The sequence below is a fragment of the Ornithorhynchus anatinus genome, chromosome 2 (genome assembly GCF_004115215.2).
Source record: "Ornithorhynchus anatinus isolate Pmale09 chromosome 2, mOrnAna1.pri.v4, whole genome shotgun sequence".
NCBI classification, from domain to species: domain Eukaryota; kingdom Metazoa; phylum Chordata; class Mammalia; order Monotremata; family Ornithorhynchidae; genus Ornithorhynchus; species Ornithorhynchus anatinus.
In genome coordinates, this window is record NC_041729.1 from 16,486,842 (window position 1) to 16,772,766 (window position 285,925).

A 285,925-nucleotide genomic window follows, 5' to 3' on the forward strand; every position below is an offset into this window, starting at 1 on the left:
AAGCGCTGGGGTAGATACAAGCTAATCAGGTGGTCCCATGTGGGGCTCAGTTTTAATCCCCATTTTATAGATAAGGTAACTGAGGCACAGAGAAGTTAAGCGGCTTGCCCAAGGTCACACAGCAGACAGGTTGCAGGGCCGGGATTAAAACCCACCTCCTCTGACTCTCAAGCCCGTTCTCTTTCCAATAAGCCACGCTGCTTCCCCCATGTACATGTCTATCAATTATATATTATAAATTATTTATATTAATGTCTGTCTCCTCTTTAGACTTTAATCCAGTTGAGAGCAGGGAACGTATCCACCAATTCTGTTGTGTCCTACTCTCTCAAGCACTTAGTACAGTGCTCTGCATGCAGTAAGTGCTCAATAAATGTCTCTGATTGATTGAGTTAATCTACAAGATTGGTTTCCTCGATTTAACAGTTACTATTCTGCTGGCATCACCTTTATAACTATGTAACAAGACTTACTTTTAAATGGCATTCATAAAATGAGATAATCTTTATTCATTCAATAGTATTTATTGAGCGCTTACTATGTGCAGAGCACTGTACTAAGTGCTTGGAATGTACAATTAGAGAAGCAGCTTGGCTCAGTGGACAGAGCCCGGGCTTGGGAGTCAGAGGTCATGGGTTCGAATCCCGGCTCTGCCACTTGTCAGCTCTGTGACTGGGCAAGTGACTTCACTTTTCTGTGCCTCAGTTACCTCATCTATAAAATGGGAATTAAGATTGTGAGCGTCAGGTGGGACAACCTGATTACCCTGTATCTACCCCAGTGCTTAGAACAGTGTTCTGCACAGTGTAAGCGGTTAACAAATACCAACATTATTGTTATTAATATTATTACAATTTGGAAACAGATAGAGACAATCCCTGCCCAATGACGGGCTCAGTTTTTAAGCTCCTTGTGGGCAGGGATCATGTCTTAGTAAGTGCTAAGCGCTTAGTACAGTTCTCTGTACACAGTAAGCACTCAGTAAATATGATTGAAAGAATGTTTAGCTACTTTATTATTATGGTATTTGTTAAGCACTTATTTTTGTGTCGAGCACTCTTCCAAGCGCTGGGGTAGATACAAGTTAATCAGGTTGGACACCGTCCCTGTCACACATGGGACTCGCAGTCCTCAGAAGCAGCATGGCCTAGTGGATAGAGCCCAGGCCTGGGAGTCAGGTCATGGGTTCCAATCCCCGCTCCGCCATTTGTCTCCTGTGTGACCTTGGGCTAGTGACTTCACTTCTCTGGGCCTCAGTTACCTCATCTGTAAAATGGGGATTGAGACTGTGAGTCCCACATGGGACAGGGACTGTGTCAAACACCATTTGCTTGTCTCCACTCCAGCGCTTAGTACAGTGCCTGCTGCAGAGTAAGTGCTTAAGAAATACCATAATTACTATTATGGCGAGCAGGAGAATTGGAATGGACAGGGGTACATTTGATGTTGGCTAAAGGATAAGGGCTTCACTGAGGAAGAAAACCACTTTGTGAAAAATATGAACAAAAGGAAGGGAAATTTCCTGAGAAGTCTCCAGGGACTTCACAGTGGAGCAACAGTGGACAGGAAGGAACTGAGTTACCTTAGCGTTGGTTTAGGTTAAGACCTCTCTTAAGAAGCCTCCGCAAAGGGTGCCACGATAATAAGATTAAAATAATAGTAATAATAAAATAGTGATAATAACAACTGTGGTGTATTTGTTAAGCACTTACTACGTGCCAGGAACCGTACTGAGCGCTGGGGGGGATACAGACAAATCAGGTTGGACACAGTCCCTGTCGCACAGGGGGCTTAGAGTCTCAATCCCTATTTTATAGTGGCCGCATTATAATAATTGTGGGATTTATTAAGGGCTTACTGTGTGCCACGTACTAAGTGTTGGGGGAGATACAGGATAAGCAGATCAGGCTGTGCCACATCGGCCACCCTGTCAGAGGGGCAGAAAGAACGGGCATTTAATCCCCATTTCACGAATGAGGAAATTGAGGGGACAGAGAAGTTTAAGGGACTTGCCCAAGATCACACAGCAGGCAAGTGAGAGAGCCAGGATTAGAGCCCAGGTAAGCGCTCTTTCCACCAGGCCATGCTGCTTCTTGTGAAAATTCCAACGTCATTAATTCTTTTGCATGTTTACAAATGTCATTTGTGGGAGAGGTGGGACAGTAGGTCGCAATAGTTGGGAAAAGGTCCTCATCGGAAGAGCAGTGAGAGTTAATTTAAGTTCATGTTGCTTCTCTATTTTACTAAGGTCGGCAACAGGCCGCAGGTGCTGGCCATGTTGGAGAGTTCTATTTTAATAATGCTCTGTGTTCAGTTTCCAGAAATTGATTAAAGCCCATCCTCAGCCAATTATTGCTTGAGGTATGCAATAACATAACTGCCAATCAAACTGATTTACCTAATTTCTGTGACGTCGGATTTGTCAAGCTTCTGCAGTTCCAGTTTGGCAGCTTCTAAGATGGGCATGGCTTCAGCCAGGGCAGTTTCTGCTTCGTGTTTTTCCACTGCGATGATTTTATTCTGCTCCTCTATCTCAATGGCTTTTTCTTCTGCCAGTTTTTTCTTCTCCTCAGCTAGCAAATGGAATTAGAAAGATGTCATGCTAAAATCCTTGGGTGAATGTCTGAGCAAGGTCCAATTGACTCATGGCAGGAGAGATTTCACTCTTCAAGATTCTCTCTTCCCCAAGCTCGTTGGACAAAATCTTAGTCCTACAGTAACCCTCATCCTCTTTTCACCGGTGACTCAACCATCTAACAAAACTCAGAAAACACCAAAGGCGATAGTTTGGATTTTAATTTTCTCTCCCCATCCTTGGGCTACCCATTCTCCTTCAGGAAGTACCCCAAGCTTCCTCCTACTTTTTGTAAGTCTTTCCTTCCTCCACTGTACCTCCTCTCAGTCTCCATAATGTATCATGGGGCTAGCAAACTGTAAATGAAGAAAAAGCACTATATTCATAGGACTCCAGGCTCTAAGCTTGTTGTGGGCAGGGAACGGTGACCACCAACTCTGTTGTATTGTATTCTCCCGAGCACTTAACACAGTGTTCTGCTCACAGTAAGGGGTCAATGAATACCACTGATTGATTAACTGATCCAAGGAACTGCCTGAAAGAGGAATGGAATTACGAGGAAACTGGAGCAGGTCGATACAGTCTAGGTTTCCTCCAGAGCACAGATCATTCATTCATTCACTCATTTATTGAGCGCTTACTGTGTGCAAAGCACTGTACTAAGTTCTTGGGAGAGTACGATATAACAGACACATTCCTGCCCACAGTGAGCTCAGAGTCTAGAAGGGGAGACAGACATGAATATAATTAGATAAATAAATGAATAAATAAATTTCAGATATATACAGTTATATACGTATGTGCTGTGGAGATGGGAGGAAGGATGAATGAAGGAGCAAGTAAGAGCGGCGCAGAAGGGAGTGGAAGAAGAGGAGGGCTTAGTCAGAGAAGTCTTCTTGGAGGAGATGTGCCCTCAATAAGGTTTTGAAGTCGGGGAGAACAATTATCCGTCTGATATGAGGAGGGAGGGCGTTCCGGGGCAGAGGCAAGATGTGGGCGAGAGGTCGACAGCAAGATAGATGAGATGGAGGTACAGTGAGGTTAGCTTTAGGGGAACAAAGAGTGCGGGTTGGGTTGTAGTAGGAGAGTAAGGAGGTGCGGTAGGAGGGGGCAAGGTGATTAAGTGCTTGAAAGCCAACGGTGAGTTTTCGTTTGATGCGGAGGTGGAAGGTGATCATATGGAGGTGAAAGGTGATCATCATGAAAGGACTGTGGCTATTCCCTGAACTTCATGAGGCCTCCATATATATTTACTGAACCCAAGGATGCCGCCTTGGCGGTAATCTGTCCACACCAATTCCCGTATCCACTTGGGATTTGGGGAGCTCTTTGGCCCCACCTCTGACCCCTCAAAGATCCCGCTAAACTGTATGATACAGCCCAAGGAATATCTGTCCTGCAAATAAGATCCTCTGCAATACTTGCCTACTGCAGTATTGTGCGCAATTTCTTGTAACAAAGTCTCACAGGCAGTCGACTTCTCAGCTAAAACAATCTTTTGTTCTGCAAGTTTCAGGTTCAGTTCATCCAGCTGAACAGTGGCTTCCTTCAATTTATCTAATCCTCCTTCCAGGCGTTTGCATTGAGCTGAGGGAAATCATTTTTGTTAGAGGGGAACATTATTCAGAATAGCATTCCCCATTCCAAAAACTGTGGCTCCATTAGTCAAATGGAATATGATATTTCTGGAAGCCACACTTATTAAGCCAACATCTACACAGTCAATTTTCTTTAGATAATACAAAACACCAAGCAGTAGCCATGCCCACCACTGCTTTACAATTTCCGCATGCAAATCATTCCTACCTTAGACCCTCTACCAGAGCTTACCTAAATTAAATTGAGTTTTCTCATCCAGCAATTTTGAGTAGGTGTTGATAAAATCAAGGTAATTCTTGGGAGTGACATAATTGCTGCGTCTCAATTTCTGTAGAAACTTTTTGCTGAAGTCACCTACAGATTCATGCACCGAAACAATGTGCTCGACCACCTGCTGCGAGTTGTCTCCTGGGATCAATGGATTCTCTTCTAAAACACCAGGGGAGAAATGGAGAAAGAGTCTCTACAGAGAAACCAGAGAAACTGTTGGTTTCTCTCCTGCAAACTGCTTATATGATGGGAGTGATAGAATATACATAATCTTGATTTGCTGGCCAAGGGTGTGAAGATTGGCAATTTCTGTAGCAGTAAGAGAGCCAGTCCAATTTTTCTACAACTCGGAAAATCCATTTTCCCTGATAGACATAGTCTGTTCAGATTTCAGACAGATTCTTAAATACAATTACCCGGGAATGAAATTTGAGGAATGCTGTTTTGTCAAAAAAACATCAATGCCAAACACCCTGCCTCATCGAACAAAATAATTTGCGTGCCTGGACTTCAAAATGAGGAAAATAATAAAGAAATATCCCAGATTAGACCCACTCCATGATATATATGCAATCTGGACTTATAGCAATTACGCTTTGCTACTTTCACCCAGGTTACAAACAATACAAATGATACAAACAATTTGATCCCCAAAAACAATCCCACACTTACTTAAGAATGATTTAGCAACTGCAAATAGAGCTTGAGGTGGCCATTGCAAGAACCAGTCAATACCAGTATTATTTACTAGACCTAGAAAAAGAAATGTTATATGATAAAGACAATCATTCTTCACAGTCACAGTATTTATTAAAGCAATCACTCTTGAAATAATTGATTTAAGCATTAACACATCCAAAATAGAACTCCTCATCTTCATCCCAAACACTCTCCTCCCCATGACCTTCCCATCACTGTAGACAATACCACCATTCTACCCGTCTTACAAGCCTGTAACCTTGGCGTTATCCTCAACTCGTCTCTCTCATTCAAACCGAATATTCAGTCTGTCACCAAATTCTGGTGGTTATTCCTTCACAGCATCTCTAGAATTCGCCCCTTTCTCTTCCTCCAAACTGCTATCGTATTGATCCAAGCACTTGTCATATTCCACTTCGACTACCGTATCGGCCTCCTCAGGGACCTCCCTGACCCCACACTCCTCCCTCTCCAATCCACACTTCACTCTGCTTCCCAGATTATTTTCTAAAATATTGGAAACAGTGTGGCCTATCGCTTTCATCATCGATGGTATTTACTGAGTGCCTACTGGGTGCAGAGCACTGTATTAAGCGCTTGGGAGAGTACAATTCAATAGAGCGTAGACACATTCCCTGCCCACGACAAGCTTACAGTCTAGAGGAGGAAAGAGACATTAATATAAATACAGAATCTAAAATATATAATTTATAGATACGTACATAAGAGCTGTGGGGGTTGAGGGTGTGCAAAATATCAAATGCACAAAAGTCCCAGATCCAAGTGCATGGATAAAGCAGGGGAAAAGAGGGCTTAATCCGGGAAGGAAGGCCGAATGGAAAGATCCTGGAAGTCAGAGGACCTGGCTTCTCATCCCGGCTTTATCACTTGCCTGCTGTATGACCTTGGGCATGTCACAATTTCCTCGCGCCTCAGTTTCCTCATCTCTAAAATGGGGATTCAATACCCGACTGTCCCTTCTACTTTGACTGTGAACTCTCTGCGGGCCAAGGACTGTGTCCAACCTGATTACCCTTACACTTAGTACGGTGCTTGGCACATAGTCAGCACTTAACGAATACCATAAATATTCAATTCATCACTTGCCCAAAGTCACACGGCAGACAAGTGGTGGAGCCGGGATTAGAATCCAGGGCCTTCTGACTCCCAGGCCTGGGCTCTATCCACTAGGTCACGTTGCCTTGGCTTTCAGAGGACAAAGCACGGAGAGGGATAGGGAAGGATAAATACACTCGGAAACACCACTGGGTCAATGCAGGGGCCCCTTTACCCCCGATTCCCACCCCCTCCTTCCCTTCTCCTCCTTCTCCCCCCACCCAGACCAAAGGCCTCCAGGCCCCAACTACCCCCCTACATCTCTGCCTCCAACCTGGTTGATGTTGGCCCTCTAATCACATCACAAGAGTCATGTGAAGGGGGCCCCTCCCGATGGTTCAGCCCAGGGCCCCAACTTCAACTGACACAGCCCATGATTTGCCCTAATCTGCCCATCTTTCCTCCCAATCCTTCTTCTCCCTCGCTCCTGTCCCAATTCCCTGCTTCCCCTTGCCGATGGTAAACTGAACTACCGAACCTGAAAGAGAAGCACGCAATCTGAACCCCAAAGCACCTGCCCTTTCACAGGAAAGAAATTAGTCTGCTAATCTGGATCTAGAGTACCTGGAAAATTTCGACATCGAGCTCTCAGGACATCACCGACTGGTGACATGCCAAGTACGATATGAAGATTATTTATACTCTTATTCACAAAGTATTGCCAGATGCTTTCTTTGGCCAAACCCACTCCATTTCTACTAGCTTCTTCTTCGATTTGAGTCAGGACAGAATCCTTCTCATCTTCTTGAAAAAGGGCTGGAACCATTCCTATAAAGACAAAGGCACACAGGTGGTAGGGAACTCGGCCACACTGTCGGACATTCTAAAATCTTCTATTTACTGCTTTGAAAGCGTCCCTTTTCGCACGTGCAATGTATTAAGTGAGGCATCCTAAAGTTCAGAAATTGACAATGATGCTTTGTTTGCCAATAATGATGGATATGGGCATAAAACCCACCAGGGTTTACAATGCACCTGCAGAAGACTATCCAAGGAGATCTCTCCCTCCACAACCAACTCTTTCTGCCACAGAATCCTTAGAGACAGGTGGAGCCTCAGAGAAATAATAATTAATGATAATTATGGTACTTGTTAAGCGCATACTATGTGCCAAGCTGGGGTAGACACAAGTTAATTTGCTGGACACCGTCTCTGTCCCACGTGAGGCTCACTGTCTAAGTAGGAGAGAGTAGGATTGAATTCCCATTTTACAGATGAAGTAACTGAGGCACAGAGAAGCTAAGTGACTCGCTCAAGGTCACACAATAAACACACGGAAGAGCCGGGATTAGAACCCAGGTCCTCTAACTTCCAGGCCTGTGCTCTTTCCATTAGGCTACACTGCTTTGCAAATGAATATATTTTTGTTGTATTAATGACCCAGGATCCACAGCCTCCTTCCTATCTCTGTAGAGAGCAAGCTGGAGATGAGGACTGCTTGTCCCTAACTCCAAGCCAATTATCTAAGAGTTTTTCCATGTCTCATCCAAGTTACACCGGGCCAACAGCTGAAAACAACTGTACGACAGAGATACCGGCTTCATCAATTTACCTCCTCCATATTTCGGGATTTAATCCATAAACTAGGTTGCCAAAATCAATTTCGATAAAAAAAGTCAGTTAATAATTACTGAGGTTAAAAGTATTTCAGTGTTCAAAACAACACAATGTCTTGCAAATGTCTGTGATAGCCGAACTAAGGCTCTTTAAAGGAGGGATCGATATAAAGAACATTCAAATTTCTGAAAATGCAGGAGTAAAGTTAGCTAGATAAAAGAGCTTGAACACTGAAAACTGATAAATGTGTCCTTAAGATCTCATCTGGGGAGTGAAAAAATGGGAATATAGGAGAGGAGGAACAGAAACCTAGAGGTGGGAGAGATTCACATTCTAGGAAGAAAGGGGAAAGGAAAATGAGAAGAAATGCATCCAGTTCAATCCATCGAAGGTCACGTCTCTGTGAGGGCTCAGTTGAACTAATTAATGTGAGGGCGCTTTGGTAATTAAGCGCTACAGAATGCCAAGGTATTATTATTCCCCTCTAGACTGTAAGCTTGTTGTGAGCAAGGAATGCGTCTGTACATTGTTGTATTGTACTCTCCCAAGCGCTAAGTAAAACACTCTGCACAGAGTAAGCGCTCAATAAATATGATTGAATGAATGAATTTCCAATAGGACTTACCCAATCAAGACCTCTTTACTCCCGATTTCCTTTCCCTTCTGTGTCATCTCTGCACCTGGATCCGTGCCCTTTGGGCAACTGGTATTCATTCACCCACTCTCCGCCCCACAGCACTTATGTACGTATCTTTAAATTATATATTATCAATTATGTAAATTAATGTCTGTCTTCCCTTCTAGACTGTAAGCTCGTTATGGACAGGGAATGTGACTGCCAACTCTGTTGTACTGTCTCTCCCAAGTGCTTAATGCTCTGCAAATAGTAAGCACTTAATAAATACCATTGATTGATTAATAATTATAGAGTGGACACTGAACTAAGCTCTTTGGAGAGTTCAGTACAGTAGAATTGGCAGACACAACCCCTGCCCACAAGGAGCTTACTGTCTGCAGCGGAAACGGACATTCAAATAAATTACAGATAAAGGAAATGGATATGTGCAAAAGTGTTGTGTGGTGAGGTAAATATCAAGTGCTTATGAGGTATAGATCTAAATGTGTAGGCAAACTGGGGAAATGAGGGTTCTGAATTGTACTTCCCAAGCGCTCAGTACAGTGCTCTGCACACAGTAAGCGCTCAATAAAGATGATCAAATGAATGAATGAAATGAACGAAGGGCTCTTGGAGGAAGTGTGATTTCAGAAGGGCTTTGAAGGTGGGAGTGTGGCATCAGGCGGATATGAATTGGGAGGGAGTTCCAGGTGACAGGTAACTGGAACTTGCTGCGGTAACTGAAGCAAGATTTGCTCTTTTAGGTACAGGTTAGAAATCCACTCCTCTATTACCAGAAGTTAACATATTGTTAATGAGTTCCAGGAAGCCTTCTTCTGCCACATGGGCGTCGGTGAACAGGAAAATCATCGTCTTGTTCTCGATTCCAAGTTTCAGATAGAGATTCTTCAGATCGTCCCGGAAATTATTTTCACCGTAGCCTCGGCTCAGAACAATTTCAAACACCTATGGAAGCAATATAAAGCATTAGCCTGAGAGAGACCAAATGATGAGCACGTAACACGAAGGTGAAAATATTTCCTTTTTGTGAGACTAAGTGAGAGGACGTGGCTGATGGCTCGGTACAGACCATCACCACAATAGGATCAACAACTCAAATGTCCCGATAACTCAACTCACAATGTTCTGACAGTAGGGTCGTACCTTTTCTCTTGCCCGCAGCCGTCTGAACAGTCGATAGTATTTACTGAGCATCTGTGTGCAGAGCACTGTACTAGTACTGGGGTGAGCATAAAAGAGCAAAGCTCACTCAAATGGCAAGGGGCCAGAAAAGGTGATTAGTTACTGTATTTTCAGGAGTTCAGGGTGTAAGTGATTCACTCTCAGTGACACCCACTGTCAGAATCTATACTTCTCCAGCCACTGCTTCTCAGTTTCATTCGCTGGCTCCTTTTCCTCCTTTCATTAATAATAATTATGGTGTTTGTAAAGCGCTTACTATGTGCCAAACACTGTTCTATGTGCTGGGGTAGATACGAAGTAATCAGGTTGTCCCCAGTTTACAGATGAGGTAACTGAGGCACAGAGAAGTGAAGTGGCTTGTCCAAGGTCACAGCAGACAAGTAGCAGAGCTGGGATTAGAGAACCCATGTCCGCTGACTCCCAAACCCTTGCTCTTTCCACTAAGCCATGCTGCTTCTATAATAATAATAATGGCATTTAAGCACTTACTATGTGCCAGACACTGTTCTAAGCCCTGGGTAGATACAAGGTAATCAGGTTGGACATAGTCCCTGTCCCACATGGGGCTCACAGTCTTCATCCCCATTTCCCAGATGAGGGAACTGAGGCCCAAAGAAGTGAAGTGACTGGCCCAAGGTTACACAGCAGACAAGTGGAGGAGCCATGACCTTCTGACTCCCAGGCCCGTGCTCGATCCACTTGGCCATGCTGTTTCTCTAACTTCTCTAACATTCCCTAACTGTAGGTGTTCCTCAAGGCTCTGAGTCCCCTGTTCTTCTCCCTCTACACTGACTCTCCCGGGAATTGCATCCACTTCTGTGACCACGTCGGTGCAGATGATACCAAAATTGACCTAAGTCCCCCTCCCTGTTGCTAGCCAATCTCACATCTTCTCTTGCCTTCAGACTACCTCCACTTGGATGACCTACATACAGTACCCCAAATTTGGCATGCTCAAAACCGAACTCCTCACCTTTCCTCTCAACCCATTCCTCCTAACTTTTTCCTTCTCTCTCAATAACACCACCATCCTTCCTGTCCGGAACCCCTGAAATCTAAATGTCATAATCATAATAATAACAATAATAATAGTATCTGTGGTATTTGTTAAGTGCTAAGTGCCAAGCAGGATACTAAGAACTTGTGTAGATATAACATATTCTGGTTGGACACAGTCCTTGTCCCACATGGGGCTGAAGTCTAATTAGGTGGGAGAACAGGTATTGAATCCCTGACTCCTTAACTCTCTTTCAGTTCTCTCATCCAACCGACTGCTAAATCTTGTTGAGAAACACTTGAAGCAGCATGGCTCAGTGGAAAGAGCACGGACTTAGGAGTCAGAGGTCATGCGTTCTAATCCTGGCTCTGCCACTTGTCAGCTGTGCAACTTTGGGCAAGTCACAACTTCTCTGTGCCTCAGTTCCCTCATCTGTAAAATGGGGATGAAGACTGTGAGCCTCACGTGGGACAACCTGATTACCCTGTATCTACCCCAGCACTTAGAACAGTGCTCAGCACATAGTAAATACTTAAATACCAACATTATTATTATTATTATTATTATTCCCATTACTGACCCGTTTCCCTATCTAAATCACCCTGACCCTAGTTCAAGCACTTGTCCTACGGTGGTTACTGCCCAGATCACCTTCCCCGATACATCACTTGGGACATGTCTGTCCACTCAAAAACCTCCAATGGGGACCCATCTCCCTCCTCAACAAATAAAAAGTTCTCACCATCAGCTTGCAGCCTCTCTACCTGATTTCTCCACGTTATATATCGGCTTTCTCCACCCACCATTCCCCATTTCTCTCAAGCTCACCTTCAAACTGTACCTCGCTCTCGACTCTCTCGCCTCCGAGCCTTTGCTAAATGCTGTTGCATCAGTTTAGAACTCCTTTCCCCATCCCAAATCTACTGGACTTCAGCTCTCCCCCAATTCAAAATCCTGCGAAATTCTACTTCGTCCAATCCATCAGTAGTATTTATTGAGTGCTTTACTGAGCGCAGAGCACTGTACTAAGCACTTGGGAGAGTACGATACAAAAGAGGTGGCAGACACATTCAGTCGTATTTATTGAGTGCTTATTAGGTGCAAAGCACTGAACTAACCGTTCCCCTGTCTGTTAGGAATTTACATGTCTTCCCTGATTAATTCCCAATGCCCCAAGTCTTAGTAAACTATGTACTTGTGTATTTATGCCTATCTCCAGCACTTCTGCACATTCAACTTACATACAGTTATTTAATTCAATATTTCATCCAGGCATACTGATTCCACTCCACATCGGATCCTTGTCCTTCCTACTGCTCCCACTGGTTGTAAACAGTTGGTATGCCTGTCTCCCCCATTAGACCGAAAGCTCTCGGTGGACGGGTCATTTTCTTTTGCTTCTCTTATAGTTTCCCCAAGCATTTAATAATAATAATAATAATAATAATAATGTTGGTATTTGTTAAGCGCTTACTATGTGCAGAGTACTGTTCTAAGTGCTGGGGTAGATACAGGGTAATCAGGTTGTCCCACATGAGGCTCACAGTTAATCCCCATTTTACAGATGAGGTAACTGAGGCACAGAGAAGTGAAGTGACTTGCCCACAGTCACACAGCTGACAAGTGGCAGAGCCGGGAGTCGAACCCATGACCTCTGACTCCGAAACCCAGGCTCTTTCCACTGAGCCACACTGCTGCTTAGGGAACTGCACTGTACTCTGGGTGCTTACTACCCCTCAGCAGCATTTTCATAGAGCCCAAGGATGACTAATGACAGCAGGAAAATGTTTCCTTGAGCTTGAGAAGTCGCCTAGAAGCCCAAATGCAACAAACAAGCATGAAACATTTATATCTATAAAAACATTTGGCTTACTATACTCTGAAGGAGAGTTGCCTGCCGCATCTACTTGGCTCCCGGTAACATTCTATCCAGTAGAGACTAGTGGAGAAGCTCATTTTAAAACAGACGGATTTGACCGGTAGGTAATGTTCACCATCTACTTTTCTAAATCAGAGGTAAATCAGTCAAGTTGGTATTTTGTTCTAAATACCCACAATCAACACAGACTAGACTGTTAGATGCCGTAGATGCATTTTTTTAAAGAATTAGCCCTGATCAGAGGAAAGCAAGAATGAGATCTACTACCTAAGAAGGCATTTTCCTATGATCTGCTCTAGCCCCGCACAAACACTGCGGAGAGACTGGCGAAAAAGGGGAGGGAAGAGAGGAGGTGACCGACCTCACACCCCGCTGTATAAGCCGCCAGTCTTGCAAGTGACTGTTTCCCTGAGCCTCCAACTCCAACTAGCAGGGCGTGTCCCTGGTCCATTCGGATAATACGATGTATTCGTGTTAGATGTTCCAGAGCGTCATCAAAAAGAACCAGGTGCATTTTGGTGTTGGTCTCATTGTACTCCTCTAGGATTTCCTGAATATAAGAGGATTAAAATCAGGGATAAAGAGGATTTTTCTTCAGTTTTGTTAGTAGCTAATTCAAAGCATTTTCTAGCTGCGACATTGTGTGTTGAATCTGCTTTACTCATTAAGGACCCGAATCTACCACCTGCAACAATCAATGGCATTTCTTGAGTGCTTACTGTGTGCGGCAAATTGAACCAAGTGCTTGGGAAAGTACAGTACGATGGAGTTGGCAGTGGTGATCCCTCGCCACAAAGAACTTACCGTCTACGGGAGGAGGCAGGCACTGAAAAAAATAAATTACAGAGGGGAAATTCTAGGGTATAAGGATATGGACCAATCCTTTCATGGGGCAGAAATATGCCACATTGCTTCAAGAGCAAAAAGTTTCCAGGTTTGAATCATTTATCGAGGACGAACATAATTTCTGACAGTCACCCAGACTTCAAAGTCGGGGACCCAAGTACCTGGAATGTTGGTGCCTTATGTCATCCTCAGACGGAGGGTCTGCTCACCCTAACAAAACCAGAGCAGATGCAGGGAATGTGCCAAAAGGGTGAAACCTCAGACCTGAAAAAGAGCTTTGGCTGCCTCATAGTCCTGGATGTCTTCATAAATCCGAGGTTCGTCTTCATGCAGAGCCGTCCTGAAGTCTCCATAGAGGATCGGGTTTCTCATCACCACTGCCACATCTTGAAAATGCTCCATCACCAAGGATCTTATGTGGCCTTGGACCTTAAAGCAGAACAGCATTTACCTAACTAGACGAACACTATGCAGTTGACGACGGAGGAATCCTTTAGGCAAATTCATCACCCGGGGCCACTTCACCCATCCTCCAAAATGGGATTTCCCAGCACTGTGGTCCTTGGGGCCCACCCAAATCCCACCTTCCCCACGCTTTCACCCACCGCTACACTAGGGTGCCTGCCCCATATGAAAAATTTTCAGCGTCTGCTAGGGAGGGAGTGAACTCCGTTCAATGCCCACATCCTCAATGGGGTGAGTGGGAAGGGGACAAACTCTGGCCTGGGAGCCCACGCATTTCCACTTCCGGGGATCAGTCAGTGCCTTTGGATTGTGAGCCCCCGAAGGACAGGGACCCTGTCTAATTCTGACCTACATAATCTCTCCCATTACTCGGTATAGTGCTCTGCACCCAGCAGACATGGCCTAGTGGATAGAATACGAAACTGGGAGTCAGAGGTTGTGGGTTCTAATCCCAGCTCCGCCACGTGTCTGTTGTGTGACCTTGGGCAAGTCACTTCACTTCTCGGTGCCTCAGTTACCTCATACGGAAAATGGGGATTAAGACTGTGAAGTCCTTGTGGGACAGGGCCAAGAGAAGTTAAGCGACTGGCCTAAGATCACAGAGCAAACAAGTTTCCGAGCTGGGATTAGAACCCAAGTCCTTCTGACTCCCAGGCCCTTGCTCTATCCACTAGGCCACACAGCTTCTCTTCTTTTCTTCAGGTTTGTTTATTTTCCTGATAAGGTTCAGGCCTTTTGGCACTAATAGCACGTAAAGAAAATTGCAAAGGCTCTTTGTACTTACTGCTTAATTTCAGTTACATTTTTATTATTCTATTTAGTTACTAACCAATAACTTGTCTTCTTCATTAATTAATCTGTCGTGGAAAACTCGCAGACATTCATTCCTCCAGACTCGCACCATCTGTGTTACCACCTGGAATCTGAGTCATTACAAGAACCGGATCAGCGACGATGTCAAACAGAGTAAAATAATTCAAAATATTAGTTTGCTAAAGTAAGAACTCATGAGCTACAAATGACCCTTATAAGATAGCAACTTAATAGCCTCCACTCAGTTCTCCCAAATTTGTATTTTTGGAGAACAATGCTCAGAGATCTGATCCCATTTTAAGGCTCTCCATGATACAATCTTAGGGCAAACAAACCCACAGATTCCTTTTTTCCTAAATTCAAAGTATGAAATCAAATCTTTGGACCCTTACAGAAGCTAGAATACTGTTTCAGAGGATTTCCCGGGAACTGTATCTGGAACAGAGGAATGACTGGAAGCCTTGTTCTGGCATAAATACCCACTAGTAAGGGCTGATTTTAGGGCCAAGAAAAACCAGAGGTCAACGACAGGATTCCTAGAAAGGAAGTGTTTACTGACATGCACACTGTTCCTTTCATTCATTCATATTTATTGAGCGCTTACTGTGTGCACAGCACTGTTCTAAGCGCTTGGGAGAGTACAACCAAACAATAGACACATTCTCCTGCCTCCTCAGCCTTCTCCACCTCCTGCCCCCTCAGCCTTTATGGACATATCCATAATTTATTTTAATATCTCTCTACCTCTAGACTGTAAGCTCCATAGGAGGAGGGAACATTTTTACCTACTCTTTGGTATTGTACTCTCCCGAGTGCTTAGTATTATTATTGTTATTGCTATTATATTTGTTAAAGGCTTACTATATGTCAAGCCCTGTTCTAAGCCCTGAGGAAGTTACAAGCTAATCAGGTCGGACACAGTCCCTGTCTCAGGTGGGGCTCACAGTCCAAGTAGGAGGGAGAACAGGTTCTGAATCCTTATTTTACAGATGAGGAAACTGAGGCACAGAGAAGTTAGAGGATTTTCCCCGGGTCACACAGCCAGCAGTTGGTAGAGCTGGAATTAGAACCCAGGTTCTCTGATTCCCAAGTCCATCCTCTTTCCACTAGGCCACACTACTTACTGTAAGTGCTCTATAAATAAAATTGATTGATTGGTTGACCGACCGTAGTGACTGCCTCCTCCACTAGACTGTAAGATCTTTAAAGACAGGGGTTGGGACTACTGGCTCTATTGTAATCACCTAAATGCTTAGCACAGTACTCTGAACAAAGTAAGCACTCAATAAATACCACTGATTCATGGCACATGATTTAGCCCTGCAGAGGAATCTTACCGCTCTGGGTTGGTCAGGACCAGCCCATTAAAGACCCTGGAGAGATCACGCAGGTTGAAGATGTAGTGGAATTTCGAAGGGGTGGGGGGCAGATCCCGAACTATCAATTTGTACAGTTGTAGCGTACAAGAGGTCATCTTATCACTCAACGCCGCAATGCTCTCACTGAAATTCTGGAAAAGAGAAAGAAAACAAGGGAGCCTGTCATCTGACCTGTTTTATTACTCTCCAGAGAGAGATGCTGGATCCTACCCAAAACTTAATTTGGAAAAAGGGTTTTGAGGTTCCATTTGGTTTCTGTCCCTAGTTGGCATTTTTATTGCTTGCATTTCTTTGTAAGTTTGCAATTCTTGGACTCTAGATTTTTGATGGAGGAAAGCCCTTATTGTTATCGTTATTATTACACTTGTTAAGCACTTACCACATGTTAAGCACTGTTCTAAGCGCTGGACTAGATATAAGTTAATCACATTGGTAATAGTCCCTCTCCCATATAGGGTTCACAGTTTAAGTAGGAGGGAAAATAGGTATTTAACAGGTTCGCTATCAAGAGCTCTAATAGCAAGTTATCCAACAGCTCATTTTAGGATATTTTATTTTTTTTTTATTATTATTATTGTATTTGTCAAGTGCTTACTAGGTACCAAGCACCATTTTAAGCACTGAGGAGATACAGGGTAATCAGGGTTGTCCCATGTGGGGCTCACAGTTTTAATGCCCATTTTACAGATGAAGTTACCGAGGCACAGACAATAATAGTAATAATAATGATGGTATCTGTTAAGTGCTTACTATGCGCCAAGCACTGTTCTAAACGCAGGGGTGGATACAAGGTAGTCAGGTTGTCCTACATGGGGCTCATAGTCTTAATCCCCATTTTACAGATGAGGTAACTGAGGTACAGAGAAGTTAAGTGATTTGCCCAAAGTCATACAGTTGACAAGCAGCAGAGCTGGGATTAGAACCCACATCCTTTGACTCCTAAACCCGTGTTTTTTTCCACTCAGCCACGCTGCTTAGAAGCAGAGTATGGAAATATTATGGCTTTTTTTGTTGTTCCTAACCTGAAAAGCAAGTTACCAACTTCTGATTCTAGCCTTGATTTAGAATTAGGACAACTCAGTGTGAACATAGCAGTCTTGCGAAACTCAAAGTAGGTTAGAATTTGGACCTCTAAAAGAGTCCCAAGTCCAAATTGGTTAACAGTGAAGCATGACAGGAATGAAAAAGAGAAAAGGAGTGAAAGGATGGTGACCGCGTAGGGGATGAGCATAAATTTCAATGTTGGAATTTACTGTAACTAACTACATTCAACTGGGGTTTCTAATTAACTTCAAATTACCTTGGTATGGCCTTTCAAGATGGAGGCATAAATCAAGTGCAAAGATTCCTTCGATGGGAAAGGGACGTTGAAAACACTGAAGAGTGAAATGAATCTTGGATCTACTTCATTACGGCCTCCTCCAGCTTTGCCCATGGCGGCCACGAAGCCAAGGTCTCGAAGGACTTTACAGTTCATCTCTTTGCCCCGGTCGTACAGGCTACCTTTCTCCAAAAGGAGTTTCAACAGAGCGATCGGTTGTTGGGTGCCGTACTCGTCGACCTTGATTTGGGAGAAGAAAGGAACGGTCATAAATTTTCACGGGCCCCAGCTGTCCATTAGACCCAACAGAAAGATGGCTCCAAAGTAGAATCTCCCCACACAAACACTGTTGAATACGGAACTCTGGTTTGAATTATAGATTGGTTTTGAAACCACTCGTCTGCATAGCTCCTGAAATATTCCAGGCTGTAGACATCTTTATCAGAAATACCCAGAAAGACTATGGGTTTTTCTTCAACTCTCTCGTTCTTCCCAGCAGTATCTCAAGAGGAGTGTTCCTGCCTTATCTCAAAATCCACCCCTTCCCTCTTCGTATCCCTTCACACCTTATCACAAAACTTGCCCCCTCCTTCCTTCCTTCCCTGACTTCCATCTTTAACTGTTTGCTCTCCAGTGGCTTCTTTCCCACCGCTATTGAACATAATAATAGCTATTCTTATTACGGTACTTGTTATGCGCTTATTATGTGCCAAGCACTGTTCGAAGCAGTGGGGCAGATACAGGATAACTGGCTTGGACACAGTCCCTGTCCCACATAGGGCTCACGGTCTTAATCCCCATTTTACAGAAGAGGAAACTGAGGCACAGAGAAGTGAAGTGCTTGCCCACGGCAGACAGGTGGTAGGGCTGGGGTTAGATCCCATGGATCTTCTGACTCCCAGGCCCAAATCCACTAGGCCAAGCTGCTTCTCCTAATGCTCATCCCTCCTAATCCTCCAGAAATTCTCAGCTGCCTTTGACACTGTCGACCACCCCTGACTCCTGGAAACGTTATCCAACCTCGGCTTCACTGACACTGTCCTTTCCTAGTTCTCCTCCTATCTCTCTCTGGCTGCTTGTTCTCAGCCTCTGGAGAACTCATTCGCTCCCATGGCTTCAACCACCTCCTCCAGGCGGATGATTCTCGAATCTACAACTCCAGCCCTGATCTCTCTCCCTCGCTGCAGTCTCGCATTTCCTCCTGCCTTCAAGACATCTCTACCTGGACATTCTGCCTTCACCTCACACGTCCAAAACAGAACTTATCTTCCCATCCAAACCCTGTCCCCCTCTTCCCATCACTGTAGACAGCACCACCACCCTTCTTGTCTCACGAGCCCTTAACATTGGTGCTATGTTTGACTCCTCTCTCTCACTCAACCCACATATTCAGTCTGTCACTGAATCTTGTCTGTTCAACCTTCACCACCTCGTTAAAATCTGCCCTTCCTTCTCCATCCAAACTGTTACCACTTTAATCCAGGCCTCTATCCTATCTTTTAGACTGTGAGCCCGTTGCTGGGTAGGGATTGTCTCTATCTGTTGCCGAACTGTACATTCCAAGCGCTTAGTACAGTGCTCTGCACGCAGTAAGCACTCAATAAATATGACTGAATGAAATCCCACCTTGATTACTGTATCAACCTCCTTCCTGACCTCCCTGCCTCCTGTCTCTCCCCTCTCCAGTCCATATTTCACTTTGCTGCCGGAATCATTTTTCTAAAAAACATTTAGTCCATGTTTCTCCACTCCTCAAGAACCTCCAGTGGCTGCCTATCCACCTCCGCATCAAACAGAAACTCCTTACCATCAGTTTTAAAGCCCTCAGTCACTTTGGGCCCTCCTACTTTACCTTGCTGCTCTCCTACTACGACCCAACCTGCACACTTCACTCCTCTAATGCCAACCTACTCACTATACCTTCAATCTCATCTATCTCGCTGCTGATCTCTCACCCAAGTCCTGTCTCTGGTCTGGAATGCCCTCTCTCCATCTCTTACAGACAATTACTGTCCCCCATTTCAAAGCCTTATTGAAGGCCCATCTCCTCCAAGAGATCTTCCCTGGCTAAGCCCTCGTTTCCTTTTCTTCCACTCCCTTCTTTGATGTGCTGACTTGCTCCCTTTATTCATTCATTCATTCAATAGTATTTATTGAGCGCTTACTATGTGCAGAGCACTGTACTAAGCGCTTGGAATGTACAAATCGGCAACAGATAGAGACAGTCCCTGCCCACTGATGGGCTTACAGTCTAACTGGGGGAGACAGGCAAAAACAATAGCAATAAATAGAGTCAGAGGGATGTACATCTCATTAAAACAATAGCAATAAATAGAATCAAGATGATGTAAATCTCATTAACAAAATAAATAGGGTAATAAAAATATATACAAATGAGCTGATGAGCACAGTGCTGAGGAGAGGGGAAGGGAGAGGGGGAGGAGCAGAGGGAACTCCCACAGCCTTTAGGTATATATCCCGAATTTACACATTTATATTAATGTCTGTCTCTCCCTCTAGACTGTAAACTCGTTGAGGGCAGGGAATGTGTCTGTTATATTATTGTGTTGTACTCTCCCAAGCGTTTAGTACATTGCTCTGCACAATGTTAAGTGCTCAAAAAATACTATTGATTGATTGACAGGTAAGAAGAGAAGCAGCATGGCCTAGCAGATAAAGTACAGGCCTGGGAGTCAGAGGACCTGTTTTCTCATCCCAGCTCTGCCATTTACCTGCTGTGTGATCTTGAGCAAGTCACTTAACTTCTCTGTGCCTTGGTTTCTTCAACTGTAAAATGGGGCTTCAAGACCTGTTCTCCCTCCTCCTTAGACTTGAGCCCCATGCGGGACAGGGACTGTATCCAACCTGAGTACTCTGTAACTACAGCAGCGCTTAGAGCAGTGCTTGACACATAGTAAGCGCTTAGCAGACATCATAGAAAAAAGAGAAGGGAGTTCTTGGCTCTGAGGGTGATAAATCACTGGAAAGACAATAAGGACGGTAGTGGAGTCCCCATTCCTGGAATACATCTGTCCTGGATAATTTAAGTTTGCAATCCATCCGGTCTCTCAAACATCTTCTGGGCTATGATTCTGTTTCTAGGAGATAAGGAATCACAAGTCCTTCCTGTAAGTGGTTAGTACAGAGCTCTGCACAAAAACATGCAGTCTCAATAAATGCCACTGGTCGCTTGGTTGCCTCTTCCTTCCCCTCCTCTCACACTTCCTTCCCCTCCTCTCCCTCGGTCTAATCTTAAAACACTCAACCAATGGAGCACTTTCATGATTTTTGCCTTGGGGACTTGAAGGCACTAGGAAGAAGCCAAGGTCAAAAGCCCTGCTTTCCCACTTTCTCACCCATGCCCGGTCCCTACCTTTGGCATGTTCATATCATCCATGAATACTAGGAGACGTTTCCCCATAGGTGGCCCGAAGGTGTCCTTGGTTCGTTTCTCTACATTTGCTTCTAAGTTTCTCTGAATATCCAAGGAAGTGGTACGGGAGGAGAAGTTGACAACCAATATGATCTAAAGTAAATGGCAGAAAAAAAGCTAAGTAATCACATGATAGAAGGGAATGTTTTCTCATGTTTTCTCTCTCTTACTAGCTAAAAGATAGAAAATAAAGGATAGGGGAAAATGACCACTTTTCAGGATGGAGAAATATAAGTAATGGGATCTCTCAGGAATCCGTCCTAGGTCCGGTTTTATCATCCTTTATTTTTATCTTTAAATGGTATTTATTAAGCTTACTATGTGTCAAGCACCGATTTAAGTGCGAAGGTAGGTACTAGTTTATTAGGTCAGACACCATTCCTGTCTCACATGGGGCTCACAGTCTAAGTAGGACCTCAATCTGAAAGAGGGAATGTACAGTGAAACACAAAGTTTGCAGATAACAATTAACTTTCCCAAGTAGTGGGAGAATACTAGGAATACAGGCAGAAACTCCAAGAAGACCTCACAAAACTGATTTAATGGCCTGGAAAATAGCAAGTGAGCTTGATTTTAAGCCAGGGCAAAGTAATTCATCTAGGGAACAATAACTCAATGATGGGAATTGACTGAAGTTTATAAAATCATAAAGGGTTTGGGCAGGGTGAACAAGGAAATTGTTGACCAAATTTCTCAACAACAGAAATTGGTGATATCCACTGAAGCTTGAGCTTTGGTAAATTCAAAACAAGTGGAAACATTTCTTCGCACACTGGATGCTAAAACTACAAACTATTTTAAAACTGTGAAGCATCACGGCCTACCGGAAAGAGCACGGGTCTAGGAGTCAGAGGATCTGGGTTTAATTCCAACTCTACCACTTGTCTACTGTGTGACTTTGGGCAAGCAACTTAACTGCTCTGTGCCTCAGTTACCTCATATGTAAAAGGGGATTCCCCTCTCAGGGTCGCACCTGGAGTTTCCAGTACTTTTCCAGTCTGGACTACAGGAGGAAGAGTCAAGCAGAGCCCTATCCATTCCATTCCTAACTTGGGCAGTGGCTAGTAAGTGGAAGGTAATCCGCTACAAGTCTGAACCCACTCGTACTGGGCAGCAGAGGCACAGGAGAGAGTCCAGGGCGGACGCTCAAGTTTTACTTCATGGAAGGCGATGGTAAACCACTTCCATGTTTTTACCAAGAAAACCATGGATAACCTACCAGAATAATTGCAGGTGGAGGTGGGGCATTCTGGTAGAGATGTGCCATGGCATCACTATGGGTCGGGATGACTCGATGACATAAGACAAGAAAATGGGGATTAAGACTGTGAGCCCCATGTAGGATAGGGACTGTGTCCAACCTGACAAACTTGTATCTACACCAGCGTTTAGACCAGTGCCTGGCACATAGTAGTGCTTAACAAATATCACCAAAAAAATCTGTACATAGCAGTGCCATGGGGTTTAATTCGAAAGCATAGCGGATAGGCAGATCTATGTTTATCAGGGAAGGGTTCTTAGAGGATGAGGATGTTGTGTTGGTTTTGGAGAAGCAGCGTGGCTCAGTGGAAAGAGCATGGGCTTTGGAGTCAGAGGTCATGGGTTCGAATCCCAGCTCTGCCACTTGTCGGCTGTGTGACTGTGGGCAAGTCACTTCACTTCTCTGTGCCTCAGTTACCTCATCTGTAAAATGGGGATTAAGACTGTAAGCCCCACGTGGGACAACCTGATTCCCCTGTGTCTACCCCAGCGCTTAGAACAGTGCTCTGCACATAGTAAGCACTTAACAAATACCAACATTATTATTATTATTATTTAAAGGCCTGAAGGAATTTGGGATGGAGGAGTAGAGGGGAGAAAATCTTCCAGGGATAGGGAACAGCTTAGACAAAGAGACGGAGGAAAAAAAAGACAGAGAGAAAACAAAAAACACAAAAGCTGATGAATGATGAAGAGTAAAGTCTTACATTAGTATCTTGATTAAGATTTTTCAAGAAGTTCTGGGTAGTTGCTGTCTTTGATGTGCCAGATTCACCAACCAGAACTACAGGTTGTTTGATTTTAGTCATTTGTTCCAGTAACCAGGCGGTTCGGGTAGTGTCCACTGTTGGAACTAAAAAATAAATGAAAATTTAAAAAATGTAAGAATGGCATAAGCGCGGCAGTTTCATTTAAAATATAAGATAATCAAACAAATTGTATTTATTGAGTGCCTATTGTGGGCATAGCACTGCAAAAAGCGCTCAGTAAGCATCTCACAACCTTGAGTTTCATAATACCTTACCCAGAAACACTGAAAAAAATGGAATTATAGAATCAAAGCTCTGGAAGAGAATTTGAGCTTGTCCAATCCTAGGCAGTTAACTAAGTCATCAAGTAATCTCTTAAATTGCATCTCTTCTGTCCTCTGAGACAACTCTACCTGGAAATCCTGAATCCCAGGCCCACGGTTTTCCCACTAAACCATGCTGCTTTTTTCTGCTATATTTGTGGTTAGCTGCCTCTCTTCCATCTGAATCTGTAACGTTTGTTTTGGCCCCTAAATATACTTCCTTGCATTTGTCCCTATTTAATCAGAAGTGTTTTTGAATATTTCTACTGACACTACTCAGTTTCCTGGTGAATTTAGGAAATGCATAAGTTTGGTGATTATTATTTCTTAACAAAATGTCACTGACTAGACAGTTTTTTATTTATAGAAGCAACACAAGGGAGTAGCTGTCACTAAACAGGGTGTAAATGGCCATGCAACTAATAGGGCTTGGGATACGACTGTCTTTGTCAGAGTTACTTTAATAGTAATAAACTTTGCCAATAGAGCATGGTGCTCGCCCATCCACAAATCCTGAGCAGTTGTCTTCATCTTGGCAATGTTTTAAAGCACCACTACTCACTGCAAATCCTCCATTAGATTTTTAGGAAGCGGAAATGGACATGAAGCTCACAGTGTTTTTCTACCTCTAGTCGTTAAGCTCCAGAACCATATAACCTTAAACTTAATCTGGATCTCCCTTACCCAAGATGTGAATAAATTTCTCTTCAAGGTTATGAATGTACTGGGGAACCAGCTTGTTCCATGGTATCCACTTCTTCTGCCTGGGATCAAAATGAAACTCATACAGTGTTGGAAGTTGACCTGCAGCAAGTAATGATCTTTTGTTACTCCAGCAAACAAATACAAAGGGAGTTTTTGAACTCTACTAAAATGAAATCCCTGTAGAGACATCCAATTCTGAGTTTCTGGAAAAAAATGTATCATCTAAAGGTGAAATCAATGGTTTTACACAACCCAAGTGACTCTCCCCAATATGGTCCTCTAACTGCTTCATGTTTTAAAGAGAAAGCCCCAATAAAAATCAGAAAGGCATGCATCACGACCTGAAACTAGATTTATTGTGCCAGAGTAAAATATCAGTAAGAGGTGAGCTATGCTAATAGCTAATTCATCCCATTGTCATGGCCACGGCTGGGATATGGAGGGAGGAACCGTTGAGAGGAAGGTGGCCTTGTAAAAGTGGCACCCCAGGCCCAGTTAAGGCCACTGTTTTTAAGCATAGTAGCCAAAAATCTTTAAAAAAAAATCCCAACGTCAAGTGTCCCTCTGACGGTCACGTTTCAAGAGAGGAATGGAAAACCACCTTAACATATCTATTTGCTCAGAGTGTTTCCTCTCTGCCACACAACACCCTGATCTGTACCCTGGGTGAAAATAGGAGACAGCACACGTGAAGGTAGGTGGGTGAATTAGTGGCACTGCAGAGCTTTTGAACAAAAAAAGAGAAAACCAAAATACAGTAAGTGAGGTGAAAAGAGGAAAGGCCAAATGGCATACAAAAAGTCTAAATAATTACGAAAGAGGGAAAAGGAACCAAAGATTTCCCTGAAGCAGAAAGAATCATGGGGATTGCCTCGGTTTCTTTATGACCTCTCTGGAACTCTGAATTTTCATTTAAGAACAGCCTCATCTGCCTTAGGCATCATTAAATCTCCACCCCCCTACCAATCAGGTAAGTTGGTAAATTTATTCAGAAGATAACATTAAGTAAAATCAATTCATCTTTGGAAAAAATGAAGAATTAGAAGAAGAATAGGGAAGAAGAGTCTCTTACCTGGAAGTTGTCCGGGTCTGGCCCAAACATGATCATCATAAGCAGTAGGCATTGAGGCAATGGTCTTTATAAACTCATCAAATTTAATTCTCCCTTCCTCAAGCAAGGTACCCCCCAAAGAACAATACATGGCCTCCAGAAAATAGGCCTCCAAGACATCAGAGTCTTCTACTTCCATGTCAAGAAATGCGTCCAGCATCCTGGCCAACTGGGTCACCTGGTGCATCAGAAGGTGACAATCCAACCCAACAGTTAGGGATGAATTTTAGAATTCTAGGCCCAAGCTAACATTTGCACTAACACGTTCTAGCCTCCTGCCTTGGAGCTTTCTTTAGCTTCTTAGGGAGGTAATCTCATGGCAGTTTGACAAGAAGTATCTGATTTCTCACCTGTCATCATATCACTCCCTGCCACTTGGTATGACGTAGCTGCAGTGGTATATGGTGTGTGTGGGGAGGAGAGGGCGTTGGGAGAGTCTTCACAGCAGCAGATGGTAAGCACACTTTTGCCTTCCTCAACTCTTCTTTTCCCTCCTTCCCCTCCTTTTTCTTTCCCTCAGTTCTCCCTCTCCCTGTGCCTCTCCCCCACCCCCATTTTCCCTGTTCTTTTCCCCTTCCCCCCAACTCTTCTCCCCTCATGTTCTCCTACTCCCTCTCTCTTCTCCCTTTCCCTTCCCCTCTCCTTCTCTTCCTTTATCCCGCCTTCTCAGAGTCTCCCTACCAACACTCAATTAATCAATTAATCAATCAGTGGTATTTATTGAGTGCTTACTACGTGCGGAGGGCTGTGCATTTGGAGAGTATAGTACAACAGAGTTGGGAGACTTGTTCCCTGCCCACAAGAAGCTTACAATATAAAGGGGGAGACTAACATTAAAATAAATTATGAATATTTACATAATTGCTGTGGTCCTGCGGGGGCAGGGAGGGGGGTCAATATCAAGTGCTGGAAGGATACGGACCCAATTGCCTAGGTGATGCAGCAGGAAGGGGAAGCAGGAGAAATGACAACTTAATCAGGGAAGGCCTCTTGGAGATGTGATTTTCATAAGGCTTTGAATCATAATAATAATTTTTTTAAGTGCTTACTATGTGTCAAGCACTATTCTAAGCTCTGGGGTATATTCAAAGCCACGCTGCTTTGAGGGTGGGAAGAGTGTTCTGTCAGAACATGCTATCAAGAAGCAGCATGGCTTAGTGGAGAGAGCACAGGCTTAGGAGCCAGAACTCATGGGTTCTAATCCTGGCTCTGCCACTTGTCAGCTGTGTGACTTTGGGCAAGTCACTCAACTTCTCTGTGCCTCAGTTACCTCATCTATAAAATGGAAATCAAGACTATGAGCCCCACGTGGGACAACCTGATTACCTTGGATCTACCCCAGTGCTTAGAACAGTGCTTTGCACATATAGAAGCAGCGTGGCTCAGTGGAAAGAGCATGGGCTTGGGAGTCAGAGGTCATATGTTCTAATCCCAGCTCTGCCACTTATCAGCTGTGTGACTTTGGGCAAGTCAGTTCATTTCTCTGTGGCTCAGTTCCCTCATCTGGAAAATGGGTATGAAGACTGTGAGCTCCACGTGGGATAATCTAATTACCTTGTATCTACCCAGTGCTTAGAACAGTGCTTGGCATATAGTAAGCACTTAACAAATACCAAAATTATTATTATTAGATAATGAAGGCAGAGGAAGTTCTGGGCCAGAGGGAGGATGTGAGAAGAGGTCAGTGGAGAGGTAGCTGAGATCGAGGGATGGTGAGTTGGTCTGTGTTAGAAGGGTGCAGTGGGCGGGTTTGGCTGGTGTAGGAAATCAGGGAGGTAAGGTAGGAGAAGCAGTGTGGCTCAGTGAAAAGAGCGTGGGCTTCAGAATCAGAGGTCATGGGTTCGACTCCCAGCTCTGCCACTTGTCAGCTGTGTGACTGTGGGCAAGTCACTTAACTTCTCTGTGCCTCAGTTACCTCATCTGTAAAATGGGGATTATCTGTGAGCCTCACATGGGACAAACTGATTACCCTGTATCTGCCCCAGCGCTTAGAACAGTGCTCTGCACATAGTAAGCGCTTAACAAATACCAACATTATTATTATTATTAGGAGGGGGTGAGCTGACTGAATGCTTTAAAGGCGATGATAAAGAGTTTCTGTTTGATGCGGAATTGGACAGGCAACCACTGGAGGTTCTTAAGGAGTGGGGAGACACGGACTGAATGGCCCAGCCCTTCATTGTTTCACTTCAAGTGGTTCCCCCACACACACTCCAAATGAAAAGCAGGCACACCTGCTTCCAGCAGGTCAGCAGGAAATCGCTTTACCCTATAGAACCCAGTTCACCCATTAAAGTCAAGAAGTTCCTATCTCCAGCCAAAATCCCATTTAGTTTAATGTCTTTTCCTCTCGTTGTTCTTTGGTCGATACAGCACAATATAAAACCCATAAAAAACCTTTCATATATTTGAAGACAGTTATTAAGGCATCCCCTAGTCTTCATTCTTTCTTCATATATGTATGTTCTAGTAGCATTGGTAATCGTGGTACTGGAAAAGTACAACAGAAACATGACAGATTCCCTTTACACTTACACAATTTACGCAGTTTACACAGTTTACACTTTAACAGGGGAGATGATACCCCAAGTGTTTGATTTAAAAGACACTGCTAGTAATACTGTTGTGATTCAATAATTTTTCAAAAATCTTTTTAGAAACCACTATTAAGATAGCCAATCTCTAATTATTAAGGGTCTCCCTCTTTTCCCTTTTATAAAAGAGGGTAATTTAATGCTAAGATAAATTCCTTAGGCGTAACCCTGATCAAAGAAAGGAGGAGAAACCACATGATCCTTCAAGTTTTCCTCCACTCTTCTGCAAATATATCTGAAATGGCAAGTATATACACTACTAAGACACACGGCATAAAAATAATATAATACTATTAAAACTCTAGTGAAGTTCCCAATTCAACAGAGGGAGTTGGAAAATGAGACTAAAGTCCTAAAGGGAACACTTAGGACACTACTTGCTAAAAATAATGATGATTTCTTACCATGTTTAGATCAGTCTGAGGAACGATAGTCTTCAGTTTTTCTCCCTGTCTACCTTCCACTATCCCTTCTATAATCATTTCGATACAGTAAGGTACATATTTATCAAACAGGAGGTTTAACACTGTTTGTTCCTGCTGAAGGTATAGTAGAAGAAAAAAAAAACACAACAAACCAACATCAGTCCATACATTATCAGCCACACCTGAGGTGAAAATATAAAATGGTCCCTCCTGGGACCTTGCTTTTGACTGGTATAAAGGTCCCTTCAGAACAACGCTGGCCCCTCTCCTCATTGAAACTACTACTGACTAGAGAAGCAGCATTGCCTAGTGGATAGAGCCCGGGCCTGGGAGTCAGAAGGACCTGGGTTCTAATCCCAGCTCCGCCACTTGTCTGCTGAGTGACCATGGGCAAGTCACTTCACTTCTCTGGGCCTCAGTCACCTCATCTGTAAAATGGGGATTAAGAGTGTGAGCCCCAGGTGGGGCAGGAACTGTATCCACCCCGATTTGCTTGGCTCTAGCCCTAGGATTTAGTACAGTGGCTGCCACACAGTAAGCACTTAACAAATACCACAATTCTTATTATTTCCAACAAGACTTCCAAGCTCGTCCCACGACTGCTAAATCACTAATCCAGACACATCTGATTACATTTGGACTGGTAGCCAGCGCATGACAAAATCATTAGATCCCATCTCTGCCACTTGTCAGCTGTGTGACTGTGGGCAAGTCACTTAACTTCTCTGTGCCCCAGTTCCCTCATCTGTAAAATGGGGATTAAAACTGTGAGCCCACATGGGACAACCTGATCACTCTGTATCTCCCCCAGCGCTTAAAACAGTGCTCTGCACATAGTAAGCGCTAAACAAATACCAACATTATTATTAACTCTATTTTCTTCTTTCTATTGCAAGTTTCAAAACATCAAGTATGCATGCAGCGTGGCTCAGTGGAAAGAGCACGGGCTTTGGAGTCAGGGCTCATGAGTTCGAATCCCAGCTCTGCCACTTGGCTGTGTGACTGTGGGCAAGTCACTTAACTTCTCTGTGCCTCAGTTCCCTCATCTGTAAAATGGGGATTAAGACTGTGAGCCCCACGTGGAACAACCTGATTCCCCTATGTCTACCCCAGCGCTTAGAACAGTGCTCGGCACATAGTAAGCACTTAACAAATACCAACATTAATGTACGCAATACAATACAGTGAGGACTGGACGGTTGTAATGAATTAATGGCAAGGAACAAGTAGAGAAGAAAACAATCTCTAGGGTTGAGTTTTGTGATAAACAATTAGGCTGACGGTTTTCTTTGTGCCTCATATACAGGATTACCAGTTTCCTTGCTGCCTACGTAAACAGAGCGAGGAAGAGAATTACTCCCGGAATATATTGCAGCATGTGAATCTTTAAGTCACAAATTAGCATGAAAATGGAGCATTTCCTCAATAAATAGAAAATGGAGTCTCACGTAAAGCTGTGCACTCTTTCAAAAGATTGTTAACTTAGCCAGCTCTCACCTCTTCTATGGTATTTATTAAGCACTTACTATTGTGCCAGGTACTGTACTAAGCATTAGAGCAGATATAAGCTAATAATGTTTTTTTGTTGTTGTTTCTTTGAGGGGGGAGAAGGGGTTGTTAAGCACTTACTATGTGCCAGGCATTGTTCTAAGCACTGGGGTAGATACAAGGCAATCAGATTGGACATAGTTCATGCCCCACATGGGGCTCACAGTCTTAATCCCCATTTTATAAAGGAGGGAACTAAGGCACAGAGAATTTAAGTGACTTGTCCAAGGTCACAGAGCAGACAAGGGACGAAGCCAGGAGTAGAACCCAGGTTCCTCTGACTACCAGGCCCATGCTCTCCCCACTATGCCATGCTGCTTCTCATATTCAGCCTCACCCTTAAAATGTTTAATGCAAGGACACCCTAGCTTCTGATGAAACATTATAAATGAGCATCATCACTGTCATGAAGTATTCACTGGGCACCAGCAACATGCACAATACCTCCGCGAGCATTCTCGCACCATAATTATACCAATTCCGACAGGACTGTTGGAGCAACTGAGTTGGAAACCCACCCAATCCCTTGGTAACCTAGGTGAACATAAGGACACTGAATCCAGATCAACTGCTTTCATCTTTAATAAATCAACTGTACCTTGTTTGGTCTTCGGTTAACCCATTTATTCCAGAAAGGCCTATATTTTAGGTTTTTAGGATCCACGAAAACCATTCCACATCGGGACACCGTTGCAGGCGAGGCATACTGTAAATCGCCAACCTTGATGAGATGAAAAACAAATCTATCTTTATTTGGCCTTTAAAAGATTAAATTCTGTTTCTCGAATCCTCATCCTACAAAAAAATCCAGCCATTCCACTTGGGGAGGTCGCAGCAGTTACTCATCAAGGGTGATAGGTGATTGTTGCTTTTAATAGTCGAAGCAACAGGGCTCAGTCGAAAGAACACGGGCCTGGGAGTCACAGGGACTAGATTCTAATCCCAGTTCGGCCACTTGTCTGCTGTGTGTCTTCGGGCATACAACTTGACTTCTCTGTGCCTTAGTTCCTATATCCGTAAAGCGGGGATTAACTTCGACTCCCCCTACTTAGACTATGAGTCCTATGTGGAACGTGGACTGAGTCCATACTGATTACCCTGTATCTACCCCAGCACTTAGTTCGACACCATCGTAAGCATTTAACAAGTACCATAATCATAATAATTATGTACCCAGTGATGGTTCCTTTTTTGATTTTTGTACATTTTTACTCTGGTCATTGTTTACTTTTGAATTTTAACCAGTTTTCTTCCTGTTCTGATTACCTTCTCATTTTTCTAGTTGCCTGTCCTCTTTCATTTAGATTGAGAGCCCCTTGAGGCTTAAGGAGGGGTTTTAAGAGCATTTTATGTCAGCAACAAATTAATCAATGGTATTTATTCAGCACTTATTCAGAGAACTGTTCTAAACACTTGGGAGAGTACAATCGGAGTTGGTAGACATGTTCCCTGCCCACAAGGAGCTTACAGTCTAGAGGGGAAACAGATATTAATATAAATAAAGCACTGCAGCAAAGCATATTGCAAGCACTTAACAAATCTTATTAATAATAATAAATCGATGAGAATAACAATCAGCAGCCAGGAAGAATGTGTCACAACTACGTGACGGACATTACAAGAGATCTGATTTCCATATATAACCTTTCTGCACTTTTTTGACAGAACTCACGTTCAATCAACAGATGCACACAGTATAAACAAAGATGTTTCCCCATAATATCAATTTGCAGGTACCCAAGAATAAGAATTAAAAGAATTCATAGCTACTTCCCATACCTAAAGAATGAGGAGTGACTTAAAACCAGAAAGTCAAAGTCTTCTTCAGTGGGATTTATTTAGTGATTACTGAGTACACCGCACTATAATAAGGGCTTGGAAGAGTACAATACAAGAGAGTTGGTGCACACGTTCTGTGCTCACAGAGAACTGAGCCTTGACGAGAAGCTTCCTAAATTAAGACAGATTTTTGGACCACTCCCTTCTTGTGAAAACACTATTCATTCATTCATTCATTCAATCACATTTATTGAGCGCTTACTGTGTGCAGAGCACCATACTAAGCGCCTGGAAAGAGCAATTCGGCAACAATCCCTACCCAACAACGGGCTCACTATCTACCTTCGCTTTTCTGACCCAGTTAGTTCTCTCTACCTCCAACTCCTTCACTGTGAGTGTCCCTTAAGGCTCAGCTCTGGATCTCTTCTTGCCAAGCTGCATCTGCTCTCAGAGCTTCAGCTGCCCCCTCCTGCCTCCGCTATACCACTAAGTAGATGTCTCATGTGTATACATCTATAATTCTATTTATCTATTTTGATGCTACTGATGCCTGTTTATTTGTCTTGTTTCGCTGTCTCCCCCTTCTAGTTTGTGAGCCTGTTGTTGGGGATTGTCTCTATCTGCTGCCGCATTGTACTTTCCAAGCGCTTAGTACAGTGCTCTGAACACAGCAAGTGCTCAATAAATACAACTGAATGTCTCGCCTGCACCTCAAACTTGCTGTGTCTAAAACTGAGCTCTTCTTCTCTCTCAAATCCTCTCTTCCACTTCACTTTCCCAACACAGTTGACCACACCACCACCCTCCACTCATTCTCTCAAGCCCACAACATTTTGATGTCTCCTTCTCTTTCAACCCCCATATTCAATTTTTCTCCACAACATTTCCTAAATCCAACCCTTCCTCTCCATCCAGACAGCCAACGTGTTGGTCCAGGAGCTTGGCTCTAATGTATTCAATCAGTTCTCTCCCTCCTACTTATCCACCCTCTTCCTCCACTACATCCCTATTTGCATTCTTTGTTCCTCTCCCGCTACCCTACTCACTGCCTTTCTCGCCACTGATCTCTTGTTCATGCTGCCCTCATGACCTCCTCTTTAAAAGCCGACCGACCAAACTTCTCTCCATCTACAGAGTGCTCCTGACATCACATTTCCTTGAAGAGGCCTTCCCCGGGTAATCTCTAATCTCATTCATTCATTCGGTCAATCATATTTATTGAGTGCTTACTGTGTGCAGAGCACCATACTAAGTGCTGGGAAAGTACAATTCAGCAATAAAGAGAGACAATCCCTGCCCACCATGGGCTTGCAGTCTAGAAGGGGGGGAGAAAGACTTTGAAACAAGTAAACAGGCATCAATATAAATAAATAGAATTTTAGATATATACACATCAAAACAAGTGAACAGGTATCCCCCAACTGTCATTTTAGCCCTTCCACACTCTCTAAACACTTGAGTTCAAAAGATTCATGGCACTTTACATATATATAAAAGCAATAATCATAATAATAATTCTGGTATTTGTTACGCGCTTAGTACGTGCCAGGCACTGTACTAAGCACTGGGGTGGATATAAGCAAATTGGGTTGGACACAGTCCCTGTCCTATATGGGGCTCACAGTCTTAATCCCCATTTAACAGATGAGGTAACTGTGGCCCAGAGAAGTGAAGTGACTTACCCAAGGTCACACAGCAGACAAGTGGCAGAGCCGACATTAGAACCCATGACCTTCTAACTCCCAGACCCGTGCTCTATCAACTGCGCCAGGCTGCTTATTTTCTATTACTTCCCCTATCTGTAATTTAAGTTCCTGTCTCCCCAACTACTTTGGAAACTTCGAAAGGGAAGGGATTGTGTCCCTTTTGTATGCTCCTATGCATTTAGTATAGTGCTCTGCACATATTGATTGAGCGACTGAAAGCCAAACCTTTTGAAGTTTCTGTAGTGTAGTAACCTTATTTCTAAATAATTACTTCTCGCAAAACTTTCCAGTGCATCTTATTTAGTGCATGCTCTATTCTCAGTTTCACCCGCCAAACAGATAAAGTGCAGATGCTTCTTCAAATAAGATGCGCTCACAAATTTTGCTCCCAGAGAAGGTGCATGGAATGCTTTAATAGTTACCCACCTCAAATAATAAAGCACAGTGTGCTTGAAGTCGGATGCGTTCGCCATTTGCCAGCGTCAACAATTTGTTGTCGTCCATCACAGAATTCATATTTTCTACCCAAAGAGCATCCACATCCCCATCGAATAAGATGTATCTGGGGACATAAAATTAAAGTCAGTTTTCACGCTGAAGTAGCTTCTAAATCGGTCACACACATCAGGGTTGCCTGCCTCCCAAAGAAGAAGATGAGCACAGAGAAGAGCCCTCCCAGACTGAAATCCTAGGGCTCAGCCTAGTCTGACTCCAGTCAATTAATCAATCCACCATCCAATCACATTTATTGAGTGCTCACTGTGTGCAGAGCACTGTACTAAGCGCTTGGGTGAGTACAATACAACGGAGTTGGTAGACACGTACCTTGACCACAACAATTTACAGTCTAGAGGGGGAGACAGACATTAATCTAAATAAATAAATCACAGATATATGCATAAGTACTGTGGGGCTGAGGAAGGGGTGAATAAAGGGAGCAAATTCAAGTGCAAGGGTGACACAGAAGGGAGTGGGAGAAGAGGAAATCAGGGCTTAGTTACGGAAGGCCTCTTGGAAGAGATGTGCCTTCGATAAGGTTTTGAAGGTGGTGAGAGTGATTACTAGATATAAAGAGAGAAGGTGTTCCAGGTCAGAATCAGGACATCGATGAAAGGTCGGCGGTGAGATAGATGAGAGCACGGTAAAGTGAGAAGGTTAGCATTAGAGGAGCGGAGGGTGCAGGCGGGGTTATAGTAGGAGAGCGGGGAGGTAAAGTAGGACGGGGAAGGGTGATTGAGTGCTTTAAGTGCTTTCAGAGTGTGCCCACAGAGGACTGCTGAGATTAATCATCTCAGGGAACGTTCAAGGATTTCCACTGATGTGCAGTATTTGGTACATGTCCAGTGTGACCAAGGTTACTTCATTTGCTGGGAGAAGCTGTACCTCCAGTTGGAGGACACCTGAATTAGGGGCCGATGGCCTCTTTCTCTTAAACTATCATTCCCGGATACCAGGAAGCGACCCCAGCCAATACAGCCCTGCTGTGGCTCTTCGTCATTATCTGGCTGGGCCCTAAGCCTTCTCCTAGCTCCAGTGAGCAAAAGTTGGTCTGTAGATGTGTTTCAAGGAAACGCGGCTACCTTGGCTTTTTTAAACCAAGGTTTTGTTCTTTTTCTCTCCTCCTTAAAGCATGAAAACAACATTGAACTTTTGCCTAACAGACTTATTTTCTCTATAATTCTAAAGAAAGTTGAACCTAACAATTTTGTTCATATTTCTATTTAGAGACAACAGTCCTGACCATTCTTTTCATAGCATTTCAAAAACAATAGCTAACAGTGCTCATATCTTCTAGGGAAAGATCCAGGCTTATTTTTTCACATCAGAAACAGAGGAAACGGGAAGTCAGTCTCTTGAACGAGGTCTACGCCTCTGCCTGGGATAATAATGTACACATCTACTCTTTCCAGTTCAGTGGCCTCTCCGAAGAACTAAACAACAATCGGCATTTTCAAATTTTAAAAGAAAAAAAAACCAGCATCCAAAAGTAGGTCAAAGGAGAGGCTGTAACTTCCCAACCCCAAATCCAGGGCCGAAAAATTGAAGCGCTGATGGTCGAACAAGTGGGGCTAGAGGACAACCAGGTAGAGTTGGCTTCTACCTGGAGGCCTGTGAGGTTAATTGTTCTTTTATGAAAGAGAAGATAGGGAGCAACAATACCTCTGTCCTCTCATTAACTCAGTTCTCTAACGATTTCATACAAGATGTTACCACTCCCCAAAAGCGTTGCCCTAGAAGCCCCGCCTGGAGTCTTGACACCCTTCAATCAATCACATTTACTGAGCACTATTCTGTGTGCAGAGCACTGTAGTAAACATTTCTCCTGGAAGCTCTGCCCGGAATCTTGACACCCTTCTATTATATTTATTGAGCACTTGCTGTGTGCAGAGTACTGTAATAAGCACTTGAGAGAGTACATTAATAACAGAATTGGTAGGCATATTCCCTGCACACAGTGAGCTTACGGTCTACGGAGGGGGACACAGGCATTAATATAAATGAATAAATTAAGGATATGAATGGAAGTGCTCTGGGAATGAGGGTGGGGAGAATAAAGGGTAAACATCCAAATGCAAGGATGACGCAGAAGAGAGTTGGAGAAAAAGAAATGAAGGCTTAGCCGGGGAAGGCCTCTTGGAGGAGATGTGCTTTTAATAAGGCTTTGGAATTTGCCTGACCGGTTGAATGGCAGGAGCCATCCAAACCAATGGAGAGAGGGTGGAGAGGGACAAACAGTGGAACTGTTGTTCATCAAGGCCCACAACAGGATGAGGGGATCCTCATTGAAGCTTGGAGGGGAGAGGTACAAAAAAAAACCACAACACAGAAAAATTTACAATGGATGGTAAATATTTGGAATTTGTAACCCCAAGAGAAGCAGTGTGACATCCTGATAGAGCAAGGGCCTGAGAATCAGAAGGACCAGGGTTCTAGTCCCAGCTCCACCACTTGTCTGCTGTGTGACCTTGGGCAGGTCTCTTTGCTTCTCTGGGTCTCAGGTCCCTCATCTGTAAAATGGGGAAAATGGCTGTGAGTCCCGTGTGGGACATGGACTGTGTCCAACCTGATTAATTTGTATCTACTCCAGCAGTTAGAATAGTGTCTGACACTTAGTAAGGGCTTAAAAAATACCATAAAAAAGGGTTTGTCCACAAATCCATGGACAAGAGGACCATTATACGCTTTAGGTTACAGGGAGATCAACATAGTCTAGTGGAAAGTAAGAGACCTGTGTTCTAATCCTGGTTCCACCACCTGTCTACTGTGTGGCCTTGGGCAAGTCACTTAACTTTTCTGTGCCTCAGTTATCTCATCTGAGCAATGGGGATTAAGACAGAGTCCTACGTGAGACTTTAACTGTGTCCAAATTGTCTTGCATCTACTCCAGCACCTAGTAGACTGTCTAGCATGTAGTAAACATTTAACAGATATAAAAAAAATACAAGAGGGGAGTATTAGGATGGGTAAGGAAAATTGGGAATATTACATAGTAAATCTTGAACAAGGAAGGCAATCACAACACTGCAATCTCCAAGCATCTTGTGGCCACAGCCGGAACCAGTAAACTGGGCTAGAAAGAACACTGGACTGACCCAATAATGTCACCGCTTGTGTTATTACGTACCGAGGAATGGGAAGGTCCTGGAACTCTGCTCCTTCATGAATTGTTAGGTTTAGTTACAGTGACCTTAACAATTCATGAAGGATCAGAGTGAACTCAACTCTCCCCTTTGCCCAAGAGCAAAATTCAGGAGAGCAGAGGTGAGAGGAGGCTTATTTTTTTCGTAGAGAACCGCACTCTATGCTTAGTCTATGCTTATGACTATACTTAGTCTTTTCTCACCAAAACCACGGTCCCTGTTCAGCTGGTTTAGGTCTCTCCACCCACAAAGATAGAAATGAAAGTCGGTTAGTGACCTAGTTGTACTATTTCTAACATAAGTTCTAAATATAATCGAGAAGTGGCATGATCTAGTGGATAGAGCATAGGCCCCGGTGTCTGAAGGACCTGGGTTCTAATCCCTCTTCTGCCACTTGCCTCCTGTGTGATCTTGAACAGTGACTTAACGTATCTATGCCTCGGTTATTTCATCTGTAAAATGGGGATTAAAACTGTGAACCCCAGGTGTAACATGGACTGTGTCTAACCTGATTAGCTTGTATCTACCCTAGCTCGTAAAACACTGCCTGGCATATAGTGCACACTTGACAAATACGGTAAAAGCAGTTGTTTTGATTAAAAAGACACTCACCGTCTCTCTTTTTTAGTAGTTGGTTTATTGATTTCCCTGAAGATGTTGGATAAAACTCCATCTGTCCAATCTCGGGTGGTAGGGTCGAGAATTCCATATAATTCTATCACGCTCATAGCTTTGGGATTCAGTGTGTACAATTTGGTTAACAGTCCAAGTCTAATTGAAAGTTGGAAATTTCAGATATGATATTGCAGAAAAATTCCAGCAACACCGGCAGTATTCAAGGGTATAAATCACACTCAGACTTTTATCTTCTAATCTAGGGGTTAGATTGGCCCCACAAACTAAGGAAGCAGCGTGACCCAGTGGAAAGAGAATGGACCTGAGAGTCAGAGGACATGGGTTCTAATCATGGCTCTGCCATTTGTCTGCTATGTGACCTTGGGCAAGTCACTTCGCTTCTCTGTGCCTAGTTTCCCTCTGTAAAATGGGGATTAAGACTGTGAAAACCCATGTGGGACAGGAACTACATCCCACTCAATTATCTTGTATCTACCACAGTGCTCAGCACAGAATAGTAAGGGCTTAACAAATACCACAGTTATTATTATTATTATTGAGCAGCAAACCAGAAACATAGCATGATCCAGAGCCAGAAGGGTGAGTAGGCATTCCGGTTTGGCCAGGGGAGAATGGTAGCCGGTGGAGGAGAGCGGACATTCCCTGAAGAGTTGGAGGGGTAGGACAGGCTAATGAACAGAAACAGTGAGCAAGAGACAACCAGAGCAGAGGCTGGAGGTAGACACTGTCACCCTTCTCGGCCCGGGTCCAAAAGGGTGGGTGTATTTATTATTTTTAAGTGCTATGTCTGCCCAAGCCACGCAGCAACTGAAGACGAGCCACGGTTTGGTCATCCCTGGTCTAATCAAACCTATTTCTCTATGCTATTTTAAAGGAGAAACCTTATTCTCAGAGGAAGCATATGTAGCACTCTCTATCTCATTCTCTTTAAAAATTCACACTGATCTCAACTGGGGTTGTAAAGCTGTAAGGAAGAAGGCAGCATCAAAAGAGTTTTGTCCCTAAAGAACAGTACTTTTATTACCTAGTCATTGATAATGATAATAATAATAATTACGGTATTTGCTAAGCACTTACTATGTGCAGAGCACCGTTCTAAGCGCTGGGGTAGATACAGGATAATCAGATTGTCCCACGTGCGGCTCACATTTTTTAATCCTCATTTTTGCAGATGAGGTAACTGAGGCACAGAGAAGTTAAATGGCTTGCCCAAGGTTCACCCAGCAGACAATATTCAATCACATGGGGCAATAAGATAAACCTTAAAATTTTTAAAACTAAAATCCCTAGTGGATTTGGGGATTTTTTTTTTATATGTGCCATCCATTATTGGTTTCTTCAGTAATAGTGACAGACTCCATATTTTTCCCTGTCGTATTTGTAAATGAGCCAAGAATTCATCTAATGCAAAAAAAAAATCTGCAAATAGGCTAGTCTCTAAAGTAACCAAAAAGGTGCAAGTTAAATCTTTCTAATAAAAATTAATGAATAGGACTATTTCAGTACAGAGTGGATCATTTTAAACAACTCCCAGTTAAAGTTCAATAAACTACTGGGCCCTGGTTTTCTTTTATCGAGACAAATATGTGAAAGATGTGATAAAACCCAACTAAAGAGTGGTTACTATGAGTCCATCCTTTAATTGGCGAACATGCCTGAGGCTTTTCTCTGGGGATGGGATCCACCAGGGAGCAACTCTTATTTACCCATTCTGTTGAATGGTTAGTATTGTGTTATTTATAGAAGTGAATTAGGTCTACTAGGAATTACTTCTTCACTTACAGAAGTGGGGGAGGTCAAAAGGTAAAACACAGTAAAAATAATTACTCTACCAACTCTGTTATACCATACTCTCTCAAGTGCTTAATACAGTGCTCTGCACACCATAAGAGCTCAAAAAAATACCACGGATCGATTGATGGATTCAATCTGTGCAGCAATTTTCTTCCAAACCGTTTAAGCCACAGTGAAACCAGATTCTTCCGGCACCTAAATCCCTCCCTGGAAGGAAGTTAAGCCTTTGTGAAGGCCCATTAATTCTTTCTGTATATGAAAGCTCCCTCTACTGCACTCAAGAATGAGCTAGCCCCAAAATCCTTATTTGAAAATCTCCATTAAGAAAGGGTCTGGGGAATGGAAGTTGGTTGATGTCTATCAACCTGTTTGATTCCAAGTGCTTTTGCTCTAAGCAAGCCAGGAGTCAGATGGCCCCATCCCAGAGCAGAGTAAGTGGGCAGTGACCCACCAAGATTTCCCCAGTGTCCCTCTGGGCCCCATGTGGCATTAAATGTACCACAGCAGTAATAAGTTACCGCAGCAGTAATAAGGCCAAAGCATTAAACCGTCCCCGCAGTGGTCAGAAAGGGTGGCTGCGTTTTCCAAACTGGCAAACTTCTCACCAGAGCTTGGGCATTGGAAGAATCTGGCTGGTCAACAATTAACCTGCAAAACATCCTTTTGAGCTAGGAGGTAGAAGATATATTGTTATCCCTGTTTAAGGTGGAGAAACTGAGGCCTATTCAGTGCTCAAGAAGTTGATTATCTTGCATCATAAAGAGCAGCAGCATGGCTTCATGGAAAGACCATGGGGCCTGGGAGTAAGATGCTCTGGGTTCTAATTCCAGAGCTGCCATTTGTCAGCTGTGTGACCTTGGGCAAGTAATAACTTCTCTGTACCTCAGTTACCTCAACTGTAAAATGGTGATCGAAAACTAGTCCTAGTGGAACAGGGACTGTGTCCAACCTAACTTCCATTTAACCCAGAGCTTAGTACAGTGCCTGGCACAAAGAAAGCACTTAACAGATACCATTTTTTTAAAAAATCATAAAATGCATTACCTAAATTAGTAAACGTATTCCTGTCTCAAAAAAGCATTAAGTCAATGGTATTTATTGGTCCCTTATCCCTTACTGTGGGTCGAGCACTGTACTAAGCCCTTGGGAGAGAACAGTATAATAAAGAGGTTAGACAAGAACCCTGACCACAAAGACTTTACCGTCTACATGGGGGGGCAGACTGATTTTTCATTCACTCGATAGTATTTATTGGGCTCTTACTGGGTGCAGAGCACTGTACTAAGCACTTGAGAGGACACTAAAACAATAAACAGACACATTTCCAGCCCACAGCGAGCTTCCAGTCTCCATCTGCAGGATCAGGAAAACCAAAATAGGAGCAGAGGCCTAATTAGGCAATACACACAGAGCCTGTGCGTATGACGACTTCTCAGATGGAACTTTCCGGAGCTGCACCCACCTAGTCTGGGCCCGGCACAGAGTGTTAATGACAACGGATTTTCCCCCTCCGGTTGGGCCGACGATCATTGTGGTGTGGCGTGTTAACATCGTCTCGTACAACTGAACTACTTTGTCCACCTGAAAGACACGGGTTAATGGATGTAGCCTAGCCCTTGTATTCTAGCCCACGCTACTTTTCTCTATTTCAAGGTACGAACACATTTCATTCAAACAAACAAATGGAGGGCAGGTCATCGCAACAAGTTGGGCTGCTGAGATCTCAGAGACACAGTTCCACCTCACGTGGCTTTCAACCTAGTTTTTACCTGAAATGGTAAAATAATATATCCTTGGTCACTTAGCACTTTTTCCACCGCATCATTAAAATTGGGATAGCGAACACGAGGACAATCCAATCCAGGAAATAAGTCAGAAATCAGGCCAAGGAAAAGAGGAACATCTTCAAACACAAACTTCGGTAGATTCATGTCTCTTAGAGCTCTCATGAGTACCACATCCTAGACAAGAGGAGAGATGGAGTCAAAAAAGTACATTATAATAAAGAACGTACAGTAATTATCAATGCCTAGTTACTAATCTGGAAATATTTTTAGAGCGTGTTTTTGGTTTTTTTGTTTTATTACAATAATAGTAATTAGTATTATTATTTGGTATTTGCTAAGTGCTTACTACGTGCCAAGCACTATTGTAAGCGCTGAGGTAGACACCGAGTCATCAGGCTGTCCCACTTGGAGCTCACAGTCTTAATCTCCATTTTACAGATGAGGTAACTGAGGCACAGAGAAGTTAAGTGACTTTCCCACTTAACGGCAGACAAGTGGCAGAGCTGGGATTTGAACCTATGACCTTCTGATTCCCGGGCCCGTGCTCTATCCGTTACACCATGCTGCTTCTAAGCGCTTACCAAGCACTGGCCTACGTGCTGGAGTAGATATAAATTAATCAGTTTGGACACAGTGCCTGTCTCACGGTCTGTGAGAGAGAGAGAGTTGTTAGGTATAGGGTTATTTTAGAATAGGGGTTGGCAATCTATATTGAATGAAATCTTTGAGAAATTGATGTGCAAAGGAGGAGGAGGAACGGGTTTTTACAGATGAGGAAACTGGAGCAAAGAGGAGTTAAGTGACTTGTTCAAGGTCACACAGCTGGTCAACGGCAGAACCGGGACTGGTTTCTGAATTTCCTGACTCTGACTCCCGGGCTCTTACGCCACTTGGTCGCCTGAAAAAGTGAATCTGTTCCCCTTCCCTCTGTCATTCTGTCTCTCTTGCTGTCTCTCTTTGTTCCCACTCTTTCTTTGAACATTCCATGTGGTCCTCCTCTTTTCTGCCTTTTCAGGCCCACCGCCAACTCACACCATCTTCAAAACAGAGACTCTTTGTATGGGCTTGCATTCTGATTTGCCCTGATCTCAGTTCCACAGCTGGAACTGGAGAAGTGCACAGAATTCTTAGGAATATGTATCTCATACACACCCATCCCCTTTATTAGCTTAGCATTTTGTCTTCTCAAGTTTACAGGCTCTTACCGTTCCTCAAAGAATCTGTATTTGGATATCATTTCTGGAAATCCTGCCACCTTTAAAACTCCACCCTCTTCTTCACTCCGATTCTTCTAATTAAAACCCAGCTTCTGTGTTGACTGACTATGAAATTTACCTCACTAAGATTGGGGGAGCCTCTCTTCAGCTCTCCAGCCATTACCAGTACTGATTTAAGGGCTCTTAGTCCAAAATCATAATGGTGCTGTTTAGAAAGCTGTTCCTTTGCCAGTTTGTACAACACAGTCATCTTTTTGGCCAGAGTCTGTTTTGATAAAAGAGATGTATAGAAAAAGGCTCAGAGCAAGAAGGGAAGACCTCTACGTTTTCAAGCATTTCTTAGTATTTTCTCATAACACATAACTTGATTCTTTTTAAAATGATCTCAATAAAGAAATCAAAGTAAAACCGAAAAACTTACCTTACTTATCCTATCTTAAACCTGTATTTAGGACAAAATCCTCCGAGCCTTCAAGTAAAAGAACCACTCAGCTTGCAAGACGACAGTAACTACTATTCATTTCAAAATAGGCTTCAAGTTTTTTTATTTAGTTAAATTCTAAATTCACGATTCCTAATGCCCATCAAACAGCCAATGCTAGATTAGATATCTAAACAGGATGGATTGCGCTCTCCCACCTTTGACTCATTACTTACGGCATTCCTCCAACCCAGACTATCTTCCCCCTTCTGTTTCCTGAAACCTTACCTCTCCCCTCCTAAAAAAATACCTTTTATGACATTGAATCAATCAACTGAGAGAACTTCTGAGAACTAAGAGAAGCAGCGTGGCTCAGTGGAAAGAGCACGGGCTTTGGAGTCAGGGCTCATGAGTTCGAATCCCAGCTCTGCCACTTGTCGGCTGTGTGACTGTGGGCAAGTCACTTAACTTCTCCGTGCCTCAGTTCCCTCATCTGTAAAATGGGGATTAAGACTGTGAGCCCCACGTGGGACAACCTGATTCCCCTATGTCTACCCCAGCGCTTAGAACAGTGCTCGGCACATAGTAAGCGCTTAACAAATACCAACATTATTATTATATTAACTGTATTTATTCAGAATTTACTGTGTACAGAACCCTGTACTAAATGCTTGGGAGACTACAATTCAATAGAGTTGACAGACATGTTCCCTGCCTCAAAAATCCCCAACCAATTACACCATCACCTCATAACACATATATCACCTTTTAGTACTGATCTATTCGTTTAAGGGTTGTTGGTTTGTCCATGTGTTAATTTATTCTCATAATCTTCAAATTATTTTTTTCAACAAATTGAGGGCTTGCCCGTCTTCTTAGATTTTAAGTGCCCTAAGGCCTTACTTAGGGGATAATTCCATGTATCCTCTAAGCATCTAGTAAAGTGTCTTATAGGCATCTAGTACAGTGTTCCCTGCACATAGTATATTCAATAAGTACCACTGAAGATGAAGATCTCTCCACCTGAGCAGAGATCAGAGTCAGCAAGCTTTTAATACCCAGAGGATAGTCTTCCTTCATGAGAAATTCAGGTACTGACAACACAAAAATAGGGTGTGTTCCGTTTTGGGACAAAGAATTAAATCTCTTGATACATAAAGCATTAACTAGCTCTTGAACTTCTCTGGAGGATTCAAAGGGACAAATAGTAAAACAGGCTGGAAAACATTTCTACTGATGTAAAATAAACATACAATGAATTTTCATTTCCAAACCACTAAGAATAAAAATAATACATTTGGAGATAAATTAAGAAATTTCAACAAGCGCTCATGAAAAAGGGGCTTCACTTCAGTTGACCATTTTGTTTTCCTACCTTTGCCAAAAGAAATCCTTCCGAAAAGAGCATTATCTCACAGATCTGTTGGAGATCAGGGACAATGACAACCACCGGCCTGAATAAGGCCTTTACCGATTCGGGCAGCTCCGTCCGGCCTGCGTAACCAGGATTCATCGTGATAAAGATGCCCATGCGAGAATCAAGGGATATCTCTTGCCCTTCGAACTGGAACACAGAAGCATCAGCCATGAGGACCCTGCTGTACACCCCAAGGAGCAAAGAAAAATGACCATGTTTCATCCTCTAAGACTATGGGAAGCATAGCCCGTACCTGAAATGTTGTCAACTGATGCATCAGAGCGCTTCGAATCGTCTGAATCTGAGATGAGATAACCGAGAGCACCGAGGCATCGATCCGATTGAACTCATCGAAGCAGCCCCATGCTCCACATTGAGCAAGGCCAGAGAAAATTTTACCAACGGCCTAAGACAAAATAGGACAAGTGTCAGATAAAGGGCACTACCCCTCCTCAAGTCGATAGGCGTTGCGACTATATACAAATGTTTCAGATGGAATTAGACAGTGACTTTTATGGCTGATTTGTAAAAAAAGAAGTAGGTTGCTGGATTTCCAATAAGAAAATCATTTTTGCAGCGGTTGCCCAAATATTCTCACAAGCTAGCCACCAGCTGGCTGTTAAAAACAGAATTCTAAGTTATGGGACTGCAACTGACACGAATTTCTGTCATATTTTAACTCAAGTAATTCTGTATGATAAAGGGTCTCTCCGCTTGTCTAACGCTTAGTTATTCTGCTGTTCGTGGTTTGTTCTCTCATGACTTTGGGAGAATAGAGCTGGGCATTATGGATAACAAATGCAACAGTGCAGCAAATGACACTCTTTAAATGCACCTGATGTGAAAGGGATTGCGGTCACGCATCAGTTTTTATCATCTATACGCACTAACAAACCCTCAGGGTCAGCAGCAGCATCTTCCAACCTGAAGGACTTCCATGGACATAACTGCGATAATAACATCTCTTCATATGTAAAGCTTAAACTGCCTAATGTATTTTCTGGATTTGTTGAGCAACAAAATACTAAACCAAACGGGTCAAAATTTCTACACTTGAAAGATACACAGAAAATAAATTAATTGTGACAAAAAAAATAATTAAGAGCCTTGCCTTGTAATCCATGCCCTCTCCACAGTTGGTTACCACACAGAGCAAGCCCAGAGCTTTAGCTAAATCCTTGGTAGTCTCGGTTTTGCCTGTACCAGCTGGACCGGCTGGGGCCCCACCCAAAAACATGGACAAGGCCTGTCATAAACAGAGCACAAATAAAAAACAAATTATGCCTCTGGAACAACTAATCGAACTACCAAAAAGGCTGAAATCAATTGATAAAACACACAGAGAACCTGCCTTTCCAGTACAGTAGGCACAAATGCAACACAGAAGTAAAGAAAGGCAAAATTATTTGCAATTATAATAGCAAGAGAATCTCATTGATTAAGGCATCATAAAATAAAAAACCCGAAATAGCAGGATAGTCATGACTTGGAAGACAATGAGTCTTAGAAAATTGCGGCTTCTGAATTACAGAGTCAGTGGCAAACATCACTTGAGAGAAAGGGGGTACCCAAGAACTAATTCAAAAGACAAAGAAATGACCCTGGCTTCACGGTAAGCCATCTCCCATTTGGAATTTGGAGCTGAATGGATCTGGTTCAGCGTTGCTGTCTAACCCACGCTAGCTCCAAGGAATAGGCTCAATCCGAATGGCATTAATAATAATAATAATAATAATGTTGCTATTTGTTAAGCGCTTACTATGTGCACAACACTGTTCTAAGCGCTGGGGTAGATACAGGGTAATCAGGCTGTCCCACGTGAGGCTCACAGTTAATCCCCATTTTACAGATGAGGTAACTGAGGCACAGAAAAGTTAAGTCACACAGCTGACAAGTGGCAGATCCTGGATTCAAACCCATGACCTCTGACTCCCAAGCCCGGGCTCTTTCCACTGAGCCATGCTGCAGGAAGCTGAAGGGAATTCCTTAGAGCCCCTGCTAGGGTGGGATATGGCAATCAGTTACACAGAGTCCCCACTCCCCCTTCAATAGCCATCAGGAAATAGATTAAAATGATTCTGCTATCTCCTCCCCTCCCGCCACCCAATATCCAAGGGGTTGGGAAACTTCTGTCAAATTAAGCCTTAGAGGAAATATGGTTAAGAGCTATATTATGGAAAATCTGGGTCCTTTAAAAAGAGGGTCCATAATGAAACCCTAATAATTACTGTTGTAGCTGTTAAGAATTTACTCTGTGCCAAGCACCATACTGGGCACTGAGACAGAATGCAGTCCCTCTCCCACATGGGGTTTACAGTCTAAGGTGAGCGAGGTGGAAAACATATTTTATCCCCATTTTTACAGATGAAAGAACTGAGACATAGAGAAGTTAATGACTTGTCCAAGGTCACATAGCAGGCACGTGGCGGTTGGTGTTAAAAGACAGGTCTGTTCCAGTGTAGGAATTAATGATCAGATCACAGAATAACTTGGCATGAAGTCATTTTTCAGTAACTACAGGTGTTACATTCAGGCTATAGCCGTAAACTAGACTATAAGTGCTTTGTGGGCAGAGAACTTTCTACCAACTTGGTTGTATTTCACTCTCCTAAGCGCTTAGTAGAGTGCTCTGCACACAGTAAATGCTTAGAAATACCATGGGTTGATTGATCGATTCACTCTTTATTTTAAATATTACCAGGAGCCAAGCCCAATTTCAGTCATTTTCTTCAATCAATTAATCCATGGTATTTATTGAGCACTTACTGTGTGTAGAGCACAATTCTGAGCGCTGAGGAGAGTATAATACAATGAATCATTTGAATCATTCCAAGAGCAGAAGCATGAGAATGTAACTGGCTGGGGACTCCTGTCCCAGAACTGCTGAATTAGTACCTGAGTAAGTGTCAGGTATATCCGATCCGTGAGCGGCGTGATGACCAATCGCCCATTCAGACCCATGTATTCGTATCCGTAGCCAAAGGTCCCGGTGCACTGTCGGACATTCAGTTCATCTGGTTCTCGATCCCAGTAAAAACGCAACTGACTCTCCCATTCAAATTCCCGAGCCTCGAGAATGCTAGAGAAAGTGGAGGAAGGAGACCGGGGTTCAGGCGGGGGAAAGAAAGAAAAAGGCAGGAGATGAGAAAATAGCTATTAATAAGGATCAAATATTATGAAGAAAATATTGGGAAGCAGCATGAAGTAGCGGAATGAGCACGGGCCTGGGAGTGAGAAGGTCATGGGTTCTAATACCGGCTCTGCCTCTTGACTGCTGTGTGACCTAGGGCAAGTCACTTCATTTCTATGGGCCTCAGTTACCTCATTTGTAAAATGGGGATCGAGACTGTGAGCCCTATGTGGGACAGGGACTCTGTCCAACCTGATTAACTTGTATCTACCCCGCTGCTTAGAACAGTGCTTGGCACATAGTACCATTATTATTATTATTATTATAATTAACATTATTATTAAAAAATAAAATGCAGTCATTTTCTCTAAGTGGCCTTACCTGCCTCTTATAAAGGCATCGACTATATCTCTGGCATGCACGTCGATTATCAGGACCGTGTTATATTTTTTCCGGTCATTGTTGCTTAAGGGTTTGGTGATCCGAGTCACCAGTTCATCAATCTGCTGATGCATCTTCTTGCCGTAGGTTTTCATTGCCTGCTTCTCTCCCTTTTTGACTTTACAGAAGACATCCTCCACTTCCCAGGTCCACCATACCTGGCTGGCAGCCAGAATCACCATGCCTTGGTACAGAAGCATCCAGTCGACTCTAAGCAAAAAAGCAAACCTTAGAGGGGTGCAACATTCTAGAGAGAGAAGTAGTGTGGCCAAGTGGAAAGAGCACAGGCCTGGAAGACAGAGGGACCTGGGTCTAATCCTGGCTCCACTACTTGCTTGCTGTGTGACCCTGGGCAAGTCACTTAATTTCTCTGTGCCTCAGTTACCTCAGCTGCAGAACGGGGATTAAATCCTCCTCTCCGCAACTGTGGGCCCTATGTGGGAAAGGGACTGTGTCCAAACTAATTATTTAAAATCTACCCCAGAGCTTAGAAGAGTGCTTGACACACAGTAGGCATTTAACAAATAACATTTAAAAAACGTAAGAGTAAGCCAGACTGGATTGTCTAAATCTATACCTCAAACACGGCTACCTCCACAAGAGTCCTAACAATTCCAAATTCTCAATGAACCCACATTCACATCAGATTCTATGAAGAACCCCGCCCCCCCAACTGGACTGAATTCTCCTTGAAGGCAGGGATCAAGTCAACTACCTCTCCTGCGTGCTTAGTGAGTCCAGTGCTCTGCACTAAATTCTCAACAGATACTATTGATCGATTAAGGAGCTAAAAAATTCTGACATTTCCCATCCCCAAACAAAAACTTCTCTCGCAAAAACTAGGTGTACTGAAATGGAAGAAACTAAATCTCCTATTACACTTTGAGGGATCTTAAAGTAAAATCCTATACTCAGTTACAAAAATGGCAACTCTGCCCATCCAGCTAAGGCCCAGACCTGGCCCCGCTCCAAGCCCAAGTTGAAGCCAGTCAGTCAATGGTATTTATTGAGTGCTTATTGTGTGCAGAGCACTGTACTGTACTAGGCGATTGGGAGAGTACACTATAACAATAAACAGACACAACCCCTGCCCACAGCGAGCCAGCCAAACTAGTCGGAGTGACAAAGCGATAGGGAAGCACTGAGGAAAGCGGAACCATACACGCTCAGTTAGCTCATCTGTAAAATGGGGATGGAGACTGTGAGTCCCACGTGGGACAGGGACTGTGTCCAACCTGATGAACCTGTATCTACCCCAGCGCTCAGAAGAGTGCTCGGTGCCCAGTAAGCGCTTAACAAGTACCATAATTATTAATTCCTATTATTATTTTTTTCCATGGATGCAAGGACTATCCACTTCTGCACAGAAGTGGTTGTCCCAGTAAGCAGCTGTGATCTGCCGACCAGAAACCACGTGGGAAGCAGCGTAGCCTATTGGAAGAGGAATAGCCTGGGAGCCAGTAAACATTCCACAAATACCATCGCCTGATTGACTGATATTTTTCCGATTACGACTAAAATCCATCTAGATGTGTTCATATGGTTCGTGCTTATTCCATCACCTGCTTCGGTCATCACAGTATCGAAATATAGCTTCTTTAGTAATCAGTCTATTTGTTCTTCTCATTTCATTGAGCACTGCCGTCATCCAGTCCTCCACTCGTCCGTCGGCTAGGACCGTCCGGCGGAACGTCATTATTTCTCCTTCTGCTGAAATCATTGCTGCCACTAATTTTTCACCACTATCCCCCTCTTGGAACTTCAGGGAGGCAATATTATCGTACATCTGGAAGACGCCAATAGAAACAAACCATGTCGTATTTTAATGACTGGGTAATCAAGAAACATAGAATCATGCAAAGTCCGAAATGTTTTGGGGAGGGGAGGGTTTGGGGGAGGGCTTGGTTCTTTTAACAGTGGAAATTTCCCAAATCTGAAAAAATAATTGGCAAAGTACATTCAAGATAGGTGAATAAATAATTAAATGATTTATTTATGTATATTAATGTCTGCCTCTCCTTCTAGACTGTCAGCTAGTTGTGGGAGGGAATGTGTCCGTTTATTGTTATACTGTATTCTCCCAAGAGCTTAGTATAGGGCTTTGCGCACGGTAAGCGCTCAATATATATGACTGAATTAATGAATGAATGAAGGTGGGTCCCTGACACAGAAGGGAAGGGGATCATCTAGGGACACACCATCTTGAAACCCTGCCTTGGGTGAAGTTTCCAGAGCCAGTGAGGATAACTGCCCCAGTACAGAGAATAAAAAGCCCCAGTTACAAAACTGACCTTAATCATGTGCTCCTGGACACAAAGAGGATCACTACTACCGAGAATGCTGAGCAATTCATCATCAGAAATGAAGAAGAACCTCGGGAAAGCATTCCGTTTGGAATCCAGATAGTCATTTAAACTTTTCTGACAATTCTCCAGACCTTCGCATAAACTCTGCAAGTCAGAAAGCCTACTAGGAGCTTCACAGCATTTCTTTATTATCGGCTCTTTTAGCGTCTCGGCCATTATCTAGAGAGAAGCGAAGAAAGGAGAGTTCAGGCAAAACTGCCTAGAAACACTACAAGATCGAGTTCAGGGTCGTGCACAGAATAAGAAATAAATCAAAGCAAGTGAACTAAGAAAAATCATTCAGTCCACAAGCTCTCCAGCCCCCAGTCACTACTTAAGGACCAAACATTAATTAATACTCAACGTAATTCCAGGGTCGTGTTTTTTGGGTAATCGTCTGCACAGAAATTGGGAGTGGAGTCCTGGGCTATCTTCCCTAAACCTGCACTCCCTCCCCGATGCCTGGATCCCACCTAAGCCTGGAGGATCCATGACAGGAATGGTGGTGGTGGTGTGGTGGTAGGGAGGGGAGGAGGAGGAGAGGGGGCAACCACTTTACCAACATATGCTCCACATTGCTCCCTATTGATGAAAAGCTTCAAATTTATATAATTTCATTAGTTCTTAAAAGGAGTGCAGGGGAGGGATGCAAGTATAAATGTGTGATTTTTAATCTCTTTTATTTGTTGATTGAGGGATTTTTTTTATATGGTATTTGGTAAGGGCTTACTATGTGACAGGCACTATACTAAGCACTGGGGTAGATAAAGGGCTGCTCTCCCACTCCCCCGCTCACAGATTTCTCCTGCCTGTGTACGACAAATCACACCTCACGGGGAAGAGAAAAGTCAGTATAGGTGTATGGAAAAGTAGATTGTAAAATACAGAAATAAAGGCAGATGGTCTAAAATGATCGTGATAACCACACAAGCATCTCCATTACTTACTTTTTTAAATATTCGGTCAATGTTGTCAAATTTTTTTGCCTCTTCTGGTAATTGTAACCGGATATCTCCCCCGATAAAAATGCTTTCAAGATACATCCATTTTCTCTGGACCACCATCCATACCTTCAAGAATTCATTTTTACATTCAAATCAATAGTATCCTTCCACCAAAATATTTCTAGCAGCAATAAGATTTCAACCATTAATCATTCGATTGTCCTTATTTTACCCTCAGTCGATCCCACTGAAGGCCAGGTTTTTTCTTACCTCAATAACTTCCTCAATTAAAGAGAGAGTCTTTTCCCACTTGTGAACAGTTGACAGAAATGGCCCCACAAATCTGCTTCCCGACATGCTCTGCAGATTAACAGCGTTGTCATCGAGGGCTTGAATAATGTCATCTACGGATCCCAAAATGTAGCCTCGCTCTTGTGTACCTTTAAAGTACTTTACCACAGTGAATTTCATGTTCTCCCATGTGTCCAATATATCCTTAACACCCTAGTTGGAAAGACCAAATGCTTGGCTCAGTCTTGTAAAATGCAAGGAAAATATCACTAACCTAAAAGAGGTAATCGTGGTAAACACACTTTTTATTGGTCCTGCAGATCTACGTTCCATTTCAATTCTTTGAACCCTTAGAAGGGGGTCCAAAAACATTTAGAGCCAACAAGGGTTGAAGCAGGGGAGAAAACTTATTCTTTTAAAGCATTTTATTACCAAATTGAAACAAGCAGTATCATCAATAAAAATGGTCAAAAACATTTTTAATTGTTAGGATTTAATGGAATGGCCATGTTGGCAGTCCCAAATGATGTCCAAATCTTTGGACTGTTTCTTATGTTAAAATGACCTTACCTTCTCAATGCTAATTTCCTTGACAGCTGATAAAACAATCTCATTGATAACATCTGTATATTTGTGAAGTTCCATTGCAAACATATTTTCCAAAGTGAATGTTTCTGTTGTCATTTCAAAATAAGTGCCTGTTTTATCCATAAGCTCTTTCCAGTGTCTGAAAATGCATCAAAATTCACTTCTTTATCAGTCAACCAATCAGTGGCATTTAATTGAGCACTCACTGGTGCTAGGCACTGTACTAAGCACCTAAGAGAGTATAATAATAATAGCTGTGGTATTGGTTAAGCACTTACTATGTATCGGACACTGTACTAAGCGCCAGGGTGTATACAAGCAAATCGGGTTGGACACAGTCCCTGTCCTACAGGGGGCTTAGAGTCTCAATCCATCTTACAGATGAGGGAACTGAGGCCCAGAGAAGTGAAGTGACTTGCCCAAGGTCACACAGCAGACAAGCAGTCGAGCCAAGATTAGAATCCCAGGCCTGTGCTCTCTATCCACTGGGTCACACTGCTCCCCATAATAATAGAAAGCTACACCATTCCCAGTCCTCAAGGAGCATACAATTTAATGGAAAAGACAGACAAAATGATTTAAGGATGGAGAAAACTGGAGGAAGAACAAAGATAAAGCAGGAATCAGTAGCAGCACATCAAGATTAAACAGCTACAAAAAAATGAATGTACTGATAAGTATATTAATAAAATATACAAACATAAAAATATGCATCTATACACAAGTACTTTGTACAAGAATAAAGTATACAAAGGTGGGGGATAAGGGGCTCTCACAGCTGGGGTGTCTGAATTCACTTGGTCAAGCGTCCTTATTCTTCTCCATGCTTCATTCTCCATGAAAATTATGTTCATTTCATAAGTCTCCAATTACTTAGTGCTGACTGTTTACCCTAGCTTATTATTACATTATCCTGTTGCTTGCCACTTACACTAAACTATTTGCCCTAGATTAGAGCTACCAAATGATAGTATTTATTAAGTGCTTACTATGACCCTAGTGACACTTGGAGTGTATAGAGTGCCTTCCTTTCCATGAGTTTAAAGACTTTGATCAGGTCAGGCTCATTTCTCCTCACAACCTCCCCGAGACATTTAAAGATGAAGAAACTGAGGCACAGAGAGAGTTGAGTGACTTGCCCAAGGGCACGTCTTTATTAAATGGCAGGGGCTGGCCTGTTAATGACTTCCGATGTGTCGTTGCTTCGCAAAAAGAAAATACTGGGTTTCTTTGTCCATAAATTGTTTCTAGAACAATTCTATACTGCTTTCACGGGTAACTGAAAAACTGAATACAGTGTGAGTTGAAATGGATGGAATTTAAGCCTCAGAATATCAGTTTTAGTGAGCAGCCTTCCACAACCTCCCTCAATAACTCAATTCAAACTTTCGTTGTACTTTCCCAAGCACTTAGTACAGTGCTCTGCACACAGAAAGCGCTCAATAAATATGATTGACTGACTGACAACTTCCATCAGTAACCCATTCCAACATTTAGCAATCCTCAATGGCAGGTAAACCCATTTTCTCTTGTTTCTCCTAGAGAAAGATGAAGAATGCACTGGATGAAAATAACATCGGATACTTCCATAACATAATTGGAAAGATCAATCAACCAATAACTTTTATTGAGTACTTACTATGTTCAGAACACTGTACTAAGCGCTTGGAAGAGTACAAGACAACAGAATTAGAGGACATGTTCCCTGCCGAAAATGAGCTTACAGTCTAGAGGGGGAGAAAGACATTAATATGAATAACTAATTTATAATATATCATTTTAAGACATGTACACAAGTGCTGTGGGGTTGAGCAATTGGGGGTGGGTTTGAGGGGATGAAAACATACCTGTCTCTCAGGGCTTCGTTTTTCAAATCAAGAAGCAATGGGATGGAGTCCTTAAAGGCCTTCATTTTTGCATCCAAGCAGTAGGCAACTGAGAGACTTCGCACATGTTTGGGAAGTTTTCTGAGGGCTCTCAGGAAGCCATCAATTCCTTCTTGGAGAAACTGAACGTTCAGATTGACCCAGAGGGTCTGAGACCATTCATCCTTAGCAACCTGGAAAAACAAGAGGGTTGTTCCAAACAGTCAGCAAACTCTTTGGTCCTTAAAGAGAACTTCACGCAAAGATCAAGTTCTTAATTTGATATCATTTGGAAAAACTGCTATTGTGTGCACATTATTAGATTTCTGGATTTCATTTTGTTGAAGTGAAAGAAAACCCTATAGAATATATTTTGGAATAACTGTGAGTCCTCTGAAAACTAATCTTGCAACCCCATGATGTTATCAGGAGAAAAAGGAAAGAAATTTTCACGTTTCAATGGAGAGAAAAGCAGGGGGAAAGATTACTTGACTGTTCAGTACTGAAAAAAGAGCAAGAAGGGAACAGCTTCATAAATGTAAAAAACTACCGTGACGCAGAGTAAAAGTCTTAGCGAATCCTGTGGTTTTAGAAGAAAAAAAAGAAATTGTGAGGAAAATGCAGCAAGTCCTTTATGCCCGGGTCTTATTTAAATCCAATTTCCTAAACCAAGACTGCCCACTTGATTCCTCTAACTCCATTCTATTTACTGTATCTCTTTCTCATCTAACTTGTTGCTGACCCTCTGCCCAAGTCCTTTGGCCTGGAACTCTTTCCCCCTTCATACAGGAGACCATCACTCTCCCTACCTTTAAAAGCCTTATTAAAATTACAACTCCTTTCCCGACTAATCCCTCAATTCCCCTACTCCCTCTCTCTTCTGCATCGCTCTTGTACTTGGATCTGTTTTCTCTCAGCACTTGATATTGACCCCACCCTCGGCCCCACAGCTCTTTGTAAAAAGTCATAATTGGAAAACACTTACTTTCTGTGCCTTGTAAATCTCATAGATCAGCCTGAGCCCATTCATTTCCTTCTGAACATTCATCAGCTCGGGATACATGGTGATTGGAAGATCAAAAAGTTTTTCTGCATTAGCCAACTCCTGACGATTTCTCTCATGTCGCGCCATCTCTTTTTCAAAAACCTCTAAGAGCTCCACGCCTGTGAAAGGTTTAAGGACCCTTGAAAATTATACCATATATCAATAACTGAGAAGAAGTGTTGTCTACTGGAAAGAGCACGGGCCTGGGAGTCAGAGGATATGGGTTCTAATCCTAGCTCTGCCAAGTGCTTGCTGAATGACCTTGGGCAAATCACTTAATTTCTCTGTGCCTCCGTTTCCTCAACTGTAAAATGGAGATTCAATGCCTGTTCAGTCTCCTATTTAGGCTGTGAGCCCCAGGTGGGATAGGGATTGGGTCCAACCTGATTAACTTGCATTAATAATAATAATTGTGGTATTTGTTAAGTGCTGAATATGTGTCAGGACTGTGCTAAGTACTGAAGGTGAATACAAGCAAATCAGGTTGGACACAGTACCTGTCCCACATGGGACTCACCGTCTAAATCCCTATTTTACAGATGAGGTAACAGACACCGAGAAGTGAAGTGATTGACCAAGGTCACACATTCATTCAATCGTATTGTGCGCTTACTGTGTGCAGAGAACTGTACTAAACGTTTGGAATGTACAGTTTGGCAACAGATAGAGACAATCCCTGCCCAACGACAGGCTCACAGTCTAAAACGGGGAGACAGACAACAAAACAAGCGACAAGTTGTGAAGCCAGGATTAGAACCCATGATCTTCTGACTCCTAGGCCCGTGCTCTATCACTACGTATCCTGCTTATCTTGTATCTGCACCAGCGCTTAGTACAGGGCTTGACACATTGTAAGCGTTTAACAAATACCATAATATAACTTGATTATTCTCTGATACCATGTATAAAATCACTAACCTCAAGGAAAAATCTGCCAAAGAAAGACAAGCACAGCAAATAATTTCCCATAAAATTCATCAGAATCCCTCAGCAACAGCTGTAGGAGTCATTTTACCTTCCTCAAGATTTTCACCAACTGAACCAGGGCCCTCAGAATAAAATCGCCTTGCAAAATCCTTGATCGTAGTTCTGAAGTCTGAAATATGAGTTCGGGTAATCTGAAAGACATAGATTTTGTATTAGGTATGCTTTTTTCCACATTGAATATTTTTGTCCTTCCAGATTTTCAAAGTACCTCTGTAAAAGTCTTCTTAATCCCTCCGAGAGAGTGTTCTACTTCAAGCGATTGCAAAACCAGTTTTTTCCATATGTCTTCAATTTGCCCAGCCAGTTCTTTCTCTGCACCAGCAGGCTAACGAAATAACCAACATACAGTATGAGATAAACTGATTCAAGATAGAGTTTGTAATCACACATAACTACTGAAAATCAACGGTATCAGATTCAAGATGGAGTTTGCAGTCAAACAACAGTATCAACTAGGATTGGGCAAATAGTAACTAGCTCAATCAATCGATGCTATTTATTGGGTGCTTACTGTGGGCGGAGCACTGAATATATCACTTAGAAATGTACAACGGGGTTGGAAGATGTGATCCCTGCCCACAGAGAGCTCAAGGTCTACAGGGGGAGACAGACATTAATCAGTGTTCAGTATTAGACACATTTGAAACCCTATTAGATACATTTGAAACCCCATCGTTCAATCTAGTGCTTGTACTAAGTGACCCAGGCACTGATTTAATATAGCCCTCTTTGAGGAAATGGGCAGTAATTATCCACTAGATTGTAAGGGATTGTGTTTACCACTGTATTATATCTTTCTCTCCCAGCGCTTAGATACCATGCTTCGTTCACAGTAAGCACTCGATAAATACGCTTGATGGATTACCACCTGTGCTAATTCTGTGATGTTCAGCCCTGTAGTACTAATGGAGATTTTTGCTATTTGGAGGATTTCCCTGGCACAGAAAGAAAAGTTGAAGAACTTTATCATCGGTCAGTAACACCAGTAAAAAAACAATAATAATTTGGCTGTTTCTGGGGTGTGGGCCTCTACAGTGCACTCATTCACAAAGATCACTTTCTTGAATGACTCTTCTAAGACTGTGGATTCCAACAAGACTGCTCAGGATAAATTAAATGGGACTCATCTTACGATACATCCCTGCTTCACTTGGTTGGCTCCAAAAAAATGAATCCAACAGGGCACGCCCAGCCCTCACGTGACCAGCTATGTCATCCTGAAGCAGTCTCTGAATCTTTAAAAACTGCCGAATTCAATGGCTCGTTTCCAAAGACTAGATCTACAGAGCATGTGAAATGCTTTTCATGAGATCTTTGAAAACTGGAGAGAGGTCTAAGGACTACTCCCTACATTTCTCGTTTCTGACGTACCACAAAGATCAAGTCCTCTGTGCCTTGACATGGTCTGAAGCTACTCTGTGGGTGTAGGAGGTCAACAATATTCTTCAGTAGCTGCTCCACAAGTACTCCACTTAGGATCATCCCCGGTATTGAGAGCAGAAAGAAATGTCTCAATATTTGCCACAATCTGATCTTTTTGAAGATGGGAGTGATATAAGGTCCTGTGGGCTGGAAGCTCACGGTGGGCAGCGAATGGGTCTACCAACTCTAGTAGTTGGAACTCTCCCAAGTGCTTAATTCAGTGCTCTGCACATAGAAAGCGCTCAATAGATATGATTAGTGACATCTCTTCAGTACTTCATCTCTTACTCTGTTACAGACAAGGACCATCTAAGGGACATTCCCAGAATCTGGGCAAGCCAACTCTCCCTTTACTCTCAGACAAAGTGAAAGATCGGGTCTCTGAGGAGAGGATTGAGGAAAGGCTGGAGAGTACCAGGACACTCCAAATACTTCAACTACGTGGCAGTGTAGGCTGCAGATTTTCAGGATCACCTGAGTTCCCCAGAGTTTTGGATCCCTTTCAATCTATTAGACGGGCAGGGGGAGCAGCTGCTCTCAATCCTAGGACAACTCTACCTTTTATGAAAAGACAACAATCCTGAAAAATTACTAGCTCTTTTGAAAGTTGTTTTGGCAAGCAGCCCAGTTATAAAATTCTTAAGGGGTTACAAATTCACTTACAAAGATATTATACATCGCCAAAGTCCGATATCGCTCCTGAATGTCCTTGTATTTCAATTCCACAATCAGAGACTTGCTTCTGATCTCTGCAATGGTCGCAAGGACAAATTTGAGATCTTCCAGAGTACTGGGAACCTTGTTCAGGTGATGGGACAGCACCTGAAAAGGAAAATTTGAGAGGCTTTAGTTGAAGAGATCCAGAGGAAAAAAATTACCTGGACAGAATTGCAATTTATCTTCTTTAAAAACCTTATGAAACATGATCTAACTACACAGAATCAAATACCTCAATTTCCTCATGAAGTCCAAAGAGCTCTTCTTTTGCAGATTCATTGAGAAGTTTTCCAAGGGAATTCACCCAGGATTTAGCATTTTCCTGCACTGTGTATGCTAAAGGCCCCAGCTGGAGTCTAATGCACTGTTCATCTTTAATTAAGGGTTGATGTGTCACTTCATACGCTATCTTGGTATAGAACTGCAACTTGTCATCATATAAAACGCAAGGGGGTTTCTTGGCGGCAAACTTCTCCATCACGATGGCTTGATCCAGTTTCCAGAGAGGTCGGTACCTCTTCCACCTGTTCAGGTATCTCGTGAGGCTGATCAAAATTCTGTGAATATTTTGGGGGATCAGGATAGCCTGTTCAATGATCTGAGAATTCTGGGAAATGTCAGCGTAAAAGCTCAAAGTGATGAGTTCTTCCTCCTCGCTTCGCTGAGGAGGACAAACAATGCAGGTGCCATGCATCCACCGGAGAAAGTGCTGGGATTGATGGGTCAGGAAAATAAAGAAAGAACATCTGAGTGTCAACTTTACCTTGAACCTACAGATCGCTGCCAGTCAGTCAATCATATTTATTGAGTGCTCACTGTCAGTCGATAGGTCAAATCGCATTTATCGAGTGCTTACTGGGTGCAGAGCACCGGACTAGTGCTTAGGAGATCACAGCATAACAACAGGACACGATCCCTGCCCATGGTGAGCTTACAGTCTAGAGGAAGCAGAACTTGTGTTCCCTACTCCCCACCCCAGCCCTTTCTCGGAGCCCTCGCTTGGGTCCCAATCAAACCTCCGGGTCTGCTCAAGTAACTGTCAACTGTCCACGGTAGGATTGTGGCCGCCAGGGCTAGCTGGCAACCACTAAATAGCCGGCAGGCAGCTGGTGTCCAGCCAGGGGCTTCTGGGAGCCTTTGAAAAGCACCACATAAAAACATCTTTTTTGAAGGTATTTTTCAGTGCCTACTCTGTGCCAGGCACTTTACTAAGCACTGAAATTGAACAAGCTAATCAGGTTGAACACAGGGACTGCCTTAACACAGCTCACAGCCTTAGCCCCCATTTTAAAGATGAGGGAACTGAGGCCCGGAGAAGTGAAGCGACTTGCCCAAGGTCCCAAAGCAGATACGTGGCAGAGCTGGATGCAGCTTTTTTTCAGGAGGGTAAGAACCAGTCAGAGAGACATGAACACCCCACCCAAGGAGAAGGAAAAGTAACAGCCAGCCCCAACCCAGCTGGGAAGGTATAGAAACAGACATTAAAGCAATTTTCAAACATCAGGATGGTTCACTGCAGCTGCCGTGGCTTGTTGATCATATTTATTTCCAAATGCAACTAAATAAAAATGTCTCCTCTTTATCAGAACACCTGAACCACCCAACTTTCTGAAGAACTCATCGGCAGAGAATATAAAAAGATATATGAAATGGTTTGCCCTGTTCCAAACTAAACATTAGAATATAAGCAATAGTCACCTTCGTCACTTCTACAGAGTCTCTGACACAATGAACACACATTTTGTCAATCTCATTTGCACTGGGATGAAGGATGATCTCAGGAGCAGTCAGAATGGTTTCAGTTTGGAACAGAGGAACATTTCCAAGGACTGCAGAATTAAAAACCTGCAAGTTTCTGTGAGGAAAAAGTAAGACGAAAAGCAATCTCAATCATTCTTCTATTGCTTCTCATTTATTTGGGTATTGCAATTTTCAACTGACCAAAACTTATGACTGAATGAATCAATCAATTGATGGTATTTACTGAGCCTCTACTGTGTGAAGAGCACTGGACTAAGCACTTTGGAGAGTACAATCTAAGAATTGGTAGATACTTTCCCTGCCCACTACAAGCTTCCAGTCTAGAAGATAATAATAATGATGATGATGATGGTGGTATTTGTTAAGCGCTTACTATGTGCCAAGCACTGTTCTAAGCGCTGGGGTAGATACAAGGTAACCAGTTTGTCTGATGTCTTCATCCCCATTTCACAGATGAGGTAACTGAGTCACAGAGAAGTTAAGTGCCTTGCCCAAGGTCACGCAGCAGACAAGTGGTGGAGCTGGGATGACTCAGAAGTGGTCTAATTCTTGGAAGAACATATGGGACTTTTGCACACCTGGAAAAAATGACACAGAATCTGCCTATGTCTCATGTAGCTAATGAGACCTGACTCTTTAGTCAGATATGAGGATTTTGACTATAGCTCAGAACTCTGGTCTAAAGCTGTGCTGAATTTAGGTAATTTGTACATTTCTCATGAGTGCCTCTAAGTGGCTGGGGAATCTGCCTATCTGCCTGTCAAAGACAGCCATGGCTGTTGGCCGTCCATCTCCCCAACTTCCCTTCCTGGACTCTAAGGCCATGGGGCAATGTTGGCAATGGGGAGGAGATCAAGGCAGTCGGGTGGAAATCTCAGAAATCAGTCAGCCAGGTGTGCTAACGTCACATTTCTAGGGGCAGGCTTGGGGGCAGGATTAAGAATGTGGACCTCCAAAAATATTAATCTTACTTGCATGGTAATAATAATAATAATTCTGGTTTTTATTAAGCACTTATTATGTGGCAGGTACTGCACTAAGCACTGGGGTGGATACAAGCAAATCAGGTTGGACACAGTCTCTGTCCCACGAAGGACTCACGGTCTCAATCTCCATTTTACAGATGAGGTAACTGAGACACAGAGAGGTGAAGTGACTTGCCCAAGGTCACACAGCAGACAAGTGATGAAGTCGGGATTAAAACCCATGACCTCCTGACTTCCAGGCCTGTGCTCTATCCACTACGCCATGCTGCTTCTCAACAATGCCATGCTGTACCACCCCCTTAAATCAAAATTAGATTTTCGTACCAAAATTCTACTCAGAAAAATGCATCCGCATTTCATCTATAGACTATGAGCTCATCTCTACACTCTAAGCTCACTGTGGGGAGGGAATGTGTCTACCGACCCAGCCATATTGTTATATTGTAACTCTCCTGCCCTAAAGAAGGCTACAGATTTTGCAGGACAGACTGCAGGTGAGCCCACACATTTTTTTTTTACTCAGCAGGGTAAGAACTAGTCAGAGAGACATGAACACCCCACCCAAGGAGAAGAAAAGTTAACAGCCATCCCCAAACCAGCTGGGAAGGTATAGAGGCAGACATTAAAGCAATTAAAGGACAGTTGGAATGAAGAAAAATGCATCCAATATGGCAAATGGTATACTTACTTGAGGACTAACTTTGTCAAAATATTATAAATTTTATTTTCCCAATATGCATAGTAGGAAGCCAGTTTCGGTGCCTTCCCTGTGTTCGTATGGATAATGAGACCTTCTACTTTTGTAAGTAGTGGTCCGATGGCAGAATATTTTCTCACCATAAGATCCACATCTTTTGCTCTTTCATGTTCAATGTACTCAAAGAATTCTTTCACTCCTGTAGAAAAGTTCCCAGTGTTACAGCTATATATTGGCAATGGTAAAGAGTAAATGGTAAAAGAGACTATTCTCAATATTTCAAATGTCAATGAATTTGCTTTACACCTGTGAAACATAAAGAAGCCTATACACAACAGAAATCTTTTGAATTTATTCTGACTTGAACAACGGTTAAATAGGTCATAGAAGTACATCGGTTTTCTGTGACTATAAAGATTCATTGAAAACTTACATCAAGTGAGATGCTCATGCTCGGGACCGTACAATACGACAGAGTTGGCGGGCACTGTCCCGTGAGAAGATGAACCGTTTTCATGTTGTTGGAATGCTGTGAGGTGAGTGACTGGATTTCACCAAACTACAATATCATTATCAAAATGCACTTTATTGTGCAGGCACTGGTGCTTAGTATTATATAGTTATATTATATTATTATAAGTTAAATTTATATAGTTATATTATATTATTATAAGTTAAATAGGCACAAGTATAAGTTTCATGCCCTGTGAAACAGCCCACACTGAAGACAAATAGAAGCCCATCAAATCTCTCAGACACACACACACATCAACTGCACTTTAAATCAAGAAACGGCAAATAGGATGGGCCATACTTATGAATCTTTGCATGTGTATTCATACAAAATGCAGATTGTGGTGATGTCCATGGCTTTGGGACAATTATGTTTTTATTCTCACAACATGCAGTGGCATCCTTCAACTCCTCATTATAAAGTCAGCTAGTTTTTTAGGGTAAAAAAAAATCAAAATTTTCTCCAAGGTAGCATAAAAGATCCATGCCACCTCAACCTGTGCACATCCTCTTTGAGGTTGCTAATATTGTGCCTCACCCAACTGGATACTGTGCATCACAATTAAGCTATTTCATGAGGACGTTTAACGCCCATGCCTGAGACAGGCTCTGGAACAATAATAAAAATAATAAGAGTTATGGTATTTATTAAGCACTTACTATATGCCAAGCACTGTTCTAAGCACTGGGATAAACACAAGGTCATCAGGATGCCCCACGTGGGGCTCACAGTCTTCATCCCCATTTTACTGATGAGGTCAATGAGGCCCAAAGAAGTGAAATGACTTGCCCAAAGTCACACAGCTGACAAGTGGCAGAGCCGAGACTAGAACCCATGACCACTGACTCCCAAGCCCGAGCTCTTTCCACTAAGCCACGATGCTTCTTTTTTACCCTATTTATTTTGTTAATGAGGTGTACATCCCCTTGATTCTATTTACCATTTTTATGTTGTTTTATTTTTGTCCATCTGTATCTGTTGCCGAATTGTATATTCCAAGCGCGTAGTACAGTGCTCTTCCCATAGTAAGTGCTCAATAAATACTAATGAATGAATGAATAATAATGAGAATTGTGGTATTTCCTAAGTGTTAAACTATATGCCAAGTGCTAAACACCGGGATAGATACAAGATAATCAGTTTGGACAAAGTCCCTGTCCCAGCGGGGACTCACAGTTTAACTAGGAGGGAGAACAGGGTGATCTAGTGGATGGAACACAGATCTGGGAGTCAGAAGGACCTGGGTTCTAATCCCGGCTCTACCCCATTTCTGCTGCGTGACCTCGGGCAAGTCACTTCACTCCTCTGTGCCTCAGTTCCCTCATCTCTTAAATGGGTATTAAGGCTGTGAGCCCAAACTGGGACATGGATCCCATGTATCCATCTTAGCACTTAGTACTGTAGTTGATACATAGTAAGCACTTAAAAAGTACTATATAAAAACTAGGTAATTTACAAACGAGGAAACAGCACAGAGAATAATCATCATCATCAAAGTAATGGTATTTTTAAGTGACTACTATCTGCCAAGGACTGTTTGAAATGCTGGGGGATATGCAAGGTAATCAGGTGGACAGTCCCTGTCCCACATGGGGCTAACAGTCTTGATCCCCATTTTACAGATGAGGTAACTTGGGCACAGAGAAGTGAAGTGACTTGCCCAAGGTCACAGAGCAGACATGTGGTATTGTCGGGATTAGAACCCAGGACCTCTGACTCCCGGGTCTGTGCTATTTCCACTAAGCCAGAAGTTACAGAATTTGAGAGCCAACAGCTTCACACACATACGCACGCACAGACACACATACACACACAAAAAAACATATTTCACTCATGGAAGACAACTGCAAATTTCAGGAAGATCATTCATTAATTATTGGGGGACAGGAATTCAGTTTGGGGGCTTCTACTCTAATTGGGAGTAGAACCCAGGCCTTCTGACTTCCAGTCCTTCGCTCTCTCCACTAGGCCATTCTGCTTTTTAAAACAGTCTACTGCCAGATAGCATAAATTTCAAATTATAAATACAAGGTACCCAAGGTAGTAGGCGGGGACTGTGGCTATCAACCCTGTTGTATCATAGTCCCACAGGCATTTAGTACGGGGTTCAGCCTTCAATAAGATCTCAATAAGTGCTCAAACCAGGGAGTCAGAGGACATGGGTTCTAATCCCAGATCCACCACCTGCCAGCTGTGTGACCTCGGGCAGATCACTTAACTTCTCATGCCTCAGTTTCCTCCTACTTAGACTGTGAGCCTCACATGGGACTGGGACTGTTTTCCACCTGATTAACTTGTATCTACCCCAGTGCTTAGAACAGTGCTTGACACTAAGTAAGCACTTAAATACCGTAAAACAATAAATACCACTTATTTTGCTTGATAATTAAAAGTAAATAGTAGAGAGCCAATTAACTAAATCAACTGAAGCTGAGGCTAGAGAAAATAATTTAAAATGGATGCAAACTATCAAAATGAGATCTGGCAACCACCAAAAACTCTTTCACGGTTTTATTACACAATTTGGTATTTTTTGTAGGCTATCTAAAATGCAGAATAGGCAACTTCTTTAATTCAGATACAAGTCATTTCCAAAACACAAGAACTAAAATAAAATGTCAGACATACCAGGGAGACCATTTCCACTTTTAGGAGATGGGAACTTGAAAAGGCTGGCTGTCTCTATTAAAAAAAGCTTAGAATTGATGTCCTCCGCATTCTTGTGTATCTGGTGAACCAGGGATTCAAACTTCCCAATGGCCTGGCTACACCGAATGATGTAATCTCCAATACCTAAAAATAAAAAATTTTTTTTAAAAAGGCTGTTTATTCTTCTACTCCTTTCAGACCCTGCTCACCACACTATACATCTTCTGATCTATAATCCTGTCACAGATCCCCTCGGAGAGAAAGATAACCGCCTTCTAACACCGTCTAGTGTGATGGTACCCAAAGCTTGCCCACAGGGACAAGCAAATGACAGGAAGAAAATTTTCAAATATGACCGGAGTCTAAGTTTTGGCAGGATGAGATGCACAAACCAATGAACGTATAAGTTCTGTTACCTAGTGAATTCCAGTTCAGTCTCTTGTACCCTGATCTAAACACTCTCAGCAGCTCGTGGATGTGGTCATCAAGGAGTTGAGTCTCCGCCTCATTTAACGTTGCCATTAGAGCATGATAATGATCCAACATATGCTTCATTCCATCTGTGTATCTAATGTTACATTGGTAAAAGGGGGAAAAAATAAAACCGTAACACAACTCTAATAATAATAATGTTGGTATTTGTTAAGCGCTTACTATGTGCCGAGCACTGTTCTAAGCGCTGGGGTAGACATAGGAGAATCAGGTTGTCCCACGTGGGGCTCACAGTCTTAATCCCCATTTTACAGATGAGGGAACTGAGGCACAGAGAAGTTAAGTGACTTGCCCACAGTCACACAGCCGACAAGTGGCAGAGCTGGGATTCGAACTCATGAGCCCTGACTCCAAAGCCCGTGCTCTTTCCACTGAGCCACGCTGCTTCTCCAACTCTAATGACCTACAGTCTGCCAGAATGTTCACCAGCCCGGAAAACGTCAGTCGGTCAGTCGATCCTATTTATTGATCACTTACTGTGCGCAGAGAACTGTGCTAAATGTTTGGGAGAGTTCAATATAACAATATAACAGACATATTCCATGCCCACAATACGTTTACAGTCAAGAGGGGAAGACAGACACTTCTCAAATGTTTAATTTACTGTTTTTACAATATTTTGGATATGAATCTGAGTTCTGGGATTTATGGAGAATATAGTGCTATTCACTTTCCAAAATGTCATCATTTGCACTCCTAGAGAAGAGAATGGTGTATCTGTAGCTATTGATCTATCATAAAGTCACTTAGAAAAACAATAAAAATCTGTCTAATGAGCACATCAAACTAGATGATTAAAGTGTTATCAAAATCTCTAATGGTAACTATTATCCTTACCTAAGAAACTTGTCTTCCTGAAGTGCTACATTCCTCGCTAATTCGGGGACTGTGAATCCCAGCTGTTCCATGTATTTTGTTTCATTAATAGCCTCTTGGAGCTCAGGAGCAAAATTGATTATAAAATAAGTTCCTTTGTTAGATGTCTCAGGTACCTCAATGGAGGAGCCCTACGACAGAGGCGATTCAGGATGGAATAAAGAAAATTCAGAGAGGAGTTCATAAGGGATTGTCTCTATCTGTTGCCGAATTGTACATTCCAAGTGCTTAGTACAGTGCTCTGCACATTGTAAGCGCTCACTAAATACTACTGAATGAATGAAAAAGGAAAACACGAGTCTCTCACAATCTGACCTGCACCATGGAAGTAGGGTTAGCTTTAAAATTCAGAGGCTAAACTGTAGGTGCATTTAAAATACTGTAGGTGCATTTAAAATCGACTCTCCAATAATTTCTTCCTTTTCCTAGTTTGTTTTCCTGTCTCTGGCTTTCTCTTTCATTTTTGAATGTACACATCAATTTGAATAATCGAATCAAAACTCTTAATCAAAGCAAATGAGACGGATCATTTTTTTTCTCACCGGATCACCGTAATCTGGAAATACATTTCCGGGAAAATGGGCCTTAGCGAGCAGGCTATTTTTCATTAGGTTGGGTAATGTCTGCTCGGTCCAGTCTCTCCATTGCTCATATTTTTTATCTTCGAATGCCTTCATTCTCCTCGCTACTTCCAGATATTTTTGTTTTGCCTATTAAAGAATGTAAGTGCCACTTAGTTTAATTTTCCACAGAAGAGGCGTTTTATTATTTGAATCCAACTGAAGAGCCCAAAGTGATTTTGGGTTCTGTTTAGTACTCAGTTGAGTAAACACCACATACCTCTCTTCCTCGGTCACTGTCCAACAACTCCTCTACCTCTTGAAATCTCAGGATGGTGTGCTTGATGCGAAAGAAGAGAGATCGCTCCCAATAAATTGCCCCAGCCATCGGGGGGTGGTTCTTATAAAGAGGTGGATTATCAAGGTTCTGAACGAAAATGTTATTGACTATGTCCACCTGTAAAACAATCAAAAGTATTCCATTGCTTAGAACACTGTAATTTCTCCAAAACAAATTTTATTCACTATTTGTAGTCATTAAATTCTGTTGTATGGCACTCCAGCTTGGGAGCTCACTGTGGGCAGGGAATGTGTCTGAGTCTGTCTGTTGTTCTATTGTACTCTCCCAAGCGGTTAGGACAGTAATTTTGCACACAATAAGCACTCAGTAAATGCTATTTAACAAGTAAATGCTCCCCCAAGTGCTTAGTACAGTGCCCTTCACATAGTAAGTGCTCAATAAATACCACTGAGTAAACTGTTGGCCACATTTTGAACAGCAGAGCCAAACAAAATGCATACAGATGCTCAAAGGTGTCCAAGAACCAATCACAAAATTTATGCCTCCCTACCCCAACCCACCGTGATAGGTGATATCATTTCATCACGGCCCACGGACATACACAAGGTAGAGTTGGGAAGTGAAGAGGAAGGGGAAGAAGGGAGGGGAGAAAGGTTGCCAGTGGGCACTGCCACATGGCTGGGTGTGGGTAGTAGTGGGTTTCCCGCTCCTCCCCAAATGGGGCTAAAGCGAGGACTCTGGGGGTAGGTGGAACCTATTCTCCTCAGAACAATCTTTTGTCCCGCCTCGTGGCTAGTGACAGGTTTTGTCTGTACTGGGGGGTGCAGGGACAGGGAAAAAGGCTTCCCAGGGACGCGTGCCCTGCCTGATCCCATCCTCCACTTTCTTTTGCATCCAAATTCGTGGATCAGGATCTGCCTTGTTAATTCCCCGGCTCCAACAAGCCGCCGAGCCCATCGTAGCTTTCGCTACGGGCAAGGATTGCCCACCCTCTGGCTAATGCCAGGGGCAGAATGAATGCAAACAGCCTAGTCCCATTGGACTGGGGTGGACAGTTCATTCATTCAATAGTATTTATTGAGCGCTTACTATGTGCAGAGCACTGTACTAAGCGCTTGGAATGAACAAGTCGGCAACAGATAGAGACAGTCCCTGCCGTTGGACGGGCTTACGGTCTAATTGGGGGAGATGGACAGACGAGAACAATGGCAATAAATAGAGTCGAGGGGAAGAACATCTCATAAAAACAATGGCAACTAAATAGAACCAAGGCGATGTACATTTCATTAACAAAATAAATAGGGTAATGAAAGTATATACAGTTGAGCGGACGAGTACAGTGCTGAGGGGATGGGAAGGGAGAGGGGGAGGAGCAGAGGGAAAGGGGGGAAAAAAGGGTTTAGCTGCGGAGAGGTGAAGGGGGGGGTGGTAGAGGGAGTAGAGGGAGAAGAGGAGCACAGTCTGGGAAGGCCTCTTGGAGGAGGTGAGTTTTAAGTAGGGTTTTGAAGAGGGGAAGAGAATCAGTTTGGCAGAGGTGAGGAGGGAGGGCGTTCCAGGACCGTGGGAGGACGTGGCCCGGGGGTCGACGGCGGGACAGGCGAGACCGAAGGACGGTGAAGAGGTGGGCGGCGGAGGAGCGGAGGGTGCGGGGTGGGTGGTAGAAAGAGAGAAGGGAGGAGAGGTAGGAAGGGGCAAGGTGATGTAGAGCCTTAAAGCCTAGAGTGAGGAGTTTTTGTTTGGAGCGGAGGTTGATAGGCAACCACTGGAGTTGTTTAAGAAGGGGAGTGACATGCCCAGATCATTTCTGCAGGAAGATGAGCCGGGCAGCTGAGTGAAGAATAGACTGGAGCGGGGCGAGACAGGAGGAAGGGAGGTCAGAGAGAAGGCCGACACGGTAGTCTAGCCGGGATATAACGAGAGCCCGTAGCAGTAAGGTGGCCGTTTGGGTGGAGAGGAAAGGGCGGATCTTGGCGATATTGTAAAGGTGAAACCGGCAGATCTTGGTAACGGATAGGATGTGTGGGGTGAACAAGAGAGACGAGTCAAGGATGACACCGAGAGTTCGAGTCCCGTGCAACCAGGCCGTCAGCAGAACCCTAAACAAGCAGTGTGGCTCAGTGGAAAGAGTTCAGGTTGGGAGTCAGACGTCATGGGTTCTAATCTCGACTCCCCTGCTTGTCAGTTGTGTGACTTTGGGCAAGTCACTTAACTTCTCTGGGCCTCAGTTACCTTATCTGTAAAATGGGGATTGAGACTGTGAGCCCCAAGTGGGACAAGGACCGTGTCCAACCCGATCTGCATGAATCCACCCCAGCACTTAGCACAGTGCCTGGCACATAGTTAAGCGCTTAACAAATGCCATAATAAAAATAAAATAAAGAGGGGCCCAGAGCTGCCCAAGTTGAGGGATCGAGTCCTTGGCCTTCAGGGGATCAACCCTTGCTTTCCCAGTGGGCAGGCAGGCTACCTGCCTGCTGCTGGCTCCCCCTCCCTCATCATTCCTCCTCTGCCCTCCTTCCCCCACCCTGGCACCAAAGGCAGGGCAGAGCCCAGTGACTGGCCCATCAGCCGTGACCTTCAGTTTGGCTGAGAGGGCAGTGCCATGCTCGGTTGTGGCAGAGGGCACTGATTGGTGGGGCCACCCTCCCTCTCAACCTTCAGGTTGAGGCCCTGCTCAAGAACCACATTTAAATCCAAGAAGAATCATATGGAGCTGAAGAGCTACAGCTTGTCTACACTTACTTGCTTTAAACAAATAAAATATTCATTATACTATCAACTCTTTTAAGAATGAAAAACTCTTGTGCTTTGAACTAAGTGCTACTCTTACTTTAACCTAACAATATTAAGTCGTTTTTTTCTGTTTACTCATCTCCAATACCATTGTTTGTACGCAGGCACACACACATATACGATTCCTAGATACATGCCATGTATACTTATTTCTGGTTTTCTTGCAGTTTGACGTAAGGATTGACAGGCTGTAATCCTGAACTCAACTCCCACCACAACCAGTAATCAAGACAAGACATAAGAATGAACTACATAGCTATTATTTGGATACCTCAGGCAAGGCTTAATTTCTGGCCTGTAAAATTTGGCTAACAGCAAATCTGCTCCGTTGTGATCTAGAACTTGTCTTATGTGGGCAGGGATCGTGCCTAACAACTCTATTGCATTTTCCCAAATGCTTAGTACAGTGCTCTGCACAGAGTAAGAGCTCAATAAATGCCACTTTCTGATTATGAATCACACAGTCACCTTGGAAAGTCTGAGTGTTCCAATTTGGAAAAATGGGTGGTACTACTTACTCGTCCATATATTGTCAAAATTGATTGTATTTAAAATTTTATCTTTACACAACTAAAATTACCTCTTTACAATACTGGGCCAGAATGTCATTGAATTTCATCATCATCTGTCTATTGATAGCATCCCGGGAGCGGATATGTTTAAAGTTTAAAAGCATGTCAAAAGCAGCTTCTGCTGATCGAAGTGTCTTAAATGACTCATCTATAAAGCTTTTGGCTTCCTTTTCGATAACCTGGTGAAAAAGTAACAAGTCAAAACATCAGGACTCTATACACCACAACCTTCCAACACTACCAGAAGGACAGGAGATTGATGAAGAGGTCAAATAAGAAGCTTAGGGATATTTGCTGTGTGACTGTGGGCAAGTCACTTTACTTCTCTGTGCCACAGTTCCCTCATCTGTAAAATGGGGTTGAAGACTGTGAGCCTCATGTGGGACAACTTGATTACCCTGTATCTACCCCAGTGCTTAGAACAGTGCTCTGCACATAGTAAGCACTTAACAAATATCAACATTATTATATTTTTTTAAAAATTTGATTTCGACACCACAATCGATCGGAAAAGGAGAACCGTGAATGAAGTAGAGTAAATTCAAACAGATTTATCTAACGCATCTATGGATTCACAAAATATCAGGATCTGGAAATTTTCTACCCTTCATATTCAAGAGAAAACTATATGTGAATGAGCATGGCTTAAAAGGCAATCGTCAGCATAACCGGAAAACTTTCTCCATTACCAAGGTGAAAGGCCTTTGGGTTTATAGTTTTAATTACTGCTGATGGATATTCTTGATGTTTGTTGTACGCAAAAAACATGCCCACCAACTCTGTTATGTTGTACTCTCCCAAGCACTCAATAAATACAATTGATTGCCACTCAACAATGCCTTATGGATATGGCTCACATCTGAAGAATGCCTTCAACAGTACAAAAAGCTCAACTCACACTAGATGAAAATTTGAATATTTGGTTTTATGTTCATTTTAACTTATTTATTAACAATTTTAGTTTTAAACAACGTGGCCAAAGACATTTTTGGAATAAAGAATCTCGGGACTGTTACTTGCCAGAACTTCGGCTTTGAAATCATCCATCACATACTTCCAGTAGTGTGAACATTTGCTGCTAAATGGGTCAAAAGTCAATACTTCCAAGGGATTGACAAGACCATCCACCCTGCGTAGAACATCGTCGATTCGCTTGGGATCCCCAGTGACAGCTTTTAGTTCTGGGCCAAAGATATTGTAAAATTCTTCGATAACCTGTTCAATCCATCACGCGAAAAGACTCATTATTTGGTCTTTTTCAGTTGAGACTCATTCAAATATAAGACAAACTTTTCACAGCCACTTTAGAAATATTTAGGAAAAATTAATTTCACCTTACTAATACTAAAAGACTAACACACTTAATTGGTTTTCCATTCATAATTACCAAAACTACAGCCACTTACAACACATTTCTTTTCCAATCATTATGGAATGATGACTATTTAGGCCATCTGCTCTTCAAACATCTAATGCCCTACCCTTCTTGACTGACCCTCTTCTACGCAGTAAGCTCATCTTGGCTATTTGGGCAGTTGGGGTACTGACATAAGTTAGAGAGGAAGGCTGGGCACCCGGGTACAAAAAGAGCTACTTCTGACAAATAATAATTATGGCATTTGTTAAGCGCTTACTATGTGCCAGTCACTGTATTAAGTTCCGGGATAGACATCACAACATCCTTCCTTGTGGAAAGAACATGGGCCTGGGAGTCAGAGGACGTGGGTCCTAATCCCGGCTCTGCCCCGTGCCTGCTGTGTGACCTTGGGCAAGTCATTTCATGGTGTAGTGGACAGAGTCCAGTCCTGGGAGCCAGAAGGTCATGGGTTCTAATCCTGACTCCTCCACAAGTCTGCTGTGTGACCTTGGGCAAGTCACTTCACTTCTCTGGGCCTCAGTTAACTAATCTGTAAAATGGCGATTAAGCCTGTAACCCCCATGTGGGACAACCTGATTACCTGATACTTACCCCAGAGCTCAGAACAGTGCTTGGCACACAGTAAGCACTTAATAAATACCATAATTATCTTCTAGACTCTGAGCTCATTGTGGGTGGGGATTGTCTCTATTTGTTGCTGAATTGTACTTTCCAAGAGCTTAGTTCAGTGCTCTGCACACAGTAAGCTCTGAATAAATACGATTGATTGAATGAATTAATGAATTTCACTTCTCTGTGCCTCAGTTCCTTCATCTGTAAAATAGGGATTCTCAATTCCTGTTCCCCTTCCTATACTGATTGTGAGCCCTGTATGAGGCAGGGGTGGTATCTGATTTGATTATCCCGTTTCTCAGTCAGCGCTTAACAAATACCCTATTATCGTTACTATCTACCCTACAATTGTCAGTTTCCTATAGTTTGTGGTGCTGAATCTCCAATGACAAGACATTAAGATTCATTAGCAAGCTACCTAGGCTTTGAGGCAGTGGAAAGAAGACACTGCAGTGGTGGACTTTTATACAGATCAATGAAGACATGGCCTCAAAACTGGCACTCCCACCTCCCCTCTTCCCCCAACACTCTCTGACAATAAACTCTGACTGCTTAGACTACAGCTCCTACTTGTTCCTCCCCAAACACCTTTCCTTCCAAGAGAGGCAGCATGGCCTAGTGGATAGAGTAGGGGCCTGGGAGTCAGAGGACCTGGGTTCTAATCCCAGCTCCGCCACCTGTCTGTTGTCTGACCTTGGGTAAGTCGCTTCACTTCTTGGGGCCCCAGTTCCCTCATATGCAAACTGAGGATTTAATACTGGTTCTCCCTTCTAACTAGATTGGGAGTCCCTTGTGGGACCTGATTATTTTCTATCTACCTCAATGCTCAAAAGAGTGCTTGACACATAGTAAGTGGTTAATAGGTGTTTAGAGAAGGATCGTGGCCCAGTGGAAAGAGCACGGGCTTGGGAGTCAGAGGTTCTAATCCCAGCTCCTCCACTTGTCAGCTGTGTGACCTTGGGCAAGCCACTTAACTTCTCTGTGCGTCAGTTACCTCATCTGTAAATTGGGGATGAAGACTATGAGCCCCACTTGGGACAACCTGATTACCTTGTATCTACCTCTGCACTTAAAACAGTGCTTGGCACATAGTAAGCGCTTAACAAACACCAACATTATCATTATTATTAATAAATGGCACAATAACTATTATAATTACTATGAACCCTTCCTTCTCCTTGATGAGGCTGCTGGGAGATGCAGTCTCTGGACCAGTGGTGAATTTTTTTAAACCTGCTGCAGGATACAGAACAGATATGCACTGAACTCAGAGAAAACCCAGCTACAGAAATCATTCTTCTCCTTATCAAAGGAAATCCTTAAGTTCCAAAAGGTACAGCTATTTCCACTGTTTCGGTTTCCATGTATTTCCCATTAAATGTAAACAGGGTTATCCAAGTAGTTGCATTAGCCATCCTGGCTCCTTTCAATACACCCTCTTTGGATTCCAGAAGCTGAATCTATACACTTCGTAGTTTCTTCCGAATTACCTTCTTCAACTATGTTCAACACTATTGCTTTGAAAAGTGGGGCAAGCATCAGCATTTATGTTCACCTCTGCACAACTCTCTTTGGTTGCCTGCATATCTGTGTCATAGGATTATCATTTATTTAAATTATTCCCAATAGACTACCAACTCAAGAGTTGGGACTGAATCATCTTCCTCCTTCAAATCTTCCCCAGTACCTGGAACAATGCTTTATACCCTGAAATCTCAGTAAATTTTGCTCCATGCTTTTTTGTTCCGTTTGCAGCAGAGTTCTAGACCTCATGCTTCTCAAACATGCATTTTTCAGGACATTTCTATCTAACTGCTAGTACCTAATTAGAGTTTGCATAAAGATCACACCTAAGTCCTGCCTATGGACTAGGACACCCTCCCTCGTCATTCATTCATTCAATCATTAATTGAGCACTTACTGTGTGCAAAGCACTGTATTAAATGCTTGGGAGAGTACAATACAACAACAAACCAACACACTCCCTGCCCACAACCAGCTCACAGTCTAAAAGGGGAGAAAGACATTAATATACATAAATAAATAAATATACATACGTATATGCCATGAGGATGGGAGAGAGGATGAATGAAGGGAGGAGTCAGGGCGATGCAGAAGAGAGTGGGAGAAAAGTAGGAGGGCTTAGTCAGGGAAGGCTTCTTGGAGGAGATGTGCCTTCAATAAAACTTTGAAGTTGGGGAGAGCAGTTATCCATCTGATATGAGGAGGGAGGGCATTCCAGGCCAGAGGCAAGACGTGGACAAGGGGTTGGCGGCGAGATAGACGAGATCAAGGTACAGTGGGAAGGTTAGGATTAGAGGAACAAAGTGAGAGGACTGGGTTGTAGTAGAAGAGTAGTAAGATGATGGAGGGAGCAAAGTGATTTGAGGGCTTTATAGCCAAAGGTGAGGAGTTTCTGTTGGATGAGGGGGTGGATGGGCAACCAATGGAGTCTCCCAAGGAGTGGGGAATCATGGCCTGAATGTTTGTGAAGGAAAATGACCCGGGCAGCAGAGTGGAGTATAGACTGGAGGGGGGAGAGGGAGGAGGCAGGGAGGGTCAGTATGGAGTCGGATGCAGTAGTCAAGGTGGGAGAGGATAAGTGACTGGATTAGCATGATAGCAGTTTGGATGGAGGGGAAGGGGTGAATTTTAGTGATGTCGTGAAAGTGGAAGTGACAGGATTTAGCGAAGGCTTGAATATATGGGTTGACTGAGAAAGAGGAATCAAGGTTAATGCTAAGATTAGAGGCTTGTGAGGCAGGAAGGATGATGGTTCTGTCAACAATGATGGATCTTCATATCCATCATTGAGAAGCAGTGTGGCTTAGTGGAAAGAGCCAGGGCTTGGGAGTCAGAGGTCGTGGGTGCTAATCCTAGCTCCATCACTTGTCAGCTGTGTGGCTTTGGGCAAGTCACTTTACTTCTCTGGGCCTCAATTACCTCATCTGTTAAAGGTGGATTATGACTGTGAGCCCCACTTGGGACAACCTGATGACCTTGTAACTACTCCAGTGTTTAGAACAGTGCTTGGCACATAGTAAATGCTTAATACCAACATTATTATTATTATATCCCATAGATGTTCACTCTCCCCACCTTCAAATCTTATTAAAAGTACATCTCCTCCAAGAGGCCCTGATTTTCTCTTTTCCCACTCAGTTGTTTCCTTTGCACTTTGATTTGCACTCACAATTAACCCCTCCTTCAGCCCCACAGTACTTCTGAGTCACCCTTGCCTCTGTACGCTTTATTCACTCCTCCCTCAACCCACAGCACCTATATATACTCATTTATTTATTCGTATTAGTGGTTGTCCCCTCTATTCATTCATTCAATCGTATTTATCGTGTACTTACTGTGTGCAAAAAGCTACACTAACCACTGGGAAGATTATGATATGACAACAAGGTACATTCCCTGCCCATAATGAGCTTACCCTCTAGACTATAAACTAATAATAATAGTATCTGTTAAGCTCTTACTATGTGCCGAGCACTGCTCTAAGCACTGAGGGAGATACAAGGTAATCGGGTTGTCCCATGAGGGGCTCACAGTCTTAATCCCCATTTTACAGATGAAGTAACTGAGGCACAGAGAAGTTAAGTGACTTGCCCAAAGTCACATAGCTGACAAGTGACAGATCCTGGATTAGAACCCATGACCTCTGATGGAACGTGTCTACCAACTCTGTTACACTGTACTTTCCCAAGCACTTCTTTGGTGCTCTGCACATGGTAATGGCTCAATAAATATGATTGATTGTGTACATATCTGTAATTTATTTATTAATATTGCTTGTATCCCTCTCTTGACTGTAAGGTTGTTGAGGGCAGGGAACATGTCTATCATCTGTGTTATACTGTACCCTCCCAAATCCTCAATACAGTGCTATGCACAGAGTTTATGCTCAATAAACACGATTGACTGGTCGATCAGATGCGGAATTAACTCTCCTGTAACAAAAATCTGAATAGGCAATTTTCTATTAAGTCAAAATTAAAAGATATTCCACGCCTCCCTACCTGCAAAATTTCATAAAGATCCTGACAAATAGAAGCCATATAATCTGTCCTTTCAAAGAGACGTTTTCTATCAAATTCCCACCGGGCTTCCCTTCCTGAGGCTTCAATTTTGGCCCGGACATCAAAATAAGATTTTTTCCACAATAGTAGGCTGTTTTTGGCATCGGCTGCTTTGGTTTGTGCACTCTCTCGACTTTCTCTGTGAATACGAAAAAAATAATGGGAAGATTTTTGGTTGGATCTTTTAGAAAGCTGAGATTAGTGATTGGTGTGAGTTTAATTCAAGGCTGAGTTACAACATACGCTGCCTTACCCAGAAGGGGCTATGGAAGTTCTGAGGATTATTTCTTAAAGTAGTCAAGGCTGTGGACAAACAAACTATTCAAAGGAGTAAACAGGAGATCTAGTACGAAAACCATTTAAGACATTTGAATATAGAGAAGAAATCAAATGAAATCCAGGCAAAACTCATGGTTCATATTGCGTCTTGCTCTTTTCAACATTTGCAATGAAGCAGATGCAAATAGGAGAGAAGTCGCTTTGGAAAAGGTATGGAAAACAGAAAGAGTGATTTCTCCGTTGTTCCTCAAAAACTGTTTTCCACATTAATGTGAATTAACTACCATGTCTTGATAAAATGGGACCAATTCTAGTTCATTTCATCTTTTGACAAACGAGGGACCATTTTTTTATATTTGCTAAGCACTCACTAAATGCCAGGCACTGTACTATGCGCTGGGGTAGATACAAACTACTCAGGTTGAACACAGTCTATGTCTCAGATGGGGCTTGAAGTCGTAAGCCTCGTTTTACCGATGAGATAACTGAGGCAACAGAGAAGTGACTTGCTCAAGGTCACACAGCAGAAAAGTGTTGAAGCCAGGAGTAGAACCTAGGTCCTCTGACTCCCCAGGTCCATGACTTATCCACTAGGCCATGCTGCTTCCCTATTTTAAGATATTTTAAAATACCTTCAGCTTCTACTCACTTGAACAAAGTCCGTAAATTCACAACTCTGCAGACCCTTTCAGCAATTTCCCAGGCAATTCGCTCCATGAGAGGGATCATCCGTTCATCCTTGTTGTAATGCCGGGAGATGATCCACACCATCCTCAGGGCACTCATCATGGAAGGAATTGTATCTAAAATCACGTTGAATCCTGTGCCATGAGTTAGATTCTAAACAGAGAAATTAAGCTGAAGTTAAGAGGACTATTATAACAACTTTGAACTTCATTTGCTCAATGATTCTCCTTGAAAACTTAAGAAATTCATGTTTGTCCAAAAGGTCGTACTCTGATAATGAGGTTTACCTACTCTGGGCCTGGGCATCAGGGGAACTAATAATGACACTTACTATGTGCCCAAGCACTGTCCTAAGTGCTGGGGTAGATACAAGGTAATCAGGTTGGACACAGTCCCCGATCCCCCTGGGGTCCACAGTCTTAACCCTCATTATTCAGATGAGGTAACTGAGACCCAGATTAGTTAAATGACTTGCCCAAGGTCACACAGCAGACATCCAGAGTCAGGATTAAAACCCATGTCATCTGCATTCCTTGTCCTGTTCTTTCCACCAGGCCACACTGCTTCCCATGGGCTCCTGGGTTCCAACCCTGGCTTTGCCAGCTGCATGCTGTGTGACCTTGGGCAAGTCACTTAACCTCCCTGTGCCTCAGTTCTCCCATCTGTGAATTGGGGATTTAGGGTCTGTCCTCTCTCCTACTTAGACTGAGCGCCACATTTGGGATAAGGGGCTGTGCCCCAGCTGATTAACTTGTATCAATACCAATGCTTAAATACACAGTAAGCACTTAATAATACTATAATAATAACTGCTACTAGTATTATTATTTATGAACAGTTAAAAATTACCCTCCTCTCTTTCTATAAACCCAAATATAATCAAAGATAACCCTGAAATTGTATATTCCAAAGCAGGAACCAGTGGAAGGAATGTTAAGATAGAGAGGATTTTTTGCTTTTGTTTCATTCCCCAACTTTCTCCTTTCATGTAATGATCTTAGACAGTTCTGGTCAGAAGTGACCAAGCCAAACGCTTGTTGGGAGCAGGGAATGTGTATGGTCACTTAAGCAGCAGTATGGTGCAGTGGATAGAGCATGGGCTTGGGAGTCAGAAGGTGGTGGGTTCTATGCCCAATGCCACCACTTTGGGCAAGTCACTTTACTTCTCTGTGCCTCAGTTTCCTCATCTGTAAAATGGAGATTGAGACTGTGAGCCCCACGCAAGACAGGGACTGTGCCCAACCCGATTTACTTGTACCCACCCCAGCGATTAATACAGTGCCTGGCACACAGTAAGAGCTTAAATCCCAGAATTGTTATCATTATTATTATTTACTGTTATATTGCACTCTCCCAAGAGCCTAGTACAATGCTCTGCACAGAGTAAGCACTGAATAAATTCAATTGAATGAATGAATTAGGCCATTCTTAAGAAAAACAGAATTAGCGCCACTAAAAATGCATCCTTAAGCCAGGTTCCACCTATATCTGGATCAATATTATTCCCTAGGCCACGCATTAAATAGCAGCTGGGGCAAATCCCACTAAGACTTCCAATTCCAGAGGTATTTAAACCAAAGAAAGGATGACGATTTTGCAAAGTTTGTTATCCCAAGAGCTGTACCTTGAAATGGCGCTCCACGGTGGAAAGGAACCGAACGTTGTCTGAAGCTTCCAGATGGTATTTGGATAAGTCAGCTAAGACGGGTTGCAGGTTAACAATAAGCATGGACTCGGCGTCTTGGATCACTTCCAAAACCTTTTTCACTACTGGCAGTTTTGTTTGTTCTGTGAGAGCGCTCAGAGTAGCACTCCTTTCTCGCCAGAATTCAATTTCGGCCAGGGGACCACTGCCCTAAGAATTAGAATACAGGGAGGCAAAGAGAACCAGCTTGGATTATCACTGTTTCAAGCACCTCATAATCATCAACTAAAGTAAGCACTCAATAAATACTGCACATTAACTAAACAATATTTGATCATTGATCATTAATACCAAGAATTGTTACATACCTAGAGGTGCATTAAACTGTTCACATTCCAAAGAGAGAAGCACCATGGCCTACTGGATAGAGCCCGGGCCTGGAGTCAGAAGAACCTGGGTTCTAATCCCGACTCTGCTCTTGTCTGTTGTGTGACCTCGGGTAAGTCACTTAACTCCTCTGTGCCCCACTTACCTCATCTGGGGATTCAGTGGGACACAGACTATGTCCAACCTGGGTAACTACCTCAAGGCTTAGTACAGAGGCTAGCACATAGTAAGTGCTTATCAAATACCATCTGTAAAAAATGAGAGCCAAGGTAAATATTTTTTATTTCGTGTTGCTTTCTAATGGTTACATTGCTGATGGGTTAGCTTTTATAGCATTATTTTATGTACTCTTTGCATTTAGTTTGCGTTTTGTGAGTCTCAAAGGAAAACAGCAAATGATGGGGCATTGAGTTAGATACTGGATGGGTAGGGTAATCTCATCCCATTATTATCTCCTGGAGATCGCTATCATGCATGGGACATGTCCTGGTGCAGGTGATTAAAAACAGGAATGGAATCATATTTAATCTCTAGTTACACTAATCCTCCTACTCAGAGGAGGAAGAATTGGGAAAAATCATGGACTAACAGAAGGAAACTTGGTAACCTCCAAGCCCATAGTGAATTTTTCAAACAGTTCTTGTAAAAATTAGATGCTACCAAAATAACAACTTGACAGATTTTTTTTTGATTATTATAATGAATGTGACGCTGGTCATCAAAAAGAGGGCCAGAAATGAAAACAGATGGCCAACTACAGAGACTTCATTTTTCTTCCTCAATCGGGCCGTCTTCTGGGCATCAATTTACAGATGTAAAACAGCCACTTGCAAGGAATAAATCCACGGGGATGTCAGTGAGTTCCTTAATAAGAATGACGGTATTTGTTAAGCGCTTACTAAGTGCAAAGCAGTGCTCTAAAATGAAGACCGCATTGGAAATAGCAGCAACAGAGACAGATTAGGACTGAGTTCTTAATTCCTAGGAATTATTGTCACAATTGTCCACAGTTAGGTCCTCCCCGGCACCCAAAAAAACCCCACCACCTACTCATTTTATGTTTCAAGGTTTCTCTGAATGAAGCATTTTACCTGGGGTGACTTTTTCAATTGTTCGTCAACAGCTGAGGAGATCTGTTTCAGCCAGTTGATTACAACCTGCTCCAGTGACTCAACCACTTCGGGGTCAGCGGCTAATTCACTCACATCCCTTTCTAGACTGATGACTGGCATTTCCAACTTAATCTCTCCTATTAGAGGAAAAATCAATGTCCATTAGTTAGCATCTGCATCACATCAACGTATAAGGTAGTCACCCCCCTCTTGGTTGGACGTAAATCCGATTAGGCTCTGCTTTCCCCCCCACGTACGTTTTTCTCTCTTTCCTTGGACTTTTACGATAATTGCTCTATGTTCATTTTTACAAAACAGAAATTATTTCTTTGACTAGTAGATTTACCATACAGTGGTTTCCATTGGTATTTTGTTCAAATTGATGTAAATTAATATTAATAATATTCTTTCAGAAAGGTAGTAGAGCAAACAACTCCATTATTCAGTCAAAATACAAGGGAGGCAGCAGAGCCTAGTAGTAAAAACAAGGGAATGGGAGTCAGGAGACCAGAGTTCTAATCCCGGCTCTACTTCTTCCCTGCTATATGACCTGGGGAAAGTCACTTAGACTCTCTATGCCTCAGTTTTCTCATCTGTAAAATGGGGATAAAGTATCCATTCTCTCTCCCTCATAGACCGTGAGCCCCAGAGGGATAGGGACTGTGACTGATCTGGCCCTTGGCATATAATAAGAATTTAAGAAATTCTACCAACAGAATCTGTTTTTCCCAAATAAAAAACTTGTGGGGAGATAGGAGGAAACTTGCCCTCTAGCTGCTGCATAGTTCTCTGAATGTGGTTGAGGAATTTTTGCATGTGCATTAGGAACTCATCCCGTATTAGCTGAACACTGTGAAATTCAAGTGGATCTTCTTTCAGTTTAAGCGACTCGGCTTCCACTTCTTCAACATTTACGTTTTCTCGGGACCCCGCAAGACTATCAACTACTTCTGTCTTGTGCTGATTGAAAGATAAAGCAGGCATAAAAACCTGAAAGACAAAGGGTGCTGTTTTGTTAGACTGCACTATTTTTCCAACCATTTAACCAGTCCCTCGAGACTGTAAACTGCAGGTGGGCAGGGAACACGTCTACCAACAGTAATCCCGTATTCGGCCAAGTGCTCTGCACGCAGTAAAGAAATATAATTCATTCATTCATTCAACAGTATTTATTAAGCGCTTACTATGTGCAGAGCACTGTACTAAGCACTTGGAAGGTACAATTTGGCAACAGATAGAGGCAATCCCTGCCCAATGACGGGCTCACAATCTAATCGGGGGAGACAGATGGACAAAAACAAGACAATCACGGTAAATAGAATCAAGGGGGTGGACATCTCATTAGCAAAATAAATAGGGTAATAAAATCTATACAAATGAGCACAGTGCTGAGGAGAGGGGAAGGGAGAGGGGGAGGAGCAGAGGGAAAGGGGGATTAGCTGAGGAGAGGTGAAGGGGGAAGGGGAAGGAGCAGAGGGTGGAGGGGGAGCAGAGAGGGAGCAGAGGGATTGATTTTTCCCAACTACTTTCCAACTTGCTCTCCTCATTCCTCTCAACCACACCTTCTAATTGTACCTTCCTCTCCCCATTTCTGCCTCCACCCCCTTGCCCATAACTCCCTTCCCTCCCAAATCCTACAGGCCTCAGCTCTGCCTACCTTCCAAAGCCTTCCTCAACTTCCACCTCCTCCAACAAGCCTTCCCTGATGAATTCCCACAGGCCATCTGCAGTTTCTCACACTTTTAAACATGGCGTTCCATTACTTGCTTGGATTTCTCAATTAGACTGAAATTCCTTTCAGACAGGGAAAATGTCCCCTTCATTTCCTATTTCCCCAGTTCTCAGTACCATACACTGTAACCAGTGGGTGTTCAAAAAATATTACCGACATTACTACTCTTTCTATGTTCCTTCTGGCATGATGAAATTATAGAGGTATGAAATACAAACATATTAATAGATCTAAAACCCTCATTTCTAAAATTTTACATAGTAGTTGATATGCCTTTACATACATTAAAAATATGAGATTAAGAACCTACATTAGGCATACATGAGGTATATGCATATGTGAGAAGCAGCATGGCTCAGTGGAAAGAGCCCGGGCTTGGGAGTCAGAGGTCATGGGTTCCAATCCCAGCTCCGCCACTTGTCAGCTGGGTGACCTTGGGCAAGACAATTAACTGCTCGGGGCCTCAGTGACCTCATCTGTAAAATGGGGTTGAAGACTGAGCCCTATGTGGGACAACCTGATTACCTTGAATCTATCCCAGCGCTTAGAACATGCTTGGCACATAGTAAGCACTTAACAAATACCAACAATATTATCATTATTATTATATATCAACCAATGGTACATCGTGTGCAGAGCACTGTATTAACCACCTGACAGAATACAGTGCAACGGATTGGGAACACATGTTTCCTGCCCACAATAATGTGGGTATTTGCTAAGCGCTTACTATGTGCAGAGCACTGTTCTAAGTGCTGGGGGAGATAGAGGGTCATCAGGTTGTCCCATGTGAGGCTCACAGTCTTAATCCCCATTTTACAGATGAGGGAACTGAGGCACAGAGAAATTAAGTGACTCGCCCACAGTCACACAGCTGACAAGTGGCAGAGCCAGGATTCAAACTCATGACCTCTGACTCCCAAGCCCGGGCTCTTTCCACTGAGCCACGCAAGAAGCTTACAGTTTAGAAGAGGGAGGTAGACATCATTTATTTATTTGAATTGATGTCTGTCTAACCCCCATTTAGCCTGTGAGCTCATTGTGGGCAGGGATTGCCATTGTACTTTCCCAAGATGAATGAATGAACAGTAAAATAAACTACAGACAGGGGAACTACAGAGCATAAGAATAGGCGCTGTGGGGCTGGAGATAAGGTGAATATCAAGTGCTTAAGGGATTCAGTCCCAAGGGTGTAAGTGACACAGAGAGGAAGGTAAATAGGGTGGGAAAGTGAAGGTCTGTCAGGGAAGACCTCTTGGAAGAGGTGTGATTTTAGTAGGGCTTTGAAGGAGGTGTGCCAGATTTGAGAGGGGAGTCAGTTTCAGGCCAGAGGAAGGATGTGGGCAACGAGTCGGCAGCCAGATAGACAACACTGTCTCTCTAATAATAATAATAATGTTGGTATTTGTTAAGTGCTTACTATGTGCAGAGCACTGTTCTAAGCGCTGGGGTAGATACAGGGTAATCAGGTTGTCCCATGTGAGGCTCACAGGCTTAATCCCCATTTTACAGACGAGGTAACTGAGGCACAGAGAAATTAAGTGACTTGTCCACAGTCACATAGATGACAAGTGGCAGAGCCAGGATTCGAACCCATGCCCTCTGACTCCCCAGCCCGTGCTCTTTCCACTGAGCCAATCTAGACAAGACGAACAGTGAGCTCGTTGGCATTAGAGAAGAGAAGTGTGTGGGTTGGGTCATAGACGATCACTAAGGAAAAGTAAGAGGAGAGAGAGATGTGTGAGTTCTTGAAGGCATTGGTAAGGAGTTTCTGTTTGATACAGCGATGGATGGGCTTGTAATGATAATTTAGTGTACGGAGAATACACCAACAATCCATCAACGGTATTTACTGAACACTTACTGAGCGCAGAGCACTGTACTGAATGCTTGGGAAGTACAGCAGAGTTGGGAGATACAATCCCTATCCTCAGGGAATTTACAGTCTAAAAGGAGCTTATTTGTCAATTACGATATGATCAGTCTACTGCCCGGGCCCAAAATGATTTTTAAAACGCAAAATCAACACATTGTTTAGTCTAATGACTGTTGATCTTTCAACCTCTATGAATAAGATAAGACATCCAAATAAACTAGCTCTGAACTAAAAACCCAGTTCTATCGGAAAGAAATTAGGTTGATCCAAAAATAAATGGGTCCGAGGGAAGCTAAAAATTTCAATACAATTGAAAATTCGATCCTTCGCATAAGGACTGCTCCTTTTCTGGATGTTCCCTATCATCCGTCATACCACTAACTTTGACGCTGGCACAAACGGCACAAATTTTGCAAGTTGATAAAAGTGACTGAGTGATACGTTAGGATGAACAAAAGTATAGAATATTTGTCATACGGAATCAACTCTTGAAATGATAACTTGGAATTTGCTCAGAGAAACCTAAGCAGTCTGACTGCAAGATCAATCCATCAAATAATTTTTTTTGGTGGTATTTGTGTGCCTGGCACTGTACTAAGAACTGATACAAGGTAAAATGTAATCCATGTCCCACACGGGGCTCACAGTCTTTAATCCCCATTTTACAGATGGAGTAACTGAGACACAGAGATGTTAACTGACTTACCCAAGGTCACAGAGTAGGCTGACATAAACCAGCTTGCCAAGTGAGCAGGCATACCCTGGAATAATTACCCTGTCCCGTTACAGGTTGAGGATGAAAAAGTAGGGGATACGGTGGGAAAAATTAAAGCCGATAGAAGACTCATGAATGCATAGGGGCAGAATGTACTATTAGAGGGGCAGCATAGGGATGTGGCTGGAACATCCCAAACAAGAGAAGCAGCATCATTTTCATCATCAACATCATCGATGGTATTTATTGAGCACTTACTATGAGTACAGCCCTATACTAAGTGCTCGGGAGATTACCACAGAGCTGGCAGGCACATCCCCTGCTCACCACGAGCTTACATTCTAGAGCACTCTAATAATGTCTTTTTCAGATGAGCCGCTCTGATAGTTTGAACACTTCTCAGAAGGAAGTCTAATTAAATACTCATATTTGTGCTGAACCATGAATCCCAGATCTCATTTGGGAGTCATGGTTCAGATCCCATTTATCTCAAACTTAGAGCATGGGCCTGGGAGTCAGGGGACCTGGGTTCTAATCCCAGCTCTGCCACATCTGCTGTGTGACCTTGGGCAAATCACTTCACTTCTCCTGTCTCAGTTACCTCATCTGTAAAAGGGGGATGAAATCCTAATCTCTCCTACTTAGACTGCGAGTTCCATGTGGGACAGGGATTGGGTCCAACCTGATAAACTTGAATCTGTCCCAGAGCTTTGAACAGAGTTTGGCATACAGTACGCACTTAAGTACCATACTGATAATAATAATAATAATAATTAGGATGGGCTGTCCAGCAGGGCAACCTTCCACAATTCTTCTAAGCATCCTGTTGTCCCTGTCAGAGACAAAATAATAGCTGCATAAACCACTGCTGTGACCAAGGTATCACTGCATTTTCTAGGTTATTTTTAAATATCACTCTCATAATCTCCAGAAGTTTCTTTCTTTTCAAATCACTTTAAAAAAACAGGAGTCTGGTTCACAGGAATACACAAGTGGCTGATTTTGAGCAAAGGCATCAAGTGATTTGTGAGGCTCAGAGACAGTTGAAAGAAGAACAAGTCCTGAAACGAGCAGCAAAGCAACAATTTTTCCCCCGACAACTAACCGACCTGCATCTATTTCTAGACCATGTTATATTTAGGTGAACAGGAGTTGTGGAAAGAACATTCTCTAATTATTTGATAGTATTCTATCCAAACTGTATAGCAAGAGACATAGACCACAGCAGAACTGACCGTACTGACTTGATATTTTTGGGATGAACTATATATGGGTTGCTCCTGGGATATGGTGTAAATTTCACAGTTATGCACTGCCTGGTGGCTTGGGGGCTTTATTGTTCATTCAATCGTATTTATTGAGCACTTACTGTGTGCTGTACTGTATTGTACTGATGTCGGTGTCGGGGGAGGCTTCATTGAACCATCGGGGCTCGAGCAGCGGGACGTGAACATCAAAATAGCCGGCAAGAACAAGTCTAGGGTGAGCACCGGGCACTCAACATGAGATAGTTCTCCCTGTGCTTATAAACAAGAAGGAAGCACCAGCAGGCTAAAAGAAGCACAGCTAGGAAGAAGGCTGTTCCAAACAGACAACCAACCAGAAGGTTCTCAGGGAAATGTGGTCAAAAAGCTCAATCAAAGCAGCTCAACAAGAAGCAATGTACATCACCACAATCACCAAAAAAGAGAAGCCTCTTATTACACATACATATCCGCCTGAACATGTACATATACGAAGATGGCATGTTCATCATGAAAATGCCCACAAAAGGAACAGAAAATTTTAGTCAATAAAAACTTTTTTACCTGAGAGAAAACATCCTTAAGCATCTGTAGAATGTGACCATTTAAAATCCCATACTCCAGCTTTTCAGGCATGAATTCCATAGCTTCATTTATATCATTAGGCTCGCTTATTGTTTCTGAACAGAAACAAAAGAAGACTGTGATAACGGTTAAGCAGTGTGGGCAGGCGGAAAGAGCACGAGCCTGAGAGTCTGAGCTTCTAATCCCGGCTCTGCCTCATCTCTGCTGTGTGACCTTGAGCAAATCACTTGACTTCTCTGTGCCTCAGCTCAGCTGTAAAATGGGGATTAACATCGTGAGCTCCACGTGGGACATGGACTGTGTCTAATCCGATTATCTTGTATCTATCCCAGTGGTTAGTACACTGCCTGGCACGTATTAAACACTTACTGCGAGCCCCACATGAGACAGGGACTGTGTCTTACCTGATTTGCATGTATCCACCTCAGCGCTAAGTACAGTGTCTGGCACATAGTAAGCACTTAAATACCATCATCATCATTATTATTATTAAGAACAAATACTCTTTTTTTCTTGGCCCTGTCATAATCAGATTGGACACAATCCACGTCCTACCTGGAGCTCACGATGTTACAGCTGATGGAGACATTTCTTCTTTACTAACTGATTTGCTAAGAATGTTAAAGGGAAGGAATTAATGTAAAATAAAGATTCCTAGTTTAAGGACCTTACAAAGGCACAGAGGCAGTGGCAGCCAGTCACAACAGGAGGAAGGGCAGGAAAAATGGCTGGAGAGACCTATCCGTGAGGGAAGCCGGGCTTTGCTAGTCTCTTCCAATCTTCCTCCTACCAGCTGCATCTCTCCATCTCTGCAGCCCAGTAGGGGGGGATGGTGCCTGATGGGTCAGAAGCAGGTGTCTCTGATCACCACCATCCTCAAATCATTAATAGAATAGTTACTGCTGAACTTCTCTTCTTAAACTAATTGTTCATCCCTCACAAACAAAACCCTGACTTTCAGCATGGGGATGATCCAGACAGTTGAGGCCTGAAAATAAATACAGGCCTCAATGTTCAGCTGTTTTTTTAAAAAAAGAGTACCCGTTTGATTAAATGATCCAGACATTTGAAATAAAATTGTATTCTGGGGGCCTTAATGATCTAATCTGCTTGCACAGACCCAACTTGAGTGCTGCTCAGCAGCTATCAGACCAGGAGAGAGGAGTTTTAAATTGTGCTAGGTAGAAGGCTCCAATTGATGGCGCAAGCTGAAGACTTTGGAGGGGTGAAACTTAGGATACAAAAATAATCACTTTTAGATGGTCAAAAAACTCCAATAGAGCATTTTAACTTTTATCAATAATTCACTGCCAAAACAATATTTAAGGTTTATATTTTTTAAAAAAGATATCAGGTGGTAGATTTAACACAAAGATGTGGGTTCAAGGTTTGAGGGGAATCTTGGAGAGGCCTTAGTTTCCCTATCACAGAAGCTCCCCCATGCAGTGGAGATGATGAAGTGGATGGGAAGCCAGTGGAGGGAAGGGTAGGTAACTGGAAAGCAAAGACAGGAGGAAGAGGAAGAGGAGGAGGAGTTATAAACTGCAGTTAATCCTGACCCACCTGCTATGGACCTTTACTACACCCAATTCTTTTACTCAATGCTATATATCAAATGTCATCCCAAATGACAAATATAATGTTCTCAATTTTTGTGCACTTAAACTGTTCAGCAAAACTTTCCCCCACTTAGTAAGTATAGCATACCTTTTGTATTTCTGAGGAAGAACACTATGGTTTTGTTTAGGAAAACTTCAGGAATAGAATCACAAGTCACATGAAGATACACTTTTTCAACTACCTCTTTAATGATTTTCTGAAACACAGGAAACAAAAGTGATAATGATGAGTGATGGGTTTCATTCCTCTCAAGTTCTCAAGAAGGGTAGGACAGAATCAGTTGATTCCTTTCCATTGGATGAGCTGGTGATTTTTTTTTCCCCATCCCCAAAACAAGTACAGTGACACAATTTGCAGCAAAAGGGAAATTCCTGGGTGGAATCTGAGTTGACCATAACTTTTTAAGGCTTAATCCGATCAGAAATAACTTCTCCGAAATTATGATGGCAAAAATAAATGGAAATTCTCCTTTTGTTGAATTGAAACTAGGCTAGAAATATTAGGATTAAGAAACCTGGGGGGTCAGATTTAAAGAATTAAAAAATTAGTAGTGAATAATGCCACTGAGATGCCCACTGATAATGGCTTCATGTTTTTACACTACATTGCATGGATATGTATAGACTTTTATATCTTACGCCTGTTGAAACAGTTGAAACAGAGATATCTGATTTATCTTTACCCATTCTGAAGGAAACAAAGTGAAAATGCAAGGTACATACTTTGACTGGTATCTTTTCTACGCATTCGTCGACAAATTCTTCCACATTTGACCCTACAGACAGTAGAACTGATCCACCTTGTACTGATGAATTCCTGCCTGAAAAATAAATTTTAATGTAAAAATCTGGTAATTGAGATCACAGTGATGGTGATAGTAGAAATAAAATGTTCCTACTAGATACATCCAGAAACCTCAATTGTATGAAATTCATAACCAGCTAGTAGAAAATCAGGGTCTCCCTGCCTCTACACTGTGAGCCTCTCATCGGGCAGGGATTGTCTCTATCTGCTGCCGAACTGTCCATTCCAAGTGCTTAGTACAGTGCTCTGCACATAGTAAGTGCTCAATAAATACTATAGAATGAATGAATGAAAGATCTTTGTGGTACTTTCCTGATGAATCATAGGGTGAGTGATTTTTTTTAACATTCCAATCTATTATTGTCTTTGTAAGCCACAATAAAGGAATGCACATCATTTCCTAGTAACTCTTGTTGCTAGGGATCTGATCATAAAGGATATTGTTTAAATTCTTCTAGTTTGGGGAGTGAGGACACCCCTCCACCATCTGCTAGGGATCCCGCCGGATGCTGAGATGTGATCAGACGCGCTGTCTTCCTTGGACCGGGCGCTGGGAAGTGATGGGATCTGTAGTCCAAGTGGGTCCACACAAACTAGCCTACTGGCCTGAGGTAACACATGTGAATGTTTCCACAGCAGTGGCCAAGTCACAGCCCTTGCTGGAGCAATAGCTATCCCAGCCCTGGCCCCAATTTAAGTTGGGGGCGTGAGAATAGAGAACCCGCCGGCCGATCTACTGTCGGTCTGCGCCTCATGGTCTTTGCTCATGCCTACGCTGCTCTCGGGCGGGAGTCGGGGATGGGAGGGGGAAGAAGTAGAAGCGATTGTGGCTACATTATTTATTTATTTAATTCGCATTAATGTCTGTCTCCCCCTCTAGACTCTAAGCTCAAGGGCAGAGAATGTGTCTGCTCATTCTGTTGTGCTGAACTCTCCCAAGCGTTTCAAACGGTGGACTACATATAGTAAGCACTCAATTCGTTCATTCAATCGTATTTATGGAGCGCTTACTGTGTGTAGAACACTGTAAATACCACTGGTCCCTTCTAACTCTGTACCTAAAACAACTGCCTTGGCTTCTACGGCTACGGCCCAGTCCCGCATCCCGCGGAAGGTTTGATATGCTTATCACCTAAGTGGAAAGAGCAGGGGCTTGGGAGTCGGAGGTTGTGGGGTCTAATCCCGGCTCCGCCACTTGTCAGCTGTGTGACTTTGGGCAAGTCACTTCACTTCTCTGTGCCTCAGTTCCCTCATCTGTAAAATGGGGATTAAGACTGGGAGCCCTGCGTGGAACAACCTGACTACCTTGTATCAACCCCAGTGCTTAGAGCAGTGCTAGGCACACAGTAATCACTTAACAAATACCATTATTATTATAAAGTCCATAAAAGCCAAACGGCTTTGTTACAAAGGCTAAAAGTCAGCCTGTTTATAAATCTGAATTTGACCCAAGCCTCCCCTGATCCGAGAAGCACCCTCAGAGCGCAGAACTGTCACAATGTGTCCTGATTGTTACCGTATACCACACCTGTAGTCCTCTCTGGGGTCCCGATTTTACTGAACGAACGGCTGCTTACGTTTTCCTCGACTTCATCTTCGGATGAGAGCGACATCTCTATTTCTTCATGAGGGGAGAGAGAGAAAGATATCAGCTTTTGCACGAAGCCGCATTTCGTATACAAGACGAATGAATTGTCGGTTTCCAAGTTGGAAACTATTACTTCTGATAGGAGACACACACACCCACTTTCCCTCCCCGAATGCCCCCATTCCTGGGTGAACACAAGAGACAACTGCCCAAGGACACTGGCAAACAGGGAGCCTTTGTTCAGGGAGGCAGCATGGCATAGAGGGAAGCAGCATGGCGTAGTGGCTAGAGTGCGGGCCCAGGAGTCAGAGGTCACGGGTTCTAATCCCGGCTCTGCCTCCTGCCTGCTTTGTGGCCTTTGGGCAAATCACTTCACTTCTCTGTGCCTCAGTTACATCATCCGTAAAAGGGGATTAAACCGGTGAGCCTTATGTGGAGCGGGGACTGTATCCAACCCAATTTGCCTGTATCCACCTCAGCGCTTAGTACAGTGCCTGCTACAAAGTAAGCACTTACTATTCACTCACTCATTCAACAGTATTTACTAAGTGTTTACTGCGTGCAGGGCACTGTACTAAGGACTTGGGAGAGTACAACACACAATAAAGAGTGACAATCCCTGCCCACAATGAATAAATACAATGATGATGTTGGTATTTGTTAAGCGCTTACTATGTGCCGAGCACTGTTCTAAGCGCTGGGGTAGACATAGGGGAATCAGGTTGTCCCTCGTGGGGCTCACAGTCTTAATCCCCATTTTCCAGATGAGGGAACACAATAATTATCATTATCATTATTCAGCCTCGAGAGGCACCAAGCTGAACTTAACCTAGACACACGAGGCAAAATGATGGGTCCAGGAGTAGAGTGAGGCACTAGAGAAACAGCAAGGCCTAGAAGATAGAGCCCGGGCCTAGAAGTCAGGAGGTCATGGGTTCTAATTCCAGCTCTATCACTTGTCTGCTGTGTGACCTTGGGCAAATCACATACCTTCTCTGTGCCTCAGTTCTCTCGTCCGTAAAATGTGAGTCTTCAGCCCCGTTTTACAGATGAGGGAACTGAGGCACAGAGGGTCATAATAATAGTGGTATTTGTCAAGTTCTTACTATGTGCCAAGCACTGTTCTAAGCACTGGGATAGTTACAAGGTGATCAGGTGGTCCCACGCGGGGCTCCCAGTCTTCATCCCAATTTTACAGATGAGGTCACTGAGTCCCAAAGAATAATAATATTATTATTATTAATGGTGGTATTTAAACGCTTACTATGTGCAAAGCACTGTTCTAAGTGCTGGGGGGTATACAAGGTCATCAGGTGGCCCCACGCGGGGCTCCCAGTCTTCATCCCCCTTTTCCAGATGAGGTCACTGAGGCCCGGAGAATAATAGTAATAATAATAATAGTGGTATTTAAGTGCTTACTATGTGTGAAGTACTGTTCTAAGCTCCCAGTCTTTATCCCTCTTTTCCAGAGGAGGTCACTGAGGCCCAGAGAACAATAATAATAATAGTGGTATTTAAGTGCTTTCTATGTGTGAAGCACTGTTCTAAGCACTGGGGTAGATAGATACAAGGTGATCAGGTCGTCCCATGTGGGGCTCCCAGTCTTCATCCCCATTTTCCAGAGGCGGCCACTGAGGCCCAGAGAATAATAATAATAATAACGGGGGGATTTAAGTGCTTTCTATGTGTGAAGCACTGTTCTAAGCGCTGGGGTAGATACAAGGTGATCAGGTCATCCCACGCAGGGCTCCCAGTCTCCATCCCCCTTTTCCAGAGGAGGCCACTGAGGCCCAGAGAATAATAACAATAATAAAAACGGTGGTATTTAAGCGCTTTCTGCATGCGAAGCACTGTTCTAAGCGCTGGGGGGATACAAGGTCGTCAGGTGGTCTTATGCGGGGCTCCCAGGCTTCATTCCCATTTTCCAGAGGAGGTCACTGAGGCCCAGAGAATAATAGCAATAATAAAAACGGTGGTATTTAAGCACTTTCTATGTGCGAAGCACTGTTCTAAGTGCTGGAGGGATACAAGGTCATCAGTCTTTATCCCCATTTTCCAGAAGAGGCCACTGAGGCCCAGAGAATAATAATAATAATAACGGTGGTATTTAAGCACTTTCTGTGTGCGAAGCACCGTTCTAAGCGCTGGGGGGATACAAGGTCATCAGTCTTCATCCCCATTGTCCAGAGGAGGCCGCTGAGGCCCAGAGAATAATAATAATAATAAAAACGGTGGTATTTAAGCGCCTTCTGTGTGCGAAGCACCGTTCTAAGCGCTGGGGGGATACAAGGTCATCAGTCTTCATCCCCATTTTCCAGAGGAGGCCACTGAGGCCCAGAGAATAATAATAATAATTAAAACGGTGGTATTTAAGCGCTTTCTGTGTGCGAAGCACCGTTCTAAACGCTGGGGGGATACGAAGTGATGAGGTGGTCTGACGCGGGGCTCCCAGGCTTCATGCCCCTTTTCCCGAGGAGGTCAGTGAGGCCGGGAGAGGTGAGGCGAGCGGCCCCCAGTGCCCCGGCGTTGGGGCGGCGGGATTGGAACCCAGGACGTGCGGGGGCGGGGGTCCCGGGCGGCCTCACCGATCTCCACGTCGACCTCCTCCAGGGCGGAGGAGCGGTAGAAGAAGAGCGCGGCGGCGCCCTCCTCGTGGCTGCTCCTGTTGAGGAAATGGAGGATGAGGTCCTCGGCCTCGCCGTCGCCGCGGTTGACCAGCTCCTCGAAGTGCGCGGGGTCCGCCAGCCCCAGGGCGCGGTACACCCGGTCCCGCAGCCATTCCACACGGGGGTCGTCCAGGCTCATGCCTCTGCCCTTTCCCCCATCCGCCCCGCCGACACGCGGCCCTGGCGACGGCCCTAGCGACGGCCCTAGCGACGGCCCTAGCGACGGCCCTAGCGACGGCCCTAGCGACGGCCCCAGCGACCGCCCCAGCGACCGCCCCAGCAACCGCCTCAGCAACCGCCGCCGGACCTACTTCCCCGCCGCCCACCACTTAATAAATAATAATGCTGGGATTTCTGAAGCGCTTACTATGTGCCGAGCACTGTTCTAAGCGCTGGGGTAGACACAGGGGAATCAGGTGGTCCCACGGGGGGGCTCCCCGTCTTCATCCCCATTTTGCAAATGAGGGAACTGAGGCACAGAGAATAATAATAATAATGTTGGTATTTGTTAGGCGCTTACTCTGTGCAGAGCACCGTTCTAAGCGCTGGGGGAGATCCAGGGTGAGGAGGTGGTCCCACGTGAGGCTCCTCGTCTTCATCCCCATTTTGCAGATGAGGGAACTGAGGCACAGAGAATAATAATAACAAATACCAACGTTATTATTATTAAGTGCTTAGTCTGTGCAGAGCACTGTTCTAAGCGCTGGGGGAGACCCAGGGTGAGGAGGTGGTCCCACGAGAGGCTCACCGTCTTCATCCCCATTTTACAGATGAGGGAACTGAGGCACAGAGAATAATAATAATAATGTTGGTATTTGTTATGCACTTACTATGTGCAGAGCACGGTTCTAAGCGCTGGAGGAGATCCAGGGCATCAGGTGGTCCCACGTGAGGCTCCCAGTCTTCATCCCCATTTTGCAGATGAGGTCACTGAGGCCCAGAGAAGTTAATAATAATGTTGGTATTTGTTAAACGCTTACTCTGTGCGGAGCACTGTTCTAAGCGCTGGGGGAGATGCAGGGTCATCAGGTTGTCCCACGTGAGGGTCACAGGCTTCATCCTCATTTTACAGATGAGGTCACTGAGGCCCAGAGAATAATAATGTTGGTATTTGTTAAGCGCTTACTACGTGCAGAGCACTGTTCTAAGCGCTGGGGGAGATACAGGGTCATCAGGTTGCCCCACCTGAGGCTCACAGTCTTCATTCCCATTTTACAGATGAGGGAACTGAGGCACAGAGAATAATAATAATAATGTTGGTATTTGTTAGGCGCTTACTATGAGCAGAGTACTGTTCTAAGCGCTGGGGGAGATAGAGGGTAATGAGGTGGTCCCACGTGGAACTCACAGTCTTCATTCCCATTTGACAGATGAGGTCACAGAGGCACAGAGAATAATAATAATAATAATGTTGATATTTGTTATGAGCTTACTATGTGTAGAGCACTGTTCTAAGCGCTGGGGGAGATCCAGGGTCATCAGGTTGTCCCACGTGGGGGTCACGGGCTTCATCCCCATTTTACAGATGAGGGAACTGAGGCCTAGAGAAGGGAAGTGACTTGCCCACAGTCACACAGCTGGCAAGGGGCAGAGCCGGGATCTCCAACCTCCGCTCAATGGGATGGATTGAGCGCTGACTGTGCGCAGAGCGCTGCGCTCAATGCTTCATTCATTCATTCATTCAGTCGGATTGATTGAGCGCTGATGGTGCGCAGGACGCCGCGCTAATTGCTTCATTCATTCATTCAATCGGATTGATTGAGCGCTGACTGTGCGCAGAGCGCTGCGCTAAACGCTTCATTCATTCGTTCAACCGTACTGATTGAGCGCTAACTGTGTGCGTCGCGCTGTACGAAGCACCTGGAATATAGAGAAGCATCGTGGCTCAGTGGAAAGAGCCCGGGCTTGAGAGTCAGAGGTCATGGGTTCGAATCCCGATTCTGCCACCTGCCAGCTGTGTGCCTTTGGGCAAGTCACTTCACTTCTCGGTGCCTCGGTTATCTCATCTGGAAAATGGGCATGAAGACTGTGGGCCCCACGGGGGACAACCTGTTCAGCTTGTATCTACCCCAGCACTTAGACCAGTGCTTGGCACATAATAATGTTGGTGTTTGTTAAGCGCTTACTATGTGCCGAGCACTGTTCTAAGCACTGGGGTAGACACAAGGGAATCAGCTTGTCCCACGTGGGGCTCACAGTCTTAATCCCCATTTTACAGATGAGGTAACTGAGGCACCGAGAAGTTAAGTGACTTGCCCAAAGTCACACAGCTGACAAGTGGCTGAGCCAGGATTCGAAGCCATGACCTCTGACTCCAAAGCCCGTGCTCTTTCCACTGAGCCACGCTGCTTCTCATAGTAAGCGCCTAACAAATACCAATACTATTATTATCTATTACAGTTGGGTGACAGATAGAGACAATCCCTGCCCAACAACAGACTAAAAGGGGGAGGCAGACAGCAAAACAAAACAAGTAGTCTGGCATCAATATCACCAAGATGAATAGAATCATCACACATGATTAACAAAAGAGTAATAAATGATTTATACAAATATGCACAAGTGCTGTGGGGAGGGGAAGGGGAAAGAGCAGAGGGAGGGAGTAGGGGGGATGAGGAGGGAAAGGGAGGGCTCAGTCTGGGAAGGCCTCCTGGAGGAGGTGAGCTCTCAGGGGGGCTTTGAAGAGGGGAAGAGAGTTAGTTCGGCGGATGTGAGGAGGAAGGGCTCGTTGTTGGGCAGGGATTGTCTCTGTTGCCGAATTGTACTTTCCAAGCGCTTATTACAGAGCTCTGCACGCAGTAAGCGTTCAATCAATGCGACTGTATGAATGAATGAACAGTATTTGTTAAGGGCTTACTGTGTGCCAAGCACCGTTCTAAGCACGGGGGGAAATACAAGGTATCAAGGTAGTCAGGTTATCCAATGTGGGGCTCACAGGCTTCATCCTCATTTTACAGATGAGGGAATTGAGGCCCAGAGAAGTGAAGTGACTCACCCAAAGTCACAAAGTGGACAAGTGGAGGAGTTGGGATTAGAACCCACGACCTCTGACTCTCAAGCCCGGGCTCTTGCCACTAAGAATTCGTTTCAGTGGCAAATACAGTACCTCCTTCTCCACCTGGCTCACTAAAACCACTTTATGATTATCAGTGGTATTTATTCATTTATTCAGTTGTATTTATTGAGCGCTTATGGTGTGCAGAGCACTGTACTGAGTGCTTGGAAGGGAGTCAGAGGTCATGGGTTCGACTCCCGGCTCTGCCACTTGTCAGCTGTGTGACTGTGGGCAAGCCACTTAACTTCTCTGTGCCTCAGTTACCTCATCTATAAAATGGGGATTAACTGTGAGCCTCACATGGGACAACCCGATTACCCTGTATCCATCCCAGCGCTTAGAACAGTGCTCGGCACATAGCGCTTAATAAATACCAACATTATCATTATTACAATTCAGCAACAAAGACAATCCCTACCCAACAACGGGCTCACAGTCTAGAATGAAGAGACAGACAACAAACACTAAGCAGCAATAGGAGGGACTAGTGGATAGAGAACAAGTTTAGGAATTGAAGGACCTGGGTTCTAATCGCAATTGCTCGACCTGTCTGCTGTGTGACTTTAGGCAAGTCATTTCACTTCTCTGGGCCTCAGTTCCCTCATTTGTCAAATGGGGATTAAGACAGTAAACCCCATGTGGGACAGGAATTGGGTCCAACCCGATTTGCTTGTATCTACCCCAGCGCTTAGTAAAGTGCCTGGCACATAGTAAGCACTTAACAATACAATAGAGGAGCAGAAAATCTTACCAATAATGAAATTACCTGGAGACTTTCAGAAAATCACCATTTCAAAGAGAAAGGGGAGCATTTCAGTGCAGGGCTGTGCCAAGGGAATGCAGACAGGTGGGAGCAGTATGGCCTAATGGAAAGAGCACAGGCCTGGAAGTCAGGGGATCTGGGTTCTAATCCCAGCTCTGCCACTTGCCTATGTGATCTTGGGCAAGCCACTTCACTTCTCTGTACCTCACTTATCTCATCTGTAAAAGGGGAATTAAGCCTGTGAGCCCCATGTGGGACATATGTCTGTTATACTGTAATATTATTAGTGGTATTTGTTAAACGCTTACTATGAGCCAGGCACTGTACTGAGCACTAGAGTGGGTACAAGCCAATAGGGTTGGATACGGTCTCTGTCCCATGTGGGAGTTGCAGTCTCGATCCCCATTTGACAGATGAGGGAACTGAGGCACAGAGAAGTGAAGTGACCTGTCCAAGGTCATACAGCAGACAAGTGGTTGAGCCGGGATGAGAACCCTTGACCTTCTAACTCCCAGGCCCATGCTTTCTCCTCTACGCACTGTACTCTCCCAATCACTAAGTACACTATTCTGCACACAGTAAGCAAATACGATTACATGGACCGTGTCCAACCTGATTAGCTTGTTCAACCTCAATGCTCAATACAGTGCCTGACATAGAAATCACTTAACAAAATACTGGAAAAAAAATATTAAAAAGTGGGGAAAAGAGAGGACATCAGGATGAAGGAAGAGAAAGACAAAAGTCGGGCTCTGGGACCTTTATCCTGTTACTGCAGTGAGATTTCCCTGCCGAGTTACGATTACTGCTGAGAGGGATAGCTCTGGGGCTAGGGAGTGATACCCGGCCCAATTCAAATTACCTGCCCGCCCTATCTTCCTGCACTAAGTGGGTGCTCAACATAACTGATATTTGTCTACTGCACAGCTGCTAGTCAAAATGATCAGGGGCACTTGCTCTTCTTTTTAGGGGATCAGGAAGCAACGTTTCCTATAATGCTCAGATAAAAATCAATTTAATCTATTGAGCACTCGTTGGGTACATAGCACAGTACTAAATGTTTGGGAAAGGGAAACAGAATTTGTACATATTATCCCTTCCTTCAAGAAGCTTATATTCGAGCAGAGGAAACACACATTTCAAGTTACAGGTCAGAGGAAGTGATATATACACTGAGGCAAGTACACAAGTGTTCAAAGGCTTGTGAGTAGGTAAGTGTTCAGGTGACTCAAAAGTGCTGACATGGCAGGCGGGGATAATAATAATATTGTTGGTACTTAAGTGCTTACTATGTGCAGAACACTGTTCTAAGCACTGGGGTAGACACAGGGTCATCAGGTTGTCCCAAGTGAGGCTCACAGTTAATCCCCATTTTACAGATGATGTAACTGAGACCCAGAGAAGTTAAATGACTTGCCTAGTCACAAGGCTGCCAAGTGGCAGAGCCGGGATTCAAACCCATGACCTCTGACTCCCAAGCCCGGGCTCTTTCCACTGAGCCACGCTTCTTCCCCCGAGAAGTTAATTGGGGAAGGCCTCCTGGAGGAGATGTGATTTCAAAGGAGCTTTAAAGACAGAGAAAGCTGTAGTCTGCCTGAAGCAAATGGAGCAGGAGTTCCAGGCATAGACGAGGGCGTGAGTAGTAGGGAGAGAGATGAGACCAAGTTGTAGTATGTACGTCAACTTGAATGGGATGAAGAGTGAAGATTGGGGCGGAGTGGGGGAAGAGTAGAAGAAAGAGAGAGAGCCTAATGTGGAGGGAAATGGGCAATGATTAGAGGTTTTCAAGGAGTAGGGAGGTGTGTGCAGAGTGAGATTTTAGAAAAATGATGGATTGGGGAGAGATTGGAGGTCTCTGGGAGATCACCACAGAGGCTGAGGCAGCAGTCACGAAAAAGCAAGCCCACACTTTTGTAAAAAACTATTTATTTATGAATAAATTTATGTTCAACATCTGAATCCTCACAGAAGGGTGCATGTCTTCAGTTTTCTCATGCACTAATTGCATTCGGCTTGTTTTCCGGCCAGTCCTTCTCTTACATAGCTTTTTGTTTTCTGTGCCACTTAGTCATCGTGGACAGAAATCAATCTCTCTCAGAAACTTTCGTTTAAGCTTGCAAAGCACTTGGTTCGAAGGGCCCGACTATAATACCTATCAGCTGAGTTCTAGGCCATCCCTGCCCCTTTGTAGCCCTTGTGTTTGAGCAATGCTCATCCCAGATGGCAAGGGGCCAGAAAAGGTTTATGGACGGTGTGCAAATCTATATGAGCTTATCAGTGTGCTGCCCACAGATACACTCTCGCCAACAGCACTGTCCTCGAGTCGAAGGACAATTTTTACACAGTCCCAGAACTAAATATGGGCCACACTCTGACTTCTTTTAATGGCTCAGTCTCACAGGAGTGCCTGTGAAAGGTACAGCTCTTTAAATTTCATTTTTAAAAATCTCTCCTTAAAGTAGGATAATAGAAATTGGAGTAATCAGTAGTTCTGTAATGCAAACTGCAAGACCACCCTAATGGCTTTGGAATCAAAATTGATTTGGCTACAAATGTCCTTCTGATGAACATATTTTTTTAAAAGGCTTCATGTTTTATAGGAAAATCCTGGAGTCTATGTACTGTCATACCTTAATAAAAATTAAGATGAAATAAAATTCTTATTTTACTTATGCTATTATGCCCTGTCAGAGGTTCTACCTTTACCATGATCGAGGCATAGGTTATCCCTCATTATGGTGTACTAAAGATCTCACTGTTGTTTTGTCAACTTGACTTCCTTGTTAATCATAATGAACATTACCCGCCGGGTTAACTTCTCTGAAAAAACCCTTGAAAATTTCACTGTTTTGCAAGGTGCCACAGAAGAAAAGGTGAATGGGAGACACTTGAATAATCACATTTTGACATTCATTATATGAATCTCTCTTCTGAAACATGACATTGAAAATGAATAAGTACTCGAGTAAAAAACTTTCTTTCTAGGACTCGATTTTTACAAAATACAGAACCACAGAGTTATTGTCTGAAGAAGTGTACTCTGCAAACCTCAATTATCTGTTCATCCCTAATTAGGCTAGGTATTCACTTCCTAATAAACTTGCCTTAGGAAATATTATGTACATTGTAATTTAAAAAGTGGCACATGGGAGAGTTGAAAAGTTTTATCCCTCTGTAAAGTGCAGTGGCCATTTTTTCAAGACTTAGGATTCTAAGTATCCACAACAGTGATGGTAGCAATTTCCAGCAATGGATTTTTAAGGGGGAAAAAAAAGAGAACCAACGCATTACCACATCTAAAACAAGAACTTAAATTCCTTATTTATAATTTTTTTAATTATCCTGCACTGAGCATTTTTGTCTGCATAGCAAGAGATGATTCACGTTATTAGAAAACTTTCTTTTCTATATCAACAGGAACACATCAAAAGAGATCCTCAGACCTATTCAATAAACTAAGTTCTCCAATATTCACATCTCTTTTCAAATCTTATTTTAAAATAACCTCTTCAAGACTTAAATTATAGTCCTGGCCTCATCTTGTAATGCAACTAAAACTGATGAAAGTAGTACAATATTACGTGTCAGCTTATGTTAAGAATTGCAAAAGTATATATAATTTGCTAAGAAAATTTTTTAAAATTTAATTTAAGCACATGGAAATAAGTCCATACTTGTTTCATTTTGAAAGCCATCTAAAACACTGAAACAATTGAAAAAACAAATTGAAAAAACAAATTGGAAAAATCACATAACACATTAATACAAAATAGATTTGAAATTAGCAGTTGGGGAAATTAAATTTTAGTGGGATGAATGGGTCTAAATTATACAGAAGACCATAAATTAGTATCTTAACTATGAAAGTTCATTTTAAATTAATGGCTATCTGAAAAAAATCAATTTAAAATATTACCTCTAAATACGGTACTTTGACCTTTATTTAGAATAATCAAATAAAGAGAACGAGTAAAATGAATTATGCTGTTCTCCTGACAAAAATTCAGTTTGGTAAAATATTTTAATTTAAACTTTATTAATAAAAATATACAAAATCAATCTTTATACCATTTCCTTCATTCTGTTTCAAAACCTTTGGTTCAACTTCAGGTAAACTGGTCATCACAATAAAATGATGTGTATAATTTCTTAACTGATTCTGCTTCACTCTGAAACCCAACCCTATAGTTTATTCTCACTGTTCAACTATTTATAAGATTTTAGGAAAGAGAACTGGGTCAGATCCTTAAAAATTAAACAAAACACTTCAACAGTGGAATCTTTTGCACTTTAACTCCTTTTATCCCATCATCGTAAAAAAATATATGTTCATTATAATACTACAGCCATTGCAACTGGCAAAAACCAGCACATTTTATAAATGTAATATTTCTGCCATCCACTATTATAAGTACTTAAGGAAAATACATCTTAATTTAACTGCTCCAAAAGTAAGGGTCTGATCAATTATGTCAGTTAAGGCAGTATATGAAGCAAATCTGTACATATTTTGTGGACTGGAAACTTAAATCTTATTGACAATTAAGAAGAACATTTGTTTTAAGAATAAACACAAAACACTCTATTTACATTTGCTCACCATGAAATTAACAAAACTTGCAATTTGGGATACAAAATATCCCCAGTAGCTAGTGAATGAGTTTGAGAGAGAGATAATGCCATAGAATTATTTGGCTGCTATCAGTGGGGGGAAGAGAAACGTTTTTTTTACCACAGATTCTATGCGAGAATTCAACAACATAACGCTCCAAATCCCTAAAAGCTTATGGTGTCAGCGGCCAATTAGGCCATGTCAACTTTATTAAAATGTAAGGAAATCAGCTTAAAAGAGAAAGGGATAAACTTGTTGCCTGTACCAACGTAGAACTTGTTCTGAAATTCCACCCTGCAAAGAGAACAGAAAGTCGTGATTATTCATTCATTCAATCGTATTACTGAGCACTTACTGTGTGCAGAGCACTGTACTAAAGCGCTTGGGAGAGAACAAAGACACATTCCTGCCCACAACGAGCTCACAGTCTAGAGGGAAAGTGAAAGGCTGATAAAATGGAGAAGGAAACCTCAATACTACTTACTCTGAAGGGAGCAACGACACTTCCTAGGGCAAAAATTTAGAATCCGTTCGCGGAGAGCAGAGAAATATCGGCTAAGGACCCTGGACAAACTGGGGGATGAGACGCAGAGAAAGGGCCACCCTGCCAATTCAGCAGCCTGGAGGAGGGGAGATATAGGGCGGAAAAGCAGACAGAGGCAGACTGGTCGACGGAAAAACGGTGGCAAGGGTTTTCTGGGGAGAGGAAAAACTGCAGCGGCCGCCACTGATTCTGAGTCATCTTTCCCTGCAGTGCTGAAACCGTGACTCCCTGCCTTTCCCCATATCCCTCCATCCCCAGCCATTGCGAGCACAAGTAATTATTGAGAGAGTTGGATGAAAAGATGAATGCCACAAGGAAAATGCTCTTGTGTATACCAAAGACATACTCTCCAGCATTGAGAACAGTGCTCTGCACCCACTAAGTGCTCAATAAATACACTATTGATGGACTGACACAAAAAGGGAAAGGGAAAAGGAGAGAAAAGAGAAGAGAAGAGAAAGGAAAACTTACCAATGCAGCCGTATAGCATGCAGAAATGCAGAAAGCCCTTCCATGAGTAAAAGAATGAACACTGTTAGAACGGCAAAGAAAGCTAAAACAGGAACCAGCAACACGACCCCGTAAGTTCTGTCCACACGGAGTCCCACTCGCATGATCATTTCCCACAGCACTTCTGATAACTCTAAAAGAGAAAATTCATTTTTCAAAATTAACTCTTTTTTTCTGGTTCTTAATAGGTCTCTCTCAACTAAACATCCTACAGTGGCAATGACTTCCCTTTGGGGTGATACAAACTCCAAATCAATTCGACATGTAAAAATCGGCATCACCATTCAACAAAATATCACGCCTCAGTTACGATTAAAGGAAACTTACAAATTCGGTTAGTAAATGTACTAGCCTACAGAAACACTTTAACACCTCATCCTTGGTCTGAGAGATACTCGGGAAATCGGGAAAATTAAATCAATAATGTTTAATCTCTTGCCATGGAGAAATCATAACACCTGGGGGAGTGGCTACAGGTGACAATGTATATTGTGACACATACTGTGCTCTACCCAGTGCTTAGAACAGTGCTCTGCCCTGTGCAATTGACTGATAATGCATTTAGTGCGTCTAGCACAGAAGGGAAAATGGGTTGCTTTAATTCTTCGTAGGATGCCTTCCGTGGCCCCCTAGAGCACAGAACCAGGAGATTATGGTGTCTTCGCAGCAGGTGACATCAGAGAGAATAAAGTGAAGGGACAGTGGAGGTTGTTTTTCTCTGCTACCGAGGGTGCATGGTGGTCTCTTGTGGGGAAGCCACAGGTCAACAATAATAATAATAATAATGTTGGTATTTGTGAAGCGCTTACTATGTGCTGAGCACTGTTCTAAGTGCTGGGGTAGACACAGGGGAATCAGGTCGTCCCACGTGGGGCTCACAGTCTTAATCCCCATTTTACAGATAACTGAGGCACCGAGAAGTGAAGTGACTTGCCCACAGTCACACAGCTGACGAGTGGCGACGACGACGACAGCATGGCTTTAACACAGGTCTGGGAGTAAGAAGACCTCCACCACTTAGTACCTGTGTGGCCTTGGGGAAGTAATTTCACTACTTTGTGTCTCAGTTCCCTCAACTGCAGAATGGGGATTCTTTTTTTTTTTTTAATGGTATTTGTTAAGTGCATTCTATATGCCAGGCACTGTACTAAGCATTGGGGTAGTCAGGTTGGACACAGTCCATGTTCCACAAGGGGCTCACAATCTTAATCCCCATTTAACAAATGAAATAACTGGGGCACAGAGAAATTAAGTGGCTTGCCCAGTGCCACCCATCAGACAAGTAGCAGAGCTGGGAATAAGAACCCAGGTCCTTCTGACTCCCAGGCTCATGCTCTCTTCACTAGACCATGCTGCTTTGAATACCTGTTCAATATTTATCATTACTGTGGTATTCGTTAAGTGCTTACTAGGTGACAAGCACTGTTCTAAGCGCTGGGGTAGGTACAGGGTAACCAGGTTGCCCCATGTGGGGCTAACTGTCTTAATCCCCATTTTACAAATGAAGTAACTGAGACACAGAGAAGATAAGTGGTTTGCCCAAGGTCACACAGCAGGCAAGTGGCGGAGCTGGGATTAGAACCTACATCCTCTGACTCCCCAGCCTGGGCTCTTTCCACTAAGCCTCGCTGCTTTTCTTCTCCCTCCCACTTAGACTGTGAACCCCATGGGGCCCTGATTATCTTGTATCTACCCCAGCACTCAATACAGTGCTTGGCACAAGGTAAACACTGAAACAACATCATTATCATTATTTGTGATAATAGAGATTAAAAATTAAAGCTGCTATTTAAAGACTTACGTGCATGAGCCAGACTTAGGGCCCAAAGTCTGAGATAGGATGCGGTGTTGGAGACGCATCCTAAGCAGTATTCAATGGAATGAATGGCTTGAGTCATAAAAATTTCTCCAAAGTTGAACTAAAAGAGACCCATGGACGTGCATTATAATTCATTCTATAAACTATAACAAAGTAACATTCTTTCACAGGCCACTGGTTCATGCCATTTAAACAAATCATTGAAAATAAAAATATAATAAAACAAGTCTATTTTTAATCACACCCTGGAAGATTTTTAAATGCTTAGATTTTACAATAATGGTAAACAATTTTGGCTCCCTTTTAATGTGGAGGTTATGTTCTTGACAAAACCCACAATAAGGATGTCACGTTACAGTACCCAGAAAGATGTATTTGTTGGAAGAACGCTCCTTAATACTGCTCTACCCAAAATGTGGAATGAAAGTGAACTGTGGAAGAACTAGGTGTGGGTGCCCTTCAAGGTTCAGTTCTGGGTCCCCTTCTATTCTGTTCCCTTGGGAAGCTCATCACCTCTTGTGGCTCTCGCAAGCTCAACATGTCCAAAACTGAACTCTACTTCTTCCCCCTCAAATCTTCTCCTTCCAACATCCCCATCACTTCTGACTACACCACCATCCTCCCCATTCTAATGCTAACCTTCTCACTGTGCCTCAATCTAGTCTATCTTGCTGCCAACCCCTCACCCTCGTCCTGCCTCTGGCCTGGAACAACCTCCTTCCTCAAATCCGATGGACAATTACTCTCCCCCCACTTCAAAGTCTTAATGAAGGAACATCTCCTCCAAGAGGCCTTCCCTAAGCCCCTCTTTCCTCTTCTTCCACTCCCTTCTGCGACACCCTGACTTGCCCCTGATATTCATCCCCAACCCCACAGTGCTTATGTACACATCTGTCATTTATTTATATTAATATCCATCTCCCCCGCTCTAGACTGTATGCTTGTTGAGGGCAGGGAATGTAAATGTGTCTGTTTATTGCTGAACTGTACTCCCAAGTACTTGGTACAGTGTTCTGGAACACAATAAGTGCTCAATAAATACATTTGATTGAATGAGTGAAACTCTCAAACCTGCAACATTGGCAATATCCACCAACTGCTTGCTTATGCCCTCCCTTCTGCCTGGAACATCCCCCACCCTTTGTATCCGACGGTTCCCGGTTTTCCCCATCTTCAAACTCCTTCTGAAATTACACTTGCTCCAGAAGGCCTTTCTTGAGTAATCACTCTTCTCTCCATTCTATTTACCCTCACTACCACTTCAGCACTTCCACCTAAGCACTTGGTTACTCCTTCCCTCCCCTCCCTTCACTTCAACCACTCTACCATCCCTTAGAAAAATCCATATGACTGCCTGAAATTAAGGAAATCTGCACAGCAATTACCATAAACAAATACTTTCACCTATGGTCATACTATATCAATAATAATTGCAACATTATTATTATGAAGAATAATTATAATACACATTCTACAATTATCTCTGTAACTCCGGTGGAAAATCTAATTAGCAAGAGTAGTTGAAAATGATTACCTCCTCTACATCTCTTTCTCTGGGTCCATCGCTCTCCAATTGGAGGTTTCCCTCTTCCATATTATGAGCTCTCAACAAAGAAATTTCTTCCTCACTGTCTTTTCTTACTAATGTATAACCACGCTAATAAAATGAAGAAACAAGAATTAGAACAAAACACTTAAATTTCTTCCTGAGTGTCTTTTCTTACTAATGTATAAACATGCTAATAAAATGAAGAAACAAGAATTAGGACAAAATACTTAAACTGCTTTAGAATGAAAGTGCTTTACGAGTGAAGGTTTTAATAGTGAATGACAACAAAATGATTTTTTCTTTTCTATTGGAGGCAGACTGAAGCAGAACTCTACTTTTAATGGCTCAGGGAGTATTGGCCATCTGACCTAAATAAAGCCCTTCGAGAGGGGTGGGAGGGTTCACACTGCCCCCCTCAGGGTTACAGTTCTAATATAGAAGAATTGGGAGCTTCTTAAAAGAAGCTTTAGGTTCTCTACTTGTATAGTTTAACAATAAAAGGGTTCTAAACAGGATCAGACGGTGACGAGGTAAGTTATGATGGGGTGATGAAGATCAACGATCCTGACCTCGAGCCAGAGGGGTTCTGGCTAGTCATGGAGGCCAAGGGGCTACTAGACTCCTCCAGCCCTCAGGGCAGCCACAACACTAGCTCCATGCCTCAGCGTCAGCTCACATTCAAGCATTGCTCTGACAGGCGGAGAAGGCGGGCAACAGCCCCAACTGAGGAAGGCTGGTCACAGATCACTCTGGGGAAGGTAGCGGATGGCGGGGGAAGGCCCAGACCCAATCCGCATCATGTCCGAAGACTGAGGGAGGACCATCACTCCCCAAAGCCCAAACTGTGCTGCTTGCCCCAGTCCACAAATGGCTCTAACCCAAGCTAGGGTTTCCCCACGGCTGCCCGCTGTCCCCGGAATCAGAGTCATGGTCAGGCACAGAGCTAGGCCAGCCCTGGAAGATGGCCGCACGACGGAGCTGACAGCAGCACCATTCTGAAACAGGCATGATGTCCTGGTATCCCAGCGCTTACTAAAGTGGCAGGCACGTAGAAAGTGCTTAACAAATATCATCATTATTACTATCATACTTGTGGAGAGGTCAAAAATCCTTAAGAGAGAACAACGGTTTGTAAACATATATACCAACTGATACATACTCTGAATGTTCCAAAGAAATGTCCTCCGTTGTGCAGCCAAAGTAGATAAAGTGGTTTTCCCAAGAATAACACAGGTACCGAAAACACTGCGATAATAAGCAAAAATCTCTGAAAATGACCCTACAAGAGAGAGGAGGGAAGTGGTAAAAGATCTCAGAAGAAGAACTGAGGTAACGTAAAAGCTGACCACCACCACAGGGATTTGATCTTAGTATAAAAAGCCACAAATAAAGCCATAGATAAAAAGGCCACACATTGTTTTTTTTGGTACACTCTAGTTTCAATCCTTTAACCAAAACAAAAAAAAAAGTTCACATCCATCATATTACTTCCCCTGAAGAAGTCTCTTTTCAACTCGGATATATTTCATGATTAACCAGTCCTGTGCATAAATTGATCATTAAATTTGGCAGCCGCCAAGTCCCATGATTAAGATAACTCTAAAGCTTAGTACAGTCAAGGATCTAAAATACTCAGTCCAGGACAGACTGAAAAGAAAGAATATATTTTTTACTTCTTCCAATAATTACTATAAATGTTCATGACATGCTTTATTTACCAGGTACATATTTGCAAATCTTACTAGGGATAACTCTTACGTCTAAAAACAGGTATTCAGAATATTTTGTAATGGTTATGGTATTTTTATAAGACATTCAGGGGCCCAAATGACCTAAAATCCACAAAATTCTGAAGTCCACACACTACTCGGTGTCATGGTTTGGAGATGTTTGATTTTATGTACATGTACACAACACACTCCTCACAATGTTACTATATGCATATACACACACACACAAATACACAGACCACTGGCTCTGGCCACTATTTTGCAATAGAGACTTTAGTTAAGCATTTAACTTCAGTTTCAAGCATCATAATCTGTTAACTATGGTCAGCACTGTTTACTGGGCATGTGACCTAGATAACCAAGTCTGAAATGTACAGTATTTGGAAAAGATAGACTGCATCTCAGAGCAAAGCATTAAAACTGCATTTTTCAGGATGCCCAAAGATGAAAAGGACAAATGTGAAAATATAATGGGAGTGACTTGTTGGCTGGGACTAAAATAAACTAATTTCTGTGATTGACTCCTGTTTTCAATACATGCTTTAGCTAGAATGTGATTAGGGAATTAGAGAGTTCTCCAACTGACAGAAGCAGGCTGTTTGGGCTTGGTGGGCTGTGTTGTCAAAAAAAAAAAATCTGCTGTGATTATGTGCACGTGAACTGCAGCGGAATGGGTGAGTTGCAAGAAGTGTTGCAAGTTTACAGGCCTCACATTATAGCAATACTGCATGTAAAAACTTTTGATCTCAAAGTCTCTTCCAGTTCAATAATGATTTCACAACTGTAAGAATCTCTTTTTGTTTCAACTTTGAATGATCTTCCTGAGCCTACAGACATCCATATGTACATAAAATCTGTTTGCTCCATTTTGAGGAGTCCAAAGAAAAATATGAGCACTTTGATTTCATCAAAATGTTGTCATTCAGGACATTCAAAGAAAATAGGATGGCTATTAAAGCCTTGCTTCATAGCTTTTCATGTTTATATTTTCATCCTGAATGGCCTGTACCCATCTTAATACAATTATGAGTGAAAGATTGAGTCCTAAATAATTGCATGAACTTCCAAAAAATAAAGCAGTAATCATTAGCAGTTATTACGATGTGACCAATATTATTTTCCTTTCAATTTTTTTTCTCTGGAAAGAAAAAATATACCATCAGGATCCATTAGTCCAATTCTACACTAGAATGCCTGCTTCTCAAAGTTGTAGAATCAAACAGAAAAATAAGATGAGTCTAGCTTAATCCGTCACATCAAAAACCTAACTAGTCAACTCTCAAAGAAAACAAAATACATATTCTAATTAATGAGTCTAGTGTGCAGGCTAAATCCTCAGTGTCTTAGAAAGTGACTTAAATCTGGCTCATCACTTCAGCCTCTAAAAGATTGGAAGACGAAGGAGGAAAAGGAACTCTAATGACACTTTTTTCTGCACATCGGCCACTGTGGAAAAGTTTCTGGTTCAAATCTGCACAGGACAAGGCTATTGTTAAGTGCCTAACGATAGCGGAAATTGCTTTTTGTGGACAGGACCAATATTTTGGGGGCTATGTGCTACTAATAATAATGTTGGTATTTGTTAGTATCACTTCCAATACCCTGGAACCCTGATAGTAAGTAGGGTGACCTGCCTGACCAACTGCTTTCCTCCCTCTAAACTTTCCCTTCTGCCCCACTACCTCCCTGACCAGCTTCAAGGGCACCCCTAGAGTTCTGGCAGAGACTGGAAGGAAGAGGAATAAGACAGTTCTCTTACAGCATTGTGGTTATATTCTTGATGATCACTTCATTAAGGAAATTTGTGTTTTGGTCAGTGTGCACAGCTGCTTATAATTATTATTATTGTTCTTTTTATAACGACTACAATTTGCCACTTTACTAAGCATTGGGCTAGATAGAATACACTCATCTGGACATATTCTAAGAGGGGGTAGAACAGGTATTTTATCCCCTTTTGATAGATGAGGCAACTGAGGCACAGAGAAGTTAAGTGACTTCCCCGGAGTTACACAGCAAAGTGGCAGAACCAAGATTAGAACCCAGGTCCCCTGACTCCTAGGCCCGTGCTCTTTCTATTAGGCTAGGCAGTTTCTTCTGATACCGTATCACATACATCCAGACAGGTTCGTGTTGTTGGAAAAATGTTCCTGAATTCCTCCAAAGTGTGTGACTGAAAATGCAAAGCCCTTGGGTAAATGTGGCCAATTGTGTGGACTACCAGATCAATAAGAATCACTCTAAAACACAGTCTTAAAGGAAAAAAGTCCTAGCTATATCAGTCATCCTAATGCTTTCAACTGAATTTTCAATACAAATTTCTAGTTTTCAAATACCCCTATCATTAGCTAACAAATAAATCAGGTATAATTAGCAACAAGCTGAATCTGCAAAATGCATTTTGCACTATGCTACTGGATTTGTCCTGTACCAGGGCAGCTTTGACTTTTATTTCAAGAGTTACAAAGGTGTTAAAGAATACAGCAACCCAAATTAACTTAGATTCTCTCTCAGTTTTTTCTCTTTTTTTGTTTTTGTTTTTAATGATACCCTCACACTATTGGCTGGGACATTCTTTCTCTCTCTGCCTCATCTTTTTTTCAGTTGAGATACAAGCCCAAGAGGCTATCAAAACAGCGACAAGAATTCACATTAAAAAGATTACCAACCTGCCCTGGATAAAGCTCACTCGATCCACCCAAAGGAAACAGGAACATATTAATGAATTCAATCAGAACGCTTGGAGCAGTCCTGGAGTTTTCTGCTGAATAGGCAAGCCATTTATACAGAATCATAAATATAAGGTATCCAAAGATAGAGAGCATGAAGAGGAGTTCAGGGATGCAAACCAAATAAATATTGTACTTCTTCTTGAAATGCCTAAAAAGAAATCCAATGAACACAAAGAATAAGATTCAAAAAACTTCAAATAATCAAAGGCAATTACTGAGGGCTTACTGTGTGCAGAGCACTGCGCTGAGCCCTTGGGAGAGCATGACACGGAGTTTGTTGGATGGATTCCCTTCTCAGAAGGGTTTTACAGTCTAGAGGAAGACCTTACAGGCTACAGGACTGCATAATATAAAGGAAATAATAATAATGATGATGGCATTTGTTAAGCACTTCTATGTGCAAAGCACTGTTCTAAGCACTGGGGGGGATACAACGTGATCAGCTTGTCCCTCTGGGGCTCAGTTTTCCTCCCCATTTTACAGATGAGGGAACTGAGGCCCAGAGAAGTGAAGCGACTTGCCCCAAGTCACACAGCTGACAAGTGGCAGAGCCAGGATTAGAACCCATGACCTCTGACTCCCAAGCCCAGGTTCTTTCCATTAAGCCACGCTGCTTTTTACATGGTGACTGGAGCAAAACAAAAGCCATGAGACAGAGACTGTGTTCAACCTGATTACAATGTACCTACCCCAGGGCTTAGGACAGTGCTTGACCCAAAGCAAGTGCTTAACAAATACATTATTATTATAATTTTTATTAGTTGTTTCCAGCCCTACCTGGCAGCAGCCAGCCAAGCCAGTCACTCCCCCAGGGGGCCTCTCTGTTTCCATCCCTCCCCTTCATCCTCCTCCTTATAACCCTTGTCAAGTGGCCTCTTCCAGAGTCAGGCAATTCAGCCTCTCACAGCTTCCCCTGCACTGGGTTATTTCATGTCGATCCCAGTGAACGTTCCCTCTTATTCTGGCTCATGTCCCAGCCTCCAGGGTTCCTCATTTCTTCTTTAGATCAGCAGTTCGGCCTTATGTGTGCGTACTGTGAATTTCAGTTTCTTAGTTTTTAGTTTGTTTCAGTTTCAGAAGCAGCATGGCCTAGTAGTCGGAAGGTATGGGTTCTAATCCCGGCTCTGCCACACCTCTGCTATGTAACCTTGGGCAAGACACAACTTCCCTGGGTCTCAGTTATCTCATCTGTAAAATGGGGATTAAGACTGTGAGCCCCCTGTGGGACAGGGATTGATTACCTGAGTGAATGAATGGGATTAAGTACATAAAAGTTGATTCTGGTGTTTAAACTACACCTCCTGAATTGCAGGGGATCTGGGCCACAACAGGACAGCTGGGAACACACATCTCAGAGCTAGCTGTGTCACGGGTGTTCCACACCATCTTTTTATAATCCCTTCTTTGTGTGCCTAGGGAGAAGATGGACAGATTACCTAGAACCCAACTGTTCCTGGTTCAGAAAGAAATTGTGGGTCAGGATCAGGTGTCTGATGGGCAGGCATGGATTAGGGTTTTCAGTTATAGATGCTCATTGCTGAATGAATAAATTCAATGCCAAAACCACTTCTTGATGAAATCCACCTACCTCCATTTTTATTTTTTGAGAAATGCTGCTTTAAAATCCATCAGGCTCCCTGGCAGCCATCCCAATAGCCCCAGTGGTGTTAATAATAATGATGATGGTATTTGTTAAGCGTTTATTGTGTGTCACGCATTGTACTAAGCACTGGGGTGGATACGTGCAAAGCAGGTATGACACAGTCCCTGTCCCATGTGGGGCTCTCAGTCTCAATCCCCCATTTACAGATGAGGTAACTGGGACACAGAGAAGTGAAGTGACTTGCCCAAGGTCACAGAGCAGACAAACAGCAATCAGGTTAAAACCCATACCTTCTGACTCCCAGGCCCGTGCTCTATCCACTACTCCATGCTGCTAATTTTACCCACTGACTCATAGACCTTCAGCTTCCTAACAGCTCAATGACCAGGAAGTCTTTGCAGCCAGCCTGCTCTGAAGATCATCCTACACTCAACCTCTAGAGAAAGAGGGATTATAACAATTTCACTTTCTTCTACTGCTACCCAAATCTCCGTACTTACAAGTGGTTAAAGATTCCCAAAGCAACTCCAAAAACCATGTGAGTGACTCCCAATATCACAGACATTTTCATTTTGAAAGAGTTTAGGAAAGTGAGGCGATTGGTGGCCAAATTCCAAATCTAAACCAAAATAAGAAAAGACCATTAATTTGCTTAGCCTCCCCAGGCTACAACTATATCAGAACTGTGTCTTTGCTACTGTTTCACAAAATGAGAATGGATTCCACTAATCATAGGTATCTGAGGGGGGACCTGATGTCAGATCAAATACAGTTAAAATAAAAGTAATATAAGGGGGAAGTGGGGGCGGTCTTTATACTGGGAACCCGCCCTTTTACTCAGTTCCACTGCTTTAAATTACTCAGAAAAGTGGCTCTTGAAGTGTTTTCAAAAATCAAACACTAATTTAATGATATCCAACGATAAAGTATTTCCCAAAGGCTTCATCAAGTTAGAACTCGGACTGAAAATCTTATTCAAAGTTTATGTTGAATAATCTGTTCAGGGACTTTAAATGGAGGACTTTTTATTTGTTTCCGAATAGCAACACAGTAACATCCTCACTCTTTCGAATCTTGTACTTTTTTTTTCCAATTTGTACAACTCCCAGCTATTAAGATCCATATGACTTTATAATCTGAGGCCCTGAATTTCTTCAATAATATTGGGGATCATATCATATAGCTATATCTGTAAAGATGCCAAGAAATCAAAATAACTTTATTCACTAACAAGACAGACAAGAAGCTAATTCTTGAGGAATTAAACCTTAAGATAATCCTTTTCAAAGCCATATCTTGCTACTGAAGTCTGCCTTAAGTCTTACAGTGGCATTTTTCAAAATTAATATCTAAAGGGGATGAGGAAGGATAAAGAGCATACCCTTTAACAGTTCCGTCAATCTCAAGCTACTTGTTATTTCTGTGTTGGCATAACAACTGAAATCAGCTAATGATATTTAGGTGAAAAGATCAGACCCTCTGTAGCCACTCTCACACTTTCCGATAGTTCTCCGCAAAGCCCCTGGATGTTTCAAATTGGAAAGTGAATAATCCATATGAAATTTAGAGGGCCGATAAATTCTTAAAAACAACTTAAGTAAGTGGGACAGAGAATTCACTCAAATAAGGCAGTGACCTGTTTCGTGAGCACTTTGAGAACTTCACAAAAGATGGTCGCTAGTCTTTCAATGATGAGAATTGGAGGATGATCATCACACAAAAATAACCAAAAAGAAATAAGAGACTGACCGGATCTACCCCAAAAGGGTAAGGGCCCATGAACACTCCAGAAATGGCTGGATTCAACTGCAGAAACTGGTTAGAGGCCACATCACTTTCACTACAATGAAAAACACATCCAGAAACAAAGATTAAAATGGCAAAGAATGTCTGGTTCCCATCCTCTAGTCTTGCTACAAAGCTCAGAAAGGGCACATCTACTTTTACAATGTTCTGAGGGCTAAAATCACACCCAATCCCGTAATCCGAAGGCAGCTTCTATTCGGTATTTTTCAAGATTGAGAAATATATCTGATAACGAGTCACTTACGTCCAGAGACCAGATTGGTTAACTCCTTCTGCAGCCTTAGCAGGTACGTACATTGCTGAAACATTCCATTTTGAGCCAAATATGTTTACTGATTTTGAAAAGCAATCATTGTAAATGAGGCCTGTATATACTGAGAAAAGTCCCATCAGCAAAATGACATAACGTCCGTCAAAAAACATCTTCATGATCTGCAAATAGCAAAGTACAGTAGTCAACTAGTATACACCATCATTATCTGTAGGAAGTCAAGAAAAATATATTAATAAAATCACCCCCATCTACAGAAGTTACTTGTTTTAACATCATTCTTTAGGTGAACTCATTTGTGTGAGAAAAATTATGCAAGTGGTTTAATTTCCAAACTCACCTTAGAAATATTTTTTCAACTGACTGGACTCAATTTGAACACTACAGTTAGTTTACTCTAATAGTTTCTCATCTGATCAATCAATGGTATTTTTTGAACACATACTATATGCAGAGCACTGTACTATGCACTTGGAAGAGTACAATTCAACAGAATTAACAGACAGGTTTCCTGCCCCTAACCAGCTTCCAAGCTAGAGATCTCTCTCCTTTTCTTGGCTGATAACTATCAGTGCAACTTTCCATACTGCCAAACTAGAGAGAGGGGCTGAGATGAATCAAGACAAAATGACCCCACCAAATAACTGGAGAAGCAGCATGGCCTAGTGGATAGAGCATGGGCCTGGAAGTCAGAAGGTCATGGGTTCTACTCCTGGCTCTGTCACTTGTCTGCTGTGTAACTTTGGATAAGTCACTTCGCTTCTTTGTGCCTCAGTTAACTCATCCGAAAAATGGGGATTGAGACTGCGAGCCCCTCGTGAGAAAGGGACCATGTCCAACCCGATTTGCTTGTATCCACCACAGTGCTTAGAACAGTGCCTGGCACATGGTAAATGCTGAACAAATACCATAATTATTATTATAACTCGTGGTGAGATTCGGATTCCTGGTGGTAACTGCTTCTGTTTCCAGCTTGAGGTAAGTCTGCATCCTTGCCCCCAGAAGCCAAATTTCAGATCCCAGCCAGAGCACTGGACACACCTGGGACTTACTAGCAAACAGGCCTCCAAGAACAGTGAGGTTCAGTGCAGAGTTAACATACCACTCCTAGCTACTCAGGCTTTCAAAAAACCCTCAATTTAAAGCCACCAAACTGTTAGAGTGACAATATCTGAATACATTCATCTACTCATCGATTACAGATTTTTTTAATCCCGAAAAAGAGCAGGATGCCCCCCTTCATTCTATTTGTAACTATGGAACACAAAAGCTGAAGCATAAAGGTAAGACTCAAAGAAACAACAAATCAGAAAATGTCAAAGAGAGAAGGGAACAACCAATAGAATTAACCAAGCCAAAATATTTGGGTCCTCTTTGAAGCACAAAGTAGATTATTTGGGGATTCCTACATGAGTTTTTTTTTTGGTCTGGCTTGCTTTATAAAACAGCGTGTCCTGGAAATATCTATCCACCTAAGCGATCCCTCAGAAAATGATCATGGAAATCATTTTTCAATAATTACTGATCACGCTGCATTGGGACTGCATTGGAATAGCTGGAGTTCAAGGGAAAATTAAGAGAACTTTTTCCCTTAACACACAGTTTCCCACCTGTGTTACCTCAAGCTTCCTTCAGTAAGAAGGACTGATCAGCAATGCAGTTGGGATCCCCTTCTCTATGTTGGGTTCCCTTTGGGGGGGACCCCCCACCAAGCTGATGGCAGCAATGGAGAACGAGGCGCAATACTGCCCAGTCCAGCTACACTGTCCGAAATGTTTAAGGGTTCCCCACCCATTATCTTCTGCCTTAGCTACATTGGGACAAAGCACCCCACAAGCATCTTCCCTCCTGCTGGGCTCCTCTAGGGACTGAGACCCTGGGGCAGTGACTCACGGCTGAGAAGCTGGTGGGAATCAGTGGGGCCTAGCGGCTTTAATCCCAGCTTTTCTATTTGTCTGCTGTGTGACAATGGGTGAGTCATTTAACTTCTCTATGCCTCGGTGACCTCATCTGTAAAATGGGGACTGAGGCGGTGAGCCCTATGTGGGACAGGGTCTGTGTCCAACTCGATTAGCTTGTAATAATAATAATGATGGATTTGTTAAGTGCTTACTATGTGTCAGGCACCAAACTAAGCGCTGGGGTGGATACAAGCCCATCAAGTTGAACACAGTCCCTGTCCCATGTGGGGGTCACAGTCTCAATCCCCATCTTACAGATAAGGTAACTGAGGCACAGAGAAGTGAAGTGACTTGCCCAGGGTCACACAGATCCCAGCACTTAGTAGCATGCCTGGCATGTATAATTAGAATTTAACACATACCATTAAAAAAATAATCAAAAACAAAGTCACTCAATTTTCTGGCTGCCCAACTGACTCAAAAGAAAGTCCCAAAGGGATTGTTGAGACTTTATCAGGAAAAGGATAAAGGCAGAGAAGAGTACTAGACTGACTCCTAGAATTTTAGTGGTGTCTTCAAGAATGAGGATTCACATTTAGGCTATTTAGAGAAAAGATTCAACTTTTATGCTTTTCTACAGAGCTATGTAAAAATACAATATCTGCCACTGCACTTAAAATAAAAGGGAAGGAAAATCCACCAACATGCTCTAGTAGCCTTACTTTCCAAAGCACAAAACAATAATGTAACACTGTCCTAAATTTGTAAAAGCTCTTTAAAGAAACCAGTATATACTCTGAACATTATTGTACTCATAATGGACCCTAAAGATGGTTCATGTGGCATGATGTAATGGAAAAATTTCACGTTTTCTAGCAGTCTGACCTAAAGAGAGATGAAAGACTGATTCTGTTGAGCTCTCAAGTGTCTCTGATAAGAATCGGTTAATAACTTAATGGCTATAAGAATTGACTTACATTTTCCACAGTGCTGAAAGGCATAGTTTCAGAAATGTAGTTGTCAAAATATGGCTAATTAATTTACAAGACTGCTGTTTTTACCTCATCTTGTGATTGCTTCAATCTAGGATGATTTTCATACAACACCATCAGGAAAGCAAAAATGAACATCAAAAGGCCATGTCCAAAGTCTCCAAACATCACCGCAAATAAAAAAGGAAATGTGATAATGGTGTAGAGAGCTGCAAAAAATAAGAGTATTAAAAGTGTAAGAAATCAGCAGCAGCAGCAATGGTATTTATTGAGCACTCAGTATGTGCAGGGCACTGTACTGAACACTCAGGAGAGTATAATACAACACAGTTAGCAGGCATCTTCCCTGACCACAATAGCCTACAGTCTAGTGGGGGATGTATGGTTTATTCATGTGTTCCAATTACATTAAAATTAACTAAATTTTCTATAGGAGTCCTCACTGATCTTGGCCTTTCCACCAAACACTCCAAAAGATATATGAGGAACGCACGGATTAATATAGAAGAATAATTAACAGATAGATTAAAATAATGATCAGAAAGGATCATCAAAAGGCTAACAGTTAGTTCTTTGAGATTCAATATATACCTGAGGTTGTCAGGTGAGAAAGGAGTTCACAGGTCATAAAATTTATTTCAACAGCCAGACAACCAACCTGGGTTAACTTCTCCATAGTTTGCGATTCCATAAGCATCCACAATGTTCTGAAATCCTTCGGTGAATTTGTTGGTGCGGATTAGAGTTGGAGGCGTTTCGGTCGTTGGGATTGTATTCATGAATGAAGGAATTGTAGCTCCGCTCTCTCGCTAAGAAAGGGAAAGAAAAGGTCAAGAAGATAATATTGTGTAACATTCTCCAAGAATCACATGAGCAGTCCATTATTTTTCTAACTGAAACCAAAACAGAAATGCTTTGTTTTTATAAATTCCTTGTTTTCTCTCTCTGGGTAAATCTCATTAATAAGTTTTCCAATGAAGTTAGATTACGAATAAATCCCTCCTGAACAAAACCTTTCATAATCAAAACTTCCTGATATTTTTCAGACATGATCAATGTTCAATACTTTTCCCCTATTTTCTATTTTAAATCGGAACCAACATGAATCACTTAGCATGTCACCTTGGTCAAGTGAAAAAAATCTTAAGAAAACTTCCTTTTCTTCCGGGTCTCCTAAGAAATCACATGGTGAAATTACCTAAGGGAAATGATGACATCTGCTTGGAGACAGTCTCCTGTCATTTGCCGCCCCATCAGCTAATTTTCAATAACATTTAACTTTTTTGGGGAATTAGATCCAGGTCCCTCCTTTTGCTCTGACATTTTATTCTCTCTCTTCTATTCAGCTTAAAGACTCAGACATTCATTCTACTTTGGTTGTACGCCCTTCAGAGAAACCAAGTCACTTACTGATCCCTCCTCAAGCGCTCGCCTCAAACTGTGCAGATCTGCCTCTGGACACCACACCTCCGCAATGAGACATTTGTTCGTGACATCAAAACTACACATGTTAAGCATATGATAAATGGCTTTCATCTTCTTCACTTGGATAACCCAAGTATAGATGGACTCTGCGGCTTTACACAACACTTGTCTTAAATAATCTTCAGTTTTGTGCAACACCTACGCCAAAAAAAACCACGTATCTTCAACAAAAACATACACGACGGTTATCAGAAGAAAACCGAATAAACAAAACATTTTTTCGACCGTAACTGCCCGTTTCAGGTGGGAAGGCAGTTTTCAGGAGGTCAACTGAGAAACAACGTCCGAGATTTCAGCACCACCACTGACACTTCCATCAGGCACAATCCTAACCAAATGGACTTCACTATTAATTTCTCTGCCTTCAAGGAGGTGTCAGATGTGTCCGGTGCGGTGGACCAGAGGTCTGAAGCCCAAGATCCTCCCCCCTCCCGGCCCACCCTCTCAGGAAGAGACTAGAGACTACAGCATCCCTGTGGCTATGGAAATGTTATGGCAAAAAGTCTGAGGCAAGGGGCCTGCAGGAACATTCAATATGCCTCACAAACGCTTTTGGGCTGTTGACCTTTAAGAGGAGGGTTTGTACTCTAGTCTACTCTTTCAAATGCCAGAGAACTAAGTGCTCAAAAAGTATTATTGATTGATTGAAGTTTTCTCGTTTTTTGTCGCTGAGTTCTTATGGCCTTTTAACTCTTTTTTTTTTTTTCTCAAGGAGGATTTGTGGTGTTTAAGTAATTTAGGGATGGGGCCATGGCTTCTCATTTCCATTCGTATTCCTCCCTGTTCCTGTTCAACATTGTGCATGTTGAGATGCATTTGATATTTGACGATGATAAGTATTTGATGACGTTGACTATGTCCAACTTAACTTGTACCTACTCAGTGCTTAGAACAGGGCTTGACACACCTTCAATAATAATCATCATAATGGCTAACAATGATATCACTGGTGCTGGCAATAACAATTTAATTTTACTTACAGTGTAAAGATCTTGAATACGTGTATTTAGTCCCTCGTTAACTTCCTTTCGCTCCTCAGCGGTACTGGGATATGGGTACACATGACAATGATAACTGAAAGAAAGAAATAAACCTCATTTTCACAGTTATAATGACCAGAAAAGAGGGGGACGGAGCTCAAAAAATACTTTTCCACTTAAATGGAGCACAGTGATAATGCAACCACAGTACATTCTTCTCCGTCTAAATTCTAGAATTGGTTTGGTAGACTTCTAGCACCTCAACCTATAATTATTTTTGTGCAATTTAGCACAACACAATACATCGAGATAGACAAATGCTACTGAATAACCTAAAATATCCACAATCACAATAACTGTTGTTCTTTGTTCTTTACTAAAAGTTTCTTGTCTTGGGAGAAAAAATCAAGTTTTAGAAAAATTCCTAACATCAAAGAAGAAAACTGCTAGAGCCTTTGAAAATGTCCAAAATGTTTGCCTAGTTGCAACGTATCAATAGTGCCAAAGGAAAACCTGAACTACGATACAAACGGTATTATTTGAGACCTAAAAAATAATTTTGCCTAATAGGAAAAGGAGAACTTTCGACCAGCAATCAATTAGAAAAGCAGCGTAGCCTAGATAGAGCACAGGCCTGGGAGTCAGAAGGACCTGGGTTCTAATACTGGCCTTGGCACTTAGCTGTGCGACCTTGGGGAAGTCGCTTCACTGGTCTGTGTCTCAGTTCCCTCATCTGTAAAATGGGGATTAAGACTGTGAGCCCCATATGAGACATGTAAAATGGGGATTAAGACTGTGAGCCCGTTGTTGGGTAGGGATTGTCACTATCTGTTGCTGAACTATACTTACCAAGAGCTTAATAATGATAATAATAATAATAATAGTATTTAAGCACTTACTAGGTGCAAAACACTGTTCTAAGCACTGGGGGATACAAGGTGATCACGTTGTCCCACATGGGGCTCACATTCTTAATTCCGTTTTACAGATGAGGTAACTGAGGCACAGAAAAGTTAAGTGACTTGCCCAAAGTCACACAGCTGACAAGCGGAAGAGCCGGGATTAGAACCCATGATCTCTGGCTCTTTCCATTGAACCACGCTGCTTCTATACAGTATAGTGCTCTGCACACAGTAAGCGCTCAATAAACACGACAATGAACAAATGGACTTTATCCAACCTGATTAGCTTGTATCTACCCCAGTGCTTAGTACAGTGCCTGGCACATAGTAAGCACTTAATAAATACCATAAAAGGGGGGGGGGTGCCTGTCCTGTCCTACTCTGGCCCCATTCGGATAGTGTCCCACTGTTTCACCCCAAACCAAAACAAGAGGGAGCAGAGCTCACTTCCAGGGAAGCACCACCAAGCCTACATGCTTATACCAAGTGCTGCTGAGAGTTCTAGTCCCAGCAACCTAAGGACCAAGCACAGTTAAGAGCAGTCCCCTACCAAACTGGAATCCCTGAATAGGAAGACCTGCAAGAGGGGGAGTGTAAAGGATACCAAACCCCATTCACACCCAACCAGGTTCCATTTTAAAGCTATTCTGACCCTGGTCCAGGAGCTCAGGAACCTGGGGGCCCAGCCTGTCGAGAGCTTTAAGGAAAACATTAGGAAAAAGTCTCTGCAGTTCTCATTGGGAATCATTTCACAGTTTTTAATCAATGCCAGTGCAAGACCATTTTTCGATATAAAACTGTCAAAGAGTTTGAAAAAGATCTTAGAGCAGAAATAACAGAAACAATCATAAAAATCCCATTAAAATAACACTTTGAATACAAAACAGAATACTATGAAGAACAAGAATTATGGCACGTTATGTAATGCAAGCAATATGAAAGTAATTAAATTTCTCACCAATCACATATCTTCTTAACCTTCTGGCCAATCTGGTCACCCCAAAAGGATACTAAAAACACATACCATTTCGTGACTTCTCCCTAAAGACAAAATTTAAATAATTGTTTCTCCTGGGTCTCTATCTTATGTTTTCTTGATGATGCTGTCAAAAACTATTTTTGAAAGACATTTAGGAGCCAGAGGAGAATCAAGATAGCCCAAGGTGTCAATCTCAAACTCTACTAGTATGCTGGTGGAAGGTCTAAACAACATTCTTAGCCAAAAAAGGAACTCATATACTCAACTCCAGACTTTTAGCTGTTGCTCCTCTAGCTTGTAAGCTCCTTGTGGGCAGGGAACATGCCTATCATATATGTTATACTGTACTCTCCTAAGTGCTCAGTACAGGGCTCTGCACAGAGTAAGTGCTCAAAAAATACAATTGCTTGATTGATTAAACTGGACCTCAAATACTTCCAAAATTTTTTAAACAGGTACCCACCACTGAAATATAGACTCCTCTCCTTCCCTTCTCCCTAGTAGAGAGGATGGAAAGAAATGAAAATCAAGCAGCAAAATAAAACTGCTGAGGTAACTGAAGATGGCAGAGTACACTCGCTCTGGTTGAAATTTGATGACGTCTTCTGAATTTAGGGAAGAGGTGGTAGAATTGTGCTCCAAGATCTCTAGACCTCGAGTGGTCAGTGTCAGATCTCACCCAATGACACTATTTCAGCAGAGCAAAACCTAGAGCACACTGGGATTCCATTCAGTCCCAACTCAGGGGAGACAGGCCACTTAAAAGAACAAAACCAATTTCCGCTCCATTTTAGGGATTCCTTAGAAATGTCCCAATCACTCTACTGATATAATCCCCGTGTTAGCTTGGAAACAAGAAATTCAAAGTACGGAGATGCTGAAAAACTGGGAAGTATTTTACAAGTGAGAACAGTACTTCAGAGGAAAAAAAAAACCCAGCCACATTTGAAGCTGCCGCTTTGACAAGTGATTTAATCTCATATGTCCTGGCTCCTAAGGTTTACAGCTATAGTTTTAGTTGACCAGTTCCCAAATGCTACTGCTACTGGCAGTTAAATAACCATAAAAACTGTCATTATATATTCCTAGTTAATGAACAACTTGACCCAAGCAGCTCCCACCATTTACACCCTTTACTAGGGTAAAAGTTTGAGAAAACATCTCCATATTCAAGTTCCTTTTTTTTTTTTGGACATTTTGACCTACAGAAAATCTCCATCATTTTCTTGAAAAATCAGTTTAACCTAAATACAGAAGTCAAACTTAGATAAATGTATGCCTTGTCTCGGAGGCTAGGAGGATGTCTTCACTTTCCAGGTTTCTGCAACCTGCTGGTGCTTATCTTAAGCAATCTGTCCTGTCATACACCAAATGTTTGAAAAGTACCCGTATTACGAAATGGCAAATATTTTACTCACAGTTTCAGGATCTTCGAGGCATTCATCTAGTTCTGCATAGGTGACAATAGTGTAACCTTTGCAGACCCTCCACAACATTTTTTCAAACGCTTCGACCTTTGCTCGATGAACTAAGCCCGATACAAATCTACAGAAGGAAAGTTATCGCACATTAGCTGCCATCCATGAATTGATAGTACTTACTGAGTGTTTACTGCATGCAGAGCAGAGTTAGTGCTCTTTCCATTACACCATGCTACTTCCCAATAAATACCACTGACTGATATCGGCTCAATAAATACAACTGATGGGTTGATTGATTTGTGTCAAGCACCGTCCCATATGGGCCTCACAGTCTAAAAGGGAGGGAGAACAGAAATTTCATCCCCATAGTACAGATGAGGAAACTGAGGAAAAGAGAAGTCAAGTGACCTGACCAAGGGTACACAGCAGGCAACCAGGATTAGAGTCCAGGTCAATTTACTCCCAGGCCTGTGCTCTTTTCATTAGGCAATACTGCTTCCCAAAGCTGTGCTAGCGACTCTGTGCTTGGTAGAATAATAGCCATAACCCCTGCTCTCAAAGACCTACAGGACTATAATTTCACTGACCAGTTTTCTAGTTTCTACAGTGGGTAATGGAATATACGTATCTTGACAAAACTGGTTCATTCTGGCTTTTTCAAAGGGAATATAACATGCTATTTCTAGTTTTGAAAAAATACAGCTGTATTATGCATTTCAACAACTGAAATTCTGAAGAATATTTTGCTAGACACATACGCTTACTTAGATTAATTCAGTGAATCCCAGAACATCTGCATTTTCTGTATGTGCTCTTCAGGACTTTACAAAAAACTAATTTCAAGCTTGACCTTAAGTACTACTTACCCCAGTTTGGCACCTAGTCTCTGCATGCAATTATAGTCCACCAAGGAGTCCTTTTCTAAAGAAGGAAATTCTTCATAACTGGATTGTAAAGATGCTTCAAACTATTTTAAAAAATGATGAATTTCACAATCAGGTGACTCACTTCAAACAACTTCATGAATTTTGAAAAAATAAAAGGTGATATATAAACCAAAAAACCTTGTCAAGAAGAAAACATGAAAAAGGAAGGCACACTTGAATTCCTACCTTCTTTAAAGTTAAAAACATGAAGAAATGAAAAGCAGTTCAATCATTGAGGCAATTTTCCTCAATGTCATTACAAACCATGGGTGGAGTTTTTCAGAACATACACAACTCCTCCCTCTAACTGCCAAATCACAGATTGAAAAGTGCTTATTTTGAAACTTGTTGAAGGAAAATCTGTCACTTTTTTTTAAAAGCTTCACCTTTTGAAATGATACCGACTAAAAATCCCCCCCTTAAAGCAATCACAAGTTTAACCGAAGAGTAGTGCAAAATTTTTCAATCTTTTTCATTGAATTCTTGAGCTGAAAGTGCCAAACAAAAACAATATATAATGTGAAGTTGGTCCAGTACCTCAGCATTTCGTTTAACAAATGTTTTGGTCACCCTCAGCATGTGGGTGTATTCTATTAGTTCAAGCAGGTTTTTCCTTAGTTTTTCCTTGTTCTTAGTCACTTCTCTCATCTCGACTTCCAGTTTCTGTAGCTGTTCCTAAAAATAACACATAAGTCACTAATGGGAATGGCTTCTATTCCAAGATATCCTCAGTCCATAGATAAAATCACTTTTAACTATCTTCTTGATATTAGAAGTGGTGATTTTTAACAGGCTATTAGAATATAAAAGCAGCTCTACCTAAAGTGATTTTTTTAAATTTTAACCTGAGTCAATTGAGAAGGAAGGTTTCCAAAATATTACTTAACTGCCACTTATTTCAGTTGGTCAACGTACTTTCATTCCACTAGAAAATTCATCTCAAAACAGTGTATTACAATCATGTTTTGATTTTATTTCCTACTACTTCCCCTCTTCCCCTATCACAAGATAAATATATCCTTTCTGTTTCGATTCCTCAGTTCCTTTTAATTTGCAAAGCTGAAATCACACCTGCCTCTTCTGAACTTTTTTTTACTCTATCTCTTCCTAAATAGCAAATTCATTTGTTTCTATTTATTTAAATTTCTTAAAAAATGAATTAGAAAAAAATGTGAGCCTTATTTTTTCCAAAGGCAAGAAATGTTACAATCAATTTTATGTAATGAACACTTACTGTGGGCTTACTGTGTACCAAGCGCTTGGGAAAGTACAATATGATAATATAACAAATACATTCCTTGCTCACAGTGAGCTTACAGTCTGGAGGGGGGAGATGAACATTAATATAAATAAGTGATAATAATGATGGCATTTGTTCATTCATTCATTCAATAGTTATTTATTGAGCGCTTCCTATGTGCAGAGCACTGTACTATTCATTCATTCAATGGTTATTTGAGCGCTTACTATGTGCAGAGCACTGTACTAAGCGCTTGGAATGTACAATTCGGCAACAGATAGAGACAATCCCTGCCCAATGACGGGTTCACAGTCTAATCGGGGGAAACAGATGGTTTAGCACTTACTGTGTGTCAAGCACTGAGGTATATTCAGGCTAATCAGGTTGGATGCAGTCCCTGTTCCACATGGGACTCACAGTCTTAATCCCCATTTATAGGTGAGGTAATAGCCACGGAAAAGTGAAGTGACTTCCCCAAGGTTACCCAGCAGACAAGGGGCAGAGCCGGAATTAGTACTCAGGTCCTTTACACTCCCAGAACCACAGGTGCTCTATCCACAAGGCTACACTGCTTCTCCAAACATTAAAGATACGTGTGTAAGTGCTCTGGGCCTGGGGGTAATGAATAAAGAAAGCAAATCAGGGTGGAGTGGAAGAAAAGGAAATGAGGGCTTAGTGAGGGAAGGTTTTTTGGAGGAGATATGCCTTCAATAGGGCTTTGAAGGGGGATGGGGAGAGTAACTGTCTGTTGAATATGAAGAGGGAGGGCATTCTGGTCCAGAGGCAGGATGAGGGTGAGAGAAGCAGCGTGGCTTAGTGGAAAGAGCACGGGCTTGAGAGTCAGAGGTCTTGGGTTCTAATTCTGGCTCTACCACTTGCCGGCTGCGTGACTTTGGGCCAGTCACTTCTCAGTGACCTCATCTGTAAAATGGGGATTGAAGACTGTGAGCCTCACATGGGACAACCTGAATACCTTGTATCTAGCCCATTGCTTAGAACAGTGCTTGGCCACAGAGTAAGTGCTTAACAAGTAACATCATTATTATTGTTCATTCATTCAAATGTATTTATTGAGCGCTTACTGTGTGCAGAGCACTGTACTAAGAGGTTAGGTCAGCAGCAAGATAGTTGAGATCGAGGTATTAGGTTAGCATTAGAGGAGCGAGTGTGCAGGCTGGATTGTAGTAGGAGAGTAGTGAGGTGAGGTAGGAGGGGGCAAGGTGACCAATGGCTTTAAAGCCGATGGTAAGGAGCTTCTGCTGGATGCGGAGGTGGATGGGCAACCCCCAGAGGTTACTGAGTTTCATAAATTTCTTTATGACTATAACAAAACATGTTAAGCAGTTTATAGTATGATTTCCCATAAATATAAAACTAAACCAAACTGGGGGCTTCATCTCATTGTAGAGTCACATGCATAAGGATCCCAACGTCTTCCGGCGGGCAAAACAAGTACAGTGGCACTGAACTGAGTTTATAACAATGCTAAGTACTTTCCAAATCCCAGGTAAAGAACTAAGGCCTAATTGCCAAAACGAACTTTCAAGTAACTAGAATGCCACCAGAGCGACCTACTATTTGTAGGCTCCTTATGGGACAGGAAACATGTCTACCCACTCTCTTACACTGGATTCTCCCAAGTGAGAAACAGCATGGCCTGGTGGAAAGAGCACAGGGCTGGGAGTCAGAAGTCCTGGTTCTAATTTCAGCTCCGCCATTCCCAGCTGTGTGTCCTTGGGAAAATCACTTCATTTCTCTGTGCCTCTGTTGCCTCATCTGCAAAATGGGCCAGTGAGCTCCATGTGGGTAGTGCCCCATCTGATTACCTTGTATCTACCCCAGCCCTTAGTACAGGACCTGGAACATGGTAAGCGTTTAACAAATGCCATTAAAAAAATGCTCTGCACACAGTAAGCACTCGTTAAATATGGCTGATGGACTGATTGTGATTTCTATCGAGTAAGCAAGGGTCCAAACATGGGTTAGGTCAGAATCCCCAAATGACAGAGAGGGGACCGAAGGATTAGCTTTCCCGCATTTCTGTTTCTGAAAGATCTGTAACTGATCACGTTTGGACCCTGAAAAATTACTGTCATTTCTCAATAAGTGGGGAGAGAAGATGTGAGATGAACTTGGGAATGATAAGAAGTTTTCTCATTTATTCCATGAGACTTAAAAGGCAGAAAGGCAAAAGATCTTATATTATTTATAGCACAATGTAGACTGCAAACTCTATCAGCAACGGCCTGAAAAGCAAATTTTTTTTAAAAAAGAAAAAGTTACCTGCATTTCTAAAACTTGCTTAAGAGGTGGGGCAGGAGGGCTCGTGTCTCCCTCAGGAAGGGGAATATCAGCTCTTTTAATTTCTTGCACTAAATATGCTGTGGGAATCAAATAAAGTCAAGAGTCAAATTCAAAATGTATTTAATTTCACACAAAAATGAACAGTTAGTGAAATGACAAGGATATTTTAAAATTCCAAACCTTCCCTGCCTGAACAAAAATTCCAAAGCATAGTCACTGGGGTGTTAAACTGACTTTGGGAGAGCCAGATCTAGTTTCAACAGGCCTAAAGATCTTATCGCATCGCTTGAGCACTGACTCAGTACTAGCTAATCCGACTAAAACTTTGCAAGGTTTCTAAAATTCCAAGTACCTCATCCATTTCCAAAGTCCTTCTGCTCCTCTGGGGTCCCTCCAACTGGTTGTGCACACTTCGAGACTATTATTGCCCCTTGGCATAGAGGGTCATTTGGCAATACGGAAAATGGTGTGAGTTGGGAAACCGATCTGGCAGGATGAAACTCCCTCCCAGATCGGAAGAAAAAATCAACAATTGCTTCTGAGCCCTTGACTAGATTTGGCAGGAGGGAGGGAGATGCAAGCAGGGGCCTACCGTGCACTCCGCCCAGCTTCCTCAAGCAAGAATCCCCAGCATGGCCAATTGGATTGAGCATGGGCCTCAGAGTCAGAAAGTTGTGGGTTCTAATCCTGACTCCGCCACTTGTCTGCTGTATGACCTTGAGTAAATCACTTCACTTCTCTGTGCCTCAGTGACCTCATCTGTAAAATGGGGATTGAGACTGTGAGCCTCATGTGGGACAGGAGCTGTGTCCAACCCAATTTGCTTGTATCTGCCCCAGCGTTTAGTTCAGGGCACGGCACATAGTAAGCGCTTAAATACCATGCTTATTATTACTATTATTATTCTTGATAAACTTCCCTCCGGTGACACAAGTCCCTTTAGCCTAAAGAACCCTACTACAGGAAGAGAGTACCAGGGCGCTTCCAAAAAAAATGAGATTTCCCCAATCCAGGACCACTACAGCTCTGGAGAGAAATAAAAAGAAATGGGCCTAATGTGCCAGGTAAAGAACAGACCTACCTAAACTTTATAAATTCATATGATTTCTTGGCGGGGGGTGTGGACAGAAGGATGGGCTCCAAATCTTAGGCAAACATTAAGTCATTAGCACTTAAACCCCTCCAAGGAGTAGAGAATTAAGAAGCATCAGTAGTATTTAGAAAGGACTGAAAAGGAAACAAGTCACTTTCACGATCATAAAATGTAAAATTTGCTTTAACAGCCTAGGAATTTGTGTCATAAATATTAGATACGGGTTCACTCTAATTATTTGGTAAGTTAAATTTTCAGGATTCCTAAATTTAAAAAAAGGAAAGAAATTTTTAAATTGTGAGATGTTCTTACAGCATGACTAAATTTGCTTAGGAGACACACATCTTCTGATCGATTAAATCCTTTAGAATAGTGATAAGTACAGGCAACCACAAATGCTTCGTCTGGCTCATATCATTTCTTCTTCCATTGAAAGACTCAGTAGATGATCCAATGTCAGATTTTCTAGACTGTGAGCCCATTATTGGGTAGGGATTGCCTCTATCTGTCGCCGAATTGTACTTTCCAAGCGCTTAGTACAGTGCTCTGCACATAGTAAGCACTCATTAAATACAACTGAATGAATGAATATGTGACTATGACAGAAATGGTACCACAGATTGCCCTGGAATCACTCGGAAAAGCAATATGATAAGAAGTTGGTCCTAGACGATGCTCTAAAACTAAAACTTCAATAATGCCCCAAAATAGTTTTGAAGTTTTTTGTTTTCTTATTTATAGGGAGCTGTTTCAAATGCAGTGTCCTGGGATAATTTCTTAGGAACCAGATAACTAATGCACTTCAAAGTCCCAATTATCTGAGCAAATTCAATTTTCTCTTCAGCCATCACAACATTAAGATTTAAAGTAATAATGAGCCCTGTTTTCTCACCAGAGTTCCCAAAGTTGCCTGCACACATCCCCAAAAGCCCTAGTGAGAAAAGCAACTTCCAGTTGCCTCCTCTCTCATTCCCCTCTTATCTGATTCAAATCTAGAATCGCTCCCTGGTTGGCAGTAGCATGCTCTGTGGCCCTCTCCATATTTCTCCAACTTGCCCCTCATAGGACTTCAAAGAGACGCACAAGTGAGTTGGGAACAGAGGGGAACCACGCTAGTGGCAAAGACACCAAGAGACTGGAACCTACCGCCTGGACCACATCCACCCCTATAATAATGTCCACTCCATTGCAAATATGTTGCTATGTGTCACGGCTCCGTGTGCACAAGACAGGGAGGCCCGTTTCTCCCAATTTAGGACTGTGTAAATACCCTAAACTGACTGAAGAAAGCCCAGTCTCCTCCCATCCCAGGGGGCAAATTTGGGCCTCTGCGAAACTCCTGGGAATTTCACTTTGCAGATAGCAAGGTGAGTCACCTCTCGAAAAATGCCGACCATCTTAAAAAATACCAGGAACATATCGGACCAATCTGAAGGGGTAAACAGAATCTCCAAAAGTGTCCACCAATTTATCAGCATTATCTCTACCTTCTTTCCTTTCTCACCTTTTCCACTAAATCTTAAATAAAAGAGCACAGTGAATCGAACTCACCCAATATTCGTTCTAGTTCTTCACACCTCTTCACTTCACCAACAAATTTTCTCTGAAATGCACTTACATTTTGATTGAGCTGAAAGAAGGAAGAACGAAACAATCATTACAGTCTGCTAAATGTGTTCCTACTTGACTGTAAGCCGGGATCTTAAACCAACTCTCTTATGTTGTATCCTCCCAAGCACTTGGAACAGTGCTCTGCACAAAATAAGAGCTCAGTAAATACCACTGACTGATTGATAGAATGAAAGTTCCTACGTTTATAGCTCCTAAATCAATCAATGGTATGTACTGAGTGCCTACTATGTGCAGATTACTGTATTAAGCGCTTGGGAGAGTACACTACAACCGAGTTAGCAGACATATTCTCTACCCAAAACGAGCCTTTACCTAAAGCACTTATAGGCTGTTAGAAAATCAAAATACAGAGATATTGACCACCACTCCACAAGTCATCTTAAAATGCAGCAGGTTCACTAAATAAGCCATATATTTTATTATTTTTATTATTATAACAATGGTATTTGTTGGGCGCTTACTGTGTGCCAGGCACTGTAGTAAGCACTGGAGTGGATAACAAGCAAATCGGGATGAACACAGTCCCTGTCCCACATGGGGCTCAGAGTCTCAGTCCCTATTTTACAGATGAAGCCCAGAGAAGTGAAGTGACTTGCCCAAGGTCACACAGCAGACTAGTGGCAGTGTGGGGATCAGAACCCATGACCTCCTGACTCCCAGGCCCATGCTCCTGCTCCATCCACTACGCCACACTGCTTCTCGCTTAGGCAGCTTAACCTAGCCTGGTGTGGGTTGAGGGGGAGAAATACAGGGAACTGTGAGGGGTTCTCTCTACAACAGGGGGTGGGTCTTTTGTGTCACTCAAAATTTTCCAGACTGCCATGGCCACTATTTTCTGGGATTTTGATCTGATTAGCTTGAATCTACCCCAGCGCTTGACACATAGTACAATAAAAATCATAATGATAATAATGGTTATTAATAACGATACTACTAATAACGGTGATGATTGATAATAATTATGGTACTTGTTCAGAACATACTACGTGCCAAACATTGTTCTAAGTGTCGGGATAGATACGAGTTAATCAGGTTGGACACAGCCCCGGTCCCAACATGGGGTTCACACTCTTAATCCCCATGTTACAGATGAGGTAACTGAGGTCCAGAGAGGTGACTTGCCCAAGGTCACACAGCAGATATGTGGTGGAGCAAGATCCTTCTGATTCCCAGGCCCACACTCTATCCACCAAACCATCAGGCATGTCAAACTCAGTCTTCCCACGTGGGTCTGGCCTTGTGATACTGACCTCAATAAAGCCAGTCACAGCAGTGAAACAGAAAAACATAGTGGGGGGTACCCGGAGCCCTCCTCTGCCAGAGCCGGGACCCTGCTCCGGGCCCAAGGGGATATTACTGTTGCTATCGCTGCTTTCCAGAATCTCAGGATTTCAGGGGTCCCCACTCCAGAAACCCAGGAGACAAACAACAACAAGGGCTTACTCTCAAAACGGGGACAAAACATAAAAGAATTGACAGAGCAATCGAGATAATTAAATGAAATCCTGAATAAACGTATACGCCTAAAGCGCCGAGGACAAGTACATGCTAGAATAGGTCAAGGGGTTTATAGCTCTTGAGCGGGTAGGAATTAATAAGGGAAGGTGTATTGGAAGACGAAGACTGTGAGGAGGGTTTCTGAACATAAGGGTCGTGGTCTGTCACGTTTTGATCGGGGAGGGAGTTCCAAGCCCCGGGAACAAGGGACAGAGCCTGAGGCAGAAGAGTTAAGAGTGAGGTATGGTTAGAAATTTAACTTGGGAGGAATGAGTAGTGGGGAGAGAGCAACTCTGCATGTAAGAGTGAGAAAGTGATATGAGCATTGGAATGAGTGTCCAGTTTGGCCTACTGGAAAGAGAATGGTCTTGGAGTCCAGGGACCTGGGTTCTAATCCCAGACTCTTCCACTTGCCTGTCGGCTAATAGCAGGCAAGTCACCTTCTCTGAGCGTCAGTTTCCTCATCTGTAAATGGGGGATTCGATACCTTGCACTGGGGACCCCATTGGGGTCAGGAGCTGTGTTCAGCCTGCTTATTTTGTACCTACCCCAGCACTTAAGGCAGTGCTTAGCAGCTAGAATGTGCTTAAATACCATAATTATTATTTCTCCACGTATCCTCCTGGAAGGAGGTTAGGCCTGGAAATTAGGAGATCCTGGTTCTGATCCAAGTTCTGCCACTAGTTGGCTGAGTGACCATGGGCGAGTTATTTCATTTCTCTGCCTCAGTTCCTTGTGGGCAGGGAATATGTCTAACAATTCTGTCGTACTGTACTCTCCAAAGTGCAAGTACAATGCTCTGCCCACAAGCAGAGCTCAATAAATATGACTGATCTACGGAAATCCTAAAGAAGCAGCATGGCTTAGTGAAAAGAGTACGGGCTTGGGAGTCAGAGGACATGGGTTCTAATTCCAGCTCTGCCATTTGTCTGCTGTGTGACCTTGGGCAAGTCACTTAATTTCTCTGTGCCTCAGTTCCCTCATCTGTAAAATGGGGATTAAGATTGTGAGCCCCACGTGAGACAACCTGATTACCTTGTATCTACCCCAGCGCTTAGAACACTGCTGTGGCACATAGTAACGCTTAACAAATACCATAACTATTATTATTATTAATGTGTACATTAGGGATGGGATAACTGCCTCAGACTCTGAGCATGGCACAGGTGCTACATCTGACCTGATTATCTTGTACCCACTCCAGCACTTAGAGCAGTGCTCATCATATAGTGAGCACTTAGTATTGTAATTATTATATGCGGTAATTACTGTCTTTATGTCTGGGTCTCACTCATCCATCCAAACGAATGAGTTGGACATGCCTGCCTTAATCACAAACATTGCTGAAGAATGAAAAACATGATTACCGCAGCACTAATATACAACACACAGAGGTGACTCAACTGTGCTTCTCAATTGGTGCCTCGTGCAATGGAGGATCAAAAAGCAAAGGATTTCAGAAAACAAAATTCTCTCAAGGAACAATTCATACTTGTTCCTTACTCCATACTTTCCCTTTTCAAAAGCAATTAGCCAAATAATCACATTTTCAAATTTACTTTTTGCCACCGCTTAACCATTTCGAACTTCTAAATCACTGAGATAGAATTTGGAAAACAAATCAACGGAAGTAGGTCTACCAGTCCATTAATATTTACTGAGCATCTACTGTGTGCAAAAGACTGTACTAAGCCTTCGGGAGAGTACAAGAGAAGGAAAAGACAGTCCCAACCCACACCTATGACCAGCACCTCCCCTCTCCCTACGATTAGAGTGCTTACTGTGTGCAGAGCACTGTACTAAGTGCTTGGGAGAGTACGATACAACAGTAAACAGACATTCCCTACCCACAATGAGTTTACAATCTAGAGGTGGGAAGACAGACATCAATACAGATAAATTACAAATATGTACATAAGTGCTGGGGGGCTGGGGAGGTGAATAAAGGGAACAAGACAAGGTGACGCAGAAGGGAGAGGGAGAAGAGGAAAGGAGGGTTCGGTCAGGGAAGGCCTCTTGGAGGAGAAGTGCCTTCAATAAGGTTTTGAAGGTGGAGAGGGTCATTGTGAGATATGAAGAGAAGCACAGTTGAGTCACCTCTGTGTGGAGGACATTACAGGTCAGAGGCAGGATGTGGGCAAGAGGTCAGCAGCAAGATAGACAAGATCGAGATACAGTAGAAAAGTTGGCAATGGAGGAGCTGCATCCCCTTTAGAAAATGATTTAACTTTAATAATGTTGGTATTTTGTTAAGCGCTTACTATGTGCCGAGCACTGTTCTAAGCGCTAGGGTAGACATAGGGGAATCAGGTTGTCCCAAATGGGGCTCACAGTCTTAATCCCCATTTTACAGAAGAGGGAACTGAGGCACAGAGAAGTTAAGTGACTTGCCCACAGTCACACAGCCGACAAGTGGCAGAGCTAGGATTCGAACTCATGAGCCCTGACTCCAAAGCCCATGCTCTTTCCACTGAGCCACGCTGCTTCAAGTGTGTGAATTAGGGTGGTGGTCTGTGGGTGGGGGAAGGGGCAGATTCCCCCTGCCGCCACCCTCTGCTCCTCCCGCTTCCCTCTTCCCCTCAGCACTTTGCTCATTTGTATATATTATTTATTACCCTATTTATTTTGTTAATGAGGTGTACATCCCTTTGATTCTATTTATCTTGATGATGTTGTCTTGTTTTTGTTTTGTTCTGTTTTGCTTTGCTGTCTGTCTCCCCCGTTTAGACTGTGAGTCCGTCACTGGTCAGGGATTGTCTCTATCTGTTGCCGAATTGTATATTCCAAGAGTTTAGTACAATGCTTTGCACATAGTGAGCGCTCAATAAATACTATTGACTGAATAAATCTGGGAAATACTGTGGAAGAAAAACCAGTAGGACTAGCAAAAGAACAAATGTGGGAGATATACAGGCAACAAGGAATTGAAGGTGGCACCATCGATTTGAGCCAGTGGTGACAAGTGTGATGGGAAAATTCGGAGGGGCAATGGGCTTAAAACAGAAGATGAGAAGTTCAATTTAAGAAGCTGGAAAGACATCCAAGTGGACATGTCCTGGAAGGAAGAGGAAATGCACAGTTGTAGAATAGGTAAGAGACAAACACATGGGAAAGGCTAGTTATCTATAATAGTTATTACAAACCCGATACATTCCCTCTTGAAAACATTAAGAAACTAGCATTCCCTGACAGAAAGGCATTTCAATTAGTAGTGTTTTTTGAGTGTCTACTGTGTCCTAAACACTTAGGAGTGTATAACAGTGCTAGTAGGTCTAATCTCCACTTCCCAGGAGAAAGGAAAACTACTAGGGGATACAGACACTACAATAAACTTCAGACGAGGGGAAACAGTGCATAAAGATGCGTTCATAAATGCCATGTGGGGGGGTGAGTTACAAAATCAATAAATTAATTCATTCAATAGTATTTATTGAGCACTTACTATGTGCAGAGCACTGTACTAAGCGCTTGGAATGTACAATTCGGCAACAGATAGAGACAATCCCTGCCCAACGACACGCTCACAGTCTCACGGGGGAGACAGACAGCAAAGCAAAACAGAACAAAACAAAAACAAGATAACATTATCATGATAAACAGAATCAAGGGGATGTACACCTCATTAAGAAAATAAATGGGTGGGTGACTTCCTTTCCTGGTTGTATCCTAGCCTGTCTGCTCTTCTGCTGTGAAACCCGACCGCTTGGTGAGGTTCCTCGTGCTGGTCACCACCCTTAATAACAGAGGCATTGGAGTGTCTGTGAATTCGCCTCCTTCAGAATTCCTTCAGAAAAGAAGTTCTACATATCATCCCCATGCTAGCCCTTTGTTTACAACTAATCTACATGGTTGGTAAGAATGCCTCTGTCCTTAATTGACAGAGAGACAGAGTAAGCGCTCAATAAATATGATTGAATGAATGAACTTCAGACAAGGGGAGACAGTGGTATTTGTTAAGCACTTACTATGAGCAGAGCACTGTTCTAAGCGCTGGGATAGATACAGGGTAATCAGGTTGTCCCACATGAGGCTCACAGTTAATCCCCATTTTACAGATGAGGTAACTGAGGCACAGAGAAGTAAAGTGACTTGCCCACAGTCACACAGCTGACAAGTGGCAGAGCCAGGAGTCGAACCCATGACCTCTGACTCCGAAGCCCAGGCTCTTTCCATTGAGCCATGCCATGGGGGGGAGGGGGGCGAGTTACAAAATCATTAAATGAGAATATTAATTAGCAAAGTCACAGACTGAGTCAATGTGAGTTGGCCTTAACCCTGTCCTAAAATTCTACACCGAAACTAAGCTTCTTTCTCACACTATGGATAACTCACTTGTATCAGTGGACAATTTTTCTGAGCTGACTTTGTTTTTTCTAATAAAACTTTCAAATAATCCCACTTCTTCTTGAAGCCCTCCCAATCCTATATCAAAGACAGGAACTACTTTACTGAATCTGATTGGCACAAACAAAAATAAGTCTGACGGGGAGGGAGACGAAGAAGTAACAGAGGCAAAGGAAATTCTTTACAGGCTTTGGATTTTAACAGTATTAATTTTTCCACTCTAGATTCTCTAATTTTCCTTCTGGTTAAAGAAGTAAGGATTAAAATTGCACTTGCCCTATGACAAGAATGGCAAAGTGAGCTTTTCCTTCAATAAAGTGTACGGGTTGTCATTTGCCCTCTCTTTCTTTGCAACTTTATTATTTGGCCGTGAGTCTGAAGCACACCTGGTCCTTCCCTCGATGGGTTACTGAAGGAAAGGAAAATTAAAAGTCCAAACTGCAGCCAGCAAGAGTAAATAATTCTAAGTACTGATCAAGTTTAAGGCAGTTCCTCTTTAGGCAATTCCTCATATGCCCAGTTTAAATATTCAAGCACATTTGACCCAGTAGCAAGTTTGGATGTTTTGTTTTTTCACCTCGAAAAACAAATTTTTCCCCACAGACTACATAATAAAGATAATCCTAAAGATAAAACTGAAATTCATATTAACAGAATACTGAAACACTGGAAGAAATCTGAGGCCTTTTGGTGAGTACATAATCTTATTCATTTTATAAAATTTAACTGGTCAACACTTTGATGGTCAGGTTAGCATTTATCACTAACACCTAAACTTGATTATGGCCAAACTAGGGTTCTCTAGAGTTCAAACACGTGTATACTTTGGGCCTGTGAATATTATCAAATTATATACCGATTTTCTCCCAGCTTCTTATTCATATCTCCAGCCTCCTAGAGCTCTTCGCAGACTCGGAAAGTGTTAGGCAGTGGGTAGTAGCTACTGTACACTCCATTCTCCTATATAAGAGGGATTGTTCCTCTTACAAAACCGCCAATAAAGGAAATCCCCTGTTGAAAGGAAATCCCTTCACAACATCACTAAAATCCACCCTTTCCTCTTTTTCCCAGATGCTACGACACACCTATATCCTACCTTGATTACTACTTCAGCCTCCTTCCTGCCTCCTGTCTCTCACCCAGTTCACTTCACACTCTGCTGTCCAGATCACTTTTCTAAAAAACTCGTCCGTTTTCACCTCCCCACTCCTCAAATGGTTGCTCCATCCAATTCTGCATCCAATTCCTTACCATCCGTTTTAAACCACTGAATCCTTCTTCTCTCCAGATCTGATGGCCCCTACTCCACCCAAATCCAGCTAGACCTCTCAGCCACCTTTGACACTGCAAACCACCCCCTTCTCCTTGAAAATTTCTTCAACCTTGGATTCACTGACATTGTCCTCTCTTGGTTCTCCTCCTCTCTCTCTGACTGCTCCTTCTCAGTCTCTCTTGTTGGGTCCTCCTTGCCTCCCATCAACTGACAGTATGGATCCCTCAGAGCTCAGTTCTAGACCCCTTCTATTCTCCCTCTATACCCACTCCCTTGGCTAACTCATTCGCTCCCATGGCTTCAATTACCATCTCTATGTAGATGATTCCCTAATCTCCAACTCCAGCTCTGGCCTCTTTCCTTCCCTACAATCTTGCATTTCCTCCTGCCTTCCTGTCCTCCTGTCCCACCGACAACTCAAATTAAACATGTCTAAAACTGAACTCCTTATCTTCCCTCCCAAATCCTGGCCTCCCCTTGCCTTTCCCATCACTGTAGACAACAGCACTATCTTCCCTGTCTCACAAGCCTGTAACCCTGGCATTGTCCTCGACACATCTCTCATTCCACCCATATATTCGTTCTGCCACCAAATCCTGTCAGTTCTACCTTCACCACAGTGTTAAAATCTGCCCTTTCCTCTCCATCCGTACTGCTACAATGCTGATCCAAGCACTTATCCTATCATTCATTCAACAGTATTTATTGAGCACTTACTATGTGCAGAGTACTGTACTAAGCGCTTGGAATGTACAAATCCCACCTTGACTACTGTATCTGTCTCCTCACTGACGTCCCAGCTTCCTGTCTCTCCCCGCTCCAATGTAAAAAAAGATTTTCTAAAAAAGTGTTCAGTCCAAGTTTCCCCACTCCTCAAGAACCTCCAATGGCTGCCCATCCAAACAGTTACCTTTGGCTTTAAAGCTCTCAATCAGTTCATCCCATCCTACTTCATCTCACTAATCTCCTACTCCAGCCCAGCCCACACACTCTGCTCCTCTGGTGCCACCTTGGGCAAGATGATGATGATGATGATTATTTATGATTATGCCTCGATACCATCTATCTTGCCGCCGACACTTTTTCCCACTCACCCCCTCCACATATGTCAGACCACCACTCTCTCTCCACCTTCAAAGCACAATGAAGGTTACAACTTCTCCATTAGGCCTTCCATGATTAAACTCTCTTTTCGCCAGCTCGCTCTCCCTTCTGTGTCATCTACGCACTTGGCTCTGTAACCTTTGGACACTTGATAATCACTCCACCCTCAATCCCGGCTCTGCCACTTGTCTGTTGTGTGAACTCGGGCAAGTCACTTCACTTCTCTGGGCCTCAGTTACCTCATCTGTAAAATGGGAATTGAGACTGTGAGCTCCACATGGGACACGGCACTGTGTCCAACTTGATTTACTTGTATTCCCCCCCCAGTGCTTAGTACAGAGCCTGGCACACAGTAAGTGCTTAACAAATACCACAATTATTATTATTATATCTTTAAATTAATTATAGATTATTTCTTCAGATTAATGTCCACCTCCCCCTCTAGACTGTAAATTCACTACAGGCAGGGAACGTGTCTGCTGATTCTGTGGTACCGTACTCTTCCAAGCACTTAGAATAGTACTCTGCACATAGTAAGCGCTCAATAAATACCTTGAGTGATTAGCTGAATCAGCCCTCCACCTCTACTTTACCTCAAGATTTCCTATCACAACCCAGCTCACCCACTTTGCTCCTCTAACACCAGCCTACTCACTGTACCTCAGCCTCATCTATCTCACAACTAACCCCCTGTCATGTCCTCCCTCTAACTTGGAAGTCCCTCCCCATTCATCTGACACACCACCACCCTCCCCACCTTCAAAGCCTTATTAAAAATCACAGTTTCTTCAAGAGGGCTTCCCCGATTAACTTCCCATTTCCCCCACCCTCTCTTCCTTCTGAGACACCTATGCGCTTGGTTCTGAACCCTTTAAGCCCTTGATATTCACCTCACCCTCAGCCCCACAGCACTCAGATACACATCTGCGATTTATTTTAATGACTGCATTCCCCACCCCCGCCCTGGACTTTAATAATGTTGGTATTTGTTAAGCGCTTACTATGTGCAGAACACTATTCTAAGTGCTGGGGTAAACACAGGGGAATCAGGTTGTCCCACGTGGGGCTCACAGTCTTAATCCCCATTTTACAGATGAGGGAACTGAGGCACAGAGAAGTTAAGTGACTTGCCCACAGTCACACAGCTGACAAGTGGCAGAGCTGGGATTCGAACTCATGAGCCCTGACTCCAAAGCCCATGCTCTTTCCACTGCGCCACGCTGCTTCTCTAATAATGTTGGTATTTATTAAGCGCTTACTATGTGCCGAGCACTGTTCTAAGCGCTGGGGTAGACATAGGGGAATCAGGTTGTCCTACGTGGGGCTCACAGTCTTAATCCCCATTTTACAGATGAGGGAACTGAGGCACCGAGAAGTTAAGTGACTTGCCCAAAGTCACACAGCTGGCAAGTGGCAGAGCCGGGGTTCGAACCCATGATCTCTGACTCCAAAGCCCGTGCTCTTTCCAGTGAGCCACGCTGCTTCTCTAAGCTCCTTGTGGGCAGAGAACTTGTCTATCGACTCTGTTGTACTGCACTAGAGTTCTCTGCACACAGTAAGGACTCAATAAATACCTCTGATTGATGAATGTCCATCTCAATGCTAAAGGCATGTGCACAAACCGTTTCTTCGACATCACAATAAGCACTAGTGGAAAAGTGTTCCCTCGTTCCCTAACACTCCAGCCACAATACATTGTAGGATTGCGTATTTGCTTGAAAGGACCAAGAAAACTGCCCTCCACCCAATATACCAGCTGGGTGGAATTCCAAATTCAATCTGAGGACCACCAACAGAGATGAGGTGGAATTGGCCTGGGCCATTGACTTTAACAGAAGCAACATGGCATAGTGGATACGACACGGGCCGGGGAGTCAGAAGGTCACGGATTCTAATCCCGCTCCGCCATTTGTCTGCTGTGTGGCCTTGGGCAAGTCACTTAATTTCTCTGTGCCTCAGTCCCTCATCCGTAAAATGGGGATTAAGACTGTGGGACAGGGACTGGGTCCAACCTGATTTGCTTGTGTCCATCCCAGTGTTTAGTAATAATAATTATTATAATAATAATTATGGTGTTTGCTAAACGCTTCCTATGTGCCAAGCACTGTTCTGAGCACTGGGGCAGATTCAAAGTAATCAGGTTGTCCCATGTGGGGCTCATAGACTTAATCCCCATTTTACAGATGAGGGAACTGAGGCACATAGAAGTAAAGTGGCTTGCCCAAGGTCACACAGCAGACAAGTGGCGGAATCAAGATTAGAACCCACATCCTCTGACTCCCAAACCAGTACTCTTCATACTAAACCACGCTGCTTCTCTAAAGCCACTGGCCCATAATAAGGGCTTAACAAATACCATAATTATTATTATTAACACTATGACACACCTAGAGATGGAAGTGGCCAAAGGAAAAAAAAATGGACTCCCCTCAGTGGCACTTTGTGAATGAGCCATTGTGAGGGTCCTTTTCCGAACATTCTGATCAGGGTTTATACAATCATAATTCCCAATGTGCCTCACCCTATAAACCTAAGAGTCGATCGTATTTGTTGTGTGCTGCCTACACACAGAGCATTTGCGTTAAGCACTTGGGAGAGTACAATATAACAGTTGGTAGACACGTTCCCTGCCCATTAGCTTATAGTCTGGGGGAGGGGGAGGACAGGCATTAATATAAATAAATTATATGTACCTAACTGCTGTAGGGCTCAAGGATGGGTGAAATAAGGGTGATGAAGGAGGAAGAGGAAGAAGTGGAAGAGGAGGGCCTAGTCAGGGAAGGCCTCTTGAAGGTGATGTGCCTTCAGTACGGCTTTGAAGGTGGGGAGAGTCGTCTGTCGCATACGAAGAGGGAGGGCAAGCCAGGACAGAGGAAGGATGTGGGGCGAGAGGTTGGCAGCGAGATAGACGAGACCAAGGTATAGATGAGATCGGGGTTACAGTGAGTAGGTTGGCATTAGAGGAGTGAAGTGGGCTGGCCGGGTGCAGCAAGGTAAGGTAGAAGGAGGCAAGGTGACTGTTTTCAAGTCGTTGGTAAGGAGTTCCTGTTTAATGAGAAGGTGAATGGGGCAACCGGTTCTTGAGTGGGTAAAACACGGATCATCTCTGATTTCCTAGACCCATCAAAGAGCCATCACCCTGACCCAAGTTTTCGTCACAGCCCAGCTAGGCTACGGTATCACCTTCACGCTGATCTCCCTGCCTCCAGTCTATAAGTTACTCAGCTGACTGGATGGATAGCTTTTCCAAAAGGTTGTTCTGTGCACTTATTCCCACATCTCCTAAGTCCTTCGTGAGCTACCCGTTCCTCTCTGCATCAAACAAAAACTACCCAACTACTGATTTGAAGGCACTCAGTCAGCTCTCCCCCTTGGCACCTCTCTTCTCACTACCCCCAGTTTACACCCTTAGATTTCTCAAGCTCATTCTCTCACTGTGCCTCCCGCGGGCAGGGCAGGGATCATGTCTACCAACTCTATTATATTGTACTCTTCCGAGTGTTTATTACAGTGCTCTGCACAGAGTAAACACTCAAATACCACTGATCCTCTCGCTTTTGATCCTGTGCGTATCCTCTTCAAATCTGCCAGAGAACAGTTCTAGCCCTCTTCAAAGACCTCCTGAAATCCTGCTTCCTCAAAATTTCCTCAGTTAATTTTTCTCCTCTCCCAGTCATATCTTCCCAACCACCCCTAAGAACCTCTGCACGATCTCAGCATTTGTGAATCCACAATGACCTGTATCGCATACTGAACATACTGATTTACATACTCTTATGCACTTAGTCCCATATTCTGTGGCTCAGCAGAAAGAGCATGGGCTTGGGAGTCAGAGGTCATGGGTTTGAATCCAGATCTGTCACTTGGCAGCTGTGTGACCTTGGGCAAGTCACAACTTCTCTGTGCCTCAACTCCCTCATCTGTAAAATGGGGATTAAGACTGTGAACCTCACATGGGACAACCTGATTACCCTGTATCTACCCCAGCACTTAGAAGAGTGCTCTGCACATAGTAAGCGCTTAACAAATACCAACATTATATTCATCTTTCCTACCTGTGAATTATTTTTGTGCTGGTCTCCCCCATGAGACTATAAATTCCTTGAAGGTAGAGGTGGTGTCTTTAACCTCCATATCTTCCCAACTGCTCTGCACCCAGTCACCTCCCATTCAATCTGCCACCAAGTCCTGTCATTTTTTTCTGCTCTATTTCAGAGATCTGCCATTCCTCTCCCACTTGTACTGCCACTCCCCTGATACTAGCCTTTATCTTCTCACTCTTGGACATCTGCACTGCTGGTCTCCCCTACTCTAAGACTTATCACTGACACCCAAACTCTGGGTTTATCAATGCATTTCCATTTAAAAAACAGTCTCACCTCTCCCTTCTCCGATAATTCCTAGATGTAGCAATGTGAATTCTCTTTCTTGAATGCCAGTATATCACCCTCCTCCAAAGCCTAAAGGAGTTGCCAATGGCCTCCCATATCCAATTTAAGCCCTGAACCATAAGCTTCCCGGCTCCAGCTGACTCTCTCCCACCCCTGTGTTTGCCTTTGAACAGACCCAGCACAACTACTTCACCATCCCCAGACTCAATTCTCCTGCCTCTATCCCATTCATTCATAATACCTCCTCCCCCTACCTCCTGCCGAATGCCCTTCCCATTCTACTTGGCTAAATAATAATAATTACGGTACTTGTTAAGCACTTATGTGCCAAGCACCATTCTAAGCACTGAGGTAGATACAAGTCACTCAGGTTGGACAGAGTACCTGTCCCACATGGGGCTCACACTCTTAATCTCCCTTAAATAACATCTCTCCCCCTCCTTTTAAACTCTACCAAAAACCCAACCACCTCCTAAATTAAAAGTTCCCTAACTAATCCCTGGCTACCCTTGCCAATTATATACATAGCTGTACATTTAGGTGTTTATTTGGAATGCTTGTCTCCCCACGCTTCCTCCAGGAAGTCTTCCCTGACTAATGCCTTCTCTCCCATCTGTGATTACTGAAGTCACAGTAGTGACTTCAAGCCCTACTGTGACACCTTTGTACTTGAGACCTTACACTCTAAACGCTTAGGAACTCACTCCACCCCCTTCTCTTCCCAGCATGTACGTTCACCTATTTTATACTTGTTACTTCTTCTACCTGCAATTTAAATATCTGTCTTTCCTAGTAGACAGGGAACTCCTCGGGGGCAGGGGCTGTAGCTACTAACTATATTATATTCTCCCAAGTATTCAGTACAGTGCTATTCTTCTAGTAAGTGCTCCACAAATACCACTAACTGAGTGCAAGGAGCTTGTCTTCTATTTCTCTTCTAATTCCTTCAAGTCTTAGAACAGTAGGCTGAATGAAACACTTCTTTAAGCAATAAACAAATACCATTAATGATAATGCTCAAGATAACCTGAGTGTAAGAATGGAAGGAATCAATGTGGCCCAGTGGATACAGCAGGAATCCCAGGAGTCAGAAGGACCTGGGTTCTAATCCCAGCTCCGCTACTTGTGTCTGCTCTGTGACCTTGGGTCAGTCACTTCACTGTGCCTCAGGGACCTCATCTGTAAAATGGGGACTAAGACCGTGACACCAATGCGACACGGATTGGGTCCAACCTGATTAGCTTGTATCTATCCAGCGGTGGTAGAGTGTCTGGTACAGAGTAAGCACTTAACGAACACCATAAAAAAGGGGGGAAAAGGATGTCTAAGTGTGGATGACTGCCCCCCACCTGAGGGTGGGTGGGAAGAGCATGAGAGTAGAGAAGAGGTCATTGTTTAATTTCTCATCATCTCTTGGGGTACAATTTTTGAAGTTACTCCTGAGCCTTCTAGCCGTGGGGGTCTGTGGGAAGTCGGAGGAGGCCCAAGGGAGGCCTGGGGTCCACAGGAGCCTTGAGAGACCCTCGTCGCGATGCCCAAGTGTCCCCCAGCCCATCCAGCCACCAGGTGGTCGGTGTCTCTTTTTCTCTCTCTATCACTGTCTGCGTGTCCCTGATTTTCTCTTTCTTCCCTACAACTGTATCCATCTCTCACTTTCTGCCTCTCTTTTTGTCTCTCTCGTTTTTTTCCTCTCATTTTCTGAAATCTGTCTCTTTCAGAGCCCGGGGCCTGGGAGTCAAAAAGTCACGGGTTCTTCTCCCAACTCTGCCAGCTGTCTGCTGTGTGGCTTTGGGCAAGTCACTTTGCTTTTTAGTTCCCTCCTCTGTAAAATGGGGATTGCGACTGTGAGCCCCATGGGGAACAGATTGGGTCCGATCTGCCCGTCTCCACTCCAGCACTTAGTACAGTGCCAGCACAGAGTAAGCACTTAACAAATACAATTATTACTATTATTATCATCTCCCTTGTCTCTCTGTGTCTGTCACCTGCCCTGCCCAGCCCTGCCTCCGGTCACTGGGACAAGGCCGGGATGGAAGGGGACGGACCCTGCCTGGCTCAGCCTCCAAGGCTGTGGTCTGGTCCGAGCCAGCTGCCCAGAGTGGACCTAAGTTCATTAGTTCATTCATCATATTTATTGAGCGCTTATTGCGTGCAGTGCACTCTAATAATAATAATAATTTGTATTTGTTAAGCACTTACTATGTGCAGAGCACTGTTCTAAGCCCTGGGGTAATACAGGGTAATAAGATTTTCCCACGTGAGGCTCACATTTTTTAATCCCCACTTTTACAGATGAGGTAACTGAGGCACAGAGAAGTTAAGTGACTTGCCCAAGGTCACAGCAGACAAGTGCAGACCCGAGATTAGAACCCACAACCTCTGACTCCCAAGCCCGTGCTCTTTCCACTAAGCCATGATGCTTGCCCTATACTGTACTACACTGTATACTACTGTACTAAGCGTTTAGAAAGTACAATTCAGACAGAGACAAATCCCTGCCCACAACAGGCTAACAGTCTGGAGGAGGGGAGACAGCATCAAAACAAGTAACCAGCCATCAATAATAATAATTATAGTACTTGTTAAGTGCTTCGGTCATTCATTCATTCAATTGTATTTACTGAGTGCTTACTGTGTGCAGAGCGCTGTACTAAGCGCTTGGAGCGTGCAATGCAGCCACAAAGAAAGACAATCCCTGCCCAAACTGGCGTATCGTCTAGAGGAGGGAGACAGACATCAAAACAAGTAACCAGCCATCAATAAAAATAATAGTGATGTATTCGTTAAGTGCTTACTATGTGCCAAGGACTGTTCTAAGCGCTGGGGGAGATACAAGGTAATCAGGTTGTCCCACATGGGTTCACAGTCTTCATCCCCATTTTCCAGAATAGGTCACAGAGGCCCAGAGAAGTGAAGCGGCTTGCCCAAGGTCAAAGAGCAGACAAGGGGCGGGGATTAGAACCCACGTCCTTCATTCATTCAACAGTATTTATCGAGCGCTTATTATGTGCAGAGCACTGTGCTAAGCGCTTGGAATGTGCAATTGGGCAACTGATAGCGACCATCTCGGCCCAATGACGGGCTCACGTCTAAACGGGGGGAGAGGACAGGAAAGCAAAGAGAACAAAACAAAACCAACATCATCAAGACCATGTCACGTCCTCTGACTCCCTATCCCGTCCTCCCGTCCCTGAGCCACGTCGCTTCTCAACATAAAGAGAATTACGGATGATAACGATGTAACTGCTAAGTGTACAAGGTAGCCAGCACTGGTAAGCGCCGAGGGCGCGGGGAGGGCGGCGGGAGCGAGGGAGGCCGGGAAGAGGGGGTTGGGCGTGGGAAGGCCTCCGGAGGAGGTGCGCCTCGACGGGGCCCCACTCACGTCTCGGAACTGACCAGCCCCTTCTCTCCGAGGGCGCTGAGACAGTGGTAGGCGGTGCCGGCCTGCAGAACAGCTGGGCCAGTCCCACCGGCTCGCTCCGGAACGCGCTCCCCATCGGAGAAAGCCCTCTGAGCCCCAAAGGCAAGGCCAGGCGGGCCCCACGGCCAGGAGGGGAGGGAGCAGGACGAGGAGGGCGGGAGCAGGGAGCAGGCAGGGAGCAGGACGAGGAGGAGGCAGGAGCATGGAGAAGGCAGACGAGAGGAAGGGGCGAGGAGTGGAGAAGGGCCGATGAAGGGGCAGGAGAGCGAGAAGGGCAGGACAGGCAGGAGGAGCTGGAGAAGGCAGGACGAGGAGGGCAGGAGGAGCTGAGGCAGGACGAGGAGGACGGGCAGGAGGAGCTGGAGAAGGGGCAGACGAGGAGGACGGGGGCAGGAGGAGCTGGAGAAGGGGCAGGACGAGGAGGACGGGGCAGGAGCTGGAGAAGAGGCAAGACGAAGGGGGCAGGAGGAGCTGGAAAGGGCAGGACGAAGCAGAGGAGCTGGAGAAGGGGCAAGACGAAGGGGGCAGGAGGAGCTGGAGAAGGGCAGGACGAGGCAGAAGGACTGGAGAAGCAGGACGAGGAGGAAGGGAGAGGAAGCTGGAGAAGGGGCAGGACGAGGAGGAGAGCAAGGGGGAAGACGAGGAGAAGGACGAGAGGGGAGGAGGAGAAAGGGGGAGGAGGAGGAGAGGGGAAGGAGGAGAAGGGAGGAGGAGGAGGGGAGGAGGAGCAGGAGGGGAGGAGTGGTCGGGGGGTCGCCTAGCTGCGGGTGTGGGTGCCTGTCCCGGTCCCGCTCCCTCGGGCGGCGTGTTAGCGTTGCCTGGGCGGCTTCCGCTTCCGGGCCCTGCCGCGCCCGGAGCCCAACCGTCGCCGTCTTCCCTCTTCCTCCACCCTCCTCCTCCCCGCCAGCAGCCTCCTTCCAGCCTCCCGGCTTTGCGGAGGGCTTCCTGGCTGCACCGCACTTGGAATCCACAGTTGGCAACAGATAGAGACCATCCCCCAGTCCCAAAGCGGGAGACAGACGGCAAAACAATAATCGTGTTGCTATTCGTTAGGCGCTTACTTCGTGCAGAGCACTGGACTGAGCGCTTCAATGTACAATTCGGCAACCGAGAGATGATCCTGCCCAACGACGCTCACGGTCTGACGATGATATGTTTCTGCGCTTACTATGGGCCGAGCACCGTTCTAAGCGCTGGGGGAGATACCAGGTCATCAGGCTGTCCTTTAGGGCTCACGGGCTTCATTTCATTTTACAGATGAGGAACTGAGGCCCAGAGAAGTGAAGTGGCTTGCCCAAAGTCACACAGCTGACAAGTGGCGGGCGAATTAGAACCCACGACCTCTGACTCCCAAGCCGGGCTCTTGCACTTGCTCTTGCTGCTTCATAATAAATATAATAATGTCGATGGTAGTTCTTAAGCACTCTCTATGTGCCAGACACTGTTCTAAGCGCTGTGGAGATACAAGATCATCAGGTTGTCCCATGTGGGGCTCACAGTCTTGATCCCCATTTTTACAGATAAGGGAACCGAGGCCCAGAAAGTGGCTTGCCCAAAGTCACCCAGCAGACAAGCAGCAGAAGCAGAATTAGAACCCACGACCTCTGACTCCTAAGCTCTTGCTCTTTCCACTAAGCCATGCTGCTTCTCTGGACGGATAGAGACCATAACTTAAAGCTCACCTCCTCCACGAGGCCTTCCCAGGCTGAGCTCCCTTTTCCCTCTGCTCCCTCTAACCACCCCCTTCACCTCTCTGCAGCTAAACCGTCTTCTCCCCCCTTTCCTTCTGCTCCTCCCCCTCTCCCGTCCATCCCTCAGCACCGTACTCGTCTGCCCAACTATATATCTTCATCATCCTATTTATTTTGTTTTAATGAGATGTACATCACCCCGATTCTATTTATTTGCCATTGTTTTAATGAGATGTTCTTCCCTTGACTCTATTTATTGCCATTGTTCTTGTCTGTCTGTCTCGCCCGATTAGACTGTAAGCCCGTCAAAGGGCAGGACCATGTCTATCTGTTACCAATTTGTCCATTCCAAGTGCTTAGTACAGTGCTCTGCCACTTAGTAAGCGCTCAATAAATACTATTGAATGAATGAATAACCATGATACCGGAAGAACCATTAGAAAGGGCGGATTATGGCCGAGGACAGGACGTTCTGGAGAAAGTATATCCATGGAGTTGCTATGACTCAGAAATGACCCAACAGCACAAATAATAATAACTCTAGGCTTCAAGCTCTCCATCACCTTGCCCTTCCTACCTCTCCTCCCTTCTCTCTTTCTACCGCCCACCCCGCACGCTCCGCTCCTCTGCCGCCCACCTCCTCGCCGTCCCTCGGTCTCGCCTATCCCGCCGTCGACCCCTGGGTCACGTCCTCCCGCGCCGTCCCAACCTCCCTCCTCACCTCCGCCAAACTGATTCTCTTTCCCTCTTCAAAACCTTACTTAAAAATCACCTCCTCCAAGAGGCCTTCCCAGACTGAGCTCCTCTTCCCCCTCTACTCCCTCTGCCATCCCCTTTACCTCTCCGCAGCTAAAGCCTCATTTTCCCCTTTTCCCTCTGCTCCTCCACCTCCCTTCCCATCCCCACAGCACTGTACTCGTCCGCTCAACTGTATATATTTTCGTTACCCTATTTATTTTGTTAATGAATTGTACATCGCCTTGATTCTATTTAGTTGCCATTGTTTTTACGAGATGTTCTTCCCCTTGACGCTGTTTAGTGCCATTTTCTTGTCTGTCCGTCTCCCCCGATTAGACTGTAAGCCCGTCAAACGGCAGGGACTGTCTCTATCTGTTGCCGACTTGTTCATCCCAAGCGCTTAGTACAGTGCTCTGCACATAGTAAGCGCTCAATAAATACTATTGAATGAATGAATAATTGATTAAGCACTTACTATGTGCCAGGCACTGTATTAAACGCTGGGGTAGAGAACACAGCTTAGTGGAAAGACCTCAGGCTTGGGAATTGGTGGCCGTAGGTTCTAATCCCAGCTCTGCCACTTGTCTGCTGTGTGACCTTGGACAAGCCATTTCACTTCTCTGAGCCTCAGTGACCTCAGCTGGAAAATGGGGATTAAGATTGATAGCCTTACGCGGGACAACTTGATGACCTTGTATCTACCCCAGCACTTAGAACGGTGCTTGGCACACAGTAAGCGCTTAACAAATACCATATTATTATTATTATCAGATTGGATACAGTACAGGTCCCACATCCCTAGTCTTTATTCTAGGGAATTAAGCAGAGAAGCAGCGTGGCTCAGTGGAAAGAGCCCAGGCTTAGGAGTCAGAGGTCACAGGTTCGAATTCCTGCTCTGCCACTTGTCAGCTTTGTGACTGTGGGCAAGTCACTTAACTTCTCTGTGCCTCAGTTCCCTCATCTGTAAAATGGGACTAAGACTGTGAGCCTCATGTAGGACAACCTGATTACCCTGTATCTACCCCAGCGCTTAGAACAGTGCTCCGCACATAGGCACTTAAATACCAACGTTATTATTCCCATTTTACTGATGAGGTTGACTAAGGTACAATGAAGTGCCCAAGGTCACCCAGCAGACACAAGGTAGAGCCAGAATTAGAACCCAGGTCATCTGACTCTCAGGCCAGGTTCTTTCCACTATGCCACACTGCTGCTTCTTTCCCCTTCTAGACTGTAAGCCTCTTGTGGAGAGGAATGTGTCTTTATCATTGCACTGTACTTTCCCTAGCGCTTAATTCAGTTCTCTGCACACAGTAAGTGCTCAATAAATGCAAATGATGGACTCCTAGCAGGCACACTTCCCTGAGCCGTGATAGCAAGAAGGGCCCAAGCTCCATGAGAGATGCACATGGAACGACCTGATTTGCTTGTTTCTACCCCAGAGCTTAGTACAGTGCCTGGCACATAGTAAGCATTATTTTTAATTACTACAATTATTATCTGATTTAGGCCCCACTCCACATCTCAAAGCACCTTAAGCTGATCCCACTCTATTGATTGGAAAACTAAGGCCAGATGTCACTAGCTCCCTCACTCTCTTGTTCCTAATGACCTTGACACCTGCTTCATCAACAAAAATAGAAACTATGGGCTCAACCTCTTCTCCCCAGCACCTCTCCAAGGACAGTGTCAATTGCTAATCAATTGCAGTGTCAATGGCAAATCAATAAAGACCACTGATTGATTTGAATGTAGCAAAAAAAAAGTCCCATATTCAAATTAAGACTAGCAAGGGGAAGAGAGAAGGGAGCAAAAACAGGATTCCTGGGCCATAAAGAGACACATGGCTATCTGACAAACCTTCCCGCTCCTATTTCAGAAGGAGTTCATCAGTAACACTCGCACCTGATGAACCTAAACCTCAGCACTTCTTGGCGAGCGTGGCTCCCAAGTCCACCTCTTTACTGCTGAAAATTTTGAAAAATGGCAGGGCTTTATTCCGAATGAACACAGATGTGGGGAGAAGTCTAAATCGTATAGAGCATGTTGCTCCTTGTATCTCTTACAGAGTTGGGGCCCCTTTTCCCAGCACGGCTCAAAGAAGAGTGTCTGCCAGGAGGCAAAGAGGAAACTGTGGCCTAGTAGAAAGAAGACCGGCCTGGCAGTCAGAGAACCTGGGTTCTAGACCCAGCTCGGTCACATGTCTGCTGTGACCTTGGGCAGGTTACTTAATGTCTCTGTGCCTCAGTTACCTCATCTGTACAATGATGGTTAAGACTGTGAGCCCCAGGAACTGGAAATGAAAATCACCCAAAATGACTTCAGTCAACAGCAGGAGAGCAGAAAAGGTAAATAAATGGAGGCGGGAGGTTTTCCTGTCCCTGTCATTACTAAACTGCTATTTCAAAGTCCCAGCTTTCTGTTTGCTATAATCAACTTACAGAATATAGAAAAGGTCACTGATAGATTTTTTTACTAGGATCTTCTTTTATAGAAAAAAAGCAGTGAGATGTTAAGCATAATAGAAAGGCAAAAAGAAAGGCAGCCCTCTGCTCTCTTGCCAGTTAACTGAATATACCCTCGCTACAACATTCCTGTTTCCCTCTATTCCTCTAGAGATGCCCCAACTTCATGCATGCCAGGCTAGGGGGACTGAGTGTTTGAATGGCTGAGTGGTCAAGTCTGAGAAAATCCTACACAATCCACATATTTCTTTAGTAACCTCATTTTTAACATTTCAAGGAGGGATTTGCTGTTGGCCCTTTTTTTGTCTCACATCAACCTGAAAAGTTATTAATAATGATGGTATTTGTTAAGCAGTTACTATGTACCAGGTACTGTTCTAAGTGCTGGGGTAGATACAGGGTAATCAGGTTGGACACAGTCTCTGTCCCACTTGGGGCTCACAGTCTTAATCCCCATTTTACAGATGAGGCAACTGAGGCACAGAGAAGTAAAGTGACTTGCCCAAGGTGACTCCCCAGACAACTGGCAGGTGCAGATGACTCCTCAGGCAGGGTTCTGAAAACTGCATCATCAAAAATGGCTACTGACTGGCCCAGGAGTTAGCCTGATTGACAGTCTCTGCTAAGAAGCGCTGCAAGTGTTTTGACTTGATGCTTCATCACTGCTGAGATTTCTAAAAATTGGCAACTTGGATTTGGCCTCAGCTGGAGTGTGTTTGGAAACAGGAGAAGCCTGGAGCTTTGCTAAATGAAGCCACTCTTCTTGTATTACCTCACTTCAGGGGAAAGAGCAGAAACAATAGTAGTAATCATTCATTCAGTCACATTTATTGAGGGCTTACTGGGTGCAGAGCACCTGGAAAGTACAATTCGGCAACAGATAGAGACAATCCCTACCCACAACGGGCTCACAACCTAGAAATCACTTCGCTATCTGCACTAATGATGGGGAACACCCTCCCCGCCCTGCAGCACTTATGTATATATGTACATATTTATAATTATAATTCTATTTACTTTTATTATTGATTTGTCCATATCTATAATTCTATTTATTTATATCATGCTACTGATGCCTGTTTACTTCTTTTGCTGTCTCCCCCCTTCTAGACTGTGAGCCCGTCGTGGGCAGGGACTGTCTCTGTTGCTGAATAGTACTTCCTAAGTGCTTAGTACAGTGTTCTGCACACAGTAAGCGCTCAATACATGACTGAATGAATGCATGAATGAATGAGTGACAGTCAATACACTTGGATCAGGTGGAATAGAGCAGGCAGCACAGAGCAATGGCCTGGGAATCTCTGTCGGTCACCTGCTATGTGACCGTAGGCCAGTCACTCTCCTAGTTTGGAAAAGACCAAGCAAGTAAGCAGATTGGGGCAGTTGTGGCTTTCTTCTTCTTTTTTTTTTGTTTTTTTTATGGCATTTATTAAGCGCTTACTTATGTTTCAGGTACTGTATTAAGCGCTGGAGATGACACAAGCTTATCAGGTTGGACGCAGTCTGTGCCCCTCACGGGGCTCCAAGTCTTAATCTCCATTTTAGAGATGTGGTAACTGAGGCACAGACAACCTAAGGGGCTCGCCTAAAGTCACACAGCAGACAAGGGGCGGAGCCAGGATTAAAATCCTTCTGCCATCCAGGTCCGTGCCCTATACAGTAGGCCATGCTGCCTGCTCTATTCCGACTGGTCCAGTGTACAGACTCTCCTCCGTACTGTTCCCCATCATCAGTATAGACAATCAAGAATAAACTGTAAATATCTAGCTACTTAAATTAGCTGGCATTCACTCTTATACAGTTCACCTCCTTTTTTATAACAGCAATTATAGATCATCACCGTTCATATATGTACATTTCTACATTTCAAAAACAATTGTATACACCGTTAAAAACATTTCATTTAGTAAAACTCTACAAAACTGTACACGAAACTTTAGCAAAGCATTGAAGGAGCTGGGCAAAAATATACTTCAAAGTCAGATAGCAGGTGAATTCCAAGTTTTGCAGATTCTCTTCCATGGATTGCTTAAAATGTGCTACTATGAAGAAAGAAGCCAACAGCAAACTTTTGGCAATACACTGAGAATAGGCTCTCCTGGAAAGAGAACATGCAGGGTTAAGCAATATATGAAATCTCTGAGCCATATTTTCCTCCTCCTAAGATTTTAACATTAAAAAGTTAACTTATGAAAACTTCTACTTAGTAGAGTACACAGAGACCCCAGAAAAGAGGATGAGGTTACCCAGGAGAACTAATGGTAAAAGGAGACCTTGCCACAAGCCTGAACTTCTCAGAGTTAAACAAGAACATTTTACAAACAAAAGTCTAACCACCTTCTGAGGAATTCATGTCTACTTCACCATCTTTCAAGAAAGCCAAACGAAATACGTTATATTTGCGGTCTCTGAGCCCCAGATGGTCTCTAGAATTGCCTCTAAGAGGAGAAAATCAAAATGTGTATCGCTTTCTAAATGCAGCCACTTACTGTAATAAAGACTCTTTTGAATGAATAAATACACAGACGCTTTTCGACACCCCTCCCAGGTGGTCTTTTATGATACCTGTATAATACTGGGTCAGTGGGTAAGCAAGATGTGGCCAGCACACTTCATTTCGATTGCAGTCATATTCTGTAAAATTGATCTGAAAACTGCAAAACATAAAATTGAAGTCAACAGCTCGATTACAACTGAGGCATTCGTCAACCAAACCAACATCACCACAACTGGAGAAGCTGGAGGTGGTTGAAAGGAAAGCAAAATTGTAAAAATGCATATTTACTCCACTCTCTGGTTTTATGCAACCTAAGGTTTACACATGATTTATATATAATAAATTAAAATTACCTTGTTAGTGGCTGAGGTGTCTGAGCAGGTATTTTGATAAACTGAACTGATGCACTAAGAGGAAAATATTTGAATTGATCTTCACAGGTGATTTCACAATGATATCGCCAGGTAACTGTTGAAAATCTGAAGTAAGAATTGCACCATCACTATGCCAAATCATCATTACCCCTTTGGCTGAGAACATCAAGTTGGGGTCACAGTGGGGAACAGAGGGCTTTTTAAAGAAATTACAATACAACAAACAACCTTCAAGTCATTTTACCACTAATCTTTTCTTGAGTAATAGCTGGATATTTCTTCCCATTTCTCTGAATGTTGCTTCATGTCAATTTGAGACTTCTTGAAAAACTTGATTACAATCAAAACCATTAATAAATTCTGTGATTTCTGTTAGTAATTTTTGTCATTTCTTGGAAAGGGGTTTAATTTGCCTTTTGCTCCACGGCACTTGGGAAGAAAATGGAAGCCTTTTTTCAAGAATCCATCCCTTTTACTTGTTTTGTATAGCATTTGTTAAGTGCTACATGTCAAGGATTGTACAGAGCACTGGGGGAAGATACAAGCTAATCAGGTTGGAGACAGTCCATGTTCCATATGGGGCTCACAGTCTTAATCTCCATTTTACAGATGAGGTAACTGAGAAAATGAGAAGTGATGTGACTTGCCAAAGTCACACAACAAACAAGTGGCAGAACTGGGATTAGAACTCAGATCCTCTGACTCTCAGGTCCGTGTTCTTTCTACTAGGCCATGCTGTTTCTCTAGATTTTCAGTTTAGTTAGGGAAGCAGTATGACCTAGTGGAAAGAGCCCTGTCCTGAGAGTTGGGGACATGAGTTCTAATCCCAGTTCTGTCACTTGCCTGCGGATGACCTTGGGAAAGTCACTTAACTTCTCTGGGCCTCGGTTACCTCATCTGGCAAAATGGAGATTAAATCCTACTCCCTCTGACTCAGACTCTGAGTTCCACGTGGGACAGGGACAGTGTCCACCCTGATTATATTGAATCTACCCCCAGAGCTTAGTACAGTGCTTGGTATATAGTAAGTATTTAACAAGTACCATAAAAAAAACTGTAGATCAATCACAATAATAATTTGTGGTATTTGTTAAGCAGTTACTATGCGCCAAGCATTCTATGTGCTGGGATTCAGGCAAGATAATCGGGTTGGTCACAGTCCCTGTCCCACAGAGGGCCTACAAGTGGGAGGGAGAACGGGTATTTAATCCCCATTTTACTGATGAGGAAACAAGAACAGAGAAGTTAAATGACTTGCCCAAAGTCACACAGCAGAGCAGGGTCAAACTGCAAAGATTCACAATGTATCTGTCTCTTGGTACTATATTTATTCAGTATTTTGTGGTACCTGGTCTCCACACCAAGAATTTCTTGCTGTGGAATGCCTTCTACAGCCCCAGCATCAGCAAAGAGGACACGGATATTCAGCACTGTAGGAATATCTGGGCAGATGCCACTCAAATTTCCAGTACTTGGCTTTGCATCAGTAAATCGTGTATCTAGATCAGTGGAAGTTACATATTGTACACTTATTAAAAACGTTTTTCTCATGGTACTCTTTGAAAATGACGATACACATACAAGTGTAACACATAGGTGATAAAAAATACCACTTTATAAGAAGTCTAATAATGATCATTACATAATACTATGTTTTCAAAAAGATCATAACTGCTGGCATACTAATTATGCTTTAGTGGTAGGGATCTATAGCAGGTCATTTCAATGTAAAACGAGTTTTCCTCTCTTGTCCTCCTGGTTTACCTAGCATTGAGTTTCCACCATCTTTCTACCCAATTAAACAAATGCAGTCCTTTCAGTGCTTTCTCTGCAGTTCTTGCCATCCATAACAAAAAAGCAATGTTCACATTCAATACCTCACCTATTATGACATTTTCATTCAATAGTATTTATTGAGCGCTTACTAGTATTTATTAAGCACTTACTATGTGCAGAGCACTGTGCTAAGCGCTTGGAATGAACAAGTCGGCATTTCCAGTGATTTTATTTCAACTAAGTATATCTGACTTTCAATAATGGTTTTGGAGTCAAGACACTCTTCATTATCCATGCTACGGCAGGATAACCCAGCCAACGGATGGCTCCAAATGTCCTTTGGGCCCTTTAGTTTTAAACTCTCCTATTAGACCTTTTACAAAAATGGACAAATTTATATTTCACCCTCCTCTTCCAGCACCATTTGGTAAAGTGTTAACAAGCAAAAAATAACCAATGAAGGGAGGAAAAAGGAAGACTCAAAGGACAGTATGATCAGCCTCAAAAAAACTGAGTTAGAAGAATCCAACTTAAAGGAAAGGTAGGATAGGAAACAGGACAGTAAAGCTACATAGAGCACTAAATTATTTCAAAAACGCCCATCCCCTTGGTATCCCCATTTAACTTACGTATTATTTCCAACCAGCCATCGCTGAGTCTTTCGTACTTTGAGTTGCCTCTCATTGCAACATGAGTTACTTGAACTAATGAATTAAGTATTTCAGTGACGTTCTCCCTGAAAGAGATGAATACATTACTCAACAAGCAGCACATCTCACCATTCTGCTAAAGCGTTGGGCTCTATCAGATGTATTAAAAACTTCTACAGGGATTGACCCTGGCCATTTAAAAGATTTCATATTTCCCTCTAAGTCAGTAGCTGATTTGTTTCACTGTCAAAGAGGGAGGTCTGGAAGGAGATGACCTGAAAGTTGAAGCATCATATTTTCCTTAAGATTTCAAATTGATCTGCACTGGCCAAGAACAGAACCTCCTTTATGTTTTCTTGCACATATTGAGACAGGCTCCTATTTCCCTGCACCACCATCTGTGACCCTGAAGAAAGAGTAGTTGGGAGTTGCGGATGAATGTTTATTTTGGCGGTGCCTTGTGGAAGTTCAATCTTAATCCATTCCAATCTCTATCATATAAGTCATTGCAGCTTAGTTTCCCCATCTTTTCCCCTTGTTCATTACTGACAATATTTAAGAAATGACCTAATGGCGCTTTTTAATTTAAAAAGTATAGGGCTGAAAGTTCTCTTTAGAGTAACTAAAATTTAATCGATCCATAAATCAACAATTAAATCGATCACTGCGGGTCTTTTTACAATAAGAGTCATATCTTGGTTTACCTAGCACTGAGTTGGCCAATGATTTGGATAAATTCCTCAATGAAGAGAGGAATTTGCTTGAATGTGGCTTAATAATAGTAATAATTATGGTATTTGTTAAGCACTTACTATGTGCCGAGCACTGTTCTAAGCACTGGGGTCGATACAAGGTAGTCAGGTTGTCCCATAGGGGACTCACAGTTTTAATCGCCATTTTACAGATGAGGTAACCGAGGCACAGAGAAATTAAGCGGCCCGCCCAAGGTCACACAGAATTCAGAGCCCCTGTCCTCTGACTCCCAAACCCTGCTCTTTCCCCTAAGCCAAGTCACTTCCCCAGTAAACGGCTTGAATAAAGGGATTTGACTAGATAGCTTTGACTGAAACCTGAATGAACCCCTATAAATTATACTACCAAGTTATATTCATTCACTATATTCTGACTCAGACCTTCATCCAGGCCTTATTACAGCAGTCTCCTGCTTTCAATATTTGACTCTGTTAAATTAGAAAATATCTTCAGAACTCATTCAATAATTGAATCATCAGAAAGCTGCTCAAAAAGCAGAACGCTCATCAGAAAAACAAATAGGACAAAAGGAAAGAGAAGCAGCATAGCCTAATAGAGCACAGGCCTGGGAGTCAGGAGGTCCTGGGTTCTAAACCCTGCACTGTCACCTGTCTGCTGGGTGACCTTGGATAAGTCACTTAACTTCTCTGTGCCTTAGTTCCCTCAACTGTAAAATGGGGATTAAGATTGTGAGCCCTAATTGGGACATGGACTGGGTCCAACCTGATTAGCTTGCATCTACCCCAGCAGTTTGTACAGTGCCTGGCATGTAGTAAGCGCTTAACAAATACCATTACTGAAAAAAAAAAAACCCAGAACACTCACCTAAACTGAGTGCAATTTTCATTAATGCCAACTTTCAAATGGCAACCGGATAATGCATTTTCTCCAAATAAAACTGGTGTAAAAGCTGCTGATGTACACAAACCACTGGCAGCTACAAAATAAAGCAACGATGTGTCAACTTGACATTATTTCTAAATTAAAAATGAATATCTCTTTAAAGCTATTTTCAAACCTAATTTTGAAGAAAATGGTCAAATACAGGTGAAATAAAACTCTACTTTAAGAATCAGTCTGTAGCATGCAATAAGTCTCATTGCTATACACTTTAAATATTCTTTTTGAACTAAGATACTTCTGCCTCACAATATTTTCTGCAATGTTATGAATGTTTTATTCTGATCAACAGAATGCAAGATCTTCCAGAAGTTAACAAGGACTGCCTCAATGAAAGACTCCAATTCTAAAAGGAAATAACCCCAATTAAAGATGAAGGAACAGGTCAAAGGGCTACATTGGTCTGATATCCATCATTAGGAGATAATGGGATGAGCCTCAGATCTCTAACCCAACTTCCTAACACGGAAGTTGGAAATAGAAGGCCCTGGGACACTTCAGAACGTTATAGGGGTACAGTGATTATGGTAGATAATGAGAAGAGATAAATAAGCACTTTGGGGGAATGGGTAAGAAACAGCAGTAGCCCAGGAGATGGTGATGAGACACACAGGTTTTTTCCTTCACCCATGCTGCTGTTTTGGAGAGGTTTATGAGATGGGGGCTTGGAAGCATTCATGAGGAAAAATAAAGGATGGGGCAAAAAGAGATACTTGAGGGGAAAACAATCTTAAAAGCACAAAGGTAGAATCTCAAAAAAATCTTGAAAAACCGTGCCTAAAATGACCTACTAACAAGCCAATACTTCACCTGAAATAAGCACTGAGAGAGCACAAAATGGGGAAAAAGGCTTTGTCGTTAACTAAGCCATCTATATTTAAAGAATATATCTTGCCATGTTAATCACAATAAATAAAATGCTTTTACCTGGATGCCAAAGGTTTAAAGTAGTAATGTTATCCACACTGTTGGTGTTTAGTGCTCTAACAGGTTTTCCAATCTGGTAACCTATGCATTAACAAATTCGTAAATATTCTTCTAAAGACTTCAATCCATCATAACAACAGCTCTACCAAAAATCTAAGGAATATTTAATAAGAAGCATTTCTATAGTTTTATTTAAAAAAGATGATCATAATTCTGTCAGAAATATAGCAGCATCACTCCTTTGGGGGAAAAAAGTGTCTCAAGAACCGGGTATGTGGATTTAAGGTATCTTTAGCTATAATTCCCCAAGAAAGTCAGTGGTAAGACAGGGGAATAATACACATATCTTGATTCCCAGGTTAATTTCCCTTAGAACGTTTATCAAAGAATTACTTGTGCAAGAATCTGCAAGTCACTTTATTATAGCTTTGATAATGAAAACCTTCTTCATACATGTTGACTATAAGTATCATATACATGTTTTTTGTGGCACTGAAAATAAAATCTTAAATTCTAAGTGCCAAACTTTAAAATTTGGCACATAATAATACTGATAACTTCTATTTGTAGAGTGCATTTATTTTTCCAAAGTGCTTTCGCATGAATCATCTCCTCACAACACACCTGTGAGGTAAAAAGAGACAGTATTATTACCACTCTACAGTCAATCAATCCATCAATGGTATCTATGCTTTTTTTTATGGTATTTAACTGCTTCCTATGTGCCAGGCACTACGCTAAGATACAAGCTAATCAGGTTGGACAAAGTTCACAGCCCACTTGGGGCTCAGAGTATTAATCCTCATTTAACAAATGAGGTAAACTGAAGCACAGAGAAGTTGTTACTTTTCCAAGTCACGCAGCAGACAAGTGGTGGAACTGGAATTAGAACCCAGGTCCTTCTGACTCCCAGGCCTGTGCTCTCTATAGACTAAGTCATACTGCTTCTCAGCAATGCCTACAGATTTATCGAGCACTCACTGTATGTAGAACGCTAAGGGATTGGGAGAGTACAATACATCAGAGTTGGGAGACACATTCCCTACCCACACTCAGTTACCTCATCTGTAAAAGGGTGATGAACACTGAGCTCTAGGTGGGACATGGACTGTGTCTGACCTAATTAGCTTGTATCTATCCTTACGCTTAGTACAGTGCCTGGCACATAGCAGGCGCTTTAACTAGTACCATAAAGAAAAAAAAACCCAAGCTTAGGACTGATTAATAATTATGGTACTTGTTAAGCGCTTACTATGTGCCAGGCACCATTCTAAAAGCTGGATTAGTAGACCATAACCTAGAAATCAGTTCCAATCAGGCAGGCCTGAGCTGATGGAAAGATCTCTGAATCAGTCAATACATCAGTTGTACTTATTGAGTGCTTGTTGTGTGTGGAACAGTGTAGTAAGCACTCGAGATCTATATCTACACCTATAGACAAGGAAACTGAAGACCAGGGAGGTTAAGTGACTTGACCAAGGTCTCCAGCGGGCCATTGGCAGAACTGGGACCCTTTCCCCTGTCGTCCGTCCACCTCACAAGCTGGTAGGACAAACCCAAGCCTCATCAAATCCCCCGAACCTCACCTCATCCTCCTTGCCCCACTTCTCCAGCTGGCGCTAACACACGTGGAGGGTTCTGTAGGGCGGGCAGGAGCAGGAGGGGGGCCGGAAGCAGGATTGGGGCTGGAATGTGGTCCAGATTTGGCACCATTTTGGAGGTGGGGGAAGGGGAAACTCGGGGGCCATGGGCAGGAGCGGGAGTGGAGACAAGGACAAACGGCAGCCCAGAAGTAGCCAGGAAGGGGCGAGTTTGCCTTCCTTCCAGGTGACATCTCCACTTCAGTCTATACTTCACTCTGATGCCTGGATTATCTTACTAGAGAAACTCTCTGGGCATGTCACCCCCGCCTCCTAAAAATCTCCAGTGGTTGTCTATCAACATCCTTATCAAGCAAAAACTCCTCACTATTGGCTTCAAAGCTCTCCATCCCTTTGCCCCTTTCTACCTCACCTCCCTTCTCCCCTCTACAGCCCGGCCCGTGCACTACGAGCTCCACTGGTGCTAACCTACTCACTGTGCCTCATTCTCTCCTGTCCCGCCATCGACCCCTGGCCCACGTCCTACCTCTGGCTTGGAATGCCCTCCCTCCTCAAAACTGCCAAACAATCACACTTCCCCCCTTCAAAGCCCCACTGAGAGCTCACCTCCTCCAAGAGGCCTACCCAGACTAAGCCTCCTTTTCCTCAGCTCCTCCTCCCCTCCCCATCGCCCCTACTCCTTCCTTCTGCACTACCCCCCTCCCTGCTCCACAGCACTTGTGTATATATGTACCTATTTATTATCCTATTAATTTTATTAATGATGTTTATAAATCTATAATTCTATTTATCTATTTTGATAGTATTGATGCCTCTCTACTTGTTTTATTTTGTTGTCTGTCTCCCCCTTCTAGACTGTGAGCCCATTGTTGGGTAGGGATCATCTCTGTTGGCGAACTGTACTTTCCAAGCGCTTAGTAGAGTGCTCTGCACACAGTAAGCCCTCAACAAATATGAATGAATGAATGAATGAATGAATGAATGAATGAAGGCCAAAAACTTCCTCCCTGGTCAGATCAGGACAAGAGTGCCCCAGTTGAAATGAGAAGCAGCATGGCCTAGTGGATAAGGCAAAGTCCTAAGTTTCAGAAGGACCTTGGTTCTAACCCCAACTCTGCCACTTATCCCCCAGATGACCGTTGGAAATCACTCAATTTCTCTGGGCCTCAGTTTCCTCCTCTGGAAAATGGGGATTAAGACTGGGTGCCCCACTGGGGACATGGGTTGTGTCCAACCTGAATAGATTGACTCTACCCTAGCAGTTAGAACAGTGCCTGGCACACAGTAAGGGTTTAAATACCAAAAAAACCACTAAAATAAAAAGCCCAGGCCCTAGGATCCTGAGGGGTTTGTCTGTTGCTGACGCCTTCTCCTTAACCCCTTCCCTCCCACCTTTCTCCCTTCACACACTTCTCTCCCCCCCACTTCCCTTTCCCCTTTCATTTTCCCTCTTTCCTCCACATCACCCCCGACATCACCACACTGGTGCCCTGCAGCATGACATAACTCCACGACCAGAATGACCGCAGAGGGAGGCGGGGTGTTCTGGGAGAGATGCGTCCATGGTGTCGCTATGGGCCAGAGATAACTCGACAGCATAAGCCAAAAGCATTACAGAACGACACCACTCGTCAGTTGAGGGATGATAATTACGTGGCCCTTTGCATACCGCCTATACGGAGTTTTCATTTGGCTCGGCTCTTATGCAAAACAGATGGCCAACCCCTGCTTTCTCCCACAAGCCCATGACCATGCTGTCTCCCACAAGTCCACATTTTAATACGGCAGTTCCCTTCTAAAGGCTTATTTGTTGCCTAATCAAACAGAACAAAGTAAGATCAAAAAACACGAGAAGCAGCACGGCCTAGTGGAAAGAGCATAGGCCTAGGAGTCAGAGGGCCTGGGTTCTTAACCTGGCTCCACCACGTGTCTGCTGTGTGATCTTGGGCAAGTCACTTTACTTCCAAGGGCCTCAGTTAGCTCATCTGTAAAATGGGGATTAAGACCGTGAGCCCCATGTGGTACAGAGGCTGTGTTCAACCTGATTAAGGTGGATCTCCACCAATGCTTAGAAGGGTGCTAGGCACAAAGTAAACACTCAACAAATACCATAAATCATTATTATTATTGTTATTTTCTGTGCCTCAGTTACCTCAACTGTAAAATGGGGATTGAGACTGTGAGTCTTAGGTAGGACAGGGACTGTGTCCAACCTCATTAACTTGAATATTCCCCAGCACTTAGTACAGTTCCTGGCACACGGTAAATGCTTAACTAATACCATTTTTTTTAAATCTACTCCAATGCTTAAAACAGTGTTTGGAATATAATAAGCACTAAACAAATAACATTTAAAAAAGAAAGAAAAACAAACATCAATAGCCAAATAGCAATATGTTGTTTCTGGAAAAAGTTAATTTGGTTAACTGTTCAATACCCCAGCATTAACTATTAAGCTCTTAAAAGTAATATATATATATAAAAGGAGTGAATTAAATGAACAATTACCTATGTAATAGCATAGAACTATTTAAATTAATAGAAATGGGGTAGATGACAGATTATGAAAGTACACCCATGAAGCAATAATAATAGGGAGAAGGGGAGGGGTGCAAAGGAACATTTGGGGAGCTATTTAGGACCATCTTGATAGTATTCTAACATTCACTGGACTAATTCCGTGTCACTCCCTCAAATAAACTACTAAGATAGTGATCGATCAATAGTATTTATTGAGCACTGTAGTAAGCACTTGGGAATTTTCAATATAATAGAGTTGGTAGATGTAATTTCTGCCCTCAGGGGATCAGACGCCACTGGAATCTAAACACAAGACTCTTACCTGGATTTCCAGAGAATTCTTGCTCATTCACACCATTGAAATTTAAAAATTTTACAGTAAATCTTTGTGTCAACAACCCTAGAAAAAAAATTCCAAAACCAGAAATATGTATACATATATATATATATATATAATATATATATATGTACTTATTGTTCCACTTAAAAAGAACACCACTTATTTTCCTTGTAATTAAATTTTAACCTCGACAAATAACCCAATCTCATTTCTGTTGAAGCATACACCTATAGGCAGGTGTTGTTTTTGATGGTATTTTTTTTTAACTGTTTCAGGGATGTGTGGTCAATTAATTGTGACCCCGTACTTTAAAACTTGCAATATTCACATTTACATGGTAGACAGCAGTCAACAAGATACACAGGCACAGCTAGTGTCAACTGATTAATCAGTGGCATTTACTGAGCTCCCCTCTCAGGCTCCCAAGGAAGAGTTTCCAATCCTCTACCAGTCTCCACTGCGGAGGGGAGAGTCAAGCAGAGGCATTACCCATTCCATTCCTAGCTTGGACAGTGGCTAGAGAGTAGCAGGCAATCTGCTACAAGTCAAAACTCCCCGTGCCGGGCAGCAGCTGCACGGGAGAGAGTTGAGGGCAGAGACTCAAGGTGACTGCGCGGAAGGAGACAATAGTAACCGCTTCCGGAATTTTACCAAGAAAACACTATGGATCCACATGCAGAACAACTGCAGATGGAGGTGGCTCTGGGAGAGATGTGTCCGTGGAGTCGCTATGGGTCGAAGACGACTCGACGGCATAAGGCGAAAGAGATTTATTGAGTAGTTACTGGATGCCAAGCGCTGAATCCACTTTGGGAGATTATAATACAACAGAATTGGTAGATATATTCACATCACTCTTCACCTCCAATAATCAGCTCTTAGAGCGTAAAAAAATATCATGGTATCAGCTTGACTTTCCCTGTTATTCTCCCTTAGTAAATGTTCACCATTTCTTCAATCATAACATTATTATCATTTTATTAGTTGAACCAGCATGCGAGGTAGCATGGCCTAGAGGAAACTGCATGGGCCTAAATCAGAGGACCTGGGCTCTAATCCCTGGCTCTGCCACTCTGCTGTTGTGGGACCTTGGGCAAACCACTTCACTTCTCTGGACTTCAGTTACCTAATCTGTAAAATGGGGATTAAGACTGTGAACCGTCTGCGGGACAGGGACGGTGTCCGACCTGATTAAGTCGTATCTAGCCCAGCGGTTAGTACAATGCCTGGCACATAGTAAGCACTGAGCAAATACCATTAAAAAAAGAAAAACGGTGATGTAAGAAAAAGGTAAGAGATTATGTGATTACTTAAAATAGTCTGCTGCTTTAATTTAAGGGCAGAAAAGTCTGGCTAATATATATATATATATATATATACATACACACTTTTATAGCCAGTAATACATTTGAGAAATGTAAAAAGAGGTCTAGGCAGGAGAAGGTTAAACTGGTCAGTAAAGCTGCATCTGCAGACCATGAAGCAGCAACAAGCTTTCCCCATCCAACCTGCCCAAGATCATTACAAAACAAAGTTACCACCTGGAGGCAGGTTGGAACACAGATGAGACCAGCTTAGTTGGGAAATGCCTGTCACAGAGAGTCCTCCTTTCAAAAAATGAGAACTCTATTCCAGATTTCAAAGCTTAATAAAGTGCTTGGCAAACAGTAAGCGCTTAACAAACACCATTAAAAAAAAAGCTGTGAAAGCCTGCATGATCCCTTCCATCTGTGGAAACACAAAGGAAAATTTATGGAAAAGCTATTATTCTTTTACTGACCCAGATACCATGTGCACTCCAGGGTCCTGATTGACTGGGGGCAAAATCCAATGAAGCATATGGCATAGTGGCTAGAGCACGGGCCTTGGAATCTGAAGTCATGTCCTAATCCCGGCTCCACTTGGCTGCTGTGTGACCTTGGGCAAGTCACTTCACTCCTCTATGCTTCAGTTACCTCATCTGTAAAAGGGGGACTGAGACTCTGAGTCCCCTATGGGACAGGGACTGTTTCCAACCTTGTATCTACCTCAGTTCTTAGAACAGTGCTTGAAACGTAATAAGCACTTAATAAATACCACTATTATTATAATAAAAAATAAAACTGCTATATTGATCAATTATGGAGAACACCTTGGGAGCCTGAAACACAGGTCTTCTATACCTTTATTAGCTAAGTGTCTATTTCATTCAATTGTATTTATTGAGCTGTGTGTATTGAGCTGTATTTATTACTGTGTGCAGAGCACTGTACTAAGCCCTTGAAAAGTACGATTTGGCAACAAATAGAGACAATCCCTACCCAACAACGGGCTCACAGTCTAGAAGGGGGAAAACAAGCAATACAACAAAACAAGTAGACAGGCATCAATAGCATCAATAAATTTGGACTGTGTTTTTCAAGAATGGAATCACAGGTATAATCTGAGGCTTAACTGTAAACTAAATTCAATAATATTTTTGTTTATATTTAAAACAAAAGAGGGGAGAAAGATAGTTTATACAACCCAGCCCCCTGAGAAAAAGTTACCTTTTTGATCGACATTCACTTTTGCAAAGACAACTTTGACATTTATTTCACTGATTGTAGTGTTTTTCCATCTGAAAATATAGTGTTCTTCCAAGTTCACATTTTTTTCAGATGACCCAAATTTCTGAAATGTTTCTACAAAGAAAAGAATAGGTCTGTAGCTGACGACGTAAAGTTTAAGTATGACTTGGCAAAGTTTTGTTATTGCTTTATGCCAGCGAAGGACAATTCTTGAACCTTTTCCCTTTCATATTCCCTCAGCAAAGAATTCAGAGCTAAGATTTTCTGCTATGATAACCAATTTATGCATTCGCAGATTTGTTTGCTGGCTCTGCCTCTCATCCTCTTACAGTGTTTTAGGTCCTCTACTCTTCTTGCTTTACCCTCCCTCTCTTGGGCAACTCATCCACTCAGATGGCTCCAGCCACTATTTCTACGCTGACGACTCCCAATTCATTCAGTCGAATTTACTGAGTGCTGTGTGCAGAGCACTCCCAATCTCTCTCTAGGCCTGACCTCTCATCTGACCTGCAATCTTACTACACATCTTTGCACCTTCAATAAATACTATTGCACATTCACTATTGCACATACTATTGAAATCACACATTCAATAAATACTATTGAATGAACCTTCAAGACGTCTCCACTTGGATGTGCCGCCAGAGTCTCCAGCTCAACATGGCAAAAACTAATCTCCCCATCTTCCTCCATAAGCTACCCCCAACTTGGCCACCTCGATCAACGCCATCATCCTCTCCATCCCAGAAACCCATAGCCTTCATGTCGTCCTCGACTCCTGACTACCCTTTAACTCTCACATCCGGCCCATTGCCAATTCCGGCCAATTTTTCCTGCACGTTTCCTAGATCCGCCCTTGTCCTCTCCACTCAAACCACTCAAACCACTATCACGCTGATGTAAACGCTCATCTTGCTATAGAGAGACTACTGCATTAGCCTCCTCGCTGGTCTCCCAGCATCCAGCCTCTTCCCACTCCCATCTATGCTCCCCACTGCCATGCAGATCATCTTCCTGAAGCATCGCTTGGCCCACAGCTCTCCTCAAAATCTCCCATTGTCTCCCTGTGTGCCTTCACATCAAATAAAAAACTTCTCCCAGGCAGTTTCAAAGCTCTCCACCAACCGGCCCCACAATCCCCACTATTCCCCAACTGGCTGTCTTCATTCTTCCCACGCCAACTTTCTAGCTCTTGACTCTCCCACCTCCATGTCCTTGCTCGGGCTGGTCCCCCAACTTGGACTCCCTCCTTCCCCTCAGCAGATAGACCACAGCTCTCCCCGCATTCATTCATTCATTCATTCAATAGTATTTACTGAGCGCTTACTATGTGCAGAGCACTGTACTAAGCGCTTGGAATGTACAAATCGGCAACAGATAGAGACAGTCCCTGCCCATTGACGGGCTTACAGTCTAATCGGGGGAGACATACCGACAAAAACAATAGCAATAAATAGAATCAAGGGGATGAACATCTCATTATTAATAATAATAATAATAATGTTCGTATTTGTTAAGCGCTTACTATGTGCAGAGCACTGTTCTAAGCGCTAGGGTAGACACAGGGGAATCAGGTTGTCCCACGTGGGGCTCACAGTCTTCATCCCCATTTTACATATGAGGTAACAGGCACAGAGAAGTTAAGTGACTTGCCCACAGTCACACAGCTGACAAGTGGCAGAGCCAGGATTCGAACCCATGACCTAAACAATAACAATAAAGCCCGCATTCAAATCCTGCCTCCAACAAGCTCACTCCAGTTAATTTCCCAGCATCCTGAGCTGAATCATACCTTCAGCCACCTCTAGCACTTATGAACATATAATAAAAATAATAACGATGGCATTTGTTAAGCGCTTACTATGTGCAAAGCACTGTTCTAAGTGCTGGCGAGGATACAAGGTGATCAGGCTGTCCCACCTGTCGCTCACAGTCTTCATCCCCATTTTACAGATGAGGGAACTGAGGCACAGAGAAGTTAAGTGACTTGCCCAAAGTCATGCAGCTGACAAGTGGCGGAGCCAAGATTTGAACCCATGACCTCTGACTCCCCAGCCTGTGCTTTTTCCACTGAGCCACACTGCTTCTAATGTATACTCTCTTAGGGAAGCAGCATGGCTAAGTAGGGAAGCAGCGCGACTTAGTGGTAAGAGCCCAGGCTTGGGAGTCAGAGGACGTGGGTTCTAATCCCAGCTCCCCCACTTGTCTGCTGTGTGACCTTGGGTAAGTCACTTCTCTGTGCCTCAGTGACCTCATCTGGAAAATGGAGATGAGGACAGTGAGCTCCAGGTGGGACAACCTAATTACTTTGTATCTACCTCAGAGCTTAGAACATTGCTTGGCACATAGTAAGCAACTAACAAATATCATCATTATTATTATTTAGCCCCTATTTATATATGTCTGTTCTACTTTTTTATGTTTGTCTTCCTCAGAGTGTAAGCTCCTTGTGGGTAGGTGACATCACTTTGCTAGTCTGTGCACCCCAAACATCTAGTACAGTGTACTGCAACAAGTGGTTGTTCAATAGATACTACTATTTCTTCTATTACTACTACTATTACCACCAGCACCATAACTGGAGCACCCAATGCTGTTTATTATGATTGAGAAGGGACTAGAACACAGTCAACTAAACGTGAATTGAGTTATTCCAGTGTGTTGTTACCAGCCCACCATCAATGGTATTCCCTGAATGCCAATTATGTGCAGATGCTTAGGGAATATTCAGTTGTCCCTGCTCTCAAAGAGGTAGAATCTTAAAGAGACAAAGTCCACAAAATCCAATAATACAATATAGTAACAATAATAATAATATAATTATATGAGCACAGATAACAAGCACATATGGAAAAATAACAGCTGGCACTAAGGCAAAATAAGAATGTCCCAAATGAAATCCAAAAATGTATTTATCCAGCAACCGAACACCAGTTTGGCTCTTTATATTTAAAAAATCTAGTGGATATCATGTATTTAATAGGCAGAGAATAAATTTTTATCAGAGAAGGTGGGAAGGTAGATGGTGTGAGACTTATCATTGTGTGTGTTTTCGTAATTCCATTGAAACCATGAAAATTTACACAGACTTGAAAAAAAATCATGTTGTGGCATGAAAATAATTCTTCGAAATTTTTATATACAATGCCTCACCAATACCATATTTGTTCAGGTTATTGATTCTCACTGACATTAGGGACATCGTCACAATGATTAGGTAAATGAGAGATGGACAAATGAACATTTTCGTGGCCCTGAAACGATTTAAATCTGCTTTAATTTATCTACAATAGAGAACTATTAATATGTTAATTTAAAATCTTAACTAGCCTACCAATCAATGGTATTAAGACATGCTATGATAGTAAAGTTTTAAATAAAATCAGACCTTTCCCAAAAACAATTTCTGTCTGTTCCTGTGATTTCACCTTTTCAACAGAGCTGTATTTGAGGCTGCAGAAAAATGAACATGAAAATGATGATGTATAAATACCTGTACTAGTGATGAACTTGCTTAAATCAGTTATTTCTTCATAAGTTATTTTGGGGATGACAGCATCTGAGAAGATAAATACATTCATTGCTAACTTTCTTCTTGATCGCTCAACTATCCTCTCATTCTTCAGATAGAAAGATGGTCGTTTTTCAAACAGAAACCAAAATATCCACACGTGTTCTTTATACTACGCACCAATTATAAAGCCATAGATTCTAAACCCCAGAGGACTCTGGTAACAGATTGAGCATTTATTACACATGGTCATGTGGGAATACTGTGGCACTTCTAAGAAGCAGCAACACCTTCTTATTTTTTTAAAAATGGCATTTATTAAGCACTTATTAATAATAATAATTGTGGTATTTGTTAAGTGCTTACTATGTGCTAGTCACTGTACTAAGTGCTGGGGTAAATAAAAGCTAATCAGGTTGGACTCGGTCCTTGTCCCACATAGGGCTCACAGTCTTAGTCCCCGTTTTACAGATGAGGGAACTGAGGTGCAGAGAAGTGAAGTGACTTGCCCAAGATCACAGAGCAGACGAGTGGTGGAAGCGGAATTAGAACCCACGTCCTTCCTACTCCCAAGCCCGTGCTCTAACCACTAAGCCATGCTGCTTCTCTGGCATCTAGTGGAAAGAGCATAGGCCTGGGCGTCAGAGGCCCTGAATTCTAATTCTGACTGCTACTTGTTTGCTCTGTGACCTTGGGCAAATCACTTAACTTCTCTGTGCCTCCATTTCCTAAAATGGAGATTAAATCCTACTCCCTCCTTACTTAGACTGTGAGCCCCATTTGGTACAGAGACTGACCAACTTGATTATCTTGCATTTCTCCCAGTACTTAGTACTATGCTTGGCACATAGTTAAGCACGTAACAATACCATAATCATTATTATCTTTACATCAGAGCACTATATTCCCATGATCGAAATCCCAGACACATCCAAACTGCAGCTAAAAAGCACACACGTCATGTTTCTGAAATAAAATAAATGGCAACTATCTTAAGAATAAAGTCCCTCTACAGAAAATAATTTTCTTTAGCAGTTTAAATTTACCAACCAGACTGGTCCTGTGACAGTAAGTTATCCTGTGATATAATCACATGTTAATGTCATAAAACTTGACTGTGAGCTCGTCGTGGGCAGGAATGTGTCTGTTATGCCATACTCTCCCAAGCGCTTAATACAGTGCTCTGCACACAGTAAGCAGTCAACAAATACGACTGAATGATTGCATGAATAAATAACAATTAATGTCATAAATAATGTCTTTTTGCCAAACCGAGTGCAACATACCTCCTATGGTGCCACTTTTTATCCTCACATTGATAAGCCCTTCCTTGTATTCAACCAAATTAGTAACACATTTAACATCAAAATTCTGAAGAAATGCCACTGGGGCATTTTTGATACATTGCCCAAACATGGATATCTGTGAGGGAATTAAAAAAAAAGGAGGTTAAGCCCTCGATTATTAAAAAAACTAAATACTCATTATCACTTGCTTCATAAGAAAATCACTCCAATAACTACTTCGTAGGTCTGTCACATGATGGTTCCCTGCTTTTATCATTTTAACAACGAATGGGCCAAAATTAAATCTACTACGCTTCAAGGTTACACCTTGAAATCTTGACATTCTCAATAAATGTCATTCCACAAAGACATGGCATTGTTCATCCATTCCCTCAACTGCCAATAAGTTCTCATCGCAATGCTTTCTCACTCATTCACCCCCACCCCTCACTATGTTCAAATAGTACAACTTGGAAAATTGTTTTGTACACACAATCAATTGGGATGCCTAGGGCAATTGTTCAATTCATCACCTTTTCCTCATCTTGAACAGCTAGAAAATGAAGCGTTCAATTAAATCTGCAAAATGATTTTTTTTGTATAAAATCTGAATTTTGGGGTGTTATGCACTCTGTCAGTCTATAAGTTTTAAAACCTGAGGAATCACTTTTCCCTAATACTGAAAAATTAAGTTAAATGACTATTTAGAAATGTAATTAATAAAAAGTCTTTTAACAAATCGAACCAAACCAAAGAAAGAAGGTCCATTAGAGATTTGGAGAAAGACTTGGATTTTTGAATTCCTAAGTTCATTTGTTTGGGGGGATAAAGCCAGTCAATGATTTAGGATGTATTTAAAACCATTTTCTTAATAGGATTTACAAAGATTAAATCCATGGAGAAAAATAAAACAAGGGAAAGATCAATTTCTAAATTAAGTCTTAATAGGAGACATTTCTATAACAAATTAAAGACACTGAAGTATAAAAAAGCAAAAATATTTGAAAATATTAGAATTATTACCTGAGGAATGGTGAAATATTCTTTGTCTTCAGTCATAATTGGGTCTCCTTGCTTGTAACCAAAATCGGAAAGGTCCTTTATATCAGTGGTGGGGAAGAAGAGACTGCAAAAGCATTTCAAAAAGATAATTTACTTAGACTTTTAAATAGTCTCTATTTAAAGGCTCCATTTAATATTTGGCCTGAAAGTTCCTACTTTTTAAGCATTTCATTTGGATAGGATAGAAACTATCTTATGTAGCCAAATGAAAAATTGTATTAACGGATAAGGACACTGGACTTTCCCACTCAGCTGTTTTTCTACTTACATAGAACCGTGATAGAAGTAACCAAGAAACGGTGTGTTTTCAAGGGAAGACTGCACACACAAAAATGGAAACCAATCAGGGACGTCATTTCTGGCTTGAGCTGAACACAGCTGGTCAAAAGGAGGATTTACATTACCTCCAAAAACTCCTGTAATGCAGAACTGTTCGAATAACTTTAAGTCTGATGTGCATTCCTTGAAAAAATACACAGGAAAAAAAAAGAACAGAAAATCAACAGGATATCAACCTCATCTGCTTCATTAATCAGGCTCCCCGGACATAGAGGAGGATTCTTAGAAAGCTTGATCCTGCCAGTGAGAGGACTGTAAATCACTCTGGTTTCACAGGCACATTAATTCTTTCTGACCACTAAGTTACCCAGTTTCTTAACAAAATAATAATAATGGTATATGTTAAGCACTTTCTATGTGCCAAACACTAAGTGCTGGGGTAGATACAAGAAAATCAGGTTGGACACAGTCCCTGTCCCACATGGGGCTCACACTCTTAATTCCCATTTTACAGATGAGATAACTGAGGCCCAGAGAAGTTAAATGACTTGCCCAAAGTCACAAAGCAGGTAAATGGCAGGGCCGGGATTAGAACCCATGCCCTCTGCCACTAGGCCACGTTACTTCTGCTCCAAAATGATCCTAGGGGCCTGTGAGAGTTACTTTATCTCCAAGTCAGATACAGCCAATACAGCCAAGAAGCCCAGTCAAGATCAAATGAGGACGGTTAGAAACACATTGAATAGTGCCAGAAAATTCACTCATCAGAAAATGGACTTTGAGAACTAACACATTTCTTTTGCTCGCTTCCTTCATTCTTTACAAATAACTATATAATTAAAGTAAGTAGTTATATGCCATTGCAAACCCCCAGCCTCCAGCTGATCATGGTACGCAGTGAAAAACATTGTTACATCAGGGTCCTCAAGGTTTCAGGTTAAAAGAAAACTTTCTCTAAAATTGTGATTCACAAACAATATCAAGTCTGCTGGCTCCAGACTCTTAAAGTCTCAAGGTTTTAAAAAGGCACATAATAATGATGGTACTTTTCAGGCGCTTTCTCTGTGCCAGGCACTGCACTAAGCGCTGAGGGATACAAACAGATCGAGTTGGTCACAGTTTCTGACCTATGTGGGGCTCACCATCTCAATCCCCATTTTACAGATGAGGTAACTGAGGTCCAGAGAAGTAAAATGACTTACCCAAGGTCACACAGCAGACAAATAGCAGAGCCAGGATTAGAACGCATGACCTTCTGACTCCCAGGCCCGTGCTCTATCCACTATGCCTTGCTGCTTCTCATAGTGGATATATGCATGCATAGATTTTGAATTATTACTTAATATAAATGCGTGTTGAGTATTTTAGAGGGTCTTTCATGATGTTTCTTTTCTAACAGAACCCAGAAATCTCTTCCCTACAAGTATGCAAAATGTACCAAGCGTTCAGTATAGTGCTCTATACACAGTAAGCACTCAATAAATAAGATTGATTGAATACCTGATCACAGCAGCACCGAACATCACAGGCCCCAGCTGTCAAATCACAAGGACATGAGCCAAGGGGCTGATAAACCTGATTAGGAATCACAGTCATGCTTTCTGAAGAATATAAAAGTAGAAAATTCATAGTATGAAACACACAACAGAAAAAATGAAAGCTTTTCTCACACATTTGGCTTTCCAAAAAGAAAATAATTCATTTCAGAGTCCCCGCTGATCAACTGCTAATAAGCGATCCCCAGTTAAGGATACCCCAAGAGACTTGGAAAACTCTGAGGGATTCAAAAACCTAATTTTAATCCTACTAATAAGACCTCTTATTAGAACCAACAAAATGAAAATAATTTCAAAGCATCAATGGTTTTTGACTTCCCAGGCACCACAATTAACCCCTGAAAAAAGGTTAAATAATAATTATGGTGTTGGCTATGCACTTACTATGCGCCAAGAACATACGTTTAGGTACTGGTGTAGATGAAACATAATAATAAGAATAATGTTGATATTTGTTAAGTGCTTACTATGTGCCAAGCACTGTTCTAAGCGCTGGGGTAGATATAAGGAAATCAGGTTGTCCCACATAGAGCTCACAGTCTTTATCCCCATTTTACAGATGAGGTCACTGAGGCACAGAAAAATTAAGTGACTTGCCCAAGGTCACCCAGCTGACAAGCGGTGGAGCCGGGATTAGAACCCATGACCTCTGACTCCCAAGCCTGGGCCCTTTCCACTGAGCCACACTGCTTCTCATCAGGTCGGGCACACTCCCTGTCCCACCCGGGGCTCACAGTCTAAGTAAAAACCAGGATAGTTCTCAATCATTTCTTTTTTTCCCAATAATAATAAAAATTGTAGTATTTCATTCACTCGAGTCATATTAAGCACTTGCTGTGTGCCGAGCACTGTAAATGCTTGGGAAAGTATAATAAAACAATAAATAGTGACATTCCCTGACCACAACGAGCTCACGGTCTACAGAGGGGGAGACGAACATCGATAGAAATAAACAAAATGACAGATATACACATAAGTGCTGTGGGCTGGTGGGGTGCAGGGGGAGAGCAAAGGGAGTAAGTCACGGCAATGCAGAAGGGAGCGGGAGATGAGGAAAAGTGGGGCTTAGTCTGGGAAGGCCTCTTGGAGAAGAGGTGCCTTCAATAAGGCTTTGAAGCGGGAGAGAATAATTATCTGGAGGATTTGAGGTGGGAGGGAGTTCCAGGCCGGAGGCAGGACATGGGCCAGGGGTCGGCGGCGAGGCAGGTGACATCGGGGTACAGTGAGAAGGTGAGCACTCGAGGAGCAGAGTGTGTGGGCCGCGTTGCGGAAGGAGAAAAGCGATGAGAGATAGGAGGGGGCAAGGTGATGGACTGCTTTAAAGCCGATGGTGAGGAGTTTTGTATGATATGGAGGTGGATGGGCAACCACTGAGGAGGGGGGTGACACGTCCTGAACGTTTATGTAGAAAGATGATCCAGGCAGCAGAGGGCAGGATAGGATGAGCGACTGTATTAAGGCGGCACCAGTTTAGTGCTTACTTTTTGCCAGGCGCCGTACTAAGCGCTGGGATAGACACCAGATAGTCGGGTCGAACACAGCTCCTGTCCCACACAGGGCTCAGGGTCTTAATCCCCATTTTACAGAGGAGGGAACTGAAGCATAGAGAAGCGAAGTGACTTGCCCAAAGTCACACAAGAGACAAGTGGCAGAGCCAGGAATAAAACCCAGGTCCTTCTGATTTCCAGACCTGTGTTCGGCTCATTCTCTAGACTGTCAGCTTGTTATGGGCAGGGAATGTGTCTGTTTATTGTTATACTGTACTCTCCCAAGCGCTTAGTACAGTGGCTTGCACATAGTAAGCACTCAATAAATATGACCAAAGGAACGAATAATCGTACTTGTTGGTTTCCAGACATCTTTGATGACTACAAAATTGTCGTTAGCATTTTTCACAAACAATCCGGACTCACAACCAAATTCTAGGTATCTTGCCAACTCTCAATTCTTCGTTGCTGTGGTTTATGGTATTTGTTAAGCGCTTACTAGGTGCCAGGCACTGTACTAAGCATTGGGGTAGATACAAGGTAATGCAGGTTGGACACAGTCCATGTCCTGCATGGGGTTCACAGTCAATCTCCACTTTACAAATGAGGTAACTGAGGCCCAGAGAAATGAAGTGACTTGCCCAAGGTCACACAACAAACACATGGCAGAGCTGGGATTAGAACCCAGGTCCTTCTGACTCCCAGGCCTGTGCTCTATCAACTAGGCCATGCTGCTCCTAAACTCAGTAGTAATTCTGCAAACACAACTGAAGGTTATGAATTTGTTTTTAAACTCTAAAGCATCTCTCAACTTTGACTTTATCAAACAAAAACATGCATGAACAGGAAAAGGCTTTTTTAGACTTTCAGCTCCTCAAATGCCCTACTCACCTGATACATTCTGAAGAAGGGATGAGTTGGCATGGATTTCTGCTTGAATGAGTAAGTATGCTATACAAGAAGATCTGTAGAAGGCAGAAACCAGAAGTGTTTCAACAATACAAGGCAATTCTGTGAAGAAATCTGTCTCTTTGGAGGAACAAGATTGTAGATTCTGATTCAATTGTACAGTCACTTCCTGCACTTTCTGAAAAAAAAGGATATTTAAAAGAGTTAGGAGGCTACTTTAAATCTACATGTTTAAACTTCAGTGAAGGAAGCAGTGTGACCTAGTGGATAGAGCAGGGGCCTGGGAGTCAGAAGGTCATGGGTTCTAATCCCCACTCTGCTGAGTGACCCTGGGTAAGTCACTTCACTTCTCTGTGCTTCAGTTATCTCATCTGTAAAATGGGGACTCAGACTGACAGCCTAAGGTGGGACAGAGACTGTGTCCAACCTGATTTGTTTGCATTGCCCCCAGCACCTAGTAGAGTGCCTGGCACATAGTAAGCGCTTAATAACAAATACCATTATTATTATTAATGACAATAATAATATGGAATCAGTAATTAAGTTCCCAGCAATTGCCTGCTCAGGACCCAAGGCAGATTTCTGGTTAAAGCCATCCTCTCAAGCCCTTAGTACAGTGCTCGCACATAGTAAGCGCTCAATAAATACAACTGACTGACTATCCAGAGGCATTCTGCCCACTCTGAATTAGGGAACTCCCCCACAATGGGAGTAGGGATGGCAGTTATTCACCCCAGACTGAGTAGCAGTGTGGCCTAGTGGCAAGAACCCGGACTTGGGGAGTCAGAGGGCTTTGGGCAAGCCACTTAACTTCTCTGTGCCTCAGTTACCTCATCTGTAAAAGTGGGGATTAAGGCTTGTGAGCCCCACACGGGACAACCTGATTACCGTGGATCTACCCCAATGATTAGAACAGTGCTCGGCACTTACTAAGTGCTTATCAAATACCATCATTATTATCTAGGGAAGAGCTTGGTATTCTGGGCCCTGGATGTCTTGCACACAGAAAACACTCAATAAATACAGTAAGCACTCAGTAAATACAATTGAACGAATGAGTGGATGAGGCTTCCTGTAATCCATCCTTGCACTTTTCCTACCTCTGAGGTAGGGAGCACAGAGAAACTAGTCAATCAATGTATAACGTGCCTACCAAGTCTGTTATATTGTACTCTCCCAAGTCTTCAGTACAGTGCTCTGCAATACAGCAAGCACTCATTAAATATCATCGACTGAGCAAACTAATTGGGATAAGGCCTATTTAGATCATCCCACATACCTGATCAAAATTGAGCTTGATAGTCTTGGGTAAACTCTTACCTTTGTTTAGTGGCCCAACTCTTTTCAGGGAAATATCCAAACCAGCCTCTCAAATCATTGGTTGCTCTCTCTACGCTCAGCTCGCCCCACGTGGTCGGGCCTGCGTTCAGTCAGATTATCCTGTACCTGACACCACATTTAGCACAAGACTTAATAAATACCATACACTATTAGGGCTCAAATTCATTTTAAGCCAATCTCATCGTGCCGTAATTTATCCTGACAAGCAATGGAAAGACTTTATGGCAATCCCACTTTTAACAAAGACTGAAAAAGAATGTTTGCACCATCTAGAATCAGTTGTCATGGTATTTATTGTGCATATACTGTGGGCAAAGCAATTTATCAGTGATTATTATTGAGTACTTATACAGAGCACTATATTTAAGCGCTTGGGAGAGTACAATACAATATAGTCTGTAGATGTAATCCTGCCCAAGGAGTTTCCAAGCCGGTTGAGGGAGATGGACAGTAAAATACATTATAATTAGGGGAAGCAACAGAGTACAAGGACATATCCTTAAGTGCTCTAAAAAAGTGTTGCGGAGGAGCTGGGGGAGGGCAGTGACGATCAAATTGCTAAGCTCTAGTGCTACCTAGAAATAAACCTAGGCTTTCACCAAGATCACAACTAATTCCTAAATTTTTCAGTAAGACTGTTTTCAAGGTTTCAACACCACACATACCGTTCCAGGAGTCACTGTCAAATTCCATTTGTCTGTTCCATTATTCTGAGATCCGCAACTAGGCAAAATTCCTAAGTGAAACAAGGTTAAAATATCAGACTTTATCAGAGTAAGGGATTTAATTTGTGGATTTGACAACTGGCTTGCTTTAGACTTCACAGACGTGAACCTTCTTGTCTTGCTGAAGCCCAGAAGTGGATATTTCCCTCGTAACGATCCCAGTTTTAGACATTCGAGCCCAGCAATGGATGCTCCCTTCTCTTCGGCAAAACAGCACTCTTCTCCACCCCTTCATATTACCAGCTACTCCTCATCCAAGATGCTTAGCCTGCTTACCCGAACTGTTCTTCACCACGGTTAGGGGAAAAGCTGATATTGCTGGGCCTCCAACCAGAGATGCACTAACCGAAGGGCCAGACATGTAGATGAAGGAAGGAATGAAAGCTAGAAGAGAAGAAAAAAAAAACAAGGCTCCAGCTTTGTGCGACAAGTGGCTCAAAAACCCAACTGGTTTAGAACGTTTGGGATTAGATAGGACGATCGGACAATTCCTATTTTATTGAGTGCTTACTGTGGGCGGAGCACTGTACTGAGCGCTGGGAGAGTAGTCGGTCATCAGTCGTATTAGTGAGCGCTTACTGTGTGCAGAATATTGTACTAAGTGCTTGGGAGAGCACTACATAACAATAAATGGACACACTCCCTGTCCACGAGGAGCTTAGTCTAGAGGGGGAGGCGGACATTAATATAAATTATAATAAAATAATAATATATATAATTTGTAATTACAAATGATACAACACAACATAGTTGGTAGATACGTTCCATGCCTACAAAGGGGAGGCAGATATTAATATAAATTATAATAATAGAATATAATATAAATAATTTGTAATTACAAATGAGTACCACACAACATAGTTGGTAGATACGTTCCCTGCCTACAAGAGTGAGGCAGACATTAATGTGCTCATTTGTATATATTACCCTATTTATTTTGTTAATGGGGTGTATATCGCCTTGATTCTATTTATCTTGATGATGTTGTCTTGATTTTTTTGTTTTGGCCATTTGCTGTCTGTCTCACCCGTTTAGACTGTGTGAGCCCGTCACTGGGCAGGGATGGTCTCTATCTGTTGCCAAATTGTCCATTCCAAGTGCTTAGTACAGTGCTCTGCACATGGTAAGCGCTCAATAAATACTATCGAATGAATATAAATAAATTATAATATAAATAATTTGTAATTACAAATGAGTACAACATAGTTGGTAGATACGTTCCCTGCCTACAAGGGGAGACAGACAACATAAATAAATTATAATAATATAAATAATTTGTAATTACCAATGAGTACAAGACAACATAGTTGGAAGATACAGCCCCTGCCCACAACAAGCATTCAGTCTAGACGAGGTGACAAACACTAATATTTATAAATTACAGAGCTGTACATAAGTGCTGTGGGGTGAATAAAGGGGGCAAATCCAAAGGGAAGGGAGTGGGAAAAGGGGAAATGAGGGTTTAGTCAGGGAAAGCCTCTTGGAGGAGGTGCGCCTTCAAAGTGGGGGGGAGAGTGATGTGTGAAGAATATAAGCGCTTAGTCCAGTGCTTATATATAATGTGCTCTGCACATTGTAAGCGCTCAATAAATACTATTGGATGAATGAAGATGGAAGGCACCCCGGTCCGGGCCACTGGCAGGACGTGGGTGAGCCTGGGATGTCTGGAGAAAGATGGTGGCCCTCTAGGGTTTCTCGGCTTCAGCTTTTAAAAACAACAAGGAGAAGAAAGCCTCTCCTGCCAAGTCTCTGGCAACAAGCCCCGCATCACCCTCTCCCCTCTCACTCCCTCCAGACTCCCCCTGGGCCCTCTCTGGTGCTCCCCTCAGGCTCCTTCCCTCAGTCTCTCTCTGTTGCTTCCCCTCAGACTTCCTCCCTCCGTCTCTCCCTCTGCTCCCCCTCAGTCTCTTCCTTGGTGCTCCCTTCATGTTTCCCTTCGGTTCCCTTCTTCGTGTTCCCCCTCAGTCTCTCCCTATTGCTCTCCCTCATGTTTCCTCTCGGTCCCTCCCTGGTACTCCCCCTCAGGCTCCCTCCCTCAGTCTCTCTGGTGCTCCCCCCTCATGTTCCCCTCAGTCTCCCTGGTGCTCCCCCTCAGTCTCTCCCTCGGACTCCCCCTCGGTCCCTTCCTCAGTCTCTCCCTGTTGCTCCCCCTCATGTTTCCCTCGGTCCCTTCTTGGTGTGCCCCCTCAGGCTCCCTCCCTCAGTCTCTCTGTGGTGCTCCCCCTCATGCGCCCTCTCAGTCTCTCTCTCGGGGCTCCATCTCGGTCCCTCCTTAAGTCCCTCCTGTTGCTCCCCCTCAAGCTCCTCCCTCAGTTTCTCCCCTCATGCCTCCCTCCCATACTCCCTCTCAGTCTCTCTCTAGTGCTCTGCCTCATTCTCTCCCTGTTGCTCCCCCTCATGTTTCCCCTCGGCCCTCCCTGATGCTCCCCCTCAGGCTCCCTTCCTCAGTCTCTCCCTGTTGCTCCACCTCATGTTTCCCCTCGGCCTCCCTCGTGCTTCCCCTTCAGTCGCCTCCCTGGTGCTCCCCCTCAGGCTCCCTCCCCCAGTCTCTCCCTGGTGCTCCCCCTCAGTCTCTCCCTGGTGCTCCCCGTCAGGCTCCCTCCCTCAGTCTCTCTCTGATGCTCCCCCTCAGTCTCCCCCTCATGCTCCCCCCCAGTCTCTGTGGTGCTCCCCCTCATGCTTCCCCCCCAGTCTCTGTGGTGCTCCCCACAGTCTCTCCTGGTGCCCCCCTCAGTCTCTCCCTCCTGGTGCTCCCCCCAGTGTCTCCCTGGTGCTCCCCCTCAGGTCCCCTCCCTCAGCCTCTCTCTGATGCTCCCCCTCAGTCCCTCCCTCAGTCTCTCCCCCTCCTGCTCCCCCCATGCTCCCCCCGGTCTCCGTGGTGCACCCCCTCAGTCTCTCCCTGGTGCTCCCCTGGAGGCTCCCCCTCTGCCCCTCCCTCAGTGTCTCTGTCAGCGTGTCGGTCCCTTCTTCCTCCGGCCCCCCGCCGTCCCCCGCTCACCGGGGTGTCCTCGCAGGGGCCCGGGGAGGACGAGGACGAGGATGAGGGCGGCCAGAGGCAGAGAGGGGCTGGGGCAGCGGGCGGGCAGCGGGGCAGAGGCAGGACGGGGCCCATGGCTCGGGGCCCGACCAGTCCTCCTCAGCCCCACCGCGCAGCTATGGCGACCGCCCCCACGCCCGCCCAGGAGCGGAGCCATTAGGCCCACAGAGCCAGAGCCCGCCCCCTTCCCTTCCCTTCCCTCCCTTCCCTTCCCTCCCTTCCCTTCCCTTCCTTCCCTCCTCCTCCCTTCCCTCCCTCCCTTCCCTTCCCTTCCCTTCCCTTCCCTTCCCTTCCCTTCCCTCCTTCCCTTCCCTTCCCTTCCCTTCCCTTCCCTTCCCTTCCCTCCTTCCCTTCCCCCCTCAAGACGCCCCCCATCCTCCCGCTGACTCCGCCCGAGCTGGGGAGTCAGAGGTGAGGGATTCGAATCCCGCCCCTGCCCACTTAACGTTGCTATTTGTTAAGCGCTTGCAGGCCAGAGGCAGGACATGGGGCAAGGGCTTGGCAGTGAGAGATGATGACGAGGTTGGTATTGTTAAGCCCTTACTATGTGCAGAGCACTGTTCTAAGCGCAGGGGTAGACACAGGGCCATCAGGTTGTCCCACCTGAAGCTCACAGTCTTCATCCCCATTTTACAGATGAGGTAACTGAGGCCCAGAGAAGTGACGTGACTTGCCCACCAGTTCACACAGCCGACACGTGGCAGAGCCGGGATTCAAACCCATGACCTCTGACTCCAAAGCCCGGGTTCTTTCCACTGAGCCACGCTGTTAAGCGCTTCCAGGCCGGAGCGCCAGGACGTGGGTGAGGGTTTGGCGTGCGAGTGAGATGGAGATAGAGTGAGAAGGGTGGCGTTAGAGGAGCAAAGTCGTGTGGGCCGGGTGGTAGTAGGAGAGCAGCCAGTTGAGGTAGAAGGGGGCGAGGTGATGGAGTGGCTTCACAAGAGTCAAATCCCATTGCCCACAGGAGCAGAGGGCAGCCAGGATCCCGTCAGCACACGATCCTGCCACCCGCACCGCCTAAATGTCCTGGGGGAAAAACTGGGTGTCAGCCAGGACAGGCCCTAGTCTCCCACCCGCCACCTGGATAATAATTGTCAGCTGTGCGACTGTGGGCAAGTCACTTCACTTCTCTGGGCCTCAGTTCCCTCATCTGTCAAATGGGGATTAACTGTGAGCCTCCCGTGGGACCACCCGATGGCCCTGTATCTCCCCCTGTGCTTAGAACAGTGCTCTGCCCATAGTAAGCGCTTAACAAATCCCAACCCGATGATGTGCCGTGTAGATACGAGGTAATCAGGATGGGCACAGTCCCTGTCCCACCTGGGGCTCACAGTCTTGCTCCCCATTTTGCAGCTGAGGTTGAAGACACTAGAACATCAACAACTCATTAGGATGAAACAACTGAATGAAAAGACAGTTTCCTCTTCTGATGGAAAGAAAATTAACACCTCGCCTCGCCTCGTGGACCTTCCAGCTCAAGTGACCCTGATAGCCCATTGTTGGGTAGGGATTGTGTCTTTTGCCGACTTGTTCTTTCCGAGCGCTTAGTACAGTGTCCTGCACACAGTAAGCATTCGATAAATACAACTGAATGGATGAATTCCAAGGATCTCTGTCCACTATTCATTTAATAATAATTATGGTATTTGTTAAGCGCTTACTATGTGCCAAGCACCGTTCTAAGCACTGGGGTAGATACAAGGTCATCAGGTTGTCCCATGTGAGGCTCACAATCTTAATCCCCATTTTCCAGATGAGGTCACTGAGGCACAGAGAAGTTAAGTGACTTGCCCAAAGTCCCACAGCTGACAAGTGGCGGCTCATTTCTCCACTCTCATCTCCGGACAGAGCAGCGCAAAGCCCGAGAACCCAGGTTGTTCTGATTTTGTCCTAGTGCCGTGTCAACAGAGTTTCTCCCAAAAATCAATCTACCAAGCTTTCAAAAGCAAGTAGAGTGCTTGGCACATAGTAAGTGCTTAACAAATATTATTATTATTATTATTATCATGGGGCAAAAGTTTCTGGTCTATAATGGGCTTTGTCAATGAAGGCCACTGTACTTCCCAATTGTACTTTCCAAGTGCTTAGTACAGTGCTCTGCACACAGTAAGTGCTCAATAAATACGACTGAATGAATGAAGCAGAGATCAGTTTACATTGTAAATTCATACTTTTTAACTGTTCAGCTTACATTGTAAATTCATACCTTTTAACTGTTCTTGGTCTTGACCTATGTTCGAAGTTAGAGGTTTAATATCAATTAATCAATGAATGTTATTTATTGAGGGCTTTCTGTTCATCGAGTACCATACTCGATGCTTGGGAGAGTTCAATACTTGGGAGAAGAGCAGCGTGGGCTAGTGGAAAGAGCACAGGCCTGGGAGAGTTCTAATCCCAGCTCCAACAGTTGCGGGCTGTGTGACCTTGGGCAAGTTTCTCTGGGCATCAGTTTCCTCATCTGTAAAATGGGGATTAAATATCTATTATCCCTCCTACTTGCACAGAGAAGCAGCGTGGCTCAATGGAAAGAGCCCGGGCTTGGGAATCAGAGGTCATGGGTTCTAACCCCGGCTCCGCCACTTGTCTGCTGTGTGACTTTGGGCAAGTCACTTCTCTTCTCTGTGCCTCAGTTACCTCATCTGTAAAATGGGGATTAAGACTGTGAGCCCCATGTGGGTCACCTTGATCACCTTGTATGCCCCCAGTGCCTAGAACAGTACTTTGCACACAGTAAGCGCTTAACAAATGCCATCATTATTATCATTATTATTATTATTACACTGTGAGTCCTATGAGGGATTGTGTCTGACCTAATTAACTTCTATCTACCCTAGTGCTTAAAACAGTACTTGAACATAGTAAGTACCTAACAGTCAAAATGATGTTATTGATAATAATAATTTATAAAACACAGTAGATAGACATGATCCCTGTTGACAGTGAGTTCTGTTGTTGACTGTGCATATTTTGGAAAGGAGGTATAGGGTTTTTAATTAGACCATTTTGCTTCTACATTTATAAATCCACATATCCAAAGGAATAGAATTCCTAAATATTCTCTTTCTTTCCATACAAGAGATCCAGTCATACCTGACCCACCCATCACCAAGTTTATACAAGTGTATGCAGAACAGTTGATAAGAAATTGTTTACCAATATTTTTCACAATCCACTAACCACAAGCTATATGCAAAAGGTTTGGATTGGTGACCTCTTAAACTCCCTAAATTCAATAAAGAGAGGTCATAATAATGTTTTAACACACTGCTACTTTTTAAATGCTGAAATCTTACTCCAGCCAGAAGGCATAAATGTTGAAGCAAAGAAACAACTCTTTGTAATATGCTTATATCAAGTATATATAGTATATATTATATATAGTATATATTATTCAATCCAGCAATGCCAATTCCTTGATTTTGGGTCCTTTGTGTATTTAAAAAAACATTTTATTTCAAATGCAACTATTTATCCTGGAAATTTTAGGGAAATCTCTGGCCTGCAAATATACATTATGTTTTGTTTGATATGGGTGGATATGCTTGGGTATTACAGATTAGAATTTAGCTTTTTTGGCAGGGGGCAGTGGAGAGGGGTGGAGTGGGGTTGCGGGAAGAACTGCCCTTGCTGTGTCAAGATTTTATCCACAGTTCACCCACTTCTGCCAAAATGTGTGTTTTCATTATGCGGATTGGCAACAAGGTTGTTCAGGGATTAGGAAGTCTTCATCCAACAATGCCAGCCTGTTTGGATACAGAATGTCATATCAGAAGGGCAAGAATGCACCCCTGAATTTTGGCAGAACTGGGTGTCTGCAGCAGCAGACCACAGCAAGAGCCAGGACCAAGGCAAACACCTTCGGTATACTTACAGCTCCTTTATTATTTAAAGGATTTCTCTAAAGGTGTAGAAATCTAGGCCCACGCCTCCCTGGTTTCTTACTATAAAATTTCATTATTATAATAATGGTCTGAAGTGCTGAGCCAGATACAAGTTAAGCAGATCCAACACAGTCCCTATCCCACCTGGGGTTCACAGTTTCGGAAGTATCTTAGCCTCACTATTCAGTGGCGGAAGGAAATGGAGGTCTGGGGAGGTTTACTGAGTGCTTACTGGGTGCAAAGCACTGTACTAAGCATTCGTTAAATGACTTGCCCAAAGCCACACAGCAGGCCAATGAGAAGAGCTGGGAATAGAACTAGGTCTTCTGATTCCCAGGCCCGTGTCTTTTGCAGGTTCTAGTCCAAGCTCCGCCACTTGCCGCTGCTGCTTGCCAGCCCCTGGCCCTGGAAGGCCCCGCTCTCCATCCTCCCTCCCCACTGCAGGTTGGGCAGATCTGGGCCACATTTTGCTTTGGATTTCCGGCTCTTTGGGTCATAAGGCTGGACCAACCCTGGACTAAACCCAATAGTTTAGCAGAATCTAAGGGATTTCAAGGAGAAACAGCCTGGCTTTGTGACTATACCCCTCTACACTGTGAGCTCGCTGTGGGCAGGAAATGTGTCTGTTGTTGTAATGTCCTCTCCCAAGCAATTAGTACAGCACTCTACATACAGTAAGTGCTCAATAAATACAATTGAATGAATGAATGGCATAGTGGACAGAGCACGGGCCTGGGATTCAGAAGGACCTGGGTTCGAATCCCAACTCCGCCACTTGTCTGCTGTGGGACGTTGGGCAAGTCACTTCACTTCTCTGGGCCTCAGTTACCTCATCTGTAAAATGGGGATTGAGACTGTGAGCTGCACGTGGGACAGGGATTATGTCCAAACCTATTTGCTTGTATCCACCCCAGAGCTTAATACAGTGCCTGGCCCATAGTAAGCGCTTAATAAGAACCATTATTATTATTATTATTAACTAAATTGAAGTGAAGTGTAAAACAAAAACAAGAATTAGTACCACCAAATTGAAAAAAATCCATTGTTTTATTGCTAGCATTCAAATAAAAATATATTTAGTACCAACAAAAAAACTTACTCAGACCTAAACGAGTCATGGAGAGTTTAAATGAGATTGTAAAATGGAAAAGTCTGGAAGCTTGTCGACATGGACTTCTCAAATGCAGCAATTATGGGATTCCCATTATACAGTGGAGAGTCAAGTACTATCGTGATTTAAAAATTACAAAATATGCAAGCACACTATAAAAGTCAAAAGGAAAGGAGTTTTCCTTTTGCAGATGCTCATGATATGATCATTAGAGGATGTGAATTCAAAAAGTCATCCATTTAAAGTACTTCTGGCATTACCTTTTTACTGAGAGTCAAATGCGAGACTACTGCAGCTGGGGGTAGGGAGGGTCTTTTTAGGAAAAAAAACAACAAACCTAAATATCTTGCTAAAACAGAGTTTTCTTACAGCTATGTACACTTTCTAAATCAGCAGCCAGCCTTCCTTTCACTGAGCCACAAGATGAAAAAGGTGCCCATGCTTCCAGCTGCTCTTGGGATAGCCATTTCTTCTACAATTTTGCTTATGAGTGTGGAAAATTTTCAAGGAAGATACTGTTCTCTCAAATACTGATATGCATTTTAAGTAAAAGGGGACAAAGAATAAAGGAAAGGTTCTTATCCTGGGAAAAGCTTTCCTTTTCACTGGGAAAACTCCTTTCAGTGCCTAAAAAGTCTGGACAAACGGGCTTTAACAACTTTCCTTCTGAAGAGAAAGCATTCATTTGGAATACTTCTTGTCCAAGTTCCTCCGAACACAATTCTGCGATCATTTGGGGAGAGTCCATTAACCGTGGGTAATCGTCCACACGGTAGTAATAGCCATCATACTGCAAGATATTCCCTCACCCGCTCACAGGCCTCCAAATAATACTGTATGAGGAATGCTGTTTGGAGAAATTTCCCCCAAGAGACGAGTTGCATCAAAATCTATTTTAAATGCTAGCATTTTTCTTCTAACATCCTGTTTGGCACGGGCTTCTCAGCTACTGTCTGCTCTGGAAGGACCAGCGAGGCAGGGAATGCAACGTGGAGTGCTCCTAATATGTCTAGGCAGTCGCTTTGAGCTTCTTTTTCTTGGTCTTCATGACAGGAGGAAGGGAAATCTTAAAGGCAGTCCTGAAAAAACAGAATAAGGAAAACCCTTCTCAATCCCTTGCGGGCTTTAAGAAGTCGAGCTCCCCAAACGGGTCCCGGCTGCCCAAGCTTCAATGGAGACACTTACTCGCATGTGGTGCAAATCGGGCTGAAATTGCAGAATACTGAAAAGCAAAAGCAGGCTGGTTTTAGAGCGTGCCACTGAGAAATCCTCTAGAGTACCCATCCAAAACTAAAACTAGGGAAATAATTTAGAATTCCCATCAACTTACTTGACAGGCATACGGAGCAGACATAACCAATTTCAATGAGATTTCGATGACAGAAGCAAGCAGCTCGGTAGTCAACATGAATTGGCGGTGGGAGGATTAATTGGGACCTCTGGTCTTGATCAGGAAGAAATACCCACTGTTTGTTTAATTAAAGAGAGAGACACAGACAGAGAGAGAGAGGCTACGTAAGACCCGGGACGGAGTAATTAGAGAAAACTTTGAAAACCCTGAACATTCACCCCAGATGAGAACATTCCTTAGTTTACTTGAAACAAATTAAATCATTCTTGGTTACAAAAATATCCTGCTTTGTACAGGGCTCGGTACACACCTCAATCAATCCATCAGTGGTATTTTTAGGCTCTGTGTGCAATGCTTAGGAGAGAATGATACAACAGAGTCGGTAGACACATTCCCTGTCCACATAGGGCTTCAAGACTAGAGGGGGAGACACACATTAAAATAAGTTGCAAATCTCTACATAAGTGCTGTGGAGAGGGGGAAGGGGTAATATCAACCCTCTCCACCTTCAAAGCATTAACAAGGTCACATCTCCTCCAAGAAGCCTTCCCCCATTAAGCCCTCTTTTCTCCGGCTCGCTCTCCCTTCTGTGTCGCCTATGCAATGGATCTGTGACCTTTGGGCGTTTGATATTCACCCCAAGCCCTAGCCCACAGCATTTACGTATATATCTTTAATTTATATATTGAAATTACTTATTTATATTACTGTCTACCTCTCCTCTAGACTGTAAGCTCCTTTTGGGCGGGGAATGTGTCTGCTAATTCTGTTGTACTACACCCTCCCAAGCATTTAGTACAGTGCTCTTGTTTACTTGTACTGATGTCTGTCTCCCCTCCCACCACTCCTAGATTGTGAGTCCACTGTGGGTAGGAATTGTCTCTCTTTATTTGCCGTACTGTACTTTCCAAGTATTTAGTACAGTGCTCTCCACACAATAAGCACTCAATAAATACTACAGAATGAATAATCCACACATGGTAAATGCTCAATAAATACCATCGTTGATAACGATGACATCAATTGCTTGAAGGGTACATATCCAAGTGCACGGGTGACACAGAGGGACAGTGAGTGTAGGGGAAATGATGAGGGCTTAGTCAGGGAAGGCCTCCTGGAGGCGACGTAATTTTAGGAGGGGTCTGAAGGTGGGGAGACTGTCAGCTATGAAGGCCGGGGAGGGCGTTCGAGGACAGAGGGAGGATGTGGACAAGGAGCTGGAGGTGAAATAGATGAGATCAACATCCAGTGACACTGACTGATTGATTGATTGATCGATGGCTCTAAGCCCAGAAGATGAAAGTGACGACCTGACGGGGTTTTTGAAAGCCTGTGCTCTCCTGGGTCACTGAAAAGTTTCTCTGGGACTTTTCCTTACCAGTAAATACTGCAGAAGGGATGGCATCTGAGGCACTTTCAAATATATACCTCCGGTAATATCACAAGCCTGTAAAGCAGACACCAAAACACTTAGCCAATTCATTCATTCAATCGTATTTATTAACGGCTTAGTACAGAGCACTGTACTAAGTGCTTGGAAATCTATCACTGGGTTTTCTCCGAAGTGTGAATACCAGTGCAGACAGGGAGTTATAAAAGCAACAGCTGGGAAGGATGCACCCTTGAAAGGGCAGAGGATTTTCTTCCAATGATGGAACAGAGAGGCTTTTTTTGTTACGCTGAGTCCAATTCAGAGAAGTTTTCCCGTCAAAACTCAGCCACAATTTCAGACGGTCCCAAAGGATACTGCCCTCTTGCCATCACCACCAAATTAATAAGGGAATAATCCTGGCTCACATTGGCTATTTTTGTAATTAGACAAAGCCACCCTCTGCGAGCTACTCTATTCAATAGGTTAAAAAGTGTACCTGTTGGAGTAGCCCAGAATCAGAGTCTAAGACACAGGCATCAATCAAAATATTCTAAAAACAAAACAAAACAGCAAATTATTGACACCATCATGAAATACAGAGCCACCGTACTAATTAGACTACATTGGCATTTATTCATTTTATTCATTTTTTAATTTGATTAGAGAAGCAGCATGGCGTAGTGCATAGAGCACGAGCCCGGGAGTCAGAAGATCACAGGTTCTAATCCAGGCTCTACCACTTGTCTGCTGCGTGACCTTGGGCAAGGCGCTTCACTTCTCTGTGCCTCAGTTACCTCAGCTGCAAAATGGGGATTGAGACTGTGAGTCTTGGTGAGACGGTGACCATGTCCGATCTAATTTCTCCAGATTTTCCCGAGTTTAGCAGAATGGCAGGGAGTAAGCACTAACTAAACTCATTCATTCATTCAATCGCATGTTTTGAGCACTTAAAACTGTGTGCAGAGCACTGTACTGAGCACTCGAAAAGTACCTATTATCACCGTCATCATCATCATGGAGAAGTACAGTTCTTGGTGACTATTACTTGGCTACTATCTAGCACTGGAAATACAATTTTATTTGAAAAAAATAATTGAATGCTAACAATAGCCCCAAGAGATGAGTGGAAGAGCGATCAGTGGGGCTAGCCTCAAATGTCAGAGCAATGGCGGAAACATAATAATAATAATAATAGTAATAATGGCATTTGTTAAGCGCCTACTATGGTGCAAAGCACTGTTCTAAGCGCTGGGGAGGGTACAAGGTGATCAGGTTGTCCCATGTGGGGCTCACAGTCTTCATCCCCATTTTCCAGATGAGGTAACTGAGACCCAGAGAAGTTACGTGACTTGCCCAAAGTCATACAACTGACAAGTGGCAGAGCCGGCATTTGAACCCATGACCTCTGACTTCCCAGTCGATCAGATTTACTGAGAGCTTACTGTGTGCAGAGCACTGTACTAAGTGCTTGAGAGAGTACAATATAACAAGATAACAGACACAGTCTGTGCCCACAATGAGTTTACAGTCTAGAGGGGGGAGATAGGATAATTTGGACTAGTTATATGAACTGATTAGCCCAAATTACCCAGTCAACCATGAGCCGACAGAAATTTCGGTTCCCACAGTATATACACAATATATATGTATATGTGTATTATTCTATTTATTAATGATGTGTATTTATCTATAATTCTATTTATTTATATTGATGCCTGTCTACTTGTTTTGTTTAGTTGTCTGTCTCCCCCCTTCTAGACTGTGAGCCCATTGTTGGGTACGGATTGTCTCTATTTGTTGCCGAATCATACTTTCCAAGCGCTCAGAACAGTGCTCTGCACACAGTAAGAGCTCAATAAATATGACAATGAACTGAATGAACGAATGAAATTTCCCCAGTCCCAATCTAGTAATTTGGCTGAATCAATTAAGCCAAATGTCTTCCTAATTAGAGCATCCTCTAAAAGTGAAAGTTAATCATCAAGCCTGAAACAGCGCTTCTCATCCTTTCATCGTGCATTCTTTAGTTAGAGAGGTACAACTGTCTCCATTCTCACCTGTTTCTGGGCCGCGAAGATCACATTCATGAAGTTCATATATTGCAATGCGCTGTCTTCTGAAGCCTTAATAACCTAAACAAAGGCAACTGTATGAAAATCCTGGGTGCTCACTCTCTCCACCCTCATAACAGATGTCTTAGAATTAACCACGAGAGGTCTTACCAAAATTCTTGATCTCATTTCCTGGCTGTCTACATGGATGACAAAGAGAAAACAAATGAAACTTAACTTGGCCTAAAATATAAGTATTAAAGATCCCATTATCCACAGAGATTTTCTGTGAATTAAATCATTCATTTCATGCTTATCTAATTGTTCTCCAGGCTTCCCACTTAATACCTAACTATCCATCGACACTTTTATTTCTTAATTGTAAAGTGAGAAGCAGTATGGCCTAGTGAAAAGAGTACCAGCTGGGAGCCAGAAGACCTGGCTTTCATTTCCAGCTTTGTCATTTGCCTGTTGTGTGACCTTGGGCAAGACACTTCACTTCTCTGGGTCTCAGTTTCCTCATCTGTAAAATGGGGATTAAATACCTGTTCTCCCCCCTAATTACTCTATGAGTCCCATGTGAGACAGGGACTGTGTCCAATCTGATCAACTTGTATCTATGCCAGGATTTAGAGAAGTGCTTGAAACATAATAAGCGCTTAACAAATATGATTATTATTATTTGCTGAAATGCTCATTTGGGGGGAAATGACCTGGGGATCATGCTTCTGATTTCTCATAAATCAAAGTTGCCTTTTTCTGAGCCCCTTTAACCAACCATGGATTATGAAAAAAATTAAATTTCCTGAGGGGGAAAAATAGCCAAGATTCATATTTTAGGATTAATGCAGATACAAAGGTACACTTTTGAAGATTTTTCTCTTTGATGAAGGACATACTCTAGTGTTTGCTTTTTTTCTTCCCTTGCCTGTTGAAACTAATAATAACAATGATGATGATAATAATATCTATTTGACACTTATGTGCCATTCATCATATCAAGCGCTGGGGTAAGTACAAGATAAGCATATTGGATACAGTCCCTGACCAATATGGTGTTCACAGACTAAGGGTGAAGTAGAATAGGTACTAAAATCCCATTTTACAGATGAGGGAACTGGGGCACAGGGAAGTTGAGTGAATTCAGAATACACACTATAATAAACACCTACCTACCTACGCTGTATATGCACTGCCCAATTATGTAGATAACACCAAATCACTTAACTTGGAGAAATCAACTGAAGAAAAACAAATAACTATACCTTTCACTTCTTTGTTCATCCTGTGAATATCTTTTTTAGTATTAAGGTATCCAAACTCCACACTTCATTTACAAATATTCACAGTACATCAATATTTACTAAAAAAGAAAGCACTAGCATCATGTAGCTGCAGGTTTTTCTTTTCTGCAATCTAACAGGCAAATCGAGTCTTTGAAAGCAATGACAGGATTCAAGCTGGCAACACTGTTGGGGTTTCTTTGAAACTTAAGCAACTAAGTGAAAATGTTTTCAGTCAAAGAGAAAACGTTGGAACGGACTAAACCTTTCAGGCGATAAAGGATACAGCAAAGCGCTTTAGCAAGAGATCCTGCCAGCAAGGTTTCAGTGTGTTGTCCTTTCATGTCACCTACAAAGCAAGGGAGTTACAAAAACCATTAGATTTGTATCTATTCGATACTAAGCGAGGAGGACCCCCTCGCAGGGTCGCACCTGGAGAGTTTCCAGTCCTCTACCAGTCTCGGCTATGGGAGGGAGAGTCAAGCAGAGGCATTACCCGTTCCATTCCTAGCTTGGGCAGTGGCTAGCGAGTGGAAGGCCATCTGCTACAAGTCAAAACTTACCTGCGTTGGGCAGCAGCAGCCCAGGAGAGAGTCGAGGGCAGAGACTCAAGTTTACTATGTGGAAGGCGGCGATGGTAAACCGCTTTCACATTTTTACCAAGAAAATTCTATGGATCCACTACCAGAACAATTGCAGATGGACAGCGGGGCGTTCTGGGAGAGATGTGTCTGTGGTGTCGCTATGGGTCGGAAACGACTCGACGGCATAAGACAAGACAAGCGAGGAGGAACTTCTCTGTCAACCTTTACGTGAAAGGCAATCTTGTCGGACAAAATGTAACAGAATTAAACTTTGAGGCTAATTTTGTGGATTTTGTTTAAGTTCTGATACTTCCTAGAGTATACCAAAAGATAACAATTACATTTTCTTCCCCTTTTGCCAAGTTGGTTGTTTGGCGGAAATTAATTTCCTCTCCACCTCCAATTCACATCCATCCAAATAAGATCAAATGCCCCCAGACCTCTGTGTGAACCATCCAAAACCTCTCTCTGCTCCATGATATCCAAAGTGACAAAAGAGAAAACTAAAGGGAAAAATACACATTTTGGACGTGTATATATTTTCCCCAGGTGGAGCATATTGAGAAACCCAAGAAGCTACTCCATTACAAATCAATTCAGCACACTATGTCCTTTATTAAAAATGGAAAGCTCTTACTCTTTGTCATGAGATCTTTAATCTCCTCGGTAATGACTTCATTTGCCGTTGTCAGTAGTTCGTATTTTCCATCCTTACTACCGGATGGATTGTACTCGGTAGGGCTACTGCAGGCATCTCCAGAAAATTCTCCAAGTTTCCAATTCTTTCCAGGGTACAAAAAACGACTGCATCAAAAAGAACACAAAAAGCTATAGTGCCTCTCATGTCTCTCAACGAAAATGAAATTTAACCAGGTAAAATCTCAGCAAATTAAAATCCCGAAAACACTGCTCAATGAAAGAAATTCAAATCATTGAATTTCATTTGTATTCATGGTGTTATCATTGCTCCTGCTGGAAAGTAAAAAAGTTAATGCTCCTTCTTGAGCCAAATTAATAATGATAATTGCTGTATTTGCTAAGTGTTTTCGATGAGCCAACCACTGTACTAGGGTTGGGGTAGATACGGGTTAATCAGGTCAGACATAGCTAAGGGCTCACAGTATAGTAGAAGGGAGAACAGGTATTGAATCCCCATTTTTCAGATGAGGAAACAGAGGGACAGAGAAGTGAAGTGACTCGCCCAAGGGCATACAGCAGGTATGTGGCAGAGCTGGGATTAGAACCCAGGTCCTCTGACTCCCAGGCCCATTCTCTTTCCCCTAGGCCATGCTGCTTATGAATTATTTAAGGGTTCCAATTTCTTGTCAATACGATGTACATGTGAAAATGTAATTTTATAAGCTCATGTTTCCTACCTTAAAGCTGACAATCAGGGAAGCTTCACTTAGGACTATTTCGTGACTTTTTTGGGAGATATTTCAAGTGCCCAGGATAATACTACCTCTCTCCAATACAGTGAAATTTTGAAAACGTTGCAGAGTTCGTGAAACCCAATGACCATTAAAACTACGTTGTTTTCTATCGGTACTCAGGTTGGCTCTCCCCTAGCAAAGAGACTGGGGTGAAGACTCGAAATAAAAATATTCTGCCTTTCATTTCCAAGCCCCAGTAGTGAAGCAGGAGACTGAAAAGGCAAACGAGGGTGACAGAAAACCAAAACTTGGCTTCCCTGTCACGGATTAAGGAAGGTTTCACTCTGCCAAGTAGTAGGTGGCAGCTACTCAATCAACTGGTCATTTGTATTTATCTAGTGCTTACTGTGTGCACAGCACTGTACTAAGCACTCGGGAGAGTACAATATAACAGAGTTGGTAGACACGTTCCCTGTCCAGATGAGCTTAGTCTAGAGGGGGAGACAGACAATAACATAAATAAATTAAGGGTATGTACATGACAATTACTCTTCCCCTCTTCAAAGCCTCCTGAAGGCCCATCTCCTCCAAGAAGCCTTCCCTGACTTCCCTGACTCTGTGTCACCCTGACTTGCTCCCTTCATTCATCCCTCTTCCTGGCCCCACAGCACTTATGCACATATCTGTCATTTATTTATTTATATTAATGTCTCTTTCCCCTTCTAGACTGTAAGCTCGTTGGGAGCAAGGAATGTGTCTGTTATATTGCAGTCTCCCAAGCGCTTGGCACAGTGCTCTGCACACAGTAAGCGCTCGATAAATACAATGGACTGACTGAGTGATGTGGGGCTGTGGGAGAGGGTGAATAAAGGGGGTAATTCCAAGTGCCAGGGTGATGCAGAAAGGAATGGGAGAGGAGAAAATGAGGATTTAGTCAGGAAGGCCACTTGAAGGACATATGCCTTCGATAAGGCTTTGAAGGAGGGCAGAGTGATGGTCTGTCGAACGTGAAGGCCAGAGGCAGGCCTGAGACATCAGACACAATCAGAAGCCAAAAATATTTCAAAAGTCTTATATTGAAACGGTATTAATAAGCATACCTTTCTTGAATATGACTTGCTATCACAGCAAGTTTGTTGGTCCGGTTCATAAGCAAATGGGAATTTCCCATCACCATTACAGCATCTATGCATTTTGATAACGTGAACTGCTGAAAAATGGAAGAAATGAAGAAAGATACAAAGAAAGGTTCAAAAGGAGGCAACCAGACCTTTGCAAAATCATCATTTAAACCATTACAGTTAAAGTATTTATAGCTGACATTTTAAAAGAAACATATGCTTATCACATTTTTTTGAAAAATATTAACCGCTCCAGGTAAAAAATGTGATTTCTGAAAATTAAAAATCACCCACCCGAGCATGAATAGAATTTTAACAATCCTTTCCCTATCCTTTTAAATTACGCTTAGCATTTAGCACTAAAACACAATTTAGTGTGTTTTTCATATACATTATATTAACCAGATTTTGATCATTAAAGCTTAATAACATTTGAAATATGAATTCAGTCCCCCTTTCCCCAGAAACCTTTATAGACTAAATATTGATCTGTCCGGTATAGTCTGAAGGCAAGAGATGAACTAGATAATTTAGATCACAGGAATTTGCCCCAAATTCCAAACCCCAAAATATACTCCAATTATTATGGCACTTCTATCATGGAATTTGTTAAGCACTTACTATGTGTCGAGAACTGTTCTAAGCACAGGGACAAGTTAATCAGGTTGGACACAGTTCCTGTCCAACTTGGGGCTAACAGTCTAACTAGGAAGGAGAATGGGGATTTAATTTCCATTTCACAGTTGAGGAAATTGAGGTACAGAGAAGTTAAGTGGCCTGCCCAAGGTCACACATCAACAACTGGCAGAGCTGCAGTTAACCCAGGTCCTCTGACTCCCAGGCCCGTTTTGTACTAGGCCATGCTGCTTCTCTGAAAATACTTCTTGAAAAGTGTTGGTACGCATTTCATATTCACTTTATGATACTGAAGGCTATTATTTTCTTAGTAGCTTTTGCCCATTTAAAATGAAAAAATCCCTGTATATATTAATTGTGCTCAAATTAAAAGGTATGGAGAACAGAAAATAATAATGATAATAATAACTGGCATTTAAGCACTTACTATATGCCAAGGACTGTTCTAAGCGCTGGGGTAGATGCAAGGTAATCAAGTTGGACACAGTCCCTGTTCCGCATAAGGCTCACAGTCTTAATGCCCATTTTACAGATGAGGTAACTGAGGCACAGAGAAGGGAAGTGATTTGGCCAAGGTCACACAGCAGCCTTGTGGCGAAGCCAGGATTAGAATCCATATCCTTTGACCCCCAAGCCCGTGCTCTTTCCAGTAGGCCAAACTGCTTCAGAACGTCAAATGAACTCATTTTTTAAAGTATGACCACTAGAAATACATCATAAAAAGCATATACTCAACACATTTATTTTTTTATAGTATGTCGATTACTAGAACTAAATAAGTATTAAAAGTTATTAAGGAAAGGTGCGCTGAACGATCTCACCTGTGATTCTCTCAGAGCCTGCTTTCCCCACCAAATTGGATTGGTATCAACGACGATTACTAGGAGGTTCAATTCCTCATCTGAAAGTACAGCAAACATTAAAGAATCGGTTACGTTTACAGAATTTGTTAAGTGCTTACAGTGCCAGGCACTGTACTGATCGCCAGGGTAGATACAAGCTAATCGGCCAGACACTGTCCATGTCTCACGTGGGGCTCGTGGTCTTAGTTTCCATTTTACAGGTGAGAGAACTGAGGCCCGGACAAGTGAAGTGACTTGTCCAGGGTCACACAGTAGTCAAGAGGCAGAGCTGGGATTGGAGCCGGCAGGCCCGGGCTGCTGTGTCACCCTGAGCAAGCCTCTTAACTTCTCTGGGCCTCGGTTACCTCATCTGGAAAATGGGGATTAAGACTGCGAGCCTGATGTGGGACAACCTGATTTCCTTGCTTCCACTCTAGCGCTTAGAACAGTATTTGGCACATAATAAGAGCTTAACAAATACCGTAATTATTATTTCCCACTAGGCCACGCTGCATCTAAAGCAGTTACACGAAATAACTTTTTCTTCATTTGCCCCCTCGCTAATCACCACTTTTTCGAATATTCCTTAATATGCAGAATATTACACACTGCTTTTTAATCTCACCAATCGTATTTGTTCCTCTGACATCCTTAAGACAACTGCCCCAACAAGGAATCGGAGAAACAACCTTTAACTGAATGTGCCAGACCACAGCCACATCAGAGCAAAGCAAACAGAGATGACAGAGAAAATCCATGAAAATGGGCTTCCAGTGCCAGGGAAACTGGCAGCTAGGAGAAAAACAGCCAATCGAAGACAGAACGGAGATGGGTGCGGATGACTGAAGGGGTACTTTTCGAGCCTCTACTAGGTGCAGAATACTGCACAAGTTACTTGGGGAATATTCAAAAGTACAAATATTATCTCATCTGTGGGGTAGACAAGCACGCAAAAAAATGGGAAATGTATAAATGAAGAATTTAAAACTTTCCTGGAAATTAATTGAATGTCTTCATAGTTTTGTCATCGTGCACTAATCAAAGAGGTGACAACTCCCTGTCTCTCCCTTGCTCTTCTCTGTCAACTCAATCCCCCATCGCCTTCTCTTTTGCATTTGAACACGGCAACACTGATGGTGAGGTTTAATTTATGGGTAAGACTGGGACTGAAAAGGCTAATGTAGGACAGAGTCCCTACATCAGGCACTCTCAAACACTGTCCTTTGTGCTCAAGTGTTTAAGGTTTGGTAGGGAAGCAGTGTGGCCTAATGGGAAGAGCCTGGGCCCTGGGAGTCAGAGGACATTGGCTCTAATCCCAGTTCTGCCACTTGCCGTCTGGGTGACCTCAGGTCAGGTAATTAGCTTCTCTGTAAAATAGGGATTCATGTTCCTGTTCTCCCGCCTTAGACTGTGAGCCCCATGTGGAACAGAGACTGTGTCTGACCTGATTATCTTAGTAATAATGGTGGTATTTTTAAGCACTTACTATGTGCCAAACACTGTTCTAAGCGCTGGGGGATACAAGGTGATCAGGTTGTCCCACGTAGGGCTCACAGGTTTCATCCTCATTTTACAGATGAGGTAACTGAGGCACAGAGAAGTGAAGTGACTTGCCCAAAGTCACACAGCTGGCAAGCGTCAGAGCCTGGATTAGTACCCACGACCTCTGACTCCCAAGCCCAGGCTCTTTCCACAGAGCCACGTGCTCTTGCCACCAGACCACGCTGCTTCTCTATAACTATTATATATCTACAACAGTACAGTGCTTGGCAACCTGTAAGTGCTTAAAAATTTTGTATTATCATTATCAGAACCAGAGCTGTTTTAGCCTCAGTCTTATAACTTCCCCTACCCTGCCCCAAATCCAGAAGGAAAATATCAGCTGTACAGCACAAAACCTATCATTTTTAAACGTTGTGCCATCTGTGCATTTTCTGTCATTTTTGATTTGCTGTTTTATCTAATAGTAATGATTATTACGGTATTTGTTAAGCGTTTACTATGTGCCATGCACTTTTCTAAGCGCTGGGGTAGATACAAGGTAGTAAAATTGTCCCACGTATGGCTCACAGTCTTAATCCCCATTTTACAGATGAGGTAACTGAGGCACAGAGGTTGAGAGACTTGCCCAAGGTCACACAGCAGACAAGTGGTGCAGCTGGGATTAGAACCCATGTCCTCTGGACTCCCAAACCCGTGCTCTTGCCACTAGGCCATGCTGCTTATCTATGACTATTATATATCTACAACTCGACCATAATCTCCTGTCCAGCACTTAGAATAGTGCTTGGCACATTCATTCATTCAATTGTATTTATTGAGCGCTTACTGTGTGCGCAGCACTGTACTAAAGGTTTGGAATGTACAATTGGGCAACAGATAGAGACAATCCCTACCCAACAACGGGCTCACCGTCTAAAAAGTGGAGACAGACAACAAAACAAAACAAGTAGCCAGTTAAGCACAGTAAGTGCTTAACAAATGCCATCATTATTATTATTATCATTGTGGGTAGCACCCCAGCTGAAGAATGAAAGCATTCCTCTTGGTATACTGATCCTCTGACCTGATTTTTTCATTCCACTGCCCCCCTCTTTTATTTCAGAGAAGCAGCATGGCTCAGTGAAAAGAGTACAGGCTTAGGAGTCAGAGGTCATGGGTTCAAATCCTGGTTCTGCCACTTGTCAGCTGTGTGACTGTGGGCAAGTCTATTCTTGATTCTATTTAGTTGCCATTGTTTTTACGAGATGTTCTTCCCCTTGACTCTATTTATTGCCATTGTTCTTGTCTGTCTGTCTCCCCCGATTAGACTGTAAGCCTGTCAAACGGCAGGGACTGTCTCTATCTGTTGCTGACTTGTTCATTCCAAGCGCTTAGTACAGTGCTCTGCACATAGTAAGCGCTCAATAAATACTATTGAATGAATGAAAGTCACTTCACTTCTCTGGGCCTCAGTTACTTCATCTGAAAAATGGGGATTAGGACTATGAGCCTCAGGTGGGACAACCTGATTACCCTGTATCTACCCCAGCGCTTAGAACAGTACTCTGCACATACTAAGTGCTTAACAAATACCAACATTATTACTTCAGGGTGTCCTAGTAATCTTCAAAGGGTCCTGAGCCCCTCCCCTATTGTCATAGCGTTCACCCTAGGCCTAGAGGCTCCTCCCCCTCTCTCCCCAGGACTCTGGCCGCCCCCGCCACCCCAATGTTTCCAACCCCATCCTTTCTTATTGTTCTCCACACCCTTGCCTGGCTCCCCTTTGCCCCCACCCCACCAATCAATCAATCAAATGTATTTATTGAAGGAGCATGGCCTATGCCTGGCACAAAGTAAGCGCTTAATATCATAATTATTATTATATCTTACCTCGCTGCTCTCCTACTATAACCAGCCCGCACACCACGCTCCTCTAACGCCACCCTTCTCACTCTAACTCAATCTCTAATCTATCTCACCGCCGACCTCTTGCTCATGTCCAGTCTCTGGCCTGGAAAGCCCTCCCCCTTGGTATCTGACAGACCATCAGTCTCCCCACCTTCAAAACCCCTCCTAAAATCACATCTTCATACATTTATTCATTCTTTCGATCATATTTACTGAGCCCTTACTGTGTGCAGAGCACTGTACTAAGTACCTGGATAAGTACGGTACAGCAATAAACACTGACATTCCCTGCCCGCAAGCTTACAGTCTAGAGAGGTGGAGACAGATATCAATTTAAACAAATAAAATGATAGGTACATAAGCGCTGTGGGCCCAGGATGGGGGAAGACCAAAAGGAGCAAATCAGGGTGAAGCAAAAGGGAGTGGGAGATGAGGAAAAGTGGAGCTTAGTCTGGGAAGGCCTCTTAGAGGAGATGGACCTTCAACAAGGCTCTGGGAGGGGGAGTCACTGTCGGATTAGAGGATGGCATTCCAGGCCAGTGGCAGGCGCGGGCCAGGGGTCGGTGGGGAAACCGAGGCACAGTGAGAAGGTTAGCACTAGAGGAGGGAAGTACGTGGGCTGGGTTATAGACGGAGAAAAGCAAGGTGAGGTAGGAGGGGGCAAGATGATGGGAGTGCAAGTGGTGAGGAGTTTTCGTTTGTTACGGAGGTGGGTGGGCAACCACTGGAGTGTTTGGGGGCGGGGGATGACATGTCCTGAACGTTTTTGTAGAAAAATGATCCAGGCAGCAGAGTGAAGTATGGCCTGGTGTGGGAAAGAGACAGGAGGCTGGGAGGTCAGCAAGGAGGCTGACGCAATAATCCAGGCTGAAAAGGATGAGTGAGTGTATTAATGTGGTAGCTGTCTGGATGGAGAGGAAATGACGGATTTTGGCGACGTTGTGAAGGCGGGGCCGACAGGATTTGGTGACGGATTGAATATGTGGGTTGAATGAGAGAGACGAGTCAAGCATAACGCCAACGTTATGGGCTTGTGAGACGGGAAGGATGGTGGTGTCGTCTCTAGTGATGGGAAAGTCACGGGGAGGACATCTCCTCCAATAAGCCTTCCCTAACTCATTTCCCCACCCTATTCCCCCTCCCTTCTGCGTCTGTACACTTGGGCCTATACCTTTTAAGGGGCTGATATTCACCCCACCCACAGCACTTAGTTACATATTTGTAATTTATATATTAATGTAAATAACTTATTTGCTTACATTAATACTTGCCTCCCTCTCTAGACCGTGAGCTGGTTGTGGGCAGGGAACGCGTCAACCAACTCTGCAAAAGCGCTCCATAAATATAACCAATTGGGCAGGGAGAGTGTCTACCAACTGTTATATTATACTCGCCTGAGCACTCAGCACAATGTTCTGCACACATTAGGTGCTCAATAAATTAAATTCATTCATTCAATCGTATTTATTAAGCGCTTACTGTTGGGAAAGTACAATACAACAATAAAGAGTGACGATCCCAGCAAAATGAGCTCGAGCAAGTTTAGGCGACGCGTGGTGGATGAGGAAAAGCATGGCTCAATGGAAAGAGCCTGGCCTTGGGAGTCACAGGTCATGGGTTCTAATCCCAGCTCTGCCACTTGTCAGCTGTGTGACTTTGGGCAAGTCACCTCACTTGTCTGTGCTTCAGTTCCCTCATCTGTAAAATGGGGATGAAGACTGGGAGCCCCATGTGGGACAACCTCATTACCTTGTATCCCCCTAGTGCTTAGAACAGTGCTTGGCACCTAGTAAGCGCTTAATAAATACTATTAGAGAAGCAGCGTGGCATACTGGAAAGAGCTGGAGCTTGGGAGTCAGAGGTCATGGGTTCTAACCCCAGCTTTGCCACGGATCAGCTGTGTGATTTGGGCAAGTCACTTGACTTCACTGGGCCTCGGTTCCCTCATCTGTCAAATGGGGATGAAGACTGTGAGCCCCATGTGGGACCGCCTATTTACCTTGTATCTACCCCAGCGCTTAGAATAGTTATTGGTACATAGTAAGCACTTAACAAATACCGTCATTATTATTAATTGCTGAATTGTACATTCCAAGCGCTTAGTACAGTGCTGTGCACACAGTTAAGTGCTCAATAAATGTGACTGAGTCAAAGTCAAGCACTTGCTCCCTACCAGGCACTGAAGCAGCACGGCCTAGTGGAAAGAGCCCGGGCTTGGGAGTCAGAGATCATGGGTTCGAATTCCGGCTCTGCTGCTTGTCAGCTGTGTGAACTTAGGCCAATCACTTCACTTCTCTGGGCCTCAGTGACCTCATCTGTAAAATGGGGATTAACTGTGAGCCTCACGTGGGACGACCTGATGACCCTGGATCTACCCCAAGGTTAGAACAGTGCTCGGCACACAGTAAGCGCTTAACAAATACCAACATTATTAAATACCAGCATTATAATAATAATGTTGTTCATATTTGTGAAGCGCTAATGAATGTTGGTATTTGTTAAGCGCTTACTGTGTGCCCAAAGTCACACAGTTGGCAAGCGGCGGAGTCGGGATTCGAACCCATGACCTCTGACTCCCAACCCCGGGCTCTTTCCACTGAGCCACGCTGCTTCTCTATGTGCCAAGCACTGTTCTAGGCGCTGGGGGAGATAGAAGGTGATGAGGTTGTCCCCCGTGGGGCTCCCAGTCTCCATCCCCATTTTGCAGATGAGGTCACTGAGGCCCGGAGAAGGGAAGTGACTGGCCTAAGGTCACCCGGCAGACAGGAGGCGGGATTGGAACCCACGACCTCTGACTCCCCCGCGCGGGCTCTTCCCACCGAGCCACGCTAATAATAATAATAATAGCTATTATTATTATTATTGTAAAGGTGCAGCGATGGAGTGAAGGCGGTGCCCCCCGTTCCCCCTCCCCCCGCCGTCGCGGGGCCTCACCGTCGCTACTCATGCTGGCGGTGGGGGGGCGGGGCCCCCGCTCCGGCGCCCGCTGATGACGTCCGCCGTGACGTCACCCGGCGCCCGGGCTTCGCGGTGGACGAAGCTGGTCCCCAACGGCGCCCCGTAGCCCCCGACGGCGGCGCGCGCGGGGGGGGGGGGGGGAGGGAGAGGGGCCGAGCGGCACTTCCGGTCGGAGGCGGCGCGGAGGCGGAGGCGGAGGCGGCCTCGGCTTCTTTGCCCGCACTGTCCCCGCCGCCATCGCCGCCGCCGCCGCCGCCGCGGGCTCCTTGTCCCGGCCCACAGTCGCCATGAACAAGAACGGTAAGGCGGGGCTGAGGGGCCCGGGGCGGGCGGGCCCAGGACCGGGACAACGCGGGGACCTCACCCCCAGGGGGCGCTCGCCACCCATCTTCCCCCCCCCCCCCGACATTCATTCATGCAGTAGTGTTGATTGAGCGCTTACTATGTGCAGAGCGCTGGGCTCATCCATTCATTCAGTAAGTCGTATTGATTGAGCGCTTACTATGTGCAGAGCGCTGGGCTCATCCATCCATTCATTCATTCAGTCGTATTGATTGAGCGCTTACTTTGTACAGAGCGCTGAGCTCATCCACCCATCCAGCCCATTCATTCATTCAGTCGTGTTGATTGAGCGCTTACTTTGTGCGGAGCGCTGGGCTCATCCATCCATTCATTCAGTCGTATTGATTGAGCGCTCACTATTTGCTGAACGCTGGGCTCATCCACCCATCCATCCATCCATTCATTCAGTAGTACTGATTGAGCGCATACTGTGTGCAGAGCGCTGGGCTCATCCACCCATCCATCCATTCATTCAGTAGTATTGATTGAGCGCTTACTTTGGGCAGAGCACTGGGCTCATAATAATAATAATAATGTTGGTATTTGTTAAGCATTTACTATGTGCAGAGCACTGTTCTAAGCGCCGGGGTAGATACAGGGTAATGTTGTCCCATGTGAGGCTCACAGTCTTCATCCCCATTTGACAAATGAGGGAACTGAGGGACAGAGAAGTGAAATGACTTGCCCACAGTCACCCAGCTGACAAGTGGCAGGGCGGGGATTCGAACCCATGACCTCCGACTCCCAAGCCCGGGCTCTTCCCACTGAGCCACGCTGCTGCTCATCCATCCCTCCATCCATCCGTTCATGCAGTCGTATTGATTAGAAGCAGCGTGGCACAGTGGAAAGAGCACGGGCTTTGGAGTCAGGGCTCATGAGTTCGAATCCCAGCTCTGCCACTTGTCAGCTGTGTGACTGTGGGCAAGTCACTTCACTTCTCTGGGCCTCAGTTCCCTCATCTGTAAAATGGGGATTAAGACTGTGAGCCCCACGTGGGACAACCTGATTCCCCTGTGTTTACCCCAGCGCTTAGAACAGTGCTCGGCACATAGTAAGCGCTTAACAAATACCAACATTATTATTATTGATTGAGCGCAGACTATGTGCAGAGCGCTGGGCTCATCCATCCATTCACTCAGTCGTATTGATTGATCACTTACTATGTGCAGAGCACTGCACTAAGCGCTTGCAAAGTACACTACGGCAATAAAGAGAGACGATCCCTGCCCACAACGGGCTTACAGTCCTATCTACGAAGCACGGACTTGGGAGTCAGAAGGTCTTGGGTTCTAATCCCGTCTCTGCCACTTGTCTGCTGTGTGACCTTGGCCCAGTCACTTCACTTCTCGGCACCTCAGTTCCCTCGTCTGCAAAATGGGGCTGGAGACGGTGAGGCCCACCAGGGACAAGGTGATCACCTTGTAGTCATTCGTTCAAAAGTATTTATTGAGCGCTTACTATGTGCAGAGCACCAGACTAAGCGTTTGGAATGGACAATTGGGCAACAGAGAGAGACCATCCCTGCCCAGTGACGGGCTCACAGGCTAATCGGGGAAGACAGATGGACAGAAACAAGACAACATCATCACCATAAATAGAATCAAGGGGATGGACACCTCATTAACAAAATAAATAGGGTAATAAAAATCTAGACAAATGAGCAGAGAGCTGAGGGGAGGGAGAGGGGGAGGAGCAGAGGGAAAGGGGGGGAAAAGGCTTAGCTGAGGGGAGGTGAAGGGGGGGGGTTGAGGGGGAGCAGTGGGAAAAGGGGAGCTCAGTCTGAGAAGGCCTCTTAGAGGAGGTGAGCTCGCACCTCTTGTACCCCCCCCCCAGCGCTTAGAACAGTGCTTGGCACACAGTAAGCGCTTAACAAATACCACCATTATTATTATTGTCTGCTGTGTGACCTTGGGCAAGTCACTTCACTTCTTTGGGCCTCAGTTACTTCATCTGTAAAAATGGGGATGGAGGTTCTGAGCCCCCATGGGACAACCTGATCACCTTGTGTCTACCCCAGCGTGGAGAGCAGTGCTTGGCATATAGTAAGCACTTAGCAAATACCATCATTATCATTATTATCATTACCGTGTGCGGAGCACTGTATTAAGCACTTGGAAAGTACAGTGCCAACCTCACTGGGCCTCATTCTCGCCTGTCCCGCCGTCGATCCCTGGTCCATGTGCCCCCACTGACCCGGAAAGCCCTCCCTCCTCACCTCCGCCAAACTAACTCTCTTCCCCGCTCTTCAAAGCCCCACTGAGAGCTCACCTCCTCCAGGAGGCCTTCCCAGACTGAGCTTCCCCTTTCCCTCCCAATTCCCCCTCCACCCTCCCTCTGCTCTTCGCCCTCCCGCTCCCCACAGCACCTGTGCTTATTTGTATATATCATTTATTACTCTATTAACGACATGTATATATCTATAATTCTGTTTACAGTGATGCTGTTGATGCCTTTTAAATGTTCTGTTGTCTGTCTCCCCCGCTTCTAAACAATAAACCCGTTGTTGGGTAGGGATTGTCTCTGTTGCTGAATTATACCTTCCGAGTGCTTAGTACAGTGCTCTGCACACAGTAAGCATTCTCAATAAGAAGCAGCCTGGCTCAGTGGAAGGAGCCCGGGCTTGGGAGTCAGAGGTCATGGGTTCGAATCCCAGCTCTGCCACTTGTCAGCTGTGTGGCTGTGGGCAAGTCACTTCATTTCTCTGTGCCTCAGTTCCCTCATCTGTAAAATGAGTATAAAGACTGTGAGCCTCATGTGGGACAACCTGATTACCCTGTATCTACCCTAGCACTTAGAACAGTGCTCTGCACATAGTAAGCGCTTAACAAATACCAACATTATTATTATTATTAATAAATATGATTGAATGAACGAATAAAGGACAATCCCTGCCCACAACAGGCTTCCAGTCGATTGTATCTACTGGGCGCTTACTGTGTGCAGAGCACTGTACTCCTAAGCGCTCAGGAGAGTACGACCACAAGCTCGTTATGGTCAGGGAACGTGTCTGCTAATTCTGTTGCACGCTCCCCAGCGCCTAGTCAGTGCTCTGCACAGAGCAGTCGCTCAATAAATACCACTGATCGATTTCAAAAGTACCACAGAGACGGCAGACGCGTTCCCTGCCCACTACGAGTGTAGAGGGAGACAGTATAAATAGATAAATCATTTCATCATGTTTATTGAGCGCTTACTGTGTGCGGAGCACTCTACGAAGCACTTGGGAGAGACCGATACAACAGTAGACAGACACATCCCCTGCCCTACAACGAGCTTACAGTCAAACGTATAACACATCGGGGAGAGTTGCGTACGTAAGTGCCGTGGGGTTGAGCGAGGGGCGAAACTCCGATCGACAGTGTAGGGATCAGAGGGTGGCTGGAGGAGGAGGAGGTGGCGGCGGCTGCCGTCTGGAGATGTGGCTGAATTGGTCCCCAGATACAATGGAGAAAACCGATCGGTAGTATTTATCGAGTGCTTGCTATGGGCAGAACACTGCACTAAGCGCTTGGGAGAGTCCAGTAGAACAGAAAATGAACTGAAAAGGCTCCCTAGAGGTCGTCTTGTCCTCTGCCCCACCCGGCAGGGCTGTCTCTAAAACAACCCAGCCTGGAGATAGTCCCTTTTGTGGCCAAAACCTTCCAGAATATTGGAGTCCACGCGGTCCTCCTGCGGTGGCCCAGCAGGCCGTCTACCCTTCCAGCCAGCCGGCCAGCCATCAAGAAGTTTTTCGTCATGGCCCCCCTTTCTGCTCACTCCCAATACCCGTTACTGTACCCCTGCCTTCCCCGGCAACACCGTCCTCCATGCTGAGTATGTGCTGAAAGCTTCGTCGGTCTAAATCCCGTACACGTTATTTATGACCCTACTTATTTTGTTAATGAGGTGTGGATCTCCCTGATTCTATTTATCTTGATGATGTTGTCTTGTTTTGTTCTGTTTTGCTTTGCTGTCTTTCTCCCCCGTCTAAACTGCGAGCCTGTAGTTGGGCAGGGATGGTCTCTATCTGTTGCCGAATTGTACATTCCAAGCGCTTAGTACAGTGCTCTGCACATAGTAAGTGCTCAGTAGCATGGCTAGAGAAGCAGCGTGGCTCAGTGGAAAGAGCCTGGGCTTGGGAGACAGAGGTCATGGGTTCGAATCCTGGCTCTGCCACTTGGCAGCTGTGTGACTGTGGACAAGTCACTTCACTGGGCCTCCGTTACCTCATCTGTAAAATGGGGATGAAGACTGTGAGCCCCATGTGGGACAACCTACTTACCCTGTATCTACCCCAGTGCTTAGAACAGTGCTCTGCACATAGTAAGCACTTAACAAATACCAACATTGTTATTATTATTAAATGCTATTGAATGAACGAATGAATGAATGAGAAAAACGTGACTGCTGTTCCATCCAGCAGAGTGTACTTGCAAATTATCTGAACCGATGGTCGGCCTTATAATAAAAAATGCTCTGTATGTTCATCACGCATAATTAGTCCTAATAATTTTATTCTTGCCTTTTTCCTAGAGTTAATTGAATACTTTAAATCCCAAATGAAAGAAGATCCGGATGTTGCCTCTGCCGTGGCTGCAATTCGGACTTTATTGGAGTTTTTGAAGAGAGACAAAGGTAAAGAATCCTTTAAACCACCCAGACTTCTTTATTAATAGCGATGGCATTTGTCAAGCACTTACTATGTGCGAAGCACTGTTCTAATCTTACTGGGACCGCAACTGGCAGGGAAAGACTGATTACCAAGTAGGGCCACTTGTGTCTGTGTGCTGGTCTTTCAACCCCAAATCCAGATGTGTTTGGCAGGGTTTCTTAATCTCCCTTAGCACTTTATTCTGAAAAATAGTGTCTTTTTGCTTTCTTAGGAAAAAGTGCTATCATTGTGAAAAGCAATCTTATTTTTGGAGTCTAAGGGAATATAATTTGAGTCAGAATTTGGTTGTTTTATACCAGAAAACGCATCCGGTTTGTAACCCGTGGGTGAGTATTGGGCCCCAAATAAATAGTTAATTTGGCTCATTTTGCGGAACGCTTTTCATTTTGTGTATTAATGGCAAAGTTCAGGTGGGTGTGGGCGTTCCAAATCTATCGTGTCTGATTTCTAGACGCGGCATCTCGTTGCTCTGGAATAATTAGGCCATTTTACTTCTGGACGTTGGATTAGAAAAGGCACGCCGATCAGTTTTATGAAATTTGAGGGTCTCACACATATAAAGTCCGATTTTTCCCTTTTGGTCTTTTCAGGAGAGACCATTCAAGGCTTGAGAGCAAATCTCACCAATGCCATCGAAACCCTGTGTGGTGTTGACTCTTCTGTGGCAGTCTCCTCAGGCGGGGAACTCTTCCTGCGATTCATCAGCCTCACCTCCCTGGAATATTCTGTACGTCGCTTCCGATGAGGCCCCGACCCCGATTTCTTTCTTGTCTCTTCTTGAAGCCAAAGAAAGATCCCTCTTCCCCCTCTTCCCATTGCTTGGATTTTCCTCCCTCTTTCTCTAACCCCCTCACTTTTTACCTAGGAATACTCCAAGTGTAAAATGATCATGATCGAGAGGGGGGAACTCTTCCTGCGGAGAATATCGGGCTCGAGAAGTAAAATCGCAGAGCTGTGTCACCCTTTCGTCAAAGATGGAGCTGTAAGTAAGCCTCGCTCAAACGTAGCTAGTCGAGGCCATGAGGAAAGTGGACTGAGGTGGAATGCCAAATGAAACACTCGTTTAAAGTGCACACATCATCATCACCCATAGCTTCGATTTATATTTGATTGTTTCCTCCCTGACTGATAGTGCTATTAAAGAAATATGAAAGGACTATTACAGGGCAGTCACTGACATTTAGGAGCTGGAAAGATTTTAGCGTTGTGAAGTTGGGATGGTTAATGACAGAGCAGCCGGTTTAAGCAGGTTGCCCGGGAAAAGGTGGTAAAACTTTTATTGCCCCCACCCCAGTGAACGTTTCCATTTAGACTCCAGATGGACGCTCTAATTATATAATTGTGTTTACGTTTTGCCCTTTAAAATGTGTGTCTGCTCTCTCCTCTTTGAAGTGCCTTGGTTGTTATGAGGAAAAAGATGTATTGGATGGGGAAACTGGGACGAAGGCAAGTTTTCCCTCCCTCACCTCGAAGGTGGAGTTTCCACAATGCAAAACTCATCCACTTCTTTTTCCTTTAGTCCCTATCTCATAACCTTGGGTATTGATTACTTTGCACAGTCAATTCTACCTGCTGCATTGATGCTGTCATTTTAGATTGTAAACTCCCAGAGAGGACGGTGCACGTCAGTTGTTCTACCTTTGTTAGCCTCATGGCCATATTGGTGCTTCATAGGTGCTTTAGATAGTGGTATTCATTGAGTGCTCACTCTGTGCAGAGCACTGTACTAAGCGCTTGGGAGAGTACAATATAACAAAGTTGGAAGGCCCATTCCCTGCCCACCACGAACTTAAAGTCTGGAGGATAATGAAGACTGAAAAGTGTAGTCATAATATAACCCACACAAGGGCCTCATGTAGCTTTATAAATAAAGCTACGCTTTTGAGAAGCAGCAGGGCCTAGTGGATAGAGCAGGGGCCTGGGAGTCAGAAGGACCGGGTTCTAGTCCCGGCTCCGCCACTTGTCTGCTGTGTAACCTTGGGCAAGTCACTTAACATCTCTGTGCCTCAGTTACCTCATCGGTAAAATGAGGATTAAGACTGTGAGCCCCATGTGGGACAGGGACTGTGTCCAACCTGATTCTACCCCAGTGCTTAGTAGAGTGCCTGGCACAGAGTAAGGGCTTAACTAATAATAATAATAACCATCCAAGGTAGGAATTTATGCCAGGCAAAGAAGAGAAACATGTACCTCCTGGAAGGAAAGGGCAACCCCACCTAAGCTGTTTCGGCTTGTGAATCCTTTATAGTCAATTATGAAGCTACTGTACTGTGCTTTCCCAAGTGCCAAAGTAAGCACCCGATAGATACCATTGATTGATGAAGCTTGTGGTGGTGTCAACTCAAATGTCCAGTTTGCTGGTGATTAGATGTCTCTGACAAAAGAACACCAATCAGCACCGATGGGAGGAGCTTACATTACCTCGGACAGAGTAGAGATTGGAACGAAACGAATCTCTCATAACAGTTGGGCAAACTAAGTGTGAAATATTTTCTGCTTCCACCAGAGGATATTAACTCACGCCTACTCAAGAGTGGTCCTGCGAGTCCTGGAAGCCGCAAGCGCAGCCAAGAAGCGTTTCAGTGTTTATATTACGGAATCACAGCCAGACTTATCCGGGCAAGTATCTTTCCCTTCTGCCGCGATGCTAAAAATCATCACGCTGACATGTGGTACCTTCGATAAGAATCCAAAGTGAGGGGGTAAAATGCGCCCCCTCCCATGCCCCAGTGGCAGAGGCTGCCCAGCCGACGGCCAGCTCCTGCTGCTCCAGGGAGGTGAGGGTCGCGGAATAACAATAATAATAATAATGTTGGTATTTGTTAAGCGCTTACTATTCATTCATTCAATAGTATTTACTGAGCGCTTACTATGTGCAGAGCACTGTACTAAGCGCTTGGGATGAACAAGTCGGCAACAGATAGAGACAGTCCCTGCCGTTTGACGGGCTTACAGTCTAATCGGGGGAGACGGACAGACAAGAACAATGGCAATAAACAGCGTCAAGGGGAAGAACATCTCGTAAAAACAATGGCAACTAAATAGAATCAAGGCGATGTACAATTCATTAACAAAATAAATAGGGTAACGAAAATATATACAGTTGAGCGGACGAGTACAGTGCTGTGGGGATGGGAAGGGAGAGGTGGAGGAGCAGAGGGAAAAGGGGAAAATGAGGCTTTAGCTGCGGAGAGGTAAAGGGGGGATGGCAGAGGGAGTAGAGGGGGAAGAGGAGCTCAGTCTGGGAACGCCTCTTGGAGGAGGTGATTTTTAAGTAGGGTTTTGAAGAGGGAAAGAGAATCAGTTTGGCGGAGGTGAGGAGGGAGGGCGTTCCAGGACCGCGGGAGGACGTGACCCAGGGGTTGATGGCGGGATAGGCGAGACCGAGGGACGGTGAGGAGGTGGGCGGCAGAGGAGCGGAGCGTGCGGGGTGGGCGGTAGAAAGAGAGAAGGGAGGAGAGGTAGGAAGGGGCAAGGTGATGGAGAGCCTTGAAGCCTAGAGTGAGGAGTTTTTGTTTGGAGCGGAGGTCGATAGGCAACCACTGGAGTTGTTTAAGAAGGGGAGTGACATGCCCAGATCGTTTCTGCGGGAAGATGAGCCGGGCAGCGGAGTGAAGAATAGACTGGAGCGGGGCGAGAAAGGAGGAAGGGAAGTCAGAGAGAAGGCTGACACAGTAGTCTAGCCGGGATATAACGAGAGCCCATAGCAGTAAGGTAGCCGTTTGGGTGGAGAGGAAAGGGCGGATCTTGGCGATATTGTAGAGGTGAAACCGGCAGGTCTCGGTAACGGATAGGATGTGTGGGGTGAACGAGAGGGACGAGTCAAGGATGACACCGAGATTGCGGGCCCGAGAGACGGGAAGGATGGTCGTGCCATCCACGGTGATAGAGAAGTCTGGGAGAGGACCGGGTTTGGGAGGGAAGATGAGGAGCTCAGTCTTGCTCATGTTGAGTTTTAGGTGGCGGGCCGACATCCAGGTGGAGACGTCCCGGAGGCGGGAGGAGATGCGAGCCTGAAGGGAGGGGGAGAGGATAGGGGCGGAGATGTAGATCTGCGTGTCATCTGCGTAGAGATGGTAGTCAAAGCCGTGAGAGCGAATGAGTTCACCGAGGGAGTGAGTGTAAATGGAGAACGGAAGAGGGCCAAGAACTGATCCTTGAGGAACTCCAACAGTTAAAGGATGGGAGGGGGAGGAGGCTCCAGCGAAGGAGACCGAGAATGACCGGCCAGAGAGGTAAGAGGAGAACCAGGAGAGGACAGAGTCCGTGAAGCCAAGGTGAGATAAGGTATGGAGGAGGAGGGGATGGTCGACAGTGTCAAAGGCAGCAGAGAGGTCAAGGAGGATCAGAATGGAGTAGGAGCCATTGGATTTGGCAAGAAGGAGGTCATGGGTGACCTTAGGGAGAAGAGGAGGTCAGTCTGGGAAGGTCTCTTGGAGGAGGTGAGTTTTCACTTCTCTGTGCCTCAGCGACCTCATCTGGAAAATGGGGATTAACTTTGAGCCTCACGTGGGGCAACCTAATGACCCTGTATATACCCCGGCGCTTAGAACAGTTCTCTGCACATAGTAAGCGCTTCCCAAATACCAACATTATTATCATTACATCCCTGCTCTGCCACTTGTCAGCTGTGTGACTGTAGGCAGGCCACTTAACTTCTCCGTCCCTCAGTGACCTCATCTATAAAATGGGGATTCACTGTGAGCCTCTCGTGGGACAACCTGATGACCCCGGATCTCCCCCGGCGCTTAGGACAGTGCTCTGCACCTAGTAAGCACTTAACAAATACCAACATTATTATTAGTAGTAAGGGCTTAACGAAGACCAACGTTATTATTTTTTCCCCCCTGCAGCCCGCAGGGACCCGGTCCATCCCCACCACGTGCCCCCGGGGGGCGCCGGACACCGGTCAGTCTCCCTTCCTCCCCCCTGCAGCCCTCGGGGACATCGTCCTCCCCCATCCCGTGCCCCCGGGGGGGGCAGGACACCGGTGACCCTCCCCCCCAGGACCGCCCCGCACCTCGTTTGTGCTCTGCACATAGTAAGCGCTCAATAAATACTATTGAATGAATGAATGAATACTATGTGCAGAGCACTGCTCTAAGCGCTGGGGTAGATACAGGTGCCACGCGAGGCCCACAGTTAATCCCCATTTTACAGATGAGGTAACTGAGACACAGAGGAAGTGAAATGACTTGCCCACAGTCACACAGCTGACAAGTGGCAGAGCAGGAATTCGAACCCATGACCTCTGACTCCCAAGCCTGGGCTCTTTCCACTGAGCCACGCTGCTGGGCAGCCTCATGGCCTAATGGAAAGAAATGGGCCAGGGAGTCAGAAGGACCTGACTTCTAATCCTGGCTCTGTCACTTGTCTGCTGTGTGACCTTGGGTCTTCTTATTTCTCTGAGCCTCAGTTCCCTTATCTGTAAAATGAGGATTAAGACCTTGAGCCCTGTTCCCAATTATCTTGTATCTGCCCCAGCACTTAGAACAGTGCCTGGGACCTAGCACTTAACAAATACCATTATTATTATTATTATTATCATTATGAGAAGCAGTGTGACCTAGTGGAAAGAGCACGGGTTTGGGAGTCAGAGAATGTGGGTTCTAATCCCAACTCCACCACTTGCCTGCTGTGTGACCTTGGGCAAGCCACCTCACTTCTCTCTGCCTCAGTTACCTCATCTCTAAAATGGGGATTAAGACTGTGAGCCCCACATGGGACAACCTGATGACCTTGTATCTCCCCCAGCACTTAGAACAGTGCTTGGCCCATAGTAACTGCTTAATAAATCCTATCATCATTATTAATAATAAGCAGCTGGTAACCAGTGCAGCACCTGAAACCTGTTCATTAGCCCAGGTTAGGGAAGACCAGCTAGAAAGCGGGGACAAGAGGGAAGAGGAGCAGACAAAACCAGATTAGACGGAAGGGAGGAAAAAGAAACAAAGTGATAAAAATTGGAAAGAGCCGAGGGGTGAAAAATGTCACAGGCAGGAGTGGAAAACAGACCCGAGGTGATTCCTGCCCCCTTCTTCTCCCTCTCCCCCAACCCCCCTCCCCACACACAGTCCCAGAAAGGGCGGAGGAAGAAATGAGAAAGAAATCTGTTCTAAAATGAAATGACAAGTTGGTCCAGAAGGGTAAGGGCTATCAATGAGAAGCAGCGTGGCTGAGTGGAAAGAGTGGAAAGAGCCCGGGCTTGGGAGTCAGAGGTTGTGGGTTCTAATCCTGGCTCCACATGGGACAACCTGATTACCTCGTATCCCCCCCCAGCGCTTAAAACAGCGCTCGACACATAATAAGCGCTTAATAAATACCATAGTTATTATTATTCATTCAATGGTATTTATTGAGCACTTATTAGTGGTGACAAAAAGATGTTCCTTGAAACATGCACACTTGAATAATTCCATCTGACTAGAGTATAGCAAAAAGCGGCTCAAATTTCCTGTTTTTATTATATCCTGTGTTGGTATTTTATTCTAAACCCCAGAGAAACCATAAATGTTAATACAAGTTTCCTTTGACTGCAGATCATACGGAAGAACTTATTAAATGCTTAGCTCTTGCCAAGAATGTTTATAAGCTTCACTTCCGTGTGATCCTTATAAATATTTAACATCCAACGTGCAATTTCACTAGATGATAAGCAGAGCTAGAGAAGGGCTTGCCCTTGGAGCCCATTGATATCACTTGAGTCTCAACCACTTCGATCCTCTTCTAAATTGCCAGTTTGTCGCGGGAATTTCATTTGAGTTACTTTTTGTAACCCTCAGAATGTCATTGGCAGGAAGAAAATGGCAAATGCCCTCAGAAACCTGAATGTCCCAGTTACTGTGGTTCTGGATGCCGCAGTTGGGTGAGTTCACCATTTTGCTCGTTGTTGACCCCGGTTTTCTGTGCCCCTTCAGGGATTTGTTTTGAGCAGAGTTCCAGAGCTTGCAAACTGAGCGTTCGTTGGGATGCTCGTGATCCTAAATAAATGTAGTTCCTTGTCTTGACTGCTAGACACTTTAAAATGACAATCGTGTGCTTTGTACTTGGTAGTATACTCGGAAATCTGGCCTAACCAAACAAAAATGGGGCCGAATCAGTTATAGAATAGAGTGACCCACTTGACAATGAAGAAGAGTCAGCCCTCCCCTAATGTTCACCATGCATTTTGGGTAGAATGGCGTCTGGCAAGGCAGGCGTGCTGTATCTTAACACAGAGTTCTTCGAGAATGTAACCTCTCTCCTACATGAGAACCGATGTTTTTCCAGTAAGATTCTGGGTGGAAAAAAGAAACCACCACATGATTGTCTTTCAAAAATAGGAAACATCATTAGGTCCAGAATCATAATGGTTCTTTCAGATTGTTTTATTGTGAATGGCGTGTTTTGCCTCACTCAGGCTATGTAGTTTGCTCTCCTCTAAGCAGTTCAGGCATGGAGCCACTGGAGAAGATTAAGTAGGAGACCTAGTATGGAAACAAATGGGACACGTTTTGTGGCGAGATTTGGAGTACTTTGAAAAGCATCAATTTAGAGGACAAAATGAGGATCCAACAGAAAATGTGGGGCGATCCTTTTCCAACAGCACTTGACTGGCCTATTTCAGCTCACACAATGGCTGAAAAGTGATTGTATTGAGTGCTGTTGGTTTTAAACGCTTCAGGAAGGTATTTTATAGAGCAAGGGAAGGACTCTAATTAAGAAAAACAAAATGTTCACTGGCAAGTCAATACCGGAGCTTCCTATAAGAGTCAAGCAACTAATTGGCATTCAGTGTACCAGACACCAATTGAAAAAGCTTTTTTTGAACAGATATATCATGGAAAAAGTGGACCTGGTCATAGTTGGTGCAGAAGGAGTTGTTGAAAATGGAGGAATCATTAACAAGGTAATGGAAGATTATTGGATGTTTTCATCCCCTAAGCAAAGTATGGTAGATTTTGGCCACTTTGGGGAGCGTATTGCTTTCCGATCAATTGTCGACCTTTCTCGTCGACAGCGAGAATGGACAGAGCGGCATCTGAGGGGGTCTGGGCCCAGCTCTGTCGCTGCTCCGCCAAATAGCCTTAAGGACAAATCATTCAATATCTTGTGTGTTTTAAGTTCTTCATCTCTAAGATACCTCATGGGGATGCCTTTAGAATAAAATGAGGTAATTGACAAAACACTGAGGGCATTGGGGAAAGGTGAGGCCCGGGCATCCATCTCAAGTCTCTGGGCCAACCAGCATCCGCTGAATCTTCAGCTGGAAGCCCGAGGGCTCTACAGGCAAGGGGTGTCCCTGGTATGGTCTGTGGCCAAGCCCTCAAACTGTGGTAGGGGATTAGTCCTTCCTTTTTTTTTCTTTTTTTTAATGGTATTTGGTAAGTGCTTACTATGTGCCAGGCACTGTTCTAAGCACTGAGGAAGATACAAGGTATTCAGGTTGTCCCATGTGGGGCTCACAGTCTTCATCCCCATTTTACAGATGAGGTAACTGAGGCACAGAGAAGTTAAGTGACTTGCCCAAAGTCACACAGCAGACAAGTGGCAGACCCAGGTCCTTGTGACTCCCAGGCCCGGGCTCTGTCCTTCTTTCCTGTTAGGACAGAGGTTCCCCATGATGGCCGTGGTGGGCCATGCCGGGCTTATATGTGGCTTCAGACGCAGGCATCGCTCCAGAAGGTTTGGCAGGGCAGCCCGGCTCGGGGCCATCATGCCTGGTGGGCGCTCACGGGCCAGAAGGCGGATGGGCATTCGGGGAAATGGAGCCCACCTGGAGCCGTCCCAGCAGTCGTGTGCCATAATATTCCACTGGTCCTTGGGATTCCGGAGCCACCATTTTTTTCTCTTATGATGCTTCTTAAGTACTCACTATAATAAGAATGTGGTATTTATTAGGCGCTTACTGTGTGTCAAGCACTGTTCTAAGTGCTGGGGCAGATACAAGCTAATGTGGTTGGACACCTTCCCTATTCCACATGGGGCTCACCATCTTAATCCCCATTTTACAGATGAGGGAACTGAGGCACAGAGAAGTGAAGTGACTTGCATAAGGTCACAGAGCAGACACGTGGCGGAGTCAGGATTTGAACCCAGGTTCCTCTGACTCCCAGACCCGCTTCCCATGGCCACATCGCTTCCCATTTCTGATCTCCACAACAGTCTCCTCCAGGGTTTTGAAGATGAGAACTGGGGCTCCTAAGTGGCTGAGCTGTCCCCGAAGTGCTCATTCACCCCAAACTCGCCACTGTTCTCGGCGTGGTTGTGTTTCTGGAGGTCGCTGAGTGAATCTGCGGCTTCCTGAGAGGAGCTGCCCCGGGAGAGAAAGTGGTGGCCCTTAAGCCAGGCCAGGTTAAATCGCTTGGTAGGCCGAAGCCTGTCTGCCCGCCTGCCGGCCGACCATATTTTGCTCAGGAATACCGGGGACTAAGCTGCAGATGAGACTGATCTTTATTTATTGAGTTATCAGTATGAGGTAACTTGTCGTAGAGGGTCAGGCTGTGCTGCAGTTTATTTTTCGATAGGTTGTTTAAACCAAAAACAAGTCTAGGTGATTGTTTTCTCTGGGGGCTTTCATGTAATTGAGCAAATTTGTTTTGGAAGCTAGAGCGGGACGGCACTGTCCTGCAGGTCCTCTGCTATAGCTTGAACTCTAAGAGAAAGCTTCGAATTGATCCATCAATCATGGGTATTTATTGAGCACTTAGTAGGTGCAGCGCACTGTACTAAGCACTTGGGAGAGTACATATAAGTTAGTCATTTATTGGGCACAGTGTACAGTACAAGTACAGTGCAACACAGTTGTTAGACCCCGTTCCTCCCGTCCGCAAGTTTAGTCTAGAAAGGAACTAAGAAAGTGGCGTGGTTTTTTTATGTTTTTGGGTGTTAATCTCTTACTGTGCATCAAGTACTGTTCTAAGTGTTTCTGAAAAACCCCATCCAACTTTAATATTACTATAACAACCAATTTTCTGCCATTCATATTGAGGGTGGAACCTCACTCACCACCGTCCAGATTTCTGGTGCTCTAGAGTTCCACACCAGGTGCTTGGAAGCCAAAAATAAATAAGATGCGGCCCTAACAGTCCAGGGCCCCTGTTCCTCTTCGGTTTTTGTACTTACTCACTTTCTGTCTCTGTAGATCGGAACCAATCAGATGGCAGTCTGTGCCAAAGCACAAAATAAACTTTTTTACGTAGTGGCAGAAAGCTTCAAGTTCGTTCGACTCTTCCCTCTTAATCAGCAAGATGTCCCAGATAAATTCAAGGTAAGAGATTTAAATGGGTAAAGGAGGCCATCCCCCCTTTCCCTCTTTAATGATAATCATAATGATTATATTTGTTGTTGATTTTACCTGAGTCCTTTGCAAGGGTCCCCTACCTCCTATAGCATCCACCATCCCCAAAAGGGCGATGTCAGATACAGCAGTACATTGCCCAATTATACATTCCCAAGCGCTTAGTACAGTGCCCTGCACATAGTAAGCGCTCAATAAATACGATCAAATGAAGGAATGAATGAATGACCCACCACTTGTTTTTTCCAACCGTTAACACACTCAGCTCAATCTGCAAGTGTGTGTAGGTAGGATGCACTCTGGGAAGCTATATATCCTAGCTGATTTGGTTCCTCAGTCCATGTTAATAATTAAAAATAATTCCTCTACCCATCAGGACCGCCTCATGACACCCTCCCCCCCCCGGCCCAGACCACTGAGAGGTTTAGAGGACTCACCTCAATTGTCAAGAGGAGCCATAATGAAATAGAACAGAGGAGGCTTCCTGACAAAGGTGGCCTGTTAGCAAGAGCTCTCACCCGGAGATGAGCCAAACCCTGCCTGTGAACAGAGCAGTTGGTGCTCCTAGTCATAAAGGTCATTTTGGGAATGGCAGCAAAACTAACCCTTTTTTCCCCCCTCTCCAGTACAAAGCAGATACACTGAAGTCAAAGAAAACCGGGAAAGACCTCAGAGAGGAACATCCATGGATCGACTACACTTCCCCCTCACTGATAACTTTACTATTTACAGACCTCGGGGTATTAACGCCCTCAGCGGTTAGTGACGAACTGATCAAACTCTACCTATAACTGGTGGATTCTCTTTCAATCTCCAGCGTGGGCAGGGTCATCGACCAGTCAGGCCCTTTCACTGCCATGGCCAAGTCTCAGTTAACATTTTCAAGATTTACAAATTAAGCGGATAAAGGGACAGATCCTCAAAGTCTCCTATTTTGGGGTTCATTCGGCCTTGCTGAAATCACATTTGCATTTTTTCCTTGCAAGAAAAGTTATGTTCCAGTTTTCCCCCAAGCCGTGTTAATTTCCAGGGATGCATTTTAGTCTTTCAGTTAAGAATTCTCTAAAAGATGATCCAATTCCGCCTCCTCATCATCAAAAGTATCTATTGAGCACTTACTCTGTGCAAAGCACTGTACTAAGGGCTTGGGAGAGTACAGTACAGGAGTTGGAAAGCACACTGTGGGCTTCATCCTCCGCCCTATACTCCGGGGACTTGCAGAACCACAGGGGCGAAGGTGGTGGGTGCCTTTGGGGAGGCACTTCAGACAGAAAGAAGCTACCGTTTCATCAGGTGACTGCAGCGGCCCTGGATGGACCCTACGTAGTGTGATTTGTCAGGCAAAATGTGTTTTTTCCAAGTTCATGTTAAACTTTCTGGTCAAAAAGTCTCCAGGGCCCCCGTGGTCTTCTCCGGAGGGAGGCTCACCGGACCCAGCCTGGAAGGGCACCCAGACGACACTTATCCAGATGGAGGCGGCCCCCTTTCACTAAGGCTGTGACAGTGACCACCGGAGAGCGGTGCCTGAGGAGGAGGGTTTTCGTACTGCCGTCTGGAGAAGTATCGCAAGACACTGACGTCCTCTAACACGAGGGGGATGCCGTTCAGGGTAAAGATGATGTTTTGGGGGCAGAAAGACCATCGCTTCAAATAAACTCTACTGAAGGATTTTAAAGCGATGCAAGTTAATAAACCCCCCTCGCGCCCCGCAAAGCAGGCTGTTGATTCGTGCTCTCCAGAAGACTATAGTGCCAATAGAGTAATAAGGAAACTAATTCAGGTGAAACCTATTTTTGTCAAATTTAAGATCCTGTAGCCTGTTTGACTGTGAGCTCCAGGTGGGACGGGGACCGTGTCCCGACCTAAATAAATTATGCTTAGAACGGTGCTCGACAAATACAGTCATAATAGAGATTGCCAGCTGTATGACTGGGTAAGTCACTTCTCTGTGCCTCAGTTCCCTCATCTGTCAAATGGGGATTAAAACCGTCAGCCCCACGTGGGACAACCTGATCACCTTGTATCCCCCCCAGCGCTTAGAACAGTGTTTTGCCCATAGTAAGCGCTTAAATACCAATAATATATTCTTTAATGGCATTTAAGTGCTTACTAAATGCCAGGTACTGTACTAAGCACTGGGGTAGGTACAAGCTAATCAGCTTGGACCCAATCCATATCCCACGTAGGGCTCCTCGTCTTAGTCCCCGTTTTAGAGATGGGCTAAAAGATGAGGTGCCGAGAAGTGAAGCCACCTGCCCTAGGCCACACAGCAGACAAGTGGCAGCGCCAGCTTTAGAACCCAGACTCGCAAGCCCGCGCTCTACCCACTAGACCATACAACTTCTTTTTTAGAAACAGTCACACCCAGAGCGAGAATTGAAAGGGACCGCCGGGGTAGAGGAAGGAAAAGGCACGGAAAAAACTTCCTAGTAGGTGGGCGGCCCCAAAAGTGAAGGGGGGCGGTCGGATGCAGTTCTCAGATGGCATCCGGGCTTGGTCTGCCCCACTCTGGCTTCTGGCTTCAGAACTACAGGTTTCAGGACTTTAGAAGCAGCGTGGCTCAGTGGAAAGAGCCCGGGCTTGGGAGTCTGAGGTCATGGGTTCTGATCTCTGCTCCTCTGCTCGTCAGCTGTGTGACTTGGGGCCAGTCACTTCACTTCTCCATGCCTCAGTTCCCTCATCTGTAAAATGAGGATTAAGACTGTGAGCCCCATGAGGGACAACCTCATCACTCTGTATGCCCCCAGCACTTAGAACAGTGCTTGGCACATAGTAAACACTTGACAAATGCCATTATTATTATTTAGGCCTCTCTCCCCCCTCTTCCCTTACCCCACACCCTCACTCTATTTGCCGAAGCCAGCAAATTTGGGATTAGAAATGAGGGAGGCCAGCTCCCCTGTGCTAAGCACTCAGGAGAGTAATAATAATAATATTGGTGATATTTCTTAAGCCCTTACTATGTGCAAAGAACTGTTCTAAGCACTAGGGGTGGGAATACATGGTGCTCAGGTTGTCCCACATGGTGCTCACAGTCTTCATCCCCATTGGACAGATGAGGTAACTGAGGCACAGAGAAGTGAAATGACTTGCCCAAAGTCACAGCTGGCAAGCGGCAGAGCCGGGCTTAGAACCCATGACGACAGACTCCCGAGTCCGGGCTCTTTCCACAATCTAAGGGGCTCACAAGGCATAGGGAGGAACGATGACTGCCTTCTCTGACATTTGTCCAGAATCAGGAAATGCAGCACTTACATTCCTAAGCTTTAGTTCCCTCTAGTTTCCTAACTTTCAGTCCCCATTTCTCAAAGCTCATCATCTTGTAGTTTGCTTTACTTTTCCTTCGATACATTGTTTTGCATTTACCCGCATGGAAACACCTGCCACTTTTCTACCCCCTCACTCGACTTCTGAGTCCTGGCGATTTATCCCCCACTGCACGACGTTTCACGATTCCAAAAAGGTGAACGCTTAAAAACGGCCTTCGTAAAACCTATCTGGGTAGATACGAGGAGATCATACTGTCCCTGACCGACAGCTCGGGACCTAAGGGGATGACAGGGAGTATTTCAACCCCAAGTTAGTTGAGGAAAGAGGCACAGAGAAGTAAAGTGACTTGCCCGACAGCACACCACAGGCAAGCGGCAGAACGGGGATTGCAAACTGGGTCTCCTGATTCCCAATCCTGTGTTTTTTTCCACTGGGCTCTGCTGCACTCACATGGTTTTGCGCTTGTCTTCCCTTCTCCTCAGACACCTCCAGTAGCCGCCCCTTCCTCTCGGCCTCGACCAGAAACTCCAGCCCATTGGGCTGTAAGGCACTCGATCGACTCTCTCCCCGCTACTTATCCTCACTCCTCCCCCACTACACCCCAGCTCGCACGCTTAGTTCCTCTCGAGTCAACATAATCTGCCTCGTTTTCATCTCGCAGCTGAGCTCCCCGGATCAGACTGCGAGCCCGTCGTTGGGCAGGGATTGTCTCTATCTGTTGCCAAGTTGTACATTCCAAGCATTTAGTACAGTGCTCTGCATATAGTAAGCACTCAATAAATACTATTGAATGAATTGAATTAATGAGCTCCCGCGACTTCCCCACGCAGAGAGGATTCAATCCCATTCAAGTGCTTGGCCTGAATCTAGAATTTTCATTCGCGCTAAAACATCCGGCTCGGAATTTAATCCATTACTTCTTCCCCGCCAGCTATAAAAAGTACTGGGCTGTGGGAATCTCTTCCATCTCGGGTAAGACGATACCAGCAACAGCCTCTCGGTTTATCTCCTCATCCCCGCGGGCCCCTTCTTACGCCCCAGTCACCGGCCGCCCATTCCCATGTTGAAATCATAAAACCTCAGTGTACTACTTGAAACCCACAAAATAAACTGGAGATACTCAAGATTTTCTCTATCTTCACCCTTCTGCTGCTCAGTAGTTTCCTCACTGGTTTGTGTCCCTCTACGAGTTCACGGTTCTCAAACATTAGGTTCTTTTTTTATTTCGGTATTTGAGCGCTTACTATGTGCCGAGCACCGCACTTGGTCATTCGGTACAGTACGATACAACAGAATTAGTGGATGCATAATGAGTTTACAGTTAGAGAAGAGGCACGGCCTAATGGATAGAACACGGGCCTGGGAGTCAGAAGATCGTGGGTTCTGACCCCTTAACTGCCACCTGCCAGCTGGGTGACCCTGAGCAAGTCACTTCACTTCTCTGTGCCTCACTTACCTCATCTGTAAAATGGGGATTGAGACCGTGAGTCCCACGTGGGACAGGAACTGTGTCTGACTTGAGCTGCTTGTATCCACTCAGTACAGTGCCTGGCATATAAAAAACACTTAAGGTACCATCATTGTTATTAGAGCAGCGGACAGACATTAATATGAATAAATAATTTATCACTCCCTCCTCTCCCTGGGTCCAGCCCTTCCCAGCTGCTTGAAGAGGCTGCTCTTTTGAGCTTCTCAATAAGTGAGCTGCCAACTGGAAGCCCCAAAACCCGGCCGGTCATCCTCACCCTCGCCACCCCCGGTCCGGGGGTCACGGTCTAGGACGGGCGGCACCGGCGGCTGAGCCTCTCCTGCGTCGCCGGCCTCCTCCGATCCTGTTCCCCCCGCGACGAGGGTCTGGTCGCCCTGAGGCTCATCCACCTTGCCGCGGGGGCTAGGATTCCTGCCCGACGATTGCGTTTTAGACAGAACGATAAGTGAAGCAATTCCCCGAATCATCTTTAACAACAGTGAACGATGTAGAAAACTGAAATGTATTTACAAATCCTTGATCAAAATGAACACTGAGAACTACGGTTTACACTGAAAGTTTTGGAGGGAAGTCCAAAATCTGTTGGGTGAGCAAAACCTCTGGGAACGCCCATCACCCTACGCACTGTTTAATCCTCCCTGTGGATCATCCAGGCAGGCTTTAAAGCCCTCGACAGTCACGAGCCTGCCATTCCCGTTTTTTCTCACAGTACCAAACGGTGGCTCGCCCTACAGGCTCCTCTGGGTGAAAGTCACTTCCTCCACTGGCTTTTATTTCCTCCGAAATGCCACCCTCTTTTTGATTCATCTGCATTACCCACATGGCCCTCCCCGTTCCAGTGGCACGGACCATCAGAAACAGAAGACTCGGCCGTCGCCTTCCGATTCCTACTCCCCCAGATCTTGTGCCTTGCCTTGTCTTTTTCCGCTCGTCGTCAAGCTCTTCTCAAACTCTTCTTCACTAATTTTCCCTTTTTTTAACTTTTTCAAGAGTCTCGTATCCTTGAGGAGCTCCTCCATATCTTCGTCATCGATATCGGAACCCTAAAAGCAGTTGGGGGTACAAGACGAAAAGGGTCTAAATGGCAGAAACTTCTGGAACGCTAAAGGAACACATCAATTTCTCTGGGACTATGATAAACGATTTATCACAAACTAGTCTTGAGCGCATGTACAAGTCTGCCCACTAGAGGATTTCTCCATTTATTATCGAATGCACAGGTGTCATTTCTATTGATAGCGTAAATCTCAAGGCAGTGACTTGCCGTTGCCCGGCGTCGTGCGAGGTGAAGGGGTTGAGCGTGTAGAAGCGGAGGGATGTGCATTTTCGGTAAGGTCCCATCACTCCACCGGGGTCTGGAAAAACAGGCCCCCTTCCTCACCTACCCACCCTGGACTGCAATTCCTCAGAAGCGGCAAGGCCTAGGGGATAAAGCGTGGACCTCGGAGTCAGAAGGACCTAGGTTCTAATCCTGGCTGTGCCACGTGTCTACCGTTGTTACCGTTGTTGCTGGTCTCTTCACTTCTCTGGGCCTCAGTTATCTCATCTGGAGAATGGGGGATTAAGCCTGGGAGTCTTATGCGGGACAGGGACTGTGTCCTATTGAACTGCTCGTATCTACCCCAGCACTGAGTACGGTGCCTGGCACATAGTGAAGCCTTAACAAGTATCGAGAATAATAATAATAATAACAAATATCCTAAGGGAAAAAAAACGCGAGGGCGTCGGGCCCTTCCCTAAGAAACCCGAGTACTCACCTCCACCGTGGCTGTCTCTTTAGGGCGACGGGGGGGCAGAGGGGCCAACTGGGGAACGCCTGACGTAGCAGTGAGGAGCCCCGGTGTCCCTGATCCACCTACGCTGCCTCTTAGGGGCAGGTCAGAGGGTCCGTGCTTGGCCCCCAACCCGCAAGTACACTGAAAACAGTGTCACTGACACTCTGAAGAGTCACGCTCTTGTCCCAGGCTGCCTTTCTCTCTCCTGCCTACGCTTCCTTGACGCACAGCTCCCCAAAGCTTCCGAGGTCCCGTGGCTAGTAAACCTGCTGCTCCCGCGGTGCCACCCGCTGAGGCCCACAGCTCGGAGCATCAGGGACCACCCAACACGGGAGGCCTAACTGTCTGCGTTTACCTCATTCTGCTCACCACAGGATGCTGTTATATAGAGAATATTAAATATATTCTGTAGGAATATGTATGTATATGTTCATAATACATATGAACATTGTATGTATATACACACATACAGACACACACGTATGTGTACATACGGAAAGAGCCCAGGCTTTGGAGTCAAAGGTCATGGGTTTTAACCCCCGCTCCGCCACTTGTCAGCTGTGGGACTTTGGGCAAGTCACTTCACCACTCTGTGCCTCATTTCATCTGTAAAATGGGGATGAAGAAGACTGAGCACCTCGTGGGACAACCTGATTACCTTGTATCTACCCCAGCGCTTAGAACCAGTGCTTGGCACATAGTAAGCACTTAACAAATATTGTCATTATTATTATATCATTATTATTATATATACAAATATATACTACATGTGTATATATAATAATGACGATATATTATAATATGTATAATAATTATATGCAATATTATATCATTACTGTATATGCATATATGTATATAATATATGTTACAAATTACATATTACATATACACATGTAATATATATGTATATACAAATAATAATACCACCTTTGAGGGCGTGTGGCTGAAAAGACCAATGTGGGACCCATCGTCCTAGCACTTTGCCCACACAGAAAGACTATTCCTTGCTGTGGTGTCGCCTTGAACGTCTGCAGTGAGTTTAAGGAATCTATCCTATTTACAACACTGGTGGCCCATTTAATTCCAGAGGGAAATTGACCTTCCCTTCAAAATAGGGGGAGGAAAAGAAAAAAAGCAAAAAAAAATTAAGCTCCTAATGTAGATTAACTGTAAAAAAAAATACGTCTACCTCTTCTCTCTTCCTCTTTTCTGTCATTTTTTTCTTCTTTTCCTTTTTGGCTTTCTGCTTTGACCAAGCTTTATTTTTTATGAATTTCTTTTTCCCTTCATTTTCTGGTCTCTCCTTTCTCTGTTGCTCCAATTGTTTCCGTCTCTGTTTCTCTCTGTTTTTATCCTTAAATGGAATAGAGTCCGTATCGATCTCAACGGGCACAAAGTCCGGAAACTGCTTTCCCCTAAGTTCGGGCATCTTGGGCATCCTCAGCAGGGCAAACCCACGTGCAAGACTCGCAAAATCTAGATCTGAGAAAATCCAATAACACCATCAGTATCCAGGGAGCTGCAGGCTTCTCCGTTTCAATCAAAAGGTTCTGACGGTTTCCAGTTTGATTACGCGTCGTCTCGCCAAGGTAATTTCTCCCCTTAGCAGGGTATCTGAGCTTCAGTGGCGATCCACTATGAGGACTCGATAGCTGATGATTCTCCCGTTTGGATGCTTACGGTTACTTATTTCAGTTAGACGTCCGCGGACGTTACGGTAAAGTAAAAACCCAACGAAATAGAAGCAGTAGCAAAAATCTCTCACGTTTGTTAAAATGGGGGAGACACCCCAAACCAGCCGATTTTACCTTTCAGTCGGAAGATGAGATTGCACTCGTGTTTGGCATAGGCCTGGATGCAGGACACAAAAGCTTTCATTCCCTTTTCAAACACTGCTCTGTCTCCCAGAGCTATCGACTTCAGCTTGGGAAGAAGATCTACTGTGTTTTTCTGAGGCTTCATCTCCTGCAGGGGACACTACAGAAAACACATTTTCAGTCAGTTGGTGGGAAATCAATCCCGACGTACACAGACACACACACACACACACACACACACACACACACACACACACACACGGATCAGTAACTCCCAGCTTGAGCATCTGTGCCGGTCCCCAAAGCCACCCTTTCTGGTCACCAGTGTCACCCCACCTTCTCCCTCAGCCCCAGCCCCCACCCCCCAGAAACGTAGCCCCAAACTCACGCTCATCAGAGCTGTCTCGGCCCTTAGTCCCCCAACAGCACTGGTTCCCGAGATCTTGGCCTGCTGGCTACGCTACCTCTAGACTCTAAGTTCCTTGTGGGCAGGGAACGTGCCTACCTGCTCTGTTATACAGTACTCTCCCTTAGTGCTTAGGACAGTGTTCTGCACACACAGAAAGTCCTCAATAAATAGCAAGGATTGCTAAGCCACCTCACCATTTCCATTCTGTGTCTGCCTCGGTACACTCTGCCCGAAAAGACTGTGAGCCCTAGACTGGGAGTCCGTCGTTGGGTAGGGATTGTCTCTATTTTGTTGCCCAATTGTATTTTCCAAGCGCTTAGGACAGTGCACTGCACACAGTGAGCGCTCAATCAATACGAATGAATGAACGAACAAATGAAAAACAGTTGCCTTCCTATCTAAAATGCCATTTCAGAAAACCAGGAAGAGGACTCCCATAAACCTCCACCAGAATTATCCCTGGCAATCCCGTACAACAATCCTGTAAGCCCCCCAAGAATCACAGACAATAACCTGAAGAAATTAAAACATTTCATTTCCCTCTGCAGCTCACCGCCACCCATCAGAGCCCTTTCAGGTACCGATCTAAAATGCCACTTCTCAGAAACCCAGGAAGCTAACCCCCATAAACCTCCACCAGAACTAACACTGGCAATCGCATACAACACCTGTTCTCCCAGACGGCAACAGACAATTACAGGCAATGACTTGAAATGAAAACCTTTCATTTTCTGCCCCGCCAGCTTACGACCACCTGTCAGAACCCTTTCGGCTACCACATGAGGAGTGCCCCGTTTCCCGCACAGCTTTAGGGACCCCAGGCCTGGCCAACACCACCCTCCCCAAACCACTCTTAGCTAAGAACAAGACCAAGATAAATCAACCAATGGCATATATTGAGCGCTGTGTGCACAGCATTCATTCATTCATTCGTATTTATTGAGCACTTACTGTGTGCAGAGCACTGTACTAAGCGCTTGGAATGGACAATTTGGCAACAGATAGAGACAATCCCTGCCCAACTACGGGCTCATAAGAGCACTGTACCAAGCGCTTGGAAGAGTACAATACAGCAGAGATGGTACACACGTCCCCCGCCCATACGGGGCTTACAGTTCCGAGGGATAGGAAGGCTAATAATGGAATTTGTTCAGCCCTTATTATGTGTGAAGCACTGTTCTAAACCCTGGGGCAGATGCAAGACAGTCAGGTTGAACGCAGTCCCTGACCCACGGAGGGCTCACGGTCTTAATCCCACGCTGACCTAGGTACTTTCCCCGCTTGCCGGACGGCCGCCCCGGTATTATCCTAAACGAGCGACATCCAGACCAACCGACCCCCTCCGCGTCAGGCACCCCGTGTCCGGGGGCGGGCGGGGCCCAGGGCAGCCAAGTTGGCTGGCCCAAGGGCAGTCCCACCCTGTTGGGGATGAGAGACGGGAGGATGGAGGGTGAGGAAATGACTTACCTTTTGGTTTATCGAGAGGAAATTGATATAGGATTCTTCCATGGGCAGCAAGAACACGAGAGCGCTACCTTCGTGGCCGATCCGGGCTGTGCGTCCACAGCGATGCACAAAGGCGCTGAAACACAATGAGAACTACTGGGAAAAGGGCTCAGGGCTTAAGGAACGGATTTCTCCTCGGATGACTCCGCCGGAAGGCCGACAAATATATTTCTGCAGGCACACAATGCTCTGCCAAATGAGGTACGCACAGTAAGGAAACGGGATCTGCTGTTGTAGAGAAAGCAGCTCAGCATCTTTAAAAAAAAAATGCTCTCTCAAATGTTTACTCTGTGCCAAATACTGTATTGAGCTTAATGAATTAAGCATTAAATACAAGCTGATCAGGTTGGACACAGTCTTAATCCCCATTTTACAGGTGAGGAAACTGAGGCACAAAAAAATTAAGTGACTTGCCCAAGATCATCCAGCAGATAGTGGAGCTAGGATTAGAACTCAGGTCCTTTTGACTTCCAGGTTCATGCTCTAGCCATTAGACTACACTATTTTGTTTTTGTTTTTAATGATATTTAAGTGCTTACTTGGTGCCAGGCACCATTCTAAGCACTGAGGTATGTACAAGGTAATCAAGTTGGACACAGTCCATGTCCCATTGAATCATATTTATTGAGCATTTACTGTGTGCAAAGCACTGTACTAAGCGCTTGGGCGAGTATGATACAACAACAGACACATTCCCTGCCCACAATGAGCTCCAGTCTAGAGGGGGAGACAGACATTAATATAAAGAAATAAATATATATGTGCTGTGAGGCTGGGAGGGAGGATAAATGAGGGGAGCAAGACAAGGTGAAGCAAAAGGGAGTGGGAGAAGAAAGGGAGAAGTCACATATGGGGACTTAGTCTTTATCCATATTTTACAGATGAAGTAACTGAGGCACAGAAAAATCAACTGACTCGCCCAAGATCACCCAGCAGACAAGAACTGAGAGCCTGGAAAAGAACCCAGGTCTTTCTGACTTGCACACCCGTGCTCTATGCACTAGACCACGGAGAAGTCTAGTGAAGAAGCAGCGTGGCTCAGTGGAAAGAGCACGGGCTTTAGAGTCAGGGCTCATGAGTTCGAATCGCAGCTCTGCCACTTGTCGGCTGTGTGACTGTGGGCAAGTCACTTAACTTCTCTGTGCCTCAGTTCCCTCATCTGTAAAATGGGGATTAAGACTGTGAGCTCCATGTGGGACAACCTGATTCCCCTATGTCTACCCCAGCGCTTAGAACAGTGCTCGGCACATAGTAAGCGCTTAACAAATACCAACATTATTAGACCACGCTGCTTCTCAGTGACGTTATTCATTCATTCAATCATATTTATTGAGCGCCTACTATATGTGCAAAGCATCGTACTAAGTGCTTGGAAAACACAATTCGGCCACAGAGAGAAACCATCCCTGCCCAACAAAGGGCTCCCAGTTTTATTATCACTTATTGACACTGGCTTTAACAAACATCCAAGGTTCGTTTGAGTACTTAGGATGACAACTCTACGCTCCACTCTAAAACGTTTCATGGGAATCAGAGAAGGCCAGAATTTAAGACCGTCTTACCTTGCGTTACTAGGAGGATCATACTGCAAAACCCAGTTGACTTCCGGAATATCTATCCCCCGGGCCATCACATCGGTGCACACTAATATGCCACTTGGAAATAAAAAAAGAAACACACACGTTCAAATTAGTAAATCATCCCTCCGCATCAAGCGGTATGTACTAAATGCCTATTTCACAGAAAATGACTGCCATGAACCGGCCTCTTCAAATTCCACCCTGTAGTATTTCTTCTCTGAATAATAATGATTACATTTCTGTAGACCTAACTTCTGGGCAACTCAGGTGATTTACCACTTCGAATTGCTCCAATAAGCACTCAGCCAGGCCTGACAGAGTAGGGGAAGAGAGGCACTCTTAAAGGTGACCTTAAAACTGAAAATTAATAAAATTGCAGTGCTGTTTCTAGGCAGCGCTTAAGAAAAAAACAACTGCTAGTCATCCTTTGAATGTTATTAAAAAATCTGGAGGCATCATTTCTCCCACACCCAATGTACTAAACTGAGAGAAAGGCAATTCACTTGTCCATTGGGCTCCGCCAGTGTTTTCACTGAGTGTTCTGGCTCGACCGTTAGCGGATTAGGGGATGTCTGTCGAACAATCTGATGCTGTTTGGATGCGGCGCGCTGCGGAGTCGGAAGAAAGCTTGTGATCGCTTGCAGGTGCACCGTGTTGGAACTGGGGAGCAGTTCTGTAGCACAGGCTTTTAAACCTAGGGCTCTGCAAAACCGTCACCCCCATGTAAGAGGTGTTTCTCTCCTCTCTCTCCCCTGCCCACTGTATGGGCTTTCATGGCCACTAACAGTTGTAGGGGTTTCACTGTTCGGCGTGAGTAGCACGAGAACTGCTCTTCGACGAGGGTTGTGGTTTCCATTGCGTCCAGACTGTATTAGGGGCCTTTCGGGATGGTTTCCTGGACAGATGGCCAACACAGACTGACCGAGGCAGCTCAACAAAAGGCTTCTACATATGGCAGGCATGAAGGAACACAGGCCTCTGGGAATAGCCAGAGTAAGAATCAGTCAACTCTATTATTTCCCCAATCCCTAATCTATTTTAAAGTCTGTCCCCTACTCCCCATCCCTTTTTTAATGGTATCTGTTAAGTTCTTACTATGCGCCCGGCACTTTACTAAGCGCCGGTGTAGACACAAGCTCATCAGGTTGGACGCAGTCCATGTCCCACAGCGTGATCCACATTTTACAGATGTAGCAAATAAGGCACAAAAGAGACCTGCCCAAGGTCACGCAGCAGACAAGTGGCAGAACTGGGATTAGAACCCAGGGCCTCCTGACTCCCAGGCCTGTGCTCTATCCATTAGGCCACACTGGAAGTTTCTTGCAGGCGGGGAGCGGGTCTACCGGCACTATTGAACTGTACCTTCCAAGCACTCAGTACAGTGTTCTGCACACAGAAAGCGTTCAATAAATTCTTGACTGATTGACTGACAGCCAGGGGCCCTCACCAATTTCTACCGTACAATACATAAAACTCCTGCCCAATCGAGGCTTTAGGCTCTCGGTCTGGTTTAAACGTTCGGAGCGGACCTACCTTTGCAAGTGACGAAACTCCATGAATATCTTGTTGCGTTTGTGTTTCATCTTCCCGTGAATACACATGATTTTTGCATTCTTAACAAAGGACTCGAGAGCTTTTCCATAAAATTCCACACAGGCACAGGTGCTGTGGAGAGCAACATCACAAACGTTAAGCAAAGATGGTCTCCTGGACCCTTCTCCAGAAATCTGAAAAGATTACAAGGCATTTTCCTGAAATTTACAACACTTATATTAAAAAGCTTAAGGCACTTAAAGAGATATCCTAGAGGGGAGAAAATTAGGAGTTCTTCCTAAAAACAAGGGAGAGTTACGCTTAGATATTAGAATTGTAACAGCAGGCTGCAGACTGTGGGAGTGCTGCTTCTTGGACTGTGCACTTGTAAAGTCTCCTCTGAATGAATCATAAAACCAGTCCAGTCCACCTGGGAAAGGTCCTCAACAGGTCATCCGATACAGCTGAATCCATCTTATCCAGAATCCAGTTGGGACCAGCATGGCCCGCCTTCCCCAACACCGGCCGGAAGATCAAACGGTGACTGGATTCTCCTTTGTTCACTAACACTGTCATTCTATACCAAAACAGCCCCTGCATGGGCCCCCACTTAAGTACATGAATTTTGTTGGCAGGATGAAAGTTATTTCAAAAAGCATAACTGCAGGTGTTACTGGGCCAGCAGCCAATCAATCAATGGCATTTATGGAGCGCTTACTGTGGGAAGAGCTCTGTACTAAGCACGTGGGAAAGTACAACACAACAGAGTCGGCAGGCTCGTCCCCCGCCCGCCAGGAGTTTAAGTCTAGAGTCTAGCACCTTTCACAAACATACATGAACACATGACGCTTTTCAAGACAAACTTCCACTATGAACCAGATCACCACCACATATAGAATCGACAGCTAAGTGTATCCCATACAGAGCTAGATGCATTTTTCAGGGCATTCTACACCCTCCGTATTTTTTGCTAAGGCTGAGTCAGCTCTGTCTTGCGGGCGAGGATTACCTAAAGAACACGAGATGTTTCTCCTGCTTATGGTTTCGAAGAAAGTGCACCAGTTGATTGAATTTCTCATCTGCCTTACAGACCTGGAAAACAAAAAAAAACACGAGGGGGAAAAAAAGAAAAATAAACAGGTGGTATGCTTAGAAACATGCCCTAGATACATTTTTCAGAGTCAGCCTACCATTCTTGGGGGCTTGATTCCCTTACTGAAATATAAGGGACTTTTACGGGTTAGAAAGAATGAACTGGTTTTTTTTCCTCACACAGTAACGAGAACTCGACCTACCGATCGCACCTAAATCGTCCCAGACAGCCTTGCCGGTGTCAAACGGAGGGTAAGAGAGAGGGGAAAGGAGGGCAGCTGAGTGGGTCGAATGGGGACTCTGACCAATCACCCCAAGGCTGAGCCTCTTCTGGGACCCCCACTGCCCCTCCTTCCCTGGCCACGGCTCCGCCGGACTTCAGTCGCTCCTGGACTCCGCGTAACAGTAGTAGTCCGAGTCATTATGAAGCCCCCACTGAGGGCGGAGCTGGGAGACAATACACAGGTGGGAGTCAGAGCTGGCCCCTGGCCCTCGGGGGACTCGTGGCTGGACTAAGCACCGGTCAGACACATGCCCCGTCTCTCGTGGGGAACAGCATGGCTGATGTTCGCTTTCAGGAACTCTAGACCTATGCGTACGGATTTAGGATGGCCAACACTGTGGCTTGGTCAATATCCACTCATTCATTTATTCATTCATTCAACTGTACTGAGCACTTACTGTGTGCAGAGCTCTGTACTAAGTACTTTAGAGTAACTAAATGCCCGCCCCCTTCTCTCTGCTTCAGCGTTCTCCTCCCTTCAGGTCTGACAGACCTCCACTCCTTCCATCTTCAAAGCCCTCCAACAATCGTATCTCCTTCATGTAGCCTTCCCTGACTAATCTCCCCTCCCTATTTTCCCTCCCTTCTGTGTCACCTAGGCCCTTGAGTCCATCCTAAGCACTCAGCTGCTCACCCCCCGACCCCATCTCCACAGCCCTTATTCGGTCACATTGACTGAGCGCTTACTGTGTGCAGAGCACTGTACTAAGCCCTTGGAAAGTACAATACAGCAATAAAAAGAGACAATCCCTGCTCACAATGGGCACACAGTCTTCATTCCCCCTCCAGCCGCCCGTTACTTTAATGCCCGCCGTCCCTGCTGGATTCTAAGCTTCGTGAAGGCAGGGATCATGTCTATTTACTCTTTCAAGAGCTTAGCACAGAGCTCGGCACACCGTAAGCACTCAGTACCACTAACTGACTGAAGGTTCTACAGGTTCCCTTAGTACTGAATTCTAGTATCTCAGGTCAAGACTTACATTCGGTTGGATTTAATAATAATAAAAATGATGATAATCGTAGTATTTGTTAGCTCTACGTGCCAGGTACTATACTAAGCACTGGGGTGGATACAAGCAGGGTCGGGTTGAACACAGTCCCTGTACCTTGTGGGGCTCACAGTCTCAATCTCCATTTTACAGATCAGGTAACCGAGGTCCAGAGAAGTAAAGTGACTTGCTCAGGGTCACATAGGAGACGTGTGGCGGAGCCAGGATTAGAACCCTCGACCTTCTGACTCCCAGGCCTGTGCTCTATCCACTACACCATGACAGACTTAAGCTTTTAAAAACCTATCTGTACCCAAAAATCTCAGTTTGAAGTTCCTCCTAAAATATGTGGCCTAGAATTAAACCTTCCTTGGGCATAAACCAATTCGTCTCTAGCGGCAATCACCCAGGTCGAGTATCCACGTAGTCATTGCTGCTCCGAGCATCTAAAGAATAGGTATGAATTGTAGGCGGAGAGGTCTCCTAGTGAAAAGCCTGTGTTTTCTTCCATTGTTACCAGACAAAAAGAAAAAGACTAAAAAAGGGCAACCTGACTGAATGCAACTGCCACTCACGGCTACCAGAGCCAAGAGAGTTGCCAAGCGCTCCTACGATGGAAAAGCGGAGCACTCTGCCCTGCTTGGCCCCCGCTGACGATGCACCAGTAGCAAGGCGGTAAGAGGCCCGGCCCAGAAGCAGAATGGCTGTTCAGTGGCCTAAAAAGGAGGCCCAGTGGGGGAAGCTGCAGGATCTGAGCATAAAGCACTTAGCAGAAATAGCAACACCTCTCTCTCTCTCTCGTACGCCTGCGAACGGATCAGGTTACCACTGGCCCTTCAGCTGTCGAACCAGGAAACTCGAGTTTCTGGGAAAGGGACTACAAAGCCTAGCAACCCCCAAAGGCCGGACAAACCTCTACGATAGTTGGATCACCGATCGTGACATACTTAAACCACGCTTCCGTTAGGAAAAGTATCTAATTGTCTGATGTTTGTACAGTTGTCTGGGTGACGGCCTGCCTTTTAATAACTGTGGTATTTGTTAAGCGCATACTTAACATACTTATTAACACAGTGAGACCCATATGGGAGAGGGACTGCGTCCAACCTGATCTGCTTGTACCCACCCCAGCGCTTAGTACAGTGTCTGGCACAGAGTGAGCGCTTAACAAACACCATCATTATTATTTTATGATACATGATAATTATAATATATGATAATAATAATGATAACAACAGTAATAATAATGATGGTATTTGTTAAGCGCTTCCTACGTGACAGGCACTGTTCTAAACACTGGGGTAGATACAAGGAAATCAGGTTGGATGCAGTCCCTGTCCGCCACGGAGCTCACAGTCTCGATCCCCATTTTACAGATGAAGTCGCTGTGGCCCAGAGAAGTGAGGTGGAATGCCCCAGGTCACACAGCAGATAAGTGGGGGAGCCGGAATTAGAACCCACAACCTCTGACTCCCAAGCCTGTGCTCTTGCCACTAAGCTACACTGCTTCTCTTATGTGCCAGCCACTATACTACGTACTAGGGTAGATAGAAGCAAATCAGGTTGGACACAGTGCCTGTCCCACAAGGGGCTCACAGTCTTAATCCTCATTTTCAGATGAGGGAACTAAGGCACAGAGGAAGTGAAGTGACTTGCCCAGAATCACAGGGCAGACAAATGGTGGAGCCGGGATTAGAGCCCAGGTTCTTCTGACTCCCAGGGCTGTGCTCTATCCACTAGACCACTCTGCTTTTCTTCCCTGTTCTGAGCAGATGGCACCTTTTTGAAAATGTACATGTTTATAAGAGTGCAGGATCCACAACTGTTTTTAACTGACCCTGTAGAAGCAGCACGGCACAATGGATAGAGCACTGGCCTGGGAGTCTGAAGGTCATGGGTTCATTCATTCATTCCTTCAATTGTATTTATTGAGCACTGTGTGCAGAGCACTGTACTAAGCACTTGGGAAGTACAATTCAGCCAAAGAGAGAGACAATCCCTGCCCATGACGGGCTCACAGACTAGTGGGGGGAGACATAGCAAAGCAAGTAAACAGGCATCAGTAGCATCATTATACAGAGAATTACAGATATATATACAACATTAATAAAATTTAATAGAATTATAGTTACAAATATGAACATTCATTCAATAATAATAATAATAATGATGATGGCATTTGTTAAGCACTTACTAAGTGCCAAGCATCGTTCTAAGCACTGGGGGAGATACAAGGTAATCAGATCATCCCACGTGGGGCTCACAGTCTTCATCCCCATTTTACGGATGAGGTCACTGAGGCCCAGAGAAGTGAAGTGACTTGCCCAAAGTCACAGAGCTGACAAGTGGCAGAGCCGGCATTAGAACCTATGACCTCTGACTCCCAAGCCCGGGCTCTTTCCACTAAGCCGCAATCATATTTATTGAGCGCTTACCATGCGCAGAGCACTGTACTAAGCACTTGGAAAGCACAATTCATATATACACAAGTGCTGTGGGGTGGGGAAGGTATCCTTTTGACTCCCAGGCCCGTGATCTATCCCCTAGGCCATATCGTTTCCCAAATATAGAAAACACCTGCTCTCCAAAATAGCCAACTCAGATCACAACCCGGCTCTGAACGTTTTGCACTGAGCCAATCAGCAGTACTGACTGAATGCTTCCTCTCTACAGGGCACTTGGGAAAGCACAAGAGAATTAAAAGACACGCTCCCTGACCTGGAAGAGTTTATGATCTTGTGGGGCAGACACTTCAATAAATTACAGGTGGGGGAAGTAAAGAATTTAAGCCTCTGTACCTAAGTGTTAGGGGGGTTGGTGAGCACAGCAATGCCTAAGTGTTTCACAAGCGCTGGAGTGGCAGGGTGGTGGGGAAGGGAGAGATTAGTCAGGGCAAGCTTCCTGGAGGAGATGTGATTCTAAAAGGAGGTTGAAGTGGGGAGCGCAGTGGTCTGCCCAATGTGAAGGGGGAGGAATTCCCGCCAGAAGGGAGGGGTGAGCAAGAGGGGAGGCGAGAGATGGGAGAAAATGAGGCACGGTGAGCAAACTGAAGAGGAGTGAAGCATGTGAGTTGGGTATAGAGCAGAGAGGATACGTGGGGAAAGAACTGACTGAAATCCTTAACATCACCGGTCAGGTGTTTCTGTTTGATGTGGAGAGGAATGGACAACCATTAGAGGTTCTGGAGGAGTGGGGAGATGTACAAAGAACTCGATTTTAGAAAAATGTCGAAAGAGAGGATTGTCTAATCCTGCCTCTGTCACATGTCTGCTGTGTGACCCTGGGCCAGTCACTTAAGTCCTCTGTGTCTCAGTTCCCTCATCTGTAAAATGGCGATTGAGACTGTGAGCCCCATGTGGGACAGGGACTGCATCCAACCTGAATTCTAACCACACCACTGCTGAGTACAGTGCCTGGCACATAGTAAGCGCTTAAAAAAAAAATCATCATTATGCTATTGATGCCTGTTTACTTGCCTTGTTTTGTTGCCTGTCTCCCCGCTTTTGGACTGTGAGCCCATTGCTGGGTAAAGTGTCTCTATCTGTTGCTGAATTGTACTTTCCAAGCGCTTTCTCTGCACAGAGTGAGCATTCAATAAATACGATTCAACGAATGAATGATTATTCGAGCACCCAGTACAAATCTGGCCACATACTCAGGGGTTAGTCACAAGGAGGAAACACTTGAGGAAAGAATCGGCCTCCGTCTAGAACAGTAACACTCTCATTCTTCCGGAAAGTGGATGAAATGGGTATTTGGCATTACGCATCCAATCTCCTAGAGGCCGGCGAGTCAGTCGCCCTATCTGCCCACCACGTAACTGAATTCATTCGATCGTACTGACTGAACGCCTTCCGTGTGCAGAGCGCCGTGCTAAGTGCTTGACCTAAGAGTTACGGGGTCGTTGGGAGGAAAAAGGAGAGAGAACGACAAGCCTCCTGAGGCTCCCCCCAAGACCCAAGTCGCTCCCACTCACCATATAGTAGTTCTCAAGGCGGGACGGCGTTTTCTGGGTGCTGCTCGCTGCCACCCCCTTCTCCTTCACCGAGATCCGGACGGGGTTTCGAAGGCCGGCTCTCACCAGGTTCTCTACTTCTTGTGTCTGAGTAGCTGAGAAAAGGCCAGTTCTCCTCTGCTTCGGCAAGAATTCCAGAATGGTGTTGATACTGAAGACAAATGATGGGGGGGGGGGGGGGGAGAAAGGTCTCCTTTCATCAAACTTCACAACCAAGGGGTGATATTTTGGAATCTGCGGCACAACTCAACATAAAAGGAAAATTACACTGGAGGAGAATCAAGAGAGGAAGCACTTTAGATCGATGTTTGAGGAAAAATTTAGGACTTCAAAAAAATCCACCTCTGTCTCCACGTGTTACAGTGCCAACTCCTTGTGGGAAGGGGGTTGGTCGTTGGGTTATTCTGAACTTCCCAAGCGCCTTATATGACGCACTATGGCAAGTGGGTGCTGAATAAAAGCTACTTACTCTCACTGAAGAGTTTTTTTAATGGTCTTTGTTCATCAATCCAGCAATCGATGACATTTATCAAGCACTTACTATGTGCAGAGCACTGTACTAAGTGCTTGAGAGTACAATATAACAGAATTAATGGACACTTCGCCTGGCCATAACAATCTTACAGTCTAAAGCGGGAGAGACGGGCATTAATATAAATAATTTATAGTATGGAATTTAAAGGTATGTGCATAAGTGCTTTGGGGTTCAGCACTTACCATGCACCAAACACTGTTCTAAGCAATGGGGTAAATACGAGTTATTTTGGACACAGTCCTTGTCCCACATGGGGCTCACAGTCTAGGTAGGAGGGAGAAGGGGTATTTAATCCCCATTGTGCAGTTAAGGAAACTGAGGCACAAAGAAGTTAGCTGACTTGCCCCAAGTCACCCAGCACAGCAGGTATTTGGCAGAGCTGGGATTAGAACCCAGGTCCTCTGACTCCCAGGCCCATGCTCTTTCCACTAGTCCACGCGGCTTCTTATGTTGCCAACTGCAAATCTAAAAAGACTTCAGTCCATAAGTACAAAAGATTCAAAGGAGATTATGTAATTTGCCCAGCAGGATCCAGGAAGTCAAAATACCTAGCTTCGAATCCCATGTCCAGAAGTCTGTCAGCTTCATCCAGCACCAGGACGTCAAGGGACTTCACACAGCTCGCCAGATCCAGGCCTTCTGCCTTTCGTCTAAACATGTCCTCCAATCTCCCTGGTGTAGCCACTATGATGTTCCCACTTTGGAAAGAACATTGAGAAGCGCAGCTTTGTTGGTATCTTGTTGTCGATAATTACAGGGGCGCCTCTCAAAAGTTGTAGGTCCCCCCCAACCAATCTCACATGGGCCATGTCCTTTGGGGATCTCAGGTTAAAGGTCTCGAGGAGAGGCAGCCTGTATTCATTCATTCAGTCGTATTTATTGAGCTTACTCTGTGCAGAGTACTGTACTAAGCACTTGGAAAGTACAATTGGGCAACAGATAGAGACAATCCCTACCCAAGAACGGGCTCAGGGTCTAGAAGGAATGGCAGGGACCATGAGTTGCTTCCTTCCTGCAGAGCAGAGACCCGCAGCAGGAAATGGGATTGAACTGCCGGTCCATTATTAATGCTATCAGCAACTCGGGAAAATGTTCTTTTTTCAACTGCTCTGACTGCTACTCCTATCTGGTGACTATTTTGGTGGCAGGGCGTGTGCGATAGAGTCACAGCACGAGCAAGCATGTGTCCACAGGGGTGAGTGAATGGAAGAATGAATGTGAGGAGGGCCTGCTTCAGGTGAGAGTCCTGGAGTAGTTTCTAAGAAAGGGTAAAAACTCCTGCTCTTGCCCAGGAAACTACACTCCAAACTATAATAGCCGAGGCCTGGGACTCAGACATCACAACAGCGAATCCATCCATCAGTGGTATTTATTGAGTGTTTACTGTGTCCAGAGCACTGTTCTGAGGGCTTGGGGGTTAGGCACTTACTATGCACTAGACGCTGTCGTAAGTGCTGGTGTAGATACGAGTTAGTCTGGACACAGTCCCTGTCCCACCTGGAGCCCTGAGTCTATGTAGGAGGGAGAAGAGGTACGATACAACAAGAGTTGGCAGACACATTCCCTGCCCACACTGAACTCAGAGTTTAGAGGGGGAGGCAGATGTTAATATACATAAATAATACACAGATATAGACCTAAGTGCTGTGGGGCTGAGGGTGGGGCAAATGGCAAAACAGTCATCACCAACACCAAAGAAGTAACCAAAACAAGCGTTCTTCTCTACTCCTTATTATGGCCCTCGCAACCTCGCGAGATACTTTCAGTGTGAAAGCAAAGGGCAGAAAGACACCAAAAGCCCAAGCTTACCCTTGTTCTTTGAACTTTTCCACATCTTCAGAGGGGTTCCTACCCCCAATTAAAAGAATCTGGCTAAAACGAGAAAGGAGGGTCAAGTCAAAAACCCATCGGACGGAGCTGAAATCCTCCTAGCCACTTTTGTATTAACTTACCTAAATTGGGGAAAGTGTTTGGAAAAATGTAACAACACCTCATCAATCTGAATGGCAAGTTCTCTGGTGGGTGTGATGATTATGGCTCCGACCTACACGTGGGTGAAGGGAGAGAATCAGCTGGGCAAAAAGCCGACAAAACCCAATTCACCTGCGATCGAATGCCTCTCGCACATCAATTAACGTTCACGTGAACAGGGACGACAGACCTAGCTGATTCACAAATAAATGACATTTTAATGCCCTTTCCATGGCAGCACAGTAATTAGCCCGCTTTCACACTACTTGGTTAGAAAAATGAGGCTGTCATTTTTACCTGGGTTTTTTTTAACTTCTCTTCCCGTCTCAGAAGAATCTGCAGGATGGGAATGACAAAAGCCAGTGTTTTGCCACTGCCTGTGACCTAAATAAGAGGGGAAAGATGGGTGGGATTTTTTTTTTTAAAAGGTCATTCCTCAGTTATCACAACTAAGAATGCTTTTCTTAAAAAAAAAAAAAAGGCATTCAATTTATGGCACACTCACTGCTTCAGCAGCAACATCTTTGTTGTTCATAAACAGGGGGATGGTCGCAGACTGTGGAAAAAAAAATCAGACAGAGCACTGTTAAGAATAACTTTCGTGACTTCGTAAAACATAACAAAAGGAAACGGTCTCATATTCTGAATCAAACTCCACGTAGTGCCACCACCTTTCCTTTCAGGAGAAAAAGGATTTCAGCACGGCGTAGTCTGAAGCAGGCTGGCACAGTGGATAGAGCAGGGGTCTAAGAGTCAGAAGGAGCTGGGTTCTAATCCTGGCTCTGCCACTTGTGTGCTCTGACACCTCGGGAGAGTCACAACCTCTCTAGGCCTCAGTCGCTTCATCAGGGAAGCAGCGTGGCTCAGTGGAAAGAGCCCGGGCTTTGGAGTCAGAGGTCATGGGTTCGAATCCCGGATCTGCCACTTGTCAGCTGTGTGACTGTGGGAAAGTCACTTAACTTCTCTGGGCCTCAGTTCCCTCATCTGTAAAATGGGGATTAAGACTGTGAGCCTCATGAGGGACAACCTGATTACCCTGGATCTCCCCCAGTGCTTCGAACAGTGCTCTGCACATAGTAAGCACTTAACAAATACAACATTATTAACATTATTATTATCTGTAAAATGGAGACTAAGACTGTGAGCCCCAGGTGGGACAGGGACTGTGTCCAACCTGTATCTACCCCAGCGCTTGGAACTGTGCCTGGCACACAGTGAGGGCTTAAATACTAGTTAAAAAAAAGGAAGAAAGAGGAAATGCTTCCTTGCTAGCGCACCAAACACCTCCCCGTAATCACAAACAAGTCCAAGGGGACGTAGATTCCCCCATTGACACAGGGGACTTGACTCTCTCCCTTCGTCTCTTGGCAAATGCATCTGGGGGGCTGCCCCACATCTAGTTAGAGGTACCCTGGCCCCAACCACATCAGACCCCCACCTGGGTCACCAACCCGACAAGGCGCGGGAGGTAGGTAGGCAGGACAGGCGGCCGAGTGATTCCCAGTTGCAGTACTGGTGTTTGTAATCTGATTATTTATCTATCTCTACTCCCTCACTCTTAAATTCTGACTCCTTCTGCCTCCTCCCATTGAATCGTGAGCAACTCAAGGGCGGAATTCTCTTCTTTGACTTTTGCTGATCCCCAAGCCCCCGAGGCCCCGGCGGACAATAAGGATCATCGTGGTATTGTTCTACACTTACTATGTCCTAAACATCATAGGGGGAAAAAGGATGATCAGAGCAGGCAATCCCTGTCCCACGTGGGGCTCAGTCTAAGAAGGAAGGAAATCGGGTTTCCACTCTCCATTTTACAGATGAGGAAACTGAGGCCCCGAGAAGTTATGTGACTTGCCCGTGGTCACACAGCAGCCAAAGGTTCTCCTGCCTAGGCTCTATCCAACGGGCTTTGCTGGGTTTATTAATGGTATTTCTCAAGCACTTACTATGTGCCAGACACTCTACTAAGCACTGGGGTAGATATAAACTCATCAGGTTGGACAGAGTCCCTGTCCCACATGAGGCTCACAGTCTTAATCCCCATTTTATTCATTCAATTGTATTTACGGAGTGCTTACTGTGTGCAGAGCACTGTACTAAACACTTGGAAAGTACAATTTGGTAAAAAGAGAGACGATCTCTGCCCACAATGGGCTCACAGTCTAGAAGGGGGGCGACGGACAGCAAAACAAGTAAACAGGCATCAATAACATTGATAAAAACAAATAGAATTACAGATATATGTAGACATCAAAACAAGTAAACAGGCATTAATATAAATAAAATGATAGATATGTACATATATACACATGTGCTGTGGGGGGGAGAGGGGGTTAGAGCAAAGGGAGCAAGTTGGGGTGATGGGGAGGGGGAGTTGAGGAAAAGGGGGGCTCAGTCTGGGAAGGCCTCTTGGAGGAGGTGAGCTTTAAGTAGGGTTTTGAAGAGGGGAATAGAATTGGTTTGGCGGAGGTGAGGAGGGAGGGCGTTCCAGGACCGCGGGAGGACGTGGCCCAGGGGTCGACGGCGGGATGGGCGAGACCGAGGGACAGTGAGGAGGTGGGCGGCGGAGGAGCAGAGCGTGCGGGGTGGGCGGTAGAAAGAGAGAAGGGAGGAGAGGCAGGAGGGGGCAAGGGGATGGAGAGCCTTGAAGCCTAGAGTGAGGAGTTTTTGTTTTGTGTGGAGGTTGATAGGCAACCACTGGAGGTTTTTAAGGAGGGGCGTGACATGCCCAGGGCGTGTCTGTAGAAAGATGAGCCGGGCAGCGGAATGAAGAATAGACTGGAGGGGGGAGAGACAGGAAGAAGAGAGATCAGAAAGGATTTCTAGAGGAGGTCACTGAGGCCCAGGGAAGTGAAGTGACATGCCCAAAGTCACAGAGCAGACAAGTGGCGGAGGCAGGATGAGAACCCACGACCTCTGACTCCCAAGCCCGGGGTCTTGCCCCTAAGCCACGCTGCTTCACTTCACGGAAGAACCGTGAAGGTTGTGGATTATGGCAGAGGACACGACGTTCTGAAGAAAGTCTATCCATGGAATTGCTATAATAATAATGATAATAACGATGGCACTTAAGCGCTTATTATGTGCCAAGCACTGTTCTAAGCACTGGGGTGGATACAAGGTAAGGAGGTGGTCCCACATGGGGCTCACAGTCTTCATCTCGAGAAGCAGCATGGCTCGGTGGCAAGAGCCCGGGCTTGGGAGTCAGAGGCCATGGGTTCGAATCCCGGCTCTGCCCCTTGTCAGCTGGGTGACTGTGGGCAAGTCACTTCACTGGGCCTCAGTTCCCTCATCTGGAAATGGAGCTGAAGACTGGGAGCCTCACGTGGGACAATCTGATGACCCTGTATCTCTCCCAGCGCTTAGAACAGTGCTCTGCACCTAGTAAGCGCTTAACAAATCCCAAGATTATTATTATCCCGGCCCTTGTCAGGTGTGTGACCTCGGGCAAGTGACTTCCCTGGGCCTGAGTGACCCCATCTGTCAAATGGGGGTGCAGCCTGGGAGCCCCACGTGGGACAACCAGTAAGCGCTCAATACATACGACTGAATGAAGGACCCTGGATCTCCCCCAGCGCTTAGAACAATGCTCTGCACCTAGTAAGCTCCCAACAAATGCGTGCCTCAGTGGCAAGACCCCGGGCTGGGGAGTCAGAGGTCATGGGTTCGAATCCCAGCTCTGCCCCTTGTCGGCTGGGTGACTGTGGGCAAGTCACTTCACTGGGCCTCAGTTCCCTCATCTGGAAAATGGGGATTAAGACTGTGAGCCCCACGTGGGACCACCTGATGACCCTGTCTCTCCCCCAGCGCTCAGAAGAGCGCTCTGCACAGAGTAAGCGCTTAACAAATACCAACATTATTATTATCCCGGCTCTGCCCCTTGTCAGCTGGGTGACTGTGGGCAAGTCACTTCACTTCTCGGCGCCTCAGTGACCTCATCTGTCAAATGGGGATGAAGACTGGGAGCCCCACGGGGGACAAACTGGTGACCCTGTCTCTAGAACAGTGCTCTGCACAGAGGAAGCGCTTAAATACCACCATCATTAATAAATACGACTGAATGAAGGAATGGTCTCGTTCACCGAATGCCATCCTCCTCCTCGTTCCTGCGGTCTGATTCCGGGGATGGCTTCCCCCCTCCCCCCCCGCCCCCATGAGGGGATGAGGTGACTGAGGGACGGCCGGGGGGGGGGCGGGGGGGCCCCCGCAGGGGGTTCGGACCTGCACGGGGGTCATGCGGGAGAAGCGGAGGCCGCGCAGCGCCTGCAGGATCCGCGGGTGCAGCGGCAGCGGCAGCGCGTCCCACGCGGCCTCCGTGACGCGCTCCACGGCGCCCGCCATCTTGGCGCCGGAAGTGCGGCCTGGGCCGCCCCCCCCCCCCCCCGCTTCCGCTCCGCCGCCGGAAGTCCGGCCGCAACCGCCGTCCCGAGGAGCCGAGGAGCCGAGGAGCCGAGGAGCCGAGGAGCCGAGGAGCCGAGGAGCCGAGGAGCCGAGGAGCCGAGGAGCCGAGGAGCCGAGGAGCCTCTTCGGGGCGGCCCTCGCTCCCTCCCTCCCTCGCTCGGCTTGGGGCGAGGCGCTTCCTTTCGCCGTGACCTCCTCTGGAAAATGGGGGTGGCGTTTTGGTATTTGGGGGGCGCTCGCTCTGTGCCAGGCACCGTTCTAAACGCCGGGGGAGATCCAAGGTCATCAGTTGGTCCCACGTGGGGCTCCCGGTCTTCATCCCCCTTTTGCAGATGAGGGAACTGAGGCCCGGTGAAGTGACTTTCTCCAAGTCACACAGCAGACAAGTGGCAGAGCTGGGATTCGAACCCACGACCTCTGACTCCCCAGCCCGGGTTCTTTCCACCGAGCCACGTTGAATGAAGACTGGGAGCCCCACGTGGGACACCCTGATGACCTTGTACCTACCCCAGCGCTTAGAGCAGTGCTTGGCACATAGTAAGCGCTTAGCAAATGCCATCATCATTATTACTATTATTCTCAGTGACCTCATCTGTAAAACAGGGATGAAGACTGTGAGCCCTTCATGAGACAACCTGATGACCTTGTACCTACCCCAGCGCTTAGAGCAGTGCTTGGCACATAGTAAGCGCTTAGCAAATGCCATCATCATTATTATTATTATTCTCAGTGACCTCATCTGTAAAACAGGGATGAAGACTGTGAGCCCTACATGAGACAACCTGATGACCTTCTATCTCCCCCAGCGCTTACAACAGTGCTTGGCACACCATTAGCGCTTAACAAATACCAACAGTATTCTTATTCTCTGGGCCTGTTACCTCATCTGTAAAATGGAGATGAAGACTGTGAGCCCCACGTGGGACAGCCCGATGACCTTGTATCCAAAGCCTCCAGCGCTTAGAACAGTGCTGGGCACATAGTAAGCGCTTAACAAGTACCATTATAATTATTAAATTGTATTTACTGAGCGCTTACTGTGTGCACAGCACGGTCCTAAGTGCTTGGAAAGGACAATTCAGTAACAGATAGAGACCAGTTGTCCTGCTTCTCTTTATTGCCCCTTGGAGCTTCGCGCTTTTCCTACCTTCAAGTAGCTCACCGCTAAATCCTTGCTCAAAGAGCCCAAGAAAGAATTATTTCACATAATAATTATGGTATTCAAGTGCTTACTATGTGGCAGGCAAGCAGCCTGGCTTAGTGGAAAGAGCCCGGGCTGGGGAGTCAGAGGTCATGGGTTCTAATGCCAACTCCATTTGTCAGCTGGGTGACCCTGGGCAAGTCACCTCACTTCTCTGTGCCTCAGTTACCTCATCTGGAAAATGGGGATGAAGACTACGAGCCCCATGTAGGACAACACAGTTACCTTGTATCTACCCCGGCGCTTTGAACAGTGCTGGGCACATAGTAAGCACTTTAATACCATTATTATTATTATTATTAAGCACTGGGGTAGATACAAGCAAATTGGGCTGGACATAGTTGCTGTCCCAGCCTTAATCCCCATTTTATAGATGAGGTAACTGAGGCACAGAGAAGTGAAGTGACTTACCCAGGGTCACACAGACAGGTGGCAGAGCCGGGATAAGAACCCACGTCCTTCCGACTTCCAGGCCTCTGCTCTATCCACTAGGCCACGCAGGCTTCTCGTGCTGCTCTTTTGCAGCGTTAGCCCTTTTCCTCAGCTCCCTCTCCCCTCCGAGTTGCCCTGGCTCCCTCCCTTTGCTCTACCCCCCTCCCTACCCATTCATTCATTCAATAGTATTTATTGAGCGCTTACTATGTGCAGAGCACTGTACTAAGCGCTTGGGATGAACAAGTCGGCAACAGATAGAGACAGTCCCTGCCGTTGGACGGGCTGACGGTCTAATCGGGGGAGATGGACAGACAAGAACAATGGCAATAAACAGCGTCAAGGGGAAGAACATCTCGTAAAAACCGATGGCAACTAAATAGAATCGAGGCGATGTACAATTCATTAACAAAATAAATAGGGTAACGAAAATATATACAGTTGAGCGGACGAGTACAGTGCTGTGGGGATGGGAAGGGAGAGGTGGAGGAGCAGAGGGAAAGGGGGAAAAAGAGGGTTTAGCTGCGGAGAGGTAAAGGGGGGATGGCAGAGGGAGTAGAGGGAGAAGAGGAGCTCAGTCTGGGAACGCCTCTTGGAGGAGGTGAGTTTTAAGTAGGGTTTTGAAGAGGGGAAGAGAATTAGCCTGGCAGAGGTGAGGAGGGAGGGCGTTCCAGGACCGCGGGAGGACGTGGCCCAGGAGTCGACGGCGGGATAGGTGAGACCGAGGGACGGCGAGGAGGTGGGCGGCAGAGGAGCGGAGCGTGCGGGGTGGGCGGTGGAAAGAGAGAAGGGAGGAGAGGTAGGAAGGGGCAAGGTGATGGAGAGCCTTGAAGCCTAGAGTGAGGAGTTTTTGTTTGGAGCGGAGGTCGATAGGCAACCACTGGAGTTGTTTAAGAAGGGGAGTGACATGCCCAGATCGTTTCTGCAGGAAGATGAGCCGGGCAGCGGAGTGAAGAATAGACCGGAGCAGGGCGAGAGAGGAGGAAGGGAGGTCAGAGAGAAGGCTGACACAGTAGTCTAGCCGGGATATAACGAGAGCCCGTAATAGTAAGGTAGCCGTTTGGGTGGAGAGGAAAGGGCGGATCTTGGCGATATTGTAGAGGTGAAACCGGCAGGTCTTGGTAACGGATAGGATGTGTGGGGTGAACGAGAGGGACGAGTCAAGGATGACACCGAGATCGCGGGCCCGAGAGATGGGAAGGATGGTCGTGCCATCGACGGTGATAGAGAAGTCTGGGAGAGGACCGGGTTTGGGAGGGAAGATGAGGAGCTCAGTCTTGCTCACGTTGAGTTTTAGGTGGCGGGCCGACATCCAGGTGGAGACGTCCCGGAGGCGGGAGGAGATGCGAGCCTGAAGGGAGGGGGAGAGGACAGGGGCAGAGATGTAGATCTGCGTGTCATCTGCGTAGAGATGGTAGTCAAAGCCGTGAGAGCGAATGAGTTCACCGAGGGAGTGAGTGTAAATGGAGAACGGAAGAGGGCCAAGAACTGACCCTTGAGGAACTCCAACAGTTAAAGGATGGGAGGGGGAGGAGGCTCCAGCGTAGGAGACCGAGAATGATCGGCCAGAGAGGTGAGAGGAGAACCAGGAGAGGACAGAGTCCGTAAAGCCAAGGTGAGATAAGGTATGGAGGAGGGGATGGTCGACAGTGTCAAAGGCAGCAGAGAGGTCAAGGAGGATCAGAATGGAGTAGGAGCCATCGGATTTGGCAAGAAGGAGGTCACGGGTGACCTTAGAGAGAGCAGTCTCGGTAGAGCGGAGGGGACGGAAGCCAGATTGGAGGGGGTCTAGGAGAGAATGGGAGTTAAGGAATTCTAAGCATCGATTGTAGACGACTCGTTCTAGGATTTTGGAAAGTAAGGGTAGTAGGGAGATAGGGCAATAACTGGAGGGGGAAGTGGGGTCAAGAGCGGGGTTTCTTTAGGATGGGGGAGACGTGGGCATGTTTGAAGGCAGCGGGGAAGGAGCCATTGGAGATTGAGTGGTTAAAAATAGAAGTTAAGGAAGGGAGGAGGGCAGGGGCGATGGTTTTAAGAAGGTGAGAGGGATATACCCCACAGCACTTGTGTATATATGTACATATCTAAAATTCTATTTATTTATATTGATGCCTGTTTACTTGTTTTGATGTATATCTATAATTCTATTTATTTATATTGATGCCTGTTGACTTGTTTTGATGTATATCTATAATTCTATTTTTTATAGTGATGCCTGTTTATCTGTTTTGATATATATTCTGATATAATTCTGTTATAATTAAATAAATTAATTAAATCTAGTATAATTTTGATATAATTCTGTTTATTTATATTGATGCCCATCTACTTGTTTTGATGACTGCCTCCCCTCTTCTAGACTGTAAACCTGTTGTGGGCATGAACTGTCTTTATTGCTGAACCGAACTTTCCAAGCGCATAATACAGTTCTCTGCACACAGTAAGCACTCAATAAATATGACTGACTAATAACAACAACAATAATGGCATTTAAGCACTTACTATGTGCAAAACACTGTTCTAAGCCCTGGGAGGATACAAGGTGATCAGGTTGTCCCACGAGGGGCTCACAGTCTTAATGCCCATTTTACAGATGAGGTCACTGAGGCAGAGAGAAGTTAAGTGACTTGCCCAAAGTCACACAGCTGACAAGCAACAGAGCCGGGATTTGAACCCATGACAATTTGAACCCAATACTTTGGAGATCACCACCCTCAAGCAAAGCGGGTGCACTGTTGAATTTACGTTTGCTAACGTTCAGGAAATTACTCTTGTACCCTGCAGGTAGGTGACATTTAAATCCCCTTGCATTTGCCATGATGAACGGCAACGGTCTCACACTTACTGCACAAAATAGCTGCCCTTGATGGTAAGATTGTATCCACTAGTGTGGGCATCCCACCGGGAATAATTTGCACACTACGCCTAAGACGTGGTAGTATTCTTGGCCCCTTAACAAGAATCTTATGCTTCTCAGATACCAATGGAAAAGAGAAAAGTTATATTCTGCTGCCAGCAGGACATGTTCTCAAGCTGCTTTTGCTCTACTGGTGATGGATTGCTCAGAGGCACCTACGCTCTCTCACCCAGTCCACCGCCCCCCGGCAATGAGACATCTGGTAGGGAGAATCGGCGCAGCTTGGGGTCTCAGAATAGAACATCTGAGACTTAAATAATAATAATTGTGGTGTCTGATAAGCCCTGACCATGTCAAGCACTGTATTAAGCACTGGAATGGATACAAGCAAGTCAGGTTAGACACAGTCCCTGTCCCACCTAGGGCTCATAATCTCAATCCCCATTTTATAGATGAGGGAACTGAGGCCAGGAGAAGTGGAGTGATTTGCCCAAGGTCACACAGCAGGCACGTGGCGGAGCCGGGATTAAAACCCATGATCCTTTTGACTCCCGGGCCCGTGCTCTAACCCCTACGCCATGCTGCTACTTCAACTGTGAGTCCGTTGCTGGGCAGGGATTGTCTCTGTCTGTTGCCGAATTGTCCATTCCAAGTGCTTAGTCCAGTGCTCTGCACACAGTAAACGCTCACTAAATAAAACTGAACGAATGAATGAACAAGAGGATGCACCAATGTGGCCACATCCTAGTGGAGAATGATGCCTGAGTCATTCCCAACAAGACTAGGCTGGATTTCCAACTGACCCCCACACCACCTCAGTTCCTTCCACAGTCGGCTCACCAAGAAGGAAGTTCCGGAATTTAGTAGTCCAACCCCTCGCATCAAAGCTCCGTTCATCTCGACCCAGCTATGCCGGGTGGGGAGGGTGAGGAGAATGAACGACGGCAGGATGGAAAACTGAAATTGGGAGAGAGTAAGGAGGGCAGCGGAAACATTTTTAAGACTCAGTATAACGAAGCTTGCAACTATGTTGAATCCCACATGAGAACAGGGAAATCAACTGCCAAGGACAGGTCATCCTTGGGCGCCGCTATCGAGAAAGGAGTGACTCTTTTTCAGCAAAAGCTTTGTAAGGAACAAGAGATAAGGAGCCATGCACTGCAAATATTGAATATAACACGAGGGACGGCTTCTTTTGTGGGTAGAATGCGGCGGCCACTGTACTACTTGCGTTGGCCTTTCTAGCCACTTACCCACTTACATTCACGGGATGAATTTCACTGTCAATTAGCTCCTTTTCTAATGTATTCATTTTCATTCTCTCTCTCTCTCCCCTCTTCTCCTTTCCCCTCTGCCCCTGGTTGTACCGTTTCAAACGGCTGCACAAAACCGAAACGGTAACACAAAAGAGCATCAAGTATAGAAGAAAAAGCCATGAAACCGTGATCTGCAAATTTAAAGAGCGATAACAAGGTGCTGCGGCTTATTTTCATATATTGGCGCAGCGCCATAAAACCAAGTGAAAAGAGAGTCAAATAACTACTTAATCTGTTCCCAAACCTCAGCCAATCTGGATCACTCCAGTTCAATTGTCTACACAAGTTGAATGAACTAAAACATCTCTCATTTAGGCTGGAAAGATCTGGCCAAGAAATGGGAACTTCTGTTCTAAGATCAACTTTCATTCATTCATTCAATAGCATTTATTGAGCGCTTACTACGTGCAGAGCACTGTACTAAACGCTTGGAATGTACAACTTTGCATGAACCACCACAATCAAGCCATTGACTCACTTGTGTTGCATTTCAGAAATTTTCTCTCCAAGCTATAACGGAAAGTAAGCATACAATTAGAGAAATTAAATGATTGCCGTTCGACCCTTTCCGAAAATTTATTTCCCACCTAGAAGTAAAGTTTGTGTTTGATATTAGGATCATTTCTTCAGAAGTAAAAAATAAAAGCCCAAACGTGATTCTTTTTATTAAAGAATTGTTTATTTACCGAACCTGGGTCATATTTAGACAACCGATTTTAATTTACATCTTCGAATCAAATTTTGAAGTGTTTCACACAAAAGAGTTGGTGAGTAACAGCTGCCCTAAGGTGAAACACTCACCTTACTGGTCAACTGTTGCCAGAATCTGCCTAAGGTTGAAAAAATTTTACTCCCAACATGAAAACCTGTAACAAATTTTAAATTAATAGTACAAAACTCGTTACTTGTAGTTTTCCCCCCTTGAAAAGATCAAAAAAAGTACAAGTAACTCATATATATCAGTCACAACATAATCCTGAATCAGCCCCTCACCATAAACAGATGCTTTTCAAATTTTAAACCCAACATCCCAGACCAAGAGCAGAAAGTTGTTTCATAAGAAAGGAAGTTCACGTGTCTAAAACGAGAAGAAAAAAAAAAAACAACAACAAAACCAAAAAACAACTAGCACTGAGAATGACACTCAGTACCCTCTAGACAATGGCCCAAAATGCCATTACTAAAAATAAAATAGTGGCTGTATAACATTGCGATAACACTCGAGAGCCTTTAACCCTTTGGCATCAGGAATCCAGCTTTCCCCAATTACACTTTGGAAGTGCCAACGATTTTGGGGGGCGGTGGGGGAGGTGGAGGTGGGGTTGGGAGGCAAGAGGGGGCAAACGCTGGGCATGCCAGCGCAGAGGAATTTGATAGCCATCGTCTGCTGAGCCATCATGTTGCACGCAACTGGCTTTAACGTACACTGTTACGCCAAATGAAGCGAAAACCAAAACCGCGTGGGTTACCGGCCTGCTCCACCAGGCAGAAAGTTCATTGATTCGGCACATACTTAGAAAGCCCCAGGATCCAATGTAATGAACACTTAAATCTTGTTGGGGGAGTAGTCTGTTGGGTATTTGTTTTATTTTTGGGGGTTTTTTTTAAATTAAAACAAGAAGTGGGAACACAAGCACCCGGTTACAGTATCATACTGAAAAGTCAAGTGCCTCCTGCCCATTATTCGAGGGGCAGAATTTAAGTTTCATTTGTGTCCTGAAGGGGGGGGGAGCCCAACCTCAAAACCACCAGCCAAATGGAATATTTTTACAACCTGTACAGCAGGGTTAGAGATCCAGAGAACATATACAGCAATTTTAGTAAAGTACCATCAGGCCTTGTGCTGTTTTCTTCAAGGAATTGCATTGGATTATGAGAACAGGAAAGAGAAAAATCGAGGCATAAAAGTTACTATGTTACTACATTCCACTTACAGCATTTGAGCTCTAGAAGGACCTGTATGGTGGAGGCAGATTTAAAATGACAAAATTCCAATCAAATGTCAAATGTTTTTAGGGCAGTCCTTGCTACAGAAGGTTTTATCTTTTTTTCCCAAAAAACATATTTATCAAGAAGAAATATTAACAATGAGTATACATAGGTCAGAAAACAAAAACTTAGAAACTAAGTGACATTGTTGTGACCAAGTTGTTTGGTAAACAGTGAATTTTGTGTTTGGGATCATCAGGAAAAGCCTTTAAACCACCCGCCGGACTTCAAAAAATCTCTTCAGGTAGTAGATCTGTCCCAATGTCATGGCAACTAGTACAAGAGCTTCAAAAAACGACCAGAGGACCACTCTGCTGTTTGTGTTGTCATTGACTGTTGGAGACAAACAAACGAGAAAATTAATTCAGTTGTCATCAACGCTCCAGTCCATCAGCCGGTCAAGAACAGTGCTTCCTGTGAATTTTTGTGAATCTCTCCCAAGAAAATTCAAGCGCTTGACACTAATGATTCTCCCAAGACTCCTATCAGAGCGATACGCACCAAAGAAAATCCCCACTGAGCGGAGAAATTACTTTCTGAAGATGACAAACCCAATCACTGGGAGCTTTCAAGTCTCAGATCTGTAGCACCCAACACGATCGCACAGACCATATGGCAAAAGGCTCTAAAACCGTAATAGGAACAACCAGATTTAGGTTTTTCCGTTTGATCATATTCAGCCGAGACACGCGACCCACTGAGATTCAGCCTCTGAAAGGCAATGTTGATGTAAAGCACAGTAAGCCAAGTACTATGATCCTTAACTTTTAAATAGACAGCACCTAGTTTCTGATCATTATAATGGTCATGGTGGCATCTGTTAAGCTCTTACTCGGTCTTCGCCCACTGTACTAAGCGCCGGGGTAATCAGGTCGGACACAGTCCTGTTCCGCATGGAGCTCGCGGTCTAAGTAAGAGGGAGAGCAGGGATTTAATCCCCAATGTACAGATGAGGAAAAAGACAGAGAGGCGAAGTGACTTCCCCAGGGTCACGTAGCAAAGACGCCACAGACCTACAATTAAAACCCAGGTCCTGAGTGAGACTCCTAGGTTGATGCCTTTTCCACTAGGCCGTGCAGCTTTCTCACGTACTGGCGACCTTGAGATGCCGCCTCAACATGGCAGTACGCTAGTAGCCAACTAAGAACTATGATTACTTCAAAGCCCAAACTACAACCAATCAATGCTATTCAACCCCCTTGTACTATACTCTTCTAAGCACTTAATCCAGTGCTCTGCACGTAATAAGTGCTCAATAAATACCACTGACTGACTGAGCGCTCACTTGGATTGTGAGCCCCACAAGAGACATGGGCTGTGCCCGATTTCTACCCAAGTGCTCTCTCCCAGGGCTTAGTCAAGTGCTCTATGAGCAGTAAGCACTTAATAAATACCATTGAGGATGATACTGTGTGCCGAGCACTGCGTAAGCGCGTGGGAGAGTACAACATTACATATACGTTCCCTGCCCTCAATGAGCTTAGAGTCTAGAGGGGGAGAGGGGAAGTGAGAGCTTAGCAAGGAAAGGCCTCTTGGAGGAGAGAGGATTTTAGGAGGGCTTCGAGGTGGGAAAGAGTTGGGGGGCTGTCAGATATGAACGGAAAGGGAGCTCCAAGGCACGGGGGGGAGGGCGGCAAGGGGTCGGCGGCCAGACAGACAAGTTCGAGGGACGGTGAGTGGGTTGGTGTTTGAGGAGGCAAGTGGTTGGGCTGGGTGTAGTGGGAGATTAGGGAAGTGAGGTAGGAGGCAGGAGAGCTGATCGAGTGCCCCTTAAAGCCGACGGCAACGAGTTTCCGTTTGACGTGGCCGTGAATGGGCAACCACTGGAGGTTTTTGAGTCCCAGGGAGACATGGAACGATCATTTTTTTTTTAATAGTGATCTTGGCAGCAGAGTCCCGGAAAGGGGGAGAGGTAGCCAAATCCAAATAATATTTGAAACCACTGCAATCTCTTAATAAAAATGGGATTGGACTGATGACAACCTGATATGTAACCCCAGTGGATGTCAGTGTTCTAGCTCTTGGCCTTCAACAGTGTTGACTGAGCAACAACTGGGTACACAACGCCGGACTAAGGACTTGGGAGAGTCCAAAAGAAGGCACCTGGTCTCTCTCCTCACAAGCGACCGCCTTGACAATTTGTGATTTTTAAGTATGTGTAAAGGAACACATGCCTTGAAAATTACTAAACCAGTCAGGACCATCTTAACTGGTACAATCTTTGTTGTCTACGCACACTAAATGTAATGAACTCCACCAGACTCTGTTACCCGTCAATCGTATTTACTGAGCATTTACTGGGTGCACTGCACTGTACCAAGCACTTGGGAGGGTACAATATAACAGAGTTGACAGACATGTTCCCTGCCCACAGACTAGAGGGGGAGAAAGACATTAATAAAAATCAGTTGTGGATATGGGCCCAAGTGCTGTGGGGCTGAGGGAAGGGTAAGTAAAGGATGCAAATCCAAATCAGATATTTAGTAAACCACAATTACTTGTGCAAAATGAAAGCGACTATCTGTGGAACTCTGTGCCAGAAACCGTGATTGGACTATACCAAAAAAACCATGACATCCCCTTAAATTACGATTGTCCTCTGATTTTCCACAAAACACCCATCCAAAACAAACTTATGAACTCAGAAAACCACCAAAAGGCACCACAGGGGGGTCAACTGGTCTGACTATTTTTACTTTTGTGAATCTGAACTCCATTTTTTTCTTTGGAGTATTTTTCTTTAGGTTTAGCCCTCAGGATGGTGGAAGGACAGGCCGGCCATCTTTCTCCCCCAACACCCATTCTTACTGTGCAAGTTTTTTCTCTGTTGAACTCCAATTCCATTCTACTTTTCTCAAACTGGAGTTTCCTTTCAGTATTGTTGCCGCTCTTCTTCATACCCTCTTCCCTTCCTCCTCAATCTTTTTAGTGTGGAGACCTCATACCCTGGACAGAGTACCCTTCAGAGTCAGCTAATACTCAATGCATACCTGTATCTCTCTTGCCTAGCCTTTCAGCCCTGCCGAATTTCATCCTGTGTTTAATGGTTCATTTCTCCAACTTGCAGATGAAGAAAGCAGAGTCCCACTCCACCCGAAGCCTAAATCAGGGCAAATTTTCCCCTCACTGCTTCCACAAAACTGTTTTACACAGCCTTCGATGAAAACCATTGTAGAACACTAAGTGAAATATCCTCGTTTACAAAGGGCCACTCTGATTAAAAAGCTCTTGCTGAATAAAAAAGGTGGAAGCGATTCACTAAAATGACCGATTTAAGAGTTTCGAACATTCACTTTCAACCCCGGCAGATTCCAGATGACCCAATATGGGACTATTCCACATCAACGTGCCGACTGTCGAGCCTTCACTTACTTGCTCTGTGTATTCGCTCACGAACTTCCATGTACTCCTGTTCATGCTTCACAGCTGTCATGGCCACAGCTAGCTCGTTAATCATCTCTTCTAGTTTGTTCTGGTGCGCTGCACAGGGGACGGGGAGAAGAGTGAGAAAACGTGTCGGACGGCTTATTTTGTTTTCAAAGACGACGTCAGAAAAGGCTTCTCTTGGAAAGCACCAAGACTTCCGAAGGCCATTTAGAAATGACTCTTCCCCCACCACCCCCCTTTCTGACCACTTTTTTACTGGTATTTTGGAACGCTGCTCGGCTTTACCGATGAAGTCTTTCTTACAGGAGTCTTTAAACAGCTTTAGTCCTGGGAGAGAAAGCTCTTAGATGGGGAAGCAATCTACAGAATACTTACCCTTGGCAGGTAACGGATTTCTTTACATTTTTTATGTTTTGCTTTTTAAGTGGACTCCGCTCTCCGGACTAGCTGGTAGAGCCATGGAGAGGAAGTGGGCTGAACAGAGGATGGCAACAATGCTCGGTCAAGATAAAGTCTAACTTTCTATATCAAACCCCTGTCGCACAAAACCAGAGTGAAAACTTATAAGCAATAACCAGGCAGAATCAATACCATGCAAATATCTGAAAAATTCAAATGGAACAAACGTTTTAGTACTAGATACAACTACAGGGATCCTGTATACTATCGTGAGCCGCCCAGAATGGATTCTTCCATTTTAGGAGCTATCCCTCTTTAGCAAAGGAAAAGTCAATCACCGAAATATCGGCTCCCGGGTCTCACCTCTTCTGACCCTCTCGTGGTCACATTCAGGCACATTTTAGCAGAGTGGGGAAATGACGGAGCTTGTTCTATCGACAAAAAGGCTCTTGACTGCACAGGGTTTTTCGCCCGGTTCACCTTTACGCCCGGTTCACCTTTACCCGAAGACGTACGTGGGGTGCGCTAGCCTTCCCTTCCGAAGGGAACAAAGTGTGCGCTTCCAGGGAGTGTGATTAGATAACAAATGACCCGAAAAGGGCAGAAAGAAAGCCAACTTTTCGAGGATCTATCCCGTCAACCAAAATCCAACGATGCGCCGTTTGGATTCGAAATCACGGATCAGGCGCTAAGTGATTGTGGGGATCGCAGCAGGGACCTAGGGCCCCGCGTACTTGACAGCGGATCCGTCGGAACCTAGGGTCACACCCTTCTGAGCGGACTCTGCTTGAGTCCAACGTGCTACACGTAACCTTCTAAGGGGAAGAGGGTCGATTTGGTAGTGGCTATACAATGCCTTTAACACGCAAAAGCAAGGCTCTGAGATGTTAAAGGATTATTTAAGAACAGTTCAAATTTCACATATGTCGGGCAACGTGGTCAAATTATTCCAGCCCTTTTACTAGAAGGACGGAGAGAGAAACCCAGCCCTGCAAAACACCCATCTCTTCCTGCAGCCCAGAAAAAATACCAAAAAGAACCGGAGGCCTGAGTTTGGAATGCTCCCAGCAGACAAAGGCTCTATCTGCCTGCGACTAGTCTGAGCAATAATGACCTTCAAGAAATCCAAAAAAAATTTTTCAGCCTCCACTCCATTTCTACAATTTCGGTTGCTTAATCGATGTTACCCCACTGCTATTTTGAAACATACTAAAAAATGCTCGCTTGAAGACAGTTGGCAGGCTGAGATATTAAGCTACATGATCAACAGTCAACGTACAGAGGCCTCAAAACCCTTAGACCTATTTTTCTAACTTCCCCTGGCCCCAAGACAAATCTGCTATAAATGAAATGATGGCAAACACTGGTATACAACTGCTAAGATTAAAAAAACAGTGATATTGCTCAACTCCAATAAGCTGATGTAAATGTACAGCTGATTTGTACTTATTTACCCACAGGTAATCCCACAATTATTTTTTATTTCCTTTCAAGTAAGTTCAGAAGGTAAAAGTTTGACTTTTAAAATCCTCGACAGTCTTTCACTTTACGTTGAACGAAAACTGTCTCATCAATAACTACCTAAAGGAAATCAGCCCATCTGCTTGTAAGGTTTTCATTAAGAGAGGTTTAAAAAAAAAAAAAAAGAAGCATCCAATCTCATGCTAACAAACTGAGGTTAGAGAAAAAGGAAAGCACAAATTAGACATTAGTTAATCGTCTATGCAAAAGACAGGATGCCATGAGCTGTCAAAAGGCAGTACACATACCATCCCAGGTATCTCCACCACCTAAAGAAAAGTGTAACAGATAAAACACAAGTACCCAACAGAAAGCGGTAAATTGATCATTTACACCAAGCAACAAACTACATACCAGCATTTGCACATTAAAGGGAAGAGAGAAGTCAGACTGAGGCCTTAAATTAAATGTAAGCTTAATTGGAATAAATGGAAATGGAGGGAGAGGTGGCTATCGGCAAGATATATTAGCTTGTGGAAGGTGAATTACTTCATGACATCGAAGGTTCGGTTGGGACATTTCTTAACACACCAGATAACATAAGAGGGTATGGAACTCCAAGATCATCATTAAATTCAGAAGGGAAAAAACAAGATTACTAAAATGAGAAAAATCTCCAAACACAGAGATCGTCACATGAATAGTCTCCTCGCAAATGCTCGCACCTTCTGTTTCCATATCTTGGCCCTTCGGAGCTTCTCCAATATCAATAGTGAACATCACTATCTTTGGAGTCATAGTGGACATTCTGTTGCTAAAACAAAACTTGTAAGTTCCATCCATATGAGCAGCAAATGTGTATTTCCCACTGGACTCCCGGTCTCCTTTGTAAATTCCTTTATTATCAGGTCCTGTAATCTAGAGTAAGAAAAAAGCCTATCAGTGACACTGCAGCAGGTGGTGGAAAAAAAATACTTTAGAAGTTTAAAAACAGAATTTAAAATTAAACAACTTCAAATGGTAGGCCTTCAACCAACCACATTTTTTTTTTCAATATAGACTTTAAGTACTTACTATGTGCCAGGCACTATACTAAGCACTGGGGTAGATAATAATAATAATCGTGGCATTTAAGCACTTACTGGGTGATCGGCACTGTACTGAGCACTGGGGTAGATAATAATAATAATTGTGGTATTTGTTAAGCTCTTACTGGGTGCTCGGCACTGCACTGAGCACTGAGGTAGAGAATAATATTAATTGTGATATTTGTTAAGCACATACTGTGTGCCAGGCACCGTACTGAGCGCTGGGGTGGATACAAGCAAAAACAGATTGTGGACACAGTCCCTGTCCCACGTGGGGCTCTGTCTCAATCCCCATATTACAGATGAGGTAAATGAAGTGACTTGCCCAAGATTACACAACAAACAAGTGGCAGAGCCAGGACCAGAACCCAGTTCCTTCTGACTCCCAGGCCCCTGCTCTAATCCACTAGGCACCTTCTTGAAAACGTATCTACTAAGCGCTTGGGAGGGAACAATATAAGAGAGTTGGCAGACACAGTCCCTACCCAAAAGGAACTTATGGTCTAGAGGAGATGGACATTACCATAAGCAAGTCGGTGACGTGCATAAGTGCAGCGGGGCTGAGGAAGTTGTAAATAAAGGGTACAAATCCAAGTCCAAGGGGGATGCCAAAGGGAGTGGGAGAAGAGGAAATGAGGGCTTAACCAGGGAAGGCCTCTTGGACGAGATGTGCCTTGTAATAAGGCTTGGAAGGTGGGAAACATGATGGCCTGTCAGATATGAAGGGGGAGGGCGTTCTACAGCAGAGGCAGGTGGTGGGCGAGGGGTCAGCGGCAAGATACACGAGATTGACGTAGAGTAAGAAGGTTGGCGCTAGAGGAGTGAAGTGTGCGGGCTGGGCTGTAAGAGGTTTTGCTTTGCTGTCTGTCTACCCCGTTTAGACTGTGAGCCCGTCATCGGACAGGGATTGTCTCTATCTGGTGCCGAATTGTATATTCCAAGCGCTTAGTACAGTGCTCTGCATATAGCACTCAACAAATACTACTGAATGAATGAAAAGAGGTAAAGAAGGAGGGAGGAAGGAGTGCTTTAAAGCCAATGGAGCGGTGGATGGGTAACCTTCTATAATAGATTGTTGGCACTGAAATTTAATTTTGGTTGAGGTGGCTATGTACCAGGTCATAAAATTCTTTAAGACAAGGATCATGTGTTTTAGTTTGCTCTAGAACAGTGCTCTGCACACAGTAGGAGCTCAATAGACACTGCTGAATGAACAAGCATCTCGAGAGCGTGTCGCCATCAGTCACTTTCAGCAGCTTCAATACCTGTCTTCAACAGAAACCCTAAGGAAAAAAGCAACATTTGTTATAGGCATTCAATTCACAGAATCTGCTGAGTACCTACTAGGGGCAGAGCACCGCACCCAACTCTTGGCAGAGGACAAAAGAATTAAGGTAGTAGTCACGGTCCCTGTCTGCAAGGTGAAGCAAAAGAGCACCGGCCAGGGAGCCAGAGGCCTGGATTCTAATTCTGGTTCAGCCATTTGCCGACCGTGTGACCTTGGGCAAGTCACTTAAAGTCTCTGTACTTCAATTTCCTCATCGGTAAATTATCTTCTCCCACTTAAGACTATGGGAGAAAGGGGAAAGGGGCAGCATCTAACCTGATTAACTTGTATCTACCTAAATGCCTAGAAGGGTGCTTGGCACAGAGTACGTGCTTCATACGTATTATTATTATTGACAATAAGAAGATGACTTTACAGTCTCTATGGGGAGACAAAAACTGAAATAAACTTTAGATAAGAGGAAGTAATGAGTATAAATTTAAATAATCAGGTACACAAGTGCTCTAGGGAGCTGTGACTACTGATATGACAGCTCCTTGAGGCCAGGAAATCTAAAGGGCCCGGGTTCTAATTCCACCTCCACCACTAGTATGTGATCTCGGGGCAATCACTTTGCTTTTCTGTTCCTCATTTACCCTATCTATCAAATGGGGATTAAGACTTAGAACTCCATTGGAGACATGGACTGTGTCCAATCTGATTACCTTGCATCTATCCCAGCGTTTAATAAAGTAGGCAGTACGGGCATATTGTAAGCAGTTACATACCAGAAAAGACAGACTAAAAGATACAGAGCTAGGGATCAATTCACACCTCACCGTTGTACTCTCTCAAATGCTTTGTAGAGTCCTCTGAACAAAGACACTCAATAAATCCTTTAATTGATTGATTGGCATATCTGCTCCAGTGGCAACTGGAGAAGTTTAAGAAGGGGAGGCCACTAAGAACCCCACAGATGAATGTGAATTCGAGTCACTGCCGTCGCAAATTCCAAAGAGTAAACGAATCTACATTTCTCAAACTACTTTTCAAGTGTGATCGATCGCTATCAAGAGAGAAACAGCGCCCCAGCCCAACGGCTTCCTCAATAACTCCACTTTTAGCTCTCTTAATTGTCTTCAGTTCTCAATTCGGCTGAAATGCTGTTTTCCACACTAGGCAAAACTCAATCCTAACTAGCTCTGACCATCTGTAAGTTTCTCAAAGTGAAACCTGACACTGTACGACAATTTCTAACTCGAGCAAAACATCCCTGGAGTTGAAAGGGAGGACAGGGTTCTTCTGGGACCCCTTAGAGGCCTTCGCTGCGGTGTTTCAAGGGGACTGGTGAAGGACTGCTGTGATCCACCTCCGTGTACACGCTGTACACAGACACACACATCTTATTCTCCGTGGTGGATGGCAACGCAGCACACAACCACAGGGGAGCGAGAACGAAAGCAAAGTACTTAATCTCCAGAGGAAACCACAGAACAGTTTAATAACGGTTTACCTCAAGAATTCCACTCAGAGAGAGTTACCAAATTGAAGAAGTTCTTTTAGCCTCACATGTAACGATACGCTGCATCCCTAGCCGCCTGGAATACAAAAATGCAACTTCTCTAGGGTAAGACCGATGAGAAGAAAAGCAGCTGTTAGCTGGTCTGTGGCCAGACGGGGCCCAGACCAGCTTTTGGCAGATGTCACTTCTAGGCCCTACTGAGAGCTCACCTCCTCCAGGAGGCCTGCCCAGACTGAGCTTCCCCTTTTCCCTCTGCTCCCCATTCACCTCCCCTCAGCTAAGCCCTCTTTCCCTCTGTTCTTCCTCCTCTCCCTTCCCCTCCCTTCAACACTGTGCTCATTTGTCTAGATTTTTATTACCCTATTTATTTTGTTAATGAGGTGTCCATCACCTTGAGTCTATTTATCCTGATTAAGTTGTCTTGTTTCTGTTCGTCTGTCTCCCCCGATTGGACTGTGAGCCCGTCACGTCACGGGGCAGGGATGGTCTCTATCTGTTGCCGAATTGTCCATTCCAAGGGCTTAGTACAGAGCTCTGCACACAGTAAGCGCTCAATAAATACTATTGAATGAATGAATGAATAAGCATCTAGCAATAAGCATTCAATGAATTGAATAATGGGAGCAGCATAGCTTCGTGGCAGGAGCCCAGGCTTGGGAGTCAGAGACCGTGGGTTCTAATCCCGGTTCCGCCCCTTGTCTGCTGACTAACCTTGGGCAAGCCGCTTTACTTCTCTGTGCTTCAGTTCCCTCATCTGTAAAATGGGGATGATGACTGTGAGCCCCCCACGGGACAACCCGACGACCTTATATCTACCCCAGTGCATAAAACAGTGCTTGGCACACAGTAAATGCCTAACAAATACCCAAATTATTTATTATTAATAGTAGTATTAAATTCCATTGTTGACTCCTAGACTATTAGCTCATTATGGGCGGGGAAAGTATCCACTAAATTCTGTTGCTTTGTACGGCTCTTGGCATAGTGCTCTGCACACAGTGAGCGCTCAATAAATAGCTGAGGGACTGATCTAAGCGACGGGTTTCCAGGAGCTGAGGCAGAACCAGAGCCGCAGCCTCCTTGGGTGGAGTCAGCCCGGGGTGGGGGGACAAAGTCGAGGTTGGGCTAAGGCAGAGAGGGAGGGAGGGAGGCCCAGCCCGGGAAATAAGGGTGATCTTCCCGAGAATTCATTCGATCGTACTTATTGAGCACTTACCATGTGCACTACACTGTTCTAAGCACTTGGGAGAGGACAGTGTCCCAATGAGCAGATACATTCGCTGCCCACAACGAACTTACCGTCTGGCGAATCAATCAACTGTATTTATTGAGCACTTACTGCATGCAGCGCACTGTTCTAAGCGCTTGGGAGAGGACAACATCACAGGAAGGAGACACATTCCCTGCCCACAACGAGCTTAGCGTCTGGAGACCCAGTCGACGGTATTTATTGAGCGCTTACCGTGTGCAGCAAACTGTACTGAGCGTTTGGGAGAGGACAATGTCACAGTAAGCAGACACATTCCCTGCCCACAGCGAGCTTAGAGTCTGGAGAATCAGTCGATAGCATTTATTGAGTGCTTTCCGTGTGCAGCGCACTGCACTAGGCGCTTGGGAGAGAGCAATATTACAGTAAACAGACACAGTCACTGCCTAAAATGAACTTGCAGTTTGGAGACCCAGTGGATGGTATTTACTGAGCGCCTACCGTGGGCGCAGCACTATACTGAGCGCTTAGGAGAGGACAAGATAACAGTAAGCAGACACATTCGCTGCCCACAACGAGCCTAGAGCCTGGAGACTCGGTGGATGGCATTTACTGAACGCCTACCGTGGGCGGAGCACTGTACATTTAGGGGAGGACAATATCCCAGTAAGCAGACACATTCGCTGCCCACAACAAGCCTAGAGTCTGGAGACCCAGTGGATGGTATTTACTGATTGCCTTCCATGGGTGGAGCACTGTACTGAGCGCTTGAGAGAACAAGAGCGCAGTAAGCAGACCCATTTGCTGCCCACAATGAGCTTAGAGGCTGGAGACTCGGTGGATGGCATTTACTGAGCTCCTACTGTGGGTACAGCACTGTACTGAGCACTTAGAAGAGGACAAGGGCAGACACATTCACTGCCCACGACGAACTTAGAGTCTGGAGACTCGGTGGGTGGCATTTACTGAGTGCCTATGGTGGGTGCAGCACTCAACTGAGCATTTGGGAGAGGACAATATTACAGTAAGCAGACACATCCCCTGCCCACAACGGGCTTACAACCTGGAGACCCGGAGGATGGCATTTATTGAGTGTTTTCGGTGGGCAGAACACTGTACTAGGCGCTTGGGAGAGGACAATATCCCAATAGGCAGACACATTTGCTGCCCACAACGAACTTAGAGTCTGGAGAATCAGTGGTTGGTATTTACTGAGCGCCTATGGTGGGCGGACCACTGTACTGAGTGCTTGGGAGAGGACGATATCCCAGTAAGCAGACACATTCGCTGCCCACGACCAACATAGAGTCTGGTGACTCAGTGGGTGGCATTTACTGAGCGCCTACGAGGGACAGAACACTGTACTTTACTTAGAGAAGCAGCGTGGCTCAGTGGAAAGAGCCCCGGCTTGGGAGTCGGACATCATGGGTTCAAATCCCGGCTCGGCCGCTTGTCAGCTGGGTGACTTTGGGCAAGTCACTTCACTTCTCTGGGCCTCAGTCCCCTCATCTGGAAAATGGGGATGAAGGCTGTGAGCCTCACGTGGGACAACCTGATGACCCTGTATCTCCCCCAGCGCTTAGCACACAGTGAGCGCTTAACAAATACCATCACTATTATTATTACTGAGCGCTTGGAGGAGGACAATATCCCAGTAAGCAGACACATTTGCGGCCCATGACGAACAAGAGAAGCAGCGGGGCTCCGTGGAAAGAGCCCGGGCTTGGGAGTCAGAGGTCATGGGTTCGAATCCCCCCTTGTCAGCTGTGTGACTGGGGGCCAGTCACTTCACTTCTCTGTGCCTCAGTTCCCTCATCTGTCAAATGGGGATTAATTGTGCGCCTCACGTGGGACCACCCGATGACCCCGCATCTCCCCCAGCGCTGAGAACAGTGCTCTGCACAGAGGAAGTGCTTAACAGATACCAACATTACTATTAACTCCTCTGGGCCTCAGTGACCTCATCTGCAAAATGGGGATGGAGACTGGGAGCCTCACGTGGGACCACCTGATGACCCTGGATCTCCCCCAGCGCTTAGAACAGTGCTCTGCACCTAATAAGTGCTTAAATACCGATATGACTATTAACTCCTCTGTGCCTCAGTTCCCTCATCTGTCAAATGGGGATGAAGACTGTGAGCCTCACGTGGGCCCACCTCATCACCCTCGATCTCCCCCAGCGCTTAGAACAGTGCTCCGCACAGAGGAAGCGCCTAGCAAATACCAGCAGAGCGTGGCTCAGTGGAAAGAGCACGGGCTTTGGAGTCAGAGGTCATGGGTTCGAATCCCGGCTCGGCCACTTGTCAGCTGTGTGACTGTGGGCCAGTCACTTCACTTCTCGGTGCCTCAGTTCCCTCATCTGTAAAATGGGGATGAAGACTGTGAGCCCCACGTGGGACCACCTGCTTCCCCTGTGTCTCCCCCAGCGCTTAGAACAGTGCTCTGCACAGAGTAAGCGCTTAACAAATGCCAACATTATTATTATTAGTAGCAGTATTCTCTGGACCTCAGTGACCTCATCTGTCAAATGGGGATGAAGACCGGGAGCCTCACGGGGGACCACCTCGTCACCCTGGATCTCCCCCGGCGCTTAGAACAGGGCTGTGCACGTAGTAAGCGCTTCCCAAATACCGACAGTATTATTATTAACTTAGAGTGCGGAGCTTCAGGGGGTGGCCTTTACTGAGCGCCTACGGGGTCGGTCGGAGGACTGTGCTGAGCGCTTAGAGGGGCACAATACAGAGGAGCTCGCACGGAGGAGGAGGAGGAGGAGGAGCAGAGAGGCGCCCCCTCCCCCCCTCTCGGCGCCAGTGCGCGCGCGCGCGTCCCCGCCGGCGCGTGCCCGCTTGTCCCTCCCCCCCCCCCCCGCGCCCCCCGGCGCGCGCGCGCCTCCCGTCCTCCCGCCCTCCCCCCCCCCCCCCCAAACCCCGGTCCCGGGCGCGGCGGGCGTCACCTCCACGTCGATGTCGAGGAAGCCGCCCTCCGCCACCTCGAAGATGAGCCCCATCTTGGTGCCGGAGGTGACCCGCTCGAAGAAGCACTCCTCCGCGTGCGCGTCGATGCTGACGAAGTAGCCCGACGCGGCGGCCGACAGCGCCGACAGCAGCGCCAGCAGCTCCGGGGCGCTCACCATGGCGGGGCCGGGAGCCCGAAGCGCCACCGGGGCCGCGGCCTCCTCAGTCCCGCTCCTCCTCCTCAGTCCCGCTCCTCCTCCTCCTCCTGCTCGTCGTCCTCCTCGTCGTCGTCGTCGCCGCCGCCGCCGCCCGCCCCTCCTCTTCGTCGTCCTCCTCCTCAGGGCGCGCGGCCCCGCCCCTTCCGGCGGAGGAGGCCGACGCGGGCGCCGCCCATTGGCCGGGGCCGGACACTGCCACGTTACGGCCCCACGGCGGCCGCCCGGGGACAAACTAGCTCGCCGCCGCCGCCGCCGCCGCCGCCGCCCACAGGCCCCACGCGCTTCCTCCCCCGCCCCCCCCCCCCCCGCCCAGACCCGCCGGGGCCTTCCATTCAGGGGCTCGGCCGGCGCGAGACGGGGGTTCTCATCCCGCCTCCCCTGCCGTCAGTTGGGTGACCTTGGGCAAGTCACCTCACTTCTCTGGGCCTCGGTCACCTCATCTGTCAGATGGGGATGGAGACTGGGAGCCCCACGGGGGACCACCTCATTCCCCGGGATCTCCCCCAGCGCTTAGAACAGGGCTCTGCACAGAATAAGCGCTTCACAAATACCATCATGATTATTCTTATTAATCCCGCCTCCGCCACCTGTCAGCTGGGTGACTTTGGGCAAGTCACCTCACTTCTCTGGGCCTCAGTGACCTCATCTGCAAAATGGGGATGAAGACTGGGAGCCTCACGTGGGACAAGCTGATGACCCTGGATCTCCCCCAGCGCTTAGAACAGGGCTCTGCACAGAATAAGCGCTTCACAAATACCAACATGATTATTCTTATTAATCTCACCTCCGCCACCTGTCAGCTGGGTGACTTTGGGCAAGTCACCTCACTTCTCTGGGCCTCAGTGACCTCATCTGCAAAATGGGGATGAAGACTGGGAGCCTCACGTGGGACAAGCTGATGACCCTGGATCTCCCCCAGCGCTTAGAACAGTGCTCTGCACAGAGGAAGCGCTTCACAAATACCAACATGATTATTAACTTCTTTGCGTCTCAGTTCCCTCATCTGCAAAATGGGGATGAAGACTGTGAGTCTCACCAGGGACAACCTGATGACCCTGGATCTCCCCCAGCGCTTAGAACAGTGCTCTGCACGTAGTAAGTGCTTAACAAATACCAGCACTATTATTACTCAATCGTCTTGATTGAGCACTCACTGTGTGCAGAGCAGAGTTGGGAAGCAGCACGGCGTAGTGGATAGAACACGGGCCTGGGAGTCAGAAGGTCTTGGGTTCTAATCCCGCAGTGCTGCTTGTCTGCTGGGTGGCCTTGGGCAAGTCGATTCACTTCTGTGGGTCTCTGTTACTCCATCTGTAAAATGGGGATTGAGATTGTGAGTCTCAAGAGGGACAGGGACTGTGTCCAACTCGATCGGCTTGTATCGACCCCAGCGCTTAATATGGTGTTTGGTATTTAGTAAGGACCTTAATTGATATCAAAATTATTATTACTATTAAAAATAAGCAGTGACATTCCCTGCCCGCAACAAGCTTCCCAAGATCCTGGAGCAGTGGCTCCTAATAAATGCTGTAGACGATGATGACGACAGTGATCAATGACAAAACTTTCAGACAAACGTTAATGGCAGGGCAAAACTACCACCACCGACTATTCATTCTTTCATTCATTCAATCGTATTTATGAGCCCTTCCTGTGTGCAAAGCACTGCACTAAGCATTTGGGAGAATACAACAACAGACACAGTCCCTGCCCACAACGAGCTCACAGTCTAGAGGGGAGAATTGGATTGTAATTATCGTTACAATAATTTTGTAAATTTAACTTTAAATTGTGGGTTTCTTTCCGTGCACAACTGGCGCCTTCCTACCGTGACATTGAAATTAAGGTGGAGATTCCTAAATAATGCCCACCCTAAAGGTTAAGGATGAGACCCCCTTCTAGACTGTAAACTTGTTATGGGCACAGAACGCGTCTGCTAATTCTGTTGGATTGTACTCTCCCACTAGCTTAGTACATTGCTCTGCACATAGTAAGCACACAATAAATACCACCAGTTGGTTGATGGCAGAGTGCCCATTGATAAAACAAGAAACCTTTACTCCCTACTTTTTTTCTTAGCCTATATTCATTCATGCATTCATTCAATAGTATTTATTGAGCGCTTACTATGTGCAGAGCACCGTTCTTCTGCACTCCAGCTGCATCAACACTGCACTTGGGTTGCATCAACACATTTCCCCAGTTAGACGGTAAGCCCATCAGTGGGCAGCGATTGTCTCTACCTGTTGCTGAATTGTACATTCCAAGTGCTTAGTACGGTGCTCTGTGCATAGTAAGCGCTCAATAACTACTGTTGAATGAATGAATGAATGAATTTCTTAGCCTATGTGTTTGCTTTCCTGCCTCCTAGTTACATAACAATAATCATAATAATGAAATTTGTTAAGCGCTTACTATATGCCAAGCACCATTCTGAGCATTGGAGTAGATACAAGGAAATCAGGTTGTCCCACATGAGGCTCACAGTCTTAATCCCCATTTTACAGATGAGGTAACTGAGGCACCAAGAAGTTAAATGACTGGCCCAAAGTCACACAGCTGATGTGGCAGAGCCGGGATTAGAACCCATGACCTCTGACTCAGCCCATGCTCTTTCCACTAAGCCACACAGCTTTTAAGTGTTGGATACAAGCAAATTGGGAGGGACACAGTCCCTGTCCCACATGGGGCTCACAGTCTCGATCCCCATTTTACAGATGAGGCGACTGAGGCCCGGAAAAGACAAGTGACTTGCCCAAGATTGCACCGCCTACAAGTGGCCAAGGCAGGATTAGAACCCATGACCTTCTGATCCCCAGGTCCGTGCTCGATCCACGGCGTCAAGCGGCTTCTCCAAAGTAGCCGCTCTTAGCTCTTAGATATTGCTATCCTCAACACACACATATACATAGTTACAGATGGAGTAACTGAGACCCACATATGTATATACACACACATATATATATATATATATGTACACGTGCCCCCATGACACAACCCAAATGTGTTCTTTGCAAATGTTTTAATAATGTTGGTATTTATTAAGTGCTTACTATGTGCAGAGCACTGTTCTAAGCACCGGGGTAGACACAAGGGAATCAGACTGTCCCACATGGGGCTCACAGTCTAAATCCCCATTTTACAGATGAGGTAACTGAGGCACAGAGAAGTTAAGTGACTTGCCCACAGTCACACAGCTGACAAGTGGCATAAACTCATATGCAATTCACTGGATTCTGTTCCAGGGCCAGCACCAACATAAGAAATAGTATTACAGCAGCCCAGCTGAAACAGGAAGCTCAAACCACCGTACCCAGTGTGAACAACAAATGGACCTTCTCCATGATACTACTGAGGTATTTATTCACTCTCCTTCACAATATCCCTGAAGAAGAGTCACCACCCCTTTAATTGCCTTTTTATTCAGTGAAAGGTAAATCGGTTGCAATTGGCAACCATCGTACTCTGTGTGTGTGTGCAGAGCCCTGTATTAAATTCTTGAGAAAGGACACCAGAAGCGAAACACACGGTCCCTGTCCTCAAGGGGCTTACAACTTACTGGCATGTCTCCTTTAATTCAGCAGTGAGTCCAGTGGCTATTCGCTACGCATCTCTGTTGTCACTGTCGAGGCGCGTCTGACCCGTAGCGACGCCACGGACACATCTCTCCCAGAAGGCCCCACCTCCATCTGTAAACGTTCTGGTTGTGGATCCAGAGAGTTTTCTCGGTAAAAATACAGAAGCGGTTGACCACTGCCGCCTTCGGCGCAGTAAACCTGAGTCTCCGCCGCCGCCCAGCATGGGTAGGTTTTGACTTGTAGCAGATGGCCTTCCGCTCGCTAGCCACTGCTAGCTGGGAATGGAATGGGTAATCCCTCTGCTTGACTCTCCCTCCCGTAGTCGAGACCGGTAGAGGACTGGAAACTCTCCAAGTGCGACCCTGAGAGGTCACTCATCTTTACCTTTGGGGAATAACCACAAAGCCCAAAATGCAGTGCTAAAAAAACCATCTCCTTATTCTAGTAGTTGGCAGGGAAAAGTCCTGAGCCAAACAATCAATCCATCAATTGTACTTATTGAGCGCTTACTGAGGGCAGAGCACAGTATTTAGCACTTGGGAGAGGACAATATAACAATATAAGAGACATATTCCAAGCCCATTGCAAGCTTACTGCCCCCCCCCCCCCCCGCCTTCTTCTCTTCCCCCTTCCCCTCCCCTCAGCACTGTGTTCATTTGTATATATTATTTATTACCCTATTAATTTTGTTAATGAGGTATATATCTCCTTGATTCTATTCATCTTGATGATGTTGTCTTGTTTTGTTTCGTTTTGCTTTGCTGTCTGTCTCCCCCGCTTAGACTGTGAACCCGTCGTTGGGCAGGGATGGTCTCTATCAGTTGCCAAATTATCCATTCCAAGCGTTTAGTACAGTGCCCTGCACATAGTAAGTGCTCAATAAATACTATTGAATGAATGAATGAAACTTAGCTCCGGTCTAGAGGGGGAAATAGACATTAATATAAATAAAATTACAGATATAAGTGGGGCTGGGAGCGGGATAAATAAAGGGAGTAAGTCAAGGTGATGCAGAAGGGAGAGGGAGAAGAGGAAAGGAGGGCTCAGTCAGGGAAGGCCTCTTGGAGGAGATGGGCCTTCAATAAGGCTTTGAAGGAAGGGAAAAGTAATTGTCAGATATGAGGAGGGAGGGCGAACCAGGCCAGAGGGAGGATGTGGGCGAAAGGTTGGTAGGGGGATAGAGGAGATGAAGGTGCAGTGAGAAGGTTGGCAGTAGGAGAAGGGAGATGAGGTAGGAGGGGGCAGGGTGCCTGAGCAGGAAAGGTGCTTTAATGCCAATGGTAAGGAGTTTCTGTTTGATGAGGAAGTGGAATGGGCAACCACTGGTGATTCCTGAGGAGCGGGGAAATGCGGCCTGAATGTTTCTGTAGAAAAATGATCTGGGAAGCAGAGTGAAGTGTGGCTTGGAGTGGGGAGAGACACGAGGCTGGGAGTTCGACAAGGAAGCTGAGACGGTAATCAAAGTGGGAGAGGATAAGTGCTTGGATTAACGTGGTAACAGTTTGGATGGAGAGGAAAGGGCTGATTTGTAAAGGTCAAACCGACAAGATGTAGAGATGGATTGAAAACATGGTTTAATGAGAGAGAGGAGTCAAGGAGAACCCCAAGGTTGCGGGCATGTGAGAGAGGAAGGATGGTGGTGCGGTCTACAGTGTTGGGAAAGTCAGGGGAAGGACAGGGTTTGGGTGGGAAGATAAGGAGCTCTGTTTTAGGCATGTTCAGTTTGAGGTGCTGTATTTATTGAGTGCTTTCTGGGTGCAGAGCACCGTGCTAAGCACTTGAGAGAGAGCACTACAACAGAGTTGGTAGACAGGTTCCCTGCCCACAATGAGCTGACAGTCTAGAGAACAATCTTTTGGTTTGGAAGCAAAGAGATTTTTAATCCTTTTGAAGCTGGTGAATTGGATCCCACATCTTTCATAAGATACAGTTAAAGGGTCAGCTCGTTGTGTTCAGGGAACATATTCATTCATTCAATAGTATTTATTGAGTGCTTACTATGTGCAGAGCACTGTACTAAGCGCTTGGAATGTACAAATCAGCAACAAATAGAGACAGTCCCTGCCCTTTGACAGGCTTACAGTCTAATTGGGGGAGACAGGCAGACAAGAACAATGGCAATAAATAGAATCAAGGGGAAGAACATCTAATGAAAACAATGGCAAATAAATAGAATCAGGGTGATGTACATCTCATTAAACAAAATAAATAGGGTGATGAAGATATATACAGTTGAGCAGACGAGTACAGTGCTGAGGGGGTGGGATGGGAGGGGGGAGGAGGGGAGGGAAAGGGGGGAGAAGAGGGTTTAGCTGCGGAGAGGTGAAGGGGGGGTAGAGGGAGCAGAGGGAAAAAGGGGGGAGCTCTGTCTGGGAAGGCCTCTTGGAGGAGGTGAGCTTTAAGTAGGGATTTGAAGAGGGGAAGAGAATTAGATTGACGGAGGTGAGGAGGGAGGGCGTTCCAAGACTGCGGGAGGACGTGGGCCAGGGGTCGACTGCGGGATAGGCGAGACCGAGGGACGGTGAGGAGGTGGGCGGCAGAGGAGCGGAGCGTGCGGGGTGGGCGGTAGAAAGAGAGAAGGGAGGAGAGGTAGGAAGGGGCAAGGTGATGGAGAATCTTGAAGCCTAGAATGAGGAGTTTTTGTTTTGAGCGGAGGTTGATAGGCAACCACTGGAGGTGTTTAAGAAGGGGAGTGACATGCCCAGAGTGTTTCTGCAGGAAGATGAGCCGGGCAGCCGAGTGAAGAATAGACTGGAGCTGAGAGGAGGAAGGGAGATCAGAGAGAAGGGCTACTGTTGTATCTCCCAAGTGCTTAGTGTAGTGTGCTTCACTCAAGTGCTTAATAAATACCATCACTCTTACTAAAAGAACACCGATCGATCCATCAATCAATCACCAGTCCATCAGTATATCAATCACCAGCCTGTCAGCGTACTGTTTTTTGATCCTTTGGGTGTATTACATGAATAATGTTGGTATTTGTTAAGCGCTTACTTTATGTTATGGCACATGCTTACACTGCAGGCTGCTATTTTTTTTTGGAAATTTGCATTTGAGGATTTCAAAGTCCATCTGTGAGGACTTTTGATATAAAAAAATAATCAGGAGGCAGCAGTCGTCTAGTGGAAAGAGCCCGGGATTGGGTGTCAGGTAACATGTTTCTAGTCTTGTCTCTGCCACTTCCAGCCATGTGACCCGGGGCAAGTCATTTAACTTCTTTGTGCCTCAATTTCCTCATGTGTAAAATGAGGATAAAATGCCTGTTCTCCCTCCCCCTTCAATCAGTGATGCGCTTAAGGTATAGGGAGCACTGTACTATATGCTCGAAATGATACAGTAGACTTCAACAATAAACCCAGTGTGGGACAGGAATTTTATGCAATTTGATTATCTTGGATGGACTCCAGTGCTTATCCCAGTGCTTGGCACATAATCAATGCTTAATTATCATTATCATTATTATTATTAAAACCTTTCTAACCACCATTCTGTTGTGTGCATACCACCCCATATACATATTAGTATTTAATAAATATTTTTAAACAGTTTTTAATGGCAATGATTATCTAAATGGTCTAAATAGAGCCCTTTCAGAAAATCCAGGCACTAGCCTAAATTATCCTCTAGATTTTACATTGCTACTGGAATCACTCCCCTTCTTAAACAACTCCAGTGGTTGCCTATCAACCTCCGCTCCAAACAGAAACTCCTCACTCTAGGCTTCAAGGCTCTCCATCACCTTGCCCCTTCCTACCTCTCCTCCCTTCTCTCTTTCTACCGCCCACCCCGCACGCTCCGCTCCTCTGCCGCCCACCTCCTCGCCGTCCCTCGGTCTCGCCCATCCCGCCGTCGACCCCCGGGCCACGTCCTCCCGCGGTCCCGGAACGCCCTCCCTCCTCACCTCCGCCAAACTGATTCTCTTCCCCTCTTCAAAACCCTACTTAAAACTCACCTCCTCCAAGAGGCGTTCCCAGACTGAGCTCCTCTTCTCCCTCTACTCCCTCTGCCATCCCCCCTTTACCTCTCCACAGCTAAAGCCTCATTTTCCCCTTTTCCCTCTGCTCCTCCACCTCTCCCTTCCCATCCCCACAGCACTGTACTCGTCCTATCAACTGTATATATTTTCGTTACCCTATTTATTTTGTTAATGAATTGTACATCGCCTCGATTCTACTTAGTTGCCATCGGTTTTTACGAGATGTTCTTCCCCTCGACTCTATTTATTGCCATCGTTCTCGTCTGTCCGTCTCCCCCGATTAGACTGGAAGCCCGTCCAACGGCAGGGACTGTCTCTATCTGTTGCCGACTTGTTCATCCCAAGCGCTTAGTACAGTGTTCTGCACATAGTAAGCGCTCAATAAATACTATTGAATGAATGAATGAATGAATGAATGAATGAATGAATGAATCATTTCAAAACCATCACTTGAGATTCGTGTTCTGAGAGCACCAAGGTTAGTCCCACATCTCCAACTCTACCAGGATTTCATTTTTTTTATACCAGATAACTGCATGCAGTGTGCGACACAATGTTTTGCACACAATGGACACTGACTAAATATGAGTGAATGAACCTTTGAATGAATGAATCAATCAATCAATCAATTGCAAGCTGCACGCTCCCACCAGGAGGGGGAGCACTCTCCTATTTTTTTCTTAGTGGAATAATAATAACAATAATAATAATAATAATAATGATGTTGGTATTTGTTAAGCTCTTACTATGTGCAGAGCACTGTTTTAAGCCCTGGGGAAGATAGAGAGTAATCAGGTTGTCCCACGTGAGGCTCACAGTCTTAATCCCCATTTTACAGATGAGGTAACTGAGGCACAGAGAAGTGAAGTGACTTGCCCACAGTCACACAGCTGACAAGTGGCAGATCCGGGATTTGAACCCATGACCTTTGACTCCCAAGCCCGGGCTCTTTCCACTGAGCCACGCTGCTTCTCTGCATTGGAAAAGGCCAATGTGGTAATAATAATAATAATAGTATTTCTTAAGCGCTTACTATGTGCCAAACACCGTCTAGCCAAGGCTTTCAGGAATTTAAGGGTCTCAAAGTAAATAAGTAGGAAAAACGGTGGTAATAATAATAATGGTATATGCTAAGTGCTTACTATGTGCCAAGCACGAGGGAGATAGGGTACAAACAGATCAGACACAATCCCTTTTCCATGTAGGGCTCACAGTTTTGGTAGGTGGTAGGAAAGATACTTAATCCCCATTTTCCAGATGAGAACACTGAGGCACCAAAAGGTTAAGTGACTTGCCCAAAATCACTCAGCCGGTAAGTGCCAGAGCCAGCATTAGGACCCAGGCTTCCTGTACCCCGTGGCCTTTGTTCTTTCCAACTAAGCCACTCCATTTCTGGTAGTGAACATTTCAACCAGCCCAATCAATTAATTAAAGGTATTTATCGCACTGGGTTAAGCACTTGCGAAAGTACGATACAAGAGAGTTGATAGATGGGATCCCTATCCACAAGGTGTTTTTAATCTATAAAGAGAATCAAACCAGCAGCCATAAGCTTCCCTAACTAAAGATGCAGGTCATCCTTGCATGAAAGGACTAACTAATATATGCCAAGTATCTGTATACTGATATGTATTTTATATTGAATATGTTATTTTATCATACAGACAGTGATTTGGGGGGCATACAGCATATCATTCATTCAATCATATTTATTGAGCGCTTACTGTGTGCAGAGCACTGTACTAAGCTCTTGGAAAGTACAATTTAGCAACAGATAGAGATAATCCCTACCCAACAACGGGCTCACAGTCTAGAAGGGGGAGACAGACAACAAAACAAAACAAGTAGGCAGGCATCAGTAGCATCAAAATAGATAAAAGTAATAATATGTATACATTATTAATAAAATTAATAGAATAGTAAGTATGTACAAATATACACAAGTGCTGTGGGGCGGGGAAGGGAGAAGAGCAGAGGGAGGGAGTAGAGGGACTGGTGAGGGGAGGAGGAGAGAGGGAAAGGGAGGGCTCAGTCTGGGAAGGCCTCCTGGGGGTGGTGAGCTCTCAGCAGGGCTTTGAAGAGGGGAAGAGAGTTAGTTTGGCGGATGTGAGGAGGGAGGCCATTCCAGATCAACGGTAGGACGTGGGTCAGGGGTTGAAGGCGGGACAGGCATGAAAGAAGAGCCCTGAGGAGGTGAGAGGCAGAGGAGCGGCGTGTGCGGGCTGGGCTGTAGAAGGAGAGAAGGGAGGTGAGGTAGGAGGGGGCAAGGGGATGGACAGCTTGGAAGCCAAGAGTGAGGAGTTTTTGCTTGATACGGAGATTGATAGGCAACCACTGGAGATTTTTGAGGAGGAGGGTGACATGCCCAGAACATTTCTGTAGAAAAATAATCCTGGCAACAGAGTGAAGTATAGACAGAAGCAGGGAGAGACAGGAGGTTGGGAGGTCAGAAAGGATCAGATGTCAGAGTTGTGCAATGCAGAATTTTATCTGGCTCCAATCTTGCCAATAATAATAATAATAATCAGGGTATTTGTTAAGCAGTTACTATATGCCAAGCACTGTTCTATGTGCTAGGGTAAATACAAGGTTATCAGGTTGGACACAGTCCCTGTCCCACATTGGGCTCACAGTCAAGGTAGGAGAGGATAGGATTTAATTCTCATTTTACAAAAGAGGAAATTGAGGCAGAGAGAAGTTAAGTAACTTGCCCGAGGTCACACAGCAGACAAGTGGCAGAGGCTAGATTAGAACCCAGGGCAACTAACTCCCAGGCCCTTGCTCTTTCCACTAGGCCAGAGTGCTTTCCTACTCCGTAGATTTCAGTGCAGACCTCATTTATCCACCTTATCATATTATCATCATCGTCAGTATCAATTGAGCACCTGGTTATCCAGAGCACTGCATTAAGCAGTTGGGAACCTACAATAGTTGCAGAAGATCCGGATCCTATTCATTCATTCATTCATTCATTCAATAGTATTTATTGAGCGCTTACTATGTGCAGAGCACTGTACTAAGCGCTTGGAATGTACAAATCGACAACAGAAAGAGACAATCCCTGCCCTTTGACAGGCTTACAGTCTAATCGGGGGAGACAGGCAGACAAGAACAATGGCAATAAATAGAGTCAAGGGGAAGAACATCTCATAAAAACAATGGCAAATAAATAGAATCAGGGTGATGTACATCTCATTAAACAAAATTAACAGAATAAATAGGATGATGAAGATATATACAGTTGAGCGGACGAGTACAGTGCTGAGGGGGAGGGACGGGAGAGGGGGAGGAGAAAAAGGAAAGGGGGGAGAAGAGGGTTTAGCTGCAGAGAGATGAAGGGGGGGTAGAGGGAGCAGAGGGTAAAAGGGGGGAGCTCAGTCGGGGAAGGCCTCTTGGAGGAGGTGAGCTTTAAGTAGGGATTTGAAGAGGGGAAGAGAATTAGATTGATGGAGGTGAGGAGGGAGGGCGTTCCGGGACCGCGGGAGGACGTGGCCCAGGGGTCGACGGCGGGATAGGCGAGACCGAGGGACGGCGAGGAGGTGGGCGGCAGAGGAGCGGAGCGTGCGGGGTGGTCAGTAGAAAGAGAGAAGGGAGGAGAGGTAGGAAGGGGCAAGGTGATGGAGAGCCTCAAAGCCTAGAGTGAGGAGTTTTTGTTTGGAGCGGAGGTTGATAGGCAACCACTGGAGGTGTTTAAGAAGGGGAGTGACATGCCCAGAGTGTTTCTGCAGGAAGATGAGCCGGGCAGCGGAGTGAAGAATAGACTGGAGTGGGGCGAGAGAGGAGGAAGGGAGATCAGAGAGAAGGCCGACACAGTAGTCTAGCCGGGATATAACGAGAGCCCGTAGCAGTAAGGTAGCCGTTTGGGTGGAGAGGAAAGGACGGATCTCGGCGATATTGTAAAGGTGAGACCGGCAGGTCTTGATAACGGATCAGATCTGTGGGGAGCTTACCCTTAAAGCAGCATGGCCTAGTGGAAAGAGCACAGGCCTGGGAGGAAGACCTGGCTTCTAATTCTGACTCTGCCACTTGTCTGCTCTGTGACCTTAAGCAGATCACTTAACTTCTCTGGGCCTCAGTTCCCTCATCTGCGCAATGGGGATTCAATACCTGTTCTCCCTCTTTACTTGGACTGTGAACCCCAAGTGGGACCTGATGATCTTGTACCTACTCCACTGCTTAATACATAGTAAATGCACATAGTAAATGCTTAAAATATTAATAATAATAAAGAGCTCACAATCTAATGGTGCACTTTCTGTCTGAGCGGAACCAGGAAGCTCACTAGCATCTTCTCCCTTCTCCCTTCCTACTTCTCCATTCCCACCTGCTTCAGGCTCTAGGAGAGTTCTGAGTTCTTTTCCGGAAAGAAATCCGCATGCTTTTTAAGATCTATGCCTCGTTGTTTTTATTATTGGTTATAATTTCCAACATTAGTTAAGCACTTACAACATGAAAGGCATGGTATTATTAAATTGTCCTCCATTTCCCCGAATGTGGGATTAAGTATATAAATATTTTGCAACTCATTTTGGCCTATTCATTTTGTTCTCATGCTTCTGAAGGGTAGAACTGGAGATTGGGAGAAACTGAAAATCTTCACTTGGGTTTACATTTCAATGGCAAAGAATTAGCATGAGTCTTCAAGTTTCCCAGATCCTGGTCTCCACACAATCAAATGTTTTTCATCTATTTCTATTCAGCCCGTTGGTCATCCAGGAGCTTGCAAATCAAATATTTTTCATTGTTGCTGCCTCGACAACGAATTGTAGATCGGAAAATCTTGTGGGATTTGGTTACAGTGTTATTGAAGCTAGTTCCCAGTTGCGGAGAAGGGTTCAGAGACTAGAAAAACGCAATGTCAGCAAACACAAAAAAGGAACTAACGAGCGTCCGGCAGTTTGAAGACCAGTATTCCTCTTTCCTTTTGGTCTTGCTTAGCTCTTTACTCTGGAGCCTCTTAGAGGAGATGGAAGATTTTAATGGCCATTACACAGAGGGATTTATTGCTTCATTCACACAATCTGGCTGTTGTTTGACAGGGACAGTAAATTCCTGAAGGGAGTTATTGGGTGGATCATTGGGGGTTTATCATCATTATGATCAAATGGTGTTGTTGAATTGGCACCTAGTCACAAGTAGATGAGGCAAGGGGCCAGAGGAGGAGGGGGAGAGGGGAGAGGGGCTGATTGTAGAATATTTGTGAGCATTGCCTTCCTCATACTTGGGTGGGTTTCACTGGGGAGAGGCTCAATCGAACACTCATTTATTGAGCACTTACTGTAAGCTGAGCCCTGTACTAGACTCTTGAGAGAGTACAATATAACAGAGTTGATGGACACATTCCCTGCCCACAACGACCTTACGATCTAGGAGGGAAGACTGACGTTAATATAAATAAATAAAATACGTGGGACTGAGGCAGGGGGGTGAATTAAGAGTGAAAATCCAAATGCGAAGGTGACATAGAAAGGAGTGGAAGAGGAAATGAGTGCTTAGTTGGACCCCAGGGCTAGAGCACTGGACATAGGTTGCGGCAAATTTCTATGTAGGATGGTTAACAGGCAGGAGGCAAATACTTTCCCCACCCAATATCGTCACTGTAATAATACAATAAGTAAGCCCCATTTGGGGTCTCGATTTTCAGGTCCAGGAGGGCTGCTGAGATGGAGGGGATGTTCCTGCTCTTAGGATCTGGGGTAGAGGACCCTAATGAACTGGTGTCCACAGCAGCTGAAATAGCCAAAGGGCAGATCCCTGAGCCAACGGGGCAAGGGACCTCCACCACTGAGGGAAATATAGACCTCAACCGCAGGATAAATCACAGCAATGACTTCTGATGAAGGACGAAAAGCTGATGAGAAGTGGTGTGGCTGAATGGATAGAGCGCAGGCCTGGGAGGCGGAAGGATCTGGGTTCTAATCCCGGCTCTGCCATTTGTCTGCTGGGTGACCTAGGGCAAGACACTTCATTTCTCTGGGTCTCAGCTACCTCATCTGTAAAATGGGAATTAAGACTGTGAATCCCATGTGGGACATGGACTGTGTCCAGTCTGATTAGTTTGTATCTAACCCAGTGCTTAGTTCAGAGCCTGGCACTTGGTAAGCGCTTATCAAGTGCCATACACACACACAAAAAGGAAAACTGTAAGGTAACAGATTATAAATTATCGAGGTGACAGCGGACAGGGTACAAGTTTGAAGTAAAACAGTCAGAGCAAATTGTTCAAGACAAATTGAAGAGACACAAACTCATCCCTCTAAGAGTTGGATATGGCAAACAGTAATAATAATAATTATGGTATTTGTTAAGTCCTTAACTATGTGCCAGGCACTGTACTAAGCACTGGGATGGATGCAAGATCATCAGGTCCTACATGGGGCTTATAGTCTAAGTAGGAGGAAGAACAGGTATTGACTCCCCATTTTGCAGATGAGAGAACTGGGGCAGAGAGTAGTTAAGTGATTTGCACAAGGTCACACAGCAGGCAAGTGGTGGAGCCAGGAATAGAGTCAGGTCCTCTGACTCCCTGGACCATGCTCTTTCCATTAGGCCTTGCTGCTTCTCAAAGACCAGGAATAAAGACAAAGGTAAAATAGTGAAGAAGAAAAGGCCTGTTAGGTAAAGGATCTCTCTCTCTCTTGTTTCTTTCTTTCTCTCTCTCTCTCTCTCCAAACCTCTTTCCCTGATAACCAAGAATTCTAAACTACCCTACCTACCTACCTCCTATAAGTTCCTCAAGACATGAAATAACCCACCGTTCCAAATGTCTGAGATAAATCAGCCTAAGAGGCTGCATAATCAAGTCACCTCACGACAGATGTTGGACCATTAAAAGTGCCTTCCAGGAGGACTTATATGATGTCACAATAAGTCAAGGAAAATAGCAAGAGGGCTGATGAATTCTAAACCACTCATTAACTGGCCCGTCCTTCTTTCTGAGATGATTATTGTTCTTCCTCATTAGTAGCAGAAGGTTTGTATTTGGGGAGATTTGAGCTGTCAAATTAAGGAGAAAATTCTGCTCTCTGATTCACTCTGCAGTTGGCTGAGTCAGCTTTCTCTCTCACAAGACAGCAAAGAAGAGCAGAGTGACCAAACTAACATCTCAGGGGTAACAACTCAAGCTGACGATGTTAGAGCAATAGTCGAAGATAGAGAAATTCAAAATGGGAGTCATTTCAACTGGAGAGAATTTTCTAATGCCTCAGTTGAGACGCCTGCAATCCCTGGACCCAAGAGGAATTCACAATCTGAAATGTGGACCTGGTTGCATTTACTTTTAAATCTAATTAGATGATTGAATTAGCATCCCATTTTTGAGACACCTTGATGATCCCCAGTGAGAGACAGTGTCACTGCCAGGGTGGTCGCTAGGCTCTTCCAAGCTCTTAGTATGGTGCTCTGCATATAGTAAGCACTCAATAAATATCATTTGTTGATTGATTGATTGATCATTAATAAATACACTTTCAGGTTCAAGCAGCAAGGCCCATCCTAAATGCCTTTCATTCTCTTCTCTCTTCCACTAAGCCGCAGAAGCAGCACGGCGTAGTGGATAGAGCACGGGCCTGGGAGTCGGAAGGATCTGGTTCCAATCCCAACTCTGCCATGTGCCTGCTGTGTGACCTTGGGCAAGTCGCTTAACTTCTCTGTGTCTCAGTTACCTCATCTGTAAAATGGTGGTTAAGACTGCGAGCCCCATGTGGGATGAGGACTGTGTTCAACCCAATTACCTTGTATTCATTCATTCATTCAATAGTATTTATTGAGCGCTTACTATGTGCAGAGCACTGTACTAAGCACTTGGAATGAACAAGTCGGCAACAGATAGAGACAGTCCCTGCCGTTTGACAGGCTTACAGTCTAATCGGGGGAGACGGACAGACGAGAACAATGGCGATAAATAGAGTCGAGGGGAAGAACATCTCGTAAAAACAATGGCAAATAAATAGAATCAGGGTGATGTACATCTCATTAAACAAAATAAATAGGGTAATGAAAATATATACAGTTGAGCGGACGAGTACAGTGCTGAGGGGATGGGAAGGGAGAGGGGGAGGAGCAGAGGGAGATGGGGGGAAAAGAGGGTTAAGCTGCAGAGAGGTGAAGGGGGGGTGGTAGAGGGAGTATCTACTCCATTGCTTAGTACAGTGTCTGGCACGTAGTAAGTGCTTAACAAATCCCACAGTTATTATTACTACCAACCCAAGCCTCTCTCAGGATGTCACCTGGAGAGTTTCCAGTCCTCTACCAGTCTCGACTGCAGGAGGGAGAGTCAAGCAGAGGCATTACCCACTCCATTCCTAGCTTGGGCAGTGGCTAGCCAGTGGCAGGCCATCTGCTACAAGTCAAAACTCCCCCGTGCTGGGCAGCAGTGGCACAGGAGAGAGTCGAGGGTGGAGACTCAAGTTTATTGCGTGGAAGAAGGTGATGGTAAACCAATTCCGTATTTTTATCCGTGGATAAAGCACTAGAACGATTGCAGATGGAGGTGGGAATTCTAGGAGGGATGCATCCACGAAGTCGCTATGGGTTGGAAATGACGCTACAGCCTAAGACAAAGCAAGACCACCCCCAGCTCTGCCTGTTTTTCCACCACCAGCGTCTGCTCCCTGCCTCGACCCTAGACAGGTACCCCACCCCCAAATTTAGAAGGCAGCCTTCCCTGCAGATTTATTCCCACTTGCCCAGTACCTGCTTCTCACACTCCCCTGCTCCTACTCTCTCCATCTCTTCCTGCTGCTGCTGCCATTTTCCCCCTCCCTGCTGGTCAGTTGTAATAATAATAACTGTAGTATTTGTTAAGCGCTTACTATGTGTGAAGCACTGTACCAAGCACTGGGGTGGATACAAGCAAGTCGGGTTGGACACAGTCCCTGTCCCATGTGGGGCTCAAGTCCCAATCCCCATTTTGCAGATGAGTTAACTGTGGAACAGAGAAGTAAAGTGACCTAGGCCCCTGCTCTACCCACTAGGCCACGCTGTCCACCCCCTTGTGCTGGCTCTCGTACAACACGGTGTATAGGGGGTAGGGGTAGGGTGACACACTCTTCTGACGACCCCAGTGATTAGAAAGTCCAGGGCTGGAAGTCACTAAAAGCATTTCTATTCCTAACTCTACCATTCACGTGAGGGACTCACTTCCGTTCTTCGGGGCTCAGTTTCTCCACCTACAGAATGGCGTTAGCCGTCTTTACCCCGCGATGTACCACCAGAGGGACTCTTGGAAGATGAATTAATGATGGTAAATGCAGGCTTGACTGATTGATTGACGACTATAAAGTTGTTTAAGCCCCTCTGAGAAAATTACCGCTGTAAATTATCACAGGTATTGTGACTCATAAAATAATTATGTGCATTTCAGTCATCTGCTGCTTAGCTGTAAAATAAACAGACTAATAATGTTGGAATTAACTGGCATAGACAAATGGCAAGAGTAACTGTATTTTTCAGGCTTAATCATTCCTCAAAATTTGCTAGATTTCTCCCCCTCCCCCAAATCAATCAGTGGTAGGGACTTTTATTTTCCATAAGAGACCCTTCTGAGTCAAAAAATGTCAATATTCCCCATCCAAGAACTGTTTTTACTTTGATCCCAAGGCACTTTAAGAGTCAGGAAGAGTGCTTAAAGGGTCACGAGTTCATTTACCATCACTGCTAAGCACTTGGGAGAGTATTCATTCAATAGTATTTATTGAGCATTTACTATGTGCAGAGCACTGTATTAAACGCTTGGAATGTGCAATTTGGCAACAGACTGAGACAATCCCTGCCCAATAACGGGCACACAGTCTAAATGGGGGAGACAGACAGCAAAGCAAAACAGAACAAAAAGACAGACATATTCCCCGCCCACATCGAACTCACAGTCGAGAGGGGGTCAGTTCTCTCCTTACCCTTGAACACCCATCCTCCTTTATTCCGGTCTATTATCATTATTATCACCATCATTAATGGGATTTATTCATCATCATCATCATCAATGGTATTTATTGAGTGCTTACTATATGCAGAGCATGTGCATTTGGAAGAGTTCGACAGAGTTGGTAGACACATTCCTTGCCCACGATGAGTTTATAGTTCGGAGGGGGAGACAGATATTAATATAAGCAGTATGGGAAGCAGTGTGGCATAGTGGATAGAGCCCGGGCCTGGGAGTCAGAAGGTCATGGGTTCTAATCCCGGCTCCGCCACTTGTCTGCTGTGTGACCTTGGATAAGTCACTTCACTTGTCTGGGCCTCGGATACCTCATCTGTAAAATGGGGATTGAGACTGTGAGCCCCACGTGAGACAGGGACGGTGTCCAGATGCAAGTCAGGTGGGGCACGTGGGACTCACATTTCAAGTAGGAAAGAGAATAGAGGCAAATGAGGCAACTGAGGCACTGAAAAGTTAAGTGATTTGCCCAAGGCCACACAGGCAGTTGGCGGTCCAACCCGATTAGCTTGTATCGACCCCAGCCCGGCACATAGTAAGCACTTAACAAATACCATAATTATTTTTATTAAATATATATATTACTATCCTATTTGCGAAGCGCTTACTACTTGTCAAACCCGATCTAAGCGCTAACCTTCCAAATGAAGAGTTTCTCCCAATTCCCCTCTAACATATCTGCATCTCTTGTCAGCAGAAAAAGAACAAAGAGTCCTCTGCTTTTCTGTCCAGGGCAACTGGTGTTTGCAGCAGGATACAGCTTGCAGGTTCAAGCAGCAAGGCCAACCTAACCACCCAGAATGTTTTTCACCAGCATCTGTTGGTGCACCTCTCCATCAGCCTGAGAGTAACTCTCCCTTTCTGTCCAGGCTGTGCTGGTGCCAGAGAAGAAGAGCTAATCTGAGAACAAAGAACCTTAGCTCTGAAAGGGACCTCAAGGTCCAGACCCCCAGCCTCAGGCAGCCAAAGGACACTCCACCGTCTAAGACAGATCTAGAGACCTCCAAGGATGGCAATTCTACAGTCGACATTAACAGCTTTTATTGAACACTATTAAGCTTCGATCGATGTATCTGGCATTTGGGACGATGGACTAGAAGCAAGCACTGTGGTCCCTCTCCTCAGGGAGCATACAATCTAATTCATCAATCAATCACATGTATTTATTGAGCACTTACTGTGTGCAGAGCACTCTACTAAGCAGTTAGAAGAGCACAATAGAGTTGGTAGACATGTTACTTACCCACAATGAGCTTACAGTCTAGAAGAAGAGACAAACACTAATATAAATAAATTACAGATTCATTCATTCAATCATATTTATTGAGCATTTACTGTGTGCAGAGCACTGTTCTAAGCACTTAGAAGAGCACAATAGAGTTGGTAGACATGTTACTTACCCACAGTGAGCTAACAGACTAGAAGGGGAGACAAACACTAATATAAATTAGAGAAGCAGCGTGGCTCAGTGAAAAGAACACGGGCTTGGAAGTCAGAGGTCATGGGTTCGAATCCCTGCTCTGCCACTTGTCAGCTGTGTGACTGTGGGCAAGTCACTTAACTTCTCTGTGCCTCAGTTACCTCATCTGTAAAATGGGGATTAAGACTGTGAGCCTCACGTAGGACAACCTGATGACCCTCTATCTCCCCCAGCGCTTAGAACAATGCTCTGCAACTAGTAAACGCTTAACAAATACCAACATTATAAATTTTTAAATTACAGATTCATTCATTCAATCATATTTATTGAGCACTTACTGTGTGCAGAGCACTGTACTAAGCACCTAGAAGAGCACAATAGAGTTGGTAGACATGTTACTTACCCACAGTGAGCTTACAGTCTAGAAGGGGAGACATATGCTAATATAAATTTAAAAATTACAGATTTATTCATTCAATCATATTTATCGGGCACTTACTGTGTGCAGAACTCTTGCACGTAAGTGCCGTGGGGCTGAGAGTGAGGTGAATACAGATCCAAGTCCAAATCGAAGTGGGTAGATGACCCAGAAGGGAGAGGGAGTTGGGAAAAAAGGTTTTAATCAGGGAAGGTCACCTGGAGGAGATGTGACCTGAATAAGGCTTTGAATATGGGAAGAGTGTTGGTCTGGCTAACACGGAGATGCTTATAGAGAGAAGCAGCATGGCTTAATGGATAGAGGGTGGGTCTGGGAGTTGGAAGGACCTGGGTTCTAATCCATCTCCCCCACTTGTCTGCTGTGTGACCTTGGGCAAGTCACTTCAACTTCTCTGTGCCTCAGTTACCTCATCTGTAAAATGGGGATTAAGATTGTGGGCCCCAAGTGGGACAGGGACTGTGCCCAACCCGATGACCTTGCATCTACTCCAGCGCTTAGTACAGCGCCTGGCTCATAGTAAATGCTTAACAAATACCAAAGTTATCCTTATTACAATTATTATGGAAGGGGAAGGAATCCAAGCCATGAGGAAGGCATGGGAAAGGGGTTGGCAGCGAGCTAGATGAGATCAGGGCACAGTGAGCAAGCTGATGCTAGAAAAGCGGAGT

General features: G+C 44.6%; 7 protein-coding genes, 1 long non-coding RNA gene and 1 other non-coding gene across 15 annotated transcripts in view; 2 read left to right on the plus strand and 7 right to left on the minus strand.

Annotated features, from left to right (window-relative positions):
* The window catches only part of DNAH10 (dynein axonemal heavy chain 10), a 120,682-nt gene extending 27,628 nt beyond the window's left edge, over positions 1 to 93,054 (minus strand). For 2 of the 5 annotated variants that reach the window (XM_029055339.2, XM_039910338.1), the window contains exons 1-57: positions 92,792 to 93,054; positions 90,147 to 90,239; positions 88,537 to 88,634; positions 87,902 to 88,010; positions 86,174 to 86,289; positions 80,810 to 81,032; positions 80,022 to 80,179; positions 78,523 to 78,753; positions 76,861 to 77,051; positions 75,873 to 76,071; positions 70,878 to 71,072; positions 69,866 to 70,036; positions 66,472 to 66,648; positions 66,174 to 66,341; positions 65,593 to 65,762; positions 64,680 to 64,831; positions 64,243 to 64,407; positions 61,092 to 61,299; positions 59,355 to 59,511; positions 57,889 to 58,365; positions 57,603 to 57,761; positions 55,726 to 55,842; positions 55,546 to 55,648; positions 54,471 to 54,649; positions 53,468 to 53,679; positions 51,603 to 51,759; positions 51,012 to 51,245; positions 50,745 to 50,867; positions 49,744 to 49,977; positions 49,015 to 49,238; positions 47,393 to 47,662; positions 46,777 to 46,960; positions 44,993 to 45,127; positions 44,135 to 44,287; positions 43,840 to 44,028; positions 42,162 to 42,308; positions 40,809 to 41,000; positions 40,502 to 40,620; positions 37,222 to 37,380; positions 33,395 to 33,530; positions 30,082 to 30,204; positions 27,915 to 28,049; positions 24,878 to 25,094; positions 23,785 to 23,904; positions 22,736 to 22,881; positions 20,709 to 20,861; positions 17,315 to 17,575; positions 15,973 to 16,145; positions 14,652 to 14,745; positions 13,622 to 13,786; positions 12,873 to 13,061; positions 9,227 to 9,398; positions 6,824 to 7,027; positions 5,117 to 5,197; positions 4,406 to 4,603; positions 4,001 to 4,162; positions 2,399 to 2,573 (exon numbers count right to left, since the gene is read on the minus strand). In XM_029055339.2, coding sequence (XP_028911172.1) covers positions 2,399 to 2,573; positions 4,001 to 4,162; positions 4,406 to 4,603; positions 5,117 to 5,197; positions 6,824 to 7,027; positions 9,227 to 9,398; positions 12,873 to 13,061; positions 13,622 to 13,786; positions 14,652 to 14,745; positions 15,973 to 16,145; positions 17,315 to 17,575; positions 20,709 to 20,861; positions 22,736 to 22,881; positions 23,785 to 23,904; positions 24,878 to 25,094; positions 27,915 to 28,049; positions 30,082 to 30,204; positions 33,395 to 33,530; positions 37,222 to 37,380; positions 40,502 to 40,620; positions 40,809 to 41,000; positions 42,162 to 42,308; positions 43,840 to 44,028; positions 44,135 to 44,287; positions 44,993 to 45,127; positions 46,777 to 46,960; positions 47,393 to 47,662; positions 49,015 to 49,238; positions 49,744 to 49,977; positions 50,745 to 50,867; positions 51,012 to 51,245; positions 51,603 to 51,759; positions 53,468 to 53,679; positions 54,471 to 54,649; positions 55,546 to 55,648; positions 55,726 to 55,842; positions 57,603 to 57,761; positions 57,889 to 58,365; positions 59,355 to 59,511; positions 61,092 to 61,299; positions 64,243 to 64,407; positions 64,680 to 64,831; positions 65,593 to 65,762; positions 66,174 to 66,341; positions 66,472 to 66,648; positions 69,866 to 70,036; positions 70,878 to 71,072; positions 75,873 to 76,071; positions 76,861 to 77,051; positions 78,523 to 78,753; positions 80,022 to 80,179; positions 80,810 to 81,032; positions 86,174 to 86,289; positions 87,902 to 88,010; positions 88,537 to 88,634; positions 90,147 to 90,239; positions 92,792 to 93,011 — 9,872 coding nt within the window. In that variant the 5' untranslated portion in view covers positions 93,012 to 93,054. The remainder of the gene's footprint in view (positions 1 to 2,398; positions 2,574 to 4,000; positions 4,163 to 4,405; positions 4,604 to 5,116; positions 5,198 to 6,823; positions 7,028 to 9,226; positions 9,399 to 12,872; positions 13,062 to 13,621; positions 13,787 to 14,651; positions 14,746 to 15,972; positions 16,146 to 17,314; positions 17,576 to 20,708; positions 20,862 to 22,735; positions 22,882 to 23,784; positions 23,905 to 24,877; positions 25,095 to 27,914; positions 28,050 to 30,081; positions 30,205 to 33,394; positions 33,531 to 37,221; positions 37,381 to 40,501; positions 40,621 to 40,808; positions 41,001 to 42,161; positions 42,309 to 43,839; positions 44,029 to 44,134; positions 44,288 to 44,992; positions 45,128 to 46,776; positions 46,961 to 47,392; positions 47,663 to 49,014; positions 49,239 to 49,743; positions 49,978 to 50,744; positions 50,868 to 51,011; positions 51,246 to 51,602; positions 51,760 to 53,467; positions 53,680 to 54,470; positions 54,650 to 55,545; positions 55,649 to 55,725; positions 55,843 to 57,602; positions 57,762 to 57,888; positions 58,366 to 59,354; positions 59,512 to 61,091; positions 61,300 to 64,242; positions 64,408 to 64,679; positions 64,832 to 65,592; positions 65,763 to 66,173; positions 66,342 to 66,471; positions 66,649 to 69,865; positions 70,037 to 70,877; positions 71,073 to 75,872; positions 76,072 to 76,860; positions 77,052 to 78,522; positions 78,754 to 80,021; positions 80,180 to 80,809; positions 81,033 to 86,173; positions 86,290 to 87,901; positions 88,011 to 88,536; positions 88,635 to 90,146; positions 90,240 to 92,791) is intronic. The other 3 variants (XM_029055375.2, XM_029055348.2, XM_029055366.2) reach the window with 3 other exon arrangements.
* Positions 93,055 to 98,599: 5,545 nt separating this feature from the next.
* On the minus strand, positions 98,600 to 145,899 carry ATP6V0A2 (ATPase H+ transporting V0 subunit a2). Its single transcript, XM_039911273.1, is given in 22 exon segments — positions 98,600 to 101,596; positions 102,318 to 102,489; positions 104,158 to 104,275; positions 105,710 to 105,832; positions 106,884 to 107,003; positions 110,124 to 110,334; positions 112,290 to 112,408; positions 113,539 to 113,629; positions 113,840 to 114,027; positions 116,829 to 116,968; positions 117,418 to 117,568; positions 118,170 to 118,382; positions 119,225 to 119,318; positions 121,085 to 121,167; positions 122,524 to 122,650; positions 123,393 to 123,493; positions 123,990 to 124,127; positions 126,976 to 127,073; positions 129,641 to 129,719; positions 131,079 to 131,163; positions 145,713 to 145,779; positions 145,782 to 145,899. Coding segments are annotated over 22 exon segments (2,667 nt in total). The 5' UTR covers positions 145,828 to 145,899; the 3' UTR covers positions 98,600 to 101,493.
* Positions 145,900 to 152,441: 6,542 nt separating this feature from the next.
* On the minus strand, positions 152,442 to 180,769 carry TCTN2 (tectonic family member 2). Its single transcript, XM_029057898.1, has 18 exons — positions 180,687 to 180,769; positions 177,965 to 178,072; positions 177,629 to 177,699; positions 175,605 to 175,800; positions 173,171 to 173,271; positions 171,660 to 171,853; positions 171,353 to 171,455; positions 170,330 to 170,465; positions 169,026 to 169,091; positions 165,512 to 165,646; positions 162,966 to 163,043; positions 158,523 to 158,603; positions 157,521 to 157,632; positions 155,922 to 156,028; positions 154,865 to 155,015; positions 153,496 to 153,621; positions 153,211 to 153,299; positions 152,442 to 152,743 (listed from the first exon to the last, which is right to left on the minus strand). The coding sequence occupies exons 2-18, from the start codon at positions 178,047 to 178,049 to the stop codon at positions 152,688 to 152,690; spliced, it is 1,887 nt and encodes a 628-aa protein (XP_028913731.1). The 5' UTR covers positions 178,050 to 178,072; positions 180,687 to 180,769; the 3' UTR covers positions 152,442 to 152,687.
* A 4,865-nt stretch (positions 180,770 to 185,634) lies between these two features.
* GTF2H3 (general transcription factor IIH subunit 3) lies at positions 185,635 to 202,714 on the minus strand. Of its 2 annotated transcripts, none has more exons than XM_029058539.2 (13): positions 202,655 to 202,714; positions 196,310 to 196,389; positions 194,832 to 194,938; positions 192,996 to 193,162; positions 192,061 to 192,123; positions 191,757 to 191,786; positions 190,663 to 190,691; positions 190,498 to 190,572; positions 188,937 to 188,990; positions 188,447 to 188,515; positions 187,048 to 187,183; positions 186,903 to 186,939; positions 185,635 to 186,796 (listed from the first exon to the last, which is right to left on the minus strand). In XM_029058539.2, the coding sequence occupies exons 1-13, from the start codon at positions 202,665 to 202,667 to the stop codon at positions 186,727 to 186,729; spliced, it is 930 nt and encodes a 309-aa protein (XP_028914372.1). In that variant the 5' UTR covers positions 202,668 to 202,714; the 3' UTR covers positions 185,635 to 186,726. The 2 variants fall into 2 exon arrangements, with proteins under 2 accessions (XP_028914372.1, XP_028914371.1); XM_029058538.2 differs by having other exon boundaries at positions 194,832 to 194,941.
* Positions 192,189 to 192,327, plus strand: LOC114809575. Its single transcript, XR_003757351.1, has one exon. It is a non-coding gene; the product is annotated as a small nucleolar RNA SNORA7 (small nucleolar RNA).
* Positions 202,715 to 202,880: 166 nt separating the features above from the next.
* EIF2B1 (eukaryotic translation initiation factor 2B subunit alpha) lies at positions 202,881 to 219,625 on the plus strand. Its single transcript, XM_029053374.2, has 9 exons — positions 202,881 to 202,978; positions 207,533 to 207,634; positions 208,262 to 208,398; positions 208,537 to 208,653; positions 210,178 to 210,290; positions 214,468 to 214,536; positions 215,484 to 215,559; positions 217,795 to 217,920; positions 218,577 to 219,625. Exons 1-9 carry the CDS (start codon positions 202,966 to 202,968, stop codon positions 218,739 to 218,741), a joined length of 918 nt encoding a protein of 305 aa, XP_028909207.1. The 5' UTR covers positions 202,881 to 202,965; the 3' UTR covers positions 218,742 to 219,625.
* On the minus strand, positions 214,117 to 215,489 carry LOC114807449. Its single transcript, XR_003755513.1, has 2 exons — positions 214,967 to 215,489; positions 214,117 to 214,907 (listed from the first exon to the last, which is right to left on the minus strand). It is a non-coding gene; the product is annotated as an uncharacterized LOC114807449 (long non-coding RNA).
* A 3,565-nt stretch (positions 219,626 to 223,190) lies between the features above and the next one.
* On the minus strand, positions 223,191 to 244,561 carry DDX55 (DEAD-box helicase 55). Its single transcript, XM_029053367.2, has 14 exons — positions 244,433 to 244,561; positions 240,720 to 240,770; positions 240,512 to 240,598; positions 240,196 to 240,287; positions 240,053 to 240,115; positions 238,792 to 238,941; positions 237,670 to 237,859; positions 232,339 to 232,421; positions 231,330 to 231,461; positions 229,779 to 229,871; positions 228,178 to 228,292; positions 226,293 to 226,461; positions 225,674 to 225,966; positions 223,191 to 223,752 (listed from the first exon to the last, which is right to left on the minus strand). The coding sequence occupies exons 1-14, from the start codon at positions 244,550 to 244,552 to the stop codon at positions 223,597 to 223,599; spliced, it is 1,794 nt and encodes a 597-aa protein (XP_028909200.1). The 5' UTR covers positions 244,553 to 244,561; the 3' UTR covers positions 223,191 to 223,596.
* Positions 244,562 to 251,075: 6,514 nt separating this feature from the next.
* Positions 251,076 to 265,968, minus strand: TMED2 (transmembrane p24 trafficking protein 2). Of its 2 annotated transcripts, XM_029057488.2 has the most exons (5): positions 265,692 to 265,968; positions 258,380 to 258,572; positions 257,963 to 257,983; positions 255,780 to 255,887; positions 251,076 to 252,740 (listed from the first exon to the last, which is right to left on the minus strand). In XM_029057488.2, exons 1-5 carry the CDS (start codon positions 265,869 to 265,871, stop codon positions 252,616 to 252,618), a joined length of 627 nt encoding a protein of 208 aa, XP_028913321.1. In that variant the 5' UTR covers positions 265,872 to 265,968; the 3' UTR covers positions 251,076 to 252,615. The 2 variants fall into 2 exon arrangements, with proteins under 2 accessions (XP_028913321.1, XP_028913322.1); XM_029057489.1 differs by lacking the exon at positions 257,963 to 257,983 and having other exon boundaries at positions 265,692 to 265,871.
* Positions 265,969 to 285,925: the final 19,957 nt, after the last annotated feature.

Bases quoted from the DNA above. Each gene is read 5' to 3' on its own strand.
- TCTN2 (XM_029057898.1), bottom strand. From the start codon at position 178,049: ATGTCTGGCCCTTCGGTTAGTGCATCTCTGGTTGGAGGCCCAGCAATA. The intron at 171,456-171,659 runs GTAAGTAGAAAA...ATGCTTTTGCAG, and splicing joins TACTTCTATCACGGTTCTAT to TCTCTTCTTCCCCACCACTG. The intron at 153,300-153,495 runs GTAATTTTAATT...TATGTTTTGCAG, and splicing joins ACACCTCAGCCACTAACAAG to TTTTCAGATCAATTTTACAG.
- GTF2H3 (XM_029058538.2), bottom strand. The intron at 190,573-190,662 runs GTAAGACCTCTC...GCCTTTGTTTAG, and splicing joins AAATGAGATCAAGAATTTTG to GTTATTAAGGCTTCAGAAGA. The intron at 186,797-186,902 runs GTAAGTGTCTCC...CTGTTTTTTCAG, and splicing joins CCGATTTGCACCACATGCGA to GACTGCCTTTAAGATTTCCC.
- EIF2B1 (XM_029053374.2), top strand. The intron at 207,635-208,261 runs GTAAAGAATCCT...TGGTCTTTTCAG, and splicing joins GTTTTTGAAGAGAGACAAAG to GAGAGACCATTCAAGGCTTG. The intron at 217,921-218,576 runs GTAAGAGATTTA...CCCCCTCTCCAG, and splicing joins ATGTCCCAGATAAATTCAAG to TACAAAGCAGATACACTGAA.
- DDX55 (XM_029053367.2), bottom strand. From the start codon at position 244,552: ATGGCGGGCGCCGTGGAGCGCGTCACGGAGGCCGCGTGGGACGCGCTG. The intron at 240,288-240,511 runs GTAAAAATGACA...ACCCACGTGTAG, and splicing joins AGAAGTTAAAAAAAACCCAG to GTCGGAGCCATAATCATCAC. The intron at 226,462-228,177 runs GTAAGTCATTTC...TGTTTTCTGTAG, and splicing joins TCCTCTCGATAAACCAAAAG to TGTCCCCTGCAGGAGATGAA.
- TMED2 (XM_029057488.2), bottom strand. From the start codon at position 265,871: ATGGTGAGCGCCCCGGAGCTGCTGGCGCTGCTGTCGGCGCTGTCGGCC. The intron at 257,984-258,379 runs GTGCGAGCATTT...ACTTTTCTTTAG, and splicing joins CCAAGATATGGAAACAGAAG to GTGGTGGAGATACCTGGGAT. The intron at 252,741-255,779 runs GTAAGTGAAGGC...TGTCTCCAACAG, and splicing joins TGAGCGAATACACAGAGCAA to TCAATGACAACACAAACAGC.